Raw genomic sequence first — 288,358 nt, forward strand, 5'->3', positions numbered from 1 at the left:
CCCCCGGTAAGTATTTACTGTTGGAGTTGATCTATTCAAGCGTTGACAGTAAGGAGTTGGAGACAAGTTTATCTCAATATTTTCGCTAGTCCACTCGTCGTAGCGTCTCAATAGTTTTTTTTATTCATTTAGACATGTACTAAGTGGGATGAAGAGACTAAAGGTATAACTTTGCCTAACTATAGTCCCTCCACCCATACGTTGCTCAGTAGCAGTGAGAAAGCAAAGGATATTTAAATTATGTTTAAAGCAATAGCAACGACCATACAAATGTAACGAAAGAAGGATCAGCGCCGCGTTAGACAGTGAAATAGCAAGGAATAGAAAAGAGAAAAAGAAAGCTACACCTCACACAGTGCACGGTGGTGCACTGTGTGATGCTTCGGAATTCTGGAAATCACGATGCTTTCTTTAAAAATTATACCTTCTTTTATAGCTCGGAGTACGTGGCCCAGGCCCCATGGATGGAAGAGAGCTTAGTCCAGTGCCACAATTAAGTTGATGTAAACACAGTAATGTCGGAGGATTTCAATCCCTGGTTAGGCGGCAGGAACGACTGCTACCATCGGTTTTTGACGCACGCGCTGTTTCCGTGTCTTTTGTATAGACAGAATACAAACGTGAACACTGACATATGATTTTTCTACTTATGCTAACAGCATTCATACAGAATTAGATTGTGCATTTATCATTTCAAAAGCGGTCATCAAATTCTAGACTATATCCTGCAGCGGCATGACAACGTGCACTTCGATTCCGTGTCTTTGCCTACACAGCCACAGAAAGCCTTCCGCGAGTGTAGCGGACACACGCTTCCGTCCACCTCCATCTTTAGAGGGGCCAGCTGATGAGGAGTCAGAAGCCTGCAGGCAAAATAAAAAGCAAAGGTGTTTATTTTACATATTTGAATGAGTTTACGAGCACAGAAAGAGCACACTCAAAAAGGTCTTCGATTAAAGGAGTACTTGAACATTTTCCAAGTTGTAAAAACTATACTACAAGCTTCCTGCTCGCACTTACAAAGTGTTAGGATTGAGAGCTATAGGCGCCTAAATATTAATTTCATACCAAAGTTGTCTCCAAACTCCAGGCCTGGTGTAATCGACATTGTCGTAACGTCATGACACAGATCAAAATTTGCTGACGCCGTGCAGCATGAGGCTTTAGAATAAAAACATGAACAGCGCAACATAGGACAAGCGAGTAAAGAGCACAGGTCGGAGGGCCCTGTTTGCGTTGTTCCTGTTTTTATTCTAAAAATGAACCAACCAGCCACACTGTACACACTGCTAGCATAAGGCTACAAGTGCGATAGCTTTGTAAATAAAACAAAAGAAGTAAAGAGTTCTGCACAAGTTCTTTCTAGTTGCGTTCCCGTTCTTAACAACGGTGCATTAGCCGGAGCGTCAATACCGATGCCATTGTAAACTATTGACGAGAACAGCACTCTACCGAAGTTCCTAAACAGCGTGAACATTAAAATGCTGACAAGCAGGGCATTCCAGCATAAGGATGCGTCCTCACAGAGAAATTGTCATTACTCAGTCTCGTCAAGCAAATAGCCGCAGCGCCAGCATTGCAGTAATCCTCTTCTGGGACCACTGCAAAGAGATCGTGTTTATCAGGCACTGGCCGGGTTATCGGCGCGGTTTGTCCTGAGATCCTGACGTCTATGTTGTCTCCAGGACTCTTACGAGAAAGTCATTTAAAAAGCTCTTTACAATGGATTGTTCAAGATCTGCACGTAGGCAAAGCCGGACACAGCGGCGAGCCATCTAATTGCCGGAAAGATCGGTGCTTCGTGCCGACACATTCAGGAAATCAATATATGCTTACCATGAGAAGTGCATCTCCCTTATATGGTGCTGTTGACCTGTTCACTGGTATCCCATAGCCGGCAACTCCAGACTGACCCACCTGGAGGAAATCGGCAGTCGCCTTTTCCAGTCCTCCTCTCCAATCTGCGTCTTTCTCTCCCGCTTTCCCATATTTCCGTTTTTCTATTCACTTAATTTAACTTCCTATTTTATGGCCTACAAGGGTTAACCTTGTGTAATATATATATATATATATATATATATATATATATATATATATATATATATATATATATATATATATATATATATATATATATATATATATATATATATATATATATATATATATATATATATATATATATATATATATATATGGGTATAGTGGGAACGTGCCGCTGGCGTACGCAGAAAAGAATATTTCTAATCCTGTGACGTCCCGAGGTTGGGCTCCGGGGTGGGCGGCGGCCATTCCTATCGAATACAGTAATGCTATATATATATGGCTTCTAGTTTATCCCCACTACCTGATCGTTCTCTGAGAGGGAGCGCACCGATGAAACCTTCACCTTTCTCATGAAACCAACCGAAATATTTCCAAAGTACTATGTAATACATAGTCAACATGAAACCAAGACAGACAGTTCAATATCCCCACTTGTCGCAATATGTCTGGCAGAAGCAATCGGTTCTGGCTACAAAGTAACTAAGATGGGAAGTGGCGACCTTCTCGAAATGTGTGACAAGCTTCAATACAGCAAACTGGCAAGAATTCTTGTGTTTGGTAACATTCCTGTCTCTGTGGGCCCCCACCGATCAATGAACACTGTGAGTGGTGTCATTTCTGATGACGACCTCCTTGAACTCGGTGAAAGCGAGCTGTTGGATGGATTACAAGACCAAAACGTAGTAAAAGTGCAACGAATTAAGTTAAGGCGCGACAAAGACATTCCAACAAAGCATGTAATAATTACGTTTGGAACACGTGAACCGCCTGATTCAACAGAGACCGGATATTGTAAACTTCGCGTACGGCCGTGCATTCCCAATCCGCGCCGATTCTTCAAGCGTCAGCGTTTTGGGTCTGGGTCTCGAAGCTGCCGAGGGCATGCTACTTGTGCAAAATGTGCATCTGAAGACCACACCTCGGACAGCTGTACGTCTGCAATCCACTGCGCTGACTGTGATGGAGACGACCCCGCCTATTCGCGATCGTGCCACTCATGGAAAAAAGACAAATAAATAATCCAATTCATGGTCTAAACTAAACATTTCTTTCCCAGAATCCCACAAGCGTTTTTTTTTCTGTTCACAATCAATCGAATCTGTCCTACAGTGATGCGACGCTCCGGGGGGCAGTGCCGCATCCGCCGGCGGCCGCCCGAGTCACACGGAGTTTGACGGCCGTTACCCCATTAGCCACCCTGGCGGGAGCAGCCACTGCTGCTCCGCCCCCTGCGACGAAGGGCCAGCAGACCTCTGGGCCTGCAGGTCCCAGGGCCACTGCTCTTGTAGACAGGTCCAAAAAAACGCCAAGCGTGCCCGCCGAGCGGGCGTCACCCAGCGGTTCTGCAGAGGCGATGGATGTAACAAACACTACTCCGGTGTCTCAGATGTGGAAGGAACGGCGTAGCTCCGTCGAGCGCGACAGGGAAGAGGAAAAATCTTGTATCGTGGTGCCTGGAAATGTCTCGTGAGCTAACCTATTTCATTTCCCTTGACACACACCACAAAACACTTCAAATATGGCCCTACAGATAATGCACTAAATTTGACAGGCCTAATACACAACCTCGATGACATTAAGGAACTCCTACACAAGTTCAATCCAAGGGTGCTGTGCGTGCAAGAGACACACCTAAATCATTCACGAACTTTCTCTGACAATATGCCATTTACCGCAAAATCCGCAACGATGCTTTCCCTTCGTCAGGTGGTGTTGCCATTCTAGTTGATAAGGGTGTCACCTGCCATAATTTGCAGCTGCAAACGCCTTTTGATGCAGTTGCAGTCAGAGTAGAGCTTTTTGGTACGCTTTTGACCATTACTTCTTTACACATCCCGCCCAGCTGTCAACTATCCAAAACAGAATTTGAAAGCTTTATTGCACAACTTCTGGAGCTCTACATTGTCGTTGGAGACCTAATGCACACACCTTGTGGAGCGACTCTCAATGTGATGCCAGAGGGCGCCTGATGGAAAATTTCTTGTTATGTACAGGCGCGTGTTTGTTAAATAAGAGAACTGACTTCTTACAGCGTCGCAAACAAGACATTTTCATACATAGGCTTAAGCATCGTATCAAGTACAGTCGTGCCGTACATGGAATGGAAGGTGGTTAACAATCTATACGGGAGTGACTGTTTTCCGATTATTTTAACATTACCAAAATGGCATGAATGCTCCTCGCCAGTGGCGTAGCCAGAAATTTCGTTCAGGAGGGGGAGGAGGCCCACGTTGCAGCTCAGCCTGCTCCTTACATAATTTGTTGAGGGATCAAATACACGAATAATAACTGTATTGTCATTGCCAAAGATGCTGTAAACCAATTTTTGGACGCTGCGCACTGACAACTAAAATATGTATTTTTCATTAAAGAATATATTGCTATGTTCCAAAAATTACGCCATTAACTGATATGAATGCTTCCACGATTTTTATCTATCTAATAAGTAAAGAAAAGATCACACGAACTTTAGAACTATATCAGTTAGAAATCAGCAAAGCAGTGCATGCCGCTGATATGATAAATGTAAACGCCGTGAAATCAACGAGATGAGGACAAGTATTTTAAGGAAACTTTGTCACCGAAGAACCTTTCATACATTTTTGTACATATGCAACGGCCAGGAAAAAATCTCAATGACGCTGTCTTTCGTTGCAATGTATTGCGCAGGAGCAGCTGTCACCAGTCGTGTATTGTCATTGCACCGAAATTATAGTCGCAACAGGGATCAAATATAAAAAGCAGTTCTGCAAAATATACATTAGAAATGCGAAGATATGATGGAATTCACAAATGCGAAGATAAAGCTTGAAAAGGGGCAAAAATTGTCAATGAAAATAAAATTCACTGCGTGTATCCACAAAACCCCGCAACCAAATATTTAAATTGTACTGGAGAAGAACGAGCAGCAGGCACTGTTTCGAGAAAGACGACGACAACGTGTGATTGGAAGCCTTGTGCCTGTGTTACCGTAGCTCTGTGTCCTCTCGCTACGTGCTCTGCTATCCGACCGTTTAATCAATTGAACTATAAGACCTCTTGACATTTGGTGGAGGTGCTGGGCTCTTGCCAAACCTGGAACTCCGCAGCCGGACGCTCCCTACCGTTTCTGCCATGCCTCAGGACGCCGCGCAGCCCGATCCTCCCCTGGCATCGTCTGTCGTCTGCTCCGGTACTCTACACCAACGGGATCCTCCGGTCTTCAGCGACAACGACGACCATGACGTGGAGTGTTGGCTCTCGTCATACGATTGCGTGAGTGCGCATAACAAGTGGTATGACAAAGCTAAACTGACTAACATCATCTTCTATCTTTCTGGAGTCGCTAATGTCTGGTTCCGGAATCACTAATCCAACCTTTCCCCCTGGACAGCATTTACCCATTGCTTCAAAGAAGTCTTCGGTCGCCCTGCTGTGCACAAGCTTCGCGCAGAACGACGCTTGCAGGGTCGCGCTCAGTAAAAGGGTGAAAACTTCCTCAGCTACATTGAAGACGCAGTTGACCTTTGCCGGCGCATTAATCCCGCCATGCCCGACTCTGAAAAGATCAAGAATGTCATGAAGGGCATAGAGGATGACGCCTTCCAAATACTCTTGGCGAAAACTCCTCAAACGATTGACGAGGTCATTACACTGTGCCAGAGCTACGATGAGCTCCGCAAACAGCGCCTTACCACGCGCCGAGCTGCCGCGCAGGATGACATTGTTGCGGCTTTAACTGACAGTGCCAGTGATGCTCCCGCCCACTCTTAGTTCCTCGACCAAATCAAGCAATTCGTTCGCGAAGAAGTGGCACGCCAACTGTCACTACTGCCTGCTACCCAGTCGTCTGAGTCCTCTTTGTCCCCGAAACTGCGACGCGTCATCCATGAACAAGTCAGCGACGCGCTACCTCTCGCTAATCAGCCACCTTCAGCGACGGTTCCGCTCACGTATGCTGCCGTCGTCGCCAGGCCAAGACCACCGCCTGAAGTTGCGCACTACACCCCCACAAGCAGCTTCTACGCCTCGCCTTCTGCAGCTGTGAACTACTTGCCAAGAAGCGGCTTCTGCGCGCCTCCGCAGCCCCTACACCCTGACCAGAGCTGTGCACCACTACCTAGGCCCCCTGTTCATAATCCGTGGCGTACCCAAGACAACCGGCCGATCTGCTTCGCGTGGGGCTTTGCTGGCCACGTAACACGGTTCTGCCACCGCCGAGGTTGGTATCCTCCCTTTACTGGCCGTGATACTCCCGATACTCCGAGACTTCGAGGGGATGCTCCTGACTCCCAGTCCCGCTATTCACCACAAGTTCCGCACTTCGCTCTTTCATCTCGTGCTACCCAAAGCTTCAACGCTCGTCGGTCTCCATCTCCCCGTCGGCGTTCCCCGTCCCTCATTGTCCGCCGCCCTCCAGCAGTGGAGGAAAACTAAAAGGCGCAGTTCCGGAGGCAAGAACTGCGATCTCTTCGTTTATTCCCTACGAACGCCATTAAAGTTGTTGCCGAAGGTATCGCCGTTCACGTGCTTGTTGACACGGGTGCCGCAGTGTCCGTGATTGCCGACCAGCTTCGCCGTACGCTCCGAAATGTCGCGACGCCGTTTTCTGCCATTTCGCTACGCACAGCAAGCGCTGAGCCAATTGAGCCCTTAAGAACATGTACCATCCGTGTCGCCATACAAGACAGTTTATACCAAATTGAATTTGTTGTTCTTCCTCGCTGCTCTCATGCCATCATTCTAGGATGGAATTTCCTCTCATCTTATCACGCTATTATTGATTGTGCCCGTGCAGAACTTGCGCTGACTCCATTTTGCGGCAGTCTTTTTGAAGATTTGCCTCCACCTTCTGCTGGAGTGTTCATCGCCACCGCCACTCATATCCCTCCTTTCTCTTCCGCCCTTGTACTCGTTTCCTGTGCTGCTTTCTACGATTCCACAGTTCTTTTCACGCCATCTCAACTTGCTGCACGCCGTCATCCCTTCTTGCTTCCCTTTCGCCAGGGCTCCAGCGCACTTTACGTTTCGAATCCGTTTTCGTGTCCATCAAGCTTACATCATGGCGAGTGCCTCGATTTTGCAGATGAATTGGACACGAGCTCTGTCTACGATGTGCCTCATGACTCGACTTCTCTTCACGTTGACTCCATGGCTCTCCCTGTCTCTGCGCCTCCGCCTGCGTGTGACCGAGCGTTTGCTCCGTCTATCGATCCGAACCTCACTCCGAGTCAGCGCACGCAGATCGTCGACGTCCTTAACCGATTTCGAACTTCTTTCGAGCTCCAGAAACAATGTTTAGGCCATACCTCTACAGTCGTTCCTCATATCGACACCGGCAGCCACGCGCCGCTGCGCCAACGCCCATACCGTGTGTCCGCGACGGAGCGCCGTGTCATCGATGAGCCCGTAGGAGACATGCTCCGACGCGGCGCGATAGAGCCATCACACAGTCCTTGGGCTTCTCCAGTAGTGCTGGTCAAAAAGAAAGATGGGACAATTCGTTTTTGTGTGGACTATCGACGACTCAACAAGATAACCCGGAAAGATGTCTGCCCTCTTCCCCGTATCGGCGACGCAGTGGACTGCCTCCAAGGCGCTGAAGTTTTTTCGTCCTTAGGCTTACGATTCGATTATTTGCAGGTCGCGGTGGCTGATGCAGACCGTCCGAGAACGGCATTTGTTACGCCTGACGGCTTATATGAATTCACCATGATACCCTTTGGCCCCTGTAATGCGCCTGCAACTTTTGAAAGAATTATGGATAACATCCTCCGGGGTCTCAAATGGCAGACATCCCTTTGTTATCTCGATGACATTGTCATCTTTTCCCCGGACTTTTCTTCTCACCTGTTCCGACTCAAACACGCACTCACTGTCCTTGCCGATGCTGGACTCCAGCTCAACTTGAAGAAGTGTCGCTTCGCCGCCCGACAGCTAGTCATCCTTAGCCACGTTGTTTCGAAAGATGGTGTGCTACCAGATCCAACCAAACTCCAAGCCGTTGCCGAATTTTCACGACCTAAGGCCACAAAAGAACTCCGCAGCTTCATCGGATTATGCTCCTATTTTCGTCGTTTAATCCGCAACTTCGCCACTATAACAGCGCCTTTGACACAGCTTCTCGCGGGTAACCACGACCTCTTGGCTTGGCCACCAGTTTGCGATGCCGCATTCACGACGCTGCGCCGTCTCCTAACCTCAACCCCCATACTTCGACATTTTGATCCCAGCGCACCGAAGAAATACACACGGATGCCAGTGGTATCGGCATTGGCGCTGGTTCTTGCACAACGAAAGACTGACTTCGATGAATACGATGTTGCCTTCGCTAGCAGCGCACTCACGAAAGCAGAAGCTAACTATTCCGTTACAGAAAAAGAATGCCTGGCTATCATGTGGGCCGTAACTAAGTTTTGTCCTTAACTCTACGGCCGCCCGTTCGACGTCATCACGGACCACCATGCACTCTGCTGGCTGTCGTCCTTCAAAGATCCTTCAGGTCGCCTCGCTCGATGGGCGCTTCGCCTCCAAGAGTATGATATTCGAGTGCTGTACCGTTCAGGCCGTAAACATTCGGACGCTGATGCCTTGTCTCGCTCCCCAGTGTCAGGCCAGCCAGCCCCATTATCAGAAAGTACGAATATGCGAGTCCTCCCTCAGCGCCACGGATATGCTTTCGGGGCAGCAGAAGGATCCATGGATTGTTGCTATGCTGGCTTTTCTGTCAGACCCATCAGCGCCTTCTACTGGTCGTGCATTGCGTCGCCAAGCACACCACTTCGCTGTTCGTGACGGGCTCCTGTACCGCCATAACTACCTCTCGGACGGGCGCAAATGGTTACTCGTGGTTCCTCGGCATCTACGTTCGGACGTATGTGCAGCGTTTCAGGATGACCCGCAATGCGCACATGCAGGAGTACTGCAAACATACGCGCGCCTGCGAATTCGTTATTACTGGCGCGGGATGTACCGATTCGTCCACCAATATGTCCGCTCCTGCCTCGCCTGCCAACGCCGCAAGAATACCCCTCATGCCTTAGATGCTCCACTGCAACCATTGCCTTGTCCAGGACGGTCCTTTGACCGGGTCGGAGTTGATCTTTATGGGCCCCTTCCGAGTACTTCAGATGGCAACCGCTGGGTGATAGCGGCGATAGACCATCTCACACGCTACGCCGAAACTTCGCCTCTGTCCATCGCATCTGCGCAGGATGTTGCGGGTTCCTTCTGCGTAATATCATACTTCGCCATGGAGCCCCAAGAGAGTTGCTGAGCGACAGAGGCCGCGTCTTTCTGTCTGATGTTATAGAAGCCCTGCTCAAGAAATGCAGCGTAATTCACCGTACCACTACTGCATACCACCCGCAAACTAATGGCATGACTGAGCGCTTTAACTGCACTCTTGGCGATATGTTAGCCATGTACGTCCCATCTGACCAAAGCAATTGGGACCGAAATCTACCCTTCGTGACGTACGCTTATAATACCGCCACGCAGACCACTACAGCATTTTCCCCGTTCTTTTTTCTTTACGGACGCGAGCCTTCCTGCACAATGGACACCATCCTTCCGTATCGCCTTGACACAACGGGGGTTACTACCCTGTCCGAAGCTGCTGCACACGCGGAAGAGTGCCGAAAGCTCACCTGCACATTTACTTCGGAAGATCAGCAGTGACTGAAGCACCTTCGGGATATTCCCTCCTCTCCGGCACCCTATGGCCCTGACTCACTAGTCTGGCTTTGGGTTCCCGCTACCAGCCCTAGACTTTCACCCAAGCTTGTTTCCAAGTACCAGGGTCCCTACCGTATGATCAGTCAAACATCCCCTGTGAACTATTTGGTAGAACGCCTTGAGCCGCCTTCCGATAAGCGCCACGGAAGGCGCGAAATGGTGCACGTTCAGCGGCTCGAGCCGTACTTTGATCCACCTGTGCTATCTTGCCCGTAGGTCGCCGAGACGGCTCCTCTTCTCCGGGGAGGTAATTGTACTGAAGAAGAACGAGCAGCAGGCACTGCTTCGAGAAAGACGACGACGTGTGATTGGAAGCCTTGTGCCTGTGTTACCGAAGCTCCGTGTCCTCTCGCTACGTGCTCTACTATCCGACCGTTTAATCAATTGAACTATAACACCTCTTAACAAAATATACGTATAACTCTCCAATAAATCTACGTATCTAAGCAAAAGTCACTGTATACAAGGTGTCTCAGCTAACTTTAGCCCGAGTTTAAAAAATATGCCGATGCACTCTAAACGACGCAACCAAATGCATGTTGCTTGCTTTTCTATGTAGTGTGTCACGCTATTTTCTTGTATTTTTTTGCTTAATTAGATTTTTTCCTCAAGATTAATTAACCAACTTCTGAAGTAACGAAGCTAGCTAAAAAAATTCCAATTACAAAGTTGCAGAGTGATTTGCAAAACGTCCGAATAAACAGTTTCTGTCTATCCATTTAGTATTATGCTATGTTCAGACTACGTTCGTAAGGCGCCGATTTTTCGTAACATACGTAAGCGGAAGCGCAACAAGCGTATGCGTCTAGTTCAGACTGCGAACGTAAAGGTACCAACGTGCGCAATTCTCGCAAAAATCGTGGGTGAGAGTGTTAAAGGGTCGGCAACATTTACGACTGTTATGTTACGACCGTTGCGACACAGCCAATGATCGATAAGCTTTCGTCTTTCAACAACCGGTGACGACACTTCCGTCCTTCCGTCTGCAGACAGCTCCGGGCGCGGGAAGTGCCATTCCGCCATTCCGTGCGCACGATTGGCTGTGTTCGTGAAAATTTTTGCAGTGCGCCTTGCGAGACTGTTTTCAGTTCATCTGGTTTATCCGCCGAGGAAATCGATGGCCGCAGATGCGTGCTCCGAACTTCGATGAGTGGTCTCACTAGGTTTTCAAGGAAGCGGAGCTGCTGGGGCGACATGCGCATGATGTTATAAAACATCGCAGCGTCAGCAACTCGGAGCTTGGCGATAAGGTTGTGAAAATCGCCGTCCACGGCCCTGTCGAGAAATACTTGCCGCACCCAAACCCTTCTGCGTCGCCTTCGTCGTCTTTGGGCGATTGAATACATGACTATAAGTTTGTTTTGAGCGTGAATTTCTTCGATCTCGGCCAGCGCTCGCATGTTGGCAGGAGCCATATTGGACCGCTGGTGACGTCGATTCTGCAGCTCCAAATTTGATTGGCCTGTTGTAAAAGCCGTAATTTAAGCAGCAGTAAATGTGAACAAAGGTGCCGGCTTAACTGCCGTAACGTTTTTTACAGCCGTTACGTTCGATACGCCCAAAGAGCTGTTACGCGCGTTACGACCGTAGTGTGAACATAGCATTAGTGTATTTTAGCTTACTGATGATGCCCGCAAAATACAAAGCACCACGTGACATGCCCGCTTGCACGACGTGATTGCACTGCTCCCAAACGTTCCGCGCACAAACAGTCACAGTCGCGCTGCCGCTTAAAAGGCGACAGGACAGCGACGTAGGACGTAGGCGTTGGCTGAGCCATTTATGCCAGCGACGTGCTCCCCTCGCGACAGTTCGTTATAGCGATAGGCAAACGAAGTGGTTATCACTTGTGCTTCTGGAAGCGACAAGTCTGTCAATTCGCATAGCTGTAAAAAAAATTGAACATCCCCAAATAAAAAAAAACACCCAGTTTTCAGAAGGCTGAAAATGGGAGAATAAGAGTATCTTAAATGACCAGACGCCGTCTTTCACTGAATATAAATTTATTTTTTCATGCGCTTTCCCAGCAAGTGCTTGAAGAGGTCACCTTCTGCAGCGATACAACGCTGGGATCTTCTGAGAAGGCTTGCTGTCGCTGCCTTGAGCACCGTCGGTGAAATGTTGTGGCAGACTTCAATTATCTTCTCCTGTAAGGCTTCTGGAGTCGTCATTGCCGTCGTGTATACGTGATCCTCAATATAGCCCCACAAGAAAAAGTTAAGAGGGTAGAGGTCGGGTGACCTTGCAGGCCACAGGATAGGCCCATTTATCCCTATCCATTGCCCTGGGAAGGTAACGTCAAGCCATGCTCGTGCTTGACTGCAGCTGTGGGCTGGGTCCCCGCCATGCCGATACCCCATTGCGTCAAGCCGGTCTAATGACATGCTGCAGGAGAATTCTTCAACCGGCCTTTTGAGGAACACACTTACATACCTATTGCCAGTCAAAGTGTTGTTAAAAAACACTGGGCCAATGTCTGTGCGGTCATATATTCCGCACCAAACGTTAAAAGACCACTGATAATGGTGGCGGGATATTCCTAGCCAGTGGAGATTTAGCTCACTCCAATAGTGTGCGTTGTGGATATTTATTTGGCGATTTCGGGAAACGTTCGGCTCGTCAGTCCAGAGTACCTTGGTGAGAAAGTCAGATTCCTGCTCCTCCTCAATCAAAATTCAATTCGCCAAGTCGAGTCTCTTTTGCAGATCCCTTGACTCCAGGCATTGAAGCAAATGCAGATGATTAGGGTGCAGTCGAGCTGTTTTAAAATCCTCAGGACACCCCGAGCTGTGCGCCACGCTGCGCGTGCTGGCGTGTGGATTAGCTGCCATGAAAGACAAAGCGTTGGAACGAACCTCATTATTTATGACTGAAGCTCTCTGCCTCTTTCTTGTGAAGCGTCTGGTTTGCTTCAGGGACTCGTAGGTACTTAATATTGTCGTCCGGCTCGGTCGCGTACCCCGGTGCCAGCTTTCAAACATTCTTGCAGCCTGCCGTCTCTGTCCGCTTGCAGCTCCTAGGACAAGGATCATGTCTGCTTTTTTGTCGTTGGAAAAAGGCATCACGAAATTGCACGTGCTCTAACAGCCGATGCACGATAGTTTGTTTATCGCTGTCTGGAACTACCACCTACCCCCACCACCCCGTCCGTCCATCGCTTTACGCAGCGCAAGCGATAATGGTTGATAGCTTAAATAGAACAGCCAACGCTTGCGTCGCTGCCCTGTCGCTTCTTAAGCGGCAGTGTACGTATGGCTGTTTGCGCGCAGAATGCTTGGGAGCAGTCAAATCACGACGCACAAGTGAGCATGTCACGCTGTGTGTTTTTTTTATTATTATTTCGCGGGCATCCGCAGCAAGCTGAAAAACACTAATACCTAAGTAAAAACAGAAACCGTTTATTCTAAACTATTTATTATATGGAATGATCAAACACTCCCACCCTGAAACCCACAGAACGCTACTGTGACTCGTTAACTCCACGTTCTCTGCCGGCTACATTCCGGCCGCCTGGAAAGAAGCAATTGTAATTCTTATTTCAAGGAAGGCAAGGACCCTTCCTCCACCAGTAGCTATAGGCCTTTAGCTCTGAGAAAATGATTAAACAGCGCCTCATCCATTTTCTTGAAAGCAACAAAATACTCGATTCCTTACAGTGCGGTTTTAGGGAAGGTAGATCCACAACAGATATCACCTTGTCCACATCGAGACAAATATCCGTGATGCCATTGTGCGCAAACAGTTTTCAGGTTAGTATTTTTAGACATGGAGAAGGCATACGACACAACATGGCGTTTTGGAATTCTCCGTGACCTGGCTGGAATGAGAGTTGGAGGCAACTTGCGGAATGTGATTCAGAGTTACCTCTCCTATCACGCGTTCCGTGTTACAGTTATTAACGCTTCTGTCTCGTCCTTTTACACAGGAGGATGGTGTTCTACAAAATGGTGTCCAGAGCTGCGCTCTTTTTATTGTCAAAGTGAACTCTCTCCACACTGTCCTACCACGTACTTCGTCTTATTCCGTATATGTGGATGACATCCAGATAGGTTACAAATCATGTAATTTAAGTGTCTCTGAGTGACAAGTGCAGCTTGGTTTACGTATGTTGTCTAGGCGAGCGGAGGAGAATGGTTTCAAACTAAACCCCCCAAAAAAGTACGTGCGTGCTTTTCTCCAACGAGATAGGTGTGCCACCAGACCCTGTTATAGACCTTCATGGAGAACGACTATCTGTGAGCTCCGAACGTAAATTCCTAGGTATTATCTGAGACAATAAACTAACCTTTATCTCCCATCTGTAGTACCTTAAAATTAAGTGCCTCAAAACTATTAACCTGTTGAAGAGTGACAGCTAGGAGATGCATCATTGGCTTGTATAAAAGTATGATATGGTCACGCCTTGACTACGGCGCCATAGTGTATAATTCTGCTGCGTCTAGTGCTTTGAAAATGTTAGAGTCTATCCACCACATAGGTATGCGCCTTGCTACGAGCGCCTTCAGGACAAGTCCTGTACAAAGCCTGTACGTTGAATGTTACGAATGGACCTTACACTTCTAAAGGACCTATTTTAGCTACCCTAGTCCTTGAACGTACAATCAGATGTAGATCATCAGTGCCATTCAATTATGCACGAATTGTCTACGGCCAGGCTGTTGGCCGTAACCGCCAAGCCACTAGGCCTCCTCTGTCCTTCCGGTTGGAAGCACTATCAGAAGAAAGAGGCGTCCCTGTTTTAGAGAATGTCCTAATGGCTCCTACTCGGCTTTCACCGCCCTGGGAGTGACAGACTGTCCATTGTAACATCTTTCTTAGAAATTGAGCTCACGGAGAAGTATTCCTTTGCTAAATTTTACACACATGCTTCAAAGTCTTCTGCTTTTGTTGCTTACGCAGCTCTCGGACCCTTATTTTCAACATCTGGGGCACTAAATCCAGTGACCAGTATCTTCACGGTGGAAGCATACGCTATACTCTCGGCTATTCAACACATGAGGCTCACAAATGTCGCTAAGGCTATTTTTTTCACATACTCGTAATGTAGTACCAGCCCTAATTAGTCTACGAAAACACAAAAATTCCGTTTTGAATGAATCGTACAGCTCCGCATATATGTGCAACCAAGTGATTTTCTTATGCTGGGTACCTGGCCACAAAGGTATGAAAGGCAACGTAGCTGCAGATGAAAACGCTACGTTAGTTACTTTTAGCGACACAAATTGAAATATCCCCATCCCTGCCACAGACCTAAAGCCTTTTCTACGCCGTAACCTGAGGAATCACTGACAAGGAGAGTGGGATACCGAAGTATTGAATAAACTTCACATGATAAAACCAAAACTAGGGAACTGGATAGCTGGAAAAAAGCACTGTACAAGGAAGTACTTCTTTGCCGACTAAGAATAGGACGCACTTACGGTACTCACTCTTACCTCTTGACGGGGGTGGGGGGGGGGGTTGGGGGGGGGTGCTCGGACTTGTATGAAGCGCGGCAATAATCTCGCAGTTCACCATGTTCTTATTCCGGGCCCTGCATAGAAGCAGAGAGAAAAAAGCATTTCCTTTCTGCATATCGCGAAAATATAGCTCTTCACCCGGCATTTTTTCTTAGTAATGAACAACTTTTTAATCTGTAAATAATCTTACATTTCCTAGCGAAATACCGACACCCAGAAAATATTTTTGCCAGGCAACATTAACACGTGATTAACAGCCCTTGTATTCGAGGGCCCTCTTGAAGCTGTAGTGTTACTGTTGTTTCGTTGTCATATGTTTTTAACGAAACACAATTACCATAGCCCACGTCCCTAACTAATCAGTGTCATTATTTTAATACCTCTATATTTTACGCCATTTACAGCGACAGTATTTAGGCTATTTTAGAGCCATGCCACATCTACCATGAGGACTTCGTTGTCCTCGCCATTCACAATACATCGTTACCATTAGCATTTGCCACGGCGCTCTTTAACCATACCTGGCACTTGCTCCATAAAACACCACACATCATCATCATATTCTCGCGTATCATTGCCATAATGAACATTTTATTCGCGCTGTGTACCTTTCAGCTTTGTGATTGAGAATTGAGGACCGCGTGCTGTTGCACTATCATCACCAAGGCGGTTTCAACGATGGCTTTGGGTAGCCTGATTGGACGCGCCTGACAGGCATCGTCGGTTTTCTTGGTGTATGGATCTAGGGAAGACCAACCGTTTACATGCAGACATCTTGTGTCTAAAGTGGGTACTCTGATAATCTTGTGGATGTGTGCTCCGATATAACAATTAAATATAAGAGCGCTATATTCCCGCAATTATGAATGCCTCTAATCTGTTAGGTATGCAGTTTCCTTAACCTAAGGGAAGTATTTCTTTGCATTTTTGAGATTGTGTTTTCTGCTCTCCGGCTTCTCTGATATTGAATGTGTCCGTGCTTGGTCTACCTTTCTTTGTTGCCGAATACATTGTTAAACAGTCCGGCACGTTAATGAGCGCATCGTCCCCTTCCGGTTTGCCATCTCCATCCCGTGCGAACTTTTGCATGTTTTTTTTATCATTGTTTGCAGTATTTTCATATGGTTTGAGAATTATTTCAATGCGACATCTCTCTTGCAAATTTGATTGCAACGCTGGCCTGTACATCTAACTGTGTGCTGTGAAAGTTTACTCCGGTTAGCTTTTTTTTTGCTTTTGCTGTTGTTGCTGTTCTTGTTCCTACTGGTAATCAGTTCCTGAGCAGCACTTTTCATTTTATTGCACTGCCTTCGAAGTAATGAACGCTGCTGCTCCAGGACCGCGTATAATGTCTGCTATCACGACCCCGTTCTTTCGCAAGCTGCTCGCGTTCACGACGCAGTGCTGATTTAAAAGTGATGAGCACCGATCCGACGGAGTTTGTGCCAGAGGCAACAAGGAAGTGGCACGATGTAAGACGGACAGAGAAATATTGCTCCGAGTAACGCGGTAAAGACGTTTCTTGGTGCCGAAAAATGCACGAGGCAAAACGTTTTCAAACTAAAAGTATACAAAGTTGTCAAAAGAAGCGAGGTCTAACAACCGAAGCTACGTTTATTTTGAAATACCCGTTGTAACTGAAACTTTTTAGCTGAAGACTGCGAATTAGGTCCACCTTCAATTCAATTAGGCTGCACCCCTAACTTGACGCATGGGGTGCGATTACAAAATTCTTTTGGCCTGAGATCTCCTGATGATATATCATGGAGCGCGGCACACATCGTTGTCGACTATGTGACAATACGAGGTTTCAATATCGACGGAGACCTCGTGGCATTTACGGGAGGCCAAAGGGAAGGCTCGTATATATAAGTTCCGACATATGTTCCACAACGCTCGTATTTCCGGAGGGCGTGTCAACAAGCCGTACTGCCCCAAGTATATGCCCACTAATAGAATATAATTGGTAAGCAAACGCATAACTTACTGAACAAATGGGGACAGGGACAAAAAGACCAGGAGCCGAACACCTCCAAGGGCTTTTTCGCGGCTGATGATTTATTGCTATAAAGATCCGCGTACGCGCTTTGGAGGCCGCGGTAACCTATAGGGGAGTAATATGAATATTACAATACATGAAAGCAGAAGTAAATCTCCGCGATAGAGCAACTAAAAATACGAAAGTGCAAGGTAAGCTGCAGAAAATACCACACTCCAAAGAACCAACGTGATTTCTCGCGAAATGCAGCTAACGGAAACCTGACACTCGACTCTTTGAAAACGTGTCGGCTTTATTTCACTTGCATTCACCGAAAACGCACACAGGTCTATTGTGCTACGATGGTTTTAGCAGTCAACCTAGAGCTCTCCGTTTGTTGACGCTACGGGTTGCGTCGCCGTTGGTTTGCATCTGATTTTTCTTCCTTGCAACACAATAGGTACGACATAAAAGCTCAGGAATGTCATCGAAGCACTCACTGCTGGTACTGAGGGTATAGAGCAGAATTTCTCCTGGCCTAATGACAGCGAAAGAGTCTATCCCTTCATACGGCGGTCGACTGAAGTGAGGCAAGACAAACTGAGGCCGATACGTGCGAGGTCTTCAGGGAAGTGACGATAGCCATGTCCGCATATTTCATTCAGTTCAGTAGAATGTTGTCATATATAAAGATATGCAGACACCAAATATAAGAAAAAGTGCGTGACAAAGCAGGGAACAAGAAAAATCGCTTTCAACCACCGATATGCGTGTGACGGACACTCGCAGCGGCACTGCTGTGCAATTTCGCACGCATTTTTGCTCACGTAAATAATTTCTTAATAAGTTTTACTTCTTTTTCATTCCAATTGTGCAATGGCGCACTAATCATGTAATCGCTCTGCATATTCTCCACCACCCCCCGTCTTATCCCGCTCCCCCCAGCCGCCTACACCCCGTGCAAGTATACATACGACGCGGCGCAGTTTGTGTTGTCTTTCTTAATTGTTTTTAAATATCTCAGGTATAAATTACTGAGATATTCCAACTGCTCGGATTCAAAGCTCTATGACTTTCCCAGGCCTTTGGCCAGATCTTGTTGAGACGTGACCCTGTGATGGCTGTCGTCAAATCCCTACACAAGAGTGATCTGAATGTGAGAGTGAAGATTTTTCGCTGTCAATGTCAATTCAACATAGCATTTTCGTCCTCACCTTTAACTCTTTTCTCTGTTTCCCTTTTTACTCCCATTTCCTTCCTACAATGCTGAGTAGCGAGGTTAGGGCCGCATTCGCAATAATATCTTACGCCAGAACGCTTCTTAAAAACAAATTCTACGCAATCCTGATGCTGGACAAATTATTTGCGAAGACGGCCAGCCAACGGACAAGAGCACTTACGAAAGGTTTGTGAATACGGTCCCCGAACTTTCATTCATGCCGACCTCTCAGTTTTTACATCATAATGAATACATGTCTCTGTTCTTCTCGGGTTCTGAAATTGAATGGATGATTGCACTTTTAGTTTTCTTTTATACGCACCAGTTACAGCTTACGTAGACGGTAGCGAAGCCATACCACTTTCCAATGATTTGTTTGTGCCGCATGGGAACTGCGCGCTTATCCGGTGTTTGCAATAGTCGTCGTAGATGGATACTTAGGCAGGAAAGGGGGCTGCAGTCATCTTAAGTCTCGATACAATTCTGACAAAGCCGCCAAAGAAGAGAGCTTCGCGAAAGCAGCAACAAAATCAAGAAGGATGCAGGCTACCTTGCTGTTCATGGGAAATTCACGAAACTTTTCTTTTGCTGGCACCTTCGCTAAAAATGTGTCCGGCATCGGTATTGGCTGGAATTTGCTCTTACGAATATTTCTAGCGCAGGAGTTTTTTCTTTTTTTCTGCGAATGCGGGTGCAGTTCAATGTCGGCTGAGCAGGTTGCTTGGGAGCTCGGCGGAATATTCGCCTCCAGACGAGAAATCATCGTCATGCTTTCTTCTGCACTTCAAATAAGTCACGTACTTTCTTTTTGTGAATACGCAAGTATTCATATATCGTGATAATAGTTATTTGCTTTTGTAGATATTTTTATCAACGTGAGGTGTCATCAAAACATAAAAACCCGTTCCAGGACCTGGGGTGCTATGCAGGATGCGCCGAGTTTGGCGAAACTCGGGATCTTCACGAGCTCTGGCGACACCCCAAGATGAAAGCACGAATGGTACCGAGACACAGTTTATCTTTCGACAAGCCTCCAGTTTCATTGGTTTATCTAGATTCACTCTGGCTGGCTGTCATTCCTTGGGCGTTGCCTTCTGGGCGGTCGACAAACTGGGGCTCACGTGATCATACCGTCGGTGCATGGTCGTGCCTTCTTTCACTTGTTTGTCGTTCCACCGAGTGCATTACATGCAGAAGCAAGTTGTAAAACAAATGCATTTAGTACAATATTGTTAGTTACTTTAACGTGGTTTAGAAGCATTTTGAAGCTTACGAGATGTGCACTGAATGCGCCTTAGACTAATTTGTACTTTAGTACGCTTCGCATTATACCACGAGGGAGCGCTGTAGTGGCGTCATCACATCCATTCACCGGGCAAGCATGGCGGCTAAGCATCAGAGAGGCCCAGTGTAAACAAACCCGTACAACGAGCTTGCAGTGCGCGACGTAGTGATCAGGCTCGACGAAGGCCACTATTTCTTGGATAGTTCTGTTCCTTCGTGGGCAATCTTCCCGTGCACACGGTAAGACTGCCAATAGCTTCGGCGATTTTACAGATCGCAACGCGCACCTACTGTTCACGACGAAGTGCTGAAGAAACAACTTGTCCGGTGCTGCTTCTGCGAGTGCGCCGAGTTCCTCCACTCTGCGTGACTGCAAGCGTCACGAACATTACATAGTGTGGGCAAAAGGCAGGCATCCTATATAGCTACGATGCGACAAGAAGGTGGTACCGACGATGGATCTCGCTACCAACACAGTGAAGGAGACATCGACAAACTGCAGATAAGTATATTTCTACTGTTTCATATTTAGCATAATAAGAGTGCACGGATTAAGTCACTTTCGTAGTAACGAACTGAATGTCCAGCAGTTTAAAGAAGGCAGTGAGAACCAATGAGTGTTCGTGCTTTTACGTGCAAGTGGGCCCGCGAAAATATGGTATAGATGAAGGTAACCTTCACTAACTTGGCGAGGCAACAGAAATTCATGAGTGACATTAAGCTAGCAAAATTTATGGAAGAGTATCTTTATCCAAGTGAAATATCAATAGCAAGTACTGATATAAAGCAGGAAACTTATACAAAAATTTCATGGGTTGAACAGCACATGGAAGGCATTACCGCATCGTGATCGCCACGTTACCGATATCCTTGAAAAAAGTCTAGAATCATTGCATTCCACCGGTTATGCAATGTGGGACATAAACCTGGAGGTTAACAAAGAAACTTGAGATGTCAAGGACTGTGTAGAAAGCGAAGTAACAAAAATTGTTGCAGATAGCATTAAGGCAGGAAGACAGTGGCGTAGTAAACCGTGGCAACTGATATGCTAGTTGAGATTAAAAAAGAAAGGAATCGGCAGGCAGGCCATGCACGTATTTGATCACTTGTTGCCAATTCATATCAGGTGATTACATAAGCACTACAGAATGAATGTCAAGGAGAGAGAACTACAGCCAAGGATGGTAGAAAATTGCGAAATGGGACAAGAATATGATGTTTGTAGGCATAGGATGCAATTAGCTCGTATAAGACGGGATTGTAGGGTGAGGCATTTGTTTTGCAGCGAACAAAAATAGGTTTGTGTTGCTGACAGTAGAGACTCGTGAAGGTGCGGGGCCACCTCAGCTGCTGGCACACTAATCAACATGACAATTGGCTCTGGAAAAGAAAACCCCAGTTTTGAAAAATAAAGCAACGTTGTCCCAACGCATTGTTTTACTATGCATACTACACTAGAGGCTTCCACATTTAAGGGCACTTAGTACTAATAGTGCAACGAGCATTTTTCTTTGTAAATAATGGTTTGTACGTGGCTGATTCATTCCAATACACTTTTTTGCAGCAAAACATTCTGCTGCCGGAGGCACTCAACCGCCTGGTGGCAGTAGGCGAGCACCAGGCACGTGCTCTTGAGAGAGTGGCAAAGGTCCAGAGGGCTGCTCCGCAACAGTAGTATCGGTGCCCTCACTGCTCTCCTGTCGAGCCCACAGAAGGCACCTTATAAAGGAGCTTTCAGTTTAATATTTTGTTTATTATTCAAGAACATGAATAAAATTATTGCAGTAAACATTGTGCTGTGCATATTAGGAGACTTGTAACATGCACTTGGTGTCCCTTCAAAATAGGCAAAAACGTAAGACAACCTGTGCCACTCTTGGACCATGTAAATAAAAAATACACTAATGCAGCATACACGTCATCATGCTGTTTGTTCTTTCTATGTGCAAGAATACAGCGCGTGTTCATTAGCCACAAGATGAACGGTGTGTGTAATTCACAATGAAGAAAGGAAACAGCAGGAGCTTAATAATGCTGTCACCTATAGACTGTGCATAAGACTGCAACACTCCCCGATTCAAATGTGCCATTACATGCATGTTCGATACCACATATTCTTTAACATTGTCTTATAATTGCATGTACCATATTTCACACATCTTAAGCCTTTGCATAGCACACTTCTGATGTATCCATTTCATAGGCCAAATAATTGTACACTTTGATCTTTTGTGTTGTATGAAAAGCAGCATCCTTTACAGTCGGATAAAACTTCAGAAGACAGGAGAGGCCCCACCCAGATGACCAAAGCGCAGCAGCCGATTGCCTACACGTCTAAAGAAATAGTCCCTCTCCAACAAGCAATCTTAGTCTGTCTGGCAGCACGATATCAGTCTCGAGTGCGTGCCCATTGGTGCAGGCTTGTGTTCACCTGCCCCAAAGTGCAGATTCCGCAGCCTCCTAAAGTTGTATCCGACTATAGAAACACGTAATGCCTTGCACCAGTTGCATAGACTTCTGCAATTTGATAGCACACAATGATCAGGAGCAGAAATCTATAAAGGCATCCAAGCAAAGCTGGCTGGCCACACTTCCATTATGAGGGGCTGAAAAAGGTCTCGCCAAATATTCCCATGACGTCCTTGAAAAAGAGGTGGTGTTTGGCACTTCTTTAGAATCAAAAACAGATTACACTGAATGTTGTGTAGCACGTCAAAACAAACTGAGCTTGGTTATTTGCACAGCATGTAATGGGAGGTTGAGCTTCACATAGGAAACAAACTGCTCTGTCCAGTACAATTTTGAGGCCGGTATGGCACCTATTATGGCACCGGTATGGCACCTATTATGTCAACAGTGTCTATATACAAATTACACTTTTCACAGGCCATTGATTTCACCATTATTTTTGTGTGATGGTTCTTTCAATCAGCGCTTGTATTACATGAGCAGGTGGATTTGAAAGCAAAGCTTTGTTTGCAAACCTTCCGACTTCCATAAGTGTGTGGCAAGGCACTGGCATGTTGTCGAATAGCTCACACTTCCTCGGTCCTGCACCAAAGAAGCCCAATGCTCTATTTTAAGTTGGATCGCACAACAGTTCAACGGCACACAAAGAAGTGTAACACACACAGCAAAGCATTCTGCTGTGTGTATTTCTCTTTGTGTCCCGTCGAATTGTTGTGCAATTAAACTTCAAGCTTCTATACCAATACACTCTCTTCAACCTCACCAATGCTCTAGTTATTAGGCCACAATGGTGCACATCTTTGAAATTTCCCAACACAAATTAGCTCTCCGAAAAATCACAAATGTTAAATTTTGCAGCACAGCTGTATGTATGAACGTGCCATATTCTTCACCATTAAACTCACAGGAATCAAAGAGGCAAGCATTAACCAGCCTTGCTGCTGCCGTTACCATTATCATCATGACACCAATGGAAAGACAGTGCCACGTTTCAGTAAAGGGAGTGCTGGAGGGAAAGGTGTGACAGCGAGGGCTTACAATAAAAATAACAGTTACGAGACATGTTCAATGCCATTATATGCTGCATGTCGCTCAGCCTACTTTGGCAATGCGGCAAGTGTTTACTCGTTTGGGCATATCACGTTTTGTGTAATCATTGCTCTAAAGCTGTACAAATGGTCTATTTGCTCTGCAAGTTTTATTTTTATCATGGTAGGTTAAAGACCCACTTGTCATTGGCATCTGCACCACATTTCTCCCGATATGTAATAATGCCTTGGTGGTTCATGACATCTTCACAAACAGAGAGTTCTGCAGAGTATCGGATGTGCATTGTTCTAATGCTTAAGAATTAGAGCCCCATTATGAGACGAAAATATACAATTTATCCATCCAGAATAACGCCGCCCCCCACCCCCAAAAGAAAGAAGATGCACTGAACCTCTGGCACATGCATCGACAGTGAACAGAGCAAACAATCTGAAGTATTTTCTTCATGCAAGCCAACACACTAAGATTCTCAATGCATTTTCATTTCGCCACAAATGCATAGGCACAACCGGCTTGGCGCAACATCCACATCTCGCGCTGCAACAAATTGTGCAATGCCTCGCTGTTTCATAGTGCGGCCGATAGATTACGCATGACCAAATTCAGCATTGTGCATACTTAGTAACTTCACCAATGAAGAACCCCAAGTTCTTTACGAGATTAGGATTCATAGGTTACTTCACACAATTAGTGATATCCATTTATCTATTTACACTTAACCCCTTTCCCAAGAAAGAGCCATTTGGAAGGCACCCTGACAGATAAGTAGAACAATCGCAAAAGTCTGTTAATCACAGTAACGCTGACATTGAAGGCGCCTTAATTCCTACGTACGTTCCGTCGACACACCCGACTACATCGTAATGTTCCCACGAAGTGGGAAGCATTCTTTTATATATGCCCGCTCCGCCGCAGTATTCTGGAATGCTAGCCACCGCTTACGCACTGCCGCATCGATAAGCGCGTCAGACACATCTCTAACACAGTTGCTAACAGTAGTTTGATGGCGTCCGATGTAACGCTCGGCGCCGACACTTCCCTGAAAACTCCCAGTCCCGTAGAAACGGAGGGCACAGATGACTTGCTCTACGACGGTGAGCGAATGAAGCCCGCCACGCTGTCTCCGCAGACGAGAGTCTTCGCCTAGCTCGTCACACAGCCAGCACACTGATGTCTTCGACAGGCGAAAATGACGCTGAAACTCCCCGTCGGTCATGCAGGTGAACGGGTCCGGACGGTCATACTGACGCTTGCTGCCGCTGGATGCAATGAAACAGGCTGCTGCTGCCGCCGCCATGTTCCCGAGTTGAACTCGGACGCGGTTTCGCGATGTACGAGTTTAGCACGAGTTCGCCTGTCAATCAAAACCAGAGGTCACGCCCCGCGCGAGGCATGTAATTATTGCGCGCGCACCCACTACAGTTGGGCAACGCCCAACTTATCTTCCGGCAACAGCGACGCGGTGTCGAGCTGAGAGGCATCAACAATCTTGACCGCCGACATAAAACACGCACAACGCACTGTCATCGGTGATGTACTGAGCACCACTATCAAAAACAAAGCGTTGACTGTCGCTGGCATACATCTTCTCGGGCTGAGATGGCCGCACAACACGGTTTCATTGCCCGCATTGCGGCGCGTAGCGCACAGTAAATAATTATCGGCACGTCACTGTAGGTGGTTGCAAGGCGTCGAGGCGTCGAGGGGGACGACGATGCTGAGGAGTGCTTATTGCAGCAGTCGTTTCAGATGGCTGCTCTGTCATCGGTGATGAAACGGAGCCACAACTTCGTAAACACGATCAGCATCCGAGAATCGCTCGCTCTTCTAGGCCCAGTGCAATGGCATTTCTTCATCACAAGCACTGCGCACTCAACAGTTCCAACACCTCTCTCCGTTCGAAATCTGATTTCATAACTGCACACAAGAGCCCTCACCCGCCAAAATGCGAGTGCTGCGGTGTCGTTACGATATCCATCTGCGATCGCTGCTGGCTCCAGCAGAGGTAATCCGCTAGCACCTTCGACTGCACCACACACTCATATACTGCGTACATGCGCTCAGAGGCGCCTTCACTGGGCAAGCGATGACAAGCGATGAATTCTGTCGCAGGGGAAGCACGCACGTTTCGCAATGTATCGCAGAGGCTTCGCGCACAAAGATAAACTGGTACATTTTCACTGAACTGCGTCACTACGCACTCTAAAATAACATACCGCCATTTTACAGCGACAGCTGTTGTGTCGTTTTTAGTTGGTGAAGCGGGGGCCTTAATAGCCTAGTGAAGCGCCTGCGATGAACAGCCGTACCGCGGCGCTGCGTTTCTATTCCCCTAATAGAGAAAGAGTGGCCATGACCCTCCATGGATCATGACCGACTTTATTGAGAATAGCACTGCAGCGCCCCTAGGCGACTTATCACCGTATGAACGTCCTCGTGCGTGCGACCCGCTTCAATGTACCGCTTCTAAGCTTTCGCCTCCCTGTCGCCACTCACGGCAAGAAGTGCAAAATTTAATAATTTGCTTGATCTCCGTTTGTCATCACAAATTTCTAGCATTGAAAACGAAATACAGATACCTAAAGAAATAAAAATGTGCGTTATTTTATTTGTCGTATTTTAACGTATTCGTTTGAGTGAAAGTGTAGGTGCAAGAATGCGCCGCATGTACCCCGTTCGCATTCGATGGAGGATAGATAGATAGCGCCCGAAAGATGAGGCACGCCCTGGACGCGCCTGGGAAAGGCGTGGCAAACAGCTCACGGCAAGTGTGCTGACAGACAGCGGGGCAGTCACGGTATCGCTAAGTTGCGATAATCCGTTGATAACAATACGCGGCGCTGGCGCGTTTCGTTTTGCAGCCTTCTGCGCTTGAAACGTGGAAGCAGCGTGCCGCGCAGGGTGCGCTCATGTTGTCATACGCGGCTTTTTGTCTACATAATTTTTTGCCTGCACCTTCGGCGCGTTCCGCGCTATCTCCGTTCACTGACTGCCGTCGAGCAAACTCGGGCAAAACTCGGGTGAACGAGAAACTCGGCGCATCTTGCATAGCACCCCAGTATTCGAAAAAACGTCTTACGCTAGAATTGTTCGTAAGAGCGAATTCTAACCAATTCTGATGCCGGAAATGTTATTAGTAGATGTGGGCGGCTAATGGCAAAGAGCACTTACGAACAAATATCTCTGTGAATTCAGCCCCAGACACGCCCCATTCCTTGGGTTCGAAGGTATTTTCTTTAGCTATCACAGCATACTGCATTCAAACATGGCCAGAATGGGAAGAACCCTTTTAAGGTGAAGAAGCAGGGTGCAGAATGCTGCGTTTAAAATGTTTTAATTCTGCAACAACTGATGATGATGATGATGATGATGATGATGATGATGGTGGTGGTGGTGGTGGTGGGGATGATGATGATGATGATTGAACTTTACATAAAGCAGACGAAGTTATTTTGTTGCTTCATTGTCCGGTATCCCAACGTGGCTTAGGACCCAGCAGAAACGGATTGATATCCCATATTTGCTACCGCTACCATGTCGAAGGGGCTCACGCTCAGATTTTTGAGATTTCATATATAGAACAGCCTTTAGTGTACTTAATGAATCAGTGAATATGACTGTAATTTTGTGTTTGTCGGTGATAATCATTTTAACAACAGCTCATGTAGCATAAACTTCTGCAGTGACATAAACACAGGCATGTCTTAATTAATGGAATATTCGTTTCCCAATTTTCCTTTACGGCCCCCACACCCACTTGTTCTCTTGTATAAGAGCAATCAGTGTAAAATTCCATGTAATTTTGATATTTGTCCTGTAGAGCGGGGAAGTCTTGTATGATGTGTTCGTGTGGGGTGTCTTTTTTCTTTAGATGCGCTATTGTCCAGTCACATAACTGTTTGAAATCGTACCACGCGGGGAATCGTTTTGGTTTTTGGCAACCTGGAGGACTTCATCAGGAATGTCATAATCGCGACAACGTTCTTCATATTGCAAGATAAGTGACCTAATCACGTTCGGTTTATTTGTATAGTGTAAGCGTGAGTTGCATTGTGTGATGACGTTGTAGCATATGTGTTGCGTTGATGACTCAATTCTGAGTACGTAGGAGAAAGTAACCCACTGCGCTGCTCCAAGGAAGGTTCCTTACACTCAACGTATAAACTTGGGACACGTGATGTTCTGTAAGCACCACTTGCAAGTCGCAGTCTAAGGCTATGTACTGGATCTAGTCGTCGAATGTAAGAGTGTCTGGCAGAGCCATAGATAACGCAACCCTAGTCTAGAAGGCCACGCACAAGAGACCGGTAAATACGTAAGAGGCATGTTCGGCCAGAACCGCAGCGTTTATGGGATAATACTTTCGTATAAAGATAGTATCTGCGCAATTAAGAGGGCCCTAACGTCAAAATGGCAACACGAATCATTCTGCAGACAAGCTACATCTTACTAAACCCATATTTGGTGGGAGGAAGTCATGTAACCACCAGAAGAGGTTCTTCGTAGTTTTATGCCGACTACGCATTGGGCACACACCTCACACACAATTATTTACTTACGAAAGAAGACGCACCTACATGCGAGAAATTGCAAGATCCACTAACAGTTATGCATATGTTATGGACATGCTCTCGTATCAAAGTACACAGACGAAACTTCCTGGAAGGATAAAAGAAGAGAAAGGAAGAAAAAGATCGCGAGAGGCTGGCTTCTGCGTGTGTTGGTTGTATATATATATATATATATATATATATATATATATATATATATATATATATATATATATATATATATATATATATAATGTATGTACAACCAACACACGCAGAAGCCAGCCTCTCACGAACTTTCTGCGGGCCGACGGAGAAGACGTTGAAGACTGGGTGGTATGTACGAACGCGTGAGTGGAGTCAACAGATGGGACCCTCGATTATGCTAGCTAGCCTGTTGCTCTACCAAAAAGGCACGGCCTAGGTGTGGTACGAAAATCACGAGGAGGAGCTAACCAGCTGGTACCAATGCAAAGAGAAGTTGACAGAGTTGTTTGGCAAACCAGCCAGTCGTAAAAGCCGGGGGGCACTGGCCTCCCGTGCCCAATCTCCCATGGAGTCCTATGTCTCGCACATCCAGGACGTGCTGGCGCTTTGTCGTAAAGCCGATCCCGACATGACAGAAGCAGAGAAGGTGGGGCACGTCCTGAAGGGAATGGCTGGCGACGCCTTTAATCTGCTCATGTGCAAAAGCTGCACTACAGTTGATGCCATCATCAAAGAGTGCCGACAATACGAGCAAACCAAAAGCTGACGCGTCCTGCAACCATTCACCAGATTTCCCAATACTGCCGCAACTTCGACGTGTGAAGATCAACCCACAGGGCAGAATGCATCGCCATCAGAGGGCGTGGGGCGGATCGTTTAACGTGAACTGGATGCGATGGTGTCCGCAGCTTTTTGTTCGCGTAGCCCTGATGCTATACCCCCTTTTCAGTTCCTCTCGCACAAGCCACCATTCGCCAGGAACTTCAAAATATTGGTCTACAGTTTGTCTGTGCTGTTGCCAATCCCAGAGCCAACGAACGCCCTTTTACTATTTTCGCTCCATTCCGACGGTTCGCCGCGTTATCGCAACCCGAGTGAGTGGAGAACTGTGGACGACCAGTCAATGTGTTTCACCTGTCGTCGAATTCGTCATGTCGCCCGATACTGTCGCAACTCGTGGCCCTCAACACCTCGCACGCCGACCAACCTGAGCCGTTTCAATGGAAATACCCACAATGTTTCGCCCACCATCGAGTCGAACAGCACCGACAACTCTGCTAGGAACGCGTAGTACAGTCGCTCCCCATCGCCGCGCGGACATCAGTCTCGTTCACCGCAAACACATCGCCCATCTTCTCGTTCGCCGCAGCCATGTCGCCTTTCGTCCCCTGTGGCTTTTGGTCGCACCCTTTAGGATAACTAAGAAACGCAGCCCTCGGAGGTGGTGCTGCATTGTCTACTACTACAGCAAATCCTCTGTCTGTGCCCACAAAGAGAAGTGTAATTTACGTTAAAATAGACATGGTACCTGTCCATGCACTCGTCGACATTGGGGCCCACGTATCTGTGATGCGTGCTAGCCTACGTAGATGTTTAAAGAAGGTCCTCACACCAGCAGCTGCTCGAGCTCGAGTGCATCGTGTAGCCGACGGTGGCACGCTGGTAGTTCTTGGAATGTGTACTGCACGTTTAAGTATAGCCGGCTGCCCTACTTCAGTTCTGTTTGGTGTGATCGACAACTGTCCTCACGACAGTAGCTTTGGACTAGACTTTTTATCCAAACATTCCTGTCTGATGGATTGCGCAACCGGCGTTCTTCAATTGGAACTGCCTCAACTCGCCGATGCTCTGAGCACCGCCCCACCACCCTTAAGCACGCTTCACGATGTGTGTGTGCCGCCCGAAGCAGTCACTTACGTCACTTTGACCGCACAGCCACAGCTTCCTGACGGTGAATATGTGCTCCGCCGCATCGTCGACGTGCTTTTGAACCGGAACGTTGCTGTTTCGCATACGCTGGTGATTGTTACCAATAATTACGTCGATCCACTGCTTCTGAACTTCAGCGTGTGCGCTCAAGTGCTTCTGGCCGTCATGTTCTTGGCTAGCTTTTCCAGTATTTCAGAATTTGACATTGAGAGTCTGAATGCCGAGAGTGGTTTATTAACGCCAATAACAACTTATAGCTCTGGTTCCTTAACGGGCCCCTCACCAGGCCCCCTAGTAAATTTTGGTCATACGCTGCAAGTTGTTACATGTTCTCTACACTGTAAACAGGTTTGACCCTTTTAGGGAGTTTTGGCCTCGTTGCATAACTCAAGCCCTTAAGGGAGGACAAGATCCTCCCTTCGAACGGAGTTTTTTTTCACCTCCTTGTGTTTGGTGGTTTTATGGGGAATTATGGGAGTTTTTGAATTCTCCTTTAAACACCAACCCCTGAGCGGTTGCAGGAGTCTTTATGGGGAACGTTGGGAGTTTTTCATTCCTCTTTTGGACACCAGCACTATGGAACTTTTTATGAGGAGCTTTGGGAGCTTTTACAAGTTGACATGGGTATTTTATTTTGCTGCTTATGGGAATTTATAGGAGAAACGATGGGAGTCCTTACGTACATTTTCGGAAACGTTTGGCTTCTTAAGGGAGTGTTGAAGGAGACCTTTGGGAAATTATTTTGCCTCCTTGTAGGAGTGCTTAGGTGTAAACATGGGAGCAACTGTTCCCATATTTTGGGAGCTTTGCTTAAGGGAGCAATTATGGTTAATTTTGAGAGTTGAATTTTTGCTTTTTATGGGAATATATAAGAGAATGTTTGGGAGTTAATTTTTACAGCTTTAGGGAGCTGTTTTATTAAGGGAGTTTTAAACAGATGTTTTGGGAGTGCATTTTAGCTCTTTATTAGAGCTTTTACAGGTAGGTCGGGAGTTTATTATGCACCTTTTGGGAATTTTACGAGGTTGAAGGGAGTTTTTTGTGTGTTTAGTAGATTGTGTCTAACGAGGTGCAAAAATTATGACAAAGCAATAAAATGTCTGGAAATTTATTACAGTTCCAGAATCAAATGTGCCAGCATGATATTACAATCAATGACTATTAGCATAATGCACAATCAATCATGCATGCCCTCCAACAAAGAGTGCATTTTCTGGATGGAAACTGAGTGAATCAAGTGACATGTGGCTCATATGTAATTGCACGTAAACTTGATGGCTGATAGCACTAAGGGCAAATAGTAGTAGTATAAACTTTATTTCTTTTAGTCGTTTGGGCGGTCGGTGCGTCCCTCAGTCCAGGGCTCCACTGGTCTCTGTGGTTTGCTGGGCTTGATCAAGAAGAGCTCTCTGGCTCTCTGCATCTTCACTAGCAAGCCAAACATTCCATTGTCTGTTACTTGGCACTTGCGTCGTAAGGGGCGAATTGGAATTTGGAGACTGTAGTTTATACATTCATGTTACGTGGGCAAGAGTTGGCAGCTCCCCGCACCAAGAACACATACTTTCATAGAATGCAGAGTGTATCTTACTGAGTATTTGTAGGCGTAGATATGTGTTAGTCTGTACACAGCACTAATCCCTGGCCTGTTCTCCCATAAGGTTGGGGTGCGGACGCCTGTATTTTTGTCTCTCTTTTGCCTGGTTTTCGAAGGTGTCACGTGGGTCAATGGGGGGTTCCTTGAAAGCACCGACTAGTGCTTGGATGCTTATTGCCCGAGCAGTCGGTCTGCCCTCTCATTTCCCTCGAGTCCAGAATGCGCCGGGCACCAAATTACCACCTGGTGCAATTCTGTGAGTTTTGCGTGGGACGGTACCCGTCATTAACGAACAGCATGCTGCCTTAGAGGTACACCATAGCCAATGCAGATGGTTTCTTTTGGGAGCTCTGCCATCCAGAGCTCAGAATATGCACATCAAACTTAGGCTACCCACTACATGGCCTGCCCAGCTCCACTTATTTTACTTAATGACAATTAGAATATCGGCTGTCCTCGTTTTCTCTCTAATCCATACCGCTATCTTCCCGTCTCTTAACGTTCAGAATATGCACGTCAAACTTAGGCTGTCCAGAGAGCCCACGATGCGGCCGTTAGGCTCGGCCTAACAGTCCCCACGTGAGAGCAGCCCGCAGCTCTGCCCTAGGGCAAAGCTTCTCAGGACCTTGTCATTAAAGTTCTTTGTCTGTCTGTCTGTCTGCACCTCGAAAGGCCAGTGCTATGGCTGCTGCATCCATGGTACAGGCTGAAGGGTTACGAATGGAGGTTGTTATCACTGTGAACCGATTGAAGGCCACTATTGTGAATTTGTCTGCTGCCACTTTACACGCATTTGTGTAGTATATGTCTGGATTTCTTTCATACTTCTTTAGTAAAGCCTTTGATTGCGCTTTCCTGCTTTGGTGGTGTTCCGTGCTCATATTCTTTGGGATTGGTGAAACTAGAATTTTCTCTCTTGTTTGTCTGGGTAGCGAAACTGTTTTTTCCCAGCCATACTGCGCTCTCAGGGCCACCTTTTGCAATAGGGCCTTTCCTTGTTTTGTCGAATTCAGACGTTCTGTCTGAGGCGTGACCACTGCTGTGGCATGTTCTTCATATGTGTTGTGAATACCAAGAGCCTCCAGATTTTTGGCACTTGTGTTTTTGGGAGCCCTAGCTGCCCTGATGATGGAGCTCACTTTAGACATGTTCTGCAGACTTTAGTTCTGCTGAACTACTACGTCAAACACTTGTCTTTGCTTCGTGTGTTGTCGACAAATTCGACTTCGCCCTGCCATCTGCTAGCCGCCTGGTTAGCTCAGATGGTAGAGCGGCTGCCCCGGAAAGGCGGTGGTCCCGGGTTCGAGTCCCGGACCAGGACGATTTTCTTCAACTCTGAGGCTTTTCAGGAACCCGTATGGGCTTCCTTTGTAGCAATTGCTATGAACGGGTGGATGTCTAATTTTCCCTTTATTAATTAAGAAAAAGAAATTGTATGCTGTAACTGCCTGAAATTTATTTCTAATGCACAAACTTCTGTGCATAGACAATTTGGTACAAGAAAGTGCTGGTACAGATTTCCCAGTGAAAATGCATGCATGCAGTTTTAAGCTTATTTCACAAAACTGATAAAATGAACATAATTGTGTGCACACACTGCATGCCTCCATTTAACACAGAAACAGGCTGGCTGTTTGCATTGTTCATGCTGCATAACAGTAATTTGCCGCCTTAGAAATAATGTTGCTGTGGCACAAATCGCTGTCACAACCTATATCGACACTTAGGGAATGGTTATCAAACACACCTCATGACGAAAATACAACACTCTTTGACCCGCCGTGGTTGCTATGTGTCCTTGGCGTTGTGCTTAGTATTAAGCACGAGGTCGCAGGATCAAATCCTGGCCACGGCGGCCGCATTTCGATGCCGTGGCGTGCAAGAACGCCCGCGTGCCGTGGCTGTGCACGGTAAAGAACCCCAGGAGATCAATATTAATCCGAAGTCGATCCCAACTGCATGCGGCGTGCCTCGTAATCAGATCGTGGTTCCGGCACGTAAAACGGGAGAAATTGAAAGAAACAAAACAATGTCTCTTTTTCGTGCGGCACTAGCTCCTTGAGTTTTCTTCAGCGGACCGACGGGTCTCAACACCGCAACATAAAAGGTGTGAGCATTATGTGCATTACGCAATGGGTCCGCGCCGTACTCACCACCGCAGCTGAATATATAAGGCCGCGTGAAACATGAGGCAACTGGGCAAGCGGTAATCCGAAACGCGCCGTTTCCAAAGCAGTCCACACCGTACGCGCTCCGATTTTGTGAGGACTGTGGGCGAAGTTTCACTAGCCGCTTTCATATCGTGGCGCAGTAGGGAATGCCCGAGCACGGCCGCGCGAACCACAAAAGTGTATTGTAGTACACAGATCACAAGGCGATGGCTACGCGGTGGCCGATCACCGCCGTGCTGCGCAGGGGGCAGGTATTCTTGTGAGGTTCCACATATTACACGCAACACTCTCCGACGGCCGCCGTAATTCTCTCGTAAGAACGCATATAGACACACGCGCAGAACTACGAAGCTAGAGCAAAACAGGTGCCGTCACCGGCGCCGACGACAGTGGCGCTTCGAGGGCTTTGCCTTCAGTATCACTTTTAGTTGATGGGAAAACAAACAGAAGCGACGACATTCTACGGCCGAAGCCGTCGAAGTCTTGCATGGTCGCGCTTCCGAAGTCAGGTCGTAAGGTCGACCGGTGGTTCTGGCAGCGCGACAGGACATTGTGATCAACGAGACGAACAAATCGTCTTTTATATCGCCCTAAATAAGCTGGCTTGCACTCTGGAAATGTATAAATTTGCAGAATTAAGAGAAAGAAAAGCAACCACTTGGACAATATATCTCTCCTTTCTCGTCTCCTTCTCACACATGTGTATACTAAAATAAAATAACGCATAAAATAAGAAACAGAGAACTCCGTTTACGCTAAAGGGAGGTCTCTATCTTCGAAACTCCCTCTTAATAAGGATGTAGAATTGAGGTTCTTTCTCCTTCTTTCACCCCCATTTTGCGAGGGAGCGAAATGGAGGACGCTGAACATTTCTGCACCACTGTAAGGGAGCACGGTTTTCAGGCACGTTGTCTCAAGGGAGGTGACATCCCTTAATATGCCCTTTTCGGCTCATTTGCGTTTACAGTGTAGTGAGCATTCTGCCGCAAAAAATTTTCTGATCGGCTCTTCAATAGCTAAGATAGAAATATTTCAGTGCCGCGAACCCATGATTTCAGCAGGCGGGCTCCAATGCCAAGCAGGATGCTCTCTTCACTCGCCCCTTCTAGCCTCCGCAAGCGAAATTTCTTCCCTGCGTTCTCCCTTACCCGACCTCGAGGATCGCGTGACTCATGCGTCACAGGTCCCGCCTTCATTTTTTTTCTCCTCGCTTTTTTTCTCGACGCTACGCACTTCCGCCAATGGAATCACGCGCGAGCTGTTGTCTCATCGGCGCAGCGCACTATTTTGCGCGCTGCGCACAAGGGCACATGACCAGTGGCATAATTAAGTGCTACACGAATACTGCGGAAGAACAAGCGGATCGCAGACCTTGATCACGCGCTGCAACACGGTAGAAAATGGTATATTTTCAGTGCCTGCGCACGTGACTGTACGACGGTGGTAAGAAGCAGACGGAGGGGAAATACATCTCTCTTATTTGGTGCGAAGTAAAACAAAAAAAACACGGAGACATTCCGTTAATGTTTTTTATTATTTCTCTAAACTTCAATTCTTCCATTCAAGCAACAGATCCCGCAAATAACAGATGGTTCCTAGAATAATTCTGGAAGTCACTTGTCACCACGAGCGACGTCACACTGCGGACCCAAGTACGTAGGCGCGGGGATGCGAGTACGTCACCATCCGGCTTGAAGCGCAGAGGCCGCGAAGAGACGGGAAAACGACCTTTGTATTGAAATTTCAGACATTTACACGGCGCCTAGCGATGTAATACTTTGCAAACCCGATCGTTAGCGCGCATTGTATGCTCTGCGCTTGTCAGCTCAAAATGGCCGGACCTGGTGAGGAGCCCTTTAACGCACGACTTCGCGAAAATGATTGCACCTTACCTCACCTCTGCACAGACCACAGACATACGTCTCCTGCTCGATTCGTACAGTGACATCTTTGATTTTGGCGACAGTTCTTTAGGCCAAACATTTGTGGTTCACCACCGTATGAACACCGGAGACATGAATCCTATTCGTCGGCGTCCCTATCATGTAACGCATGCTGAACGTCGAGTCATCCAATCAGAAGTGGAGAAAATGCTCCGCAAAGGGGTCATCGAACCACCAGCCAGCCCTTTGGCTTCGCCTGTCATCCTTGTGCAGAAAAAAAAAATGGTACCTTGCGCTCTTGCGTCGATTATCGCCACTTAAACAAGATCACGCGAAAAGACATCTACCCAGTACCACGCATTGATGAGGCCATGTACTGCTTGCACGCAGCTAAGTACTTCTCGTCCATTTATCTTCGATCCGGCTACTGGCATATTTTAGTTGATGAACTGGACCGCGAGAATACGGCCTTCATCCCGCCTGATGATTTATATCAGTTCAAAGTCATGCCTTTTTACCTATGCAATGCTCCTGCGACATTTGAACCTATGGTGGACTTTTCTGCGAAGCTACAAATAGTCACCTGTCTTTGCTAGTTTGACGACGTTATTGTTGTTTCTCCCACGTTCAGCAGCCACCTTACTCGACTCGCTGCAATACTTGCGGTCTACCGGAAAGCCGGCCTCCAACTGAACTCCACGAAATGTCCATTCAGGCACCGTCAGATTACCGCGTTGGAACACCTCGTTGACGCATCCGGTATACAACCAGATCCAGAAAAAGTTCGCATGGTTCGCGTTCTGCTTCTGACGGGCGGTATTTCACCTGCCTGTGTTTTTACTTTCGCCGTTTCCTCAAAAATTTTGGCGACGTTGCTCGGGCTTAGACAGATATTCTAAAGAAGAACACGCCATTCTCATGGCGCCCCGAGCAGGCGCACGCGTTCACCGCTCTCATCGGGTTTCTGACCACCCCTCCCGTACTTGCCCACATTGATTCATCTGCACCGACCGAAGTCCACACTGACGCAAGTGGCCACGGCATCGGCGCTGTTCCCGCCCAACAGCAGAATGGTAGCGAGTGCGTGATAGCGTAAGCCAGCCGCCTGCTGTCACCTGCCGAGAGAAATTACTACATCACCGAGCGGGAGTGCTTGGGTTTAGTTTGGACCGTCGCCAAGTTCCGGCCATATTTGTACGGCCGCACGTTTTCGGTCGTTACTGGCCACCACGCCTTCTGCTGGCTGTCTTCCGTCCGGGACCCCACAGGACGGCTTGGTCGCTAGGGTTTGCGGCTCTAGAAATTTTCATTTATTGTCAACTACAAATCTGTACATTTGTACAAGGACGATGACTGCCTCTCTCGTCACCCTGCGCATCCGCCGACTCTGCTGCCCATGATCCTGTGACCTGCCTGATGGCTTTTACTGACATGACCGACATGTGCGCTGAACAAGACGACGAATCCTTACAGCCCATCATCGCCTGAGTGCAATCCGGCAGCACAGACAGCACGTGCCGCATGTTCGTGCTACAAGATGGCATCCTCTACTGCTGCAATATCAACCTTGATGACCCCGAGTTACTCCTTGTCCTTCCTCGTCATCTGCGATCCGTCGTTCTCGAAAAACTTCACGATGCACCGACGGCGAGACACCTTGGAGTTTTGCGTACATACGACCGCATACGACGCCGGTTCTTCTGGCCGGTTCTCTACCGCTCTGTGCGTCGTTATGTCCAAACTTGCGAATTGTGTCAGCGCAGGAAGAAAGCTCCCCTGCCACATGTCGGGCGACTCCATCCAATTCAAGTTCTCTCTGAAAAGTTCTTTCGCGTAGGCCTTGACCTGCTTGGCCCTTTTCCGACAATGACTAGAGGAAATAAGTGGATCGCCGTCGCTACTGATTACGCGACATGCTACGCAATAACAATGGCGTTGCCGACTAGTTGCACAGCTGACGTCACCGATTTTGTCCTCCACGACGTCATTCTCCTCCGCGGTGCCCCTCGACAGTTACTTACAGACCGTTCGTGTCTCGAGCTGTCGACGACCTCCTCCGTCCTTGTGCCACTGAGCACAACCTGTCCACCGCCTACCACCCAGAAACAAACGGTCTTACGGATCGTCTCAACCGAACACTCACAGCGATGCTGTCGATGTACGTCTCCAACGATCACCGCGACTGAAACGCCACTCTGGCCTTTGTGACATTCGCGTATTGCTGTGTGGGCAAAGTACTGGAAAGGATGGTCCTAGGACGCCTGGAGTGGTACTTGGAGTACCACAACACCTACCCGGATGCCATGGCGGGCTTTCGACGTGATCGATCATCAATCGATAACGTCGTCAACCTGGTCACCTACATTTAGCATGAGAAATGCAGTAAGTATCTCTGCGCTTCTTTGTTCCTCGGTGTCAAAGGGGCGTATGACAACGTTACGGATGAAGCCATCCTCTCTGCTCTCGCAGACGTAGGAGTGGGCGATCGGATGTTTCAATGGATACGGAGCTATCTCTCCATGCGATCCTTTTTTGTAGGCACCGAGGAAGGCCATACTTCTCCACATTATAGCTGCCACGGCGTCCCCCAGGGTGGTGCACTTAACCCTGTGTTATTCATTCTAACTCTAATTGCTCTCCTTGAGCAAGTACCAAGCACAGTCAGATTATCAACGTACGCGGATATCTGCATATAGAGGTCTGCAGTAACACGCCTAGTTGCGGGCGAGAATTCCGGGAGCCGCCACCCAAACTGCTATCTACCTCCGTAATCGAGGCCTGGAAATTTCTTCCGAGAAATGCGCACTAGTGCCATTTACGCGCAAACCCATGACAAACTACAGCGTAATGATAAATGGCCAAATAATACCACGTATTCAATCGCACAAGTTCCTAGGCGTCATAATCGACAGGGACTTGTCATGGAGCCCTCACGTATCATACGTGAATAAGCGGTTGATAGGCATCTGCCACCTGTTCAAGCTTTTCGCTGGCAAGACCTGGGGAATGTCGACAAGTGCCATGTTACAACTGTACAGGGTGCTTTTTCTAGGTTTTCTGCGATACAGCTTGCCAGCAATAACCAACACAGATAAAACGAATCTACGCACAATACAAAGGGTTCAGGCTCAAGCGCTCAGGATGTGTCTAGGCCTGCCTCAGAGTGCATCAACAGTGGCTACGATAGCAATCGACGGAGACCACCTTGTCAAGAGTCACATTGACATTGAAGTGCCCAGGACGCATATAAGGCATCTAACCAGGACTCCACGTTACCACTTAGCCTCCCTACCAGCGAACAGACGTCGCACATCTTTCAGCCAAACGATTACCGCACAAGATGAATCACAGCCATCTTGTTTCACTCCGTCTGCGAGACCTCCGATTCCTCTATGGTTCCTCACTCAGCCAAAAATAAACCTCAAAATACCTGGCATCACGAAAAAAGCCGATCTATCATCACCAATCCTTAAACTGCTGACACTACTATTTTTGTATGAGACCTACCGTGACTCTGCACACATCTACACTTATGGATCTGTCTTGCCAAACAGCTCCGCGGTGGCAATCGTGATACCAGCGACAGCCACAACAATCAAATTTAAGACGACTCACGCGACCACGTCGATGGCAGCAGAGCTCGCAGCACTCTTTACTGCCCGTCATTACATTGGTAATGAACAACCGCACAAGTGGATGGTATTCTGCGATTCGAAGGTGGCACTGCAGTCTCTACTGCCACCTTTACGACGCGGATCGCACGAGCAGCTAATATTTCACATTGCAGAGACGTTACGCCGTAAAAGTGATGCAGGCCATGAAATAACCTTCCAATAGCTTCCAAGTCACTGCGGGATTATCGGCAATGAACGGGCCGATTAAGCCACCCGCTCAGCCCATATTGAAAAGCACCACATACCAATTCCACTTGCTAGAACTGACGCAGCACGGAAGCTCCGCCTGCTTGCTCGGCAGTGCACCACATCGCAATGGAATGAGCCACATTTAAGAAATACCCGATTGTACTCTCTTGATACGACATTAAGTCTCCGAGCGCCGTCACACCTTCGCCATGGAGACACCACGCCCTCGTATCGACTATGGTTGGGCGTTGCCTTTACCAAAGCCTATGCATTCCGCACAGGGATGACCGATACCGCAACCTGTGACAACTGCGGCCGTGAAGAATCAATGGAACATATTTTGTGCGCATGCCCGCAGTACAGTCCGCAGAGGGAATGCCTTCACCACGAACTTAACCAACTGGACGACCAACCGCTATCGGAAAAAAGAATTCTACACCACCAAAGAGACCTAGCGTCACAGAAGAAGGCCGTGCAACCGCTATTGCGCGCTTTCTGCGATCTACCGGCCTTCGCGAACGTCTTTAACTGGAACACCTTATGTGTGTGTGTGTGTGTGTGTCTCCATTTGTGCGCGTTTTTTGCGTTTTCCTCTCTTTCATGTTTCTAACCCCTATCTCCCATCCCCAGTGTAGGGTAGAAAACCGGAGACTGATATCTGGTTAACCTCCCTGCCTTTCCTCTTCATCATCTCTCTTTCTCTCTCACCCCGAAATGACATCGCAGGACATTCACCCGTCTATCTTTTGTATGGTCGCGACCCCACATTGCCCTTGGACACCATCCTCCCTTCTAGGCCACGTGTTGCAACTGAGTACGCTCATGAAGTCATTGACTGCGCTCTCATGACGCGCGAAGTCGCCCGATCTCGTTTATTAGCCTCGAAGCATATTCAAAAAGAGCGTTACGATCGGTGTCATCATGATGCTAAGTTCGCTCCAGGTGCTTGGGTATTACGAGATCCCGCCGTTACAGTTTGATCCATCCTCAAGTCCGACGCATGTTGACATCGTCCACGTTTCGCGGCTTAAGCCATATTTCGTTCGCAATTCTTCGCCTAACATGCGCCGAGACGACGCTTCAGCGCCCGGGGTCCCTGTTACGCAAGGATAAAAGAAAAGAAACGAAGAAGATCGCGAGACGCTGGCTGCTTCATGTTTTTGCTGGTCAACCATCTTAACTTCATCGACTCTGCTTGTATATATATTCTAAATAGTTTGTCTATACTCCCAACATCCCCGTAACCTATAAACTACACATACCTTTACACCCTGCTTTAATTTTAGGAGATGATCTGATAGTCCCATTACCTCACGTACGCAAATTTCTAGAAGTAACCGGCTTTTTACATAAAATATAGCTCAACACCATCTTTTTTCATATTAAATTGGATTTTAAAGCACTGTGCGTTTGGTGCAGCCTAGCTTAAGCCACGTTAGCGCCACTAAGCCACATTTAACTAACTCATTTTGTCGCCTCCCTTGCGGGTGGCCTCTTCATTCTAGGAATTCATGTGACTTGGCCGCCTGACTTGCCCTGTTCACTAGCTGACGCTGGTCATCAGGGTTGAGGCTGGTGAGCTGGGCCTGCCACTGCCAGTTGTGGGGTGGGGGATAGAGGGATGTCGGTGCTTCAGTTGAATTCTCATACCATGTGGTGAGGGGTGTTTGACATGTGCCAGAATTTGGAGTCGTATTGGTAAAGTATGATGTCAATGAGATGGTACGTCGGGCGGTGTGGGAAAGTGTTAGTTGGAAGTGGTAGGTTATGGAGTCCTATTTTGACAGCTTCGGGTCTGGCAGGATATAGCTTTTTTTTTTCTCTACAAGTTCTTCAGATACCTCGGAACATGCATCCAGAACACCATCGAGGCAGACGGCTCGCCAGGGTAAACGCCATCAGACACAAGCACCGTAACGACCCGGAGGCGCGCTACGTGGACGCAGCCAAGTATCCGGGCCGAAATGCCTTTCTCCATCAGCGTCACAGACTACAGGGCTACGACACTGGCGTTGGCGACAATTCTCGCCAAACGCACCAACACAGCTGACGAGGCCGCTATAGCACTTGCGACCCATACAAGCGAGGATGCCATAGTGGTCTTCACCGACTCTCAAACAGCGGCATGTAACTACATGAAGGGCAGGATCTACATCAACGCGATAGACATACTGAAACGTGGCGACATTCCTTCCCCTTACACCTGCATCATGTGAGTTCCGGGACACGAGGGACTCGAGGGGATAAAGCGGCACACACCGCGGCCCGCGCAAGCGTCAACCAGGCCTCCCCGCACGAGATTCTAGGGATGTCCCACCCACCCAAATCAGCGGAGGAAACGGAAGCAATACCGCTAACTAATCAAGCACCACTGCAGCACTATCGGCTTGGACGCAGGGTATACCCTCCTCCACATCCAAAACTAACGAGAAACGAAGGCACCGACCACAGGCGACTCTATAGCAATAGCTTTACCCATGGAAGCTTACTGCATCATTTCCACCCGATGCTATACAGCTACACCTGTCCACACTGAAACGTGCCAGACACCCTGCGCACCTTCTACTTCAATGCAAGAAACCCCGAGCAAGCATCACAACGGCGCAACTAGTAGCAGCAGACGCAGTCCCTAACCTCCTCGCTGAAACGTGGGAGGCTGCGAACTCCAAGCCGGACCTGGTCGACCAGCGCGAACTGGGCGCCCCGGCCCAGAGGGCGATCCAAGCCAGACGGTTCCTGGAATAAGGGACCCTCCTAACTCGACTGACAAGTCACTGCTTCAAATAAATGTTTTTTTTTCTATCTATCCCCAGCTTGTGTTGTGCGCGTATGTCCGTGTATCTTCAAGCACGCAAAGAGGCAAAGTAACGGTCCCTCCAGATGAACCCACACAATAGCTGAAGGCCGAAAATTGACCTGGATACCAAAAAATTTAAATGACAGTATCGACACAAGAGTCGAATATGTCGGAAAAAATTCCGCAATACATGGTTGGCTTGGGCAGTGTCTCATGTTCAAAACCCAGAAGCATTATTCCTGTGTTTTGAAAGGCCCAATATAACTCGCGCCGTCTTGTAATCCGCACAGGCTAAAAATCATATGATGTTTCAGGTGTGTGAGTGCCGTGATCGGAGTGGGTCGCCATGTTAAGATTACGAGACGCTGCAGTGGTTGTACTAGCACACCGAAGAAATAATTCGAAGATGGCGACAATAAAGGTGGCACGCGGCGTGAATTCAAAACATGAAGCGTTTAGCCAATGTGTGGCTTACAAAAAGTGCCTAACAAGAAAAGAAAAAAAAGACTTCGACACTAGGGAGAAGAACAAGCAAGCATGGAAGAAGCAGTTCGCCAGTGCTCCAGGTGCAGGAGTGAAGTCGTCGGGTGTCAGGCCCGTGCTTCGTGCCTCCTACTGGACCAGGGTGACATTCCAGAGGCGTGATCACCGTATTTTCCAGATCGCACGCAAGAAGGTGCCGATGGGGGTCGAAGAAATGAAGCCCGTGCACCGGGAGCCATTGGACTTGGTGTCCGGCGTGAAGACCTCTATCGTGCCAAGGCCACCTGCCCATGTTCCCAACGTCACAACCGAAGTTCCTCGTGCATCATTCAATCCTTGGTGTTCGCCTCGGAGCGACCACGATTTTTCGTGGACGGTTTCTAACTTCGCCACCGCTACTCCTCTCCGACCACCATCTCCATCGCCACCTGTAGTTCATCTCGCAGCTCCAGTGCCGACCATGAAACTGTAGGCCCCTTCTAACTTTGATCCTTTCTTTGCAGATTTAATTATATTTTGTTTGTTTGATTGTTTTGTAGAGTTTCATTGTCTCTTTGCGCTGTATTTTCTTTAATGAAAGGCACGTTGTGTGGTAACGAATGACTTCGTCAATTCATCAGCTTCAGCAGTGATTAATTCGTTGGGAGAACTTCATCACAGACCGACAGTCATTATACACATCTTTTTGTCACCTTTGACATCTACCGCCCCTTCCATTTTTTTTTTTAGGAATCTTCAAGGTCATACGATAATCGTGTTATCCAATAGAGACAAACGAAAGAAGGAGCCATGATTATTTTGTCTTTCCGCTGTTTCTTTATTTTTTTCCTTTAACACGTCTGAGCCTTACTGTCTTCGTGCTCTTATGTCCTTTTTGTTTTATTTATTTATTTACTTATAAGTTCCTATCATTCACAACAGACAACATCTTTCAAAATTTTCGCTTCGCGCCCACAAGATATGCTGCGGGGACACAGGCCACATGCGGACTTACGAAGGCCCTCAGCACACTGCCTCTTTATCTGCGAGTTTGCGCGTTAGTATTATGGCAAGGTTCAAAAGCTCGCGAAGAGGACATACGGACATAGCGCAAAGTGCCTCTTCCACAGTAACTTTGGACACATTGCTCAATGCGATCGAAGAATCGCAGAGCCTTGCAGCTCCACAACTTCTTTCTCTCTCTCTCTTTCGACAAAATAAATGGCTTGTACTTTTTCAGGCGTTTTCTTTTTATGTTCTTCTTCCCAGCAGCTTGCTCCTCATCGACGCATGGTATTTGGAATAACCGTCACAAGTCACTTGTTCATAAATACTCAGACTTGCGTGCAATGGGCCACGTTGCTGGCGCGGCACATCAGCGAGGGCATTTTGACGGAAATTCCCAAAAAAACCTAAAGCCATCGTTTTGTGTGCCGGTGAGTGTGACAAAGATGTATGTATAAACAGCAACGCGTAGTGCATATACACATGAGCTTTGCCACTCGCCGATGGCGTAAAGTTAATCGTGCGCAGAGTTTATGGACGTATGTACGGTGAATCTGAAGGTCCTTTCGGCGTGTACGCGGTTGAACTGAACAGACGAGCACGCTGACAGAAAGGACGCGCGTGCGCAGTACGCAGCTGTCGAATTCTAGCACACCACCTTTAGAAATGTAGTTCGGCCAGTGTTCCCGTGGTCTTTGGCTTTCTACGAGATGGTAGCGCGGATCTGAACCGGTCAGCTCTGCTTCCCACTGGTCAGGGGTGGGGCTGAGAATGGATGGAAGGTTGGGTGAATGTGTGCATGCCCACACTTGTGATATAAGCAGGTGTATTAAACACAGTGAGGAGATCTGTATGAGTATACAGAGTGATGGATGAGAAGGTATAGGTTAAGATGGAGATAAATATTAGTCTGAAGTCTTCGCCAGGCCACATTGTCTTCGCGAGTAAGGTTTTGCGTGTAGTTTGTAGGGTACAGCGGGTTAAGAGATACAGCTGCAGGAGATGAGTGTAGGTAAGTGGTAAGGCTCCAGGTAAGTCTCAACCGGGCTCTCTTTCTGCGGTGCCCGCTTGGCATGCGCTCGGGCGCAGGCATGTGCCTGCTAGTCGCCACGTAGGGACACGTCACGCGGAGTCCACAGCAGAATGATAGAGGGGGTTGGTTTTTGTAGTGTGTGGATTATGGGATGTGCTTTGTTAGAAATCCTGCCGCTGGCACAGTTGCAGCATGCTGCTTGTGGTTCTGAAAAAGGGATAACGCAGTCACATTGCGGCCGAGCCACTAAACTTAGTGCAATGGCTACCTCCTCCGCTCATGTGATGGTTGCATGTCGTCCCACTCGTTACACAATGGCAAAGGGAGTAGCACTGCTTCCTGGCATGCTAAGTTTCTCACACGTTATTTACACACATCCACCCCAACTAACACGCAAACTTACGCCCACTCTATCGCCACCGCATTAAGAATAAGCCAATGGGCGCACACTCGAATCAATGTGCCGAAATATGGGCGACGACGGCTACACCAACCGCAAACGAATATTCAACGCTGAACGTATCGCGACGGTTCGCAGGGTAAGCAAGTGGCTAGCGATAATACGTCTTTGCTGCAAGCTATTACAAAGCACACAACATCTAGGTTCCAAGTATTTATTGTGCGCGGCAAGAGCTAATCTATCGCGACTGAGCACACCCGCGAGTGATTAGGTAGAAAATAACAGTGAGATACCGTGGAACGTTACTGATTCAGAAACCTGACAAGCTGCTGCTTCGAACTGATTGGCAATAAAACATGAAGAGCAAAAGACACTGTAAGTGTGATTTAATTCAGCAGTACAGTGTTTGGGCAGTATGGAATACATTTCCAACCCCACTTATACGTTGTTCACAATGTGTCGACAAAGCGTAATGAGCTCGGAAAGCGCTTTACATGGCCTCTAACGCTGCGCCCAGATCTTCGTGTCGTCCACCCAGCCGCCGTCTGTGATATCCGCCAAAACAGAGGTTTGCTGATCCGCACCGAGGCGTCATGCACAACCATTGTAAACACGGAGGCAACGGAGGCAAGCAATAGATGCGTCACACGTCATCAAACATGGCGGTGCCCACGGTATCGCCGTCAAAGGGGTCTGTAGTGATGAACGTGAAGGGGCGCGTTTTGTTGGGCCGTAGCCATGCGGTTTCGATGACGTGAGTTCAATGTTTCAGCGCGCTGCTGTTTTTTTTTTTTTTGTGGTGATTTAGCTTATTTAAGTGATTGGCCGCACATGGTGTTGTACGCCAGTTCCCGCGTTACCGCGGGAATTTTCAGCAGTATAGCTCACGGCGGAGTTAACCGCATGATTGGAACGACTTAGCTCTACTTCTATGTCCCTAATTCCTCGGTGTGCGGTACATTGCTTAATTCTTTCCTTCTGAGATCCGTGAGTTGCTGTGATAGACATGTGTTCTTCCTACATATAGGTTAAAATTAAATTCTGGGGGTTAACGTGCAAAAACCACTTTCTGATTATGAAGCACGCCGTAGTGGAGGACTCCGGTAATTTCGACCACCTGGGGTTCTTTAACGTGCACATAATTCTAAGTACACGGGTGTTTTCGCATTTCGCCCCCATCTAAATGCGGCCGCTGCGGCCGGGATTCGATCCCGCGACATCGTGCTCAGCCGCCCAACACTGAGCAACCACGGTGGATCTGCATATAGATAGCTACAACAAGATAAATAGGGGACTGGTAGCAGCTGTTTCTCGATTCTGTGCATTGGCCCCGTATGCAGCATTATTTTGTAGATTGTTTTATGAAGCGAGAATGGAAATGATGGATGTACTATAAAGTCTGTTCCATTTAAATACGGATCGAAATTCTACGCAACATGGGAATTACTCTTATAGGATGTACCATCCAGGTGGCATTAGTTTACGATTTTTCCGTTCTGGAGGCGGTTTAACATACTGCACTACATGCAGTGGTTTCCCTAGAATACCCGAAAAACAGCTGTGCACGTTGTCGCGTCATCAGATACACGTGGCAGATGCAAGAATGCCTTGATCATTCACGTTGGTTTAACTGGGCCACATCACTAAACAAGAAACCACGAACGAAAAGTACATTCAACGACTGCTACAAAGTTTTTACGAACTGTACTTGTACTTTGATAGCGCAAGAGCTGGGTGGTTGCCCTGCGTTTCGCAAAAAAAAAATGTAGGCGACCACGTAGTTTCACAATTTAGGTTTTTCGTAGAGCTTTCGGGGGATTAAGCCCTACAAGGGTGATTTGAAAAGCTTTATGAACGTGTAGTGTGAAATCCCAGACGAATAATGCGCAGCCGACCTACAGCACCTAAAGCACGTCCAATGATACAAAAAATGCATAAACCACTGCAGCATGTGTCTCACTGAACTCCCACTCTTGTGGATAATTAAATGTTTGTTGCCAACAACGCTGAAATGCTACTACTTGTACCGATTTATGAAGTATGTGCAGAACGTCGCAGTTGACAGAGCGAGTACATACGTAACTGCTCCTTTTGTAAACCACTGTCCTTGACAAGACTGATTTCCGCAGAAGTGAAACTGACCGCAGATGTGCAAGCAATGACTGAAGCACCCACAGTGAAGAAAACGAGAGAAATTCATTTGAGGAAACGATGGTGCTTCACCCAAAGCGCAGCTTTGTTTTAAGCATGAAATGCTAGCCAGGCATTGCAAGACTCAAGTCAGCCGCCAGACAGCAATACACGCCAGTACAACGCCAGCTTATTCAAGGTATAGCTCTGTCTCGCCCACAAGCGCAATGCGCTTTCCGCACATAAATGACACGTATGACACGTATTGGCCAGCCTGTCTGAGGCACTTCAACCCTGTTTTAAAAAAGTTTATACCACGTATAGAACTGAAGCATAACTGCGAGTCGGCCTAGTTGGAACAGATTCATTTTTTTTTTACTTTTTGTGCGCAAACAAACAGGGACGAAGAAAAGGAACAACACAAGTCCAAGGTTAGAAAGCGCTCGTCCTTGTGATGCTCCTCTTCTTCGTCCCTGTTTGTTTCACGAAAAGTTTTTAGAAAACGTGTAGAGCGACAGAAAGTTGAGCGTGTAAGCGAGGACTCATGGTTTGAAAAGTTAACGCCAAGATAAACAAAAATGACAACATAAAAGCCGAATAAAGACAAGATTGTTTCACCGTGGGGCGAAAAAGAATGAAGACGCAATCATATTTGCGCATCTTCTGAGGAAGGTAGCGCCAGCCTGTCAATCATGGACAAGGCGCGTGAACTGTCGACAAATATCGGTTCTGGCATGGCAATTTATATTTAAGAAGGATAAAGGAGAATCAGACGCTGGCTTACGTGCAGGATACCACAAACACTCACATGGCACATCTGGACCATAGAGTGCACTTTGACTTCATCTGCCTCAATAGTCAAAATATAGAGTACTGCAGTCACGAAACTTAGACGGTGTTCTACCGGTGTACAACACTTTCGCTCATTTAACCTCTGAATGACAGAACGACCTGTTTGTCCTACGTAAAAGCGACCTCAGCCAGAGGAAATACTATAATCTACTCTGACACACCATTTATATATATATTTATTTATTTATTTATTCATTTATTTATTATTTATTTATCTTGCTTCCAAGGCCAGAGAGCATTACAGGAAGGAGTGGTAAATAAATCTTTGCACAGTAAAATAGAAAAAAATACAGGTATAACAACTAACGAAAAACACGTTAGCAAAAGGCTTCATGAATGGCAGTGCTGAAGCTGTCGATGTCGGTGATGGCGGCGATGGGAGCGAGAAGGTGGTTCCATTCTTTGCTAGTCTTCAGAATGAAAGATTCGCTGTAGGTATCAGTACGACAAGATGGCACACCAACTTTGTAGTTATGGTTTGAGCGCGATGACATGTAGAAGGGGAGCGGAAAAAAGAACGTCTTTTCGAATCAAATTATAATGATAGATATTGTGAAAAAATGAAATGCGAAACCATTTACGGCACAATGATAGTTCAGGTAAGACAAGTGTTGCTTTCATTAATTGAATAGGCTCTGCCGCAGAGCTTCGCGAACGATGATTCAAAACATGTTATGCGCCTCGGTGCAGATTCTTGCTGTCCTAGTCCCAGTGTGGTCACCGCGCTGCACTTATGGATCTGACGGATTTCATGACCACAATCTTGGTGACAGCGTCACCGGGGTATCAGTGGATGGCGGCATGTGCGAGAACATAGCGCATTTCATCCTGGAATCTGCGCTTCCGCCTTTTCCTGTGACGTCTCATTACGTAGGGCTTCCAGCGGCTTTAAAACTAGTCGCATTGCAAGTTTCCTCCTGTGGGCTTGGCAGAAGGGCTTCGGGAATGATGCTTAAAAACCCGTTATGCTTCTCCGTGCAGGTTAGTCCTTACTTACCTCCGAAGTGATATTGTAGTGACAACCATTTCCTGATGCGGCTGCCATGCCCACTTGTGTTGTCTGATATGCTTCCTTTTGTGTTGCACCTTTCATCATGTGGCGATATATCGCCACATGATATTGAGGTAAACCCAGGTTCAACTGAGAGGGATCCTTTGATGACGCTGCTTGATGGGCAGATTAACATGATGATCACCATGAATATCCTATTATCGAATCAAAAAGAATGAAATTAGATATAACAGATATGAAAGAAAGACTAGGCGGTTTGGAGGCTAACTCGTCTCTTCTGCAATCTTTAGAACAAGAACTTATAAATACGAAGTCAATTGTCGCTGCTTTGCAAACACAGGTGTCATATTTACTGCATATATTAGATGACCAAGAAAATAGAGGTAGAGGGAATAACCTGATTGTATACGCTATACAAGAACATGACACTGAAACATCGGATAGCTTCACGAAAATACTACAAAAGGATTTGTTCAAGGATAAGCTGGGACTCACTCTTAGTGGCATGCAGATGTGCCACAGACTAGGCAAAAACAAAGGAAAAAGCCGCCCAGTGATAATGAAATTCTTAGATTCCCGAGCGAATTAAACTAACCATTCTCAGAGCTTGTTCAACGTTAAAAGGAACAAACCTTTTCCTAACAGAAGCTTTCTCATTCAGAGTGCGTCAAATCAGAAAAAAATTATGGATAAGAGCTAAACAGGAAAAAGAAAATATTGCTAAGGTGACGTTGATGCTAAGCGTGGATGGCGTAATGTTTGTATGGGACGAAGCTAAAGATAAGCGCTTTAAGCTGACTACAAAAAAATGAATTCACAAGGTAAGCAGTAGGCTGTTCCAAATTCTTAGCATGAGGGGTCGCAGTGTCGTGATTAAGACTACCCAGTTTGAGGGCATGCTTTTTTCACAAGAGTCCGACGTTGCCGTGTTAGTCAAAACCTGGTTAAGCGATGATATATTTGACAGTGAATTCGTGCCAAAGCATTATAAAGTGTTACGTAGGGACCGAAACAGGAGAGGGGGCGAGGGGGGGGGGGATATTGCTGTACTGAACAAATCTTCTATTATGTTGCAGACAATGTGTGATGTTCCGGATCTAGAAAGCATATTTTATGAATTCTACGTGAATAATATCAGGTATATCCTTGGGACTGTGGACAGACCTTCTAACTCATCTGTTGACAACTTGGAGCGCTTATCAACTTATGTGCATTCATATGTAACACGAGATGATAAATTAATACTAACCGGAGATTTCAACCTGGCAAATATCAACTGGGGCGCTTTTTCTTTGTATTAAGTTGAGAGCACGGAAAGTGTTATGAGTGATCTAGCTTTTAACTCTGATCTACTACAAATTGTTAAGAAATTCACACGAATTCAAAATGATTCAGCATCCATTTTAGATTTTCTTTTTGTAAGTGGCGCCATAAAAGGCATCATTTCATGTACAGTAACATCAGGTATATCTGACCATGAGGCAGTTGTTCTGACGCTAAAAAAGACTTTAATCAATCGAAGCAATAAGGTTCAATCATTTTATAATTTTTAAAGAGTTCACGATGACTGTAGAATGGATGTGCTAGCTTTTAATTTCGATCGCTTTGCAGGCTTTGATTGTAGCGTAAACGACGCCTGGCTTTTTTTTTAATGCCTCGTTTTTGATTCTGTGGAACGTGTTGCTCCTAAAATAGGTAAGAAGTCCGAGTGCCGCAATCCATGGAATGCGCGGGACACGTTCCAAATGAGTAGGAAACTTAAGCTATTAAAAAGGAAACGCGCCGAAATGAAGGACGGCAAAGAACTGAAAACCGCTATTGATAACTTGACTGAACCACTTAAAGAAAAAATTGTCGCAGCTAATGAGTACTGTCACAGCACATTACTACCCAACTTTATCAGATCATCTCCGGAGAAATTCTGAAGGGTTGTGACGCCACCCTCTTCGTCTTCCGACACGTTTCTTCTAAATGGTGAAAGTGTGCGGAAAATAGTGCGCTCTGCTTTTAATAACCACTTTAGGAGTGTATTCACAAGTGATAACGGCTGTTTACCGTGATTATCTGCTCAACTGCCTTACCTTGCTGCCATCGTTACTGCGGAACATGGCAATCTAAATTTATTGTTAAGTCTTGACACTAAGAAATCTCCAGGGCCAGATAAGATTCCAAACTGTTTTCTAAGGTGCTATTATGAATGGTCTGCAAGATACCGGCGCATTCTATTTGGGAGGTCAATCCGCGAAGCATCATTGCCGGAAGACTGCAAAATTGCTAGACCAAGCCTTTAGATAAATCTGGGGATAAATCTACCATCAAAAATTACAGACCGATTTCATTAACATCAAGATCTGGTAATCTCTTAGAGCATATAATTCTTAAACATATAACTGGTTTTCTAGATGAACATGACGTTTTAACAAACATGCAGCACGGTTTTAGAAGTGGCCTTTCAATGACCACTCAATTATAGTTGAAATCGTACATGACATTGCTAACAGTGTAAACAAAGGGAAACAACCACGCGATATTCGTGGATTTCAGCAAGGCGTTTGATAAGGTGTCTCATGCTAAATTGCTTCATAAGCTAGCTGTGTCAAAAAATGAAAAAAAAAATATTAGCATGGATTCAAGCCTACCTTACAAACCGTCATCAGTTTGTTACTGTAAATAAAACAACCTCTGATATAGTTGCCGTCAATCCTGGCATCCCACAGGGATCCGTTCTTGGCCCCTTTTCTTTTTGTTATATGTAAATGATATCGTCACCAACCTCTCCGTTAAAATCAGGCTTTACGTTGACGACTGCGTGCTGTACGATGAAATAACTGCTGAAGAAGACCAACTCAGGTAAAACAGGAACATTAATAAGGTAGTTGAATTATGCAAATGTGAGTTTATTTTGAAGAGACAGCATATACAGATAAGTGGATAACATTAAAGAATAACCCACGACTGTATCGCTATGGCGCAGAAAATGCTTTTTTTTTGTCAAGGGTAACGCAGTACAAACGCATTGGTTTGTACATAACAAATGATCTTTCCTGGTCAAAGCACCTTGACACAATAATAGCAAACTGTCGCCGCAAGTTGTTTTTTTCTAAGACGCGTATTAAAATCCTCGACACCAACAGTACATCTATTGGCTTACAAAACACTCGTCCACCCCGTTTTATACATGCAGTAATCATATGGGACCCGTTCATTTAAAGCGATATTGGAAAGCTGCAAAGTTTACAAAGAAAGCAGGTCGATTCATTTACAATACATATGGGCGTACTTCAATTACTAACATTTCGGAGGGGCTTGCCTTCTAGCTGGCTTGTAATGCTATTATTTTTGCCATTACCACTGACAGAAAACTGGTCTTGCAAGCAGACCGAACGCATGAACTGTTTTGTGAATGGCTGTCCCGCATTCACGAAAGGTTTCGCTAGCAAGAATTGTTTTCCATTTGTCGGCACTCATCGCTAACAATATGTTCGCTGTTGTACTATGGGCCGGAGCATGTTCGTGCGTACTATTATAGATGGGTCTAGAGTACAAACAGCTTCTTAAATACGCATATCTCACGAAGGCACTGTTCAGCGAATGGTGAAATCGAACGGTTTGATATATCTAGAGCGACGGCTAATGTGACAACAATGCTCCCGAATGATATGACCTATTCAAGCAGCCTCTAGTGCCTGAGATTCATTCGCCGTGCCGTATAAGTGACGCGTTCTCGCTCCGATATTGTTGTTGCCATCACTTACGTAACAACCGAGTTCATCGATGGCCTCAGTGAATGGGAGAAGGGCGTGACAAGACCTTTCAACGTGTTCGTTCGTTTGCTTGCGCTTCAGTTACTACTGCAATAAGGGTAATCTGGAACGCAGTCCGAAGGTAATTGCACCCCGCGGTGCGTCGTCTACCGCAACAAAAACGTGCGCGCATGCCGTCTCCGATATCGCGGGGCCTTGCCGCGGGCCTCTCGCTCCCCTATCTCTCGCGTTAATACGATTGACGTGACGTCAAGTGGTCGTGCAGATTCCTGACGCGAAGCGACGCTACCGGCCTCTTCTCGATTGGAGCTGACAGCCGGCGGCTGCGCTGGACCATTGTCCTTCCGATCGGCGTGCTCAGCTGTACTCGCACCGATGGCCGCTCTCACGTCGCACGTTCTCCGGTGCGCCGCGGTGCTGCTGCTGCTGGTGTGCGTCGCCTCTGCGCGGCCCGTGCGCACCACGCCATCGTTCTTCGTCTACAACCCCAACAACACAGGTGGGGGCGCCACTCCTGTCCTTTTCTTCTGCCGGCCGTCTCGCACTCACTGCACGCACTGCAGCGCGTGGAAGACAGCGGTGTGAAGTTCGTCTGTCTTTCACGCTCGCTTTCACTCGCTCAGTGAGCTGGCAGCCATGAGCTGCACTGGCTGACAGCTCACCGGTTGGTAGATGCATGTTTGAGCCATCGGCTTTGCAGGAGTCAATCGATTTCAGTTTTGCTGGAAAGATACCGACACTTCAAAATGATGCAGGCTGGTACCAGTGAAAAGCGCTCTGAACCGGCACGCGCAGTTTATGTTGAGTTTATCTGCCACGGTGTATCAAATACTACGGCGTTCTGGTGCTGACAACGGCGTCACGAGTTTGATTCCAGGCATTCAGCGGCCGCATTCAATGGGAGCGGGATGCGAAAAGACACTCGTGTACAGAGTTTCTCGTACAAAATTAACTCTTTGAGGTGATGCAAATTATACCTTTGGCTCAGGTGCTCTCATTTGGCTCTCATTGCCCAGGTGCTAGGCTTCCATGTTGAGCTCAATGAATCAATTAAACAGGCAACCAATCAATCAAGAAATCAATGGGCTGAATTTACAGACACCTAAAACTAAAGTAAGAAACACTACTGAAACTTAGAAAATTTATTCTCTTAGACATATCGGTGTCGATGAACTTTTCCATGACTTTTCCATGGTTGCTAAAATTGCGCTGTATACCGCTGCGATCGCGCTACGCATAGAGCAACGTATAAAAACTTACCTTCAGAATATATCTCCGAGCACTATCTAAATACTTACCTTTTCGTCTACGATCGGTGTTGTTGGTGACCTTGAAACAGTCTGGGTTCCCATTACCCTTGCTTATAAAAAGAGTACTATAGGTAAGTCCTACCGCCTTCTCTCTACGCCATGTTCCTTTGCTAATGAATACCATGACGCTATTTGCCATGTTCGCAACCGCTTTCGTTCATCTTCCACAGTGTTCCTAGGCAACTCCAACTTTCCAAACATTGCGTGGAACACTGACCCAGACTCGTTATCAGCCTTTTCGCAAGAAACTAAGGAATTTTCATATACGTGCTCTTCCTTTTCTCTTCCACAACTAGTAACTGGTGCTACGCAATCCTGTGGTAATATAGCGAATACGCTCGACCGAATTTTAACATCGAATTCTCACCTAGAAACTGCAATCACGCATTCACCTGGCGTTGCCGCCTTCACTAACTTTTAATACGCTTAGTCCTAAACTCATTAACTAGAAAGAATTTACGCGACTATAAAAGGGCTCATTTTGATGTGATTAACGGAGAACTAACCTTATTTCTAGATGTATTCTTACGATATTTCGACAATCATTCTGTTCAATGTAACTGGGATTTGTTTTTAACTAAAGCAATCGGGGCACGGAAATAAACCAAGTTGTATAATTACTTTTAACTCTCAAGCACCCTGGCATGGTCCTGAGATCAGGCACCTTGCTAACCGAAAGAAACGTGTTTTTCTTTTCGTTTGGCTATGAATTCACCTGCTGAATCAACATGGGCTACTCACAAAACAACATTTGATGCTTATGTCTCTACACTCAAGCTTCCTAAGAACCATTTTCTAGCTAGGACTCTTCCATCGCTACTAACAAGTAATGTTAAAATAATTTGGAGAACCATCAACCATAATCTACAATCAGAATATATTGGATAACTCCTCGCGATTAGTGTGCTACTGTTATACACCAGCCATTAGCGAAAAACTTTTCTAACACGTGTATAAGTGTTTTGCCGGCCAAAAGTAAATATCATTATGTACAAATGCCTCCCATTACTGTTGAAATGGCTGCTGTTCTAAAATTAGTTAATTCCATGAATAATAATTATTCTGCCGAGAATGACACAGCTGTTAACACCAAGTTTTTATAAAGTGATAGTGTAGTTACTTCAAACATATGTTCAAAGCTTTTTCAACAATCACAACATACATCCACACTGTCTAACGAAGGACGCTCGAGAAGCTGTGTCCTCTACATGAGTCAGGTAATAAAACTCGCACATGAAGTGCCTTGCCACTTCCATGACTAGTACCTGTTGTAAACTATTGTATCATATAAGTTTTTCTAGCATTGACACTTTCCTTGAGTCTAATTCATTCTTCACTCCAACACAGCATGGCCTTCTTTTTTTTTCTGTGAAATGCCACATGATAAGTTATATTGAATCTTAGACCAGTCTGCTTGTGCCGACTGTACGTTCTTCAATTTCTGTAAGGTATTTCACAAGGTATGTCAGATTATTCTATTCAAAGTAATCCAAATCTGGATCCTAACCTCCTCACCTGGGTTGAGTGTTTCTCAACAAATTTTCACTCATTTTGTTGTAGCTAATAGACACACTTCTTCTTTCAGTGACGTTCATTCTGGCGTGCCCCAAGGTTAGGTTCTGGGCCCTCTCCTATTTCTCACTTATCTTTACGGCCTTCTGGCTACAGTATCCTCTAACATACATTTGTTTGCTGATGATTGTGTTATATTTCGCGAAATAACCGATGAATCCGACGTTTACCAACTACAACTTGATCTTAACTCAATAGTTAAATGGCGTAACTGTTTATAAATGGCCCTGAATATTAACAAGTGTAAAGCACTACATGCCTCGCGGGTGGATCGCCACCAAGACGTTTCCTGCCTAAACAGCGTTACTCTAGGAACAGGCAACTCAAAAATATTTCTGTGTCCATATAACCATGAACCCCTCATATTCAATTCACACCGAATGTATTATTAACAACGCTAACCGCATGTTAGGGCATCAGCATCATAAGTCATCTACAGATCCATCTCATCTAAAATACCTAATGCATAAAACTTTGATACGGCCTAAATTAGCGCATGCCACATCCGTCTCGGACCCAGGACATGATAACCTAATTACTTCCTTAGGTCATGTCGAAAATAACACTGTTTGTTCTAATTGTAGCATAACCGCGAGCATTACATCAATAAAGTCTAATCTTGGCCTTCCTTTGCTGTCTTTTCGCGGTAAGATTGCAAGTTTAGCACTTTTTCACAGGCTTTCTCATTTTTTTATATGCCATGTACAGCTCTTTACAAGAGCAAATCATGTATGTATGCCCTTGTACTGATCACTGTCATAAACTTAGCACTGATATGTCACACAAAGCATTTTTCTCAGCCTAATTTGTTTCGCACGTCTGCAGATTAGAACCAACTCCATGCTGATAAGGTAGCTATTACTGATAACCCTCCCTTTTGTGAAACTTTAGCCAACATTGTATAACTATTAGGAACTTCGGAATTTTTGCTGTGTGCTATTTTATTACACACATAACTTCATATTGCAAGAGACCTTTGAATTTCACATTGTTTCTTTCTTTTCCTCGTGTTTTGTCACTGCATTCGTTGTTTATGATGTACCATATCTTGTACCCTATGTTGTACCACTCCCTCCTATAATGTCTGTGGCTTTGAGTGTGTGAAAAATATATAAATAAAAATTTTTAAAATGTCGCCTCATTTATTAAATCTGCAATGCAGTGTTCTTTTTGCCTTCATTCCGAATGTCGACAATGAGCGTTTTATTTTTTTATTTTTTTATTTTTGCTTTTTATCTACAGTTCAAGGCCTACCGTTATTGGGCCGGTAAAGCAGCTGTGCCGGCATTTTCTTTGAAAGTACTTACGCGTACGTGACATTAGCTTTGTCTTATTTTGAGTGCCCCTGCTTATCGTCGCTCGCGAACAATTAATTTGACAAGTACAGCTTTGCCTAACATTTCAGACGTGAGACAATGGTCCATGCAGAGCACCGCTGAACCGCAGGTGGTCTTGTGGAAGACTCAGCTATCGTTGTTTCCTGCGCAGCTTCTGGGGTTGTTAGCTTCTGGGTTTAACCTCTCTAGTGGAGAAAATCATCTTATTCACTCACTTTCGATTCCTTTTTTTTCTTTTTTAGGAACATGAAGCGTATTGAAAAATTAAATAGGCTTCTACAGTTATTTGATCGGGGATCTTTGATGGTGAAATTAAGTATAATCAGTTCATGCAGATAACAGCTGTGGTAGAGCTGCGGAGAGTGAACTTGCATTCTTGTGCTCGAAGTTACCATAGAAGGATGCAAAATGTGAATCTGCACAAACTGAAACCAAGGAGAGTATATAGAAAATTGGCAGCATTTTAAACGAAACATGAACAAATACGTATGAATGAGCGTAAAATTAGTGATAAGCTTTATTGCCATAACAAAGGCAAAGGGAAAACAAAGTAGAAGAAATGGCAACTTGCTGTCGGGGTAGCCGAACTGACAAGATTTTAATGACGCACGCAATGACCTAACAAATGAGCCGCTTAGAATTTTGGGTGTCAGTGTACATGTGGCAAACCCAGCCTTGAGAGTGTTAGCCAACGTAACTGACGATCATAGCAGCGGAAGAGCACCGTCATTTTATTTTTGGTAGCACTACGCTCCAGGTTCAAATTTACACTAACTATTCGCACTCACTCAAAGTCCCAGTGCGCCATCTTTCGTCTTTTTCTGTCTTTATACCCGCCGTGTTGTGATGGCAGCTATGGAGCTTCGCTGCTAAGGCCGAAGCCGCGGGATCGAATCCCGGTCGCAGGCGTCAGATTTCGTTGGGCGTTAAATGCGAAAACGCCCGTGTATCGTGCATTTGGTGCACGTTAGGGAACTCCAGGTGGCAAAAATCAATCGGAAGTACCTAACTATGGCGTGCCTCTTTACCAACTCGGGGTATTGACTTGTAAAATACCCCAAATTTAATTTTCATTTTCTGTAATTTTCTCTTTTTTGGTCTTTCAGCGCTTTGGCCCCATATTGTATGTGCTTCAATCTTACAAATTCCTTCACAAAACAGTATCACAGTGCTCTGGTGGCGCCATCATTAAAGGTTTCTATACTGCGAGAAGACCTGCAAGCTTAAGTAGCAAAAAAACTCGAAGAGTTTCATCTGCGCGGCATGTTGCAGCATGTGCGACGTCTCTAAGTGGCAAATTTTGTGCGTGACGTGTCAATAAGGCTTTTTACAAAACTGTGACTGCTTCACTGACGGTGAGGGTTTTCACTCAGCAGCAATCACACCGTGCACTACGCTGTCCATCAGCAGAACCCAGTCGATGAATGTCCTCGACGTCATTATACCGTGGTGGCCTGAGGAGCACTAGTGCTATACTAGGTCCTATCAGCCCTCGTTTCATCTTTTTCTCTCTCTCGTTTACAAGCACGTTAGCAAACCAAATAACTAATAATCAATCAAAGGTGTTTGTTAAAGCGCCCAGGAACAACCTCGAGGGTATTTGCAAAACAATGCAGGGGAAAAATAGTGCCAGACGCGTACACACATAAAGATAATGTGAGCATTATATTACCCCTTCATCTTTTTCATCTGTATATATTCATCATCATGGCCAGCGTCATCTTCTTCAGCGCGCGACCTGTGAAATAAACCGTTGAGGCTTAACAGCTGTCTCGCAAATGGTGGAGGCTGCTTTCGATCCCTTGGTCCTCTATACACCTTCGAGTTTCCCTGGAGCTTCGTTCAGGCCACCGCTTGCTCTGCCTTTCCGCCAGGATATCCCAAGAAGATCCTCCAAGAAGATCCTCGAACATATGGCGTTTTTGCGGAAGACGACAACAGGACGAACGCCGTGGCTACGATATTTATGAGAGAGACCCGTTGCTTTCCCTAAGTCCTTACCAGCGCCGGCTCTCCCCACGCTCACTTTCTCCACCTTCCGAGGCGCCTCGCAACTACCGTTCGGAAAACTAGATGGTGCAGTTTTTGGAGGGAAAGCTGCATGGCTCGCACAGACTACAATTCCTCCCGCGTGCCCGGCCAATACCTTATTCGTGTTTGTAGAAGGTGTACCAGTCCTAGCCTTGCTTGATACGGGAGCAGCTATTTCTATTATTCACGCTGGCTCGTGCGCTCGTCTCCGCAAAGTTAATGCAGCTTACAGTGTAGCTCTTCTTCGTGGTGCAAATAATGTTGTGATCCGGCCATCGGCGCAATGCACTGTTAGAGTTTCGATCGATGGGAAACGCCACCATATCCAGTTCGCAGTGTTGACTTCCTGTGCTCACATGCTTATACAAGGTTGGGACTTTCTCTCTTCGGCGTCTGCTTTCATCTCGTGCCATCAACGCCTCGTTAACTTGACAGAGACCGACAATTCCGACGACGTGCACGAACCACGCCTTCGCTTACGAACTGCTGACGATTGTATGGTGTCCCCTGGTCGCGAACAACTCCTTGTAGTTAACTGTGACATCACCGATGGCGACGCTTTAGTTCGACCGTCAGCCCATTGTTTATCCAAAGGGATTGCTCTGGCACCCAGCCTTGTTCGCTTTACCGACGGCACGGCCACTTTGGCTGTACTCAACACAACCAAGGAGCCAGTTCTGTTTTCTAAAGGCGCCGCTCTCATGTGCGTCTTGGACACTCAGCCTCTCTCTGTGCTTACCACGGCTACTGCTGTTTCACAACCACCCACAGCTATGGATCCAGTCCCTGCTTCTGTTCTCAATAGAACAACAGAAAGCTGAGCTAGTTGGTAAGGATTCATTATGCAAAAAAGAAGTGAGGTGTGCACCAGAGAAGAGAAGTGGACAACACGAACGCCGGCGTTCGTGTTGTCCACTTCTCTACTCTCGTGTCCTGTCTGCACGCCTGACTTCTTTTTTGCATAATGTTCTCGCTGGTACCATCAGCTCCGATCTAACGCCACAGCAGGCGGTGGAGTTACGGGCGTTGTTATCCAAGCATAAAGACTCATTCGACGCCCACTCTCCTATTCTGGGACAGACTTCTGCGACGGTTCGTCGCATACACACAGATGGAACTTCCATCATGCGCCGGCGGCCATATCGCGTTTCTTCCGCCGAACGCCAGATCATCGATACCCACGTTGCCCACATGCTGAAACGTAGCATAATCCGCATATCCTCAAGCCCTTGGTCGTGACCTGCCGTTTTGGTGTGTAAGAAAGACGGCTCAGTGCAATTTTGCGTAGACTACCGTGCCTTGAACAAAATAACCCGCAAAGATATATATCCACTGCCCTGAATCGATGATACGTCAGATTCATTACAAGGCGCGGAGTACTTCTCCAGCCTTCATTTACACTCCGGATACTGGCAGATACCCATGCACGAAGCAGACAAGGAGAAAACCGCCTTTGCCACACCCGATGGACTTTACGAATTTAACGTAATGCCGTTCGGCATGTGCAATGCTCCCGCCAAATTTGAGCGGATGATTGACACCGTACTACAGAGCCTAAAGTGGAAGACTTGCTTATGCTACTTCGACGACATCATCATACTTTCGTCGACCTTCCATCAGCACTTGCAGCGCCTCGACGAAGTCCTGACATGCCTCTCAGCTGCTGGCCTTCAGATGAATACAAAGAAGTGCCACTTCACCAGCAAAATCATTAAAGTGTTCGGACACTTTGTCAGCAAGGAGGGCCTTCGACCCGACCCCGGCAATATTACCGCTGTCCTCCGCTTCCACAGGCCTCAACGCACCAAAGACTTACGTAGCTTCCTTGGCCTAGCTTTGTATTTTCGGCGCTTCATACGTAACTTTGCCACCATTGCTTCGCCGCTCCATCAACTCCTTCCTTCTGAAGCTCCCTACGTATGGTCGGACGAATGCCAAACTGCTTTTGACGCCCTCAAGTGTGCCCTCACATCCGAACCTGTGCTTTGTCATTTCGACAACACCGCACACACTCTTCTACATACTGACGCCAGCGGACACGGTATCGGCGCTGTTCTTTTTCAACGCCAGCAACATTCTTAAGAACGTGTGGTTGCATACGCAAGTCGCGCTCTAACACCTGCAGAGAAAAATTATACTATTACCGAGCAAGAGTGTCTCGCCGTTCTTTGGTCCGTCCAAAAATGTTGACCTTATCTGCACGGCGACCACATTACGGTCGTTACTGACCACCACGCCTTGTGCTGGTTGGCGACGCTAAAGAATTTAACGGGACGTCTCGGGCGTTGGATAATTCGTTTACAAGAATACGACTTCGACCTCACCTACAAGTCTGGAAAGAAACATCTGGATGCCGATGCTCTCTCTCGTTGTCCCCTACCACCGTCTTCAAACGCTGCTTGCTTACCACCTTCCGTGAGCAAACCGCAGGGCGCGTTGTCTGCATTCCATTCACTCGCAGCTCTCGACCGGCTCCCATCCAGCCATTCTCACATGTTTGCCTCTAGCCAACGTAATGACTCCTACTGCCACTCCGTTATGGAACGTATTCGCAGATCATCTCGCACACCTTACGCTCGGCCCTGTCGGCAGTTGAAGAACTTCAAGATCGAAATTTCGTTATAATACCGGTACGTGTTTCATCCCGAAGGACACCGTTGAGTTCCTGTCGTTCCCCGATCACTTCGGGCTCAGATATTGGAGACCTTTCACGATGATCCCACTGCAGGTCACTTTGGTTTCCATAAAACCTATGAGCGCATTTGCAGCCGCTTCTCTTGGCATGGACTTGCAACCAGCGTAGCGAAATACATGGCTTCCTGTTCGCTCTGCCAACACCGCAAACGAGTGACCTCACCTCCGGCTGTACTGCTCCAACCTGTCCCGTGTCCTGAATCTCCTTTCGCAGTCGTTGGTATCGACCTCTATGGACCTCTACCCTTAACCGCTGGCGGTAAACGATATATCATCACAGCTGTAGACCACTTCACTCGGCACGCTGAAACAGCCGCACTATCTACGGGATCTGCATAGGAGGTTGCAGCTTTTTTTTTTGGAAGCCATCTTTTAACGGCACGGAGCTCCACGTGTCCTTTTGAGTGACCGCGACGGACCTTTCTCTCTAAACTTCTCGACGATGTTCTCTGTGCGTCCAATACCATCGATAAAATGACTTCCTGCCAGCACCCTCAAACTAATGGTCTCACAGAGCGCTTTCATCGCAGGCTGTGCGACATGATATCTGTGTACATCAATCCTGACCACGCCAATTGGGATGTCATTTTACCATTCGTCACTTTCGCATACAACACGGCCGTCCAACGCACTACGGGATACTCGCCTTTTTCCTTGTGTATGGTCGCCAACCACTCACTATCCTCGACGTTTCTTTCTTCGGTGTCCCCGTGCCTTCGTCTACATCAGTGTGTGAGCAGTTCGTTTCGCGCATTGCCCAGTGCCGGCAACATGCCCGCCTCAACACCGACGCCAGTCAACAAGACCGCAAAATTTGCTGTGATGTATCTCGCCGTGTCGTTTCCTTCCACCCTGGAGACGAAGTGCTACTGTGGACTCCAGTTCGCGCTCCTGGATTGTGCGAGAAATTTCAGTCCCGTTTTATCGGGCCCTACAATGTTCGGGAGCAGACTTCGCCAGTTGACTATCGTATCACTCCAGTTGTTCCACCTTTGAACGGCCGCTGCCATGCCACAGAGAGTGTGCATGTTTCGCGTTTAAAGCCTTTCATGCGGCGTTTTCCGCCATAACTAGCGGCGAGGTTGGCCGCTTCCACGCGCGGGGGAAATTGTGTGAGCATTATATTACCCCTTCATCTTCTTCATCTGTATATATTCATCATCATGGCCAGCGTCATCTTCTTCAGCGCGCGATTTGCGAAATAAACCGGTGAGGCTTAACAGCTGTCTCGCAATAATAATAATTTGGCGAATACAGATTTTAACAAAGCACAAAATGTGTACACGAAGACAATACAAAGTTAAAATGGAGAAACAGAAAAAGGATTACCTAATGACGGAACACACAACAGATATAAGAGTTCTCGTTCAGTTATTGAATCTGCTCTGCCGCTCTTTCAGGAAAATATTAAAATTGGGCATAATGACATCCATGGCATTCTGAATGGGCATTATATGTCTGCTGCAGAAGAATGTTCAGGCTGAAAGGCACACTGCTTCCTTCTGCCTTTCTGCGGAATGTAACAGCACACGTTAGAAAGCAAATGGGAGCAGCATGTTTCTCCATGTATTAATGTGTGGGGAAAAATAACATCCCCTTTGTGTCGTCTACAGGAGAGGGTAGGTAACGCGAGTGTGTGTTAGCGCTATGGAGTTGGAAGGCTTTTGACAGAATCAAAGTTTAAATATACATGTGATTTTTTTTGCACATTCTCGAGAAGTACACAATTCGACCTACAAGTTCCGCTCCAAACAATGGAGGCGCACTCAAGAACTGGAAGGCATACTCTTATATAAAGTTGCAAGTAGCCCAGGTTATTTGAAGTCTCTCGTCAACCGACATATTGTACCGAGCATTTGAAGTGCACGCTGTCTCGCCTGTTGAGCGTGGGCCGAGAAACTCAGAGAGCTATCGAAGTACACAACAACTCCTTCGTTCCATGAGCTCTTGGCAGGAGCACGCCTTTAACGCTGTAGGAAAATAAAGTCCTGTTAATCTTCCGAGTGAAGCTTACAGCTTTCGTTTTTGATGCATTTATGACCAGCTTGTTTTCAGCGCACCATGAAGCAATATTTACAATGTCCTTCTGAAGAACGGCATAATCATTAACATTTTCTTAACGCTTTGAAATATTTCTCGTAAAAGTAATGGTCAAAGCAGATCAATTCAGGTTGCTACTTGCAAACAAATATGCAGCCTTAGAACAGAGAGATGAAGATGACATAGAGGCAATGAATGAAACCGTAACTGGGCTGGCTTCACAGGCAGCAATTCAAGTGGGAGGTAAGACACCAAGACAATTAGTAGGCAAAGTCTCCCAAGTAGCAAGGGGCCTAATAAAGAGACGACAAAGAAAGAAAGTGTCCAACTCAAGAGATAAGATAGAATTCCCGGAACTCTCAGAACTAATCAACAAGGAGAACATAAAGGATATTCGAAATTATAACGTGAGAGAGACTGAGGAAGACGTAAAAAATGGTCGCAGCATGAAATCAGTGAGAAGGAAACATCACATAGGACGAACCAAGACGTATGCACTGAAAGATATGCAGCGTAATATCATCAGCAGTCTCGAAGATATATTAAAAGCAGTGGAAGAATTCTATACTTACCACTACAGTACCCAAAGGAGCCACAATAGCTCAATTTCAAGCAGTAATGAACAGGTTTCAGAGACATTTCCTATAACTAGCGATGTAGATAGAGGGGCCTTGAAAGACAAGAAACGTGGAAAACTGGCAGGCGATGCAGCAACAGTCGAATTAATCAAAGATGAAGGAGACATAGGCCCGAAAATGAAACGTTCCTTTCCTTCGAGCGCTTCCTAACCTTACGTGAGGCCTCCTTACAGCGAAGTTCCGATGGAGGAAGCAAGCGTACTCTGAAAGCTCCCTTCTTCCGTCCTCACGTAAGGAGCACTTGCCGCATGCCTGGGTTCGAGATTATCTCTTAAAAGCTTTACGCGAACACCATTATTCAATTTAAAAAATGTTGTAGCATCGCACAATCTTTAAATTGAACAGCTAATATAGAGAAGCATGGACGCTTTCTTCTGGTTTTGTTTAATAAACTTATAAAATGCAGCGCATTACAGTGCAAAACTTGATGTGCTCCAGCAACGCTGGCACGCCGGCGTCGTGCAACGCCTAGCAACGCTTCCATGCCGCACGCGTGACTGAAATGAACACCTGGCAAGACGCACCGTGCTCGCGCTTCTCCGCAGGTGGGCGACAGCGCGCATGCGCAAGCAAACGTCCCATGGTTAAGCAGTCAGGTGAAGCGCTGGTTCAGGGCCAGGAGCGGCGTAAGGACGCATGAAGGTAGCTTTGGAGCTACCTTATGCTGAGGAAGCACCAAGGAAGCCTACACCGAGGGCCCCTCAGTAACAAAGCTTTGAGAGTGACATAAGGTGGCCTCACCGCAATGAAGGCTTCCTTACTGAGGTAAGGAAGTTTCATTGTTTGGCCCATAATGCTTGAAAAAGTGAGGATTCTTTATACGCAGTGTCTATCGACTTCAAGGGTCCCACAAAACTGGAAGAATGCAAACATTATAGTAACCTACAATAAGGGAGGTATACAATAAAGGTAGTACACGATCTCTCCATTGTTATTCGTGGCGTGCTTGGAAGGAGTGTTCAAACTATTAAACTTAGAAGGCTTAGGAGTAAGGACCAGCAGTGAATATCTCAGCAACCTTCGGTTTGCAGATGACATTGTCATGTTCAGCAACACTAGATACAACTTAGAACAAATGACTGAGGACCTTAACAAACAGAGTATAAGAGTGGGGCTGAAGATTAATATGCAGAAGACAAACATAATCATAAATATCAGGACAAGGGAATAAGAGTTCAGGATCGCCAGTCAGCCTCTAGAGTCTGCGAAGGAGTACGTTTACCTAGGTGAATTACTCACAGAGAACCTTGATCATATGAAAAAAATTCACAGAAGAATGAAATGGGTTGGAGGGCATACGGCAGACATTATCAGCTCCTGACTGGAAGCTTACCATTGTCATTGAAAGTGAAGGTGTACAATCAGTGCATTTTACCGCTGCTGACATATGGGGCAGAAACTTGGGAACTGGCGAAGAAGGTTGAGAAGAAGTTAATGACCGTGAGCGATGGAACGAAGAATGCTAGCCATAACGTTAAGATACAGAAAGAGAAGGGTTTGAATTAGAGAGCAAACGGGTATAGCCGATGTTCTAATTGGCATTAAGAGAAAAAAAATGCAGCTGGGCAGCTCGTGTAATGTGCAGCTAAGGTAACCAGTGGATCATTAGGGTTACAGAATGGGTGCCAAGAGAAGAGAAGTGCAGTTGAGGATGGTAGAAGTCTAGGCGTGGCAATGCAATTGGGAAATTAGCGGGCACTAGTTGGAATCGGTTGACGCAAGACAGGGGTAATTGGCGATCGCAGGGAGCGGCATTCGTCCTGCAGTGTACATGAAATAGGCGGATGATGAAGAAGGTGATTATAATCATGATGATGATGCGTCATCAGCATGTAACAAAATTGAAGTGTTGTGAATGATTGCCGAATCATCGTTATAAACAGCGAGAAAAGAAGAGGACCCAGGTCAGATCCTTGAGGAAATGCACTTGTAACCGCATAATGTTCTGACGACTGACCATTTACGCTAACGTAGCAGTAGCGGTCGCCTAGCTAGCTCCTTGTCATCGCTGTGACAGCGTGGTGCAGATCAAGTTGTGTCAGCTTTTGAAGGAGTATTTTGCAGCATGCAAAATCAAACGCCTTACTGAGGTAAAAATAAACAACATCCAGCAGTCCTTTCTTATACAGTGCTTCAGAGACATGCATCATGAAGCTAACGAGGTTGGTATTTGTGGAGCGCCCCGATATGAATCCATGCTGAGGAATGATAGTGTTTTCAATAGGGGATGAAACTATTGAGTGCAGAGGTGACTCGAATAATCTAGACGCTGCGCATAGGAGAGAAATAGGGCTGTAATTACTCGCAAAAGCGTTACCCCTGACTTAAAAACCGGAACGGCCTGCGCTGTTTTCCAAGCCTTTATGAATGTGTTTGTCTTTTAAGCAGAATTAAAAATAGAAGTAAGCACTGGAACGGGCAAGGACCCGTACGTCTTAATCAAAGCAGGTGGAATGTCACAAGAACCACGCGAAAAAGACGGTTTTAAGCGTTTGATGCTCTTAAAGTCAAGTTTCTTTAAACCGATAGACTTGAGTCCAGGGAATGGTGATTGGAAAAAGCGAATTCCATCACTGTACCCTTTATCGTACACAGACCCGAAGTGTAGGGCGAAGGAGCCCGCGACATCTGGAACAAATTGGCTGTCGCCGCTAAGTAGAGAGATATTTTGTTTCGTATTGTCGGACGACTGTTCATGAACGTGTCTCCGGGAATACTTCGAATTTTTGGGAGTATTAGCTTGCACATGTGGTAGATAGATGGAGTGATGACGCTTGTAAAGAATTTTAGAGTGCCCTCTTCATATTAAAACCTATATGCTAGTGTTCTCGATTTGTACGCTGTGCCTTCCTGTGAGCATGGCCTTTAAGCTTCAAAGTTGCTTTCAGTTCAACACAAAATCAGTGGGGAAATTTGTAGCGTTGAGAACCTTTTAGTGGTATAAAGTTCTTCATTCCATCGTGAATAATATTCGTCAATGCCGTGAACTGGACATTAATATCTGTTAGTTCTACTGAAGACCAGCCCACATTATTAAAATAGTGGTAAACACCCACGTATTCCCCGCTTCAGAAATTAAAAGAGCGAGGTGTTGCTGTATCCTTTAATCTCCTGCTACTAGGTATCGCGAATTGTAATGAAATATCAAGCGGGGGATGTCATTTATCTGGCTTAAGGAGGGGAAAATCGCCACAGGACACATTCACAGCTTCTGTGTTACTAAGGCACAGGTCTCGTACATTGCCACAAGTGTTCAGGAGATTGTTAGATTGGCACAGAGATGTATAATAATAATAATAATAATAATAATAATAATAATAATAATAATAATAATAATAATAATAATAATAATAATAATAATAATAATAATATTAATAATGATGATGATGATGATGATGATGATGATGATGATGATGATGATGATGATGATGATGATGATGATGGTTATTATTATTATTATTATGCACGTCTATAGGTTAAGTTTCAGACCCTTATCATGCAAGAGAAAGAGAGCTGATAAAAAAATTTGAGCAAAGGAATTATGCTAATGATGGAGCGTGATATACGCGGTAATCATTTTTAAATTTAAGAGTAGTGGGCATGATTGGTTGCACACGGCACATTTTTCCGACGTCACTAAAACTAATTCTTTATAACGCACTTTTTTATTCTCACGTAAATTATTGTCATCTTGTATGGGGAACTGCAACACATTCTTGTCTTCGCAAAATACACATGCTGCAGAAAAGGGTCCTTCGCTACGCCTTCAATGTTAGCTATGGGTCACCCAGCAAAGGTCTCTTTCTTGCAGCCGGTGTGGTCCAAATCTATGAATTATATCGATACCGGTTGAGTATTTCTTACAAAACAGAAATAAAAATGGTACAAACCATATTCGACGATTGGCAAACTTGCAAGAGAAAACCACAAATTACCCTTTCAGACAACCCGAACAATGGATGGTGCCAACAGCCCGCCTAAACTCCGGGCAAGAACGTTTGCAATTCACACTCCCTTCCCTTCTGAACGCTTATACATTTGCACATTTTGACTTATTCACCTGTACTCATAAGGTATTGCGTAGGATGTATATACAAGGTAGCTCCGAACAATTTTCATCCTCAGTTGTGCCAAAATAAGTCTTTGCTTCTGTATCTCATATTTCATGTATGAGAGTGTGATATGTAATAACAATCTTTTTATCCCTGTGTTTACTCAGTACGCTTGAAGTGCTCTTGAGATGTATAGCATTGCATTTTTGTTCTTTTGTTTCGTTTATACGACACCTGAAGTTGAGTCGTTGTTTGTCTTCTGCTGTTGCCTGTAAAATGGGGGCTGCGGCTTTGTCAAGCTGTATTTTTACAGCTTTTTCTGCAGCTCCTCTGTCCATGTATCTTTGAGGCAGAAATAAAATTTATTATTATTTATTATTATTTATAATTTAAATTGCCCCTATTTTTAAAGTCGCCTGTTGCAGACAAAGAAGTGCTAATTCTTGGGCTCCATTATTCAGTGAGGCATCCGTTACTACCGCCAGAAACCGAAAGAGATATTTAACGAGTTAGTGAAGTTCGCTAATAACTTTTAATTCATTACTTTACGGCACATATTGCAATTTACGAATTGTAGCCGGTGCGTTTCCAAGGTGCACCCATTTGGAATTATTTTCAGAATGAAACCAGTTTGGAGATATGTCCTGCCAAACTAGCAGTAAAAATGCAGTGTTTTTTTTTTCACTTACTTACTTTAACAAAACGCTCTTTCGTGCATTCAAGCTCAAAACTAACTGGAATACCCATGTATTTCGTCCCACACGTTGGGAAATAATATCTAGAAACAGGTGTCATTCTGGAGATTCAAGTAGATGCGTATTGCAAAACACACCGGCTACAATTAATAAATTGCAATATGTGCCACAATGTAATTAGCAAGGGAGTTAATTAGCATTTTCTTAATTCGTTGAATATGTGTTTAGATTCCTCATGACAGAAATGTCGGCCTCTTCGAATTATCCAGCTCAAGGACAAGAATTGTGCCATCTGCCACGGGCTAACTTTAAAAATTGTGGAAAAGATATTATCATCCCATACCATCAAAAAAGATGGCGTAATTCAACTGCGCATGCTGTCTTTAACACTTTCTCTTTATTAGACGCTCTTAAAGAAATGTATGACCTCGTAGTTAGCATAACTCGTCACATAAGACCGTTGGTATGGAGGGATGGATGGATGCTATAAGGGTCCCCTTTGGAACAGGGTGGTGGGTCGCGCCACCAAGCTCTTGTTATTATATTGCCTAATGTCATACCTACACTCTAAAAAAGTTTACACATTTGGGATGTATATCTGCCACACAATGATAATCGTCATCTGCTTTGCTGGCGTTTCCTTTTTTGAAAACGCCACGCCCGCTACTTTTCTGTCAACAATGCTATGTCATGCTCATAACGCACATGCCGTTCGTTACTAGTACCGGGCTCGCAGCGTTAAAGAAAAGAAATGCGCACAAGACAGATGGCGTTTACTGTTGTGTGGCAAGATACGACTCAAAGAGTGTAAGCTTTTCTTAGAGTGTATGTTTAAAAGAAAAAAAAACTCACGATAAATACCCATAACCAAACTTTCTAAAACGCTGTTGCGAACTTTGTTTTTGTACACCTCCGTTGTTTGTCGTTTCCCTACTTTTCTTCCGCCAGTATTCCAATCGCCTCTTATCTCTTCTGCGGCCATGTTTACTTTTCCACTGCTCTCGCTGAACCCAAAGGCTTCAAGGAGGCCAGTTGAGCCTAAATCGAACGCTGGGCAGACATCGCAGTCTAATAAAACAGGCTCCATCGTTTCCCTAGCTTTACCGCAGCGAGCACGTGCTTCTTCTTCCTTCTTATATCTCGCTTTATAGGTGCGTGTTCTAAGGCATCCCGATCTCGCTTCGAAAAGTAATGAGCTTTCCTTTGAGTTATCATGAATTGTTTCTTTCCTGATGTCGTTTTTTCCTCTTAAGTAGTTACTCATGGCAGGTTTCTTTTCCATTGCCACCAGCCATGAGATTATTTCAGCCTCTCTGGCTTTCCGCTTGACGTCCTTTGTTGCTTTGTTGCCCAACCTACAGACCGCATACTTGCTGGTAAGCTTCCTAGTTATTTTTCTCCACTGTGAATCAGTGTTATTCCTGTACAAAATACCTGAACACTCTCCCAGCCCATTTGCTTTCTTCCATATGCCAAAGCCTTTCTTCATTATCGATTTTACTGCGAGCTTCCCTCACCTCAAAACTTGTCCAGCCCATATCACCCTGCACAGCTTCATTTGCAGTCTTCCCGTGAGCGCCCAATGCGAGGTGACCCACTGACCTTTGGTTCCCGTCGAGTCCTGATTGTACCACTGATTTAAAGCAAACAACCGTATTTCCAGAAGAAAGTCCTGGAACCATCCACGTATACCTCGGAGTACCTCCTGCCTATTGTATCTGTGCTTCATTATGGCTGCATTTCTCTTCCCCTTCACTATTATTGCTTTTTCTTGTGTTTCCATATATCTACTCTCTTCGTTTATCCATATACCAAGGCATTTATGTTCTGTTACCCGAGGTATTTCCTGGCCCTGTATCTCCACTGTCTGTTCACTGTATTCGTTGACTACCATAACACCTGATTTTCTAACACTAAATTTCAAACCTAAATTGTTGCCTTCCTGTCCACAGATTTAACCAGGCGTTGCAAATCACTCTGCTTGTTAGCTAGCAACACAATGTCGTCCGCATGAAATAAACCTGGAAGCTGCTGCTCTATTACTGTACCCGCCTGTTTGTATGAGAGATTAAACCCGATATTACTTCCTTCTAGCGCCCTCTCCATCCTCACCATGTACATCATAAACAGCAGTGGGGATAAAGGGCACCCCTGCCTCAGTTAATTGTTGATATCAACTTTCTCCTCGCGCCTCATCCCTTCCCATTCAACGCCAACGGTATTTTCTAGGTAAATCTCTCCCAAAAGCTGTAGAGAATCGTAACATAAGCCTTCTCCTTCAAGAATATCCCACAAAATGCTGCGGTCTACGTTGTCATACGCTTCTGTAATGTCTAAAAAGGCCGCATATAACGGTGCAGATGTGATATAGCGGCGCCACGCCTAAGCGAAGAATGCCGAACAGGCGCTTGTTTCTTGGAGAATTCCTTGGTTCTACTTTTGCCAGCGGGAGCTTTTCGAATCACTGCCGTCGGAGTAGAGCGCCGCTTCGGCAAAATTTCCCTGGAAAGCGAACGCATGCGAACGCGCCTTGCGAGATACCTCACACGGGAAAGTGCCAATATGCGAGCGCATCCTGCCTTGACCGTATGGCCGGCCGCGGCGTGAACACGTACACATGAGGCCTGCGATATTGCGCGGCGGGTGCGGAACTTTACACGGGTCAGAGATTAGGGACAATTCTTCGCAGAAGCTGATAAGGGAGAAAACAAAGTGCACTTTGGTTCCTACGCAGGGCAGGCGATCGCGTCAAACATGAATTACTCTTGCAGCCAGCGGGGTTTAACAGGAAGCTTTAGCGCGGGTGCTCCTATCTAAATACACGTAAAAAATTCTTTTTTTCTCGGCAACCACTGCACCACATTCGACGATGTTTGTTGCATTAAAAACATGTCTTAATATCTAGTGACTGTTGGTTTCGGATATTGTATTTAGGTTCATCAATTTTTTATTAAAAATTGGCAAAAATCGAAAATTCTCAGAAATCGAAACTATCAAGTTTACAACTCTAACTCAGCAATAAGAAATAATCTCACAATTTTGTTAATTGCATCTCACAGTACATCTAAAGTGGACAAAATTGATATCTTGCATATGAATCTCAAGATGTAATAATATGGAAATACGGCTTTTGCCAAACCCTTGTACACAACGTAACAAATTCGCGTAAGATTTAAAATGACGTATCAAATTTATTCGCTTTCAATCATCTAATGGATGCCGTTTACACAACCGCGATATCTGTTCTTGATGCAGAGCTATGAATTTGTAAGCTTCCGGCTTAAATTGTTTTTTCGAACTTTCGGATTTTTTGAAAATTCTTTCAACAAAGTTCAGGCCCTAAGTCAAAATTCCACGTGCAACAGTCACTAGGATTTACGTTTCTCTTTCAAATGCAACAAATTTCACTGAAATAGGTCCAGGGGTTATCTCAGAAAAGCGTTTTTGCGTTTTACATGTACTTTAATAGGCCGCGTCGGAGTTGCGCCCGAGCTAAAGCTTCCTTTTAAGAATAGAATTCTGGGCTCTTACCTGCCGAAACCGCAACTTTGACACGTAGTAGTAGCGGACACCGGATTACTTTTGACCACTAGTGGATCCTTTAACGTAATCACCAATGCATGAGGCACGGGCGTTTCTGCATTTTGCACCCATCTACGCAGCAGGGACTTGATGCGGCAACCTCGTGCTTTCCAGCGCAACACAAATAGCCGCTAAGCCAGCGCGACAGCTCCAGGGCTTAACCATCCGCACGATATGAACAGCGCGTATACCAGCGCACGTTTTATCACCAAATATAAAGGCAATGGGACGGATTTCATGACGCCACCAGGGCTCAAGCTTCACGTTCCACGAGCAGTGCCGTAGCGCGCAGCCGTACGGAGCAAACCGTTTTCTGTAGAGCGGCTGTCGGTTTCCAGTCCCCTAATTCACCGCTCGCGTGGCAGCACATGTGTCATCAAGCATCCGACTTGACTAATAACTGTGCACCGGCGTGCTATTGGGGGCGAGGTCCACCACTGGAATATCTGGCTCCACATTCGGCGTGACGCGTCTTGAGGGATCACGTGGACACAGCAACCGCGTCGGCTGCTTCGGAAGTGCCGAAGCGAGCTGAAAACGAAAGTTTAAAATCCCACCTGCGCTGCCGTTCTGATTAAGTAGTAAAGTTTTTCCCGCCTTGGATATCTGTTTGACAGCATTTAGAAGCCCTATAATAGGTTGTGCCCAGTGGCGTAGCCAGAAATTTCGTTCAGGGGTGGGGGGCACTCACGTTGCAGCTCTGCCTCCTCCTTGTCGAATTTGTCGAGGGATCAAATACATTAATAACTACATTGCCGCTGTCAAAGATGCTGAAAACAAACTCTTGAACGCTACACACTGTCAAGGCAAGTAAAATATGTATTTCTTCATAAAAGAATATACTAGTATGTCTCAAAAATTGTGCCCGAAATAACTGATATCAACGCTCCTGCGAACTTTAGCACAATATCACTTCGAAACCAGCAAATCGGTGCATGCCGCTGGTATAAAAATGCAGAGGCCATGAAATGAACAAGTTGAGGACAAATATAATAATGAAACATTGTCTTTCAATAACCTTGTTTACATTTTCGTACATATGCAACCGTCAGGGAAAAATCTCAATGACGCTGTCCTTTGTTCCAATTTAATGCGCAGGAGCAGCTGTCACCGGTCGTGTATTGTGAGTAATTGCACCGAAATTATAGTCGCAACATAGAACACATAAAGAAAGCAGGAGTTCTGTAAGATGTACGAGGGCAAATCAATATATGTCAAACGAGGTACTTTAATTAAATATAGTCTCCATGAGCATTTAGACATTTGTCGCACTGACTAACGAGCCGCTTGTTTCGCGTCACATAAAACTCCTTGTGTTGCTGCTTCGAAAAGTCTGTAACTGACTCTTTCACGCCATCGTTCGACACGAATCTGGTTCCCTTGAGCTGTTTTTTCGCATGCTCTAAATTGTGTAAGTCGCAAGGCGACAGGTCTGGGCTGTACAGCGGATGTTGCAGCGTTTCCCACTGGAACTTTGCGAGTTTTGTGTTAACCATATCAACGACGTGGGGATGGGCATTGTCGTGGAGTGTGATGACCCCATCCCTCAATTTTCAACGTCGTTCTTTCTTGATTGCGATACGCAGTCGCTCTGACCTTTCACAATATCGGAAACGATTGATAGTTTCTACAGGTTTAGCAAATTCGATCAGTAATGGCCACTGTGGATCGAAAGAAGAGTAAACAATTCATTTCCGGTAGAAATGACGGCCTTTGCTTTCCTTGGGGGTGGTGAATTCAGATTTTTCTACTCTAATCTTTGTTGTCGTGTTTCAGGCTCGTAGTAGAGGCACAGTGATTCGTCCCCGGTCCCAATTACACACAAAAAGTCGTCACCGTCATTGCGATACCGGATTAGATGAGTCAAGGAAGCGCCGAACCTCTCTGTCTTCTGGCGGTGGTTCAACATCTTGAGCATCCATGGCGCACACAAGATCTGAGAACCGAGGTGTTAATAAATTATGGTATAACCCGAACCGTCACTGATGTTCACACGCCCTGCTAATTCATCAATACTTATCCTCCGTTCTTGTCTAATCAACCTTTGCAATTGTGTTGGTGTGATTGCACCGTGGCTTTCACACGGTCAACTTCTCCAACGCTTCACAGTGGCCAATGAAATGCAATCCTCAACGTACACGGCAGCCATACGGCGACAAATTTTTTTAACATCTTCAGCTGCCAAAAACCTCACGACACCGCGCTTTTCAACTTTTGAAGTGTCCATTATGCTACGAAACCAAGTTCAACCCGGTGTACGAGAGCATTAAAGGGCCCCTCACCAGGCCACACAGCAAATTTTGCATATACGCAGAAAGTTGTTACGTGTCCTCCAGGAAGTGTACTGCCGCAAAAAATTTCCAAATTGGCGCATTAATAGCCGAGATAGGAATATTTCAATGCCGCGAACCCACAATTTCATGAGGCGAGCTCCACTGCATAGTGAGACTCTCTCCACTCGCCCCATCTAGCCTCCGCAAACGAAATTTCTTCCCTGCGTTCTCCCTTACCCGACCTCGAAGACCGCGTGACACATACGTCATGAGCTCCGCCTTCACTTTTTTTCTCCTCGCTTTTTTTTTCGGCGCTACACACTTCCGCCGACGGCGTCGCGCGGGAGCTGTTGTTTCGTTCGCGCAGCGCATCATTTTGCGCGCTGTGCACAAGGACACATGACTAGCGGCATAATTCAGTGCTACACGAATACTGAGGCAGAACAAGGGGATCGCAGAACATGATCAAGCGCTGGAACACGGCAGAAAATAGCATAGTTTCACTACCTGCGCAAGTAACCGCACAACCGTGGAAAAAGCTGACCAAGCGGAAGTACATCTCTCTTGCTTCGGTGCGAAGTAAAAAGAAGAACGCGCAGACATTCCGTTTCTGTGTTTTATTATTTCTCTAAACTTCAATTTGTCAATTCAAGCAACAGATCACACAGATAACAGATGTTCTCTTGAATAATTCTCAAAGTCACGTGTCACCACGAGCGACGTCACACTGCGGACATCAGTTGCGTAGGTACAGGTACCCGAGCACGTCATCCACCGGCTTAGAGCGTGGCGGCTGCGAGGAGAAGGAAAAACGGCGTTCGGTTTCAAATTTCACTTCTTTCCGCAGCGCGCAGCGATGTAATACTTTGCAGACACGATCGTTATCGAGCAATGTGTACTCTGCGCTTGTCAGCTCAAAATGGCCACAACTGGTGAAGGGCCCTTTAAAGAACCTGTGTGTCACTTTTGTAAATAAGAGATGACTCTGTGCCACGCGCATGCCTCACATATCATGAACTGAACCATTATTGCGCGTAGCGGGGGGGGGGGGGGGGGGGGTTGGCTTACTTTCATTTGACTCGCCGTCGTGCATTAAAATGCGAATATACAATGGAATGTACAAATGCGAAGATACGGCTTGATAAAGGGCAATAAGTGTCACTGGAACCAAAGTTCACTGCACGTATACACAAAATCTCGCAATAAGATATGTAAATATACGTATAAGGCTCGAATAAATTTACATTTCTAAGAAAAAGTCACTGTATATAATGCATCAAACAAGGCAAATAAACATCTTGCGCAACAACATATTCACAGATCACAGCCCCCCTCGCTACACTCCCCCTGATGTATCGCGCGCGACAGGGGGCGGCGAACTTCCTGCTCGCTTTTCTCCCTTGCGCACACAAGACTGAGACACCATCTTTGGCTCATCTATGCCCCGCCCCTTCCCTCCGCCCCCACTACGCTTTCCCTCGCACATACAGCATGCGGCGCGTGGTCACGATGTTATCGCCCTTGGACTTTATACGGGACATGACGGTGACGGCGACGACAGGAACGCGCTTAGAGTGTCCACATAATTGCTATCGCAATAACATGATAAGATTATCCGGCAAGTGAAGCATCCCGTGGCCCCATTAATTTCCGCAAAAGAAGTAATAAAATTGAACTTTCACCATGCGACAATTTACTGCGCCGCAACAATCTCTTCTCTTTTTTCTTTTGTGGTGCGGGAGCGCGGAAATGAAGAAAACGCAAGGAAATCATGTTGGCCATGATCGTATGCCTAGTTTGGGTACCTAATGTGGCTACCGCAGGAATATCGAAAAAAACTTGAGATGCTTGGTCCACAGAGAACCATAGGCATATACTGCTCGGTATTCTACACTGGGGACAGACAGAAAGACAGACAACGAACTTTATTTAATCCTAAGGAGCTACTGTCAGGACCTCCGGGGGGATAAAATTTTTCTGAGGGGTTGCGCTGAAGCGAACACGTTGCAATCCGTCGAGTCCCCGCAGTGATGGCGGCGAGCGACCATTCTTTCTTTTTCTCGTCTGCTAGCCAGAAAGCGTCCAAAACTATGCCAGGCGAAAATTCACTCGGCCAGACAAAAACGAACGCGCATCGAAGTGCGCCGCGCGGTGGTCGGGGCAACATAGAAAGACGCATGCGCTCTCGCTGGTTCCGGCAGCCAGAGGGTAGCGCGAACAAAACAAAGCAAAAAACAAAAAAATGAAAAGGCTCAATGTGTCCTCGCGAATAAAAGTCAAAGAAGAAAAATAAATAAGACCACAGTTACCTTCGCTGGCTTTAGTGTCTTGACATGGATGCTTTGGTGTAGATGAAAGAAATGTTGATATTCTTTTCTGTGACATAACGGCACAAATGAAACACCACAACGCTTCGTCTCATCGTACCTAGCTGCGTGCTTTTTCAGCTTGTCTTATAGTGTGTTCATTTGGCTTGTCTCGTTGCATGATCCTATGTACGAATTTAGGAAAGTCAATGCACCTTTGGCGTCAGAGGTTTATACCAACATTAAAGCCACAAAGTTCCGGAGTTGAAAATAGAAAGCCCGGCTTTAAAAATGTCAATGCACCTTTCGCATTAAAAGTTTATGAGAACTTTATACCCATAACGTTTCAAAATTGAAATCCATGCGCCCCGTAGATTCCGCGTCCTCCGGGAAATGCCGCGACGAGCCCGCTCGCCATGAAAACGCCCTTGAAACTTCGTGCTCGGATGGGTCTCTTTGCGTTATGTGATTCCCTATGCATGGGCGTTGCCGCGAAATCCAGCCCGATTTTGCGATGTTCGCGCTGAAATGTCTTTTCGAGCGTGAAAAGGACATTATAGGCAAAATACAGCATGATTTCCGGCGCCAGGGGTTGTTTTGGTCGGCGGCGCACGACAGCACGAAAAAATTTCGGGGGGGGGGGGGGGAGGAGGCTGAAACCCCACAAGCCCCCCCCCCCCCTTCTCCCCACTGGCTACGCCCCTGGTGGCTCCTGCATTTCTCGTACAACAGGGGTAAGCTCAATTGTTTTAGTCCAAGTGGTGGTAGATCTGCCTTTTTGTGAAGTCCTGGAATTCTCAGGTGTACTTCAACACGGCACAAACACCATGGAGGTGACACCGACCTGGCCACATTTGTGTACCCCGATGTAACCGAGGCACGATATGCACTGACAGTTATGCTGAATGACGGGCGGGGTCTTTCCCCGGTGAGCGCGGCGAGGTGGTGGCAAGGGGTGCGGGCAATGTGCCTGACATGCGCACGCTTTGTCTCGACGGCAATGTGCGTCGTGATTCAACAGTCTTGGGCTATGAGAATAGCTTCAGCCGTTGACGCACTGCGTGGCAATCCAAGGCATATCCTGAGAGCTTGGGCTTGAATGCTCTGAACTGTACGCAAATTGGTTTTGCAGCTGTTGGATAAAACAGGTAAGCTGTACTGGAGGAACCCAGTCAACAACACCCTGTACAGCTGTAACATGGATTGTGTGGGCACCCCCTAGTTTCCAGCAAGGAAGCTGAACAGATGACATATAGCAATCAGTTCCTTTTTCACGTGGTTCACGTGATGAGTCCAGGGCAAGTCTCTGTCAATCACAACACTTAAGAGCCTGTGACTTCTCCTGGACGATATCACTTGTCCGTTAATTGATATGGCACATGCAGACATTGGCATCCGGGTAAACGCCACCACTGCGCTCTTTTCCCGCGTCACTTCCAGACCTTGTTTACGAAGGTAGCGTGATGTCAATGAGTCCGTCTTCTGAAGCTGAGCGCGAAGCTGAGGCCGTGTCACACCCTGCGTCCAGACACAGATGTCGTCGGCGTTGATAGAAACTTCAACGGTGCTTCACAGTTGCTCGAGTAGTTCAATAAGGGCTAGAATAAAAAGCGTTGGTCTTAGTATTCCTCCCGGAGGGACTCCACGGCTACTGTATTACCGGAGTGTCGGGCCATCCTTGGTCAGCACAAAGAATGATCGCATCTGTAGGTAGCTACGAACCCAGAAATATATCTTGCCACCAAGTCCTATAGGTTCTAACGCTTTAAGGATGGCTTCATGGGTAACGTTATCATAAGCCCCTTTAACGTCTAGAACCAAGGCAGCAGAAAAGCGTTTACAGGCCTTCTAGAATTAGACGTGCGTTCTAGGTACCACTTCAGACGCGTTAGAACCATCCGCTCCATTACGTTTCGTGCACAAATAGCAAGCGCGATCGGACGGTATGCCACAGTGTCCAAAGGCGACTTGCCATCTTTGAGAAGCGGAATCAGGTGACGTCTTCGCGTAGATTGCCGCGGCTGCCGGTTGTCGCCGCACAAGCCCTCTTGTGGCTTCGGCGCTTCCGTTTTTTGTATACTGTTTTAACTATGCTGAATAAAGATTATTATTATTATTATTATTATTATTCCTGGGGAACCGTGCCAGTCTGCCACGAGTCGTAGTACAGGAGCAGGAATGCCTCTCGAGCCCGTTTACTAAGGTTACACACAGCGCGGTATGTACTGCCATTTGGCCCTGGCGCCGAGAAACACCTACACAAAGCAAGCGCTGCCTCTATTTTGTCCAGAGAAAAAGGGCACTACATACGGGGATCACATGAGGATGGTGAGTGGTCGGGAGCTTGCGTTCCAGCGGAACTTTCTTTACCAGCTATCCTCCTACAGATGAATTCAGCGATTTTAATCTCTCTGCATTGTACGGAAAGAGCCGGAGAATTAAATGGGTGGCGCTGTCCAGGGGTTGCACGGAGGCCACGAACAGTTCTCCTTAAGAGAGACAAAGGCTTTCGTGGATCCAGAGACTCGCAGAAAGACATACATCGTTGTGAAGCCAGCTTGTTCATACGACGCTGCATTTTGTGAGTGCGTCTGGCCAATCCAAAATCATCAATTGACTTAGTGCGCCTATATCTTCGTTCCACAGAGCGGCGAAGTGCTCGAAGTTTCTCTAACTCGATGTCCAATTCAGTGCGTGCGGAGCTTTTCAAAATTTAATGTGTGGCAACCTGTAAGGCACCTTTTATTGCATCCCCTAGGCTGGATTGTATGTCGTTTCTGCAGCAGCCTTCCATGATTTATTTAAATTTCGGCCAGTCGACGCATCAGACAGGTCCAGAGAATTTGGAGCTAGTCAGGCCCTCAATCATGAGATACGGGGGATGTGATCACTTTGCCGCGCCTGAGAACCAGTCAGGGGAGCATTGAACCCTTCTTTTAAAGGAGCGCGAAACAAAGCAAAGGTCGAGGCAGCTGCTATACGCTGTTCCTCGCAGATAGGTTGGGCTTCCGTCATTTATCTACGTTCTCGTTCTGAAGCAATGGACACCAATCTTCTGCCCCTCGAGTTAATCTTGGAGCTTCCCCAGAGATAGTGATAGGCATTCATTTCTGCAGTGGTCAACCACGGTAGTGGAGTCGTCAAAATGTTCTTATAAACATTTGACACGAAATGTGCATTGACTTTTCCAAAGTCGTACATCGGACCATGCAACAGGACAAGTCAAATCAACACACTATCAGACAAGTTGACAAAGCACGCAGTGAGGCCCAATGAGAGGACGCGTTGTGGTGGTCCATTTGTGCCGTCAAGTCACAGAAAAGAATAACAAAATTATTTTTACCGGCGCCAATGCATCCATATCAAGACACGTAAGCCGCCAAAGGTAACTTATCATTTATTTTTTCTACTTTAACTTTTATTCGCGAGGGCACATTGAGGCTCTTCAATTTTCTTCTCGCTACCCACGTGCTGCCAGAGCCAGCCAGAGCGCATGCGTTTTTCTCGTGTTGCCCCGACCAACGCACGGGGCACTTCAGTGCGTGTTCGTTTTTCACTGGCCGAGTGGATGTTGGCCTAGAAGAGTCTCGAACGCTTTCTGGGTAGCACACTAGAAAAATAAACAATTGTCGCTCACCGCCATCACTGTTGGGACTCCACACGTTGCAGCGCGTTCGATTGAAGGTATCTTCACGTCTATGTGATCGCAACCTCTCCGGAAAGTCTTTTGTATCACCGGTGTAGGATACCAAGCAGTATGTATACATTTCTCTGTGGGCCAAGCGTCTCAAGTTTTCTTCGATATTCCTTAGGTAGCCAGATTAGGTGCCCAAAGCAAGAATTTGGTTGTGGCCAATATCCTTTCCTTCCGTTTTTATCATTTCGATGGTCCCGCCCCACGAAAGAAAAGAAATAGACATTGTTGCGGCGCAGCGAATTGTCGCATGGTGAAAGTTCGATTTTGTTACTTCTTCCTTTGTGATCTGTCATTCCGCAACATGTTTATTAGCCTTGTTTGACACATTATACACACTAAGGGTTACTTAGATACGTAGATTTATTGGAGACTTACACATATATTTAAACACCTTGTTGCGATGTTTCGTTTATACATGCAGTGAACTTTGTTTCTAGTGGCAATTTTTCCCTTTTATCAAGCTGTATCTTCGTATTTGTATATTCCATTGTATCTTCCTATTTCTAATGTATATTTAGCAGAACTCCTGCTTTTTATATGTGCTCTCTGTTGCGACTGTAATTTCGGTACAATTACTCACAATACACGACCGGTGACAGCTTCTCCTGCGCAATACATTGGAACGAAGGACAGCGTTATTGATATTTTGCCCTGGCTGTTGCATATGTACAAAAATCTAAACAACATTCTTGAATGACCAAGTTTCATTGAAATATTTGTCCTCCACTTGTTCATTTCATGGCCTTTACGTTTTTTTATATCAGCGGCGTGCACTGCTTTGCTGGTTTTGTACTGATATAGTTCTAAAGTTTGTGTGATATTCTATTTACTTATTAAATGGGCAAGAAACGTGGAAGCATGGATGTCAGGTATTTCTGGCACAAGTTTTGGGACATACGAATACATACTTTTATGAAATAAATACATTTTACTTATCTTGTTTAAGTGCACAGCGTTCAAGAATTCGTGTGCAGCATCTTTGGCAATGCCAATGCAGTTATTATTCATGTATTTGATCCCTCGACAAATTCTATAAGGAGGAGGCCAAGCTGCAACGTGAGGCTCCCCCCCCCCCCCTCCGAACGAAATTTCTGGCTACGCCACTGCCTGGAACCGCTGGTACCGCGGCGCGAAGACGTCTTATTATTCGGCTGCGTAATATTTCGCGCGTTGTGCTTATAACGCGGCAACAATAATCTACCGAGACAAAGCACACTGAAAAGAATTCAATAGGATGTTTTAAAGCACAATTATAACTCTTCTATCCAAATTCGTGCTGTCAGTTCAGTCATTAAAACGTTCGGTAATTAATATAATATAATTATCGGTAGTTCAGTTACCAAAAAAATAAGCCTGGTGCGATTCGTTCCTACTGACAAAATACCATTGGTGTCGCCCTCGTATATTCTACATATTATTTTCAAGAGCTTGGCTAACGTTAGCTGGGACGTCCTGTATATGCCACTCTGAACGTAAGACGATGATGTACTACTTCATGCACGAAGGGGAGAGCAGCTAGGCTTCTGCGTCAACGCAGAATAAGGGACGTACAGCCAGCGGCGGAATACAAAAACGATTAGGCGGGAGAGCTTAGAGAATCGCTGTGTTCCGAGTGTCGCAGGCTGTGTTGCTGACCTTGTCTAGCACATTGCTCGCATTCACGAGTTTTTGTATTCGGGAATCTATAGACCATTTTTTTAATGGGCGCCACCATATTGCTACGCAGTGGCGCGATCTATGGGCAGTCAGCATGCTGACTTGGGTGAGCGCTCCGTTTTGCATGGTAGATATACGCTCGGCGGTAGTTTCTGGGGTTTGCTTTCGCGCTCGTGTGGTCTATTTAGTACGACGTGGCGTCTTCTAGGTGGAAAACGGTTCTGTGAGACGTACTGAAGTGGTTTAAGTCGATATGGCCTGACTTTCTGCTGTCGTTGAGACGGACGGAGCACGCAGCGGGATGTGTGCGCGCATGTTTGAGCGTACAGTCAGCCTCAAAGATCAATTGTGCATTTCTGAGAGTTCCACTCACTAATGTGACCTCATTGCGGTATTATCCTCTAGCTCTGAGCTGTGGTTTAGGAGCGATGAAACATACGCGACGATCGTAGCTGCCACCGTTCTGCTACGATAGTAATGAGCTGTGCTGTTATACTTTGACAAGCGTTCAAACTGTTACCAGCAAATTACATTGCGTGATACTTGGTTCTGTGGGTGAGCTTCCCACCCATGAATAAAATAGTTTTGGTTCGTAATAACAGTATACCTTACAGTGTGAACTATACTTGTCCCGCAAAGCAACCGTTTACGAACTGTGCAAGTATCCTAAGCAGTGGTAGGTGCCGGATTACAGATGTCATTGTTCTATATATCGCATGGTCCAAGCATACGGCATCACCATTTATATAACTATATACGTTGTACAGCATGACTATGCGAGGTCGCACTGTGGTGTTAGACTGTTTTTCTTTCCTTTTCGAGAAATAGGATGATAACCAAATTTTTTTCTTCGGTTGTGTTCGTTCCGTTCTTACTACGACGCACTTACACGTATTGCGGAAATCTTGTCCTCAAAAGCAGCCATCACATTTTTTAATGCGATCCATCTCGGTTATTATGGCTTTACATCATGGCAAGAAGGCAATGCTGAAGCACATAGCTTATATATGTATCATGCTGGTTCACCAACCTCAGCGATCGCTGTGTTCAGCAGCGCCATAGGACTCATGCAAGAGGCTAGCGCTGAAATATAGTGATTTCAAGCCTACTAGACTCTAAATTCGTCAGAACGATGCCAGTGTATCCCAAATATTTGATAGCACCTGCCACTTAGATGTTTCGTGGCTGCCTTAGGTTGACGGTACACGAGCATTCGCTATTATGGTTAATGTTTTAGTCCATACGCCAAGCGATCAGATAGAGAGCAGATTTACCATTTCATGCTGGTAATACAGATTTGCCAGTTCTCTTCGTTGAATTAAAACCGATATACGCAAAATAGTTCACAACACATAGACACACCGCTGCACATAATGCGCGTCGCATGTTTGCGCGCCCAAGAGATATTTCCGCGTACTGTAGTTACCGATGCACCGAAAGGCTTCCCTGACGACCTTATATGAATGTACATTGCGTAAATTTCAAAAAGTACGCTCTAAAACATCTTGAAATCGTTCCGCAGCACGCGACAGCAATGCTTTCAAGCAGCCGATGAGGATAGCAATAGGGGCTTGTTGGTACGGCATATCTTATTTTGTTATAGCGCAAGCTTGAAAAGGACAAAAGAAGGCACATCAGACACACACAGCGCTGACGATGAGGGTGACTATACCGCAAGGATCCCGGAGCACGTGAACAAAAGAGCCCGTTGAACGAGAAATGAAGTCGATGAGGATAGCAATAGGGGCTTGTTGGTACGGCATATCTTATTTTGTTATAGCGCAAGCATGACAAGGACAAAAGAAGGCACATCAGACACACACAGCGCTACGATCCGGCGCGGCGCTGCTCTTTCAAGCAGCGCCGCGCCGGATCGCACAAGCCAGAGAGGAGGAAAGCGCCGCTGCGCGCCGGTTCCTCCTCGCCCGATGAAAAGGTCTACACGAGACTGTCGCTCGTGTTCCGATATTTCACTCGCTTCGGCCATCCGCAAAGAAATCAGCTGTCGCGGTGTCCGAGTCGTGCTCAGAGATGCATTGTGATACCATGTATTGCGCGAAGTCATACCAGATGCGCTTCCCATGTTCCAACACTGCAGTGGTTCGAGGAAGTGGACATGTCGTGCCAGGCGCTTATTTCGCATAGAGTATGAACACCTGTTAGTATGTGCAAAATGGGACCTACCACGGTAACTCTGTAGCTACTGCATTCTGCAGCACGCTAAGCTAGTGGGTTTGCTCGCTGCCTGGCATTGAGGCGAAATGGAAAATACTTGTGTGCATTGATTTAGATGCACGTCTAAAGAAACCAAGGGGGGCCAAAATGAATCCGGTGCCCTCCACTACGACGTCTCTCGTAGTGCCACATTGGGCCATTAAACCTCGTCGATTGATATTTTACGACAAGGTATGCTCATTGGTTAAAGAAACGCTCGCGCTTATTTAAGGCAAGCCGGTGGTTTTCAAGCACGTGACACGCGTCACGGTTTGTAAATTAGTGCCCCTTGGCATTGCGATGCTGAGCTCGAAGTCGCCTGTTCGATTCCCTCCTGCGGCGGCCGTAATTCGATGGAAGCGAAATAGGAAAACGCCCGTCCATTTTGGTGTAGGTCTCCATGAAAGAAGTGGTCGAAATTAATTCGGAGCCCTCCACTGCGGCCTGCTTCGAAATCAAATCGCGGTGTTTTAAGTTAATTTCTCAAGCAGGTGGTGGTGAAACCCTGCGGCACGAGAATGCACCTTTTAATTTAGGTAGCGACGCACTCGCCGCAAGGAGCCGCCTGTCTGTAAGACCCAGCCGACCTGGCAGCATCCGCGTGTGTACGGCCTTGCGCAAGGTTCCCAGCTTTTTCTCTTTTTTTTTCCTTTTCATTTTTTTTTCTAGTGTGATGCCAAAGAGCGCAGGAGGCACTTTCTGCTGCTGCGAAAGGCTCCTCCCCAGACACACCGCCTTGTTATGATTACGGCAATTACGGCGCGTCGTTCTACTTCCATCGCCGTGCAAGAGCAACCTTGTCGGTACTTCTGCTGCCTCGTGCCAAAGCAACAGTAGAACGAGACGTTCCTCTATCCCGGACGTGTCGGCGTACATGTCGAAGTCCGCTCACGCCACCCAGTATATTTAGTAAGTGTGCTTTTTATGTCGCCGCGCCAAATCGGCTTTCGTGGCGACACGTGATTCGACATAGGACGGTAGCGCATGTAGCGTTGGCTTCCTTCCATTCAGCCTCATCAATGGCGCCACTCAGTAAACGTCCACGATCGCTTACGAGAACGGTAGTCATCGCGTCGTGAGGGCTGTCAAGTGCATAAAAAAGGAAGAAAATGAAATGCAGTGTGCCTGCATCCGCGCTGAACAGTAAAAAAACAAAGCGAAACAACAAGTCTGTCACTCTGCCGCGTCATCGTCACATAGCGTTCCATACAATTATGCTTATGGAAGAAAAAATGGCGCGGGGATGCTGTTTCTGGTGAGGGAATTCCCGTAAGAAGCGGCTTCAGATTTACTTCTCCCTCGGAGAGCTACCAAACCTTCCAGGCACGTCCGGCAGATGGCCTTTCATCTGTCACAATGACTGAGTTTACTAACACAGCATGTGAAATGCCGTTTCCGTCTGATGATTATTACGTGGGAACGCATTTTTATTTAAAACGTAGGCACTTGTGCTGTGTTGTGTTGTGTCGTGTTGTGCACTTTGTAAACTTAAGCAGTAGCTGCCGAGCCAGACGGTCAGCTGAGGCTCCAAGAGATGGACACTAGGCAGGCAAGCTGAAAGCGTCACTGTCAGGGCGCGTTCACACCGGCGATTGTCAGAGATCGCGCGACCGATCGCGAGTGGCGACCAAGGAGCGGCTCACAGCAGCCCACGTCACACCGGCAAGCGTGACGCGCCCGTCGCCACACCATAATGTCTCGCAATTGCTGTCGTTCACATCTGCTCGCGTCGCCATCACCACGTAAAATAAGCGTAGGCGTATACAGACGCCCTCCTCCTGCGCCGCTGATCTGGGTGCAGCATGTTACAGTCGCGCCACTGAGAAGTCGACATGCGAGCGACTGACCTAATTACACAGTCGCTTTTCGACCAAAGCGCCCATTTGCAACCAACTTGGCCGTGCGACCACTGTGAGTCGTCAGTGTGAATGAGCCCTTAATATGTCGTGACCGATAGTCCAATTGCTACGACCGGACCACGCAGCATCTCGGGCAAGCCAGGCCTTACGCCATGGGTATGTGCCATGAGCACCATGATAATAATGCACACCCTCACGAGTTATATACCAAGCATGAACAATGCGGGCGGGTCGCTAAAGTTCGACGAAAGATGACAGAGTCCACACTAACCGAGTGTCGGTTTCAAACGAATGTTTTCGTTTCCTTCTCTCGCTTGTGTTTGCGAGTGACCATTATCGAAAGATCTATTACGAATTACCTAAGACGTTTGTAAATATTTCCATTCGAGGAAAGCTTTATTTGGGCAACAATGACTGTATTTCGGGGCAGGCAACATTCAAGACAAGCGAAACCATTATCGAATCATCCATACGACGGAAATGGCATTGTGGCACCTGAGCATCCGTTCGGGAACTCGTGATTACCAACAATGTGGCCGTAATAAGCATGTACATTTGTTATATGCGCCAACTCCCTTTCCACCACGTCCTCGCAATGTGATAACGGGATGATAATGGACGCGCATATTTATCCGCTCTTTGGTAAAGATCCCCTGCGAATCGCCCGGTAGGCTGCGGCGCTGAATTTCTCGCGTACCACGAGAGTTCCCGCCCCCAGCTACCTTCACCGATACCACTGTTACAATTGGCTCTGTTCACATCGGCTCACATGCCGTACCCGCTATACCTGTAGAGTCAAGCTTCATTTCGGAGAGCACAAATAATTCCGGCTCATCTTTCTTCCACGTGGGCCAGACGATCTCATTAAGGTTGCTGAGCTCGACCGACGCACAACAAACACGCGTGCTCATCTGCACCGCGAATTGCAGTTGTGCTCCGACAGAATGCGATAAAGCAGAGAGCCACTTTTTATGGGAATGCTATCTATCCCGTCGTAGATGTGTGCACTGGGATGGCGAGATGTAGTGTCGGCTCACCCTATTATGTTCGAAAGACAACGCCGTTCAATCGCAGTCGAGCTCACCCGTTCTGCTTAAGTCGGGGCAACAAATCAGCCCAGAAGGGCTGTGTCAGTGAATCTCCGTGCGCGAGGGCAGCGTGGCTCGTGAGGGCCACTCGGTGAGCGCGAGAAGGTTTGCTGCAGCTTGAGGTTGTGTGCAGCACATGGTTTCCTTGCGTGCAACGGTGCATGCGTGCGTGCATGCGTGGGCCTTGTGATGCTATGGCGCCACTGCGCGCAATTTGTAGGTTGGATTGCGATCAAGGAAGCACCTCCACGCATTTGCCTTGCTGTTTGAGCGCAAGAGCTTTGTTCACGAGCGGCTCGTTCCAGGCACGCGTCTCAGAGTTGGGCGGTTTTTCCTTTTCCTTCCTGAGGGAACATGTATACTGGAGCTAAAAGCGGCAGCTGAGGCAACGTTGAAAATCACATTGATGAGATGGCTTAATGAATGCACGAATTTTCTGAGCATGACATTTTGTTCCTAACGTGGGGTAAAAGTGGAGAGAAAGAGGTAGAAAGAGATGAACTTTATTGTTGGAATGACTTTTCGTGCAGGCCGTCACCGCGGCCAACACACCGCGTGTTGCTTTATGGTTGGACCCCGAATGTGGCGGCAAAGAAGTCACTGCAACGATTATCTATTTAAAATTTGTCGGGCCATAATTTTATGTCATTTTATCGTTACATCTGTCCCCGCCAAAAGTCTGAGCTTTTGTTTCTACTTGAAGCAGCCAGTAAATTTTATTATACACTGATCTGCGGAAGTGCTCGGAAATGCTTCGTGAACAGTATAGGGGCCGAGTAACTCGGGAAGTGTTTCGCTAATAAATAATTTCAAAAGTTTTGGGCGCAATGTGTTTAATTAAGATGCCTCTAATATGCTTTTCAGTCGCCAGCGACCTTTCCTAACTGCATCGACTACACGCTAAACACTAAACACGCTGCTAAGTTGGCGTAGACATCGACATTATTCATAATGATATCCTGCCGTCACTACTTCCGTATTCATGATCGATAAATCCAGGCGTCATGTAACGCTCCGCCCCGACTGGTACCGCCACGATATCTTCAGGCACCTCTAAATATGCATAACTCAGGCTATAGGTACAGGAAGGATCTCCGCTTCTTCCCACATTTTACACAAGGAAATCCCCGGACAGCACCTAATGTGTTGAAATGAACAACAATGAACAATTTTAATTGCAGGAGTTTTACGCCTCAAAGTTGTGAACTGGATATGATTATAACGCTGCAGTGAGGAGCTAATCGAACGCGCGACCCCGTGCTCAGCAGCAGAACGGCACAGCCGTCGTATACCGTTGACACGAGGAACATGCAAAAGGATTATGTGCCTTCCGTCTCATTGTGGCTACAAAGCATAGCTACATGGCTGATTGGCTTCGAGGCTATGCTATGCGCAGTTATAAAGCTACAGCGATTGGCTTTCGACAAAGTGGCTTGGCTCTACTTTCACCTCTGCAATTATGCCAGCGGAAGGAAACCTTCTATTTAAGCACCTGCCTTAACAGAGCAGTTTCCTGGGCAATTTATTTCGGCATATGCTTGGAGATGTGCCCTTGCTTACCCTCAAGAGACCCAACGTCTTTCATTGGGCACATCGCGTACCACACTACGTGTTTGAAGACAGTGCAGCGATGGCTCAATGTTTAGTGCGCGCGGCCATATCCTTGATCTGGTCGCTGTGCCGTGACACAGCAGGTAACGTGGTAGGCGGTCAAATTTTACCTCCTCCACCTTTTCCACCACGAGTGGAAGAGCGAACGTACAAAAATAATTCGCCCATGTTTTCCTCCGTATTTCGTTCCCTCCGTGTCAGCCGCATGGCGAGGAGGGCGGGATGCAAAAGTGCTCGTGCATCGAACTTATGGTTTAGGTTAAAGAACCTCCGGTTGTCAAAATTCGTCAGGAGCCTTCAACTATAGTTGGTCTCTCGCTGCCCTTGCGTTGCTTTAGAACATTCTGTCGAAGCACTCAATTAGTAAGTCAGTCAACCAATCAGTCATCATTCATTCAATTAGCCATATCCTCTGCATTCGTTTTGAATTGAGTCTGAGAAAAACTTCCCGTAAGTAACAGGAAGCATTTATCGGTAATATGTGAGAACTTGCACACTACCGGGTTCGAAAGACAAATGGCGCATGAAACATAACCGGCACAATCGCGTTAAACGTCATGAATATTTCATAGTTTTATCTCAGGGGCAGTGGCTGTACCTATGCCAATTCTTCCCCGTCGCTGCGCGTTAGGCGTGTCATGTGAAGACATTGATAGATAGCGTGATCTCCGTGGAGTGCTTGTTTGATAAATGGGACATATTGACCTTTTGCACTCTATAGGTCGATACCTGCTATCTTAAAGGCGCACCTGTGGTACACTTGAAACGCGTAAAGTAAAAACATACGTTAAACGTCTCTTTCCAGCACCTACGGAAAGAATTCAGTGGCTGACCTCGTCATACCCCGTTTCCGCCCTCGTTGGCGTCCGCTCCTGTCTATTTGAAATTATAATCAGAAGCGACAACCGCGGAACATGTCCCTTCGGGTTGATCCTATAGAAGAATGTGGCGCCGCCTGTCGAATTCTCAGTGGCATTGTTGTAACCGGTTTCGTGCAAATGCAGCAGTAGTACGTGCGAAAGGGCGTTAGCGTAGAGGACGAGGTTAGAGACATCAGTGAAGGACATTTCTAAAGCTTTCAGGTTCCGTAATTCATGGAGCACCGAGAAAGTGAGGAAGTGCCACTGAAACGACGTACCTCTCCTAGCTATGCGTCTGTTTCAAAAAACAAGCAGCTCTTGCGTCTAATAACTGAGGGGGAGACGAGGGCCGGAGGGGGGAGGGGCAGAATTATTCTGATAAGCTATACGTTAGTTAGAATAGCCATATGCGCATTTACTCCCGTAATTTAGAAATATGTAAAATAAGCCCATGGTAACACGAATACTTACGTATCTTTCAATGAATATATCTTTATTTCCAACAGATTTGGGGGGGTGGGGGGCAGGGAACAAAAGCTGCAAGTGCAGCTTGAAAAAACGCCCTGCCCCTTATGGTCACAAGACATGGGCAGATACATGAAATCAAGATTTTAAAAAATGCGGTTATTCGCTGTCATTTTTATTTATTTCTTTTTTACGTTCAATGTTAATCGTTCATGGCGAAAAATGTTATTTTGATTTGGCAACGCTGACACGCTACACTAGAGTAGCGGTACATTGTCTAAACAGATGACATACCTCTCGGGGACTGTACTGCCTGTCATTGCTGTACTTTGGCTCTACGTAATAAAATTTTCAGCCAATGTGTCCTAAGCTCCAGATATCTACCAGATATCCAGATATCTAAGGGGATTGGAAAGAATGGGAAGGGGTCTTCGTAGCTGTCCCTTCACTCCGTTGGCTGTAGCTTCTCAACCCGTGTGTTTCTCGAATAAAACGCACTAACAGTAAATTTTCCATGTAATAACAGCGAGATAATGATGTGTTAGTACCTCAGTGTATCATAAGCTTTTGCTGCCATTTGTAACAAGTTTCACATAACGTTTTCATAGCTTCCGTAGAGCTAATTCCTGAAGCTATACCAGACATCAGTCATCTGCAGCGTTACATTATTTTATTTATTTTTTTTTCGTAGTAACCTACGCAAGTGCACGGTCGTCATCATCATCATCAGCCTGGTTACGCCCACTGCAGGGCAAAGGCCTCTCCCATACTTCTCAAACTACCCCGGTCATGTACTAATTGTGACCATGTTGTCCCTGCAAACGTATTAATGTCATCCGCCCACCTAACTTTCTGCCGCCCCTGCTACGCTTCCCTTCCCTTAGAATCCAGTCCGTAACCCTTAATGACCATCGGTTATCTTCCATCCTCATTACATGTTCGGCCCATTCCCATTTCTTTTTCTTGATTTTAACTAAGATGCCATTTACCCGCGTTTGTTCCCTCACCCAATCTGTTCTTTTCTTATCCCTTAACGTTACACCCATCATTCTTCTTTCCATAGCTCCTTGCATCGTCCTCAATTTCAGCAGAACCCTTTTCGTAAGCCTCCAGGTTTCTGCCCCATACGTGAGCACTGGTAAGACACAGCTGTTATACACTTTTCTCTTGAGGGATAGCGGCAACCTGCTGTTCATGATTTGAGAATGCCTGGCAAACGCACCGCAGCCCATTCTTATTCTTCTGGTTATTTCAGTCTCATGATCCAGATCCGTGGTCACTACCTGTCCTAAGTAGATGTATTCCCTTACCACTTCCAGTGCCTCGCTGCCTATCGTAAATTGCTGTTCTCTTCCGACACTGTTAAATGTTGAATTGCAGTTCTCTTAAGCGTATTACTAAGAGTGCGAATTCTTTTATATGTAAAGCGTTGGCACGGTAAGCAGCATTTGCAGATTTTCTGTTCAATTTATTTGGAAGCAGCTGTTTAAGTCTGCGGCTCATTAATGACCATACTTGGGGCAAGCAAGACTATACGAATAATGCCCTGCAACCTCCCAGCTTGGTATTGGTCTCATCGTATTTGTCGCATTGCAGAATACTGCCACTTACCTCGGGAAGGTGACGCTCATGTCCCAGTTGGACCACAAGGCTGGGAATGCGTCATGGACACAATTTACGCTGCGTACATCTTCTATACGCCTGATGATGAAAACGTGGGTAAATTTGAAGCATCACCGCAACTCTGCCTAACGGGGCGACATAATTTCATGCACAAAAAAAAACGAAGTAATGGAAAAGTGAGAGGATACAGGACAGAGCGCTAGGGCTTCAACTAAAAAAACATTAATGAATCAAGGACATACAAGGGTCCCAGGGCATGTGCGAACAAATACGCAGGCAAATGCACAAACAAGCCAGCAAAGCGCCAGCTAGTCCAAGTCTATATTAGTTAACTCTGCCCAGTTACAGCTGCAACTATCGTGACCTGCCACTCCGAGCTATAGGGCAAGCGCTACCTTAATGCATTATAATGTAGACATACGTTTATTCACATTCCCATCTTTGTTTCAAGGAACCGTTTCTTCTTCAACACAGACCTTTCCAGTAAATCAGTCAACGAACTATGTTTTCGCGTCTGCCCGCTTTGCTGCTGCCGATACCTGAATGAAAAAGAATTCCGATCATCGAGTAAAATACCTGCACCAGAAGCAGCATTCGCTGTTGGGGCATCTCTAGACAATTAACGTTAATCGCGAGCAAGGTCACTCGCTTCCATTGTTCTTTCACAACAGTACTCGCACGCTGTTCCGCCGAGAGGGAACAGTACGAGCAACCTTGTCTAGGACTCTCGCAATTCCAAAACATTTCTTTTTCACACCTGGTTCATGGAGAATCTGAGAACCACAAACATGATTGATGTCACAAGCACTCTGATAAAAACGAGGCAGACGCTTCCTAGGAGAACCTGCAGCTGCCCGCTTTGTCTAGTGAAACGGATCGTTTCAGCCATATATTTTCCCCATCGAAATCTGTCGTGTTATGTCACCCCAACGAATCGAGACGTCGGAGCTGGTAAACCAAGCAAGTGAGACACTGCTGGTGTCTTAGCACATCTGTAGCCTGCCGCTTGACATTTCATTGTCAATCCTATTATGCGTATGTGAGCAATCATGCATGTGAACAATCCCTCAGCTTGCGTCATCTGAATTTTCAAGCACCCCCTTATGTAGCTAATTTTAAACTTCTGGTCTGGTGGAGAGGACGAACAAAGTGCAGTTTCCGCGCAGTGAGCAGCTGAGTGCCACTTAATCGCATCGCACTGCCAATCAGGCCGCAGATATAACAAAGCCCATTAAAAGCTGACACTGATTCGGGAAGCTTAAGGTCATTGTTCCGATAAAGTATTATAATCAGCCGAGCCCAACGACTTGTGTACCTTTTGGCATAAAATTGTTAAGTTATAAAATGCTGGATCTATTTAATTTCTGTGCAGAGATAGCGTACATAGCGTTAGGGTGTGAGTATCCTATCACCATCAAAATATAATCACACTTCTTACACGTATAACTGTTGAATTTCATTGTATAATCATGTCATATCGTAGGTATGCTCGTGAAAATGACCTTGGCAGAACGTGCCGAGGCATTTAAATGCCAATAGAAGACTGAATGGAATTTTTCTAAAAGCATGTGTCACTTCATACTGACGATTTCATTTTCGGGCTGTTTATAAATAAGCGCTGCACTATTACGTTTTTGCCGAAAGGAGAAGAATAGTAGCTATTTCGTATATTGAAAAAATGGGGACCACTTTTTGGCGACATGTTCCGGAAATTTGCACTGTGTAGGTTGCTTATATGCTCTGATAACAGCTACTAAATGGTCGCTTTCTCTAGATATTTATGCGTTATGCACGGTATTTAGTTGCTTTCCCCCTGTGTCCTCGGTAAAATATGCGGGGCACGGTGTTTCTATTTATTCGAAGTACGATAAGCAACGTTCTGAGTGACGAGCGATATATGTTTATTCTGTGTAGGTTCATTACAGCCGTTGTAGAAAGTTACTCATTGAAGCTCTTCAGGGTTTTACACTGCCGGTAATCGAAATGTTTCCCAGACTACTAAAACAACAGCACGAGAGATCGATGGTTGAAATTTTGTTAAAAGTACAGAGAATCTTAAATGCAATGCGCTGTGAAACTGTCACTTGCCTGCTTTAAATGCAAGTGTTGCAGATAACTACACAGGCACTTTGCAAGTGTTGTGAGCTACACAAGGCACCTTGTTTATATCAGGGGAAAATTAGGAGCATAGTATGGTCAAGGTGTAGGCATTGTTCCCCAAATGGGAGGGTTAAATGCGTATTTTCCAGAAGATTATGTGTGCAAGTGGTCCATAGCGTTATTAGTATGTTTTACGAGTGGTGTAAAACTTATACGGCTGCGCTGACATTATTATAACTCAAGTCAAATTTTGAGGACATAAGGGGAACAATACACCATGTTTATGTGTGATGGTAAATGCGTCTTGATCAAATACAGCCTTAAAAGATTGTAAGCAAATGTTCGAAAGTATCACGCTGCTGCTATTAGCTAGGTTTCCCAATTTCACCAAGAGAACTATGCATTTCAGTTATTTTATACTTTGAAGGAATAGTCAGCATTTTAAGTGCAATGAGTCGCGTAGCTTAAATGTTCCTAGGTTATTTAAAACTGTTACGAATAATTATTGAACCCTCATCCTTTTCTCTTTTTTTTACTTTTTCATGCCTGATATATTAGTTTCGCCTGCTGTCCTCACTGAACTAAAGGAGGTAGCTTCTTTATGTTTGGTGACTGTAAAAGCACGTTAATAGGTGATGCGTAGAGGAAGTTCAAAACAGATAGGTAATTGGGGCTTTCACCATAAATTACGTATACAAGCATTCTATTGTTACGAGCGTGTCTAACGGGCGGGGAAGAAATAAGCCCGCTGCCCTGGTAGAACTATAAAATCGACCAGGACTAAATTTTGCGAAAATTGGCGGTGCACTATGAAAACTCTCTGTGCGAAGTTAAATGCGGTAGAATGAAACACAGCTTCTGCAAAAAATTTCTTATTAAGTGTTAGAGCGTGTGATATATGGCCACTATCAGCTATGCTTTCCAGTGTCTCGACATGGCTGTAGGGTACAACAGGCTTATAATTTTGTAAATGGGAGGAGGGACATGGTAACAGCATTGTGCGGCATTTTTACGTTCGACGTCCAGTTAGAAGCGTTGCAAATTATTACTGAGCCGTCCTCTTTCTCTCCCTATTTTCAAGTGCCATAACACCTTCCCACTTGGTTTCAGCGATGTCCTCGGTGAACCTCGATGTCCTCGAGAACAAAGCTGATCAAGGAGAGCCAAAAATGCTGCAGCTCGTTGATTGCTTTCGTGCTTTTTTTGTGTGAGCTTTTGATTGTGTGATAATAGGCTGCTGTAAAACGCCAATGTTTTTTTTTCTAGAATAATCTAGTTAGTAGCGTTGGCGCAAGTCCCTGTCACTCAGTGTTAACGTCCTTGTCGTTTGGCAACGCTCGGTACCCTTCGACATGAGAAGTTGCTCACAGCAGCCGTCATTGAGAATATCGTGTCTAACGCCTTTAACACATCTTGAGACCATTCGTCTATAACAGTCACTGTCGCGGCATTGTCACGGCAAAGTTCAAATTGTACTTCCTGTTGCTGTATCTTACGAGTGAAGTAGTTCGGGTGCAGAGTGGAACACTTATTTCTTGTGGTATTTCTTGGTGATAGAAGTTGCACCCAGCCTGCTCTTTCTGCAGTTCTCTTCCGTCAATGTTTCGGGGCTGATCATTGATTTTCGCGGAAATGCGACCCTGTCCTTGGGCGATAAGCGACGTCATTCACCGATTCATTTCGTATCAGCCTCACGGAGCCATTTTTTTTTACTCACAAATGGACAAGGAGAAATAACCAGGTTGTAGTGAATGGAGGTCGGGCTGCCCCCGTTTATCAAAGGGGCCCTGAGCGCGTGCCTACGATATACGCTGTCGGCGGCTGCCGGGGGCGCATAAACATGCGGAGCTGAGTTTTTCACCTGCGAGCGCGATGTTGATATCGCGGCGACCTCCGCTCCTCCTACCGCTGTTGGTTGCATCCTGATTTGGGATCCAAGGGCGGCCAGCACACGCCCTTGGAGTATACAAATAAATTACTGTCTTAAGCGGAGCTGTCACACAAAAAAGTGCTGTTAAAACAGATTCGAGGCAGTGCTGAATGTATCTTCAACCGGTTATAAGTCGTGTGCTTCAAAATAAGTTGTGCTAATCTCTTTTTTTTCCTAATCGCCTGCAGCTGATAGCACCATTCCAGTACAGTCGACTACCGTTATTTCGACCCTTGCGAGACTGCGAAATTCTGTCAGCTGCCCGAGAACGGCGGCAAAATGAACGAATCAAAGTTTTGTTTTTGTAGCTAGAAATTGTCTGTAACGTCTTTTTACTTGCTCTTCTTGAAGCACGACTCAACCAGCATGCTGTATAGAGCGCCGACATGTTTACACGCTGCCCCAGCGTTGACGGTCGCACTGCTGACAGTATCGTCATCGGTGAGTGGCCCACAAACCTCAACACTGTCTTCGGCGCTGACAAAATCCTCAAAAGAGACAAAATCAATAGCGCCGTCTGCTGAATTCATTGTCTTCTCAGGGCTTTTGCACCCGCTACGGGCATTAAGGGGTTCTGGTGGGAGTCGAAATAGCCAAGCAGCATGCTTTTGCATATGAAATAAATGAGTTTTCCTTCAAAAGCAATGTTTAATTTCGCAAAGGGATATTGTAGGGTGTTCAAATTAAGCGAGAAGTCGAGTTATCCGAGGTCGAATTAACGACAGTCGACTTACTTGTGTACTGGATTGCTCGGAACGGCGGACAATAGGCTTGCGCAATAAAGGGAACTGCATTATTTCAACTTGAAAATTTTCAATAATTATCATTTATCTAGTTTAGCGTACTTATAGCAGTTTATGGTTTGAGGACTTGTCAAGGCACATCGACTTGAAACAAACTTTATAATTTGCACTAGTTTCGAGGCAAACTTCGTCACACTAACCGTAAAATGCACGGTTAATTCTTGCACTTACATTCTTAACAAAACGCATGGTCAAATAACTATAATGTCAATGCCAGTGCATTTTACAGCACGCCCTTGGAACGCATACCTCTAAATTGGTGTCTTGTTCAGAATTCATTCCAACGTAGCTCCCGGACTCGCCGACTACAATTTCTAATTTGAAATGTCAGCCCTAATTTATTTAGTTGAAAATTGATTAGTAAGATTAGTAGTGTTTTCATACGTGTTTAGTGTTATTGGGACGTTGTATTCCAAAGTTTGATATTTATAAGTTGCACGAAATCGCGGTATAGACCATATGTGGGTGTTTCTTGTAGGTACTGCAATAACACGACGCTCTAGACATGATGAGGCTGTAATAAAGTCGGAGAGTTCTCTGTTTGAAAAGTAGAGTGTGTTCAACAAGCGGTATGAGTAAATGTTGTCAACCCGAACTATACTGAACTTTTCAAATGATTTGCATGTGGTTCCCAGATGTTGAATGTTTCCAACATAGCGAATTATCCTTTTTTGTAGAACAAGTATTTTATTTATGTTTCTTTTTGTTGTTGTGCCTCAAATCAACGTACAATAATTTAAATGTGAGTTAAATAATGCGTGATATATTTGAAGTTTGGCCTTGAGTGGCAGCAGACTACGGCAGCGAGACACGACTCCTGTTACAGATGAGATTTTCCTACATAAGTAATTAACGTGAGCATCCCAAGTTAAGTTCGATGAAAAGTAAACCCCAAGTATTTTATGCGTATCAACAATATCTATTTGCTGTGAATCAAGAATTAATGGCCTGTCAAGAAGGGGAGACCTAAACAAATCGTACGCAACGTATACAGTCCCCCCGGCGACAGGAAGGCTGACTTCGCGTCGTTGTTCCAGCACCTACAGGGAATGCTGGAACACCGCGATCGCCTAATTATAACCGGAGATTTCAATTGAAAGCACAACACGTGGGGCTACACGAAGGCAGACATCAAGGGCACCAAGCTCCTAGAAGCCATAGAGCGCCACGAATACACACTAATTACTGTACCAGGTACGCCTACTCGAATAGAAAACAGCGCCAGCAGGGACACGACCCCTCATCTCACCATCACCAACGATACCGTGGGAACAAGCTGGAGTGTCCTAGGCGACTCGCTGGGTAGTGATCACTACATTATCGAAATCACCAGCGCCTCGGCCAAACTACGCCGACCCCTAGGGAAGGCCAAAATTACAAATAGGCCTAATTTTAGGAACAGGCAACAGCTCGATTTTCATACAAGTCCGCCCTTCCCGGAACATCAAGGTCGCTTAACCACGATCAAGGATTGGGCCCAACGCATCAAAGAACTATATGACGCCAACACTAAAGTGTACCAAACCGATACCGACACGCCGGCAATCGACAACCATCTAATACACTTATGGGAAGCATGCAGAGGCCTCACAAAAAGATGGCGCAAACAGAAGCGAAATCGCAAACTGAGACTTAGGATATCAAACGTTACTAAACAGGCCAGCAATTATGCCCGGAAGGTTCACAGGGACAATTGGCGCACGTTCTGCGATTCGCTTAAAGGCACTCTAAGCACCACAAAGACGTGGAATATACTCCGCAGCATCATCGATCCTTCAAATACGAGAACAGAAACAAACACAACCCTACAAAAACTCGTTGGCGAATATCCAGGAACCCAGGATGAACTCTTACAGGAACTACAGCAAACATACACGGGAATCCGGACCGGGCAGCGTATTTCCATCTGCTCGTAGGTACAGCGGGGCGTGGAACTTGCGGAGACGACGGACGTTCGCGCGCATGCGCGAGTGAGAGCGGGTGCGAGAGAGGAAATGTGGGGAGTTTTGCTCCTTGAAAATACGACTCTGCCTAGGTACTACGGAGGAGTTTCTTGGCGCGCGGTGTATGCGCTTGTCCCTAGGCGTGCCGGCAGAAGTCGCGGGGCGCGGTTGTGCTGAACTTAGCATCGTAAGTTGGCAGCTCGACGCAAAGGCGCACGTTTCGTTGCCGCGCCGAACGCTGCGTTGCTCGACGCTCACCGCGTGATAGGTGGGCGCTAAGTCCGATGCGGGGCGCATCGTGAGTGATCGCTGTGCCGTAGCGCATTGTCTTATACCCCTTGGCGGGTCGACGGGAACGCTGTCGCGTCCCACTCTTGAAGGCGAAGCTTAAGCGTCCTCCAAATTTTTTATTCGATCATGTTTTTACTAATGAAAACAGCGTGTCATTATTTCGCATTATTGGCGGCGCCTCCAGGACACCAAAGCGGCAACGGGGACATCAAAGCTAGAAGCCGGACTGGTCCCTGGGTCGGGGCTCTTAGAGGCCTGCGCGTGCCAGGGAAGTATAAGATCGGCTGTCCGCTATCGCAGACAGCCAATGTTTTATGCGAACACCCCCAGGCACGCTTCGGCCTCTGTATCCCCGCTACCGCTTGGGTGCCCCGGAGATCCTGCGCCGCCTGCTTTAATATAACCTCAGGTGCTCTCCTGAGGCCACCGTTTGCCGGTTACATGTGTCCTACTGGAGCAGTGCTTGTAAAAAATCCGATATATCGTCGCGACGAAAAAAGCGACCCGCGACTTATAAAACACCAGTCAGAACATTGTCCCTTCAGACACAGCGATCACCAAGCGGCGTCCGCGCCCACTGCCTCACCGCGCGGGCAGCCGGCGGCGGAGCGTATAAACCAACTCGACCGAACTCCGCAATGACGGCATGTCTAGGGGACAAACGAATACAACGCGCTTTAAGAAGCCTCCTCCGTAGTGCCTAGGCTAAGTCATATATTCAAGGAGCAAACGCCCCCAGATTTTCTCTCTCGCGCCCGCTCTTACTCGCGCCTGCGCAGAAACGTCGAGCTCCGTCAAAAGTGGCACGCCCCGCTGTATCTACGAGCTATTCTAAATACGCGACCGGGCATCCGAAACCATACCCTCAATATCCGAGACCTCCAAACGAGATACTTGATGCACCCATCACGTATGCGGAGGTATACGCGGCAGCACAGAGCTTCAAGAAAAACATGGCACCGGGTCCCGACGGGATCTCCAACGCCATCTTGAGAAACCTAAGTGATGAAACCGTGCGAGCCTTTACAAAGCAGCTGAACGAAGAAATATGGACACCGGGCGGAACATTACCCGAGGAATGGACTACAGCTCACATAGTCCTTATACCCAAACCGGGAGAACCAAGCAGGCTCTATCAATTACGACCGATCTCGCTCACGTCTTGCCTGGGCAAGCTTCTTGAACGAATTGTACTCACACGAATAGAACAACACATGGAAGAACATGGACTACACCCCAATTGCATGTACGGATTTCGGAAAGGCATGTCAGCACAGAATGTCTTCCTCCTGCTCAAGGAAGAGGTCCTCAACCCACAATCGGGCAGCCACAACGACATACTCCTATCCATCGACGTGAGAAAAGCATTTGATAATATAGCACATGAAACCATCCTAGATGGCCTCGCCGCCATAGGATGCGGAGAGCGAGTATACCATTATACCATGGCTTTTCTCAGCCACCGCAAAGCCCGCATCGGCATAACAGGCCTACAATCAGACATATATGATCTACCGCAGAAGAGCACTCCGCAAGGATCAATAATATCTCCTTTCCTCTTCAACATCGGACTTGGAAAACTTGCTTTACAACTGGAAAACATCCCAAAACTCGGATGTGCGTTCTATGCCGACGATATCACCCTATGGGCAACCAAGGGTTCATACGGCGACAGAGAAAACACATTACTTACAGCTATCGGACACATCGAGACATACCTAATTACAGCAGAAATGAGGTGTGCCCCGCACAAGTCGGAGTACCTTCAAGCCCGGCCCAAGAAAACTAAGGAACATCGAGCCCCGCCAATACATCTCGAGATTGCCGGGCAACCTATAAAGCGCGTCCCGACCGCACGCTTACTAGGTATGCCCGTCCAGGAGAACAACGGCATAAAGGTAGCCTATAGAGAAATCAAATCACATAATAAGAAGCACCGCATCACTCATCACCAGAGTAGCGCGCCGCAAAGATGGTTTCACAGAGGACGATATCTTAAGACTTGTACAAGCCCTCGTGATCAGCCGTGTCACGTACGCAATCCCATATCAAGTCAAGCGCAAAAGTGAGACAGAGCGCATGGACACTCTCATAAGAATGGCGTAGAAAACGGCTTTACAGCTAACGTCCAGCACAAGCACAAAGAAATTACAAGCGCTAGGCGTATACAACACCTTTGAGGAGCTAGCAAGTGCCACGCTCATAGCGCAGAGGGAGCGCCTCAACAAGGCTCAACAGGGAAGACACCTCCTTCAACGGCTAGGGTACCCGCTGACACCTCAGTACTGCAAAGAAGAAACACAACTCTTGCCTAACCACATTATAGAGAACATTGTATATAGTAGACCCTATCCCCAAGAACATGCACCCCACCCACAATCAAGAGAGAAGAGCAGTGCGTGCCCGCATGTTGCACAAACGCTGTTTCAGAGACCCAGATACGTACTACACGGATGCTAGCCCGTATCCCTCGTCGCCACGTTGCGGGCCCAAATACACACTCGCCGTCGTCAATCAGGGGAACCTGGTAGCCTCTGCCTCCATCCGCGCCACATGCAGCGCAGCAGCAGAAGCAGCTGCGATCGCTCTCGCACTTTGCGACGCCGAGAGCAAGGGAAGGTATGCCCGCTTCCTTACGGACTCACAAGCGGCGTGTCATTTATACATGAATGGAACACTCCCTATACAAGCCATTCGAATCCTGGGTCGCTCACTGGAATGGACCCACGGTATCGTCTCGTGCCCCGGGCACGAAGGCCTGCGGAGCAACGAAGAGGCGGACTGCGCAGCTCGAGGTCTCACTAGCCGAGCGGCAGACCACACCGTTCTTCAGCCCCCGACAGACCGACGAGCGACCCACGAGTTATTAACGACAGGTCAACAAATACTGCAGGACCAACGGCTCGGAAGAACGCAATGCGCTCCCCCACACAAAGCTCTCAATAAACTCCAGGCAAGGGACTGGCGCCGCCTGCAAACTAACACATACCCACACTTGTCTCGTCTACACGCAATCTACCCAGACAGTTATACGTCCCGGACATGTCCCTGGTGTAGCAACCCCACAGCGACACTCGCGCACATAACACACGAATGTACCGACCGTCCGGGCGACGCAATTTCGCCACGAGTCACAGCACACACACTCACTACGTGGTCATGGGAGGTGAGACTCTCCGAACTGGACCTGGGAAGCCAACTGGCTACCCTCGACCAGGCCCGGCGAGCCGCGATCGCCAGTGAAGCCCTGTCAGAGGAAACCACCCAGTAGTAAATCGCGCAACGGTTTCTGCAATAATAAAGTTCCTCCTCCGCGACATGGAGCTCTTCACGCTATTGGGCTAAAATTCTACATAACTCGTTTTGGATTGAGGTCACCTACTCGTTGCTGCGCTGGCATTGGATTCAATGTGTCATTGGTGGCGCTTTTTGTTACACCAATAGAACGACCACCTCCCGAACTTCTCTTCTTTCACAAACACTTTTCGCACGACTTCTGTAGATGATGGGTGCACTTGGGCATCGTAGCAATATTTGTTCCGCTCACAGCCTATTTGAGACAGTGCACTGCTAAACCGAGTTTTTCGCCAATTTGTTGCAGATCTTATCGAGGGAGACATCATACCTCCAAAGCAAAAGGTAAGTACAATGACAACTTAATTTCTTCAGTTCTGGGCGCCAAATCTGGACGTGTATGTATGTTTTTCTTGATTTTAATTAACGATTTGAATTGCTGCCGAAATCCTGAGTGTGAAGGTAAAGTCATGAAAGCGAGAGCCGGCCACATTTCAATGCAACGTGAATGTACCAAGAAGCAATGGAAGGAAAACTTGCCCATGTCCGAGAATAGCGCCTGATAAAGCACCTGGGAAGGGGCACTTCACCCCGTGATGACTATGCAGAGTGTTTTTATTGGGTAGTAATTATATGGACATCCCAGGCGCGTTTATGCCGTTGCCGTCATGTTCCGTATAAAGTCCAAGGGTGATAACATCATAGACGCGCACCGTATGCGATATATGGCGTGGCCACGCGCGGCGGCGCGGGTCCTATCTTGTGAGAGGTATGCCATGAGGACATAGTGCGCTGAGTGCTGATGGCTTCGTGTACGCTGTGCTTTCACCGCTTAATTCGCGTTCAAGCGAGAGGCCGCACGAAGCTCAATTCTCACTCCAGCATTTCGGCAACGAGTTTCCGGGTTCATCGAGTGACGTGGGTTCACGTTTGCTTGGGCGCGAGTGACGCCATGCTTGTTGATTTAGTTAGTAAGGGATTGTTTGCAAGTTTATACGGCCGATAAATTTACTATCCTTATTTCGTGTAGCTGTCTACTAAATTACTATCGCAATCAATACTACGCTTCCAGGCGAAACTGTGACTTTTTTTTCAGACGATACATATTTCCTCATAGACGCGCACCGTATGCGATATATGGCGTGGCCACGCGCGGCGGCGCGGGTCCTATCTTGTGAGAGGTATGCCATGAGGACATAGTGCGCTGAGTGCTGATGGCTTCGTGTACGCTGTGCTTTCACCGCTTAATTCGCGTTCAAGCGAGAGGCCGCACGAAGCTCAATTCTCACTCCAGCATTTCGGCAACGAGTTTCCGGGTTCATCGAGTGACGTGGGTTCACGTTTGCTTGGGCGCGAGTGACGCCATGCTTGTTGATTTAGTTAGTAAGGGATTGTTTGCAAGTTTATACGGCCGATAAATTTACTATCCTTATTTCGTGTAGCTGTCTACTAAATTACTATCGCAATCAATACTACGCTTCCAGGCGAAACTGTGACTTTTTTTTCAGACGATACATATTTCCTCATAGACGCGCACCGTATGCGATATATGGCGTGGCCACGCGCGGCGGCGCGGGTCCTATCTTGTGAGAGGTATGCCATGAGGACATAGTGCGCTGAGTGCTGATGGCTTCGTGTACGCTGTGCTTTCACCGCTTAATTCGCGTTCAAGCGAGAGGCCACACGAAGCTCAATTCTCACTCCAGCATTTCGGCAACGAGTTTCCGGGTTCATCGAGTGACATGGGTTCACGTTTGCTTGGGCGCGCGTGACTGTAGGCGCAGAAAACCTGGCGTTCTTGCAAGGAACCCCACAAGGTGCTGTTCTATCTCCCACCCTTTTCAATATTGCTATGATGAAATTACCTGACAAACTCAACGCAATACCAGGAATCAGGCATGCAATATACGCCGATGACATCACTATCTGGACCACCACTGGTTCCGAAGGAGAGAAACAAGACGCCCTTCAACAAGCGACCGACGTCGTCCAGCAATATGCAAAAAAAAGTGGTCTCCGGTGCTCCCCCGAGAAGTCAGAACTGTTAGTCGTTCGACAGAAATCACGAAGAAAACTCAATGAACTACCGCACATCACACTCACCCTCGACGACAAAGAAATACCCACAGTAAACCGCATCCGCATTCTCGGACTCCACATACAACAGGACGGCGGAGGCGCATACACCATCCAACGTCTCAAGCAGACCACCTTCCAAATCATGCGAATGGTCAGCCGTATCACAACCAAACAATACGGACTGAAAGAAGACGACATTATACAGCTCGTCCAGGCCCTGATAATTAGCCGCATCGCCTACGCTGCCCCGTACTTGCCCCTCACTCCCACGGAACTAGATCAATTAGACGTACTTCTTCGGAAAGCCTACAAGCAAGCGCTCGGCCTACCACCGGGAACAGCGACACTCAAGCTTGAAGCCCTAGGAGTCCATATTAGTATACGAGAAATTATAGACGCCCACCTCACAAGCCAACGAGAACGACTAGCCCTTACACCAACAGGAAGAACAGTCCTAGCGCGCCTAGGCTACCCCGCACGCGGCAAAGGCCACGAACAAGCAATTCATCTGGCCCCCAACTTCCGGGAACACATCGAGGTAGCCCCTATCCCCAGAAGCATGCACCCGGAACATCATGCTGATCGTCGCCAAGCTCGCGCAAAAACTCTACAGACAAAATATGGCAGTCTCCCCACCACACTATACACAGATGCCGCGCAGTACCCCCAAAAAACAGCCATGACGCCCAGCGTTGTCGACTATAACCTACAAGAGGTGGTCTAGATAACGGTCCGCACTGCCAGCGCCCTCGTAGCGGAGGAGACAGCCATCGCCTTGGCCATCACCTCTAGTCCAACCAACGAGTACGTCACAATTATTACTGACTCCCAGGCAGCTTGCCGTAGCTACGCGAGAGGCAGAATATCTTCAATCACCCACCGACTCCTCAAACAAGCCTCCCAATTCCCGGACGTTGAAATAGCGTGGACTCCAGGACACGAGTCCCTCCGTGGAAATCAGCGTGCGCACGCTGTAGCCCGAGCTTATGCCTCCCGGGCGCCACAAGAGAAGGATACGGTCGCATCCATGGAGCCCGTACCTTTACAATACAACACCATACTACAACACCACAGATTGAACAGACGACAATACCCGCCTCCACACAAGACCCTCTCACGTGAAGATGCCGTAACATGGCGACAACTACAAACCAACACATACCCCCATTTAAGCAGACTACAGGCAATACACCCTACACTATATTCATACAAATGTCCCCTTTGTAATGATTACGCCTCCCTATATCACACCACATGGGCGTGCCCCAACGTGAAGGCTGCCCCGCAAGTACCCAACCCCACAACCGAGCAGTGGGAGGCCGTGCTGACTAGTTCGGACCCTCGTAACCAGCAGCAACTGGTGCGGCGGGCCCGGGAGACAGCAAGAGCCGCAGGAGCCCTGGACTAAGGGCGCCTCCCGCACAAGCAGAAAAACACCTGCTTGTCCTTTCTTTTTAATAAATGTTGCTCCTCCTCCTCCTCCTCTTAAGCGAGGCGGACATAATATGCCGCTGATAACGTGAGTTGCAGCAGAACAATTAACAAATATTTAAAATTAACCTTTTATTAGTGCCTTAGAGGCAGTTGCTTAGGTGGCGAACTTGAAGGCAGTCGCATTTTAATGCGTTTACATTTTTTATTTAACCTTGAAATTCTCACTTATTTTATCCGCCGCGGTGGCTTAGCAGATTTGGTTTTGTGCTGCTGAGTAGGTCTCGAGAATTTAATCCCTGCCGTCGTGACCGAATTTCGATGAAGGCGAGATGCAAAAACGTCCGTGGGTCTCGTACATCGGGGGCACGTTAAAGACCCCCTGATGGTCAAAATGAATCTGGCGGCTCCCACTACGGCGTGCCTCGTAATCAAATCGTGGTTTTCATCCGTAAAACTCGATAATTCAATTCGCACCAAATTAGAGGTATTCATCATCGAATTTCAATGGTAAATGCGGGCAATATGATATCGAAACCGAGCACCGCTGCTGCGCAAAAAAGGCGGCCCCGCTGTCATGTCAGACCGAAACGCCGCGTGACGACAAGCGTCAGGAAGTTGGAAACCGAACGCCTGGGCCAGTCGCGGCAGGTACTGTTACACGGTACGCTGTGCCTGGCAAGCACGTGCAGCGATGTGTTGCGTCAGGATTTGTCACGCCATGTTATCTTTCAAATTTCGCCCGCAATTCTTTACTGGGCGTTGCCGTCTGATGCGCAGCGGGACGCGCTGTCTCGATACTGGTTCGATTGGGTTTTGGATTTGCCGATAAATATGTAGAATTAGGTGCAATTTTGAAGATTTCAAAAATCGTTGGGCGTTAAAACTTCCCTGCCCCCAAATTTGCCATTTAGACAACTGCCCCCAAAGCATTATTATTTACATAATACTGCAGACGTCATGTGGTCCAAGCAAGAAAAGTAAATAATTAATATTTGATAATTACTCTTCTAAGGTTCCCGGTTCTAGCGGCAAGGTATGTCCACCTCGTCTCAAGAACGTCACGTTCTCTGCACTCTTTACGTTTTATAAATAATCTGTTTTGTCTCAAATAAACGCCCTGTATACTGTATAACCGCTTTATTTATAGTCAAAGCCTGTGCTGCCTCCCTACAATACATCACGAAGCGTTAAAACGACGCATATGAATGAACCGCTGCTGTCCCTAGGAGCCTGTAAGGTTTATTTAAAAAAATAAACCTTACAGAATCGGTGATTGTGATCCTTTGCTGGTGACCTGGTTCATTGGCGTGCCTGCGTGCCTGCGTGCGTGCGTGCGTGTGTGTGTGTGTGTGCGTGTGTGCGCGTATGTGTGTGTGTGTGCGCGTGTATGTGTATGTGCGTGCGTGTGTGTGCGTGCGTGTGTGTGTGTGTGTGTGTGTGTGTGTGTGGGTGTGGGTGTGTGTGTGTGTGCGCGTGTGTGCGCGTGTGTGCGCGCGCGCGTGCTCACGCGCTTGTATATGTTTGCATGCATTTCAAGCACTGTAAATAGGCATCGAGTGAACGTGTTAATTTTCCTGAAAAGGCGTCGATCAAGAATACGGCAACACTTCCACACACTTATTCCTGTTGCGCCAAAGCTACAGGCGCAACAGGACTCAGTTCCGTTCAGAAGCGAATTCAGTTCAAGCCTCGGCCCACCTGAGTTCTACAGCAATGCTGAAAGAAAACCGCGCCTGTAATACGCGCGCATACAAAAGAAGACCATGGCCATTGTTTCTTGGGTGCGCGTTTCATGGCCATTATGATGGACGTCTTTGCAGTGAGGTTTTCCAACGAATTCCGACAAGTGACAAAAACATCTATCGCGGCGAGAGACTGGGCATCCGCCACAACACACGATCAGCATGTTGTATCACTGCTTCCCCAATCTCTGAAGCGGTCGAACAAAACAGTACTACGGCACTTCAGTTCAGTTTATCTTTCATTTAAGTTTCAGAGAAGAAATTAAGTGATAGTGGCCAGAAAAAGAAATATGTGTTAGCCACCGCTTGACTATCCTCGTCTCCCCGTACTGTCGAACAGTGCCAGTGCATGGTACAGATAAATGTATAGCAGTCTAGAATTAGAACGGGACTGCGCAAGATGCAAAAGAAAAAAAATAAAGAAAAAGAGAACAAGACAGAGCACGGATGTATTACGTAGCATTGTCGCATTATGTCCACAAGAAAGTGTTATTATAACAGTCGCTGCTCATCATATACAACAAAACCCGAAAGGAAATTCACTGTTCTAAAGAAAACCTTTTTTTTTTGACAATGAATCACATTTATCTAATAAAGCCAACCGGTTTACACAACCAAAAAAGTCAAAAACTAAGAAACAAATTAAGACAATATGCACTATATGAACAGCATTAGCCGTGTTATTCACGTACAAGATGCATTAGTAAGGAAATTACTAAACTATAGAAGAGACCATTTACAGTAGTAATCACGAATGGCACCATATGACAGAGTTCTCCATGCTCATACCAGGTGTCCCAGTTAACTTGAACCAAGTTTTTTTTTTAAACTAGAGAGCTCTCGAGAAAGCGTTCCGACTGCATAGTAGCCGTAGTTCTGTGCTTACTGCCAGTATTTTTTCATCACGAAGTATTAATTAATTATTTGCTTTTATTTAGTGAAATTTTTAATTAGTGAACTTTTTAATTATTGCTACAATTGCAAACATATGAATTACAACGTTATAGGGCACCTCGAATAATCTCCGAATCAAGCATTTGTTTCGTGCTCAGCTTTTTCTCGTTGTTTTTTTCCGAGAAAGAAAAAGTTCGGGAAACATCCAAAATGCGGAATAGATACGCGCTCGAGCGCCATTACTCAGGCGCTCCCAAGCGAATAGCCACAGATGGATACACGGCTCTACTATCGCGGCGGCAGCTTGATACAGGCCTTAACGCTATGTGATGGTCGCGACATCATGAGAGCACGCCGCTGACGCATTGATAAGCGTAGCGGAGCCGTAGGGGAGAGGGGGGATCTCGATGCCGGGAAACCGTGCCGGCACCCTTGGGACTGTAATTTTGGGCAGTCATCTTGTTCTGTAGACAGGCGTGCCCGGAACGTGTGTTGCCTTTGTTCCCTTTAAGGCCGATGCACATGACGGACCAAGTTCGCGGGCCGCTCGGTCACGTGATGTGACGTCAGGGCCCGCCGCGGTCCGGTCCGGCGCAGAGCACATCCACACGGCGGACCGCCATAGCAGACGGCAGAGCAGACCAACCAGCTACACTCTCGGCCACAGTGTTATCATGGTTATCATTCCGGCTCGAGTCCCGCAAAGCCGGGAACTGCTCAACGAGGCATACAAAATGAAAAAAACCTCCTCGTCACTCCAAGAGGACACGGTGTTTAAAAAATATATCTGCTGCACGCACGTGTAGGCGGAACGGCGGACATGAAACGACTGGCTTGACTGGCTTTTGCTGAGCCGAAAACTAGATTGGATTGGGCTGAAGACATCCAGTTGTTGCTCTGAGTGATATAGACCCTTCAAAGCACAATGAGGCAATGGGGAACCAGCGCTGGCCAGGAGGCGCTACGACATTTTTCATGCGTTACTAAAATATGCTGAAACCGTCCGATAGGGAGGCTACGAAGATGGTACGACATATTTAGCGATAAGAAACGTGCGCCTGTATCAATGTTTGTCTAGCCCGATGCGGCCAGCCAAGTTCTGTCCATGGCCATGCGCGCTGCGTAGAGCGCATGCGCTGCTACGTCCTAGCACGTCGGTTCCCTGCCGTTTGAGGAGCCGTGAAAAGTGTGACTCAAGACAATCGGTGAATTTGCTGACACGAAATCACTGCGTGTGCTACTGGAAACTGTGTCTACCGCTCGCTAGGCTGTGTGTTACGGCGCTGCTGTCGGCACGCGAAGCTTCAGCGCTGGTTGCCCATTGCGCTTTTGGAAATGGCGTGGAGCACTTTCCGTCGAATGAATATGGGAGCAACGGCACATTGGAAGCCTTCACAAGCTGGTCTTTTGGCATCTACCACTGTTGCTCTTAATCTGTCACAAGACCTCTTGGACAACCAAGGATACAAGTATGTGCTCCTTGGCCGGCTCAAACAGGATTGTCTCGAAAACATATTCTCTGTGCTGAGACTTAAGAAGCCGGTTCCTAGTGCATATGACATTAAGTGTGAACTGAAGCTTCTTTGTGTAGGCCAGTTCATGCACTCACCTACAAATTCTAGCTACGATATTGATGACAGCTTGCACCTAGCTGACCTCCTTGACCCGACTATCCAGAAGCATGAAGAACAAAACCAAGAGCCTGAAGAGCTGGAAACCTGTTTGCGTGTGCCCTCACAGCAGCAGAATGCGACATTCTTGCCTACCTAGGAGGATTCCTGGTCAAGTCTGTCATGAAGTCTATTGGCAACTGTAGGGATTGCAGAAACGCCCTTGTTGGAGATGCTACAAATCAGTATACCAGTCTTATTCAGCTCAAAGAGTACGTGAAAATTCTGAAAACCTCATTCATCTAACTCAAGCAGTGATTAGTGTGCTTATATAATGTGAGGAGCACTTTAAGACTTTTGCAAATATGAAGGAAATCACGGTACTCAAAACTCCATTTGCCAGCATTCTGAATGCCTTGCGCAAGGCTGTAAAAATTATTTTGGTTGCTGTGAAACACACCATGCTCAGGCAGGGAAGATCCTCCTGGCAAAGTATGTAAGGACAAGATTGAGGATCCATCTTCGACAGCAGCACGCACAGACGGTGAACATGCGCCGCAACAAACCTGGTCTGAATGTAGCAACACCACATGTTTACATGCGTCCAGTGAGCTCATTAATCATATGGCCTTGCATTCGTTCTGTGTTTCTCTGTAGTCTGATACAGCGCTACAGATAGTGGTAGGTGTCCCTCAAAGAAGGCCTCAAGCCAATGGTCGCGGACAGATTTTCATGACACCACAGTTAATCTCATTAAGTCATGGTCAACTGCCTTTCATTTTCCACTCCCAACGATGCCACTCCTTGGTATTATCCGCAGTGTAATGAAAATCGGTCGAGCTAATTGGATGAAGGGCCTTCTTTGGGGGGCACCTGCCACTTTTTTCTTGATTTGTATCTGACTGTAGCAATCTGCCACTTCAGCGGTGTGTGTCATGCGTATTTTACTCGCCTGTAAATTGTTCCTGTATTTCAATGTACTTCCTTTTACGCCACCTCTGTGTAGCATGCTGTTGCTTGCAAAGTGTGTGCACTGAGCAATGAAGCTGCTTTGCTTGCGTCAGCGTTTAAAAATAGCAAACTGGTTTGCAGTGTATACCGCTAGTGTGTTCATCACAGGTGATGCTTTACAAGAGCAAGTTTTGGGGTGGGATGCAACTGTGTAAACCACTGGTTCCTGTCGCAAGAATGCATTTGGAGATGAGCATTGAATTACAAGTCTGATGTAACAGTAGTTATTTTCTTTGTCTGGCTAAAGCTGTAAGCCATCATTACTTGCACTACTTTGAAGCTGTAAAGTATACGCTCCCACAGAGAGTTGCTGTGACGTTTCTTATTGTCATTAAGGTTGTTTGCATTACCAGACCTCCTAATTTAGCTCATTTATTGTGTCCTTTGTAGTGCACTCAAGTGCAATTTGTTTACGGCTATCAGAATGTTTTATGCAGGAGTGTGCATTGAGAAATGAAGCTGCTTTACTTCACTCGGCGTTTAACATAGAAAACTGGTTTGCAGTGCCCCTAGTGTGTTCACCAGATGTAAACTTTTGTAGGAGTGTGTGTTGGATATGGATGCAAATGTGTAAACCACTGGTTCAAGTCTTTTGACGAGGCAAGAGTGTGTTGGAAAGTGAGCGTTGTATTGCGTCAGATGTAACCACAGTTGTCTTTGTATGGCTAGAGCCGCAAGCCATCATCACCATTCCTTGCATTGCTTAAGAGCTGTAAAGCATGCGCTCCCACGAAGAGTTGCTGTGATGTTGCTTGTTGTCATTTAGGTCGTTGGTGTAAATAGTACTCCTAATTTATTCCATTTATTTTCCTTCATAGTGCATTCATGAGCAATTTTTTCACAGCAGTCATTATCTTTTGTTTAATGCAGAAGTGAGCATTAAGCGATGAAACTGCTTTAATTCAGTGTTTAAAAATAGTAAACTTGTTCGCAGTTACATCACTAGTGTGTGCACCAGCTATGGTTTACAGGAGTGACTCTGAGCCCTGTACAAATGTTTCTCTGGTTTCACAAATGTTGATGATGGAAATATGTATATTCGGATCCACTTGAGCTAGCTGCTGGATGCTTCCATATTGTATCAGTCAGCTTGCTTGATAAAAGAAATGAGCGCCTCCCCATTGATTGAGATTTACCATTGATTGACAGTAGGAAGTGGAAACGAATAAATGAAGCTTCTTGTGTTTTCACACGAAGGAGCCTGAAAATCTCATTTGATTTCTTGATTTTAGGTCTTCTCGCTTACTGGGTGCCCTTGATTGCATTGCTCCTTTTACTTCACTTTCATTCCAGCAAACCTTATGCAACATTTGAGCATACTATGGAAGACCCTATGCAAGTTATTTTCTTAGCACACGTGTGAGAAGTATTAATATGAAATGAAACACTGCTTTAGTTGTTTAACTCAGTGGCAATCTGTACAAAACTAGGATTCTTACAACACTTGATCTTAACAGGTTAATTGCAGCCTCCAGATTTCCTAAAGTTTTCAAGTGCGTTTAGACCTTTTGCTCGAGTTAGGCGCGCTCGTAGACCACTGCGTAGCTCATCGCATCGCGCGCGCTTAATCGCTCACGGAAAAGCAAAATGCAGGAACTAACGAAACGTAATGAAATGCCACTGTGGTGTCGGTAAAAAGTTGGTTTTGTAAAAACTCGATTACCGTTAAAACACTAAATTCTGGACGCACTACGTCAAAGCTTGGGCGGTGCTTATCGTGGCGAGGAACCATTTTGCGGTTTCTTGAGCATTTAATAGACGCGGCCTCTTGGCGTCAAGACGCGCGCAGGCATGGCATGCGTGCCGAAACGATGTATTCAATGTAGCGATATATCGCTGACAAACTGCTCTATAGCGTCGGAACAGCGTTTTCGGGTGGTACTCACTTCGACAGAAGCGTCGAAAACCTAAACAGAAACTAATGTTGCAGCGCAGCCCTGCGACCCGGGATATGGTACCTAGAAGGCGGGGTGCTTCCCATATGGAGAACAAGATGGCTGCCGGACAAGTTTAGCGGCCGTTTTAGGCAACATTCGGAGAGAAGTGACCACCCTAAGCCGGGCGAAATGCAGGCTCCCTAGACGGATAGATGGATGAATGGATGCTATGAGCGTGCCCTTTGGAACGGGGCCGTGGGTTGCGCCACCAAGCTCTTGCTATTATACTGCATAATGTCCTATCTAGGTTAAATAATGAAAAAAGAAAAAATACACTATGAACAACCACGCCCGAATTTTCTGATCCCCTATTGCAAACTGTGCCTTTGTACGTCTCCGTCTTTTGTCGTTTCGCTACTTCTCTTCCACCAATCCTCCAATCCCCTCTTACTAATGCCTATTGCAGACATGTTTGCTTTACCACTGCTCCCGCTGAACCCAAGGGCTTCAAGGAAGCCAGTGGTGCCTGAATCGACTGCTGGGTAGACGTCCTCACATTCTAATAAAACATGCTCCACAGTTTCCCTGGCTTTACCGCAGCAAGCACATGCTTCTTCTTTCTTCTTATACCTCGCTTTATAAGTGCGTGTTCTAAGACATCCCGATCTCGCTTCGAAAAGTAACGAGCTTACCTTTGAGTTATCATAAATGGTTTCTTTCCTGATTTCGTTTTTTCCTCGTAAGTAGATTCTCATGGCAGGTTTCTTTTCGATTGCCGCCACCCTTGAGATCATTTCAGCCTCTCTGACTTCCCGCTTGACGTTCTTAGTTGCTGTGTTGCCCACCCTACAGGCCGCATACTTGCTGGTAAGCTTCCTAGTTCTTTTCCTCCACTATGAATCAATGTCTTTCCTGTACAGATACCTGAGAACTCTCCCAACCCATTTACTTTCTTCCATATTCCTCAGCCGTTCTTCATACTCAATTTTACTGCGAGCTTCCCTCAATTCAAATCAAGTCCAGGCCATATCACCCTGCACAGCTTCATTTGTAGTCTTCCCGTGAGCGCCCTATGCGAGGCGACCCACTGACCTTTGGTTCCCGTCGAGTCCTGATTGTACCCCTGATTTAAAGCAAACAACCACATTTCCAAAAGTAAGTCCTGGAACCATTACACCTTTCCACATACCTCGGAGGACCTCGTACCTATTGTATCCCCATAGCGCTCTGTGCTTCATGCTGGCTGCATTTCTCTTCCCCTTTACTGTTATGTTTTTTCCCTGTGTTTCCATATATATATTGCCTTCGTTTATCCATATACCAAGGTATTTATGTTCTGTTACCCGAGGTATTTCCTGGCCCTGTATCTCCACCGTCTGTTCGCTGTTTTTATTGAATAGCATAACGCCTGATTTCTAACACTAAATTTCAAACCTAAATTGTTGCCTTCCTGCCAACAGATATTAGGCACAAGTTGCAAATCACTTCGCTTCTTAACTAGCAACACAATGTCGTCCGCATAAAATAAGCCTGGGAGTTGCTGCTCTACTACTGTACCCGCCTGTTTGTATGAGAGATTAAACCCGATATTACTTCCTTCTAGCGCCCTCTCCATCCTCAGCATCTACATCATAAACAGCAGCGGGGATAAAGAGCAACCCTGCCTCAGTCCCTTGTTGATCTGAACCTTCTCCTCTCTCCTCATCCCTTCCCATTCAACGCAAACGGTATTTTCTAGGTAAATCTCTCCCAAAAGCTGTAGAGAATCGTAACATAAGCCTTCTCCTTCAAGAATATCCCACAAAATGTTGCAGTCTACGTTGTCATAGGCTCCTGTATAATGTCTAAAAAGGCCACATATAACGGTTTGCTTTTTACTTTTGATATTTCAATCACTGAGTAAGAACAAATAAGTTATCATCTAAACGCCTGCCTATTCTGAAGCCATTCCGAAGCTCTCCCAAAATGCCATTATTCTCTGCCCGTGCTTGAAGCATTAATTTGATTGCCTGCATTGCTACCCTGTATATTACCGATGTAATGGTCAACGGTCTATACGAGTGAATTCTGTCTTTCTCCCCCTTACCTTTAAATATGAAATTCATTGTATACTTTGCCGCCAACTATGTGGTATTCGTCTATCTTTTAAAGTTTTTTCCACTGCTTTCACCAGAGCTTCCTTACTTTTTTGTCCTAGTTCATTTACCAGACTAACGGGAACCTCGTCTAGCCCTATGGCTGAGCGCTTAGGAATCTTATCTTCCGCTTTCTTCCAGTTTAAATTTGTCAGCACGAGCTCCTTTTTCCACTTGGTTTTTTTTTCATACTCTTTTTTTCTTCAAATACAACCTCGTCATTGCCTTGGAAAGATTCGGCTGTTACTTTCCGGATGTAATTTATAGCCGCTTCTCCTTCCAGTCTGTTTTCATCTTCGTCTAGGATATGTTGTTGTGTTGTGGTTGACTTCCTGCCTAATTATTTTATGTGGCTCCAAAGTATTCTAGGTGCGGCCTTCTCTTTATCACGTATTCCTGACAAGCAACGTTCACTTTCACCTTTTAATTTTGCTTGCACCAGTATTTGAACCATATACTTTTTCTCCCGGTATATTTCCCATTTACTGGTTACTTCATCCTGCGGCAAATGCGCCTTTTTTGCATGCCTGTGCTCTCGAGATGCTTTCTGTCGTTCGGCGATCGCTTCTCGTATCTCCTTGTTCCACCAGCTTTTCGGTTTCTTTTTTTTCTTTCCAACGAACATGTTGTTTCTTTTTCCGTATTTCTGTCGTTGTTACACTTAGAAGCTCACCATATTCCCACTGTTTAATAGACCATTTGCCAAGTTGTTCCTCTACTCTAGTGACTATATTTTCTATTTGTTCAGCGTTCAAATTTGGACTGGCCATTTTGCGCTCCTTGCTCTCTTTACCAACTACATATCCCACTTTCCATATGATGCGTTCATGGTCACTCCCTATGCTGCTAAACCCTTCCTCATCGATGACCATTTCTCTCAACATATCATGAATTCCTTCTGTCATCAGACAGTAATCAATCGTCGGCTGCCGGTTTCCCACTTCCCACGTGATCTGCCCTTCACACTTAGGCCCTGTATTCACGACAACGAGGTTATGTTGCTCACAAAGCTCTAGCATTGACTTCCCGTTATTGTCGGAATAGCCATCTAAATCCTGTATGTGGGCATTCATGTCACCTAATAGGACAATTTCAGCACCATTCCCGAAACCCTTATTATCAGCGCTTATGCATTCCACTAACTATTTATTCTTCTCTGTGCAATTATTTCCGGTCCACAAATACGTAACGCCCAGCCAAGTATTTTTCCCACTCATTGTACCTGATAACCAAAGATGCTCTTCACATTTTGAATTTACTCTTTTCCATTTGGCTCCCTGATGGATAAGCATTCCTACTCCCCCTCCCTTTCTTTCCCGACTTGGTTCTGCTGCATGCACCCTTCTCAAACATAATTATCAATAACTGGCGGCTCTTCTGAGTCTCTAAGGTGCGTTTCTGTAACCGCATACACCCCTATTTGTTCTCTATGTAACTGCTCCTCAATCTCTGCCCACCTTTCCTTTCTTCTGCCGCCCTGCATGTTTATGTAGCCTATTGCATGGCGAGCTGTTTTTCTTGCTTTCCTCCTATTTCTGTTATCGACGGCGATGCTCTTCTGATGTTCCCCCAGGGGACCTTCTTCATTACTACCTACTCTGGCCTCCTGAGCGCCCGCGGGCCTCCTAAAGAAGCAACAGCACGACCACCAAGCCGCCAGCCCACTTCTCGTGCTAGCCTGTAATTTAAGTGGGCGCCGTCTCGCTTAAAACCACCACAACTTCTCACTTCCCTGTTTACTTCGACAACCTCGAAGCCTTTCTCTCGGCTAATTTTCCATATTGCCTCATTAGCAGCCACTACGGCTCTTTGTACGTGACTGTCACGTACAGGCCCCTCCGGCACCGTGCACACCAAGATCTGCACCTGAGGGGATAGCTCGCGCAAGTCGTCCACCCCCTTCGCCAAGCGCTGGGCTAGTACAGTCCCTTTCCTGTTTAGGACGTCATCTTGCCCTCCTGTTACTATGACAAGGTTGCGCACTTGGGCATTTTCTGCGAGCTTTTCTTTTGTTCACTCCACGACAGAACTCAGTGTCTGCTCTGGAAACGTCCCTACCGCCACTCTTTTGTCGCCTTTCACCCTCTCCACAATTGCTTTTGAGCACCCAGCCAGGTTTGAGTAACCGGCGATAATCACCCTTTCACTCTCTCCTACCACGCCCTGCTTCCCTTTGTTCTTTTCCGCGTGATTCGGACTCCCCAAGGGGCATTGTCTCCTGGGCTCCTGCTTTTTTCGCGTGGCGGCCTCAAGGTAGGTGCCGCTCTTTCCAGCTAACCCTTCATCACACTGCATGCGTTCTATTGTCACGCACATTTTCGTTCACAATGGCGTCCCTGTTCAGCTTTTCCTCGGCTGCTTCAAGGCTCTTTTCAACTACCTTCCGTGCGTCACGCTCCCTGTGTCGCTCATTTTTGAGCTCTTGCACCTGTTTGAGAAGCACTTCCTGGAAAGCCGCCCATTTCTGCAGCCGAGTATCGACATCACATTGTCTGCAAATCATATTGACCGCAAAAAAGACGGGCACATAGGAAGAAAACACATAAACAGCACAGGCGGTGCTGTTTATGTGTTTTCTTCCTATGTCCCCGTCTTTTTTGCGGTCAATACGATTTGCAGTAAATACCAACTAGGCCAAACTGAAGTTCTTCTGAATCACATTGTCTGCCGGTTGATTCGATGCCCTCTCCATTCTCATCCGTCTCCTCCTCTGCCTTGAGGGACCCCCCGCGCTTTGCTTGCTTTCCCGTCTTTCTCGCCATGTATTGTATGGCTTTTTGCAAATACTACAATACTATAATATTGCTACTACTGATGCAAATACTATTATACTATATCAATGCAGAGCGCATGCCTTTTAGCAAAGACCGATACACACAGGATCCAAATCCTCAAAATGTCGCAAGGCGACTTTCACCACTGTTTCCAAAACAATCAATGCCGCGGAGACCGACGGTATGACACGCGCTCAACAACGCGGCCATGCTCTCAGTTTCCTACCAAAACACGCACAGTAAAACCACTAATACCTATTTTTCTTGCCACTTCCAAGCTACCATTTAAAGACTACAAACACTCAACGTCCCACCCGGCTACAAGTGTTGGAGCACGTCGCATGAAAGGACGCTCTAACCATCCTGCAAACCCAAATGTTCAAGAAGTACACCCGCGCAACCGAAATACGAGAGACAAAAAAGGAAAGAAAAAGAAAACCACCCAATCACTATTTAAAGACAAAAATCAGCAAATAAAAAAAACAGAAGCAAGCTCAAAGTATGCACAAAAACTTATGATTTCGTCACCGCCACGGAGCCCCGAAAAGCACGTCCATTCGTCACAAAATCCAAACAAACCAAAAGACCTTTCGTAGTTGCAGCGCCCTCTGGCCAAATTGAGGGCAATGAAAGAAAATAAAAACACCCATTGATCACTTTTGGTAATGAAACGTGTGTGTGTGTGTGTGTGTGTGTGTGTGTGTGTGTGTGTGTGTGTGTGTGTGTGTGTGTGTGTGTGTGTGTGTGTGTGTGTGTGTGTGTGTGTGTGTGTGTGTGTGTGTGTGTGTGTGTGTGTGTGTGTGTGTGTGTGTGTGTGTGTGTGTGTGTGTGTGTGTGTGTGTGTGTGTGTGTGTGTGTGTGTGTGTGTGTGTGTGTGTGTGTGTGTGTGTGTGTGTGTGTGTGTGTGTGTGTGTGTGTGTGTGTGTGTGTGTGTGTGTGTGTGTGTGTGTGTGTGTGTGTGTGTGTGTGTGTGTGTGTGTGTGTGTGTGTGTGTGTGTGTGTGTGTGTGAGGCTTATTTCTCCATGAAGTACGTAGACGTGCGCTTGTAATGCGTTACCGGTCCATTTTGTCCAGTGGAAAATAAAGCCTACTAATAAGAGTAAATGGGGAATGCCACGGGATAGCCAGCGAATTGCTTTTGCATCCAATCCACTCGTTTCAGACGCCAACGCTAGTTAATGCGCTGCACAATACTAGAGTGTACTAGATTGGGAGAGTGGGTCCCACGAGGGCTCCGCGCTGAGACATATTTTATTGAAAATCCAGATGGCGCCACCATCGCCTTCGGAACGCCACGCCCCGCACGCGGCGGAATCGCCGGCCGACAGCGTCGGAGCGTGCCGAACAGAAGCACGGCCGCGCTCGAATGCAGCGTTGCAGTTGCGTTCGCCTGAGACGTAGTTGGTTGTCCAGGACCCCTGGATGAATAAAGCAAAACACCTTGCTTATATTTGCTTGAATTAGGAAGCATGTTGTCGGTTGTCTATGTCTTCGAGCTCTCGCAGGTTTCCGTTGTCACGCGCCTCCAATGTCAATGACGGTTCAACTGAGAGCGCGGCATTCGCTTTGATTACCGGCCTTCACCTGTTGCATCTGAGGCCGTTATCTTTCGAGTGGGCTTCTCGCGTGTGGGCTTCTCGTAGAGATACTCCGGAAATACGGCAAACGATTCTGCGTACCGCATCACACCGAAGCGCAGGCTTTCCACGCTGTGTAGATATTTCCTGGCCTTCAATGATATGCACATAGATGAACTGTCTATCGACTGCAAGGATCTCAGAAAACTGCAAGAATGCAAATATTATACTAATCCACAAAAAGGGAGACGTTAAAGAATTGAAAAATTATAGGCCAATTAGCTTACTACCACTATTATATAAAATATTTACCAATTTAATCTCCAATGGAATAAGGGCAACACTGCACTTTAGTCAACCAAGGGAACAGGCTTGCTTCAGAAACGAAAACACCCGCACACGGAAACACCCGTGTACTTAGATTTCAGTGCACGCTAGAGAACCCCAGGCTGTCCAGAGCCCCCCACTACGGCCTGCCTCATAATCGGAAAGTGGTTTTGACACGTAAAGCCCCATAATTTATTTTTTATTTTTTGTATTCTAATTCGCATCAAAAGAAAAGAAATGGAGTTGGGCAGCTCATGTAATGCGCCGGTTAGATAACCGTCGGACCATTAGGGTTACAGATGTATACCAAGAGAAGGGAAGTGCAGTCGAGGACGGTAGAAGACTAGTTGGACTGATGAAATTAGGAAATTCGCGGGCGCTACAGTTGGAATCGGTTGGCGCAGTACCGGGGTAATGGAAATCGCAGGGGGAGGCCTTCGTCCTGCAGTGGACCTAAAACAGGCTGATGATGATGATTATGATGATGTTCTACTTTGAATCAAAGTGCAGCTCCCAAATAGAGTCGGTGGCTTCCAGAGGGCCGATCGGTGCGGTGAAGATTGAGCTCCCGCACCCGGCGCGTTTCTTCATATTTATGCACTCCGAAGAGTGAAAGCTTGGCCTGACATTTCAATCTACTGTATACGGTTTTGCAACCCACTAAACAACAGTAGTTCTTTCACTGAGGTGTGCTCATCCTCTCATTTTTCGAACCCTCTTACAAGTCACCGAGTTACCAGAGACTATACACATATGCGAGGGCCGTTTCCGCGCGTACACATCGGGCAGACGGCGTCGTTTGATGGAAGCGAGGAACCTCAATTCGTGGCCAAGCATCATTTTTATTGTATTCTTTTTTTCTTTTCTCACATATTAGATACAAAAAATGACGAAAAAAACACAAGCGCGACGGTGTGTCGAGCAGACAACAGCTTGGCGCCGCCTAATATGGTGTGCTGGAATAGGGTAGTGTGTCGTCCGGCGGCGAAAACGTGCCTCTTTTTGCGATGACGGCGGGGGTGCTGGAGCGCGCCAGTCTACTGCAGCGCCACATGTCGCTGCAGCTTTGAGTCATTGATAGCTAGAGGGAAAATAATGGTGCAACACAGGGCCTCCGGGATTGGCAGGTATGATTCTCGCGGCTGTCATGCTGTACGTACGGAGCTCGCTGATTGCTTGTTGTGGTTTTTCCTGCCGTGTTTGCAGATTCTTTATTTGCACGGGAAGCGCTGCATTTCTAAATATCTGTCTGTGCATGTGCGCGCGCATTTGTTTGTTTGTTTGTTTGTTTGTTTGTTTGTTTGTTTGTTTGTTTGTTTGTTTGTTTGTTTGTTTGTTTGTTTGTTTTCTTCAGTGAAACCTGGCAACTGCCTTTCTGGCTGATGCAACATGAAAGGAATCCTATGCAGTCCACCACGCACAGTGCAGGTGCTCCTTCCGGGCTTCTTATCGTGGTGTGTTTTTAAATACTAAAAACATATGCGTGTTTACCGAACGGAACAAGTAGACGAGTGTTTGTTTGTCTTCTGCAACCGAAACGCTGAGCAGACGATCAGGAACACCGTATTATCTGTGGTTGGAAACGTGCAAGCTTAGACGTTCCTTTGACAGATCCTAACAATTTGTCATGTTTATCTTTTGTGAATTACGTTAATTTTAATTGTTTTCATAGTGTTTTAATTCATAAATGCTGAAAGTTTTGCACAACATGTTTAAATTTCGCGCGCTAGGAAGGCCGCTCGATTGCAGCACCCCCTGGTGGCGTCATCACGTGCGGTGCTGCCGGGCCGCCGAGGCACCGGAGTGGCCGAAACTTTAGAAGGCGATGACCGCACCACCGTAAATTTCAACGTTTTTGGCTTCACTCTCGCTGCTTGCCATGACCTCCGTTGGACCCACCATACAGTTACTATACCGACTAGACGACAAGCTACTCATAGGGCCACGGAGGAAGGAAACTCAGAAGAGGCCCTGACGTCAGTCTTTGTGAAGCTAAATGGTATCTTCGACTGGTCGCCTGTATGCCCCGTAGCAGAGTCGGGTAGATCGGTCGTTTCCCGAGCTCAAAGGTAGAGGACAAGCGCGCAAGCCGAACGTGTGACTCGCTCTCGGAGGAGGAAATTGCTGATGCGAAACCACGTGACTACTGCCACCGTCCGATGTTTCGCCTATCCAAAGCTCCCGGCGCTGCCGGAAAAACCGGCGGACGTGCCGGCGGGACGAACGTACGTCGAAACGCCAGCATGCAGTGGCCTAGATTGCCAAGGTTACGGTGGGCCGTCGCCAACAGCACCGACGCGGCGCTGCGATGACGTTTCAATCTCGACGACTGCTCCGACGACAGGGCTTGGAGCGCCTCAGAGCGCTCCAAGACAGAGGAGAGCCATCGAGAAGAACCAGCCGAACGCAGGGCGCGCACCCTCTTTCAACCAGCCGAAGACAACGCCGCTCGCCAGAGCGCTCCAGAGTGCTCAGAAACGACCAGCCGAAGATAGCAAAAGTGAAGCCGGAAGTTGGCGTTGCTCATGGCGACGCTCCGCCTATCGGGCCAGCTCTCCTCTCTTGTTGACATTTCTCGCGAAACCATGCCGCGTTGCACGCAACCGGGCTGCTCGGACGCGCGCGCTCCGCAGCAATATTAAGCAATCGCGATGTCTCAATGCAGTACCGTTGCCGAAGTCATGTTAAAAGAAGTTCATAATGAACTCCGCATATTGGGCCGTGAGGTCAAATCGGCTGCTTTTCCCGGCTTTTTATGAAAATAACCATGCCTTATAAGGCCAGCCAACTGAACTGTTCTCATCAACTGCAGGTACCGGCCGCTGCCAAGTTCTTGCGTGTTTTTTTTTTTCTAAAAAGGTCACCTATCGCTGCCTTCTACTTGCTTTTCTCTGCTTGGGCTTCCTGAGGTTCTGAGACGGACTTGCGAGCTAGACGTCTGGCGATATGAAAAAAAAATGTACGTATTTTCACGGCACTGCAAGAACGCACTGGAGTACGACACACCGACCCATTTGCGATCCACTTGGAGTTTATAAGGACAAACGCATTCTCGCTTGAGGAATCGTCGTGCTTTATCGAACGAAATTCGGGTCGCCGCGCATCTCTACGACAGCGCGCCGGAGGGTAGGCAGAATGTCATTTCTGACTCCGCGTTTAGATTCATTGACTGCGGCCTGAGGCGCCTTCTTACCACGGTAAGTGAAGCATCACAGAACCAAAGTTCTGCGATAGCCGTCGCACAGTGCCGTACAGTACACACATAGAACCGGCCTACGTGCGACCATGAACCGCCGTTTGATGTGTTCGCAAGCGTAGTACGTTCTGTGGAGCCTTGCCGACTCTTGCAGCGCATCCGCTAACCTTCACTTCCCTGCGCTTCTCGCACGCACAGATAAGATACGCCTGCGGTAGGGAGGATTCGTTCCTTTAGTCAAAGCAGCCGTTTCTTTCCCATCTTCCAGGATGAAGCGTCGGCTGGCGCGCAAAGTGCCGAGGGCAGCAAAATGCATGCATATTCTGCCTAACTCTCTATCAGTACGTGTATTGAGGTATACCTGTGCAGGTGTGCATGAACCACGAACGCGCTCTGCTTAAACGACTTCGTGTTGTCGCGAGTATTACAAGGACCAAGCAACAGTTAAGCAACATGTGTTTTAATCTACACAAGAGCGAGTTGTTACTGAACACGAAAAAAAAATTGGAGGACGCTTAAGCTTCGCCTTCAAGAGTGGAACGCGATAGCGTTCCCGTCGACCCGCCAATGGGTGTAAGACAATGGGCTACAGGGCAGCCATCACTTACGAGGCGCCCCGCATCGGACGCGGTGAGCGTCGAGCCATATGGTCGAGCAACGCGGCGTTCGGCGCAGCAACGAAACGTGCGCCTGAGCAAGCGGAGCGAACCAAAGAACTCGGTATCCCGGAGGGGGAAATGATGAACGCCAGCCAAACGTCGTGATCGGCACGGGCAGAGAGATAGACAGATAGTGATCTAAAGAATGGAAGGACGCTTGATTCTGCAGAAGGAGCAAGGCGAAGCGTTGTCAGGGGAGAGAGTCCGACCCGCGACAGCTCCAATGCGCGCGTGGCGCTATCTGTCGGGGCAGCGCCGTACATGGAGAGGAGAGGGTCTTCTGTGTTTGCCGCAAGATGGCTCTGCGTGTGCGGAAAGCGCAGAAGAAATGCAGCGAAACGCACTTCGCTACTCGTGTAATTGCGACTTCTGTAAGTTACATGTTCATAATTACCGATATACACCGCAGTATAACATTCCACGGCTCGTTTCGAAGGCAACACCGCATTCACTAGAGGCGCGTTTGTACCTCATGGAAGCATCGAACTCGTGGCTGAGTGGTAGCGTCTCCGTCTCACACTCCGGAGACCCTCGTTCGATTCCCACCCAGCCCATCTTGGAAGTTGCTTTTTATTTATGGAGTGCCCGCCGTGATTTATCGCTCATTGTCAACGCCGCAAACGCCGACAACGACGCCGACGACACCGGCTTTTCTGCGACACGAGCTCCTTAACGCTATCGCGTTAAAAGGAGGACCTACTACGTCATTTCCTCCACACTTTTCTCCTAGCGCGCGGAGGGGGTAAGGCGTCTCCTAAGTTTCATTTCATGCATTGAAATCGGGAACTGCAAGAGCGCCGCGATGTTGCTACGTGCTGAGATTGCCAGCTCCTGAGACGCTTGCTAGACTTGGCGACAGTAGTCAATTTTTATCTGGCATCTGGCAACTGTTAGCTTCTAACATCGTAGCACACGTAGCAGCGTCTTGCTTGTACTGTGTTGATGTGGTGTGCCTGCAGCCGTGTGTTTGGGCTTTATAAGTTGGTTCTTTATTCTATGTTGTGCGAGGATGTGGGTGTGATCGATGTTGGCCGTGCAGGTGGCAGTTATGCAACCGAAGGATGATCCTGTCGAAGTTTCCGGCGGTATGCGGTTTTCAGCGGTCATTCTTGTTGCATGAGTGTCACTCGACGACGTTACGAGTTAGGAGCTCGAAGCTGTGGTCAGATTCTTCGTTGGCGTTGCGTAATATTTTCGCACGGGCGCGGTATGTTGCACAAGCCGCTTAGTGCTTTTTTCGTTGTGGGGTGCTTTTCTCGTCGCGACGATAGATCGTGGTATTCTTCCTTTTTTTTTACAAGTACTGGTCCCGCTGTAGGGCTCATGTAAGCGACAAATGGAAGTCTCAGGAGAGGACCTGAGATTATAATAAAGCAGGCGGCGCAGGACCTCCAGGCATAGAGTTAGTAGAACAACTCTAGAGGAAAAGCTGGGCCGGAAAAGTGGGAACCTCTAGGGCGCCGCCCTGTTGCTACTGGTGAATGTGGCCAGCGCAATTACCATTGAAAGAGCTGAAAACAAGTAAAGGTCACCTTATGCTTTGTCGTCTAAAAACGCATAACCGATAGCTTTGTGAAAGTGGTACGTTAATATTAAGTTTACAGAAAGCGATCGCTAAGTCCGTGACTTATGTAAATCACGATGTACGCATTCATGCAATAAAAGAAGACGCGAATTTCGGTTTCGAATATGCTTTTTAGATGCGTAGTAGTTTCGTACAGTTTAGGTTTGACATGTGATCACGCGTCGACATCGGACGCTATGGCACACTCGTGCCTTATGTGCCACCGAAGCCCCGAAGTGCTCTGGCATATACCTTCACATGTAAGTAAACGAATGTATCTCCTTGTTGAGAATATCACGGGAGTAGGCAGCTCTTGTGGTGCATCACAATCGTTTGAGAAGCGTCACAGTAGAGCATTTTTCTACATGCGGAGCGGTGTTTTTATTTGCAGGTTTCCCTTCAGTAGGAAATTGCTGGACAGGCGGACCAGCGCACCGGAATTGTACTGGCGAAACCACAAGCAACTCATAGAATCTGTTTAATTGTTGCACTTTGAACAATCATGCTTCCGCAAAGGCCACAACAGAAAAACAGTCTGATACCGAGTATTTCTGTGCCACGAAGTAATCAAGAGGCGAGTGCCTAACGCGGAAGAAATCAAGTGCATCGAGACTTGAAACGACAGAAAGCTGAGCTAGTTCGTAAGGATTCATTATGCAAAACAGAGGTGAGGCGTGCAGACAGGACACAAGAGTAGAGAAGTGGACGGCGCTCGTGTTGTCCACTTCTCTACCCTTGTGTCCTGTCTGCACGCCTCACCCCCGTTTTGCATAACGAGTGCAGCAACCCACATATTAATAGCGTAGGCGTTTTTATTAACTGTGCAATATTTTTCAACACTTTCTTGCATGCCATTTCATGTGGCATATCTTTTCTGGTCACAAACTTGTGCAGCGAATCTATTTGCATGATCGACTCCGGGCCAGTGGGACCGTTCACTTGCACTTGATGCTGAGTCTTTTACATGTATCCATAAACTGCGCACATCAGATCCCTGCGAGCATTTTCAAAATTCAATTATTTTCGACAACAGGCACAAATGCAATACTGACATAATCTCAAATACCACTAAGCAGCTGGGACACATTTTTGTTGACCATACTCGTAGGTAAAATAAGTATATCATGTGGACAGCTCCAGCTCATTTTCCTTAAGTCAGTGTGTACAAGGGTTATGCAAAAATAATTTTTTTCTCGCGCACCGATTATTTTGCTGTATAAGCAAGAGAACCCACCACGTTAGTGTAACGTATCTTGTACATCACACTAATATGTGCTTTAATTTACCAAGTGGGATGAGTTACTTTTATGGCTCATTCAGTCAAATCACGCTGCAAGCTGCATTCATCAATCTTCAACTGGATTTTGCAAATGTTTAAAGAAACATGTTTCCCTTTTACGCAGATATGCAATGGCAAGCCCTTCCGTGTGTTCCAAAGGTAAAATTTAAGCTGTAAATTAAAGAAGACATTTCTAGTCAGAAACAAGCAAAAAGGTGAATGCAGAGTATCAGAAGCCCAAGGTACAGAAATTATGAGAAGTGTTGAATGATTTTAAGGAAAGAATGCTATTTCAAAATGCAAGAATTTTTAGTGGAGGTCAAGCAAGTCACTATAGGTAGAATACTCTGCAAAATTATGCGAGTGAGGGGATGTCAAACAATGGGTCAGGAAAGGCATTGTTTTACTGCAAAACAAAAGCTTATTGCCATTACGTGTCACTTTCGCATCATGACACTGCTGCTTGATAAATTCAGAAATACACCAAAAAACAAGACTTGCAAAAATAAAAAAAAACAATTTTATGATGCTCTCTCCACACTGGGATAAATAAAAAACACATCACATTTCATGTGGACATATTATACGCTTGTGAAACAGTAAAAGAAAAATTCAGTTTCAAGCTATGGCACTTGGCGCATAGATGTGGGGGGCCTTGCGCTAATAGTGATAGTTACCACTGCATTTAGAAATTGAAAGCATTCATGCGGACAAGGATGATTATTTATATTTCTGGCTACCACTTCAAATGAGTCCACCAAGTGTACGCAGCCATACTGAGGATCTCACAGCAACACCTGCAGGTAAAAAGCAGAAGCAGTCAAAGTGCTGGTGTGTTCTGGACACTATGTTTGAAAACATTTAGGCAAGAAGAGTGCAAGAAGCAAACATAACGACTGCATTTATTTCCATAATTCCCCATTTGAATGGCCTTTTCGTTTTGCTTAGACATTGCCTACGCCTAGCCACAACAGCTCCCTCATACAGACTCTTAAGCCAAGAGGCCGTGGAGGCAAATGCAGGTAAGAGGCAAGAAGCAATAGCACTGGTATCGACATTCATCTAATTTCTTTCTTTTTCTTACATTTAGGCAGCCAGCACACCTCGAACAGCCACCTTGACTGCGGATGTGTCACCCTAGTCTCCAAGGAAACATTTGAGGGAAAGCGACAGGCAATGTGAACAGCCACTTCTCCATGTAAACGATATACTTTTTCTCGGATGACTCCTACGACTCGCCACACCAGCACATTTGTGCACAAAGATGCCGCGGAGGCACATGCAGGTCAGAGGCAAGAAGCAGTGGTACTGGTGTCAACATTCACCCAATTTCTTTTTCTTACACTGAGGCAGCCAGCACACCTCGAACAGCCACCTTGACTGCGGGTGTGTCAGTAGATTCCTGTTGTACATATGCTCATAATAAACTTCAGTAAACTTGAACTTGATAATAAACTTGAAGGCAAATGGGACATTCATGCATTGTTTTTTTGAACATTTATTGTACACATACAATATATGTTATACTTTGCAGTGCTACAGAGCGTATTTTGAAGCTTCCTGCTATATTTTGCACCTTTAATTACGTGTATGTTGTGTGGCCCTCAATGCAGTTCATGTTGTAGCAGCTGCTTTGTCTGTGTATCGCACATTGGCTTAGATCGTGATATCCACATACTTCTCTCACATATACAAAATAGAGTTCTACATAGTCCTCAGTGTTACAATAAAAAATGAAAGTAAACTATCCGATCGTGGAATTGTGTTTATTACAGTGATTCCTATGACAGTTACTGACAAGTTGACAAGTTAAACTGGTCAATCCGTCTACAGCCTCCTATATTTTCCAAAAATAAAGGAGGCTGTGATCCGTCATGGCAAGGAATTGTATGTATACATTAAAAAAGGGGGTATGTGCGTGTGTTTGTAGGGGGGGGGGGGGTATAGGATAAGCGCGGTACGAAAAAATGTACGAACACCCTCCTCTAGTCCCATTCCGTTAAGGTACCGTAACAAAGCGTATTATGCATAAAGTTCATACAACCAACTCTGATATTACTACACACGCCAGGCGACGCGAGCTACATTTGCCATGACGCATTCGCGACTGCACCGGATGCCCTCCATATTATTCTCGTTAATCGTGATCACTGCACCGAGGCAAAAGAAAGATCATGGGCGCAGGTGCCTTTGAAGTATCTCGACCTTGCGAGGCACTGCTGCGCGTGCCAGGGCAGCTGTGGAGGCACATCGATAGATCGTCGCGATCTATCGTCGCGACGATAGATCGCGAAAGCGGCTTTTGCAACATACCGCGCCCGTGCGAAGAGAATTACGGAACGCCAACGAGGAATCTGACCACAGCTTCGAGCTCGCAACTTCGTCGAGTGACACTCCTGCAACAGGCGTGACTGCTGAAAACCGCATACCGCCGGAAACTTGAAACCGAGGATCATCCCTCGGTTGTATAACTGCCACCTGTACGGCCAACATGGACCACACCCACACCGTCCCGTAACATAGAATAGAGAACCAACTTATAAAGCCCAAACACACGGCTGCACGCACACATCACGACACTACAAGCGAGACGCCATGCTGCTATGCTGCTATGGTTGCCGGATTAAAACTGACTACTGCCACCAAGTCTAGCAAGCGTCTCAGGAGCTGGCAACCTCGGCGCGTAGCAACATGGCGGCGCTCTTGCGGTTCCCGATTTCAATGCATGGGCCCTATCGGTAGCTTGTCCTCTAGAGTCAGTATAGTAACTCTATGCCTCCAGGGCACGCAAGGGGCAGTAGAGGGTGGGGGGTCAAAGCTCGAAGCAGAATGGTACGTAGGTTGGGGCACGGCCGGTCTCGAGGAGTGCGTGCGCTTCTCTTCTTACGGCCTTCGCAATGGGATCTGTTTCCGCCTCCCACCGCACCGCGGTGGGGTCGCCACTGCCCCACTGCTCCGCCGCTGCGACCGCCGTTCACGCGGAAGGAGAACGTGCGCCCGCTCCAAGTCCGTCCCGCGTGAGTGGTAACCGTCAGGTCCTGATATTTCACCCCTATGCATTATGCAAAGACCGCGCAATCAGCCTCTTCGATTTGACAGCTAAGAGTTATAAACAACAGTGTAACTACCGCGCGCCATCGCGTGCTCTTCAGTATGACTGCATGGTCGCATGAGGCTTTGGTACACTCACGTCAACACTTTCTACCCGTTAAATTTGGAGAGAAAAAACTCTATCAGCCTCTTCAGTTTGCCTACTGACGGGTTTTAGCCAGTGTGTAGAATTATAAGCGACCTGAAGCGTTTATATGACAGATTCCTAAGAATTCCAAAGCGTATAAAATATAGCTCCTGAAATCTCAAGCGCTGCCGTTATTGTTTTGCACGAAAGCGGATTTAGCATGAATTCATGACGCTGGACGGATTCAGAGAAACAAAAACAAATTTATTCACAGCTAAATTCAAGGTGTCAAATGCGGTGCGCTCAGATCCTCAACTTCAATATGTTTTACGTTCAGAACATATCAGTTGGCTGAAACACTCTACATATCTATAGCATCGCGACTGACGCACACCTATTGCAGATTCAGTCGGTTTAGTACATGAGTGATCAACAACTTCCCATCAAGGAAAATGGCATGAACAACGCTGTGGAAGTGAGAAGAGCGCCAAACAAAAAGAAGAAAAGTTCAGTCTGAAAAGCTTCCTGGAGGGTTTATGCACATAATTCGCTGGCTTCTCGTTCCTGTCGGTGACTTTCTTGGTGTAGTTAACAAGAAGTATTCTGAGAAATTTTGCAGATATCAGAGAAGCAGACCTCATCGCATGGCTGTTGTCGGTTCTTTCTGAACAACTGAGCAAAGGCGAGCTTTCAAGCTGTGGCTGAATGAGGATTTGATGTATTTACAGAACATTTGTGTGTGGCAGGTGCAAGACAACTTTTTCAAAGAAATATACGACCTTGTCCAAGAGGGCAACAAACTCTGGTTTTTGGGTAGTGCAGTCCACTGGAATCTTGGCCTTGCAGAAGAGTGTAGAGAGAACCAGTCCTCTCGCTAGTTTGAAGAAGGATATTGCAAGCGTCACATCCGAAGTCACTGATCAACTTGAGAATGTATCCAGCGAGGCTTTTTCACACTGGGCACCAGGTAGCACGGGTAGTCATCGAACACAGTTGGCACAGCACCAGGCAAACGTTTTCTGATGCGGCACCCTCAAACGTAGTCACTCGCGAGGAAATCCCGACTGCAAACCACACCCGATGCCGACTTGTCGTTGAAGACGAAATTTTCGCTGGAGATGTTTTTAAGCCACTTTGCAAACAGTTCTGAATCACTCGGGAATTGATGAAAAGAAACGCCCTGAGTCTTACCCAACTGCGACTTGCAAAGCGGTACTCAGCAGTACACCATCGCCGCGTTGGATGATCAACGGCGGGCAATAAACACCGTCGCACAGCAAATAACTTAATCCGTGGAAGGAACGGGTAGAAACATGCACCAGCGCTCACAACACTAAAGGCCGCGCTGCCTGCAGGCACACAGTGCGATGAGAGCACTCCCCGTCCAAGAGAGAAATATGCGAGGCTCGGAAAAAAAAAAGCCAGCGCAGCCCAACAGTGACGTTTGCGCTTCGCACATAAGAGGGAAGTCAAGCTGGCAGGCTTTTCTGCACATCGTTAAGATCGGCGAGTTCAGACCTTGGGAGGATTCTTAGAAAACCAACGTAAAGGCGGATGAGTCAGAATTCGAGACATAATTCGACACGCAGCTGCGAGGAATGCCGTTCGCGGAAGCAGCGGCGACAATGGCGTCGTCAGGTAGCCGAGTCAGGAGACGATACCCCCTATTCCCGACAATGTCGCGAGAATAAGAAAGCAATGAATATGGCGGCATTGAAACTTATATGAATCTGCCGCAATAGCTCAGTGGTTGGAGTGCTAAGCTACTAAGCCATTTCTATGAAGACGAAATTCTAGAGGCCCGTGTACTGCGCAGTGTCTGTGCACGTTGATGAACGCCAGGTGGTCGAAATTTCCAGAGCCCTTCACATTGGCGTCCCTCATAGCCAGAGTCGCTTTGGGACGTTAAACGCCCATAAACCATAAACCATTCCGTTAACCTTCGCATTAACTAAATTCTCTACCAGCACTTAACTTCGGCATGGACTATGAGACATGCAAGAAATTGACCGAAATACGATCTTCGGCAATTTAGACCACAACATCTTGTCATTTCCCTGTCATACCTTTAAGGAACGACAGTGATTGGACCTTTGATGTTTCTATGGTTCGAATTTTTCTATGAAAACTCCTTTCACGTGTGAACTTATTGGCTGACATGTAGATAAATCAATTTGCTTTTTGTTTGCTTTCGTTTCGGTGAATCGTTGAACAAGAAGCAGCGGAAAAAAATTGGAGGACGCTTAAGCTTCGCCTTCAAGAGTGGGACGCGACAGCGTTCCCGTCGACCCGCCAAGGGGTATAAGACAATGCGCTACGGCACAGCGATCACTTACGATGCGCCCCGCATCGGACTTTGCGCCCACCTATCACGCGGTGAGCGTCGAGCAACGCAGCGTTCGGCGCGGCAACGAAACGTGCGCCTGAGCGAACGGAACGAACCAAAGAACTCGGTGTCTCGGAGGGGAAACGATCTACGCCAGCCAAACGTCGCGATCGGCAAGGGCAGAGAGATAGATAGTAATCTAAAGAAAGGACCGGGAGCACGGCGAAGCGTCGTCAGGGGAGAGGGAGTCCCGCGACGCGCCTGGCAGCGGTCCCAATGCGCGCGCGGCGCGCCTCCTGTCGGGGCAGCGCCGTACATTGAGAGGAGGGGGTCTTCTGTGTTTGCCGCAAGATGGCTCTGCGTGTGCGGAAAGCGCAGAAGAAATGCAGCGGAAACGCACTTCGCAACTCGTGTAATTGTGACTTCTGTACGTTACATGTTCATAATTACCGATATACACCGCAGTATAACTTTCCACGGCTCGTTTCGAAGGCAACACCGCATTCACTAGAGGCGCGTTTGCACCGCTTGGAAGCATCGAACTCGTGGCTGAGTGGTAGCGTCTCCGTCTCACACTCCGGAGACCCTGGTTCGATTCCCACCGGGCCAATCTTGGAAGTTGCTTTTTATTTATGAAGCGCCTGCCGTGATTTATCGCTCACGGTCAACGCCGCAAACGCCGACTACGACACCGACGCCGACACCGACGCCGACGACACCGGCTTTGCTGCGTCACGAGCTCCTTAACGCTATCGCCTTAAAACAGCACGAAACCAGGCGATCACCGCCCGCCGCCGCAGAAGCAGGCGGGCAGAGAGCGGTAGGGTCGTCGCGCCCCTGGCGGCGGCGAAAGGCGTAACTCTTGGAGAAAAACTCCCATTGCTTCCGCGGCGAATGCGAAGGCCGTAAGAAGGAAAGCGCGCGCTCCCCTAGAGACCGGCCGTGGTTGGGGCCGCCGAGCCAGGTATGTGCCAGGGAGTGTTCGCACGGACAGCTCCCCTGGGCGGTGCCTCGCAAGGTCGAGATACCTTAAAGGCACCTGCGCCTATGATCTTTCTTTTGCCTCGGTGCAGTGAACACGATTAACCAGAACAATATAGAGGGCATCCGGTGCAGTCGCGAATGCGAGTCATGGCATATGTAGCTCGCGTCGCCGGGCGTATGTAGTAATATAAGAGTTAGTTGTATGGACTTCATCCATAACATCCTTCGTTACGGTACCTTAATGGAATGGGTCTAGAGGACGGTGTTGGTACTTTTTTTCGTACCGCCCTAACCTTGTAGCCCCCCTCCCCCATATACACACACACATATCCCTTTTTTTTCTATATGTATACATACATTTCGTTCCCATGACGGATCAACCAGTTCAAGTTGTCAACTTATCAATAACTGTCATAAGAATTACTGTAATAAACACAACTGCACGATGGGATTGCTTGCTTTAATTTTTATTGTAACACTTAGAACTACATAGAACCTTATTTTGTATATGTGAGAGAAGTGAAAGCCTTTTGCGCATATGGATATCACAAGCTTAATCCAGTGTGCAATACAGACAAAGTAACTGCTACAACAATGCTACATGAACTGCTGCATTGAGGGCCACACAACACATACGTAATAAAGGTAAAAAATATAGATGGAAGCTTCAAAATTTGCTCTGTAGTGCTTCAAAGTATAACATATATTGCATGTGTTCACTAAATGTTCAAAAAAGCAATGCATCAAAGTCCGATTTGCCTTCAAGTTTATTATCAAGTTCAAATTTACTGACGTTTATTATGAGCATAAGTATAATAATAATTTGCGGACACACCCGTAGTCAACGTGGCTGTTCGAGGTGTGCTGGCTGCCTCAGCGTGAGAAAAATAAATAAATTGTGTGAATGTCAACGCCAGTGCCACTGCTTGTTGCCTCTGACCTGCATGTGCCTCCGCGGCATCATTGTTGGTGGAGTCTGCACAGGTGAGCAGGCGTGGCGAGGCGTAGGAGTCATCCGAGAGAAAGAGCATCATTTACATGGAGAAGGGGCTGTTTTCATTGCCTCTGGCTTTCCCTCAAATGCTTCCTTGGCTACTAGGTTGACACGCCCGCAGTCAAGATGGCTATTCGAGGCGTGCTGGCTGCCTAAACGTAAGAAAAATAAAGAAATTGGATGACTATCAATACCAGTGCTATTGTTTCTTGCCTCTTACTTGCATTTGCCTCCGCGGCCTCTTGGCTTGCGGAGTCTGCATGAGGGAGCTGCTGTGGCTAGGCGTAGGCATTGCCTAAGCAAAAAGAAAAGGCGACTCAAATGGAAAATTATGGAAATAAATGCAGTTCTTATGTCTTCTTTTTGCACTGTTCTTGCCTAAAAAATTTCAAAGATAGTGTCCAGAATACACCAGCACTTTGACTGCTCCTGCTTTTTACCTGCAGGTGTTGCTGTGAGATCCTCAGTATGGCTGCGTACACTTGGTGGACTCATTTGAAGTGGTAGCCAGAAATATAAATAATCATCCTTGTCTGCATGAATGCTTTCAATTTCTAAATACAGTGGTAACTATCACTATTGGTGAAAGGCCCCCACATCTATGCGGCAAGCGCCCTAGCTCGAAACTGACTTTTTTCTTTAGTCTTTCACATGGTGTCTGATATGTCCACATTAGATGCGATCCGTTTCTTGTTATTTATCCTAGTGTGGAGAGAGCATCATTAAATTGTTTTTCTTTATTTTTGCGTGGCTTGTGTTTTGGTTTGTTTCAGAATTTATCAAGCAGCAGCCTGATGATGCTAAAGTGACTCATGTAATGACAATCATCAGCTTTTGTTTTGCAGAAAAACAGTGCATTTCCTGACCAATTGTTTGCCATCCCATTACTCGAATAATTTTGGAGACTATTCTGCTGTATATTGTTGACATCCATTAAAGAGTCTTGCATTTTCAAAACCATTCTTTCTTTCAAAAAAATCATTCGACACTTCTCATAATTTCTGTACCTTGGGCTTCTGATACTAGGCATTCATCATTTTTGCTTGTTGTTTCTGACTAAGTAATTAATTAATTTATAGTTTAAATTTTACGTTTGGAACACAAAGAAAGGGCTTGAAATTCCATCTGCATAACAGGGAAACATGTTTCATTGAACATTTTCAAAATACATCAGATGATTGATGACTACAGCTTGCAGTGTGATTTGACTGAATGAGCCACAAAAATAATTTACCTCACTTGGTAAATTAAAGCACATATTAGTATGATGCACAACTTATGTTACACTAACGTGGTGGGTTCTCTTGCTTATACAGCAAGATAATTGGTGCACGAGAATTTTTGCATACACCTTGAATACCTGATTTAAGGAAAAGGAGCTGGAGCTTTTCACATGGGCTAGTTATTTTACTTGCGAGTATACTCAACAAACATTTGTGTCCCAGCTGCTTAGTCGTACATGTGACAATGTAAGTATTGCACATGTGCGTGTTTTCTAAAATAACTGAATTTTGAAAATGCTTGTGGGGCTCTGATGTGCATATCTGCACTTTAGGGATACATGTAAAGGAGTCAACATCAAGTGCAAGTGAACGGTCCCTCAGTCCCGAAGTTGATCATGCAAATAGGTTCGCCGCGTACATTTGCGACCAGGATAGATTTCTCACATAAAATGGCATGCAAGGAAGTGTTGAAAATATTGCACAGTTAACAAAATTCTTACGCATTAATATACAGGTTCATGCACTTGATTTCGTTCGTATTAGGCGCGCACCTGTTGATTGCTTCCTGGCACAGAAACACTTGGCACAACATCAGGTTTCAATGTCTTTCTGCTGTGGCCTTTGTAGAAGCATGATTGTTCAAAGTGAAATAATCAAACAGAATCTATGACTTGTACATCCGCCAGTACAATTCCGGTTGCGCTGATCCACCTGTCCAGCAATTCACTATTACTGAAGGGAAACATGCAAATAAAAACAGCACTCCGCTTGTTCACTGACTTCTTTCTTCATTGCTTTGCAGACAGAGCGATGGGTAAAAAATGCTCTAGTGTGACGCTTCTCAAACGATTGTAATACATCACGAGAGCTGTCTACTCGAGTGATGCTCTGAACAAGAAGATACATTCGTTTACTTACATGTGAAGGTAAATGCCAGAGCCCTTCGGGGGTTGGGTGCGGCACAAAAGGCACGAAGGGGCCATAGCGTTCGACGTTGTCACACGTTCATATGTCAAACGTAAACTGCACTAAAACTGACGTATAGTTTGACATACGATTGAATGTCAAATCTAAACTGTAATATACGAAACTACTACGCATAAACAAACAGAGATTCCAAACCGAAATTCGCGCCATGTTTTATTGCATGAATGCGTAAATCGCGACTTACATAAGTCCCGCACTTAGCAAGAGCTTTCTGTGAATTTAATATTAACGCATCACCTTCATAAAGTGATCAGGTATGCGTTTATAAATGACAAAGCATTAGATGACCTGTACTTGTTTTCAGCTCTTTCAATAGTAATTGTGCTGGCCACATTGACCAGTAGCAACAGGGCGGCGCCCTGGCAGTTCCCACTTTTCGGGCCAGCTTTTCCGCTAGAGTTGGTTATCGTAACTCTATGGGACCCACTCCCCCATTCTAGTACGCTCTAGCAGTACGCTGCGCACAGTCAGCTTGTAAGCGGACCATGTTTGTCGCTCCGCTAGCCCGCTTGCGGTGAAGCGGAGGGCGCATGCACATTCGCGCTTCCGTTCCGCTCAGCTGCTGAGATCAGCGTAAAAACGCCAAACTAACTCTAAATGAACGCTTTCCGTTCGCTTCGAAGTACGCTCGCCATCTTTATTCAGTATTTTTTTTTATTTTATTTTTTGCAAGACAGACATAGTGCCCCGGTACATCGGCGCATCTAACGGGCGAATGCGGTTGCCTCCCGCAGCAGCCCATATAGATCAAGATATTCAAGATGCGTTACCAACAAGCCCACATTGCAACCGTCGTATGCCTACATAACATAGGACAGCGACCAGGCAGCACAACCGCGTCATTTCATACGCGAAAGAAAAACTAAATTAGCAGAAGCAACACCGGCGTCGCGTAAGGAGGAAATATAATGTCCCTGTATCGCTACGTCACGAATGCAGCGTAGGGACTCGCCGTCTTCACTGTTGACTCAGATCGCTGCCTGGTGAATGAAAATTGAACTGGGCACGCTGTCGTAACCTCTCAGACTTCTGTCGCGCCGCCCCTGACTCGCATCATGGGAGCTGTGTTCCGTTTTCGGAACACTTCGATATGAGACGGCTGCGGAGTCGCTCTATTTCGCGGCGTCCGGGACGCGCGTTTCTATTTACGCTAGAGTGCACTAATTTACGCCCAAGCCCAGTGCTCGATCGCTGCGCCATCATGCACCGCCCGCACGTACCACATTTCTCGGTACTTTTTTGCCGAAGCGCCACGGCACGCTCCCTAGAACCTTCCAATTATTTTGTTTTGCGTCCCTGGTTGTGCCTGGGCGCGCAGTCTGCTCGGGCCAGCCCGCATTCGCATAGTTTAGGCGGCGTATATAGGCTTTAATTTTAAATGCTTTGTATGCTTATCCAACGGGAAAACCGTCCCTTCGTCCGTCCCGTAATAAGACGACCGCTTTCGAGATAGTGACCGCAGCAGCGAGCGAATTCGCCTTAGCGCTGCCTCTCGCTTCAACGCCAACGAAGTGGCGAAAACAGTGCTGACGGTGCTCTCAGCAAACGCCTCACTCTGGCACTTTCACAGATCGCTTTCTAGTTACGGGCGCGCGCGTCTCTTCAAGACATAAGCGGCGAGAACACCGCGCGCGAAGCTATGAGCAGTCGGCTCTCTTTGTGGGCATCGCTGTTCACTTTCAAGCTGCGGCCCGCATGGCAGTGCCATAAGAAGCCGTCACCTGAGTACGTTCACGGTTCAAAAAATGGTTCGACGCGGATGGATAAGGCGCTGAAGAGCAATAACGGCTTATAATGATCGGAACATCATCAGCGCACCTGGCGCGTCTTCCTGCAGTACTTTGTTTGCGTCATCAATGCTCCTTGCACCGCCGTCCGCACCAGTTCGTGACGCCACTCAGCTGTCATTAGTATTGGCCTAATCAAGTTTCATAACATTGCTAATGACACCGGGCTGCGTGGAGATGAGCAAGTGGCACATTGCTCACGCATACTTAGTCTAACTCCCAGAGGAGTTTCTACGCGATTTTTTTTGTTCGTGGACGTCGCGCTATAGTTTGTTTGATATGCGTAGTGTGTGGCGGCAGCGCCTTGCTATTTCGGCTGGAAGAAAGACAGTGATGTCAAGAAGGAAAGGACGCATGAGCGCAGCGATGATGTGCCTCGTGAAGCGAGAAACCCTCCATGCTCCACGAATATCCCAGCTTTTGTTGATCGAAGCGCCTCGCACACCACGACCGACTTCTTATGACAACCCTTTATGCTCTTATCCAATCTGAAGAATTTTGTCCAGTGTTATTTCAGCCTCCGCACGCAACTCTTATTTCGAAATAGCCTTGGCAGAGTGTTTTGAAAAACCCATTTTCTCTTAGCGACAGCTGGGCGAGCAGATTGTACTATAATGTACACTACATCTAGTAAACTATAATCTAGTACAATATAATTGTACGCTCAGCCATAACATCTCCCTAGTCCCACCAAGTAACTAGGCGCGCGCCGTGGCGCATCGGGGAAAAAGTACCTAGAAACCCGGTACACGCGAGTGGCGCAGCGGTCCAGCACTGGGCTTCGGCGCAAATAGAAACACGCGTCGGGAGGCGTATTTACAATTGCTAGTAGTTACAGCGGCAAGTGGCGTTTTTCGCGGCGCTCGACGTTTCTGTGTAGACGCGCGTAAGAGCGGGAACAAGAGAGAAAATCTGGGGGCCTTTGCTCCTTGAATATGTGACTGCTTAGGCACTATGGCACAGGTTTCTTAGCGCGCGTTGTATGCGTTTGTCCCCTAGACATGCCGGCATTGCGGAGTGCGGTCGACTTTGTTTACGCTCCGCCACTGGCTGCCCGCGCGGTGAGGTAGTGGGCACGGACACCCCATTTGGTGATCGTTGTACCTGAAGGGGCAGAATTCTGACTGGCGTTGTATAAGTCGCGGATCACTTTTTTCGTCGCAACGATAGATTGCGATCTTTAAAATCGCTGCTGCAGGAGGGCACATATAACCGCCAAACAGAGGCCTCAGGAGAGCACCTGAGGTTATAATAAAGCAGGCGGCGCAGGATCTCCAGAGCACCCCAAGGGCTAGCGGGGGGATCAAAGCTGGAAGCAGGGTGGCCCGTGGGTTGGGGCCACGGAGGCCGAAGCGTGTCAGGGGCTGTTCGATTAAAGAATTGGCTTTCCGCTATCGCGGACAGCCGATCTTATACACCCCTGGCACGCGCAGGCATCGGCGAGCCCCAACCCACGGACCAGTCCGGGTTCGTTCTAGCTTTGGTGTCCCCGATGCCATTTTGGTGTCCTGGAGGCACCGCCAATAATTCGAAATAATGACACCATGTTTCAATTAGAAAAACATGTTTGAATAAATATACTTAGGTCAAGCCGCCTACTTGTGACGCTAAGTTCACACTGCCGAGCACCGCGACTTCTGCAACACCAGCCAGAACTTTGCCTCTGAAGGTACGTCGGACAGACTTTCTAGCGCAGGCGGCGCTGGTGGTGAGTCAGTCATCGTCACCGGCGGCCTTTCAGCAAAGTTCGAACGTAAACAAACTCGACACCACTCCGCAATGCCGGCACGCCTAGGGACAAGCACCTACAACGCGCTAAGAAACCTCCTCCGTAGTGCCTAAACAGTCATATACTCAAAGAGCAAAAGCCCCCAGATTTTCTCTCTCGCGCCGGTTCCAATCAGTCGGCCAAAGTAAACGGACTTGTCGTTGGCGCGCTCCGCAACCACCGAGACTACGCGACCGTCACCGACCGTCCTTGACCGCCCTTGCCCGGGCCGCCTTCGCCGGGAGTCATATGGGAAGCGGCTTTCTCGCCGTTTCCCACCGACCGCCTTTTCTTCCCGGGATTTTTCGCCACTCCCCGCGCCCATACAGCTCTGAAGCAGTTCCAACGCGGCTGCACCTGCCGGGGCCATAGTTGCCTTGGCGTGTTTTCTACACCATGGGCCAAGAGCGCGAAGCGACCAGCTCTTCCGAGGCCCATGTTCTAAATGGGCGTGCAAAGTGCCTTCGGCCAATTCACCGCTCTGTTTCGATGGAGCATTTATCTACCGCAACGTCATTTCCCAACGAGCAGAAGACGCAATTGGCGACGGATAATGCCGTCGCGTGTCCCTCGACAACAACGAAGACGCCCGAGGTGGATACCACGGGAATGGCTGCCGATCCCATCATCGCCAATTTTCCCTCCCAACAACGAGCGGTAGACACTCCGACCGGGGAAAGGATGGAGGAAGATGCTACCCCGAACATTTACGACGACAAAACTGACGACGACACAGCTGGCTGTTGGAAGACAGTCATACATAAGCGACGCATCCATCAAACGCACGCTAAGACGCAACACTCTGAGAACATCTTGGGCATTCCGGACGCCTCCCAGCCGACTGTATGCAAGCGTAGTCGGAATCAGGACCTGCCTCAACTTCCTTTGCATGATGAAAAGATAATTCTGCGGCCTCACGGAGGACTTTGCCTCGATAAGTGGACGCACCCAGAACTCGCCAGTGCTCTATGGAGTGCAGCCGGCTTGACCACCGACGATCGTCAGGACATCATATTCCGACTGCGACCTCAGCAGAACTTGGCAATCAACAGCACACCCCGGTCACATGTAGCCGACGCATTGTACAAGGTGAGGGAGCTGAACCTTGGTCAGCGGGTCTATCCCATCACAACATATTTTGCGGCCCCAGACAACTCATGCAAGGGAATTGTTCCTGGTCTTTTGCCCGGTACACCGTCTTCCAAGCTAGTGGATGAACTTCTGGCTCCTGGAACTCAAATACTTCAAGCACGAATGATGGGTCAAACCAATGTTGCGTTGGTAACATTTGAAGGACTTAAAGTGCCTCGCTACGCGCGTTTCTATGGTGCAGAACTCCGCTGCTACCCCCATCGACCCCGCCAACTGGTCGGCAAGATATGTCACAAGCTCGGCCATCGGGCTGATTACTGTCCTACGCTGCACGTGGTCATTTGCGCGACGTGCGGGACTGACAACCCCACCCCATCACATCCGTGCGCCCCACACAGCAGATCCTGTGACGGGACCCGCCCTACAGCGGATCCAAACAGCCCGCGGCGCGCTAGGCAGATACTGAACAAAGCGTAGGTGCGGAAAGCTCTAGCGAAAGAGCAGCGTGAACTCCAACCCTCCAGCGACCCGACCACTACCACAGATACGGTGGAGACACGAACGTCGCGCGCCCCAACGAAGGAGACTAGACAAGACCGGTCGGAGACCCGTTCGAGATGCCGTCGCAAGTTGCGGACCCGCTCCAAGTCTCGGTCCCGATCCCGCGAGGCATCGGTGTGCCTCCCAGAGAGGCGCCCTCCTTCCCCATCTTCCCAACAAGCCTACAAGAAGGCCCTGCAGACCAACGCTCCAGCCAAGGTGACCCTGGTCCCGTCAGGGGTGCAGCGGACCCCGGAGAAAGAAACAGCAATGGAGGCGCCTCGGGAGGTAGGTCGGGTGGAGGGTCCCCCGCAGCTCGCTCCGCCCCGTAAATCTCTCCCTAACCCTTCCTATATTACCAATTCATTATCAAATTCCGATCCTCTAATAGAAATAGCCCGCCTACGTCGTGACATGGAGGCGCGCTGTGAGCGCTTGCAAAAGCAAATGGACGCGCTGGTGGCAGACATGAGCACTAGTATGCAGGCGGCTCTGGACAGGATAGGACGCCAAATGGAGGACCTTCGAATAGGGATTACGGAGCAAGTGAAATCATGTATAGAGTGCACTTTCGCACGCATGCAAGTTCCTGAGCTTAGCGGTAACAACGAAAGCGTGCTTTCCGACCAAGGCTCTCGGCCGCAACCTTCAAATGTGGGCCCCCGGCGCCCGCATCCCTATGCACGACCGCCTGCTTCCTCTCGCGATGATGATGGTGCCGCGTAACGCGGAGCAACTAGTGGTGTGGCAGTGGAATTGTAGGGGATTCCGCCGAAAACGAGGTTCCCTACAGCAGTATATCGCCACATCCACGAACCCTCCCGATGTCATCCTCTTACAGGAAGTCAATTGCACCCCTTCTTTAACCGGCTACAGCACGCTCTCGGGTGTCTCTCCTCTTGTGGGAGCCTTAGTTTCGAAACATGTTACATGTCGCATGCATACCACTAACATTGACATTCCTCACCAAATATTGGAAGTAATTACGCAAGGTAAACGCAGCGAGAGTCTGTTTGTACTCAATGCATACAGTTCCCCCCTGTTCGCGAACGCACTGTTTTCAGCACCTACTAACAGAATTTGGTAGGTTTGGACGGGTTGGAGTGGTGGCCGGCGACTTTAACGCTCCGCATACTGCATCTGGTTACGTTAAATCGCAGGCTAAAGAGACCCGCTTATGGAATGTCATCTGTAACATGAGATACACACTGCTTACCGACCCAGAGCACCCCTCTCGGATGGGGCACAGCGTATCTCGTGACACCTGCCCTGACCTTACCTTCGTGCGCAATACTGGCCCAGTCGTTGCGCACGGGCTTTTAGAGAAGCACCTTGGTAGTGACCACTACATTGTGGCGACCATTTTGTCATTACGGGGTGCGCGCAGGCCCGAGCGAAATGTTTGTATAACGGACTGGGCGAAATTCAGGGAACCTCGCCAGGACCCACCTGAGCGCCAAGGGTACGAATGCTGGCTTGACTCTCTCGCACAAGATCTAGAGGCCACAACGAGCACACTGCGCACCACAACCGAGACACCAGACATAGACCCGCATTTGCTTCATCTTTGGAACGCCCGCAGAGGGTTGACACGACGATGGAAACGACAACGCCTCAACCGCAAACTTAGGAAACATATAGATCAAATTACACAGGAATCTCAGGAGTATGCAGAGATCCTTACGAGGAATAACTGGCGAGGATTTTGCGATCGCCTCTCAGGAACATTGAGCACAGCAAAAACGTGGTCGATTCTTCGCTGACTCGCAGATCCCACCACAACAAAGGGAAAAACATTTCAACAGCTGCACATCCTAATGCACGAGTACAGGGACGATGTTTCGACACGCCTCGGAGAGCTAGAGAAGCATTTCATACCCACAGGCCCGCCGCCGCAGTACCCTGGCTTGTATTTGTGCATGCAAACCGCCATTCCTCGCGAGGCGCGGCAGGCGCTGTGCGCGCGGACGCGAGCTTGCGCGCGTCCGCAAACGTACGTGTGGTCTCGGCTTGAGACGTAGAGAAACACATTGTTATTCTTCACTACTCGGTTGGCCAGATTCAGTCTCATCTTGCACTTTGTTGCATTAACGACCATAGGAATTTGTTAATTGAGTTAGCTTGGTGATTTACTTATCTCAAGAGATGCTGACCTTGTATTAATGCAGCTTAAAATAAAGCACGTTAACAAAAATATACAATGACATTTTAAGATGGCAGGCTTGCGGTTGACTAGCGGACCACTTGATGGCATGAGCTCAGGTTTCAACCGAGCTTCCATGCACAGATCGGTTGCCCATTCTTTTGTTGCGATAGCAATTATGTGGACACTCTAGGCGCATTTCTGCCGTTGCCGTCACCGTGAGGTTCTCTATAAAGTCCAAGGCCGATAAAAGCGTCGCCGCACGCCTTACGCTGTATGGGCAAGTGAAAGCGCGCGAGAGTGAGCCGACGAACGCGGCTCGGTCACCAGTACGCGAGCAAGGAAGGGCAGCCGGTAGCGTACCTCCTAGAGGGGGGGGGGGGGGGGGGGAGGTCTTCACCGGCGGCTGCTGCTTAGGCACGGCCGTGCGATCTGCGAAGTGATCTGTGATCTGCGAAGTGGCCAACTTGCGCGCTCACGCCATCCTCATCTTCAAATCGAGCTGCGATGTCTGTGCGACGTACCTTTAGACCCAGTGATCCCCAAATGGGGCGTCAATGCGCGCTGCTTCACCGGTTTCACCATGCCGGCCGCCAGCGTCGGAGCGTACACAAACTCGACCCCACTCCGCGATTCCGGCACCATAGCCGGCACGCCTAGGCACAAAAGCATGCAACACGTGCAAAGAAACTTCTCCATCGTGGTTCCTAGGCAGATTCAAATATTCAAGAAGCAAAGGCCGCCAGATTATCTCTCTCGCACCCGCTCTTGCTCGCGCCTGTGCAGAAACGTCGAGCGCCTCGAGAAACGACCCGCCCCGCGGTGCCTACTAGCAGTTGTAAAAATGCGGCCCGGATACGTGCCCTCTCCTGTTGCGCGCGAGGCAGGGTGGTAAGGCGAGTGATTAAAGGCGTTCTGCGGCGACCGCTAGGGTGCCTCGATGTCCTCTTCGACCGCCGCTCCGTACAGAGTGGAGACAACCGCGGCGTCTGCTACAGCATTGGCCACGCGAATCGTGGACGCCATAGTAGACCCCTTTGGCGGACGCCGTAGGGACGCGTTGCCGACGCTCGTGTGTCTTGAAAGCGATCTGCGACATGGTCAAAGTGCGCGCACGCATGGGCCTCATCTTCAAAGCGATCGGCGATATTTGCAGAATGCGCGTAAGACTGATAGCTTCGTATGGGCTGTGCTTGCGACGTTTCGTTAACGATGAAACGAGAGATGCATGAAGGTCAATTTGCTTGCTGCTGCCGCGATTCCTCAATCCAGAATTTTCACCGCGAGCTTCCGCGCTCATCGAGCAAGATGTGCTCATGTTTACCTGTGGCGCGTGACACTGTGCTTGTTAATTTAGTTAAAAGACGTTGGTGGCCTACTTGGTTTGAATCAGTGATAGAATGTGTAAGCGCGACTGAACAAGGGCGTAGAAGAAAGCAGACGCACAAAGACAACGCTGTCTGTGTGTGTGTTTCTTTCTACGTCCTCTTTGTGTCATGCTTACACATTGTATCAGTTTAGTTAGTAAGTGAATGTTTACAAGTTTATACGGCTGATCAAACTAATACCCTTACTTCGTACACCTATCAACTAATTTGCTATTGCAACCGACTCTTCGCGTTTTAGGCGGAACTGGAAATTCTTTTTTTTTTTCATTCCTTAAATTTTCATAAATGTAGGTGCCGTTTCGTATTTGTCGGGATTCTAGTTGTGTTGCAACATCTAATTCTCTACCTTTATCTTGATTGGTAGACATGTTATGCAGACAACTGCTGCATTATTCTTGTAAATTGCGACATGTAGGACTAAGAACATTTGTGCACATTTGTTGGAAATACAACCTGCCGGCTCCTGCCCCTGCTTCCTGCCACCCCTTTGTCCCGACTATGTCCACTAGAGAGTTGGCAGCCTTAGTCATGATGCCAAGCAGGCCGACAGCACTCAGCAAGGTGCAGGTAAATATATGTAATTCAGCGGCTTGTAGCCACTCAGCATTGAAAAAATTAAGTTGGAAACAGTGCTATCGGCGCAGGAATAGCCAAATCCACGCATTTTGTCTTAGCCACTAAGAAGCTGTGTGGATTAGACTAACCACGATGCAAATTTTTAAATTAGTGGGAGACCACTTGTATAAGTTTTTTCTTGCTTAACACAAAAACTACTTTGATAAAGCTCTACCAGTTTAAAAACAATACAATGTGCTCTGAGACGTGGTATTTGGCGTATTTTTACTAGGACCGCTTCAATGGTGGATATGCAGATAAACATTGCCAAAACTGACTTCTTTGCAAGTTCATCCTCATCTCTATGCACTGCTGCCTAATGTATCTTACCGAGACCATTTTTTGCACCCAGTACAAGTCCTGAGCACTTGGATTACATAAATTTACAGCTTTTGCTGAAAGCCAGTTCTCTGAAAATAAAATTAATTGCCCATTTTGTTCATTTTTAGTTATCGATAATAAATTTAACAATGAATATTAAGCAGTCCATATTATAGAATAGGGCCTGTCTTTATTCCCCTGAAATATCTTTTTATGTTCTCCTAATGAAACAACCGGATTTTTGGCTATGCCTTTTATGAAGCATAATTTGGTGTCTTAGGCAAAGCTCACATTGTGCTTATGCCAGTAAAAAAATTTTTGCCAGAAGTATTTCATGAAATTAAAATTTGTCCTATATTGAAGGGCCTCCAGTTTTTCAAAAAGAAATCTTAAGTGGTCACGTGCTAGCATGGGACAGTTAGCATGGAATAGCCTACTTATACAAACGAGGTGCATGGAGGGCCAAGTAATCTACGCTTAACATTATGTTAAGATGCAATGATTAATCCTAAAAAAACAAAATGTCAAGCATTCCATCCTATAAGCAGTTCGTCACATTTATTTGCACTTTTTGCACACTTATTTACCGCGAGTCTGGTGACTTGTGTCTGCTTTCATTATCTGCTGTGTAGATTGTAAGCTTCAGATTTGTCCTATGATGTAGAATGTTCTGGTGCTTATAGACTAGAATTTGTGTTTTTCGGGTTGCTTTGAAATTTTACCTAAACTGTGCCCCACTCACGGGTCAGGCCTCATAGAAACGACGCATAACCAGGCTCAACGCATCAATGCCAAATGTGTCCGGAGGTCAAGGCAACCTGCTGTGCAACCTTTTGTGACCCCTCTACATGTTTCACCTATTTCGCAGTTGTACCTCAGCTTCCATCTATCTAAACAGCATCACCATCTGTGACTATTTATCGAACCATGAACGAATATTGGGGTGCAGTGTTCCCTGGGCATGGCATTCCATTTATCTGTTAAGATTCTTAGAAAATACTCCTGTTATTATAATTCATATGTGTCTTTAGTAAATAGTTTCTCATGATTCCTTTGTCTTTCTTTTTTTTAAAGCTTGGGCGAGTTGGTACTTTAATATCGACATGTTTGAGCAGCGCAAAGCTGAGGGTTGAAGGAAGAACCACCAACCACAGATCCCACAAGATCCCACAAGCTTCGCATTTCGCACGCGAAATGCGAAGCTTGTGGGATCGTTCCCCACCTGCGGCAAGTTGTTTTTTCATCCACTTTCATTTCCATTTATTTATCGTTTTTTTTTTTTATTTCATTTATTAAGCACAAGTAATTTCCGCTATGCTGTCCTTGGTGCCAGTGTTTGTTGGCTTCTTATGATATGGCTAATAAAAATCGGGCCCCTCGGTTAACCCCTTTCTTCTTATATATGATACCTTTGGCATTCGTTCGTCAGTATGGCAAATAGGTTTGCGACACTGACGAATGTCATACGCATCGTAGGCTTCATGCAAACATTGGTTATGTAACACCTTGTGAGTACTGCATTTCTCAAACACAAAGGCCTCAAGCAGTGCTTTGAATGGCAAATGTGTTTCCACATTTTCAGAATTTATTAGCTCAAGAGTAACAGCACAGATCATGTAAAAATAATTTTACATTTTTTACAGACAACTGCTGCATTATTCTTGTAAATTGTGACATGTAAGACTAAGAACATTTGTGCAAATTTGTTGGAAATACAACTTGGCGGCTCCTGCCCTGCTTCCTGCCGCCCCTTTGTCCCGACTATGTCCACTAGAGAGTAGGCAGCCTTAGTGATGATGCCGAGCAGGCCGCGGCAGACAGCAACGTGCAGGTAAATACATGTAATTCAGCGGCTTCAACGTCATCACAAGAAGACATGCTTCTTCTGATGGCGTAGCACCTACATGTGGCGGTGGAATGAACGTCTTTATTTCAGATTTAAATATTGGTTCCTAGGCTTGGGATAGTCTCCTACATTGAGTATTTTATGTCAGAGTCCATTTACTACAGGGAAGTGAATTAAACTAGGAATTATAAACATCAAAATATCCTGTTCGTGACACTAATGTGACAATCGCCAAGGCTCTTTGTGCGTTGATTTCCAAATTTGTGATGTGTTTTATATGATTGGTTTCAGTGATGTGAGAACAAATATTTGTTTATTGTCACACCAGACTTCACAGCACCCATTTCCATGCAACCCCTCTACAGGCAAAAATTTCAGTGTATTATTACGGGGTTTCAGGTTTTGCGCACTCAAAGAGATGCAAATGGTGGCATATATCATAATGCAACAATTATAACGAAATGCAAGCAGCGCGTGGGAATGTTTAGACAGATGCGTGGGTGTGGCATTTATACAACTCCAAATATATATACATCCCCAAAAGCAATGATGGAATAGATTGATCTTCCACACAGAATTGTCCCACTTGGCTTGCAAAACGCTTTGTTGGAAAGTAATATCTGAAATAACAAAGCATACTTCATCAAGTATGGAGACAAATATGTCAGGGCTAGCTATTTCAGGGCCAGCTTAGCAGGACTCTTTGTGGAAATATCAGACTTTGTTTGCGATATCATTGGCCTTAGTGAGATTAGAAGAAATGGTGAAGCTTATACAGTGCTGACTAACGGCCATGTCCTCTGCCATAGAGGTCTCCCAGATAAGAAGCAATACGGGGTAGGATTCGTAATCTATGAGGACATAGCGGGCAACATTGACGAATTCTACACCGTTAATGAAAGGGTAGCAGTAGTCGTAATCAAACTTAAGAGGTATAGATTCAAGGTGGTACATGCCTGCGCTCCCCAATCCAGTCGCGATGATGATGAAGTAGATCAATTTTATGAAGATGTTGAATTAGCGATGAGAAAAGTGCAAACGCAGTATTTTATTAGATCTTGCCGTTGAGTGAGGGTTTGGCCGACGTTGAGGAGGATTTTGAGAACTGAAGGTTTATTTACATTATTTACAGTATTAACACAAAGTAATGAACAGTCATAAGGTCCTCGACGGCCGGCAGCAAATCAGATGCTGCAGCCCGTGGCAAGAAGAACAAAAAAAAACTCCTCCCTGTCTTTAGCTTTTAACCCCTTCGGTCCCTCGGGGCACGTCATTTTCGGCCACTCGTCAAGCCAGCTCAGGTTTCATCATTTTCCTCCAATGGTAGGCACCCGTGCAAGTGTCGTCACATTCAGCCCAAGGGCTCCATTGTCCGAGAATTTATTTGCCTCCGGCGTCGCCTCCTCGCCTGGAAGCGCTCATCTAGAACAGACGGGTAGTTCTCGAACGACCTTCCAAAGCCGCAAAACAGCTTTGCTCGGGACCAAGATGAGCTACCTGGAACCGTGCCAGCCTCCCAAGCGGGGGGGGGGGGGGGGGGGGGTCAATAGCTTGACGTGCGGCGCATGAGGTGGGGGACGCTATCCTGTCTGGCGGGTCCGGAAACATGGTAGACGCGCCCCGGCGCACCATAATTGGAATGCGATGGCGATTGGATGTAGTCGGGGAACTTGAGTGCTGCCGGGAAAAGCGTCCGTATCTAACAGCTCCTCCTCACCCCGGAAGTTCGGAATGGCCGGTGAACTCAATTCACTGGCTATGAGGAACGCTGATGGAACATGTAGTGTAATGGTGGCGAGCCTCGTGTGACGAATTTCTGGATCTCGGGCCCTGGAGAACATACGTAAAACAAACGAAACAACATAGCGCTGCATCACGTGCAAGCGCAGACTCTTAACCCATGACTCGGCAGGCTATTACTATGTCAAAATCGACCCTGGGTTTTATTTTTCCTTTTCCCGCTTTTGATAAAGCAGTTCCAACCACCTTTCTAAACAGCTTTCCGTATCTCCCCGAATGCCGACAAAGCCAGAGTGACATTGTCGTTGCAAAAGAAACGGGAGAAAGTTAAACAATTAATGAAAACAACCATTACAACTATACACACGCAAAGTTTTGAAACTACAAGTATGACTTCCAGCCCATAATAACCCTTCCTACCTCGTTAGTCAAAGGAAGGAAGGTAATACGTCGGTTTACCAAAACAACCGTCTCAAGCCATCCGCGTTCCCATTTAACTTGCACCTTTTCTAACGGACGGTGAAGTTATATTCCTGGAAAATTAGCCTCCATCTGAGCAAGCGTCCGTTCTTAGGGGACATGTGTCTGAGCCAGGTTAGAGGACAGTGGTTGGTCTGAAAAGTGAATTTCGCTCTGTACAGATAATTCCTGGACCGCCCAAACTAAGCAGGCGCATTCTTTTTCGGAAGCGCTGTACGCCTCCTCTCTGCACGTTAATGTTTGGCTAGCATACAGTACCGAATGCTCCTCCGCGTCTTCGCCCACCTGGCTGAGGATGAATCCCAACGCTCTGTCACTATAGACGCACTGCACGATAAATTCCTTTGAATAATCGGAGGTCCGAAGCAGTGGTCCGGAGTTCAAAACCTCTTTCAGGTGCTAAAATGCTGTTTCTTTGGCCGCATTCCATCGAACTTTTTCGGGCTCTCTCTTTCGGAGGGTGTCTGTCAAGGGGCTTGCTACCTGTGAGAAATTTGGAATGTACCGCTGGTAATATCCCACGAGCCACGGAAAGCCTCTGACATCCGTCTTAGTTCGCGGTTCAGGAAAGTTATTGATATGTCCTGTTTTTAGTTTGGAGGGCTGCCGCGTTCCTTGTCATACGACATGCCCTAGGTAGGTAACTCGTGAACACCCGAAGTTGCACTTTTCGGTCTTTACCGTGAGACCCGTGTCTCGTAGACGTGCCAGCACCTTCCTATAAGAGCTCCAGGTGATCGTTCCAGCTGTTACAAAAGGTGGCCACATCACCTAAATAGGGGATCGCGTAATCTTGTAGGTCTTTCAAAACAATCTCCATCAGCTTGGGAAAGCTAAATGGTGCGTTCTTAAGCCCGAAACTTAACAGTAGTGCTCGAAATGTGCCTAGCGGGCAAGTGAATGCTGCGTAGCAACTTCAACTTTCTGACATGGGGCCCTGCCAGTACCCCCTAACTAAGTCGATTGTTAAAATATAATGGGCTCCGCCCACCCATTCAACTCATTCTTCTATGTTAGGTATGGGGTATTGTTGGTCCCTTGTATTCGCATTCAATTTCTTATAGTCCGCACATGGCCGCGGCTCTCTTCCGCTCGCCTCTATGAGAATCATCGGTGAAGTGTAATCACTGTCTGCTGGCTCAGTGATTGCCAACTCAAGCATTCGTTTGATCTCCACTTCCATTATTTCTCGCTGACGAGGTGAGACCCGGTACGGTTTGGATTGGACGGGCTCGTCTGATGTCAACTCAATCTGACCAGTAATGAGCGTCGTTCTCCGCGGCCGGCTACTCAAGCATTGGTGAAATTCCTCAAACAATTTTTGGAGGTCGCTTACTTGATCGGCCTCGAGAGCCAGTCGGTTTACAGATTGAGGTTGTGCTCTATGGAGCGTGCATCTGTCGCTGTCACTAAATGTGGAAGTTCAACCGCTACTTCTTCAGACGCGTTTACCACCATGTTCGCAACTTCTTCCCTTCCACAATAAGGTTTCATTAAATTCTAGTAATAAATGTTTCCTTTATTCCTTTTCCCGGGAACCTCTATGGTGTAATTAGTCTCCAATATCTTCTGGGTAACCTTACGGGTCCGTCTCACTGTATCTCAAGTTTTTTTTTTTTTCGTGAAGGCCTTAGGATCATGATCCTGTCGCCTACCTTAAAAGTTGGCCTACACGCATTTCTGTCATAGTACGCCTTCGTAGTTTCCTCGGTCTCTTTTAGTTTTTTTTTTTTTGTCAACCAGTTCTCGCGAGACACTTAAGCGATCCAGCAAGTTTAAAACGTAACTCACAACCATCTGGTTTTCACCTGTTTCTTCCCACATTTCTCTTGACCCCGACCGTACACCAGCTCGGAAGGAGTGAACCCCGTTGCCTTATGTCAGACCGTTCTCAACGCGAGCAGGGTTGCGGGTAAACAGTCCTCCCAGTCTGCTTTGTGTTCATGGCACAATACACGTAACACTCTCTTAAGCACCGAGTGCATCTTCTCAACGCTGTTTGATTGTGGATGGTACACGGAGCTGTGTATCAGCCGCACACCACACCTTTCTAGGAACGTCGTGGTTAAAGCACATGTAAATACCTTTCTCAGGTCAGCCTGAATCTTTGCAGGAAAACCGATTCATGCAAACGCGGACAACAGAGCGTCGGCTATCTTGGTGGAGCTCAGTTCCTGCAAATGAATCGCTTCAGGAAACTGTCGCGGAACAGAGCATCGTCAAAAGGTACTTGCACTTTGATCGGCTCGGCGGCAAAGACCCGACTATGTCAATCACCAGCTGACGGAATGGCTCCCTGATTAAGAGATCCAATTTTAAATATGCCTTGCGTTCATCTTCCAGCTTCCCAACGCGCTGACACGCGTCACAGGACCTTACATAATTTTCCAAATCCTTAAAACATCTTGGCCACTAATATTCTTAAAAGAGTTTCTCCTTCGTTTTGTTGATTTCTGGATGGCCCGATTAGCCATTTCCGTGGCACAAAGTCAGGATATCCGCCCGATACCTCTCCGGAACGATTAACAGATCGAGGATACGACCCCTACGGTCTCGGTAGTGCCTATAACGCAGTCCTGCCTTTTCGTGAATGGTAACGTTGCGCCTCGCTATGCCCTCTTTCGCGTTGTAGTGTAAACGTGTCAGAGTCTGGTGCCCCTGTTGCTCCGCGCTGAGCGGCTCCTTGTCAACCTGGAGAAGCCTGTCAAAGCCCCCAGAGGCAGGCGAAAATACAAAGCTGCTCTCCCTATTTGGTACTTTCACTGGCGATCTTTCTTCGCTACGCAAGTTTTCTACGGGGATCATTTTAGCTGGCACCTCTGCTGTCACACTGTTTTCTTTTTCCTCCGTTGTCCGAGGTTCTATTAGGGAATGCGCTTCCACGCGTTCCGCCACCGCTGCGATGGGGTCCTCGGTCAGCTGAGCGGCGATTTGGCGTGCTCGCGAGCGGGATAATGCTTCCACCCTTCGTTCTCCGAACTCCTGACCGCGCTCCCGTAACAAAGGCTCCGAATGTTTTGAAAAGAGATACGGGTAGTCCATTGGTAGCACCTTCGAAGCGCCTGCCTCTGTCTCTAGTTCTCCGAAAGGACAGGAAATTGTCACTCGCGCTATTGGCACACACACGCTGTGTTCCTCTAGCACTGATTTGATCCAAGTTGCCATCCCTGTATAGTCCTCGGGCGTTTACGAAAGGGTGAACTAGGTCCATCGGTCCGCTGTTCGAGGCTCCACTGTCCCTTAATACCTTACAGGTATTTCCGCTAATCCGTAGCTCCTGGAGGTTTGGACGGAGAAGCTCCAAGCTTTCGTCGCTTCCGCCCACATAGGAAAGCACTACCGGCTTTTTTTGCAATCCGAGGCATAGCGACCTAGGCCCTGGCACTAATAACATCGGACCGGTCGCCTCTTCTCGAACTCTCGCGTATCAACCTCCTTTGTTCCCTCTTCTGGAGGGCAGCTAGCCGCTTTATCGTTGTTGCCTTCGTGAGTTGTTTTTTCACCGACTCGGCCCTCTTGGTAGCTTTCTGTGTCTGTTTTTTGTGGTGGATATACCTTCTCGGATTACCCTTCCATTTGAACGCTCGTCGTCGGTAGTGAGTTTTCATCGCAAAACGTACTCATCAGCTAGCCGAGCCGCCTTACCTACCGTGTCTACAGCATCTCTACCCGGCACCCAAAACCCCGCTGACTGTGGAATGCTGTGGTAGGATTTTTCGAGGCAAATAGACTCTATAATTTTGTCTGTACTTTCGTAGACTTCGGCACCCTTAAGCCACTCAACAAGGTTTGTTTTCAAACCGTATGCAAACTCTGACTAGCCCTCGTCACTCTTTTTGTTCGCTTCTCTGAATCGCTGCCTAAATGCTTCCGGGGAAATTCGGTACCTTCTCAACAGTGCTACCTTTACTTTCGCGTAGTCTTCCGCGTCATTCGCCGTTAATCTTGCGACTACGTTCGCTGCCTCACAAGGCAATATAGTCACCAACCGCTGTGAACAGGTGCCCTGAGCGAAATTACACCTTTCACAAGTTCTCTCGAAAGGAACCAAAAATAAGGCAATGTCCTCTCCAACCTTCCACGGTTTCATCAACTGGTCCATCCGACATGGCTCGACCTGACCTGATCTGTTACGGTTGTCCCCTTCACTGCCCGCCGCTGGACGCAATTTGTGAAGTTCAACGTGTAGCTCTGCCATCTCTTTCTCGTGCTTTTCCCCTTCTCGCTTACGCTCATGCTCACGTTCTTGACGCTCACGCTCCCGTGTTTCTTGTATCACCTCCCAAGCAATGCTAATGCTTTCATCATCACTGCCGCTGTCTTAGGTTGCCTTTTGGATAGCGGACTTCTTCCTCTTTTCGTCCGCCTCAACTCCCAACTCGTTGCACAATAACAACAAATCTGACCTCGTCAACCTTCTAAGACCCATGGCAGCTGCCCCGACTGGTGGTTAGAACTGCTTTCCTTAAAATATTTGTGCAAACACACAATATGCAACCAATTACCGATTCCTAGAACCTTCAAAATAAACACGCAAAATTCAAAGTCTGGCGAATAAAAAGGAAAAAACCCGCGCTCACTCCCCGATGCAGCACCACACCATCCGGTTCATCGGTCCGCTGTTCCCGGTTCCTCAGGTTTCCTTGGGTCAAAGGCACTTTCTTCTTCGCTGTTCCCAGTTCCTCAGGACTTCTTTACATCTTGGCGTTGAGTGCGGGAGTTGCCGACGTTGAGGGCGATTTTGAGAACCGAAGGTTTATTTACATTCTTTACATTAATAACACAAAGTAATGAACACTCATAAAGTCCTCGACGGCCCGCAGCAAATCGGACACTGCAGTCTGTGGCAAGAAGAACGAAAAAAAACTCTGCCCCCTGTCTCTCGCTTTTAACCCCTTCGGTCTCTCGGGGTGACGTCATTTTCGGCCAATCGTCGAGCCAACTCAGCTGTCAACATTTTCCTCCAATGGTAGGCACACGTTCAAGTGTCGTCACATCCGGCCAATGCGGACGCTCGAAGGGCTCCATTGTTCGAGGGTTTACTTGCCTACGGCGTCGCCTCCTCGCCTTTACATGACGAAGTCGCATTTACATGAGTAGCGCAGTACGTTTCCGCAACATTTCTTCTGTGCTTACCGCACACGCAGAGCCATCTTGCGGCAAACACAGAAGACCCCCTCCTCTCAATGTGCGGCGCTGCCCCGACAGGTGGCGCGCCACGGCTGTGCGCGGACCGGTGCCAGGCGCGTCGCATGCCCCGACTCCCTCTCCCCTGACGACGCTTCGCCGTTCTCCCACACGGGTTGCAGACTCAAGCGCCGTTCCTTTCTTTAGATTACTATCTATCTATCTCTCTGCCTGTGCCGATCACGACGTTCGGCTGGCGTAGATCGTTTCCTCCTCCGAGACACCGAGTTCTTTGGTTCGTTCCGTTTGCTCAGGCGCACATTTCGTTGCCGCGCCGAACACTGCGTTGCTCGACGCTCACCGTGTCCGATGCGGGGCGCCTCGTAAGTAATCGCTGCGCCGTAGCGCGTCTTACACCCCTTGGCGGGTCAACGGGAACGCTGTCGCGTTCCACTCTTGAAGGCGAAGCTTAAGCGTCCTCCAATTTTTTGCAATACGACGGCGATTGGATGTGGACGGGGAACTTGAGTGATGCCATGAAATGGGTCCGTAACAGTATACTGTACTAATGGGTGACTTCAATGCAAAAGCGGGGGGAACGAAAGCTCGTGAACAAGCAATTCACAACTACGGTGTGGATTCTAGGAACGCTAGAAGAGAGATGCCGGTAGGATTCGTAGAAAGGAATGAGCTGCGAATAATGAACACCTTTTTCAGGAAGCGTAGCAACAGAAGTGGACCAGAAAAGCCTAATGGTGAAACAAGAAATTAAATTGATTTCATACTTTCTACGGATCCCAGCATAGAACAGGATGTTGAAGTGATAGGTAGCTTAAAGTGCAGTGATCACAGGTTAGTGAGTGCTAGGATTCACCTCAATTTGAAGAGAGAAAGATTAAAATTGGTCAAGAAGTAGCATGTCAACCCAGACGCAGTAAGGGTAAGAACAGACAAATTCACGCTGGTATTTGCAAACAAATAGGCAGCTTTAGAACAGAGAGATGAAGATGACATAAAGGTAATGGTTGAGACCGCAACTAGGCTGGCTTCAGAGGCAGCAATTGTAGTGGGAGACAACGCACCAAGGCAGCCAGTAGGCAACCTCTCCCAAGTAACAAAGCACCTAATAAAGAAACGACAATGAAGGGAAGTATCCAACTCCACGGATAAGATAGAATTCGCGGAACTATCAAGACTGATGAACAAGGCGAAAATAAGGAATATTCCAAAATATAACGTGCGAAAGACTGAAGAAGCCGTAAAAAATGGACGCAGCCTGAAATCAGTGAAAAGGAAACTTGGCAAAGACAGACCAAGATGTATGCACTGAAAAATAAGCAGGGTAATATCATCAGCAATCTTGAAGGTATAGTAACGACAGCTGAAGAATTATATACTGACCTTTACAGTACCGAAAGCAATCAGAATGCCTCCATTCGAAGCAGTAATGAACAGGATACAGAAACTCCTACTATAACTAGCGATGAGATCACAAGGTACTAGCAAGACATGAAACGGGAAAGAGTAGCAGGAGAGGATGGAATAATAGTCCATTTACTCAAAGATGGAGGAGACATAATGCTTGGAAAACTGGCGGCTCTCCATGCTAAGTGTCTATTGACTCCAAAAGGCCCAGAAAAATTGAACAATGAAAATATTAGGCTAATCCACAAAAAGGGAGATGTTAAAGAATTGAAAAATTATGGGCCCATTAGCTTACTCCCAGTGTTGTATGAAATATTCACCAAGATAATTTGCAATAGAATAAGAGCAACATTAGACTTCAGCCTCTCTGTATCGCTTTCATAGATAACGAAAAGGTATTTGATTCTATAGAGGTACCAGCAGTCATAGAGGCATTACGTAATCAAAAAGTACCGACCGCCTAGGTAAATTTCTTGGAAAATATCTACAAAAATTCCACAGCTACCCTTATACTGCACATGTAGGAAGATACCCAAAAAGAAAGGGGTCAGACAAGGAGACACAATCTCTCCAATGCTATTCATTGCTTGCTTGGAAGAAATATTGAAGCTATTAAACTGGGAACGCTTAGTAGTATGTATCGACGGCGAATATATCAGCAACCTTTGGTTTACCGCTGACGTTGTTCTATTCAGCAACACTGTAGACGTGTTACAACAAATGACTGAGGACCTTAACAGAGAAAGTGTAAGAGTGGGGTTGAAGATTAATATGCAGAAGACAAAAATAATGATGAACAACCGGGCAAGGGAACAAGAGTTCAGGATCACCAGTCTGCCTCTAGAGTCTGAAGGAGTACGTTTACCTAGGTCTCTTAATCACAGGGAACCTTGATCATGAGAAGTAAAACATAGAAGAATAAAAATGGGTTGGACGGCATACAGCAGACATTTGTTAGCTCCTGACTGGAAGCTTACCGTTATCATTGAAAAGGAAAGTTTACAATCAGTGCATTTTACCGGTGCTGACATATGGGGCAGAGACTTGGAGACTGGCAAAGAATCTTGAGAACAAGTTAAGGACCACGCAAAGAGCGATGGAACGAAGATTGCTAGGCATAACGTTAAGAGACAAAAAGACAACGGTTCGGATCAGGGAGTACACGAGTATAGACAATATTCTAATTATCAAGAGAAAGAAATGGAGCTGCGCAGGTTAGATAACCGTTGGACCATTAGGGTTACAGAATGGGTACCAAGAGAAGGGAAGCGCAGTCGAGGACGGCAGAAGACTAGGTGGGGTGATGGCTGGATGGATGAATAACTCTGTTGGGGCCCGTCGGTGCGCGCGATTAGCGCGCAGCGAACCGCTCCCACGTCGCGACAGAGAGGCCATGCCCCTCCGTCACGTCGCGAGCCCGATGGACAGCCCAGAGCTGTGCTTCAAAGTCCAAGCTACGTAGAGCTCGGTCCCACTCTTCCTTGGTGGTCCTGGCCCTCAGCGCTACGGGGCAATTCCATTGCATGTGAGCAAGGCTAGCTATGTTTTTACAAAAGCGACACGCATTGTGAGGGTGCGCGTCCGGAAAGATTTTCTGAAAGAAAGCCGGGCATGGGTAGATGCCCGTCTGAGGCTGCCTGTACGTGACTTCCTGTGCTTTAGTGAGTGCTTTGTGCGGTAGCGGCATGGTTCTCTTAACTCATGGTGTTGGGTGAGATCGTTGTAAATGACGAGGGGGTCGCGCTCGCTCACCCATCCTGCCGAGAGGGAGTCCGGGCTCGCACAGTGAATTAGGTCTCGTGCGGCCTCGTGTGTCGTCTCGTTGAGGTTAGGGAGTGGCCCCTCTATTGGTTCCATGTGTGCCGGTAACCAATTCATGTAGTGTGGGGTGATGTGTTGAGTACCAAGTATTCTGCCGACGGTCGGGGATATGCTCCCTGTTCCGAAGGACAGCATTGCCCTGTTGGAGTCGCAGTATACCAAGCTTTTATCGTCTTCTAGGAGTGCAAGGCTGATGGCCGCCTGCTCGGCCACCTCAGGACTATTAGTGCGGACCGTGCACGCGTTGATGACCGTGCCATCTTTGTTGACCACCGCTGCTACGTAGGCTCGTCTGTCAGGATATTTGGCTGTGTCAGTAAAGCAGCATACTTTTCCGGAGGCGGCTGCCTGTCGGAGGACTGCTTTGGCTCGAGCAAGTCTTCTGTCGATGTCGTGCTATGGGTTCATGTTCCTGGGCAGAGGGGCTGCCCTGATGTTTTTCCACTGTTCGGGTGTTAGCCTGTGGCTGTTACACTCGATCTCCCGAGGCGCGACGCCAATTTCTCGTAGGATCCATCTGCCCGCAGGTGTGCCGGACAGCGTGGTGATCTGTTCCCATTCCTGTGCCTCCGTAATCTCGCTCAGCGTGTTGTACATGCTTAATGCGTCCAGTGCCGCTCGTGTGCATGGCTAGACCCGTGGCTCTCTTGACGACCTTAAGCAGGAGCGTTTCAAGCTTGTCTCTCACCACTTTGGACCAATTGTGCATGGCCCTTATACACACGAAGTCACTGATTACGAAGGTCTGTGCCAGTCTAAGCAGGTTGTCCTCTTTGACCCCGTGATGCCTGTTGGCCACTCGTCTCAGTAGGCATGTGGCGCTCTCGGCCTTTGTGGTGAGCTTAGCGACTGGTATGGTGTTCGAGCCGTTCGCCTTTATTGTCATGCCCAACATCTTGATGTGACCGACCACCGCAATCGTGTGGCCTTCAGCGGTGTACAGGCGGACGCATAGGTCGGCGCCTGTGTCCCATGTCTTCGGTTTGGGCCCTCGTCTCTTGGGTCTATACAGCAGCAGCTCAGACTTGCTCGGTGAGCACCGCAGGCCTGTTGGTTTGAGGTGCTCCTCAGTGGTTCGGATCGCATTTTGTAAAGTGTGCTCGATTTGTCCTGCACCACGCACTAAGGGTAACTTAACACACTGATGGAGTCATCTGACTCGTCAAGAATAGTTACCCGAATCCACCAGCAGTGGTCACGTGACCCTGTATCTTGACTTGTCTGACTCATCTAAAATAGTTAACGGACTCCCTCAGCAGTAGTCTTGCAAGCCTCTTGAGAGATTCCAGGTGACTACTAGAACAGGGTGTACATGACTATTGTTTGAGGAGTAAAGTAACCACCTTGCATACAGCACAGATAGTCTCGGGACTCTCTGCCAAAAGAGAGCTTGGGTGTCTCCCCCAAAGTGTGTTATATACATGGCAAGTCCAGACTTCGAAAAGAGTAAGGGATGCTCTTTTATTGCTAAGTGTGCATGGTGTCTATAGACAAGTCCGCATACGTGCTGGCCTAAACTTCAAGAAAGCTACATGATCATCATAAAGGTCTAGTTTTGAATTTGACGTTTTCCGAACGGAACAGCATTTAATAAAAAAACAGAATACTCATGCAAAAAAAAATCATGTCTAATGTATTACATGTCGCCGATTACAGTGCCGCAAGACGGTGCCACCTGCGCTGCTCTTAGCGCCTACGTCAGAACTAGTTTACGCCTGCGTAATGCCTAATTTTGTCTCGGTGTCTGGTGCACTTTTTTAGCTGGATCACATATGCAGGTACTTCTTACTAACGATGAATATGACGAGGCAGTCGCGGGGAGTGCCGCACGGTGAGCGACGGGTCAGAAGCGTAACTTAAGAGCGAGTAGCCGGATATAACCTATGCAGTTTGACAAGCACCAGCTCAAGCTTGGTGATCAGTGACTCCTGACTGATGCCATGGAGGCTTGTTCTGCCTCAAGAGAAGTCACCGTCATGTCTGCATCGCTACGCCCTGTAGTTCGAAGTAAGCCGCCTGTGTGGTCTTTAAAATCGAATTAATGTACTGTCTAGCAACGTTTGTCATTTATACTTTTTCGCAAGTGTCCATTCATGCCGGTGAATCGAACGATGCGATAATTTCAAGTTAGAACATTTGTGTCAGTTCTCGTTCAAGAATCTTAACATCTGCGGATCTGAACACTGTTGCTGTGCTTGCTTTTTCGTTTATTTGTCCGCTTGTTTGTTTTTTCTTTCATCTTTGCTATGTTTGTTTTAAAAATGAGAAAACAGAACCAATGCTGTACTGCTCAACATTGGTGGGTGCTAATTCTGTGAATGCTACTTTATGATAATCGACGACATATGTTTGAACATCCGCTAGGGACCAGTGCGTTATAGAGGTGTGATTGTGGTAATTTTTCAAACACGGTCAAAAGGAATGGAATAACGATTGCACTGAATTAAATACGCATCAGAGTTACAATGGCATGCAATAATACGAATAAAAAGTGTTTGAATAATTTCTTTCAAAATTCCCGATTGTGAGACAAATCCCAAGGGTTTGTATACTATATATATCATCATCGTCATCATAATCAGCCTATTTTATGTCCACAGCAGGACGAAAGCCTTTCCCTGCAATATCCAATCACCCTTCTCCTGCGCCAACCGATTCCAACTAGCAGCTGCGAATTTTTTATTTCTTCACCCAACCTAGTCTTCTGCCGTCCTATACTGTGCTTCCCTTCTCTTGGCACGCATTCTGTAATCCTAATGGTCCACCGGTTATCTAACCTACGCATTACATGACCTGCCCAGCTCCATCTCTTCCTCTTAACGACAATTACAATATCGGCTATCACCGTTTGCTCTCTGATCCACACCGCTCTCCTCCTGTCTTAATGTTACGCCTAACATTCTTCGTTCCTGTTGTGTACAAGCGACGCAACACCACTCCTCGGCTGGAAAACACCAGCGCGGAAGAAACAGAAAGGAACGCCACCCCGAGTCTAGTTCCGAGAATCCTCCGCCGCCCCCAGCGCACCCGGTCACTGGACAAGGATCGAGAGTTTGCCCCCACGAACACATGCGGCTATCACCAGCGCCTTTTGTAGAAAATAAACTCAGTCTGTTTACTGACACAAACCGATGCGCATTCCTTTCACGGACGGGGCCAAACCCCGCACGTAAGGCGGGCGATGAGGCAGAAGTTGTGTAGTGGATAAGTTTTCGAATTCAAGGCCATGTCTACAGGAGGAATGCATGCTGCTGTCATGCCTTTCTCGGGCTAATCGTGGGAAACGAGGTCAGCGAAGCAGCGAGCACTTCGTCTCACGCTTTGTGGTGCTGACACTTTCAACACTGTGTGGGCGCTGGTAGCACCAAAGACCCCGGGAGAAGCCAGTTTCAATGATTTAGTTACATTTCTCTGGCAGCACTTCGACCCTAAGCCATCTGACCTTTAGAGCAAGTACTTGTTTCAAAGAATTGCCCAGCGGCCGGATGAGTCGATCAGCAGCTACGTTGCGGCCTTCAGAACCTTGGCAGCCGGCTGCAATATCAAGGATGTCACTTGACAGCCAAACGACCGCTTCAGCAGCGAAACAAACTACGCTGCCCCAAGATGTGATGCTCCGGGACAGCTGCGGCGTCCGGGACGAACATCTTCAGCAGACTGTTCGCAGAAAAAGACCTGACATTTCAATGCTCTCGGGACTTTGCCCTGTCAGCGGAAATTACGTCAAGGCATCAGTGAGGAATCAAGTGAGTGGGAAACTAAGGGGAAAATAACAGGACGCCGCAAATAAAGCCAGGAAGCAAACATACATTAGTACGACATTGCTATCAACACGACGGCTTGTACGACCCTGAAACATGCAAATTCAAGACAGCCCAATGCCGTTTCTGCTTCAAGAAAGGTCACATCGAGCGTGCCTGCATCTCGAAGGAAAAGAAAAACATGGAACCACGCTCCGACAATGAGCAGCAATGGGAGCACAGTGTCAATCTACTACCTGTCAGTCCTGCTATGAGCTGCACACAGTGAGTGTACACGTACATACTGCCCCAACTTCCTTCTGCACTTGAGAGTGCAGGGGAAGCCGTTCCAGTTTGAGGTGGACACAAGTTCAGCTTGCTCCCTGATTAATGAGGGGAAATTGCATTATGGGGTTTTACGTGCCAAAACCACTTTCTGATTATGAGGCACGCCGTAGTGGAGGACTCCAGAAATTTCGACCACCTGGGGTTCTTTAACGTGCACCTAAATCTAAGTACACGGGTGTTTGCGCATTTCGCCCCCATCCAAATGCGGTCGCCGTGGCCGGGATTCGATCCCGCGACCTCGTGCTCAGCAGCCTAACACCATAGCCACTGAGCAACCACGGCGGGTGATTAATGAGGACATGTACTACAGAACGTGAAGAAAAACACTCCCCAGCTTTCAAGTGAGCCGCTCGATTTGCGCACATGGTCAGGGGAAGAATTACGCGTCCTGGGCTCTGAACAAGTTCGTGTGAGGTTGAGATCAAAGTAATATCTATCTGCTGCCGTTGTCGGTTATGAAGGGCAACGGGTGCAACCTCCTAGGAAGACATTGTTTCTCAGCACTTCACATTCAGATGAAGGTGATCAACCATTTTGGAGAGCCATTGCCAGAAATCACAAGAGGTCCTCGGATAACACCGAGGTGTGTTGGCAGCTACATTTTCATTTCATTTATTTTTCCCTTAAAGGCCCGAAGGCATTACATAAGGGGGGAGCAAAATCAGGGTCAAAGAGAAAGAATAAATTGCCAAAAGAGAACAATAACAAAAAAAGAGTATGTAACAGTAAAATGTTCTTGTCACGCGTATACAATGCAAAGTAAAATTCACGGGATTGAAACACAAGAAAAAAAAGAAAAAATATAGATATATATATGAAACACTGAATTAATACACGAGAAAAATACAGTGAAAAGGGTATCACAAGGGAAACAAGTAAAAATAAAACATAATAAATAATCAGCTGTTCAGAGTGCCGAATTGAATATGACAGGAACCTTTTGCCCTCATGAAAAATGGTCATTTAGTTTATCCCGGAATGATTTGCTGTTAGTGCATGATGCGATGGTATTTGGCAGGCCATTCCATAGTGCTATCGCGTCCGGAAAAAATGATGACTTTAAAGCTAAGGCGCGACAGTTGATGCGTGCGATGCTATGGTCATGGCTTAGGCGGCTAGACGTCCTGTGCGGGGGTTGCAGCTTTTCGTGTCTCGTGCGTGGGTGATAGTAGAAATGATGAAGAAGACAGAGGCGAGATATAATGCGGCGTGACTCGAGTGATGGGATGGCCAGGGAGTGTTTCAGCGCGGTAATACTGGTTTTTCTTGAATAGCATGATGATATAAATCGGACGGCGCGATTCTGCACGGCTTCAAGGTCAGCGGCGAGGTACACTTGTGATGGGTGCCAAATGGATGAGCCATATTCTAGTTTTGGGCGAATGAATGTTATATATGCTAGTTTTTTTATGTCGGGGGATGCGGCCTTCAAGTTACGGCGCAGGTATCCAAGTGTGCGAGAGGCTGTAGCGCAGATGTTTTGAACGTGAGTTACCCATGAAAGCGATGGTGGTAGATGGAGGCCAAGATATCTGCAGGATAATGCGGAATCAATGGAAAATGAGCCAATAATGTATTGGTGCAGATTCACGGTGTGTTTTCTGGTGAAAGACATGGATTTACATTTGTTAATGTTTAAGGAGAGGAGGGATTTATCGCACCAAGAGGAGACAGTGTCAAGATCGGACTGAAGAAAAGGTGAATCGCTGGTTGCCCTAATCACTCTGTATATGACGCAATCATCGGCAAAAAGCTGTAATTCCGATTTTATATTGCAAGGGAGGTCATTAATGTAAATTAGGAATAGTAGTGGCGACAGGCCGGCGCCCTGAAGGACTCCCGATGTTACATTGGAAAGAGGAGAGTGGCTATCATTTGTAGAAGTGAACTGCTTGCGCCCTGAAAGAAAATTTTCGATCCAACGGATTAGGTTGACGGGTATTCCTAGTGATGAAAGTTTTTGTAGTAAATGATTGTGTGGAACCCGATCAAATGCTTTGGAGTAATCGAGGAATATGGCATCTATTTGGAGGTTGGCATCCATGGATTCGAGCAAATCGTGTATGAACTCTGCAAGCTGGGTTTCACATGAAAGGTGTTTCCTAAAACCATGCTGGTGCGAATAAAAAAAGTTGTTAGATTCAAGATGTGTCATTAGGTTTGAGGATATAATGTGTTCGAGTAATTTTGATGGCACACTGGTTAGCGAAATAGGACGGTAATTAGAGGCTAATTTGCGGTCACCGGATTTGAAAACTTGGATGATTTGGGCAATTTTCCAATCATCCGGAACTTCCTCGGATTGTAAAGAATGGGTAAAGATCAATTGTAGTATCTGAGCCGAAGTCGTTGATGTGTTTTTTAGTAGTTTGCTATTGATATGATCACAGCCTGCTGACGACGACAGTTTTAGAGAAGCAATAAGGTTGCTGATACCGTTAGTATCAACCTGGATCATAGGCATCGCCACTGATGAGGATTCTGGTGAAGTTATGGCTGTAGAGTTGCTTACAGGAGAGAACACCGAGACGAAATAGCGGTTCAAAACGCTGGTACACTGATCTGGTTCGACTGGTTCTCCATTAGTTCCCATAAGCGCTATTTGGTTCGGGCGAGACCTAGGGGATAGAATGCGCCAGAATTTGTTGGGATTCGACTGTAGGATTCTGCGTAGATCGATGGAAAATAATTTATTTTTTGCAGCAGCTAAGTTTTCAATGTACGTTTTTGTACATTGATGATATCGGTCCCATGTAGTAGGGGAGTTATATTTCTTTGCTGATTGATAAAGGCGCTTTTTCTTGTTTAGGAGACGTTTCAGGCTTACCGTAAACCACTTATTGCTATGATCGGACCTAATATTTATTTTTGGAATGTATTTGTTTCTGAGGTTTATCATTGCTGTTTTGTATAATTCCCAGTTATGGTTAACTGTTCTGGATAGATAAGACTCGCAGAAATGCTCATAAAACCGTGTAAGTTCCGCGTTGATGGCATCGAAGTTCGCTTTATTGTAATTGAAGATTATCTTTTCGGCGGTTGATCTAACTTTCAGCAGTAATGATATGGAAATGTGTAGAAGTGCATGGTCACTTAGTCCAGGAAGAGCCGTTACACCCTTAATGTCTTCAGGACTGCACGTCAGCAAGAGATCAAGGGTGTTATTCCCTCTCGTCGGAAGTGTTACGGCTTGATGGCGACTGAAATCAAGGGTTAGATCGAGGAATTGCTTGGGCTCACTGGACTGCGATTTACCAGGTACGCTAAGTAGAGGCCAGTTAATCTGGGGGAAATTAAAATCGCCAAATAGAAAAACAGGTGATTTGGGGAAGTTATCCCTGATATACGCTAAACTACGGTAGAGTGAGTTGATGAAAAATGTCCCACAATCGGGTGGCCGGTAACAAATGCCAATTATAGCTTTCACAGATGAGGTATGAACACAAACGCATGATAATTCGAGTACGTCGTCGTGGTATACTAAGGATGATGACAATGTATTTTTTACAGCTATTAGAACACCGCCCCCTCTACGGTTGCTGAGATCGTGACCGTAGATGGTGAAGTTAAGATTAGCGGGAAGGACTTCGTTATCGAGGATATCTTCAGTTAGCCAGGTTTCAGTTAGAATGATAATGTGCGCGTCAATGTCGTCGATGAAGCTAAGAAGCTGGTCACGCTTTGGAATTACGCTCCTTATGTTGGTAAATGCGATATGGATGTCGAGGTAACATGGAGGACGTCTGTTGTGAACATGATTCGTTGCGCGTCATTCACTACTGTCAGCGTTGGGAACACGTGCCGCACATTCCGTCACCGTGTCAGTAGTGGGGTTGTACGTAAAGCACTGTTTTCCAACATGCAGCTTATCAAGTCGTAGTTTGAAGGCACATTTTTGGGGGCGGATGAACTGCAGAAGTTTGGAACGAGCAAGGCGAGTTTCAGGGGCAAAATCTTCTCTGATTGTGTAGACCGTGTTTTTAAGTTTGGGCCCACACGACAGAATGTTTTCTTTTGTTTTAAAATGAGCTAATTTAATAATGATTGGGCGCTGTTTGTCCGTACAGTATTTTCCGAGTCGATGTGCACGTTCTATACTACCAGTGTCTAGTTCCACACCGAGCTCAGTAGAGCAAAGGGCTCGTACCTGTTTTTCGGACTCTTCCCAACTTTCTTTTTCGCAGTCCTTAAGGCCAAAAAAAAGTAAATTGTTTCTTCGCATACGATTGTTTGCGTCAATATTGGCGGCCTGAAGGACTGCAAGCTCTCGTTCTATTTCGTTGGTTTCTTCTATTTTCGAATCTACTGATTCTTTCTTATGAGCAAATTCCAACAAAGAAATGCGGTTGTTCAGTTCGGATATAAGCTTTTCGTGGTTGCCTTGCGTAGCCTTAAGTTCTTTTAGCTCATTTGATAAGCTCACCTGTGTGGCCTCAAGGCATTTGAGGGCTTCTAGAAGGGATGAATTATCAAATAATGTCGGTGGACCTGGGTTGAGCTCTACGTCGCCTGATAGGTATAACATCAGTTGGGATAACAGTAGGGATAATATACAGTCACAACACATTTGCACAGCGCTACGCCACTTGATCACATGATCACATGATCACACGCCACTTGATCACATGGGTCCTCTAGTTCACCTGAGCTAAAATACACCGCGACGGCGAAGTTTTTCAAGGCTCGTCTGGTTCCAGTGGTGCTGCAAGGGTCAATGGAAGACGGGCTTGTTCGTCTACAGCTCCAATGCATCGTAAAACCAACGCAGCATACCAAATGAGCAACCCCAGTGGTTCTCGTTCGGAAGAACAACGGTACACTCCATCCCTGCAGTGAATACAGGTGCACTGTTAACGCAGCAGCGAAGAAGGCATCGTACCTGCTAATAACTACAGATGAAGTGTTCGCAAACCTACCTGGTGGAATCCTCTTCTGAAGATGGGATCTTTATCAAACGTATCAACAACTGAAAGTCTACGAAGAAACAGCACCACTGCTCAGAATGAACACCACAATAGGACTGTTCAAGGTGGAACGCCTCCCGTTCGTAATTTCCGCTTCACCAGCTATATTCCAGCGCATGATGGAGGCAACGTAGGCTGGACTTATAGGGGTGAACGTTTACCTTGACATCACTGTCAGCGGGAATGGTGCAAATGAGTACCCACAGCGCCTCAATCAGGTTCTGTCGAGACGAAGTGAAAAAGGCCTACGCCTCAAGAATGAAGTGCAGCTTCGGAATCACATCAGTTGAGTTTCTGGGACATCGAATTGACGCCAATAGTGTTCACACCACCAAGAAAATTGTTGAAGCTATACTTCAAGCGCCCAAACCATATGACAAGACATCCCTAAGGGCTTTTCTGGGCCTTATTCATTTGACGACCGCTTTCTAAAGAATAGAGCGATGGTCGGGGTGGAATTGTATACGCTCCTACTGAATAACACACCCTGGAAGTGGCATAGCAAGCATCAAGCCGCTTTCGAGGTGCTTAAAGAAATGTTGCACGCATCTACAGTGCTCGCTCACTACGAAGCCCCTTCTTTTGTCCGTGGACGCATCGCCATATGGTGTTGGTGCCGTCCTCGCTCAGGAAGATGCTCTTGTTGAGAAGTGCCCATTGCATTCGCCTCATGAACAGTGGGAAGCGCCGAAAAGAACTCCCAGCTCAATAAAAAGGTTTAGCAGTAATCTACGGCATCAGTCATTTTCATAAGTACATCGCTGGCAGGCACGTGACCATAATAACCGATCACCAGCCGTTGATTGGAATCATAGACGAAACAAAGAAAGTACTCCGGTCCCTTCACCAAGAATGACGCGATGGTGCCTTAAACTAGCAACGTGCGATTACAAGTTGGTGCACAGGCCTGGCCGACTGCATCAAAACGCGGGCGTTCTGAGCAGGCTTCCGCTATTTTCGCATGTTGATGAGCCTTATCCCCCGGGAGATGTGCTCATGATGGCTACCACGCCCAGCTTCGAGCTTTCACCGCGTCAACTCTTGCGAATGACCCAAGAGGATTCGGTTTTATACCGAGTGCTGGAGGTTGTTTCGAACGATCAAGTTCATAAACTGTCAAAGGAACATTTTTCATCTTACAGAAAACTGGAGACAGCTTTCAGAGCAGGAGGGGTGCCTTGTTAGAGGCTCCTGGGTAGTAATTCCAACAAAGGCAAGAAATGACCTTCTTGAACGCGCACATGCGAACCACCACAGAATTGTGGTCATTAAAGCATGTGCACGAAGTTACTTTTGGTGGCCAGGCGTTGACACAGGTATAGAAAGGCTCGCTAAAAGCTGTGCAACTTTGTCAACACCAAAGGGCACCAGTCAGGACAGCAGAGCCCAAATGTGAACGCACAAGAACGCCTTGGGACACAGTTCACGCAGACTTCGTTGATCCCGTAAAAGGCAGAATGCTGCTCATTGTTGTGGACGCATATAGCAAATGATTGGAAGTGTGCTCCATGCGCTATACACAGACTGCCACATTGATTGATGAACTCCAGAACCTTTTCGCAGCTTCTGGGCTCTCCAAAACGCTTGTGACTGATAATGTATGTTAGCAGTATGTTCAGAGGGGCTGGTTGGTTCACCATTGAAATAAAACAGAAACAACTCGACACAGGACGAGAGAGTAAAAAGCACGGGACAGCACTCTATCCTGTGCTCTTGCTCGTCTTTTGTCGCGCTGTTTCTGTTTTATTCTAATGATAATAGACCATCCTTCGTTTCAGCAGAAATTCAGAGCTTCCTAAAGGAGAATGGGGCGACCTACGTAACAAGCGCACCTTATCATCCTACAACGAATGACCAAGCAGAAAGGATGGTTATTGAAATGAAGCAAGCACAAGCCAAAAACAAAGACGGAGCTTTTGCATGAAGGTTGGCCATGTTCTTGCTAAAGTAACGCACCTCCATCTCCACATGAACGTGCAAAATGCCAGCTGCACTTATGTTCGGGTGTAAGCTAGATACAGCACTCACGCGCATTCAGCCGCAAGCAAAAGCGAACAAAGCCCATACCACCTGCAACAGGGACACAGTGTCGACAGCACTCGCTTTTGGACAAGCAGTTTTCTTTTGAAACTTCGGAATGAAATCGATCTCGACGGAGGGGACGGTGTTGGAAAAGCTAGGGCTCACATTACGGCTTATTGAAGGCGCTAACAGGTTATTACAACGACATTACGATCACATCAGGTGCGACGCTTTGAAAAACAACCTAGACTATTCGGCGACAAAGAATAACAGCTGTATGCTAACTGCGAGCAGCATCCTGCTCCCATTTATGCTTGGGATACAAACAAGTAACCCACATAGTCGAAGTCTACTCTGTCAGGAATACCGGAATATTCGCAGTCACCAGCGACCGTACTAGAGATCGGCAGTGCCCCTGATCCCATAATTGCGGAAAGAGCCGAACACAACTGCAGAGTCACGAATGAAGTGAGAACGATGCCCTCCGGATTGCCACGGCGATTCCATGTGAGAAGCGAGGAAAGTGTTGTGTAGAAGCGACGCACCACCGCTCCTTGGCTGGACGAAGCACCAGCGCGGAAGAAACGGAAAGCTACCCCATCCCGAGTCTAGTCCCGAGAAACCTCCGCCGCCCCCAGCATCCCGGACAAGGACCCTGAAATTGTGCCCTCGAACATATGCGGCTCTCACCTGCGTGTTTTGTGGAAAATAATATTGGTCTGTTTTCTGCCCCCAGAAGTTGCGCATTCCTTTCAAGGAGAGGGCCAGACCACATACGTAACAGTTCCATCGCTCATTGCGCGTTCCTTAACTTGTACTCAAGCTTCTTCGTCAATCTCCAAGTTTCTGCCCTATATGTTATTGCTGGTTGAATGCATTGATTATACACCTTTCGTTTCAATGATAGTGGTAAGCTTCTAGTAAGGATCTGGCAATGCCTGCCGTATGCGCTCCAGCCCATTTTTATTGTTCTGTAAGTTTCCATCTCATGATCAGGGTCTCCTGTGATTAATTGACCTTGTTAAACATATTCGTTAACCGACTCTAGAGGCTCATTTGTGATCCTGAACTCTTGTTCCCTTTCCAGGCTATTGAGCATTACCTTTGTCTTCTGCATATTGATCTCTAACCCCACTCTTACACTTTATGTGTTAAGGTCCTCGATCGTTTGTTGTATCTCGTCCCCAGTGTTGCTGAATATGACAGAACAGGACCCTTTCCTTATAGGTATCTTCCTACTTGTAGAGAATTAAGATAGCTGTGGAATCTCTGCAGACATTTTCTAAGATATTTACGTAAGCCGCCTGTACTTAACAATATATATATATATATATATATATATATATATATATATATATATATATATATATATATATATATATATATATATATATATATATATATATATTGTGAGCATTATTCATACGCTTCATATTCTCACCTGTACATACTCATCATCACCGTTTTGGGGCCTGGTGGTGGGGCTCTGTCTCGGGAGAATAAAGAGGAGACTGGCTGCCTAAACCTCGTCTCACAAGTGGTGGAGTGTGCTGTCCGGTCCCTTCGCCCTCTCGCTCCCGGTCTCTCTCCAGCTTCACCTACGCTACATCCCTGGAGCTCCGCTCGGGTCGCCGCCTCTACCAACTGCACTCGACCATGTCGCAAGACCAGCAGACCAGTACCACGACATCCACATTGCCGACTCCTGCGGGAACCCCTTCTTGGACAGTCACCACCCCTCAGAAGGATCCACCGGTATTTGCTGGGCTTCCAGGTGACGACGTTGAAGACTGGTTGGAGCTATACGAGCGCGTGAGTGACTTTAACCACTGGAACGAATCAGCAAAACTTGCTCACGTCGCTTTCTACCTAACCGGAGTTGCGAAAACATGGTTTTACAATCATGAGCTCGATTTGGTCAACTGGAGCATCTTTAAAAACCAGCTACGCCAGATTTTCGCAAACTCGTCTGTCCGCTCCGATATCGCTAAGAAGAAGCTTGCTGAGCGTGTACAGCACTCAGGCGAGTCCTACATTTCGTACATTGAGGACGTCCTCGCCCTCTGCCGCCGCGTGAACACCTCGATGGCAGAGAGTGACCGTGTACGCCACCTGCTCAAGGGTATTGGGACTGCGGCATTCAATGCTCTTGTAGTGCTGAATCCCACTACCGTCGCCGACATCATCAGTACGTGTCAGCGTCTCGATGACCTTCATATGCTCCGCTTACACCCTGACACATCTGATTTCAAGGCGTCCAACGACAGCGAGCTACGTGCTTTGATCCGCTCCATCATCCGTGAGGAACTGCACGCCCAAGCTTCGTCAAACCCTCCTGAGGTCCATCTGACGCCTCCTGGTGGCGGCCTACGCCATATCGTGAGGGAAGAGCTAGCTGCCGTGACCTGCCCGCAAATCACGAGCCCGCACCCTATCCATACGCCAACGTACGCTCAGGTTGCCTCTATAGCGCCACTCCCCCAGCAGCCACCACAACAGGCACCTGCACCGCACATGTCCCTGAATCCTATCACTGCAAGACCATCGCCTGTTCCGTCTTATAACGCATGGAGCCCACCTCGACCGGTTTGTTACTACTGCGGCATCCGTGGCCACATTTCCAGGTTTTGCCGACGCCGTCAGCAAGATGAAAGACGTGGCTATGACGGCTTTGAAAGGGATCAGTTTTCTGGCCCTGTACCACGACGTCGGCGTTCTGACTACGTTTATTATCCACCACGTTCCCCATCTCCACAGGACTTCAACACTGCCAGTTCATCGCGTTTCCCGCGTCGTCGCTCTCCATCACCGATGCGGCGCTCTTCTTCCCCTCTACGACCGGCTACTTCGTCCTCCGATCACCGCCCGGAAAACTAAATGGTGCAGCTTCAGGAGGGAAAGCTGCATCTTTTGGACAACGTGAAACGCCTCCGGAGCGCCCGTCAAATGTACTTTTGGTGTTTGTTGAAGGTGTCCGAATCGAAGCCTTGGTTGACACAGGTGCATCGCTTTCCGTTATTAGTGCTGACTTGTGTTCTCGATTGCGAAAAGTGAAGACACCGTATAATGGCCCTCCCCTTCGTTGTGCTAATGCAGTTCTTGTTCAGCCCTCCAGTGTTTGCACTGCGCGCGTTTTCATTGATGGCATCCTCCACCACATTCAGTTCGTCGTGCTGTCTTCGTGCACTTACGCGATGATTTTGGGATGGGACTTCCTGTCCTCCGCCTCAGCTTTAATCTCTTGCCGTCAGCGAACTATTCATATGACAGACACTGAATCTTCGTCCTCTGTCAATGATCACAGCATGCGTTTTGTCACGTCTACCGACTGTTTCATTCCCGCGGGCACTGAGCATATTCTGACGCTGACTTCCGACACTATTATTAATGGTGATGTGTTCCTTGCACCGAGTGGTTACTGCATTTCTGGTGGGCTTAGCCTTGCTCCTAGCCTAGTACGGTTTCAGGACGGTAGAGCCTCAGTCGCTGTTCATAACCCTACTTCTTCCCCAGTTGTGCTCTCCCAGGGCTCTACTGTGACATGCTTTACTGACACCGAACCTCTTTCGCTGGTACCGCTTCACACCGAATCACCACCTTTGTCTACCACAACTGATTATCACACTGCTGCCGCTGCTTTAACGGCCGCGATAAATCCCCATTTGACCACTGCGCAGAAAGAAGACCTTCTGGCACTACTGCACAAACACAGAGCCTTATTTGACGTCCACTCCAAGCTTCTGGGGCGCACTTCCGTCGCAGTACATCGCATCGAAACCGAAGGCAGTTCGGTTGTACGCCGCCGCCCGTATCGCGTGTCTTCCGCAGAACGGAAAATCATTGCGGATAACGTTGATGACATGCTCAAAAGAGACATCATTCGGCCATCCTCCAGTTCTTGGTCGTCTCCTGTCGTGCTGGTTCGCAAGAAAGACGGCTCCGTACGATTCTGCGTCGATTATCGAGCCCTTAATAAGATCACGCGCAAAGACGTATATCCGATGCCAAGAATTGACGATGCCATTGACTCCCTCCAGGGTGCGGAATATTTCTCTAGTCTAGACCTCCGATCCGGATACTGGCAAATCCCCATGCACGAAGCGGACAAGGACAAGACAGCCTTTGCAACGCCAGACGGACTTTACGAGTTCAACGTCATGCCGTTCGGTTTATGTAATGCCCCTGCAACATTTGAACGCATGATCGACACAGTTTTACGTGGCCTTAAGTGGAAGACCTGTCTGTGCTATTTAGATGACATCGTTATTTTTTCTACAACTTTTAGTCAGCACCTTGAGCGCTTGGACGAAGTTTTCACTTGCATTTCCAACGCTGGCCTCCAACTCAACACAAAGAAATGCCATTTTGCCAGAAAGAACATCAAAGTATTGGGCCATCTTATCAGCAAAGATGGCATTCGACCAGATCCCGAAAAGGTTGCTGCCGTGCATCACTTCCCTCGCCCTGAAAATCAAAAGCAATTAAGAAGTTTCTTAGGCCTGGCATCCTACTTCCGCCGCTTCATCAGTCATTTTGCAGCCATGGCGTCGCCGCTACACAAGTTGCTCACGTCGGGCACTGCTTTCTCTTGGACAGATGAATGCGAACTTTCTTTCCAAGCCCTCAAGCAGGCATTAACCAGCGACCCTGTCCTCTGTCACTTCGATGACAACGCACCAACTTGCTTGCACACCGACGCTAGTGGCCATGGGATCGGTGCTGTACTTTTACAGCGGGATACCACCTCACGAGAGAGAGTTGTTGCCTATGCCAGTCGCGCACTAACACCTGCCGAAATGAATTACTCGATCACAGAACAGGAATGTCTCGCAGTGGTTTGGGCGATCCAAAAATTTCGACCATATCTTTACGGACGCCATTTCACGGTCATAACCGACCACCACGCCTTATGCTGGTTGTCGTCAATCAAAAATTTGTCCGGACGACTTGGTCGCTGGGTGGTACGCTTACAAGAGTACGACTTTGACGTTGTGTACAAGTCTGGGAAAAAGCATCAAGATGCCGACGCTCTCTCTCGCTGCCCGCTGCCATTATTACCTTCGAGTACACCTCTCCATTGCTCGCCACTTGATGATGAGACTAAGTCGTCACTCCCGTTATCACCGTTACTACCTCTCACGGTTACTGACACGTTATCTTCCAATCGCCTCTCTCACCTCGCCTCGTGTCAACGTTCTGACCCCTACTGCGACAGCATCATCCAACGCCTGTGCGGAACTACATCTGCACCAAATGCCAGATTACGTCGACAACTGCGACTATTTAAGCTTGACAACGATGTGCTGTACCGCTACATATACAACTCCGACGGACACAGCTGGGTACCTATTCTTCCACGCTCGATGCGCACACAAGTCCTTGAAGCCTTGCACGACGACCCATCTGCTGGCCATTTGGGATTCCACAAAACATACCACCGCGTTAGGAGCCGTTTCTTTTGGCCAGGCATGTCTACCTTTGTGGCCAAGTACGTCGCTTCTTGCGTTCAGTGTCAACGGCGGAAACGACCGACTTCGCCTCCTGCTGGGCTTTTACAGCCCATCCCATGTCCCGAGACACCGTTTGCCATCGTTGGGATAGACCTAGTCGGCCCTTTGCCCATAACGCCAGCGGGTCATCGATGGGTCGTGACAGCTGTTGACCAGCTCACACGTTACGCAGAGACCGCTCCTCTACGCTCTAGTTCAGCCTCCGACGTCGCCACCTTCTTTCTAGATGCCATTGTGCTGCGCCATGGTGCCCCTCGTGTACTGTTAAGCGACCGCGGCAAGACTTTCATGTCAACCATGCTCGCAGAAGTACTCGGAGCTTGTGGCACAGTTCATAAGACGACATCCGCATATCACCCACAAACAAATGGCTTAACCGAGCGATTTCATCGCACACTAATAGATATGATATCGATGTATATCGGGCCAAACCACGACAATTGGGACAAACTTTTACCTTTCGTGACTTTTGCTCACAACACCGCTATCCAACGAACTACGGGATACTCACCTTTCTACCTAGTTTTCGGCCGTTCACCGACATTCACCATCGACGCCGCTTTCTTCAATGCTCCAACTAACACCTCAGACAGTACACCCGAACAGTTCGTCTCGAGACTTGAGGAATGCCGTCAACGTGCTCGTTTCAACACAGAAGTCAGTCAGCTAGATCGCAAGCAACGTTACGACATCTCTCGTCGCGACGTCTCCTTTCGTCCCGGAGAGGAAGTGATTCTTTGGACGCCTATTCGTGCACCCGGTTTGTGCGAGAAGTTTGAATCCCGCTTTCTTGGACCCTATATTATTAACGAACAAACATCCCCCGTGAACTATCGCGTTACTCCCGTAGACGTTTCTTCCGACCATCGTTGTCGTGGTTCGGAGATCGTTCACGTTTCGCGCCTAAAACGATTCCTTCGGCGTTCCCCTCCTGGCTAAGTCGCGGCCTGGCTGGCCGCTTGCGCGTGCGGGGAAATTAGTGTGAGCATTATTCATACGCTTCATATTCTCACCTGTACATACTCATCATCACCGTTTTGGGGCCTGGTGGTGGGGCTCTGTCTCGGGAGAATAAAGAGGAGACTGGCTGCCTAAACCTCGTCTCACAATATATATATAGTAACGACGTGGGATCGACGAGTATGCGTAGCAACACCGCCAAGAAACGCACTTTATCAGTCGTCCAAGAGAACAACAACAACGTCTTCTTCGTTTTCCCCGCTTCACCTAAAAACCCGCGCTACTTCAGCGTCGTCCCCACTGGCGCAAACCCGCTGAATTATGGTTCTGCCAAATATAGCTGTGTCATTTGCTCCACCTTTAGAAAAGATCATCGTCCCGATGATAGAGGCTTGGAAAGCAGCGGTAAAGAACTGCGCAGTCTTGGCAGTCCTCATAGTACGGCTTCGTACGCAGCACGTAACGACCTCGGGTAAATGCCGTCGGCGCTTTGAACAGTGCGAGCTGTCTGGAACGACTTCGTAGTTGACGTCACTGATGCGTCGGAGAACTATGTAGCGCCCGAAGTATTTGCGTAGAAGCTTTTCAGAGAGCTCGCGCTGTCGAATAGGTGTCCAGACGCACACTTTGTTGCCGAGGTTGAATGTTACGGCTTTGTGCCGAAGATTGTAGCGTCTGGCATCACAGTCCTGTTGTTCAAGGATTCGCAGGCACGCAAGCTGCCTAGCTGCCTCTGCTCGGTGTGTTATCTCTTCAGCACCCGTCTCGTTGTCGTCAGATTCATTAGAGAGCATTGCGTCTAATGTTGTTGTAACCTCACGGCCGTATACGAGACTGAAAGGCGTCTAGCGAGTGGTCTCTTGACGAGCCGTATTGTACGCGAAGGTGACATAAGGTAAAACCTCGTCCCAGTTCCTATGCTCTACATCTACGTACATGCTTATCACATCAGCCAATGTCCTATTGAGTCGTTCTGTCAGTCCGTTCGTTTGAGGGTGATACGCTGTTGTTTCCGGTGGGCGGTGCCACACTTTGACGTAGAATGATATCTAAAAACTGGGCCATGAACGCAGTACCTCTGTCCGTGACGACTACTGTGGGAGCGCCATGCCTTAAAACGATGGATTCCAGAAAAACTCGTGCCGCTTCATCTGCTGTTGCCCGTTGCAGGGCACTTGTCTCGGCATATCTAGTGAGATAATCCGTGGCAACGATTATCCACCTATTACCGGTAGTACACGTTGGGAAGGGGCCCAGAAAGTCCATGCCTACTTGTGCAAATGGTGTGACCGGTACGTCAACAGGGTGCAGTAAGCCGCTGGTTTGACGGATGGCGGTTTACGACGTTGGCAATCCAGACATGTCTGAACGTAACGTGTAACGACCGCAGGAAGTCTCGGCCAGGAGTAATTCTGCCGAATCCGTGCCAATGTGCGAGTGTAGCCCAAGTGCCCAGCAGTCGGCTCGTTGTGGCAGGCGTGTAAGATTTCACGTCAAAGCGGTGATGGGACAACAAGTAAGTAGTTGCTGCCGCTAGGCGAGAAGTTCTTCTTGTAGAGGACGTTGCAACGCAAGCAGTATGATGCCACCCCTCTTGCAAAGAGCCTCGGCACGCTGTTGGTTCGTCCTTCGAGGTAATCAATAAGCGGCAGCAATTCAATGTCATCCCGTTGCTGGCGTGAGAGATCGGCAGTATTCACGAGTCCCAGAAAAACCGTGTCGTCATCGTCTTGTGCTGCCGGCTCAACAGGAGACCGAGAAAGGCAGTCGGCGTCTGCGTGCCGTTTTCCCGACTTGTACGTAACGACAAAGTCGAACTCTTGGAGTCGAAGACTCCAGCGTGCGAGCCGGCCGGAAGGATCTTTCAAATTAATAGAGACTTTTAGCTTGTACGCTATTCCGGTAAACGGGAGCGGTTTGGGCGGATTACCGGATGGTCGGGGCGTAAACGTGAGCGGTGAAGCCGCCTGGTGTTGTAGAGCTCTACCAGACAAACGCATAGCTAAAACTGCAGTAACTCACCATATCCTGCTTCGCCACTCGTGCAAATTTTTGGCAGCGACGTAATTGTGAACACGATTACGCCACTGTCGAAAATTTACCCCAGCAGCTAAGCAGAATACAGTAATTAGCTCTGTGTTTGTGTGGTTGAGCTTTGCGCCACCAGCTGGCGCCACCGATTGGGCCGCTCACCTTGACGCCCCCGCTAAACCGGAAAACTGCCCGCGCTTGTCCGAATACCGGACACGCTAAACGTCTCTAATGAGCCAGCAGAGGGAATGGTGATCACTAACGCCGGTGAAAGACCGACCATACAAATACGGACGAAATTTCAGAACAGCCCATACCACTGCGAGGCATTCTTTTTCAGTGGTGGAATAGTTAGCTTCGGCTCGGGATAGTGTCCTACTGGCATAAGCAATCACTTTTTCGCTGTCGCCCTGCCATTGTACTAGCGCCGCCCCTAGACCGACATTACTAGCATCTGTATGCAATATCGTCGGGGCTTCCTCATCGAAGTGTGCTAATACGGGAGGTGATTGCATGCGTTGCCGGAGCTCATGGAATGCCCGCTGCTGGTCTTCGCCTCAAGTAAAAGGCACATCTTCTCGGGTGAGCTGTGTTAACGGCCATGCGATACGCGAGAAATTCGCAATAAATCGCCGGTAATATGCACAGAGTCCCAGAAAATGTCACACGGCTTTTTTGTCTGATGGAATCGGGAAATTAGCGACGGCGGCAATTTTATCCGGATCAGGTCGGACTCCTTGGCTACTGACGACGTGACCGAGGAACTGGAGCTCATCAAAACCAAAATGGCACTTCTCAGGCTTCAAAGTGGGACCGGCAGAGCGTATCGCTTCAAAAACAGTTTTCAGCCTTCGTAAGTGTTCGTCGAACGTTGCGGAAAAGACAATCACGTCATCCAAGTACACCAGGCATGTTTGCCATTTGAGTCCGGAGAGCACAGTGTCCATTAGACGCTGAAATGTTGCAGGCGCCGAACACAAACCGAAAGGAAGTACCTGAAATTCATAAAGTCCGTCAGGCGTCACAAAGGCTGTTTTCTCACGGTCTATCTCATCCACTTCGATGTGCCAATAACCGCTTTTCAAGTCCATTGAGGAAAAGTAGCACGAGTTTCGCAACCCATCCAAGGAATCATCAATACGTGGCAGTGGATAAACGTCCTTCTTTGTGACCTGATTGAGCTTCCGATAGACGACGCAGAAGCTCAGGCTACCGTCCTTCTTCTTCACTAAAACTACAGGTGATGCCCACGGACTATTAGATGGTCGAATAACGCCATCTTCCAGCATCGTCTTCACTTGTTTTTGTATTGCTTCGCGTTCCTTTGGGGCCACACGATAAGGGTTTAGTCGGATGGTTCTGGCGTCGACATCAGTAATGATGCGGTGTTTGGTAAGTGGCGTTTGACCAACTCTTGACGCAGAGGAGCAACAGCCCTGGTACTGATTGATGAGCTCAAGAAGACGGTTCCGCTCAACGGCCGTTAACGTCGGATTAACGTCTACAATAAGCGCAGCTGTGTGGATTGTAGAGGCCAACTCCTGCGCTAAGTGGCAGTCTTGTATTTGTCACTTCGTCGAAATAGGCGACAGCAGTGCCTCTAACGATGTGTCGGCGCTCCTTACTAAAATTCGGCAACAAGAGTTCGGCGCTTCCGTCGATTACATTGATAAGTGCTCTGGCAATGCAGACACCGCAATTCAGTGCTAGCGCACTGATGTGTTCAGTCCAGTCCCATTTTGCAGGCTGTCACAGCGCACCTGTACGAGAGAGCAACTCCGCGGCAAAAGTATGACGTCGTCCGCGGCAATACGTAAGCGAGGTTGTTGTAGCTTGTCATGGGTGACAATATCCGAACTCGTGGCAAATGTGACGCTTCTGTCACGGATGTTAATCGCGGCGCCGTACTCCCGTAGGAAATCCGTGCCCAATATAAGTTCTTTACAACACTCAGTAAGGATGACGAGGGTGACGACGAAGGTTGAACCGGCGATAAAGAGTCGGGCCGTGCATTTCCCGACAGGTGTCATCAACTGACCTCCGGCGGTTCTTATGTTGGGCCCGTGCCATGGTGTCTTCACCTTCCTCAGTTTGTCAGCGACCTGTAAGCTTAGGATTGAAAAATGGGAGCCAGTGTCAACCAGAGCGGCTATTTCATGGCCGTCAATGCAAACGATGAGCTCAGCGCTGACGATGTCAGTTACGTCTTTCGTACTTCTATGCGTCGTATTCGTCGTTGTGTTGGGCGTCTTTTTCGTCAATGTAGTCTTCACGTCGTCGTTCGTCGATAACGGGGGATGTGGAGCAGTTAGAGTATTGGCAACCTCCCCCCCAGAGGTCGCTGCGGCTAGTTTCCCCGTCGAGAGCTAGGCGATCTGCCCCTAGTGACGTCGGCAAAACTGCGACAAGTCGGCGAATTGTAGCGCGCCGTAGATGGCGAAGGAGAACATGGTCGGGGCGTCGTCGTATATTGTGGTTGACTGTTCACAGGAGCGTCGTTGTAAGCGCGTCGACCGTCGTACGGAGAATAAGCATAGTTGGCAGGAAAGCTTGAGTGTTGAGCGGCGCGATAGTTGTTCCATTTGTGGCGAACTCTACAGACGTGTCCAGCTTCGCCACAATGGTAGCACATTGGTCGACGGTCGACGGTGCGCCACAAATCGGTTTTCCGACGCTGATAGTTTGGCGGTAACTCTCCATGGAGCCAAGGAGTGGCGTGCGCATGTCGAAAATACGGCGTTGTTTGTGCTGGCATGATCGGCGGGGTTGGTAGAGTCGACGAGGGTGACGATGTCGGCTCTGTTTGTGGCGTAGGTGGTGTTGTAGTTATGGGTATCAACGGCGTGGAGGTTGCGTTGAGTAGACGGCAAACAGCCTCCGCATAAGTGAGGCGCCGCGGTACGTTCCCACAGTCTGGCGCTGAAAAACCTTGCCGGACTTCCTCCTGGACTGCATCAGCAACAAACGATAACGCTGGCGTCGGTTCCGTAGGCGCAACCACAAAGCCGAGCTGCCGAAGCTCTTCTCGCACCACTTCTCGGACAACTTCACGCAGAGACATGTCGTTACTCGCAGCCAGTACGGAAGTGTTCGCTGCCGAGTTGCTCATGTCATGCTGGCGATATCGTTGATGCAGGGCCCGTTCAATGGCTGTAGCCTCTTTTGTGAACTGTGCCACTGTTGTCGGTGGATTTCTCACAAGGCCGGCAAACAGTTGCTCCTTCACTCCTCGCAAGAGATATCGCAGCTTTCATTCCTCTGGCATGCCTGGGTCTGCCCTACGAAAAAGATGGGCCATGTCTTCTGAGAACATAGTAACACTCCCATTGGGCTTTTGAATGCGGATTTCAAGGTGACGCTGCGCGTTTTCCCTCCTGTCAATGCTTGAAAAGGTATCCAGCAGCTGTGCGCGGAAGTCGTCCCACGTGGCAAAGCTCCTCTCCCGGTTTACGTACCACGTACGAGCATTGTCCTTCAAATAGAAATAGACAATCGAGAGCTTGTCCACTGAGCTGGTCTTATGGTTATACTGGGCGACGCACTCGAACTGGTCTAGCCAATCTTGGACGTCTTCAAAGCCATCACCATGAAAGCTCTCCGGGACCATAGGATTCTGTAGTGTTACTTGCGATGGAGCTGCGGTGGCCATGTTATTTGTAGGAGGCAAACGATTTCTCGAAGTTTCTTGCAAGGGACTGGACTCGGGCGCTAAGCCTAGCCGGCGACGACTTAACCGGTGGACCAGTGTTTCGATGCGCAATGGTGATTCCGGGCTCGATCGTCGGCTCCGCGAAGGGGTGCCAAGCATGAAGAATACCCAGCACCTCCACCAGTGTAACGACGGGGGATGGACGAGTATGCGTAGCAACACCGCCAAGAAACGCACTTTATCAGTCGTCCAAGGGAACAACAACAACGTCTTCTTCGTTTTCCCCGCTTCACCTAAACACCCGCGCTACTTCAGCGTCGTCCTTACTGGCGCATACCCGCTGAATTATAGTTCTGCCAAATATAGTTGTGTCAATATATATATATTTGGTCACTGGCTTTATTTCTGCCTCCCACCGCTATACAAATGCCACAAGTGTGTTCATAATCCTGGTCCTACATAGCGGGAATGTCTTCTTCATTATTTTGCTGCATCTTTGCTCGATGACCTTTTGAGAAGACCACAGGACGCATTGTGACTGTCAGCATGCTTGAGGATTGGGTCGGTAGCGCTTCCACCCATTCGCCTTTAGGCAGGGATTAACGCCCTCTTTCAAATCCTCTCGTCACTCGTCCCTATCTCAGTGCAAATTACACAGCATCTACTGAAAAAATTATGAAAAATGTTGGGTTAGTTGATATCCGCGATACGCTGGAACACAGTTTTGTATAGCAGCTATTTGACTCGCACGCCAAATCGAGAACGATGCCGTTCAATCCGAAAGGTTCGAATAATTACGCACTCCTAGCTATGTGCTGTTTCTACAAATACCTCTGTCATATGCTTGCATTGGGCATGAGCGTGCCGGGCAGCTTAAAATAAAATGCTTCACCAGCGGCCTTCGTCCACCTTCGCCTAAATGTAGCCTGCAGTGACCTTTGATTTGAATGTTCGTTAGTGAACACGATTCCTTGTGGCGCACGCATAATGAGTTGGAGGAAAGCACCTGTAATGTAATGCCAGGCTGCCTACTTTATAACCCAGGAAGGATGGGAGCTCCGCGACAAAGTTGCAAGGCGGGACAGCCGATTGTTTCCCTTAAAGACTATCCTTTGGTCGTCACCTTCTCCAGGTCTTGAAAGGAGCTCGTTTCTTATAGTGAGGGTGTTTTTTATCCTTGTACGCTCGATTTACATGCATATTAAAGATAGCGTCTCCACGTCGACGTTTCCTAGAAATTATTAGTTTTTGTTATGTGTTGCATGGAGGAAGAAGAAGACGCCGAATAGTACGGTCGTGCCCACACCGGCTCCTGCTTTCTTCGATATTTTCGTTGAAAAATTCATCTCAATCTCTATGATTTTTGCACCAACGGATGCATAAGGAAAAGAGGGACCCACGGATACCAACTTTTCTACGGTGGGTGGCCTTTTCGTCGGTTTTTCGAGCTGCTTCTCTTCCGTGATGCCGCGCTCCCCTCAGTCTGACGGCAAGGCCTAACCAGCGCTCGCCGGGCAGGGTTAGTCCTGCCTCGTCATGGCAGAGGGAATGGTTGTTGTAATGGATGGAGACGATCTTCCGCCGGAAGAATTTGGTGCGGAGCACGGCTGGCGCTTCACCGCTGTCAAGAAAAACGCCCTGCGCGTCTCTCGTCGCGACAGCACCCGTGAAGCGGCAAGCAGCGAGGGGCACCGCGCGCGTCTCAATGGCAGCAGGAAGCCCATTAGCCTAAAGCACAAGATCATCAAGTCGTCGCGAATGCCTCAGCTCCCGAAGGAACACTGGAAGATTATCGCCCGCCCCAGGGGTGGTCTGGATGTTCAGAAAACGGGCTCCGCTCGGCTTGGTCCGGCCGTCGCCGCCGCGGCAGGACTCACGTCCGAGCAAGCTAGCCATGACATCGTCTTCCCCAACGCAACACAAAATATCATCGTCCTCAACACCGCATCTCGCGATAACGCAGATGCTTATGTAAAAATGAATTGCATCACCCTGGGAATGAAACAGTACGAACTCAGCACTTACGAAGCCGTTTGAGGTCCAGGAGCTGTTCCCGGTCCAGGCCCAGGAGCCGTTCCAGGTCCAGCTCCCGGGGCCGCTCAAGATCGGGAAGCCACTGCCGTGGCCCACAGAACAGGGTCCGGTTCGAGGAGCCAGCCGGTGCTGGGAAACAAGGCGCCACTTGGGCAGACAGGGTGCGGAGTGGAGGGATAACTGCCGTAAAGGTAACTGGGGGTGCGGCGCCAGAGCATGGTTCGTCTGAAATAGCCCAGCTTAGGAAAGAAAATGCCCAGATGCGCAGCATAATCTTGTTAATGCGAGCCGAAATAGCAGAGCTCAGAAAGGCTAATCAACCTCACCACATTCCAGTCCCTAATTAAACCCCCTCAGGAATCCCTCTCCCCAACCCCATCGGGGACCTCACGCCGTTCCAGTCCCTAGTTCATCCCCCTCAGGGATCCCCTCCCTATACCGCAGACGTTCCCATGGTCGTGGATGCGAGCCACTCGGGCAACCCAGCCAAAAGAAAGGCCGTTCCCAGCATGCCCAAAAATGTACCGGCTAAAGCCAAGTCCGAAGTCAGAGAAATGTTGAATTCAATCTGCTACGAGATCAAGATGATTACCGAACGACTATCTGCAGTGGATCAGCGACTCTTGGTCGTGGATCAGAAGTTAGATGCGCAAAATGTCAAAATTCAATGCTTAGAAAACAGATTGCCAGAGATAGAGTCCAAGGTGCAGGAAATGGACATCAGGACGTCGGCCTACGTACGTCCCGTTCACTTGGCGGATGCCACGTTGGTACCTACGCCCCCACCACTGCACATTCCCGGACCGATTAATAGAACCATCTCCCTCAAGACCCTGGTAGCAACGCCGGAAGGCGCTCTATACAGCAAGGATGGCGCCACACACCCAATTTAGGATTTGGCAGTGGAACCGCAGGGGACTCAGCCATAAAAGATGCACCCTGCAGCAGTTTGTTCGCACTCACAAAGAAAAGCCACATGTTATATTATTGCAAGAAACGATGACTGATCAGGTTTCACCCCAGGGATACAAAGCTCTTGCTCTCCGTGGGGACGGCAGAGGAATCTGCACATTAATCAGCAGCAAGTTCACTTTCGTCGCACGCGATCTAGGGGTCCAACCTAGCAAGACGGAGACCTCCCTAGTAGAAGTCATCCCAAGCCAATCCAACATCTCTAGCATTTTTATACTTAACGTATATAGCAGCCCGAGCGATCACAGACAACGTTTCAAAATCATCATCACTAGGGCAATGAAACTCGCCACAAACTCTCCACTGGTTGTGGCCGGCGATTTCAACGCCCCCTTTCACGTGTGGAACTACACGCACGACACGGTCAAGGGCAGAAGCCTGTGGTCAAGGGCAGAAGCCTCTCTTTATTGACGGACCCAGCCTTTCCCACCAGACGGGGCCCCTCCTCGACCAGGGACTCTGTCCCGGATCTCGCCTTTGTTAGAAACGCTGGCTCAGCCATGTGGTCGAATCTGCTCATAGACCTCGGTAGTTATCACTACATCACGATCACCAGCTTACAAGTGCAGCAGAAAAGAAAGAAGGCGTTCTCGGTGCCCGACTGGGACAAATTTCGTGAGATTCGCAAGGCCCGCGCCACCCGTGGACAAAGGCCGGAGGTCTCGTCCAGTGGTGCGCACTAATTCTGCAAGATGTCTGCTCCACCACCAAAACCATAGAGACGGATCTACAAATAGACAAAATGGATAGCAGGCTAGCGCACCTTCTCGAGGCTAAGCAATCACTTCTCGAGAGGTGGAAAAGCCAACGCTTGAATCGCAAGCTCAGAAAAAGGATAGCCGAGATCAACAAGCAGATCGACGAGCACTGCCAAGCCCTTTCTAGGCAGCAATGGGACGAAATTTGCAATTCAATCGACAGGCAGATGCGCACGGGAGGCAAGTGGAATCTTCTCAAACACTTGCTCGACGACTCCGGCACCAAGTCAAACCAGAGAAGTGTCCTCGCTAAAGCGCTCCACGAAGCCAAGAAGTCGTCTTCGGAAAAGGACATGCTGGAGATGTTGGCTAAGTACCTGCCGCTCAAAACTGGGGCCGATGAGGCGGCATACCCAGTATACAAAGGGAAGCCGAACTCCGCGCTGGACGAGCCTTTCAAGATCAGTGAAATCTGCCGCGCCCTACACAACCTCAATGGTAGGTCAGCACCCAGCCCGGATCACATTAACAACAAGGCTCTCAGAAACCTATAGGACGCGTCGATCGAGTTTCTCACAGATGAGATAAATCGGATTTGGGAGTAGGGAATTCTACCGGAAGAATGGAAGTTGGCGAAGGTCACACTAATCCCAAAGCCCGGTAAACCGCCGAGCTTGGACAACCTCCGCCCAATCTCACTGACGTCATGTGTAGGGAAGGTGGCCGAGCACGCCATTCATAACAGTATTGCTGAGTATATCAAGACCAACGACATTTTCCCTCACAACTTGATAGGTTTCAGGCCAGGCCTCTCCATCCAAGACGCCATGAAGCTTATCAAGATCCAAATCCTGGAACGCTGCACTCGGGACACTAGAGCCATCCTTGGTTTGGACCTGGAGAAGGCCTTTGATAACATCCGTCACGAGTTCGTTCTCGACGCCATCTCCAAGCTCGACCTGGGCTCGTCCTTCCATGCCTTCGTCAGGTCTTTCTTGAACAAACGATGCGCCATCCTCAAGGCTGGAGATTTGGAATCGGAGAAAATGGAGCTGAGCAGAAGAGGCACCCCCCAGGGGTCAGTCATCTCACCACTCCTCTTCAACATCGCAATGGTCGAACTCTCAAGGTATCAAGGCAAGGTCCAGGGCATCGGTCACACGATCTACGCGGACGACATCACTGTATAGTGCGCGGGTGGCAGTGACGGACAAGTCGAAGCCGCTTTCCAGGAAGCTGTCGACACTACAGAGCGCTTTCTAACCGACACGGGACTCCAGTGCTCCCCAAAGAAATCGGAGCTCCTTCTCTACAGCCCAAGTAGAAAGGGCCGCAAGCCACAGAACTGGAAACCCCCCTCTGAAATTGACATTAATCTCTATACCAATTGCGGAGATCACATTCCCAAAGTCGTGTCCGTTCGAATCTTGGGAATTACACTCGAAGGGGCGGGCTCGAACAACAACACCATTCAAAAACTAGCAAAAAAGACGGATAGCGTCATCGGTCTAATCAGGCGGGTAGCTAACAGAAGGAGAGGCCTGAGCGAAGAGAATCTGTTCAGGCTAGTCCACGCTTTCTTGTTGTGCCATTTTACGTACGTAGCGGCCATGCACGTCTGGAAGAGGGCCGAGCGAGACAAGCTAAATGCCATGATAAGGAGGGGGATCAAGAGCGCGCTCGGACTACCCAACTACACACGCACCGACCGACTCCTGCAGTTGGGTATTCATAATACCCTGGAAGAGATTACAGAAGCACAAGAAAGGGCACAGATTGTTAGGCTCTCGGGCACCAGGGCAGGCAGACGACTCCTAACTGAGATGGGCGTCCCCCCGGCCACTGTCGAAGATGCCTACCAGGGCCTTCCGAAATAGCAGAAAGATAACATCATAATATCGCCCGCCCCGCGCAATATGCATCCCCAGCGCAACGTAGAAAGAAGGAAGGCCAGAGTGGTAGCGCTCCTACGCCCCACAACAGAACTCCCAGGCGGCAGCTGCTTCGTTAACGCGGCCCAGTATGCAAACAGCAACAATTTCACGGTAGTTTCAATCAACCACAGAGGTTCGACCGTTAACGCCGCTTCGGTACGAAGCACGTCGTCGCATGCGGCCGAAGCAAGTGGCCATTGCCTTGGCCCTCCTGGACGACGGACATGCCAACATCTTTAGCGACTCCAGGGCAGCCATCCGCGCCTTCAGCGTTGGCGCTGTGTGTAAGGAAGCCTGTCGCATCCTCGAAAGCATCGCCACGCCACACTCTCACGTGGTTCCCCGCTCACATGGAATCTATCATGGGAGGCACCACAAACCTCAACGAGCTGGCCCACTCCAAGGCGCGAGGTTTCGCTTTCCGCGACCATGGAGAACTCCAACGCCGGCCCGCAGTGGTGGAGAACAGAGACCACCCGACCACATACAACGAAATTGCGCAGCACTTTTATCTCGGCAGGAGAGACTTTCCCCTTCCACACAAGAAGTTAAATAGAGCGCAGGCATTGACCCTCAGATTATTGCAAACAGGTTCATATCCCAACCCGGCTTTATTCCACAAAATTTATCCCGACGCCTATGCCACTAGTTCTTGCAGGCACTGCAATGACATCGTTAGCCTAGACCATATGCTCTGGCGTTGCCCTCGTTATGAGGCACGGAACAAATCAATGAGGACAAGTGGCTCTCCGCTATCAAGAGCCCCGATGCCGGGGCGCAACTATGGGCTGTCCAGAGGGCCCACGATGCGGCGGTCGGGCAAGGCCTGACTGTCCCAACGTGGGAGCGGCCCGCAGCGCACTGAGTCGCGTACCTCAGGACCTTATTAAAGTTTTGCATCCATCCATCCATGTCTTGCATGTTAGTTATTCGTATTGCGCTACAATGTTTATTTTGCTTTTTTTATTGCAATTTGTGCCTGTTTGTGACATTGCTCCAGTGTAGTGTACCTGTGCTGACCTGTGCGGAGCATAACTATATAAAGGATGGTCGTGCTACATGTCTTTTCTACTAATATGCGCGGTACAGCAGTAGTCTGCAAATGCAGCTCTTTTGACATCTGCACCCGCTCCTCCATACCTAGCTGCATATGAAATATCGAACTTAATAGAACTGTTGATATAATCCATATCCTTAACAATAATTAGCGTAATTGACAATGAGTGAAGAAACAAACGGAGACAAAGTTTACTTCTGTTTTTTTTTCGCCTTCAGATATTGCGAATTGCGCAAATGTTAAGGATATGCCATGGAATACCAACTTGCCCAAACTGCCACGCCAGTAATCTCGCGTGTCATTGTATATGTGTAAATATTGATGCAGAAAATAATGTCTCGTACTATCTTTTCAGAAGCAGCGATTCACCACCTATACCGTTGTACATGACAGGACACTTACGTGGCCTCGTGGAGTTGTGTCCTACAAATATGCGGCTGATATTGAGAATGAGAGTGAGATTGACTTCGGTAAGTGACAGCATCACACATGCCTTCCCGTATATGTAGCTGCTGGAAGGGAGGCGTGGTCTGATAGAAAGCCTTTGCTGCGATCTGCGAGACATTTCTATAAGTTCAGATGGGCTAGCTATACAGCGGGCGAAGCTGCTTAGTTCGTTTTCACTCGTTGGAAGGCCTGTACGACACAGCTAGGCAGTGCAAACTTCGCAGCTGTTTCACTGCAACACTAGCTTCTGCACCGGAGGACAGTCGGAGAAGTCAACCAGGATTGAACCTGGTTGACTACTTTGCACAGCGGTAAGGGAAAGAAAACAGGAAAAGAAGAAGGGAAAGTCAAGTGTTGATGTGCACTGGAGTCGGCGACGTAATAGAGAACACGAAACTATACTGTATGCTAGGGTGCAGGCCTGGTCGAGTTGATGATTCACGATTTTCTCCGTATAGCGCACACGAGGACGAGACAGAAAGAAACAATGGCAGTGCTTTGGTGCACGTGCCGTACTTTGTATTTCGTACTCACTGTATGGGCTGGTTACTCTCGCACGACCTTTTCTGGCGTTATTGTTGCATCAACGCTTCCGCCAAGTACGGCGGCCCAGCATGCGGCAAGTGATCACTGGCGCAGTGCGCTATAGCCACCAAAATATTGTCACGTAGGTGACGGTGAGCTGGCTGGCACGCCGGCAGACAGAGTGGAACACCACGTTGGCAACAAACTTAGAGAGTTTATTGGGAGAACGTGTGCCCAAAAGCAAGCGAACGAACAACTCGGTGATGGTTAAAACAGCAAGCACGCGTACGGCGTTTGTCGGACTCGGCCAGCGCCAGTGGTGGTCCCGTATTTATACCTTGCGTCACGGAATATGCGAGACGCGTCATCGACGCTGCGCGCATCACTGCGCATAGACAGAAAAGTGCTAACACGTGTGAACGGTGTAGCCGAAATAAACGCACGTGGCAATATGCAGATGCGCTAAACGGGCTCCTATATAGCATCTGTCAAAAATTAAATAAACTAAAAATAAGTGTATCAATACTCATACGCGAAAACAGTTATTTTTTGAAGTAATGCACTGTAGTTACGTTTCCTTATCCTCACGTTATAAAAGGAGATTTAAAGTACTAAATTATTTTGAGTAGTGCTTCTATGCGTGAAATTGTAGTTCGTAGATTTTACTTATAAAAAAGATTGCTCGAAAGGATAGTACCATAGATGAGTAGTTTGAGCCATCATTGTGAGTGGGTAAGCAGCTTGAGGTGTTTTCGCAAGTACGGCCGGCCACATTACGGGGTAAATATATCTCTCCTCTAAAATAAATGCTGTAATGGTGGTTCTGCTTTGTGGTGGATCGCTTGTTGTGAAGAAATAGAGGTTGAACGCACTTCAGCTACTCTATATCTGTTGTCCAAGAAAAATAAACAAATAAAATGTGCTTCAAATGAAAAGTGATAATAAAGACAATATTCAATATGAAAAAGATGGCACCAACGGAGAGCTTAATTGACATTTCACTTACATCCCTACCACCGCTGAAATGCGGAATGCACTTGGCAATCTTTAACCGTTGGTGCAGAAGTCTTCCGTGTACTAACATGGATGGCAGTTCCAAATTCAGTAGTCTCTTCAAGAATACAGTGTATTCATAGTAGCAAGCATAACTTCATTTATCGCTCTACCTCCCTACTTATCGGAAACCATGGCCAAACCCTGTGTTGTTAAATTAAATTATTCAGTTATGGGGTTTTACGTGCCAAAACCAAGATACGATCATGAGGCACGCCATAGTGGGGGCCTCCGGCTTAATTATGACCACCTGGGGTTCATTAATGTGCGACCAATACACGGTACACGGGCGTTATTGCATTTCGCCCCCATTGAACTGCGACTGCCGCGGCTGGGATTAGATTTCGCACCTTCAACCTTATCAGCGCAACGCCAAAGCCACTACACCACCACGGCGAGCAAATTAAATCATGCGGTTTTACGTGCCAGAACCACGATTTCACTTAGAGGAGCGCCGTAGTAGGCGACTCCAGAATAATTTGGACCACCTGGTGTTCTTTAACGTGCACCTAAATCTAAGTACACGGGTGTTTTCGCATTTCGCCCCCATCGAAATGCCGTCACCATGGCCGGCGTTCAACTCCTGGATTCAGTCTCACGACCTTGTGCTTAGCAGCCCAACGCCATAGACCTCAGACTCTGCCCAGGCGGCGTTGCGAAAAAACCCGTCACCAGCGCCCCCATCGGAGCCTTGGCGCGAACTGAGTAGTGCAAGGGGAGCTGGTCCGCAAGCGAAGGTGCATAGGCCACAATGGACCCTTCTCTTTCGTTTGTTTTGGGGCACGGTTTCCTAAAAATCAAGAACCTGGCAAGCTTCTTCCGCCCATCCACGCTTCGGAAAGGAAGTTCAGCAGGGCGAAGTACGTATACAATATAAAATAAAGTCTGTTATTTCGGCGTGCTGCAACTTGCAGGTACAGGTAGCGTCAGGTTTGTCTATAGGCATATCAGCATAAAAATCTAAGCATTTCAAATTGATTCATATTGAATATGTCCATATTTATACTTTTTGTGCGCAAACAAACAGGGCCGAAGAATAGGGGCAACACAAGGACAAGCGCTTGTGTTGCCCCTATTCGACGACGCCCCTATTCTTCGTGCCTGTTTGTTTGCGCACAAAAAGTATAAATATGAATATGTTCCAACTAGGCCGACTCGCAGTTATGAATATGTCCTGAATACAAGACTTATTAAGTATCTCCTATATTTTTAGGTACTTTATCGTAATGTTTTGTCTCGCAATTATTTACCGAGAGTAAATCCTTTCATAGCCTTTTCCAGGGCAGCAAATAGAAAACGTTTTCCAAGGCAGCAAATAGCATGCGATCATAACGAAAGTAAGCTTCCTACAGTGCCTACGCGCTGCATCTTTCTTTCTCGCAGGAGCTACAGCATCGCTCAGTACCCTAATTTGAACTTTTTGCAGACGCTTCAAGCAGCAAGCGCGCACACATAAATGTAAATAAACGCTAAATTTTTTTCTCTACACAAGTGCGTTATTACGCAATTACTCATCCAGTGCTCCTACAGCAACTTTATTGCTCACATTTGAAAAACGCAGTCGAGCAGGCTGAGCACATTGCGAAGCGTGCTTGTTGTATCGGCGCAGGACATACGAAATATCGAAAGTAGAAATGAGCTCGCGATACAACGATGCTCCAGAACAGGATTTTGAATTCATAAACGAACCAAAATGTTTGGTTAAGCTGACCTGCCAAATCTCGCCGTTCCATTTGTTGAGTCAAGCGGAGACGGACGTCTGTTAAAAGGCGGAGATATCGATGGCACATAAGAAGGATGGTTCGCAACGTTGTTTTTTCTGTTACCAACGAAGTGGCGGCTGCAGATTCTTCAGTTTTCGCTTGGTTACCACGGTCCTCCGTCAGGGCTACGCAACACAATTACAGAAGAACAAAATTGTCGCACTTTCTCATGCGAGCCGCTGTGTTGTGGGGAATGCAAGTAATCCGATTGCCCAACAGGTTGAGCGGCCCGTATCCAGCGCTATCGCCTTTCCCCTTCATACGATCGCGATGAAAATCGGTAAAGCTGAACGTTGTTATTCCGTCCTTCACGTTCATGGCAATTTACAACACAACAGTAGCGTCGATTGCGGAGTTTCTTCGTAGCGCGCGGAGCTATTGCGGTTGCCGTTGTTCCCGTCTTCAGTCTGATGAGTGAGCCAGCAAGCGTTTTCTGGCAGTTCAGCGGCGCGTCCGACTAGAGTAGAAATTCATAGCTCTCTGTCTGGGTGTTAAATGCGCAAAACACTCGCCTTATGGACCAAAATCTAGTTAAATCGTTGTTTCGCAGTCGCTAGCTGCATAGGCAACATAACAAGGGAGTCGGGCTTCGCACTACTGAATTACTCTCTTTTCGCACCGGCAGGTGGCGCTACGTGTCTTGCAAAACTCCAGGGTCTGACGTCCATAGCCACTGAGCAACCGCGGCGGGTGCCATGGCAGGTCCCAACCCTGCATCTGCTAAAAAGTATTTTAAGAAGGTGTTCACATTTTGCTTCGAACTACTAGCTTATCGTGGTACAAGTATTTTGTGCGTAGTAAAGGAACGCTCGTACAGTTTTCTTGGCTTTTCCGTAAACTCGAGAACAGTGTGGTAAACGTTTTCAAGTACATGGCCACAGCACCACTCAGAAGCAGAGTGACGTATCCGGTAGAGAAAGCCATTGTTATAAGCAAGTTCCAGTTAAAGCCAATGGATCAATAATTATTGTATCTGTGTCACGCGAGATCTGCTGCTCTGTTGAATTTTGCATGTGGGTGAATTTCATGCAAGAATGAATCGCATCGCCATATCGCCATCAAACCTCTGTTCCACAGATTAACGGTGAGACACTTGCCATAACAGTGCCGAAATACAGGTGCTTCTTTTTTGTGTTTTTTTTCTTAGTATTGACAGAAAGTTTAAAGATAGTGTGTGGCATATAGTGCAAATCTACTCCTCGAGCTAAATTACATGAAAACTCGAACTTATGTTGCATATGTCCAGCAAGGCCGACCACGCTTTCTCAAACTGGCGGTTGAAGTGCACATCACTTCATCTGGACCTAGTGCAAGGTTTTTCTCCACTACTGTGAATTCTAGGACTCTTGGCTGAAGTTTCAGGTCGGGTGAGCTCGCAGGTAACCGCGGTTGGTCCTGCTAATGGGCTCTGTCTAAGGGAGAAGATAAGGAGAGTCTTTTTGCAGTTCTTCTGACATCAAGATTGAAGTGTCATAAGGAGACAATAGCCTCTTTCAAAAGGTTGCGGAAGCATGATGAGCCTTCGGGGAGTAACGTAGTAACTGGAAGCGGGTGGCTTCTGTCCTGCTCGGTCTTCTAGTGCACACCATCCTTCTTTTATCGAGATACTACCCATCTACTTTGCTTCTCTTCATTTGTTATGTTGTTCCCTCTGTGTGGCTCCTTTTACATTAGTTCCAGTTTCCTTATTTTTATGTCCGAATATCTATGCTATGCTTCCTTAATGTCACCTCATAACGCTGTCTGCAGGAAACTTTCCATTTTTATGCATCTGTAGTTTAATTTCTCAGCCATTGCCGTCGTCGCAGTCGTCGATAGCACAGTATCCCACATTAATATTGGCACATACGTGTACTTGTTTATCTTTCTTCAGTGATCGCTTTTTGTCGGCTAACAAATGTTAAACCTAATTGCTCGGTGCAGGACACGTCTGCATGTATCCTAAGTTTCTCGAATGTTGTCGGTAGTTATATCCATTGTCTATTGGCACCGAAGCTTCTGTAATCTGATTGCATGCGTGGTACGAATCGTGTATTACTTTCTACAAGTCCCTCGTGCACCAGCACCAGCGATTACGCTGGAACCTTCGACGAGACATGTATAAGTGCTAGATTAGACCCGTAGATCAGATTTTCGACGTTGGGCGACTTTTTTCGTTGCTGTCGTTGTGCTTGAGTGTTACTTGTTTTGCTGGGCACAAGTTTGTCAAATAAAGAGTTAACTTTGTAACTCATAGTTTTGACACTGCGTCGTTCTTCACAGTCAATATAACCTGAAAATACCGCTGATATGTGACTACAATAACAAAATTATATGCTAGGTTGTGTCCCCTGAACTTGTCTTATAGGGGTACACCTTCTAGAAATCATGAAATGAAAAGAGGGAGAGAAAGGCCTGTGCATGAAAAATTCAGCGGCTGATAATTTGCATGTCGGAAGAAACGCCCCGTCATCATCGCGTACCCCAGACTTCTCCTAACAAAGGGCACCAACAATGAGCAATCTTTCATTATTTTTCAATGTTCCTTCTTTTTTCAGATGATGCGGCCAAGGCGGTTGTTGAGGACGCCATGCAGCTCATCCAAAAAACAACGTGCATCAGGTTCAAGAGCCACAGCGACGAGGAGAACTTCATCTCTATAGCATACAGGAGGTGCGTGTAGGGTGTTATACTCTTGGGCCCTGGCCTATAAGCGAACGCGCTCATTGTCATATAGCTGAAATCATGATGTACTACATGTCTAGTATAGAAATAGCGCAACAATTCCGACACGCGCCGCGGTAGCTCATCATGTTTCCGCGACCTTTTGACGGAGTCTCTTGTTTCCTTATGACATTTCAATCTTGATGTCAAAAGAACTGCAAGAAGAACCTTCTTATCTATTTCCTAAGACAGCGCACATTACCAGCATCAATCGCGGTTACCTGCCAGCTAATCAGGCTTGAAACTTCAGACAAGAAGAATCCTAAAATTCACAGTAGTGGATAAAAACCTTGCACTAGGTCAAGATGAAGTGATTTGCACCTCAACCGCCAGTTTGAGAAAGCGTGGTCGGCCTTGCTGGACATATGCAACATAAGTTCGAGTAATCAAGTAATTTAGCTCGGTGAGTACATTGGCACTATATGCCACAGATCATCTTTAAACTTCCTGTCAATATTATGAAACAAAACACAAAGAAGAAGCACCTGTATATCTGCACTGTTATGACAAGTGTCTCACCGTTATTCTGTGGAACAGAGGTTTGATGGCTATACGGCGATGCGATTCATTCCTGCATAAAATTCACCCACATGCGAAATTCCACAGAGCAGTAGCTCTCGCGTGACATAGATACATTAATGATTCAGCCATCGGCTTCAACTGGAACTCGCATATAAACATTGCTTTCTCTACAGGATACGTCACTCTACTGCTGAGTGGTGCTGTGGCCATGAACCCATGAACTTAAGAACGTTTACCACATTCTCGAGTTTGTGGAAAAACCAGGAAAACTGTACGAGCGTGTCTTTACTACTATGTACATAATACTTCTACTACGGTAAGCTAGCAGCCTGAATCAAAATTTGAACACCTTCTTAAAATACTTTTTAGCAGATACAGAGTTGGAACTCGCCGTGGCACCCGCCGCGGTTGCCTAGTGTCTATGATGTTGGGCTGCTAAGCACGAGGTCGTGGCATCAAATCCCGGCCACGGCAGTCGCATTTCGACGGGGGGCGAAATGCGAAAACACCCGTGTACTTAGGTTTAGGTGCACGTTAAAGAACACCAGGTGGTCCAAATTTCCGGAATCACCCACAATGACGTGCCTCATTATCAGATCGTGGTTTTGGCGCGTAAACCCCATTGAATAGTTCAACTTAACAATGCCAATGCAGTGACATTTGTTTTTTTTTTATTTACTCACTATATCGGCGCCATGGGCAAGGTGGCGTCTAATACAACAGAAGCTTTTCTATAGAGACGGAACCATCTGTGGAAACAATCTAGCAATGTATCTTTTTTTATAACTACGACGGGTTTTGTTCACGTTACATGAAACACAGATTTCACGGATGACCAAGCACTACGCACACCATTGTATACATTTTGACCCCACGTGCCACACAAGCAGCTGTAATGAGACACTTCCACATATTATCTGTGTCTGCCCACGCTATAATACTGCCGAGAGGCAAGTGATGTGCACAGTGCTGGACCAATAGTCCACTATCAGAACTGAAAGCTCTAGGACAGTGCTGCCAAAGAAACTCTGTATAGAAGGCCTTATTCGCGCTACTAAGATTCTTGCAGTCTACGGGCCTTCACAATAGACTTTAAGAACGCCGCCCACCGCTCTATAGTATGCATGATTTGTTTGTGCTCGTGTCTTTTTCTCTATCTCTCCCCTTCCGCTATCTTTCTCTTTTTATCCCCATACCCTGTGGTGCCTTGCAGGGTAGCCAGCCGGAACTACTTGTGGTAGTTCCGGCTGGCTGTGGTAGATCCTTCCTCTCCCTCTCTCTTGACGACATTCTGTCCTTAGCAGTGTGAATAGACGAAAGAGAGCATGTATACTGATAACCCTGTCAGAACAAGCCCGCATAAACGGCACACTGACAAATGGAATGGTTCACCTGAAGAAATGTTTGGACGCAGTACTGTCCTGCTTTGCTTTGAATTATATGCGTTGTCTTCGGTCCTGTGGGGAATAAAAACTAGTTGTATCTATGGTGGTGCCGTCTGACACTGTTATGGTGAAACGACGCATATTTTCTTATGCAAGAACAAGCCGGGAATTATTGCGGCCAAACGTGATACCAAGCCGGCAGATCACCTCTGTCAGAAAGTTGAGCACGAGCGAGCGAGTGGCTTAGTGGGAAGAACTATCCATGCGTAGCTCACTTACCTTGCTTACGTATACCGTTCCATTGCCGTGCGTAAGTAAATAATTTGGTGCGAGTCTGTCAAAAGTGGCCCATAGAATATTTACTACGGGAATACTTGGCATCTCAGCTGATGTTCCCGGATAGTTCCAAGAGTCAAAACAGGGAAGTGCTGTCATCACTTTTAACCGTAACATGCGGACGTTGCAAAGAAAATAATAATGCAGTAATTATAACCTAGTAACCTAGTAATAACCTTGTAATTAAAGTTCTCTGTCTGTCTGTCTGTCTGTCTGTCTGTCTGTCTGTCTGTCTGTCTGTCTGTCTGTCTGTCTGTCTGTCTGTCTGTCTGTCTGTCTGTGTCTGTCTGTCTGTCTGTCTGTCTGTCTGTCTGTCTGTCTGTCTGTCTGTCTGTCTGTCTGTCTGTCTGTCTGTCTGTCTGTTCAACAGAAACACCGATGCAACACGAAATCATCTCTAACGCATCGCGGTTGGACAAAATTTCAGGCGATGTCGCTACCAGCGTTGATGATGCAGTTGATATCTCCAGTGATCCAGTATTCTATGGGGCTTAATACGTTTACGGATAAGCTGAAAGACTTCTAACGGGATAGCGTTAAGGGCCTCGTGTTGCATAAAATCCGGGAGCAGCATCTTGCTTCGGGCGTCGTTTAGTGAAAAAGTATTGTGAACCACAACCACGCAGGGCCTTCGCGTGGCCCAGAGGCGTTACTGAACTAATTGAACTCCTCAAAGTAAGATTGTCAGAAAAATCGTAAAGTACATCCTAAACAACCTACAGGCATGTTAGCGTCGGAATGCAATTTGAATATATCGTAAAGCATAATTCTGTTATGCGAAAACTCAAGCATAAACCCCTTTTCAAGCATTTCTACCATTTGCTGCGCTCGGTTTCTTGCAACAACACCATACAGAGGGCGCTCGCCTCCGTGCGATCCCCGCCCACGCAAGAGGCCGCATTTCTACCAGAAAGCTCACCCACTCGCCTTCGTGCATAGCATTGGCCGCCAGCGTTTCCTGGTAAACATTACACTTACATAAGCAGCAGTTGCCGGGAAGCATGAGGATCCGTCAGGGATCTTTGAATGCTATCGCGTTCCACTGTTAGAGGCAAAGCTTAAGCGTCCTCCAAATTTTTATAATTGCTCTTACATTAACAGCAAACTTAGTTTGCCAGTCAATATTCAGTCCACAATTATTAAACTCTAACGCATACTTATCACTAAATTTAAAAAAAAAGTGCATGGTAACAATCGCTATGTATTATCTGCGGTAGTTTAAGGAATTTATTCTGCATCTAATGTTGCGTTTCTTCCTGCAGTACATCACGACTGAAAGTGGCTAGGCCTTCTGCTACCAACCGTAACTGTGGATAAGCAGCAGTGGCGTTGTGCTGCTGAGCACAAGGGCGTGGCTGCAATGCCCCCCGCGACGGCCGCATTCTGATGGGGCCGAAATGCAAAGACACTCGTATGCCGACACATGCTTTGGATGCTCAAGTTCAAGAACCTCAGGTCGTCGAGTTATTCAAAGGACCTGCGCTGCAGAGTTCCTCATAGCCAACTGTACAGCCTCTGGATGTCAAACCGCAAAATTTAATTTTCTGCTATCGAGAAGGCGCCCTTTGGGGCCCCTTATCTGCCTGCATGAAACGCGAAGGTAGTCTGCAAGGCGCTGCTTCTGAGCCGTGAAATAACGTTCTCGTGGTCTGTCCATGACGCTTTGCTCCGATGCAGGGGACGCTGCGCTTCGTTCGTGGGCATGCAGGGTGGCGAACAGATGGTGGCGCTAGACCCGAGCCTATGCATGGAATCGGGTCAGGTGGCGCACGAGTTCTTGCACGCGCTCGGCTTCTTCCACGAGCACAGCCGGCCCGACAGGGACGAGTACGTCAGCATAGTGTGGGACAACATCATTAAGAGTGAGTTGGCTGAGTTCTCTCATTGATATCTTAGCATAAACCGTTGCGGCTCCACTCTGCTCCAGGCCATGACCTAACTTCCGTGAAATTTTTGCACAGCAATGTTGTTTACTCATCTATTTTTCTAGCAAAACTTTTTCAACAATCGCTTGACACAGGGCACCTGCCCCTTGATTGGAAAGTCGGTAAGGTGATTCCACTTTATAAATCAGGTGACAAGCATTCTCCTCTCAATTATCGGCCTATTTCACTAACCAGTATCCCATTCAAAATATTACAACATATCATATATTCATAGCTTGCTAACTTTCTTGAGTCAAACTCATTTTTTTTTCATGTTCACAGCATGGCTTTCGAAAGACATTATTTTGAAACGCAGCTGGCTTCTTTCATACATAAGCTAAACCTAATTCTTGATACTCGTTCAATGGCAGATTGCATTTTCCTTGACTATTCCAAAGCCTTCGATAAAATGTGTCACAAACTGCTACTTCACAAACTATTAAACATAGACCCCGAACTTCTCGCTTGGATTGAGTGTTTTCTTAATAACCGTTCGCAATACCTGTCAGCTAATAATCTTAACTCTCACTCAAACCCTGTCCATTCCGGCGTCCCACAAGGCTCCGTCCTCGGGCCTCTTTTTCTAATTTACATGAACGATTTGCCTTCTCCCCTTTCCTCTCATATTCATTTATTTGCGGATGATTGTGTTTTTCCGAGAAATAACAAGCAATGACGATGTAACCGCTCTTCAGTCTGACCTGAACGCTATTTCATTGTAGTGGAAAGCATGGCTAATGGAACTTAACATCACAAAATGTAAATCTCTTCGCGTATCCAGAACTAGCAACAGTATCCCCACCTATTTCTTAGATCATGTCCTCTTAGAATCGGTAGGCTCGTACAAGAACCTTGGTGTACATATCACTTACACTCTCACTTGGTCTCTACATATCACATACATAATTAACAATGCTAATAATAATAATATAATATTTGGGGTTTTACGTGCCAAAACCACTTTCTGATTATGAGGCACGCCGTAGTGGAGGACTCCGGAAATTTCGACCACCTGGGGTTCTTTAACGTGCACCTAAATCTAAGCACACGGGTGTTTTCGCATTTCGCCCCCATCGAAATGCGGCCGCCGTGGCCGGGATTCGATCCCGCGACCTCGTGCTCAGCAGCCCAACACCATAGCCACTGAGCAACCACGGCGGATGACAATGCTAATCGTATGCTAGGTTACATCCGCCGCAACTTTTCTAAAGCGCCCTCACCCCTCAAACAGCTGTTGTACAACACGTTAATACGTCCGAAACTAGAATACGCCGCATGCATCTGGGACCATCATCATGAAAACCTAATACATTCACTAGAAATGCTCCCAAATAACTCAGTTCGCTTCATTTTTTCCAACTATAACAGGACTGCTAGCATACCTTCAATGAAATCAAGCCTTAATCTACCATCCCTAGCCTCACGTCGCAAAGCGTTTCGTATCTGTCTGTTCCATGAGATTTTTCATCATCCACATTTGCGTAGCGAATTATTCCCTCCCCCACATCAGTTATCATCGCGATTAGATCATGCCTACAAGGTCGGTGTCCCATTTTGCAGAATTAACACTTTCTTTCAGTCATTTATACCTCGTACAGCAGCAGAGTGGAATCACCTTCCTGCACTGACAGCAACCATCAAAGATTACAAGCTTTAAGAGAACGCCTTAGCTAATATTGTATGAATAGACACACCTGCTAACTTTTTTTTTTTGCAATACTCCTATTCCTTGTATAACATTTCCTATTTTTTCTTGTTTTGAATGCCTGTAACCACTCCCCTCTCCAATGCCAATGACCCTGAGGGTACATGAAATAAATAAATAAATATGTCAACGTGGTTGCTACAAATGCCGTGAAAGAAAGTTGAACAGCTTGTAGAATTGGAAACTTGGACAACGATCGCCGCTAAAGACCACGAGCTTAAAAATTATGGGGTTTTACGTGCCAAAACCACTTTCTGATTATGAGGCACGCCGTATTGGAGGACTCCGGAAATTTAGACCACCTGGGGTTCGTTAACGTGCACCTAAATCTAAGTACACAGGTGGTTTCGCATTTCGCCTCCATCGAAATGCGGCCGCCGTGGCCGGGATTCGATCCCGCGACCTCATGCTCAGCAGCCCGACACTATAGCCACTGAGCAACCACGGCGGGTGCCACGAGCTTAGATGGCACCGTCGTTGCACATTTTAATTAGCTGCTCGTTTACGGAGCGCTCCGTTCAAGCGGTGTGTCCTAACAAATTTGCACGGAGCCGCTCGGCAGGAGCGCTAGTACACGAGCGCACAGCGCTCATATACCAGCAGCGGAACGTAGAGTGCAGTCCAGCCTGTGCTACGAAGCGGATTACATGGAGCGTGACAGTGCTCCTACTTGGTTCTTTGTCGTTGTGTGAAAGTGGAGGCTCCCTTCCCTCCCCTGACCGTAGCGAAAAAAAAAAAGACGAATAGTCTCCAAAAATAAATGACCATTTTTATTTAAGAACAGAGCACCTAGTTCCTTTAAAAAAAGATTCATCGAAGTCAGTACAATTGTCCAACATCTTTTTCCAACTAATCAAAACAACACTTAACTCCTCAAGCTTTAATGCTGTTGAGTGGCCCCTGCGAAGTTTATTTATTTATTTTATTTTATTTTCGAATACTGTCAATCCCATCAACGGGATTATTGCACGAATGCGTGTTTAGTAGAGGTAATACACAGGCACAAGCATTGTATTCGCTATATAAAAGAACTTAAAACAAAAGCAAAAAACGCTGTAAAATTAACGGCACACAAAAAGTTCGTTACTTTGGCGGGAGCACAGACAGTGTACATTTCCCAGTTCCCTGTACAAACTTTTGTAGTACTGGCTGCTCTACGTGAAATTGGTCAAGTGCGTTCCATTCTCTGATTACTTGAGGGAAAAAAGAAAAACGAAAAGTATTGTTAATCCAGAAATATTCTTTGTACATTGAGTCGTGCTTTTGGTGCACTTTCCCATGTTCCTTTATGTTAATGAAATCTATGGCGTTTTCTTATTTTTTGAAGTGACCATTCAGCAAATAATTAAAAAAAAGTTGTCTTCACTTCGTGCACAGTGGCAAATCTCCTTCCTTTACGTTTGCGCAAACCTAAACAGGTGGTCGATGAAGTACCGCTTGAAGATGACCGTCGCAGCCAATCCCAAAAAGAGACGTTCCTCTATCTTGCGTTGGTGGTATGCAACGTCCGCAGCTAGACGGGCTTGTCACTGTTCATCCGTTTCGGCAGCATGCTTGGCACGCTTGTGCAATCTGTCGCTCTCCACTCGCTTCAGTCATTCTTCGGCAGTTTCGCCATGAATTGTCTTCTTAATTTTGCCGCTGGTGTTGCAATCGCTTGGCCACGTCTTCATCGGTAGACTCCCGCTGCCTCTGTTACCGAGCTCGTTATTGTTCGCTGCGCTTGGCGCGACGAATCTCTTCTTTGGACATTTCCGACGATGATCCCGGTTCACTTTCAATATTCATTTCACACATGCGCACGCAGCCGTATGTGTGAAAAGAAGGCGAAGAATAGGCTGTGCATGGCGAAGCATGCGTGAAGAAACGCGCATATGAAGAGACTTCACGCAGACAGAGGCAAAGTCCAGGTTAGTAGGCTAGCAGTGCTTTCACACAAAAATTGAAAGGATTCGCAGTGGTGGAAAAGAAGTAAGACGCGAAACTTATCTGTGCATGCTCAAGAACAGGCAGCTCCAACCCATCAATCTTGCACATCTGCCGGGATTCGCAAAAGATAACTATTTAGGCATGACAATTCCTTATCGTGGTGAGCAAAACGAGAACAAGGTAAAAGCAGGAGCCAACGTTTCGACAAGTGGACTTGTCGAAAGATAATGCAGGGCTGAGTTACGTACGTGATACCGCTATTAGCCAGTTTTAGAACAGCGTTTGTCGCCTTACAGACATTAAATGTAAGCACCTTTGCAGGACGTTACGGTGCACGTCCTTTCAGGACATTTAGTCTACCGTGCGGGTATGCAAACCTAAGGAAGACGTTATAAAACAGGGCGCCGTCTGTTGCCTCGTGCCAAACATACCGAAACGAAGACAATCCATTAGCAACGATCCTGTTGTTGCTATACGGACGCGTCTCATTAAGCCCACGGGCGCCGGAATCGCCGAATGATCTCAAAAATGGGACGCGCTATGCGCTCATTATTAACGTTTCAGGGGAGTTTAGAGAAAGCGAAAGCTTCTTTCAATAGTTACTGGCGGTCAACGCGAGTGAGAGCGTAGCCATCCCGGGAATTCACGCTGAAGCGGGAGCCATGCCTGAGGCCCATGTTTGACAGCGCTATTTCTTAGTGTCCGTAAAGATTACGAACGCTAAATTTGGAAAGATTGGTTGCGCTTTGTAGACGATCACAAGGACGAAGACAGGACAGGCGCAAACTGAAGGAAGAGCCCGATGTAGAAGACATGTAGTTTAGCAGAATGCGTTGTTAGGCAAGTTGGTTCATTGTATTAGGAAAGATTGGTTGCTCTTTGTAGACGATCACAAGGAATCACAAGGCGATCGCAAGGCGCCTGTCCTGTCTTCTTCCTTGTGATCGTCTACAAAGCGCAAACAATCTTTCCAAATACAATGAACCAACTTGCCCAACAACGCATTCTGCTAAATTACGAACGTTAAGGTCGTCAAATAACGTATGTTATCACATTGCTCGTAAACCACAGAAATCTGGTAACGTTCGGAGCATGCGCAGTGATTGCAATGCTATTTCTTTACATATGTAATGCGCTTACGTTTGGTCGCAAACGCTAATCTAAAACTCTCTAGTAATAGACAGTTTTAGTTGGGCATCCGCAACCACCCACGCAGTGCTCGATGTCATGCGTACGTGGCGAAGCGCTTGCACAACACGGCAATAGTGTTCCGGACGCAGGCATTGAAAAGGGGATTGCTGACTTGCACGCAGGAGCCGGTAGTCTGCTGCTCAACACCTTCATATGCCACCTTCTGATACTGTGTAGCCAATATTAGCTGCCACGAAGTCAAACCACAAGCTAGAGTCATATCATCGGCCGGAGAAATATCGAAAAAGGCGCTCTCATGGACACGTGAGCACATCCCGCAAAGGCCACAATGCCCAGAGCGGATGCTACGCAGCTTTTGAAAAGCAGCAGGCGCATGCAAGCGACCGTGCATGCTCCTGCGTACTGCGCATGCGCACTGTCGCCTCTGCGGTTTTCCTCTGTAAGTACGTATACCCGCCGTGGTTGCTCAGTGGCTATGGTGTTAGGCTGCTGAGCACGTGGTCGCGGGATCGAATCCCGGCCACGGCGGCCGCATTTCGATGGGGGCGAAATGCGAAAACACCCGTGTGCTTATATTTAGGTGCACGTTAAAGAACCCCAGGTGGTCGAAATTTCCGGAGTCCTCCACTACGGCGTGCCTCATAATCAGAAAGTGGTTTTGGCACGTAAAACCCCATAATGAAAAAAAAGTACGTAGAGCTGTTCTGAACGCCCAACTAAAATTGACTAATGATATGCCATGTCTAAACCATTAGGTGCTATTTTTGCTTGTCTCTGAACAGAACTGTATACTGTCTGCAAATTTAAAAGCACAGTTGGGATCGCGACAGTGTAACGAAAGATAAGGCGGTGTTCTCGCGATGAATCAATGTATGCTCAGTTACTCTCTGAGCTGTCATGATTGCGTATAGGCTTTGTCGTTATGCTGCTGAATCCGAGGTCGTGGAGCAAATCCCGGTCGCAGCGGCCGCATTTCGATGGAGGCGAAATGCAAAAAGTCCCGTGTACCCTGCATAGGATGCACGTTAAAGAAACTCAGATGGTCGAAAATGGCGTGCCTCATAATCAGATCATGGTTTTGATTCATAAAAACCCAAGGTTTAATTTTAACTAATATATCATTGATACTGTCTGCCACACATAGACGCGACCGCTGCTATATGGAACATTATAGATTACAGCCATACGGGCTTTCTGAGAACACCTGCCAGGTGTTTTCTTGTAATTTAACTGTTTTTTTATGCATGGTGCTACATATTTGCCCGAGCTTATAGCCAGCTATAAGCACTACTTTGGCCTCGTATTGCCTCCCTACTTTCTTTAGTCCATGTGACAAAGAGTGAATGTATAAAGTATACCCACAACTCCCTTTTTTACGCTCAGCGATTTGTTTATGCCGTCCATATCATTCCTTCACTCATGTCCATCTTTGCACACCTACTTTCAGTAGCGTTAATTCCCACCAACTTGCCCAGCTTCAAGGCGTGACATATTATGTGGCTTTGCTGCCGTTCTAAATGCTTTCCGTGTTTTCAAATTCCTGCAGCTTCCAACGAGAGCTTTTGGCGGAAAAACGAGACGGAGGCAGACACGCTCGGTGAACCGTACGACTACCAGTCCGTCATGCACTATCCGCATGACGCGTTTAGAAAACCTGCTGTGTCAGGGTCAACGCTGCTGCCCAAGGCGCCGGAAGTCCAACCGGAGACCCTGGGCAAAGCCTACCAAGAAAACTTTCTCACAGACACGGACATTAGGAAACTCAACATTCTCTACCCCTGTGGCAAGGAGCTCTCCGAGCCTTAGACGAGATTAATTATTATTATTATTGTTTAATCGCGCAGAGGAAGCTCATCCTTTCTTTGCCAAGTCCTAGCTATAACAAACTGCAGTGGCGTCACAAGTTTCGGGTGAATGAGTGTGCTCACGTACCCTACCAGCAGCTGGTCTGCGGAATGACTGTGTTTTCATGAACACTAAACAGACCTGCAGAAGGGGTATAACAAACGATACTTCCCAAGCACCACGTTTTTAGTAACTCCAGCGATCCTAGCAAGATGCGCAAGTCTCCAGCACTTTCAACGACATGGACAGTGGACACGCTCTGCATCTTTTCATATCAATCATCGCTGTGACAGCTTTGAGCTTTGCCACGTCAACCTATAATGTGGGGAACAAAAGAGAGAAATACGAAGCTCATCATTGTATTGCTGAGCTCTTCGTACTTGGAGCTGCGCAGGGATGTCCTTGTGAACACTGCATTGACAGTTTTTGGTGAAGTTCTTCAGAGATCTTGCACAAGCTGTAACCACTAAGTATTTGCGATGTTTTCTTTTTAAATAAGGAGAGCCTAGCGTTCTGCGGCAAGCTATCCATGTCATCACTTCATCATTCTACAGTGCTCTGGTGCACAGGAACTTGATCGGTCTTTGTCAGGTGCAGGGCTGGAAATATCCTCTGGTGGTCATTTCAGAGCGCTTCAAGAACACCATATGTGCATAATCAGGGCTCCAACGGTGTGAGCTGTAGCTTAAGTGGAGACATTATGTCTTATGCGCACAATAGAAGGCGTAATCCGCTTTATAAAGCCGTAGTAGGGAGCGTCATCTTCTGTAACAATGTTTAACCAAGGCTCGCATAGCTGCATTCCGCTCATCTGTCCACGTAAACGCATCCGCAGCGACATCATCATTACAAAGGCAGCTCTTATTTGTAGACGGGTCAGGTAGCGCAAAAAAGGTTCTAGAGCGTTACTGTTCAATTACAGCGCCACAAGGTGTCAACAGAGCTGCTATACGTAGTATACGTGTCCTTCAGGGCAGGGTTATTGAAGTGATTCTATTTCAGTGCTGTACGGTTTCCTCATTCGTCAGTGGTCTGAGCGGGCAAGCTGTTATCGTCCGGATCGATAGGCCGCGTGCGGTCGATGATAAGAAAGTAATATAATTATGCGAGTGGAAAGCTTTACATTATAACGGGCAAGTTTTCTTTTGCGTGCGCCTTTGTTAGCACGTCTGCGCTATGCTACAGAAGTCTCATCCCAATTAGAGCTCACTTGCTGTCGCAGTGCAGCTTTCATGCTGTCTTTCACAACTGATGTAGCCCCTACTAGACAACTCTGTACTCTGTAATTGCGTTTGCAGTATGAATACAATCATGAGCCTTGCCATTACACGGAGGAAATGTGTGATAACTTAATGCTCAGAAATGGTTGAACACTAGCTCATCATATCTCACGTCTGGCTGTACAGCTCCGTCAGCTGCTGACGTCATGCCTCGACGAAACACCTGATTTCGAACATTCCAGAGAATATTCCGATTTTACATAATTGGAAAAGAACAGAGAAATAATAATTCATCATTCATTCATTCCTGTTTGTCTTTATATCTACATTAAAGTCCCCCACTACTAACATTGGTGTGGATCGATGGGCGGTTAATGCAAGTCGCAGGAGGTGCACGACATCCTTGGTGAGCGCGGTAGAGATGATGCCGAGCCGGCGCTTCGGCAACCGCGCGGTCGCCGCCACGGAAGACCGGGGGGGGGGGGGGGACACGCAGTGGTGAATGGCGGCGGCTATGTGTTTCGGCTTGGGCAGCAGCACATCATCGAGATCAGCCGCCACCGAGCCGGTGGTCCGATTGCCGCTGACAGGGGTGGCATTGGAGGAGGAGCGAAAAAAGCAGGCTTGTGCCGTGCGCGAAAGATGGCGCCAGGAGTGCGCGCCGCTAAGCTAAAGCAGTGCACTGGCACCGGCTACGGAGCTGGTTACGTCGTGGGACGACGGCGACGCGAAACGCAGGAACGGACGCCAAAAAGCTGCGCTCTAAAAACTTATTGACGTTGTCTGCTGACGCCACCTAGGCGACTATCAAATAAATCCGGAAATTTATTTTGTCTTTGATTCATTCATTCATCCATTTCATTTATTCACTTTTTATTCATTGAGAAGTGCTAGAAACTTTATCACGCCGCTTTATTTGTGCAAAACCGAACATTTGTAATTGCTGAACTATGTCAGGAAGGAAACAGCGATAGGCAGTCTGTAGCTCTGGCCCGCAGGACCATACCAAAGCTCACATCCATGACGTTAGTAATCTTAACCTTCCAGGACCTAGGTCTACGACAAAAAACAGTGATAATTGAGAGGAAGCCGAATAATTCTGATTGCCTAATTTCCCAGCCTCTTGCAACGCTCGTTTTTCCATGTATCATGTGCTTATTTGGTACTTAAAGCCAAACAATTCGAAATAATTTACACAGCGTGAGTATGGAGGAGACAAAGTAAATTGTGAAATGCTCCCAGTTTCATGCATATTTTCCCTTCCGAAAGAAGATGGATCAATAGTCAGAAGAAAGATCATTATAGTCCTTTCTTCCGAAAGGACTATAATGCTCTTTTTCATTCTCCATCCGTCTTCGTGAATAAGTGGCTGTGCCGTTTTTCTCTGAGTGCATGGTTGGCGGTTTCCATTCCCGGCAGCAGTGGCCGCATGCGAAATGCAAAAGTACTTTGCAGCTTTGGTTGCACTAGCAGGGAAACCTGGGCGAGTTACACATTGCAGAACGAGATCTGGTCAGAATGAATCCAGAGTCCTCTTCTACGGCTTCTGTCGTAACCTCCGTATCAGTTTGGGCCGTTGAAACCCATCGATCAACTAAAGCAAAGCACATCAGCCGTGCTTCGAAGATGGCATAAACCACAGAAAGTATAAAAATGTCTTCTGCAGCTTACTTTACTCCATGAATTTATAAGTCTGTGTGATTTAGCGAATTTCTCATTGAGGCGGTTTGGAAGCTTATCCCAAGTGTGTCCACTGCGCTGTCCGCTTTCTCACTACATTCATTATACATAGAGCTGACTGCCCAATGAACACTTGTCACCTTTGTGCACAACAAGAACGTCGCACGAGCTGCGTTTTTCCATTTTCTGTTTGACATTGCTGCGTAGGACAGCTGCCTAGATTAGTTTCAGCTTCACAGATGTAGCTGGCGCCACAAGTATCAATCGTGATCGCAGGTGGTTGGGGGCGAGGGCACAGTGAACAGGCAAAGAGAGAGAGAGAGAGCGCCGGTGGCAGGTGTGCCAGGGTCGGGGCAGGCAGGCAAGCCTGGTTTTTGTGCCTGGCGTTAAAAGCACAAAACGTAGACGAGGGCACGAGACGAGAAGACAACACCGCATTCATGGTTTCTGATGACGGGGGGTAGAGCGTACTAGAATATGGCATTGGGTCTAGTACACTATAATCATCATCATCTTCATCATCAGCCTGGTTACGCCCACTGCAGGGCAAAGGCCTCTCCCATACTTCTCCAACTACCCCGGTCATGTACTAATTGTGGCCATGTTGTCCGTACAAACGTCTTAATGTCATCCGCCAACCTAACTTTCTGCCGCCCCCTGCTACGCATCCCTTCCCTTGGAATCCAGTCTGCAACCCTCAATGACCATCGGTTATCTTCCCTCCTCATTAAATGTCCGGCCCATGCCCATTTCGTTTCCTTGATTTCAACTAAGATGTCATTTACCTGCGTTTGTTCCCTCACCTAATCTGCTCTTTTCTTATCCCTTAAAGTTACACCCATCATTCTTCTTTCCATAGCTCGTTGCGTCGTCCTCAATTTCAGCAGAACCCTTTTGTAAGCCTCCAGGTTTCTGCCCCATACGTGACTACTGGTAAGACACAGCTGTTTTACACTTTTCTTTTGAGGGATAGTGTTCATGGTTTGAGAATGCCTGCCAAACGCCCCCGAGCCCATTCTTATTCTTCTGGTTATTTCAGTCTCATGATCCGGATCTGTGGTCACTACCTGCCCTAAGTAGATGTATTCCCTTACCACTTCCAGTGCCTCGCTACCTATCGTAAACTGCTGTTCTCTTCCGAGACTGTTAAACATTACTTTAGTTTTCTGCAGATTCATTTTCAGACCCACCTTTCTGCTTTGCCTCTCCAGGCCAGTGAGCATGCATTGCAATTGGTCTCCTGAGTTACTAAGCAAGGCAATATCATCAGCGAATCGCAAGTTGCTAAGGTATTCTCCATCAACTTTTATCCCCAATTCTTCCCACTCCAGGTCTCTGAATACCTCCTGTAAACATGCTGTGAATAGCACTGGAGAGATCGTATCAGCCTGTCTGACCCCTTTCTTTATTGGGATTTTGTTGCTTTCTTTGTGGAGGACTACGGTGGCTGTGGAGCCGCTATAGATATCTTCCAGTATTTTTACATATGGCTCATCTACACCCTGATTCCGTAATGCCTCCATGACTGCTGAGGTTCCGACTAAATCAAAAGCTTTTTAGTAATCAATGAAGGCTATATATAAGGGTTGGTTATATTCCGCACATTTCTCTATCATCTAATTGATAGCGTGACTATGGTCTATTGTTGAGTAGCCTTTACGGAATCCTGCCTGGTCCTTTGGTTGACAGGAGTCTATGCTGTTCCTGATTCTGTTTGCGATTACCTTAATAAATACTTTGTAGGCAACGGACAGTAAGCTGATCGGTCTATAATTTTTCAAGTCATTGGCGTCCCCTTTCTTATGGATTAGGATTATGTTAGCGTTCTTCCAAGATTCCGGTACGTTCGAGGTCATGAGGCATTGTGTATATAGGGTGGCCAGTCTTTCTAGGACAATGTTCCCACCATCCTTCAACAAATCTGCTGTTACCTGATCCTCCCCAGCTGCCTTACCCCTTTGCATAGCTCCCAAGGCGTTCTTTACTTCTTCCGGCGTTACTTGAGGGATTTCAAGTTCCTCTAGACTATTCTTTCTCACAGTATCGTCGTGGGTGTTGCTGGTACTGTATAAATCTCTATAGAACTCCTCAGCCACTTGAACTATCTCATCCGTATTAATTATGATATTTCCAGCTTTGTCTCTTAACGCATACATGATTCTTGCCTATTCCTAGTTTCTTCTTCACTGCTTTTAGGCTTCCTTCGTTCCTGACAGCATGTTCAATTCTATCCATATTATCGTTCCTTATGCCAGCTTTCTTACGCTTGTTGATTAACTTCGAAAGTTCTGCCAGTTATATTCTAGCTGTAGGGTTCGAGGCTTTCATAAATGGCGTTTCTTGATCAGATTTTTCGTCTCCTGCGATAGCTTACTGGTCTCCTGTCTAACGGAGTTACCACCGACTTCTATTGCGCACTCCTTAATGATGCCCATCAGATTGTCGTTCATTGCTTCAACACTAAGGTCCTCTTCCTGAGTTAAAGCCGAATACCTGTTCTGTAGCTTGATCCGGAATTCCTCTAGTTTCCCTCTTACCGCTAACTTATTGATTGGCTTCTTACGTACCAGTTTCTTCCGTTCCCTCCTCAAGTCTAGTCTAATTCGAGTTCTTACCATCCTATGGTCACTGCAGCGCACCTTCCGAGCACGTCTACATCTTGTATGATGCCAGGGTTCGCGCAGAAAGTCGATTTCATTTCTAGTTTCACCATTTGGGCTCCTCCACGTCCACTTTCGGCTAACCCGCTTGCAGAAGAAGGTATTCATTATGCGCGTATTATTCTGTTCTGCAAAGTCTACTAATAACTCTCCCCTGCTATTCCTAGTGCCTATACCATATTCCCCCACTGCCTTGTCCCCAGCCTGCCTCTTGCCTACCCTGGCATTGAAGTCGCCCATCAATATAGTGTATTTTGTTTAGACTTTACCCATCGCCGATTCGACGTCTTCATAGATGCGTTCGACTCCTGGTCATCATGGCTGGATGTAGGGGCGTACGCCTGTACTACCTTCAATTTGTGCCTCTTATTAAGTTTCACAACAAGACCTGCCACCCTCTCGTTACAGCTATAGAATTCCTGTATGTTACCAGCTATATCCTTATTAATCAGGAATCCGACTCCTAGTTCTCGTCTCTCTGCTAAGCCCCAGTAGCACAGTACGTGCCCGCTTTTTAGCACTGTATATGCTTCTTTTGTCCTCCTAACCTCACTGAGCCCTATTATATCCCATTTACTACCCTCTAATTCCTCCAATAACACTGCTAGACTCGCCTCACTAGATAACGTTCTAACGTTAAACGTTGCCAGGTTCAGATTCCAATGGGGGCCTGTCCGGAGCCAGGGATTCTTAGCACCCTCTGCTGCGTCACAGATCTGACCGCCGCCGTGGTCAGTTGCTTCGCGGCTGCTGGGGACTGAGGGCCGGGGTTTGATTGTTGTATTCATATAGGAGGTTGTGGCCAAGTGCTGCACCAAGGTGGCCAATCCTGCTTTGGTGAGAGAGTGCGTTACCGGTTCTCGTCACCGGGATCAGGCCGCACTCCACGCCTGTTTGTGCAATTTTCTCAACACACAGTTTTTTTTTTCCGGTGGAGAATCGCGCGGCACCGGGATTCGAACGACGGTCCTCTTGCACGCGAGGCGGATACTCTACCGCCCCCGCAGGAGTTGTACGCCTCATTTAACCTACAGTGGGGCCTTATTTGATCAGTCAAGGTGGACCAATCTGAGCTCGGTTATATCATACGGGTGGCACTCAACTAGAGAACCTGGTATTTATGACCTGCACATGTGTGGCCATACATAATAGAGAAGATTTTTTCTAGGAGGGTCTCTGTACAGTGATAAACTAAAGGAAAAGACATTAAAAAGGGGGGAAGAAAAGAACAGGTGATTTAAACTCGTGACCCTTGGATGTTGCCCGGAAAGATAGCTCAGTCGGTTAGTCCGTCCGGCTACAGGTTACTTTCAAACGCCATAGCTCCTGTCCAGAGCCTCATACGTGGAAAGGGACTGATGTCCGCGATGGCCGAATGGTTGGAAGGCATACTTTCTTGGAAAAATGGCCGCCCGTGGATAAGAGCGAACTCGAGCGGCTTTAGAGACTAGAAAAAGCTTCATCACGTGCTAGGCGAGCGCGGAACTCTTAGCGTGGGAAGCTAGCCCGAGTAACTATCTCAAGGCCTGCTGCTCACGAGGGCGAAATACCTTCGTGTAATTATAATAACCCCAATAAGACTACTTTCAAAAAAGAGAACGGCCCAGAGGGCTGTACTACGAGTGTTATGACAGATACTTTATATATATATATATATATATATATATATATATATATATATATATATATATATATATATATATATATATATATATATTATAATACCGAGACCGATCATGTTGTCCAGCGCTGTTTATTCCAAAAAAAGGCAACGCCCCCAGCTCAAGCGCGCAGATTAGAGATTATCTAAACGGGGAGTGAAGGGCTTCATCCGCGACACGTGAACAATTTCGGCATTCCGGCGGCGCCGGTCAGTGACGGAGTGTACTGGGCGAACGTGGTAGTTCACTGCAGATGCCTGCTGCCCAACGGTGTATCGGCCAATGTAGCGTGGAAGGAACTTCTCACAGAGGCCTGGGGTGCGGACTGGAGTCCAAAGCAAGACTTGGCCTCCAGGGTGAAAACGTAGGTCACGGCGTTTGTTGTCCCAGTAATGCTTGCGCTCAGCTTGGGTAGCTTCTGTGCTTTGCCGGGCGATTTGACGGCAATGTGCAACTCGGGCAGCAAAATCTTCTGGAAGCGACGCGTTAGGCGAGGAAGGTGCGAAAAAGAGTTCTATGTCGAATATGGTGGAAGGAGATCGTCCATACACAAGGAAGAAAAGACTGTAGCGGGTAGTCCGTTGAATAGCAGCATTATATGCGAATGTCACAAAGGGAAGAATTTTATCCCAGTCAGTGTGGTCAAGATGGATGTACATGGAAATCATGTCAGACAGCGTACGGTGGAAGCGCTTAGTAAGGCCATTGGTTTGCGGATGATAAGTAGAAGTAGATTTGTGGACGGCATTAGTGGCCCGAAGAACTTCCTCGAGAACTTGTGAAATGAACGCCTTGCCACGATCACTGAGAAGAACGCGAGGAGCCCCGTGGCGCAAGACGATGGCGCGCAAGAAAAAGTCGGCGACCTCAGAAGCGGTGCCGGATCGCAGAGGGGCAGTCTCGGCATATCTTGTTAAATGGTCGACCGAAGTGACAATCCAACGATGACTGGAGGTTGTCAACGGCAAGGGACCATATAAATCAATGCCAACAAATTCAAAAGGTGCGTCCGGGCAAGGGAGAGGTTGTAGTAAACCGGCAGGAGGGGATGCCGAGCGTTTGCGGTACTGACATGACGCACAAGAGGCAATATATTTGGCCACCGTTGTGAATAGGCCAGGCCAGAAGAAGCGGGTCTTTATGCGGTCGTAAGTCTTGTGGAATCCTAAGTGGCCAGCCGATACGTCGTCGTGAAGTGCCTCTAATACCCGCAAACGAAGGCAGCGAGGTAGAACTGGGACCCACCGGTGACCTGTTGGGTGGTAAACGTAGTGGTGTAGCACGCCACCTTGAAGGCGGAATTGTCGAAGTTGGCGTCGCAAGCAGCTGTTGGTTGGTTCGGCGAACCCACTAAGGCGATCCATGAGAGCTCGACAGTAGGAGTCGGCCCGCTGAAGCGAGACGAAATCAGAGCGTGATGAAAGCGTTACTTGGTCCAGGGGCGTTATCGAGAGTTAGTGTGAGGCAGGCGTAGCATCGGAACGACGTGGTGGGGAAGACGACGGCGCGTTACCGGGAGAGAGTGAGAGTGGGCAGCGAGACAATGCGTCTGCATCATGATGGCGTTTTCCAGACTTGTACGTTATAGTAAAGTCATATTCCTGCAAGCGGAGTATCCGGCGTCCTAAGCGTCCTCGCATGTTCTTCATTGATGACAGCCAACACAGAGCATGATGGTCGGTGACGATGGTGAAGTGGCGGCTGTAAAGGTATGGGCGAAATTTCTGAATCGACCAAACGATAGCCAGGTACTCTCGCTCTGTAATGGTGTAATTCCGCTCAGCTGTAAAAAGTGTTCGGCTGGCATATGCTATGACTTGCTCTTTAGATGCTGTATTACGTTGCAGAAGTACTGCTCCAATACCTTGTGCGCTTACGTCAGTATGGAGTATGGCGGGGCTCGATTATCGAAGTGGCGAAGCACTGGTCCGGAAGTAAGATGCCGCTTAAGAGCTTGAAAAGCCGACTCGCAGTCGCTAGTCCACGTCAAAGAGGCACCGGTAACCAGTGGCTTGTGTAGAGGAGCTGCTATTGCTGCGAAGTTGCGTATAAATTTACGAAAATGTGACGCCAAGCCGAGGAAACTACGCAGATCTTTCTGTTGCTGGGGGCGAGGAAACTGGAGAACGGCACTAATCTTTTCGGGGTCAGGCTGGATGCCATCTTTTGAGACGACGTGACCCAATACTTTTATTGTTTTGCTTGCAAATCTGCATTTTTTTTGTATTGATCTCGAGACCAGCATTCGCAAGGCACTTGAGAACTTCGTCTAATCGATCAAGATGTTGGCTGAAGTCAGAAGAAAAGATGACAATATCGTCCAGATAACAGAGGCGTGTTTTCCATTTTAGACCACCAAGTACGTTGTCTATCATGCGCTCAAATGTGGCCGGAGCATTACAAAGGCCAAAAGGCATCACGTTAAATTCATAAAGGCCATCCGGTGTAGCGAATGCGGTCTTTTGTTTGTCAGTCTCGTTCATCGGAATTTGCCGATATCCTGATCGAAGATCAAGGGTGGAGAAATACTCCGCCCCTTGTACTGTGTCCAAAGCGTCGTCAATTCGAGGTATTGGATATACGTCCTTGAGTGTGATCTTATTGAGCGCTCGATAATCCACGCAAAAGCGAACGGAGCCATCTTTCTTATTTACCAGGACCACGGGAGACGCCCATGGGCTAGATGAAGGTCGTATTATCTTCCGCGCAAGCATGTCAGCAACCTGTTGTTCAATGACCTTTCGTTCGGACGGCGATACACGATAGGGGCATCGTCGTATTATAGCGGAACCATCGGTTTCGATGCGGTGTGTAGCCGCAGGAGTTTGGCTCAGCACAGGGGAACAGCTATCGAAACAGGCTTTGTGTTTTGCCAAGACCACCATTAAGGCTTCGGACTGCGCGGCTGTTAGGTCAGAGCCAAGAACGGCTGGAGGAGGGAAAGAATCATCCAAACCTGAGGTTGGTGCTGGCGATGAAGAAGGGCAAAGCGTGACTACAGAGATAGGTTGAGTGTCGGCTAAGGTTGCCACAGTCATCCCTTTGGGCAGCATCACAGGATCTGGGGTCGTGTTGCAAGCAGACAGAAGGGTGCGGCCGCGTGAAAACCGGACGAGACAGGTGGCAATTAGAATTCCGCGAGAAATACAGCGGGAAGAAGGGGCGACTAGGGCGCCTCCGTCGGCGATCTGACTGGATGTTACGGCTACAACGTCTTCGTGACCAGGACGCAGGACGCAGTCTGCAGCGATGGCCAAGTTCAAACATGAAAGTGAAAAGTCCGCAACAGGTTCAAGCTCTGTATCCCTGATGTGGACAACTTGCTCTCTACATGAAATGACGGCTGAAGCAGAATGTAGGAGGTCCCAACCCAGTATAAGTTCATGCATACACGTTGGAAGGATGATAAACTCGATGTGGTGTCGTATGCCGTCGATGAGAACACGAGCAGTACACTGTCCATCGGAGTGAATGAATGCATTATTAGCACCACGCAAAATAGGTCCAAGATAAGGCGTTTTTACTTTCCGGAGACGGGAACACAGATCACTACGAAGAACAGAAACAGCGGCACCGGTATCGATGAGAGCTGACGCGGGAACACCTTCGACAGTTACAGAAAGCATGTTGGCCGGCAGAACAGGAGGAATTTTTGAAGACCGATAAGAAGCAGTTTCCCCTCCAAAAACTGCAACAGTTAGTTTTCCGAGTGCTGGTCGACAAAATGGGAAGTGGAATGTAGAGCGCCGGTAAGGCGATAGAGAACGACGTCTGGCCGAACGGGAACTATGAGGCAGATTGGGAGCAGCTGGAGGAGACGGAGAACGCTGTTGAGGGAACGAGTACGATCCGGGATAGTAGTCGTCTGATCGACGAGTGCGGTCTCTTTCGTGCTCAGCATAGCCTCGTCTTTCATCCTGTTGGCGACGGCGGCAGAAGCGAGATATATGGCCACGTATACCACAGTAAAAACAAACCGGACGAGGTGGACGCCACGGAGGGTACGATGGCGCAGCAAGTGCTCTGGTTCCCATCGAAGCCAAATGGTCATAGGAAAGGCCAGTAGGCACGGAAGTCACGGTAGTGGTGGGTAGCGAAACAACATCCGCGTAGGTAGGTGTGGGGCGCGCTACCGCAGCAAGATGCGTCGTGGGTGTAGTCATCGCTGTCAACTGCTGCTTTACGACCTCGCGCAAGTCGAAGGTGGGGGTTGGGGCGCAGGCAGCAGGTGGACGCTTTAGGTCTTGTAGTTGAAGCTCTTCGCGGGTGATGGTGCGGATAAGAGCACGTAGGTCTGGAGAATGGGGAACCTGAGGATCGCTGCTGTCATGTGGAAGTCGAATAGACTGCAGCTCGTCGAGGCGTTGACACGTTGAAGTGATGTCTTGGACAGAAGCCGGATTTTGCACGATTAAGGCGTTGAATGCGACAGGCCCAATGCCTTTTAAGATGTGGCGAACGCGTTCGGCTTCCGTCATGCTAGGATTCGCACGGCGGCAGAGAGCCAAGACATCCTCTATGTATGAGGTGTAATGGTACGTTCACACTGAGGAATCCGGCGTCTACAGCGAATGAAATTCCCCTGCCGCCGAAAATCGCGTAGTTCACACTGCTTGCGGACCGCGCCGCCGGAAAGACATACAGCGCCATCTGCCCCATAAAATGCTAACCTCCAATCAAGCGCGGGATATCCCGGATGTTCGCGCTGCTCGAAATTGCGCAGCAGTTGTCTCCGCTCGCGTCGAGTTCGTGTTTATGTTGCGCGTCTCCACCATTGCTTGGAAAGACAATGATGAAGCCCGAGCAAGAAGAGGCAGTACTGCTCGGCCTGTTGGCAAGCACCTTTCTGGCGATGCATGACGCGCAGAAGCATTCGCCGAAGAGACGGCGGCAGCGGCGTTGGTGGGTTCGCCCACCAATCTCGCGACCGATGTTGTGCCACAAGTCGTCCTTCTGCACGTTGTCTTTGTGCTTCAAGTGGCGCTTATCGTAGAGGACTGAGTGGTTGCGCACCAGTTCGATCAGCATTTCGGATGTGGATGTCGCGGCGGACTTTGATGACTGCGACGATTGCGACATGACGTGAGACTCAGCCGCCATCTTTGGAAGTTCTGTTTCGCGCTCCCCGATTGGTCAGCGCCGCGCGGCGGCGAGGCAATCCGGCGGCAGCTGCCGCAAAAATCGGTCCGGGAGCGATCGGCGCGGAAGGGGCTATTCCGGCGGATCTCGCCGCCGCCGAACTGGTTTCCGCCGAACTGGGCGCCGCTCCAGACGCCGAATGTCTCAGTGTGAACGGGGCATAAGACTCTTGGGGAAGTTGGCGGCGCGTTCCCAGCTTCTGTTTGGCGACTTTTGCACGGCCAGACGAGGAAGCGAAGATTTGCCGCAGCTTGGAGGTAAACGTGGACCAATCCGCGATGTCTGATTCGTGTTTGAAATACCACGTCATTGCAACACCGGTCAAGAAGAAGGCGACGTGCCTCAATTTCTGGGTTTCGTTCCACTTGTTGCAAGAACTCACGCGGTCGTAGTGGTCAATCCAATCGTCGATGTCATCACCGCGGAGTCCCGCAAAAACCGATCGCGCTGAGGGCTCGTCACAGTCCAAGACGGCGCCGCAGGCGGTGTCGTCGGTGTGGTAGGATTAGAGGCGCCGCAAGGGCCAAGTTGGAAGTGTCCATTGTTGTAGGGGTAGCCGGAAGGCTACCCCTACAACAATTTACAACAATACTCTTTTGTCACCAGTATACCCTTTTCGGCGCCTCAGCCACACAGAGTATCGCCATTTCTATATACCGCCGTAACGACACCTACTCTTTTGTCACTAGTATACCCTTTTCGGCGCCTCAGCCACACAGAGTATCGCCATTTCTATATACCACCGTAACGACACCTACATAGAGCTACTGTGGCTAACATCCCTGTTACCAGTTACCCCATGCATTGCACCGCAGACTCCTCGTCACCATCTTAATTCCTTCAACATTACTTGACGCATTGCTGCTATGCTACAAAAGTCACTTTTTCGACTGATCTCTTTTTGGGCCTTTTTTTGTTACTCGCGCACTGACCGCCTGACCGGCTCTTCTAAAGCCACAAGAACATGCCGCCAACGACACCCCTGAATGATCCCTAATCTCTCGCTTCCCCAATACCTTCCTATGCCCCTCTTTTTCCTTTCTTGTTCTTTCTTCCTCCCCCCCCCCTTGGTGTCCCCCTATTCCTCTTCTCTCCTTTTCTTTCTTTTCTGTCCAGAAAAGAAAGAAAAGTGTCCGAAAAATGTCCAGAAAAATGTCCAGAAAAAATACATTTAAAAAGTACCCGTGTATAAACCGCACTCTTGATTTTATAGGGAAAAAAACGCCGGGGTGCGCCGAGTGGTGAAACGCGCAAACATCGGCTCCTGCTTCTTCAAATGATTTCGGTGAATTTTTTTTTCCAAATCCTAGAAAGTTGTGCATCATTCGACGCAGTATGTAGCAAGAAACCAGCCTATACCGGACTCTTGTCGACAGGTGAGCTTTTCGACAATTTGTGAAAGTGAACTACCGACCACGGTGTTCGTCGGCTCACCCTACCGGACGCAGCCTAGCGTCGGAGCGGCGTTCGTGGTAAGCCACGGCCTACTCGGTGTTGTGCGGCGAGATGCCTGAAGTTGAGATGGTGGAAGGGTCGAGATCGACCCCGACGAAGCGAATTGCCCGGACTTGACTGCGGCAGTGGGCAGAAACAGGATGGCTCGACTGAAGACTCGAAAGTCGACGGCCAGCACGGAGACGAAAAGTGGCGGAAAAGGTGGCCGCCGCACGGCCACTCGACAGAGCGCGATGCAGCAGCTAGTGAACGCCTCAGGACTCCCGAAACTGCTTCTGGACCATATACGCATGATCGCCAGACCAAGAGGAGGCCTCGACGTTAAGAAAGACAGTACGATTCGACTAGCCCAAGCTTTGACCATGGCGGCGGCCTTAGCTCCAGACGAAGTGGCTGAAGACATCATCTGCCCCAACGCTACTCAAAACATTCTCGTCGTTTCTACAACGGCGAGAAAGAACGCATGTGTCTACGCCTCCGTTCAGCAGATACACCTCAAGGAAGGCAAGTACGACATGGCAGCTTATTTAGCCGCCTCGGACAACACATGCAAGGGAGTCGCTCGCGGGGTCGACTTCAGCGATGCTCAGCTGCGGACAATGATTGTCAGCCAACGGAACCCGAAAGCGCTCGAGGTGAGACGCATCAAGACTACTACGACGGTGGTAGTGCTCTTCGAAGGTATGAGAGTGCCAAACTACGTCATGTGCGGCGTGGGCATGCTGCCCTGCACGCTATACAGAAGACAAGTGGAAGTGTGTTACAACTGTGGCGATTTGAGACATCGAGCTGATGTGTGCCCTAACCCAAGCAGCAAGAAATGCAGGGGATGCGGTGTAGCCTCCCCAGCCGAAGATCATCAGTACACGCCAGAGTGTTCGATCTGTCTATCATCTGTCTATCATCTGTCTACCTCGTCTATCAACGCGAGCAGAAATTCACATCCAAGAAAGTGGTCGAAGACTAGCATACAAATTCTTCTCAAGCAGACGCTCTCCCCGAGCGCGCCCCGGGCCCCCGGCCTTGAAGTCGTCACATCCGCCGCCACCGGAAGTGGATGGATGTTATCAGCGTCCCCTTTGGAATGGGGCGTTGGGTTGCGCCACCAAGCTCTTGCTATTATACTGTCTATTGTCCTACGTAGGTTAAACAATAAAAAAGAGAAAAAAAAAACACTGAACTACCCCACCCAAATTTTGTGATCCCCTATTTCAAACTCTGCTTTTGTACGTCTCCGTTTCTTGTCGTTTCCCTACTTTTCTTCCACCAATCCTCTAACTGCCTCCTACTAATGCCTATTGCGGACACGCTTACTTTTCCAATGCTCTCGCTGAACCCAAATGCTTCACGGAGGCCAGTGGCACCTAAATCGACCGCTGTGTAGACGTCTTCACATTCTAATAAAACATGCTCCATAGTCTCCCTCGCTTTACCGCAGCAAGCATCTTCTGCCGTCTTATATCTCGCTTAATAGGTGCGTGTTCTAAGGCATCCCGATCTCGCTTCGAAAAGTAATCAGCTTCCCTTTGAGTTATCATAAATTGTTTCTTTCCTTATTTTGTTTTTTCCTCTTAAGTAGCTACTCATGGCAGGTTTCTTTTCCATTGCCGCCACCCATGGGATTATTTCAGCCTCTCTGACTTTCCTCTTGACCTTATTTGTTGCTGTATTGCCCACCCTACAGGCCGCATACTTGCTGGTAAGCTTCCTAGTACTTTTCCTCCACTGTGAATTAATTTTTTACCCTCTACAGATACCTGTAAACTCTCCCAGCCCCTTTACTTCTTCCTATAACTACATTGCACTCCCACAGCATGGTGTTTGAGTGTCCCTGGTCCTTCCTGGCACAATTTGCACGTGTCGCCATGATGCTTATCTGGGAAGATACGTTTCAGACGGAATGGATAGTACGCTTAATTCTGCAGCCCATATAGGAGCACGGCGCAGGTCTCGATGCTCGCGTCAACCACGGTGAGGACACCACCGCTTTCCGCTTCGCGGCAAAGCTCTGCTTCTCAAATGCCCCAGCAGATGGCGCTACCAACATGGGCCCGGTAAAGCCCCTCAATTTTTCAAAAGTAGCGTCATTCTTAGATCTTTCCGACACCCCGCTCACCCTGGCGCGTCCTCCTCCACGCCTCCTGTCGTCCCAGCCTCCTCCGCTCCCCCATTGGCCAATCTGTGTCACGTGGAAGCAGGCGACGCGCTTTTGTATATTTTTTTCTTTCCAGCGCTCGCCGACCTCCATTATTGGGCCTGCGCGACGAACGTACGGCAGGCGGATTGACGGAGTGCGTTAGCGTATTAGAATGTGTAGAGCCGAGAAATTAATTGCGATGCGATGCTGCTGCGCCTTCGGTTGCCGCAACAGACACAGCGAGGGCAAAAAGCTTTTTGCTTTGCCGTCCGGCGGGCGCAATGCAAAAAGAAGTGTGGATTCGCAGGATCGGATGGGCTGACTTCGAGGAAGTGGCAAAGAACGCACGGCTTAGTGAAGGGCCACGGCTACTCACAACCTTTTATTTTGAGCCTAGTTCACGCCTTCCGCTTCGAAAAAGTGTGAGTTCATGCTCTGCGTAGTTTTTAGCGCGTTGTTTGACTTTTTTTTACTGTGCTCTCTTTGTTTCATGTAGTTTCGTCGTGCGGTGAAATGCACGCATATGCAACTGGCCTGTGACATTAAAGCGACTTTATTCAGGGTGTGTTTTGAGCTCCCCCAGAAGTTAGCACATTCTCGACGCTTTTGCAAGGCTCAATGTGACTTACGATGCAGTCTTTTAGCTTCGAATGTACGCCCGCATGTATTGATTTGGTTTGTGGTGATTAACATTTTGAACGTTCCGAAGCGACTAAAGCTAGGATACAGGTCGTAGTGGATGGCTCCGGATAAATTTATCTAGCTCGCCTAGGGATGTTTAACGTTGTGGGGTCTGATGTGCGATTCTCACACCGTGCTCTTGGGACAAAGGAACGACAACACAGTAGTGCTAACAATCACAAGGGCATTTATTGCACCTTTCATAGATCAATGCCTGCTAGCCGAGTTGCTATCCACACAACATGCCGATGGGCGCGCGACAAATCTAGAAGTTCGACTCACCGCTACCGGAAGCGAGCGAATATGTTCGCCCCATGCTGGATCCCAACGCCTGGTCGTTCGCGTGTATGGTCACGCGAATCGTGGCGCGTTCGAAGGCGGCCACGCGAGGCGGTCTCGCAGAAGCATGGGTCGCCGCGCGCTCGCGCGGGACGTCCACGCCGCGCGCCGACCCGCCGGGAAAGAGGGTCGCTGCACGCGCGGCACGTCCATGCTGCTTGCTGTCTCGAACCCAAGAGCCGAGTTCCCGCTAGTGTTGGCGCTAGCCTTGTCTCTCCCGCACCCAAGTAACCCCGCAGCAGCGCAACACTAGCGCCATCTCTCGGACTGCGCTTCAACCACATCGACCGCGCGGACGTCACGCAGGCCACACGGCGAAGCGGAATTACAGGAGACGCGCTATGCGGGAAAAACATCAGGGGAGGCGCGAGGGTCGCGCATCCCCACAACGTGCACTTTGATCGTAGAGTCGTACGTGGGTCGGTAAATTCCTCGTTGGCGTTTCATAATACTCGCGCGGTCGCGCTAGCGCTGCTTTAGAAGTTGGCGCGTCGGCGCGATTGTATTTCTTCAATAAATCTTATTTACTAATTGTAACACCTTGTCATTATTTCGTATTATTGACGGCGCCTCCAGGGCACCAAAGCGGCAACGGGAACACCAAAGCTAGAACCAGGGCTGGATGGGGCTCGCCGAAGCCTGTGCATGCCAAGGAGGTATAAGATCGCGGACAGCCAATTTTGTATGCGAACACTCCCTGCGACGCCTGCATTATTGCAATGTCACGTGCTTTTCAGAGGCCTCCGTTAGCCATTACATGTGCCCTCCTGGAGCCGTGCTTGTAAAAAAAATAATATATCGTCACGATTACCAAGCGCCCCACAATGAGAAAAACGGCCCTGTTGACAGGCATTGCTGACCGCACACAGCCGGAATGGCTGTGTGCGGTAAACAATCTCTCACGCGCCAGCCGAACAAAAGTATCCTGCAGGTACGTAAATGAACCTACGAAACAACGTACAGATACCCTAACGCTGTCAACACCTGAAACATTGGTAATTACGGGCGCGTTTGAGTACACCGCGTGCTTGCGTCTTGTTTCAGCAACACGAACCCTCAACGTCGCGCGCTTTACGCCTTAGTACGCCTTGAATAATGATCTTTTTCTCTATATCTTCCGCAATTCCAACACGAAATTCTCAAGGCCAGTTACCGACTGACGAAGAAAGATCTCGATTGAAAAAACTGCTCCGCAGGGCTCGAACGAACTTTTCTGCGGATTTCCTCCCGTAGCGTGTTAGCCGTCGTCTGCTACAGCAGGCCCACCACCGGCGGCGCCACCATCGAGGCCGCGCCGAGCGGAGGAGGAGGGAAGTGAATGGCGCTATGGTGGCTAGAGCATAATGGCGCTACTTTGGGAGATTGAGGGCCCGGCTGCGCATTTACATTCGCTCTCCTGTGCAGCCGGTCGACTGCAGCGCCGCCCCCGCGGCGCCAACGAGCAACGAGCGCTCCCGTCGCTCCGTGGAGGCTGCAAAAGCTGGGGAGGCGGCGGCGCTAGGCGAAGGATGGCGCTAGGCGCTTTGGATGGCGCAGGGACTAGACTCCTCTAGGGCGAAAAGTTACCTAGATATATAGTTCCCGTTGGCGCCAACGGGGCGGCGCTGCAGTCGACCGGCTGCACAGGAGAGCGAATGTAAATGCGCAGCCCGGTCCTTCCCAGCAACGAACGGCACGAGCACATGACAATTGAATTTCTGTTTCTCAGTTTTTTTTCTGCGCATGCGCGAAGACCAGTGGTCGCGACAGAGAAATGTGGGGACTTTCGGTTCTTGAGATTTGTCTTCGCCTAGGTACTACCATAGTCCTTCCATTTTTTTTCTGGTCACGAAACTGCCGCCTCAGTTTCATATAGAGCCAGCGCCCGCCACTAGAGGCGCAACCGTGCATGAGAGGGCATGCGAACGCCGCTACCGCTATGGTTGTGTGTGGGGCAACCTCAGTAATCTAGCTTTCTCAACTTCCTCAACCATCGCTTCAGTTTCACGTAACTATTTTTAACATTGACTGTGCTTAAATTGCTGCCTGAGCGCGTCTTCTGCCTTGATATAAGCGACCGGGACGAAAAAAAAGCCGCTCATAACATGGAGCTTGCGGCGGTCTCAGACCAAAAAAAGAAAAAAATCTGGGATTTTAAGAGCCAGAACCATGAAACGATTATGAGGCACGCCGTTGTGGGGGACTCAGGATTAATTTCGACCACCTGGGATCCTTTAAAATGCATCTAAATTTAAATAAACGGGTGTTTTGCACTTCGCCCCCGACGAAATGCGTCCGCTGTACACTCTAAGAACAGTTTACACCCTTTGGCTTGCCCCTTCAGCCACACAAAAATAATCGTCATCTGCCTTGATGCGTTTCCTTTCTTTATCGCTGCAAGCCCGGAACTTTCCAGTGACGAACGGCACGCGCGTTATCAGAAGGGGCACTCCAAAGGGTGTAAACTGTTCTATGCTGATAATGCGCATGCCATTCGTTACTGGAAAGTTCAGGGCTCGCAGCGCGATAAAGAAAGGAAACGCATCAAGGCAGATGACGATTATTTTTGTGTGGCAGAAGGGGCAAGCCAAAGGGTGTAAACTGTTCTTAGAGTGTACACGGCCGGGTGGTCTCGGTCCAGATTTCTTCATCATCGCCGTTCGCCTCAGCACTTCGGTGGGCTTCGCTTTTTTTAATATTTGCCTGAAATTAAACACTGCGCATTCGCAACAAAGCGCCAATGGTCCCACTTATCACCAGATGAAAACATATGGGCTGTTGCACCCCCGCTTATCCGTAAGTGCCAACTCTACGTTGTGCATAGCGCCAGATTGTTCGCCGAGCACACCTGTTCACTTTCTGTTAAACTGTGGCAGAGAAGGACTCTGACTGTGGGCAGTATCTTATAAGATCAAAAGAATGAAATTGTTATTGCAAAGGGCTGCTACCGTAGAATACTTAATGACAAAGAAAAGAAAATCGAGCTGCTCCGTGCGCTTACGATTTCTCTGCAAAGCGATGCCATTTCTGAATGAGATTTACGTAGGATTAATGCAAGACAAACTTCGCTACTAAATGTCTTCGGTGCGGCTTTTAGCAACGGATTAAAGCGAATGTGAAGTGTTAGGACTTGCACAGTTGGAACTAGCTGTATTGTAATTAGGCAATTGCCTTAGCAAGCAGTCGTTTAGAAGCGTCAGTAAGCCCAGCACTTATTCACGCTGCTCGTTGTTTTGACGAAGAAACGACGAGACTAGGTATTTTGGTTCTTAATGTGCAACTATTTACAATATGTTAAAATGCTGCAATAACCGGTCCTGATATTCTTATCATGATTGAAAAATAAAAAATAAAACTTTATAATTAAATTAAGAATTAAGAAAAGAAATAAAACGTGTTGATCGTACAAGCACGATCATTTATTTCTCATGTAAAATAAGCGGAGCGAGATACAGACAGCACAGAGGCGTCCGGTCACGAATGGTCCACCATTCACAAAGCAAGAAGTTTGTTAAAAGCATGACACTGATATAATAAGCGTAAAGGAATGACATCAAACGTGAGAGATATGCATTGGGGTGCAGGAAACAAACACCAGCAAATGAATGGCAATAAATACAGAATGCACAACCGATTGTTTCTATAAACAAGGAAGTGTAAAGCATAAGCATTTCACAACACATGGCAAAACAACTCTCAAACGAACACAAGCATCACAAATACAGCATTTTTTTTTAATGGCTTGTTAGAGATACCACCATTATACTTCTTCAGCTGTTACTTGACACGTGTTCGGCATCGTTGTCCCACCCAACCACTTCAACTAAACAGCCCAGCACCCGATCACTCAGCTCGCGTCGCACTGCGCACGCGTTTTGGTACGCGAATGATGCCCGGATGGATGGATGGATGGATGGATGGATGGATGGATGGATGGATGGATGGATGGATGTTATGAGCGTCCCCTTTGGAACGGGGCGGTGGCTTGCGCCACCAAGCTCTTGCTACTATGCTGCCTAATATCCTACCTAGGTTAACCAATAAAAAAAAAACACTATTAACTACCACGTCCAAATTTTCTGATACCCTATTGCGAACTGTGCTTTTGTACGTCTCTGTCCTTTGTCGTTTCCCTACTTTTCTTCCACCAATCCTCCAATCGCCTCTTACTGATGTCTATTGCGGACCTGTTTGCTTTACCACTGCTCCCGCTGAACCCAAGGTAGGGTGGCTAGAATGGGGAGGTGTGGAGACCGGCCTCCGGAAGCTGGCCCCAAAACGCGTTCCTGCCACGTGACGGCGCAGCCGGCCGGGGCGCCATTTAGGGCGCCGTAGTTTCTCGCGTCGTCTGCATACCTCCGAGTGGGAAAATGATTTGGTAGCGCTTAGTTTTTGCGTTTGAATGCGTTAAATCAGACCAGACTTTTTTCTCTACATTGTAGATGCTGAGAGAATTTATTGATGTTTCGCTGCTCTCATTCCACGTGGAAACAGCGAGCATCGACTACGCTGCGGACACAGCAACGGTTTTTGCGACCACCTCTTGCCGAGATTAGCGCGCTTATGCCTTACCGAAAATATAGTTCATAGGAATTGCCGCGCAAGGCCGGCGCATTGGAATAACCTTGAATGTGTCGCCCGCACATAAGTCACATATTTGGGATTGTAACATTACTTTAAATGGAGGAAGTTCACGCAATATATCAGCATTGTGGTGAAGGAATTCTACAAAGTATAAAGCGCTTGCGACTTAATACATGTTTATTGGAAATAACAGTTATTGCATAACACCACATTTTTGCAAAACGCAGGGCTTAACCTTCTTGGCTTTGTTGTGGATGACACACTGATTTAAGCTTTTGAGGAAAAAGTGAATACGTGTTATACAATAAAACCTAGACACCGATCCTGTTAGATCAGCGGAATGCCTCCTGCAGCCAATTTGTGGCACATTGGCTGCTAGAAACAAGAAATTCTTGACAACTTTTGCGTGCAGTCCCGTAGTGTTAAATGCACGAGTGAACCTGTCTTCGAGAGGCTGAATGAGGTTGTATAGACATGCTGAGGGATACAGAAGCCCTCCTCCCCCCCCCCTTCCTGAGACGCGGTCCCGTATGACAACAGCAGAAGTCGGTCGAGAATACAAAGCTTGGACCATCTGCCGAAAACCCACACTAAAACCAGCCTCTTCCAGAACACGGAAAAGGTACCTATGGCTAATGATGTCGAAAGCCTTCTCCTGAACGAAGGAGCAAAGAATACCGAGAAGTTTCCTGGTATTTCCCTCCAGGAGAAGGTCCCTCACTGCTAAACCATGACGCTCAGTAGAGCGCCCCTGGACACTACCTGCCTGGTATGGACCCAAAAAAGTGCTGAGCACTGGTGTGAGTCGTGTACACAGGCACTTTGCTATGAGCTTATAATTGCAGCTCAGAAGCGTGATTGGACGCCATGCTCTCAGATCGGAGCTCCTCGACTCGTCCTTACAAAGGAGAGTGATTAGCCCCTCTGATTGAGACGCTGAGTCCCTTCACTGAGTAGCCTGTTCACTAGCGTTATGAACGGCTTCACTAACAGTGTCCAAAATTTAACATAAAATTCGACTGTCATACCATCGGATCCTGGACTGCGATTACGCTTCATAGACTTCAAGGCCGAAAATAGCTCGTCCTCATCTATGGCTGAGTCGCACGCTTGTGGCGGCTCAGCTGGTGAAGCAAACGGAAAGACAGCTGGAAAGGCACACAAGGTCATGTAAAACTGCCTCGCCATTGCAAGAACTCCATCTGGTGAGTCGACTATGCTACCATCACTTGGATCTATCAGGGAAAACAGAGTTGTGTTCTTCCTTGAAAGATGCTTACGTAGGACGTTTCTGCTGCACCACGCTTCCATTTCCCACAGCTCTGCTCAGGCTGTGGCCCTCAAGCCGTCCCAGCGTCGCTGCAGGAGAATCCGAAATTCCTTTCGGAGTGAGGCCAGAGCCGAAGCAACACCAGACCCGCTGGACAGTGGCCTCGAGAGCAGGAGGATCGCGTCGGAGACGATTTTAATCTCCCCACACTCCCCGTGCGCTCGAAGCTTGCCCCAAGACCTGAAGCACTCACGCACTCTGCCCTTCACGTCATCCCATTCTGTGCCACTTGGATTCGCTGTGTTGTGGAGCGATCGAAAATTAGGAAACGCGAGAAAAATACAGCTGCACTATACCGACCACGAGAGTTACTTTGCACTGCACTGTGGCCTACGAGACTGACAAGCTCACGGCCACGGTGGAAGAATAAATTTATTCTTCCACCGTGCTCACGGTGCCCCCGCGCTAGCCACCCTACCCGCGCCACCGACGGAAGCGCCAAATTTGACCCCAGTGGGAGGAACGCGTAGCGGGGCCTCCCTAGGCCAACGTTTAAAAATACTTTTTTAGTTCCGTATCTCTCCGCCTCGCCCATAGAGAAAAAGCGGCCTGTCGCGATTCTCGCCATCGTGGCGCTGCGGTTACGGGTTGCGCTAGGAGAGTGAGCGTCGTCTGCTAGCAGGCAGCGTTCCGCTGCGGCATCTCAGGTTCTCACCAATTCTGGCCGTCTACTGCAGAAGAAATAACTGTTCTCGGGAAGTTGCTCGGCATTTTTTTGCGACTATTCCAGTTCGCGATTTATTTGAAACGGGCCGTATTGTGCAAGGAGTAATGTGTGCGCCCAGGTATTTTGAGCGGTGGCGGAAATATCAAGAATAACAGCGTTTTAAATGAACGTTCGCGCATCAGTGGCTGTCAAGCGTGCACACGAATTCGCTACCCATGCCAATCGCGCGAATCTATTGCAGCACGTATGATATTTCCTCACAGCCGTGCGGAACAACTCTTTTCTTTATGATGCGCGCAGAGATCCACGTAGCTGAATTTATGCGCCTCATGAGCTGGCTGCCCGTTTCAGCGACTGCGCAACTCGCAGCCATCGAGTGCTAACTTGTATTCTTCCATCCGAAATTCTCCACGCTCATTCTACTTTAAAGAAATATTCGACATTGGCTTACTCAATACATGTGTATCGCGATGCACACGCAGTACACAGCGATTGTATGAGCATGATCCATGCAGTTACTGTTTTCAAAATGGGAAAAAGAGGAACTTTATTAACAATGGTTTTGCTGCCTGCTGCATGACTGCTGTGCGAATGGCGACCTTCTGTGCTTCAGGTAGGTCTTGCACAAGCTCGTCAAGGGATGTTGTGAACGTGTCCTTCAGCTTCTCGCTGAGCCGCTTCACTTCCCACTTTTTGCGCTCACGTGCTACAGTGGCGCGAATCAATCGCTTCCTCAGCACACAAGCTGCGACAGGGACCTTCCTCCTTGCTGGCGTAGATATCTTCTTCATCAGGCTCTTAATCAAAGTGACGCATATATTGCAGACACCTTTGTCTGCGTCCGTCAAAACTGAGCAGTCCTTGTGGAACAATGTGCTTCCAACTTTCACCCCTGCTCTGCTGGTGGCAACATCACTGCAAGAGCAGCCTAGGCAAAATTGTTTGTTGTGTACAATCTGCAGCAGGGCTTCTAGATCTTGCTGAGAACGAATCTCTACATCAAAAGATGACTGTCGGAGCAGCCTCCCGTTTGCGTGGACAACATAGGTGATATCGTCCCGTACAACGACGCTCTTCAGGATTGTGTACGACCCCGCTTTCATTCCGGCCACGTAAAAAACAATCTGCCGACGCTGCCCTGGTTCTTCGAGTACTGCTGTTGTCCAGTTGGCTGGGAGCCGAACTGTCGCACTATTCTCGACAATCTGAGCAAAATCGGTGCACTGCAGGGGAACAGGCGCCTTTTGGTTAGTCAGCTGCTCTCGTCGCTCCGTGGGCAAGTGTGCTTTGTTTGTGGTCACATCGTGCGTAGATGCTGCAGCTCTCTTTTTCGGAGACCGCCGCCGAGTCTGCTTTCTCGACAAGTAACTGGGAAGGTTGGGAAAGTTAACGGGGACTGCACCTTCCTTCAATGCCCAGTACGCCCGGTCGATCTCGACGACTTCACCGTTGATAATATGCTTAAACGTCTTCGAAATGTCCGCTTCGTCAAAATGAAGGTCACAAACCTTGCACGTTTTGCTCAGCTCTTTGTCCGCGCGGGGAATAGCTCTTTTCCATTTGCTGAGAAGTTCCGGATCCGATGGCGGTGCAAAAAAGTGACGCTTCTGAGTGTTGCTTTTGTACCGGCTCGTACAGCCAGGTGCGTAGCAGGTCGGCATTGCGCTGAGCCCAGCACATCAGAGAAAACACAGCGTATCGACAGAGTTACGAAATGCTTCCGTCCGCGGCCGCACTGTTCGATAGCCCCACAAACCGAGCGCACTGCAAGGTCAAGGTTCTCGCACAGGGGTGAAGACAAACGCAGGCTAAAAGAATCGTGCACAGAAAACACGCAACTGTGCCGCAACTTTTAGTTCAGCCGACCGGCACACGCCGTCAATGCTGCCGCCGGCACCGCGCAACCCGCGACCGCAGCGCCCTCTCAGCGCCTAGGAAGAAATCACGCCCCCCTGGGAAAGCGCAGTTCCGGAACTAAAAAAGTATCTATAAACGTTGCCCTAGGCAATAGCGGCGGCGCCGCGGTCTTCACACCTCCCAATTCTAGCCACCCTACCAAGGGCTTCAAGGAGGCCAGTGGTGCCTAAATCGACCGCTGGATAGACGTCTTCACATTCTAATAAAATATGCTCCGTCGTTTCCCTAGCTTTACCGCAGCAAGCACATGCTTCTTCTTCCTTCTTATATCTCGCTTTATAGGTGCGTGTTCTAAGGCATCCCGATCTCGCTTCGAAAAGTAATGAGCTTCCCTTTGAGTTATCATAAATGGTTTCTTTCCTAATTTCGTTTTTTCCCCTTAAGTAGTTACTCATGGCAGGTTTCTTTTCCATTGCCGCCACCCATGAGATTAATTCAGCCTCTCTGACTTTCCGCTTGACCTTCTTTGTTGCTGTGTTGCCCACCCCACAGGCCGCATACTTGCTGGTAAGCTTCCTAGTTCTTTTCCTCCACTGTGAATCAATGTTTTGCCTGTACAGATACCTGAACACTCTCCCAGCCCATTTACTTTCCTCCATATTCCTCAGCCGTTCTTCATACTCAATTTTACTGCGAGCTTCCCTCACTTCAAAACTAGTCCAGCCCATATCCCCTTGCACAGCTTCATTTGTAGTCTTCCCGTGAGCGCCCAATGCGAGGCGACCCACTGACCTTTGGTTCCCGTCGAGTCCTGATTGTACCCCTGATTTAAAGCAAACAACCGCATTTCCAAAAGTAAGTCCTGGAACCATTACCCCTTTCCACATACCTCGGAGGACCTCGTACCTATTGTATCCCCATAGCGCTCTGTGCTTCATTATGGCTGCATTTCTCTTCCCCTTGACTGTTATGGTTTTTTCCTGTGTTTCCATATATCCGTTGCCTTCGTTTATCCATATACCAAGTTATTTATATTCTGTTACCCGAGGTATTTCTTGGCCCTGTATCTCCACTGTCTGTTCACTGTTTTTATTGAATACAATAACACCTGATTTTCTAACACGAAATTTCAAACCTAAATTGTTGCCTTCCTGTCCACAGATATTAGCCAGACGTTGCAAATCACTTTGCTTGTTTGCGAGCAACGCAATGTCGTCCGCATAAAATAAACCTGGGAGTTGCTGCTCTATTACTGTACCTGCCTGTTTGTATGAGAGATTAAACCCGATATTACTTCCTTCTAGCGCCCTCTCCATCCTCACCATGTACATCATAAACAGCAGCGGGGATAAAGGGCACCCCTGCCTCAGTCCCTTGTTGATATGAACTTTCTCCGCGCTCCTCATCCCTTCCCATTCAACGCAAACAGTATTTTCTAGGTAAATCTCTCTCAAAAGCTGTATACAATCGTTACCTAAGCCTTCCCCTTCCAGAATATCCCACAAAATGCTGCGGTCTACGTTGTCGTATGCTCATGTAATATCTAAAAAGGCCACATACAACGGTCTGCTTTCTGCTTTTGATATTTCAATACACTGAGTAAGAACAAACAAGTTATCATCCAAACGCCTACCTATTCTAAAGCCATTCTGAAGCTCTCCCAAGATGCCATTATTTTCTGCCCATGCTTGAAGCTTTAATTTGATTGCCTGCATTGCTAGCCTGTATATTACCGATGTAACGGTCAACGGTCAATACGAGTGAATTCTGTCTTTCTCCCCCTTACCTTTATAAATTAAATTCATTCTACTTTGTCGCCAACTGTCTGGTATTCGTCTATCTTTTAAAGTTTTTTCAACTGCTTTCACGAGAGCTTCCTTACTTTTTGGTCCCAGTTCATTTATCAGCCTAACGGGAACCTCGTCTAGCCCTGTGGCTGTGCGCTTAGGAATTTTCTCTTCCGCTTTCTTCCAGTTTAAATTTGTAAGCACTAGCTCCTTTCCCCCTTGGGTCTCTTTCATGCTCTTTTTTTCTTCAAATACAACCTCGTCCTTGCCTTGGAAAGATTCGGCTGTTACTTTTTGGATGTAATTTATTGCTGCTTCTCCTTCCAGTCTGTTTTCATCTTCGTCTAGGATATGTTGTTGTATTGTTGTTGACTTCCTGCCTAATAATTTTATGTGGTTCCAAAATATTCTAGGTGCGGCCTTCGGTTTCTATTTCTGACAACCAACGTTCACTTTCACCTTTTAATTTTGCTTGCACCAGTATTTGAACCATAGACTTTTTCTCCCGGTATATTTCCCATTTACTGGTTACTTCATCCTGTGGCAACTGCGCCTTCTTTGCCTGCCTGTGCTCTCGAGATGCTTTCTGTCGTTCGGCGATCGCTTCTCGTATCTCCTTGTTCCACCAGCTTTTCGGTTTCTTTTTTCCTTTCCAATGAACATGTTGTTTCTCTTTCCGTATTTCTGTCGTTACTACACTTAGAAGCCTCACCATATTCCCACCCCTTACTTGGCGACTTGCCAATTTCTTCCTCCACTCTAGTGACTATATTTGCTATTTGTTCAGCGTTCAAATTTGGACTGGCCATTTTGCTTTCGTTGCTCTCTTTCCCAACTACATATCCCATTTTCAAAATGATGCGTTTATGGTCACTCTCTATGCTGCTAAACCCTTCCTCATCGATGACCATTTCTCTCAACTTATCATGAATTCCTTCTGTCATCAGACAGTAATCAATGGTCGATTGCCGGTTTCCCACTTCCCACGTGATCTGTCCTTCACACTTAGGCCCTGTATTCACGATCACGAGGTTATGTTGCTCGCAAAGGTCTAGCATTGACTTCCCGTTATTGTCGGTATAGCCATCTAAATCCTGTATGTGGGCATTCATGTCACCTAATAGGACTATCTCAGCACCATTCCCGAAACCCCTAATATCAGCGCTTATGCATTCCACTAACTCTTTATTCTTCTCTGTGCAATTTATTCCGGTCCACAAATACGTAACTCCAAGCCAAGTTTATTTCCCACTCATTGTACCTGATAACCAAAGATGCTCTTGACATTGTGAATTTACTCTTTTCCATTTGGCTCCCTGATGGATGAGCATTCCGACTCCCCCTCCCTTTCTTTCCGACTTAGTTCTGTTGCACCCTTCCCATACATAATTCTCAATAACTGGCGGCTCTTCTGAGTCTCTAAGGTGCGTTTCTGTAACCGCATACACCCCTATTTGTTCTCTATGTAACTGCTCCTCAATCTCTGCCCACTTTTCCTTTCTTCTGCCGCCCTGCATGTTTATGTAGCCTATTGCATGGCGAGCTCTTGTTCTTGCTTTCCTCCTTTTTCTCTTATCGACGGCGATGCTCTTCTGATGTTCCCCTAGGGGACCTTCTTTATTACTACCTACTCTGACCTCCTGAGCGCCCGCGGGCCCCCTAAAAAAGCAACAGCGCCACCCCCAAGTCGCCAGCCCACTTCTCGTGCTAGCCTGTAATTGAAGTGGATCCCATCTCGTTTAAAACCACCACAACTTCTCACTTCCCTGTTTACTTCGACAGCCTCGAAGCCTTTCTCTCGGCTCATTTTCCATATTGCCTCATTGGCAGCCATTACGGCTCTTTGTACGTGACTGTCACGCACAGGCACCTCCGGCACCGTGCACCCCACGATCTGCACCTGAGGGGATAGCTCGCGCAAGTCGTCCACCCCCTTCGCCAAGCGCTGGGCTAGTCCTGGCCCTTTCCTGTTCAGGACGTCATTTAGCCCACCTGCTACTACGACAAGGTTGCGCACGTGGGCATTTTCCGTGAGCTTTCCTTTTGCTCGCTCCATGACAGAACCCAGTGTCTGCCCTGCAAATGTCCCTACCGCCACTCTTTTGTCGCCTTTCACCCTCTCCACAATTGCTTTTCAGCACCCAGCCATGTTTGAGTCACCAGCGATAATCACCCTTTCACTCTCTCCTACCTCTCCCTGCTTCCCGGCTTCCTGTGGCTGCAGCGTCGCCTCACTCGGGGCGTGTTGCTCTGCTTCGCTATAGCTACGCCGATTCACCGGCGGCGAGCTGGCGACCGCTTGCTTTGGCTCCCTGCCTCCCACTTCGCCCTCGCTTTGCTGTCCTGACCCGACATTATCCGCTGCCCGAGTCTCAAGAGCGTCGAGCCGCCTTTGCATTTCGGCGCTCCTTTCTTTCGCCTCCCCAAGCTCGGCCACAGTCCTCACCAACTGTGCGGCCTGGGCCGCCTCCACCTTGACGAAATTTTCAACCTTCGCCTGCAGTGCTACTCGCTTCTCCTGCTCCTCCCTCAGGTTTGCCTTAAGCTCTTAGACTTAGCCGCCCAATTCCCTTCCAGTTTTTGGACGGCTTCCTTGACGCCCTCGCACGACCTGCACGTGAAGCTAGACCCCACCGCTTCTGCTAAATTCTGGAATTCAGTCTCGTCGAGGAAGCACCAGCGCAGGCACTCGTCGCACTGCACTTGCTCCCCGTCCCCCGCGGCCTTCACGTTTTTCGATTTCATCGCTAGGCCTACGTCCCTAGGCCCAACGAGCAAGTTCGCCAAATCACTCACGCAAACCCGACCTCGACCGCTATCCCAAACAAAAACAAAGAATTATCACTCCCTACTCCATGTAAGAATCCGAAGAGCTAGCTGAAAGAACTACCCCCTAGGCCTAACGGGGGAGCCGCCAGACCTAGACAAAGCCGGTACGTTTCCTACTCCTACAAAAAATTCAAAATTTGCGCTCCTACTCCATGCAAAAGAAAACACTTCAAAACACTAGCTAATAAAGATAAAAGAGTACTTAGCTACGAGCGAAGTCGCTGAAGCCTCGTCTACAGGAGCGTCCGCGAGCCACGACCAATCACCACGGCAGACAGCCTCAGACTCTCTGCGGCCCTCTGCGGCACAGTGGCGCCGCGTCGCGGCATCTTTGGGCAGCATATCAACCTCTCCCATAGTACAGAGGCTAGAAGGTTTTCCTAGTGTCGTGAACGGCCGCCATTTCAAGGGGCCCCTGTGAAACCAGTTTGGATGCACTGCGTAGGTGGCGCTGCAGCTACCAGGCGAGTTTTGGCCGCGCTGTTCTAGGCGCGCCGTTCGCCCAGCCAGTTGGCAAGGGCGCGCGGGCTGGGATTTGTGCGTGATTTGTTTGTGCCTCTAGATGCACGTGTAATAATGCCGACAAAAAAGGTCACACGAGTTTCGTGCCGCTCTGCAAAGGTGGCTACAAGTCATCGAAAGAAAAAGTGTCGTTCCGCGCCCCGTCCGACTCTCATCGGTTGCAAGAATGGGCTCGAAACATAACGCGAGATGACAAGGCTCTCGACGAAACCTGTGTCGTGTGCTCAAGGCATTTCAACGAACGCTACGTTCAAAGCACGAGATAAATTGCTACTTTGTCCCGGTTGTTAGATTGAGCCTCTCTCACCTGGCCAACATACACAGTATGGAAAAGCGTACTTCTCGAAACCCTGCACTGTGACGACGTCCGATACGCAATACTTGCCTACGATGCAAATACTCAAGAAAGCTTATCTTGAACCAGTTCAGCTGGCAGCATGAGAAACGACTAACGACTTTGAAACAAATAAATGCTAGGAAGCGAAAATCCCTTGACTTATCCCCCCCCCCCCAAAAAAAAAACTTTCAGCAAGACCGTCAAAGACCTCCGGGCACTCACGAAGTCCATCCCAACTATAGTGCTGGAGGAGAAAATCGGAGGCCTTCCTCCAAAGCAGCGCCTTGGTGTGAAGGCATGTTTCGAGGCAGCTTCCAGAAAGTCAACCCGGGGCATGCGGTTCAATCAGCTGTGGGTGTTGGAATGTATTCTCATGCGGATGAGGAGCCCACAGCTCCTGATCCGCATTTGCAAAGGGACAACGTCTGAAACGACAGAACGGTTTGTAAAACTAATGGAAAGACTAATTTTTATAATGTCGTCTAGAATACCATCAAAAGGCCTTCGTGCTGATTCAAGAAGTGCACAGTTTTTGAATGATTTTATTGTTTTTCTCAATAATTGGGAAGAATATGCTGCACAGCATGCTGGCGGCTTTTTAAGTGCAGGAACTGCCCTTGGGCTGCGTGTAACGCTGCAAAGCACTGCCGCTTGTAAAATACCTAACCACGTCCCTGCAATACAAGTACTTGTTGACCGCAAACCTAAGCCAAGACAGGATGGAGAATGTATTTGGTATTGCGTGCCAGTGCTTCGGTTGCAATGATCATCCAATAGTGGGGCAGTTTTTGATAATTATCAACAACCTGGCTTTCTACAGCCTCGCAAAGCCTCCAAAAGGAGCAAAAGTACCTGCAGAAGTAGTGACTGCCCTCTTGCAACCATCTCATGTCCCCAAAGAAAAAAATGCGCGAATAACTGAACTTGTCGATAATTTACTGGATGGCGGAAACTTGGCTTCTGCTGCATGCAGAGCTGCTCGAGGAGCACAGCAGCCTGAGCGATCCTCAGGGCTGTGTAGACAAAAAGAAAAAAAAAGTGACAGCAGACTAATTTTTTTATGTAGCTGGGTATGTTGTAAGAAAAATCCTTAAAAGATTTCCTTGCCCTCAATGTGCAACTTGTTTCAGCACTTTGCCTTTGCAAGCCGAGTCAAACAACAATGCCTCGCTTACTCGAAATTTTGACCATGGAGGCTTAGTTTATCCATCAAGGCCAATTGAACAGCTCATAGCAAAGCTTGAGGACGCATTTACGGTGTTTTTCAGTCGCAATAAGCTACACACAGATAGCATGGTCAGCTTTCTGCATTTTCTTCAGGGACGTGAGCTTCAAGGTGTGAGCTGCGAGGAGCATGGACGTCGAATTACGACAGAAGTGATGAAGTTTTACGCCTTGACTAGGATGCATTTTCTTGTAAAGTCAGTAAACAAAGAGCGCAGCGATAAAAGAAAAAGCAGCTGAAAATGAGGCGCTGTCGGTAGCCTCGCACCGGGCACTTCGCACAAGGAAAGGCATTAGTATATTGTTGCCATGGAACCTTGTGTAATAAAGACATCCCGCCCTGCAATTTGTCCCGCTTCATTTTCTCGTTTCGGTATCATGTACAAGATGTGTTCCTACGCTTCTTTACGGCGCAGTAGGTCGGGCCCGATGTGACGCTTGCATTTGCTCCTGCCGCGGCCCGCTCTCGGCGTTACAGCTAGTCCGTGTCGAATCTAAATGACAAGAGAACCTATGCCAGAGTTTGCACTGTCTTTAGCACTTTAACGCCTTGTCAAAGCAGTGACAGCAGCACACACACGATCAACCGACTGAACCAGAGAGCACTACCACGGCCGCTGCTCCATTGAGCGGCCGTGGCACTACACCCATGAGGGCTTCTTGCGCCTGCCCGCGCGCCAGCGGGCGGTAGCGCCATCTGCCTTGCGCATAGCAAGTTATTTCAGCTGCGCCGGCTCGGTCGTGACACCAGGAAAACCTTCTAGCCTCTATACCCATGGGCGTCTTGCGCTGGAGTTTGAGGTATAGTAGCGGCGCCTGGTGGCGGCGCTACTGGGTCGTACCAGCTTGGGTTGTATTGAGCCCTGGCTGTGGCGAAGGACGTTTCTAGGCCGAGTTTTGCGTCGATTCGCACTTATTTCTGCCCTGTTGCGAGTGCGAAAAGGCTCGTCACTTCTCGCAGACCATGTCAACCACGCTGCGAGCTCGCCGCAGCCTATAGTTTAACGAAAACGGGCTCTCTGTGTGCCGTGGGACGCAATGCTGGGAGCAGACGGAATCGGTAGCGCCGATCCGGAGACCTAGCCCAGCCTCGAGAAGGCGTCACCGTCATTACTTCTGCGTCGTGGGATGCCATGAACAAGAAGGCCTGAATCCCAACATCATATTCTGCCGTTTTCCTTCAAGGCCTCACGAAGTGGAGCGTCGGGCGCGCTGCATAGCTGCAGTTCGTCGCGCTGAGTAAGCGAAACTTCGCGCCATGCTGACTGCTTCGCCTGTCTTGAAGCTTGCTTGATTATCTGCGTTCTAATGTTCGGTATTTTGCACCTACAGTCCCGACAGCAGACCGACATAGCAGCAGGCATGGCTGGTAATTCACGATTCGAGACCCGGCCACAGCGACAATTAACAATTCGACCGATGCGAAGTGGTGAAGTGACCAGGTGTGTGCAAATGAGCACAAATGGTCGGGCTCATTCGATGACAATTCACTACTCCACTACGAGCAGCACAGGTAAAGAGAGTTAAATGCGCTCATCCTTGATCTCAAGCCAGCACGTTGAGGCAACGCAGCAAGGCAGTATTGATTGCAGCACATCGATGTTCGAGCGCTGTCATTAAAACCTACATCAAGCGAGCGGCGTACGAGCTCGCGCTGCAGCGCGATTCGCACGTACGTACTACGTGCGAGCTCATATGCATTGCATCAGTTATTACCAGTTACTAAAAAGAACAGATGGCCGCTACTACAACGCAGGCATAACTACTTCTTTAGCGGCATGCAGTCAACAAAGAATGCAGGAGGCCCACCGTTTCGCGGCATGTCGAAAGACCACTGCCGTCGCGGCGCGTACGATCGTGCGCTCGAGCAGTTCGTACATCGCGGCACGTACCGTCGTGTGCTCGAGCAGTTCTGTACACATGATGCCTGCTTATCGCTGCTGTGGATTCATTTATAACAAGCATTTCCTCGCGTTTGAGCGCCTGAATCTAGCAGCTGGCGTGCAAACCTTACCTGAAGTTCCACTTCGTACGCGACTCGCTTCACTTGCGATTGACACGGTGCTAAAACTTCGCCGCCTAATTCTTGAACGGCGTACACGTATTCGGCACTGCATAATTTCTTGCCTTTACGCAGCGTGCCACCCCTGAAAAAATCTTCGGCGCCCGATATTCGCTGCAGGCCGTGAAACAACACAACCGAAAGCGGCGGGTCCATATTGTAAACGTGCTTTCCGAAGCAGACGACCGAGCTTGGTACGACCCATTTTTGCACAGAGGGCGCTTTTTAGCACCTTTTTCGCAGCGCCCCCTGGGCAATGCAAGAGCCCCATAGCGTGACGGCGGAGTTTCGTGACCAGAAAAACATGGAAGGACGCTACTACTGAGAAGAAAACTCCGTTCGTCTTTAGCCGAGCTGGCAACACAATCGACAAACTGCGTGGCCGGCAAGGCGAAGAAGCCGTGTCCAAAGTGAGTTTGTTGCTATTTTGTTGCGACGGTAGCATATTAAATTTTTATAGTCGCAGGGGGATACGTTTCGAAGTGAGGTGTCTTCTCGGATGACTTTACTAGCAAAGCATTACATCGTGCCGATGCGACATTGTTCATTAGTGTCGTTGAGCAAGGTCAGCTAGCATACCGCGCACTCACAGGAGATTCGCGGGAACGGAAACAGTTTATGAGTTTAACTGCCGCGCCGATGCATTAGTTCTTAATGTAACTGAGCATACAACACACTTGAGAGAGAGCGTAAACTTTTATTTCAAATCAACAAGATTTGAGTCCGGCGTCTTTTTAGTGGGTCTGGGCACCCGCCGCGGACGCGGTTCCGAGACCTTGTCTCGAAGCGGCTTCCTCGGCTGGCTGGACGGCCCAGAGTTGTGCTGTCAGGTCAAAGCTGAGCAGTGCGGTCATCCAGCGTGACTGGAGGCTGGTGGTGGAAGAGACGGAGGGGTCGGCACTGCCCGACTTGTTTGTTAGGTCCCGACACTCCCATAACATGTGATTTAGTGTGGCAACCTCGCCACACGATGTGCATCTGTTTGTAGTGTACTGTACATGTCTGGATACATGGCGTGCATGAGTCTGGGGTTTCTGTAAGAGTCTGTTTGTAATTGTCTGAAGTGTACTGCTTGCGTCCTGTCTAACCTAGCGTGAGGGAATGGTTATATGCGTCTTTGTAATTCGTAGTGTGCCGTGATGTCGTGAAAACTGGTCATACGGTCTTCCCATGCCCAGACGTTTGCAGTACCCCGCGGGGGCTCTTCCTCCGATGCTGCTCGGTGAGTCGGGCCTCGAGCAACGCCGTGAGCCGCTTCGTTGGGGGTGCTCATTTCAGTGTGTGCCGGGATCCATAGCAAATGCCTTCGGTTATCAACGTCGGCCTCTCCCTGGTGTATGGGATGTCGCTGGAGTATCTGATACGCCTCTTGCGAGATGCGCCCATTTGCAAAATTGCGAATTGCCGTTTGCGAGTCGCAGATCACGTATGTAGCTTTGGTTTGTGTGAGGGCCAGTGCTATGGCCGCTTCCTCTGCCGCTTCGGCATGTGCCGGGTTCACGGTGACGCTCGTGAGGTGGTTGCCTCGGTGGCTAGTAACTGCTGCCACGAAACTCTTCCTGTCTCGATAGCGGGCTGCGTCGGTGAAGACGGCCTCCACTCCACGAACACACTTGAAGATTCGTGGGAATGGAACAATTTGTACTTTGTATGTGAAAGTACTAAAGCTTGCGTCGCCATGCAACCTGAGCCGTAGATCGTTGTTAGAGCTCTACAGTCTGGCAAAGCATTACGTCGTGCTGATCATTGTTCATTAGTATCGTTGAGCATACCACACACTTCAGGGGAATCGCGGGAACCGTGTTTGTCTTTCTGGTCCTGTCGTCTAGCGCTGTCTGAATTTTATTGTTCTCCGTAGTACCTAGGCGAAGAGAAAGGACCGAAAGTTCCCACAATTCTCTGTCGCTACCACTGCTCCTCGTGTATGCGCAGAAAGAACGGAGAAATCCAATTATGGTGTGCTCGTACGGCACCCGCGTTATCAGCATGACAGAGCATTGCCAGCAGCTCCGTGGCCAGCAGGTAAGTAGCGGGCGCGACGTTTTCAAGAAAGGAAACACAAGGCAGATGACGATTATCGTTGTGTGGCATATATACACCCCAAAGGGTGCAAACTTTCTTTAGATTGATTATACTTCGCTTCATAGGCCGAAGATGACACGGCAGTCAGTGGATTCTATGGAGGAAGGAAAAGTGAGAGGCCCCACCCCGTCCGCGTGCTTGGAGAAAAGTGGAGAAAACGACGTGATTCAGGTTCTCCTCTTTTTTTTTCTTTTGCTCTTTCTTTATTTTTTATTTTTCCTGTAGCGGCCACGCTTTTCGGGCCACAATGGCTGCTTTGTTATGGTTCTGTGCGATCACATGCGTTGCCCCGTAGGTTTCGTGCCGTAGCAAAGGCGCCGTGTGGGCAGGTTTCCGTCAGTCTCCGTGTTTTGTTGCGCTGTGTTATCTGGACCGTGCTCTCCCGGATGTTGCTGTTGCCAGGTGGACGAGACGTTCATTTGAGGGATTGCCAGCCGTTTGTGTGCAGGCGCGAGTTAGAGCGGATACGAGAGGGAAAATCTGGGGGCTTTTGCTTCTTGAATACATGACTCTGCCAAGGCACTACGGAACATCTTTATTAGCGCGCGTTGCATTCGTTTGTTCCCAGGCATGACGGTGTTGTGGAGTGGGATCGAGTTGGCTGCCCGCGCGGTGGGGCAGCGGGCACGGACGCCCCATTTTGTTATCGCTGTGTCTGAACGGAGAGGTTAATTTTAACTGGTGTTGTGTAAGTCGCGGGTCGCTTTTTTTCATCGCAACGATAGATTGGTTTTTTTACAAGCACAGCTCCAGGAGCTAGGGCACCTGTAGCCGGCAGACGGAGGATTCAGGAGAGCAAGGCGGCACAAGATCTCCAGGGCACCCAAGGGATGGCGGGGGGGATCAAAGCAGGAAGCAGGGCGGCCCGTAGGTAGTGGCCGCGGAGGCCGAAGCGTGCCAGGCGGTGTTCGCATAAAAAATTGGCTGTCCGTGACAGCGGACAGCCAATCTTATACACCCCTGGCACGCGTGGTTCTAGCTTTGGTGTCCCCGCTGCCGCTTTGGCGTCCAGGAAGCGCCACCAATAATGTGAAATAATGACACGTTGTTGCAATTAGTAAAAAAAAACACGGTTGAATAAATATCGTTACATCCAGCCACCAACTTGTCACGCTAAGTTCACCACTACCGCGACCCGCGACTTCTGCAATACGAGGGGTGTGATCGGAGATGGTTGTTCGGCGTGTTCGTTCGGTTACCGGCGCGCGCGATTGGCCTACTCCGCGCCGACGTCGCCAGCCGCGGGGCGCCGCCCCGTTTTTGGTGACGTCAAAATGACGACACGCTCCTGTCAATCATCCGCCCACCGAGCATTTCGTCCGAACGCGACGGGAGTTGAGAAGTTTGGAGCGATCATACGGCTTCGCATGGCGCGTCTGGTGGATTGGATTGGATCCAACAGGCGGCCTTTTCGGCTGCGGAATGGCACGTTTGAATCCTATCCATAGTTTATTTCTAGAAAATGGCGCTTCCGTTGGAAACTGAGGTTGTTGCGCTGGCGTTTCTAGAGGAAGGAGGAGAGCGGATGGCGGTGCGAAACGCGTTTGAAGAAATGGCAGAAAGTGAATTCCGGCGTCGTTTTTGTTTCTCGAAACAAATAATTCGTTAGTTGTACAGAGAAATCCACAACATCATCGGTGCCAGCTAGCCAGTGGGATGTTGTCGCTGCCTCTTGAAAAGTGCGCCACTCTTCCCGTCGTTTTTTTTTTTTTCTTTTTCCTTCTCGCTGTGCGCGACACCACCTAGGGACGACGCAAAGAACCTAATAGTTATAAATTGCAGTAGTCACACGTACTACTATTTGAAAACGTGTTTGGGCTTGAGAAGAAAAAATACATTGTTTTAAATAAAGATTTCATTCAATTGACGACTTGCGGGAAACCTGCTGCGCATGCGCGAAAGAAGCCGGACAGCAGCGCCCTCAGTTTGGTTGGAAAGCAAACAGACGACTTTCCGCCGGACCACGTTGATCCGGCAGACTCGGGGGTTTCCGGGCTGCACGTTTCGGCACAATGCCAGCGCACTGCGTCGCGTATGGCTGTACTAATTACTTTTACGGCAAAGAGGCGGTGAAGTTTTTTAGATTTCCGTCAGCAAAACTGTATCCCGAGAAGCGAGATGCTTGGATTGCTGCGGTAAAAAGGAAGAATGAAGACGGTTCGTTGTGGCAACCGAACGAACATTCACGCATTTGCAGCGCGCATTTTATTGCAGGTAAGTGCTAAAACAAACTTGATAGACATGCGAAGAGTTTTGAGCAATGCATGCTGTTGAGCTAGGTAGTTTACTATGCTTCTAGCCAGCGTAAACAGAATCGATAAGGTGAAAAGCGATCTGGCATGACCACCCGTACGGATGCTCCGCGTATCCGGGTCGTCCGTCCATGTCGCATTTCTCAGCCGTGTCCTTTTGCACTGGTTTCTGCAGTTATGACAGCTTTGGTGGTTTTGCTAATATTTTGAAAAATTCCAGGGCGGCCGTCAACTTTTAAGAATCATCCCGACTACGTGCCAGATATGTTCTGCTACAAGAGAACTCCGGGCCAGGCTGGTGCGGATCGGCACAGCCGTTGGCTGAAAAACCAAGGTGAATGCAAGGTTTCAGTTCGTATGTACTTGTTCCGTTTTTATAGGTTGAAATAGGGATTGATGTGAGCTAGCAACCGCATACGCGCGACTGAGCGCGGCGAGTTTCAGAAGCCGCGCGGAACGCTGCAACAATACGTTTAAATGGAGAAGTAACGAAATTAGCGAAATTAAAGAACTGCAGACCTGTTAAAAATGAAAACGTACAGCTCGAAATTATTGTTTTGCTATGCGCTTCGCGGACATTTTACGCTAATCGAGTGAGCGTGAAGTGCTGCGTTGGACTTCAGAAGCGACCTTGCAAGTTACCACTTTTTCGTTTTCGCGCTCAACGTCCTGGAGCAACCTATCGAGTATGAGAAATACTGTAGTGAGGAGTGCTGGTTTAAAGCGTTTTTGACGTGTCCTCTTTTCGAACACTTGGACGCGCGTTGTTTCATCTTCATGGCAACGCGCCCGTTCATGTCGTGATTGAGCGCTTGTCTTTCGGACTACGGCAGACTTACCTTAACCATTGAGCTACCGGGGCGGATTAGTAGCCCTTATCCCACTAACAAGTGTTAGAGCTTTTCGACGGGAGCATGTAAGTACCATGTAGCTTGTGATAGGGATGTGCATGCTGTATTTGGTCTGAACCGCTGCAAGGCGGTGAGCACTGAGTGTGTACTTTTAACACAGCTTTCTGTTTGTTCACAACGGTGATGACAATGTGGATCATGGTCTTTGAATTTTTAGAGGCACCTGGCATTGTGGTTTCTCGTTTGTTTGTCTGTGCATGCTTAACCTGCTTTTTTGTACACTTTTTCTAAAGGCTTAGCTGATTTTCTCTAACCATCATGAAACTTCATTACAGGCGCTGTTTCTACAAAGCAGCAAGCTAGCAAGAACACAGCAAGTCAGCTCCTTGCCACACAGCAACCTACAGCCCCTTCGTTGAACCAAGGGAAGGCCAGTACAGGTATATATACATTAGACCGAAACAGCAAAAGACTGTCATGGTATGCCCAGCGTTAGCAATACAGTTACTAAGAGCACATAGCAAAAAAGCCTATAAGGTTGTAAAGGTTCTTCCTGTAGTGACTTCGACAAGTTATGGAAATGTTTTGGTATTCTTTCACTTCATCCTGCAGGTGCTGGCATGAATGAAAATACATCTGCAGCCCAGCCGGAGCTACTAACCACCACGCAACAGCCTGCATCCCCATCACCGGCTCAAGGGGAAACCACTAAAGGTATTCGCTCACTATACCACGTCAGTATAAAGACATTTAGGTATATGTAGCATAGGTATTATGACTCGTAACCTGACATTAATGTTTCCTGTGCTGAGTTTACTTTAATCCTCCCTGGAATTTGTCTCAGCATTATATAACACTGCACTTTATTTTCGACATCAACAAGAGTTTTCTGCGAATAATACAGAAATACGCCATCAAAGATCATCATCAGCCTAACTGCGCCGACTGCTGGGCAAAGGGCCTCTCCCATATTTCCCAACAACCTGATCGTGTGCTAGCTGCAGCCTTATCCCGGCAACCTTCTTAATCTCATCCACCCACCTAACATTCAACGTCCCCTGTTATGCTTGCCATGCCTTGGAATGAGTCCGTTACTCTTAATGCCCGTCGGTTATATTGCCTTCTTGGTTTCAACCAAGCCGTCATCAACACGGATTTGTTCCCCGACCCTTCCTGTTCTTTTCTTGTCTCTTAACATTACACCTATAATTCCTTTCCATAACTCACTGCAAAAATCACTGGCATGAAACTGCACTTTCAGCACTTTAGTCCCGTTTCTTTTTCTTTAGTGGACCTTGGCAAGCGTTATGCTTGGCTTTGAAACAAAGCTGGGTCCGTGATTATTTTCTAACCAGAGCGGAGTGAGCATGGGTTATTATAGGTCAACATTAGATTGGTTTCGTGCGGTTTAACGTCCCAAATCGACTTAGTCCATGAAGGACACCGTAGTGGAGCGCTCTGGAAATTTTGACCACCTGGGGTTCTTTAACGTGCACCGACAAAGCACAATACACGGGCCCCTTGCATTTTGCCTCCATCGAAATGTGACCACCGCGGTATGACACTCTTAAGATTCCTGTGCCGTATGCAGTACAGCTATGGAAACAGTGGTTGCCAGCAGGCAACCAATATGTTCTATCACAGCACCTCTGCTACCCGAGTGAAAGTGACAGTTTGTTTCCTTTTGCCATCATTTGCAGATACCAAGCCATTGCAGGCACCGCTGCCAGAATGCAGTTGTCAACAGTGCAGTTGTGGCAACGTGAGACGCATGGAGCGCACTCTCGGTGAACTGCAGAAACTTGCTATCCAGCTTCAGAGCAGAAACCTAAGGCTTGAAAACAAGCTTGAAAGGGTAGAGTCAGGACTTCTCACAGTAAAAATACTGCGTGATCCAAGCAAATGCATGTATTACGTTGGACTTCCACACATTGGAGTTTTCCAAAGCTTACTGGAGTACCTAAACCCCCTTGCTAGTGAAATGGCATACTGGGGTTCGAACCAGAAAGGCGGAAAGAACCTCCGTGGCCATCGAAAAGATAGTGAATTGGAAAATGAGTTCTTTATGACATTGCTTAGGCTGAGAAGAGGAATAGGTGGTGTAGAGCTAGCACGCAACTTCCTAATATGTGAAAGCCAGGTTAGCCGCATTTTCACCACATGGGTGAATCTGCTGCAACGAGAGCTAAAAAAACTTACTACGCTACCTTCTCGGGAAGCCTTGCAACCATACCTGCCGAAGTCATTTCGTGACTTTGCGGATACAAGATTGGTTCTTGATGCAACTGAAGTGAGAATTCAGCGACCATCGTCGCTAAGTGCCCAAAGGCAAACATTTTCAGCATACAAACATTTCAACACATACAAGGCGCTTGTGGGGTGCACTCCTGATGGATACATAGCGTTTGTTTCCCGCCTTTGGGGTGGGTCAGTGTCAGACACGACGATCCTGGAAAGCAGTGGATTGCTCGACGAGTTAGTAGAAGGAGATGCAGTCATGGTGGACAAAGGTTTCACCTTCCCCTACATACCACCTGGAGTGACTGTGTACCGACCACCATTCCGTCAGCGTCATCAAAAACAGATGCCACCAGCTGCAGTCCATGAAACGCGGTGCATTGCCCGTGCAAGAGTCCATGTCGAACGGGCTATTGCACGCGTGAAAAGTTTTCGTCTACTTGACCGGCCATTCCCAATTTCCATGATTGATATTGCTGACCACGTGTTTCAAGTGTGCTGCTTCCTCAGCAATTTTAGGAATCCACTCATAAAAGATGAAGTGGCTGTGTAAGCACATCTTATTTTGTTATAGCGCAAGCTTGACAAGGACAAAAGGCACATCTGACACACACAGCGCTGTGTGTGTCAGATGTGCCTTCTTTTGTCCTTGTCAAGCTTGCGCTTTAACAAAATAAGGTATGCCATACCAACAAGCCCCTATTGCTATCCTCATTGCATAAGCACAGAAAACAGTTTCAGTGCACAAACTGCTGTTTTTCTTTCTTTGCTGCTACTACTGTGTTGCGATTTTACTGTTTTATGAGGAAATAAATTGATGAAAACAGTGTAAAATTCAAGTTGTTTTATTTTCAGTCTCTTCAGAGAAGGCACACATATGGCACCAAGGAATATTGCCATTGTGCTGCCCTAAGACATGCACATAAAACATCCTGTGACATATACAGAGCACACATCAGCTGACACATTCAAATGGCTTGTGAAATCCTAGATTTTTTAATCAGCGTGTCATCACGGTGCACAAGCAACAGTAATACAGCATCACAAAAACACATCATTTTGCTGTTTCCTTCGCAGTATGTGCACTCTTTCATTTTAGCTAGGATACTATAAACCTCAAATTGTTTTCTGAGCTACTCTGCTCTATTAATTCGTAGCATTGCATTTATCATTGTGTGTGTACAGCTGCTGCATTTTCTTAAAATTAAGCTCGTCCACCTTGCTACCTCCAGTCTCCCTATCTTACAGTGTGCACGTGCAACCCTGTGTTTTTCACTTCAACAGTGTAGACTCTGGCTTTCATCAGCAGCACATAAGACTGCACTGCACAGTCTTCATGCGTCCGCCCATATGCCATTGCTTCTGACATTGCTTTGTCATTTGGGTAATTTGGGTCCCCAGCAAACCCTCTGGTTTCGCGACGTGACATATTCTCTTAAATAATGATGATGTCAAGCGGCCCGTTCTTTCAGCAAACCAATTCTTGTTGTTGGCTTGTCCAAGTGTGCGGGTGCATATGCGCTGTCTTTCCTCACTTGATGTCGCCTTCAAAGACTCGTAGTGAAGAGCCACAACTTCTGTGGCGTGACTTCCCCACAGATGTTCCTTGTCACCAATTTCCAAACGTACATTTGCGGCTGCTTTCGTGACCAGCTGAGTTTCGCGGGGGCACATGTATCGCACTGCATGCAGTGTTGGGCACGCAGTCACAAGGCTTGCCTTCAGCTTGGAAATATCAGCATCAGAAGTCACCTTCTGGTCGGGTTGTAATCGCGTAGCCGTTTTGGACATGGTGGCTTGTTGATAACGTTCCTATGGAAAGGAATTTCCTGCATTGGACGTTTTGCTGCTGGTTTCCTTGCTGAAATTAAAAATTGAGCATTTCAGAGTTTTTTTGACGCACTTTTTGGGTATAAATAGAGACAACAAGCAGGCCCCATAATCATGCACTGCTTTTCGCCAAAGGGTTTTATCGTTATACATGCACCAGTAGCAAGTTGAGCATGCAAGTGTGCAGTGATTTTCACACTTTCAAGAACCATGACTTAGAAGCTTAACTAAAGGAAGTATTTAGCAAATAAATTTGCAGAGTAATACATGCATAGCAAAATTACTTCAAAGAAGTAATTAAAGTACATTACTAATTACTATCCTGAATGTTGTGACAATGTAATTAAATTACATTACCAATTATTGATCGCAAAGAGCAATGACATATTACAATTACCTTCAGAAGGTAATTGCAATTACTTTTTAATTACTTATTGCTCTTCATATTCAGAAAAAACTAAGCAGCTCCTACAGCCATCTCGTATTTCTCAATTTACTTCATCACAGGGGTAGCTGAGTTCCAGATTCAGCGCCTAAATATTTGCCTTGCTTTGAAGACAGGGTGCCCTTTGCACGGCCAAATAGCCGTTCTACTGATATTTTTTTAGGAGCAACCCTGTATTGTGTATGGTGCAAAACTTTTTTAGTTTTGGGTACAGCTAAAAAGTTGTTAAATCGCTTGTCGGTACGTCTGGGTCCTCATCAAGCGCCAGAAGCTATCTATATTTGCCTTTTCTCAAATCCAGCTTAGCAGTTGAACACACCCCTGTTGAAAGCAGTTGGACACGCCCCTACGTTTTCAACTTCATTGCCTTACTGGCCCAGGCTTTTCACGTTGCTCGATCCTGTTTTCAATATGCCCAACCCGGCAAACAAGAGATCAAATCTTTGCCAACAACACAAAGAGCTGGAGTGCACCCTCGATATAGAAGCAATTTAGGCAGCAATTAAATATTTTCGCTCCCAAATTACTCACAAAAAGTTAATTAGGTTAATAAATTACTAGACCAGAAATGTAATGAATTACATTACAAATAACCAAGAGAAGTAATTAAATTGGTGTAATTGGATTACAGTAAGTTAATTACTGCCACGTATGGAATGATACAAACCTTCTGAAGGAACAATCCACTTGCATGGCAAGTCCGTGCATGACGGCTTGTTTTCCCACGCACAGCCCCCTTGTCGGCAACGGTAAGAGGCCGGCAACGTGCTGGCACGTCTCACTCAACCTGAAAAGTAACAAGTATTTATAGTACCTAAAAATATTGTTGAGTGCGATCTACCATCGCATCGTATCGTTTTCTTCCGGTGCACTTTAACATACTCAAGCATAGTGCACAATCCGTACGAAGTCGGGGCTCCCGAGAATCATATGGTCCTCCCGTTTTTTTTTTATTTATTTAATCACATTGCGCGACCGTCGACCGCGCACCATATAACGGCTGTTTAACCACGGAAGAGCCAAGTGCTTTGACAACCGAGCAGCCTTCTGGACTTTTATTACATATCGCACGACCATCGATCATGTCATGTAAGCGGCTTAGAACCCCGGAAATAACCGATGTTAGTGCAAGCGTGAGCCTCCCACGCTACTGCCGCGCTGTGCAATAGTATAGAGAATCAGAGAGAGAGAAGCCGCATTAACATGCATGTATGTGCCAAAAACAGGATACTCTCCTGCGCGCAAAGCATTTCAGAGTCATTGTAACTGTCCCTGAGTCATCGAAAAAGGTCAACGCCTCCCCGAAACCGTACTTAGTTTCCTGCATGGCGATAACCGCTTCAGCAGTGGCGACGGAGGAATGAAGTGTAGCTGGGGCAAGCTGATGCCCAGAAAGTTTGAAAAGTAACAAATATTGCGACAGGGAAGGTTGTGCTTTGCATCAGAGTTAGCTGATTTTCGGAGCTTTGCAAATGATAGCTATTCGGCAAGTCCCAAGGGTTCAGTTCGGCTATATTGCATTTTAAATAAACAGCTGAGCAAAAAGTTTCTTACCTTGCAACACATTCACAATGTGCTCCAGCGATGTTGCCCGAGGCTCGACGGTACCATGCAGACACGGTGTACGCACCTGGTCGCATAGATGGTTTGCACGCCGCCCGCACTACCCTTCTTCTTTGAGGGCACATCCACGATGAGCTTGACGCACAGAGTGCGTAACTGAGTTTAAGTAACACCAAACACTCGCTACTTATTGTACACTACGACAGGTCTGTGGTCCATCCGTTCACCGAAAATGCAAACGATACTGGGTCTTCTTCAATCATTTTGCAAGCCTACACGAGGAAAGCGCGTCCATAAAGCAAATGGCACTGCTCGCTGAACAGTTCGAGTTTTCCACACAGATAGCCTCGCACCCAAAGCGCTGCAGCTTCTGGTGATGTACTATAGACGGCGCTCGTTTTCCCGCAAGTCGTCCATTGGAAGACGAGAAACATTTGGATTTGTAGTATACTCTTTGCAAGCAGACGACAAACGACGGAGGCATACTTCCGGGGAGGTCACCGCTTCCTGATTGGCTGCTCTCTCCGCCCCGCTGCCACAAATTTTGCATACTGCAACTTTGTGACGATGCAGCAACTGAACAGAACGCGCATCGAACAAAATATCTCCGATCGCGCCCCAGTCAGAACTTTGCCTCTGAAGGTACGTCGGACAGACTTCCTCGAGCCTGCGGCGCTGGTGCTGAGTTAGTCATGCCGGATTAAACTTTTCTTGCTTCTTATGGCACTCTACCTTCAAAAAAAAAAGAACTCACTGATTTTTTCCGGGGGAGCAGTAGGGGCCGTAGCAGAGGCCCAGCGGTCGCCAAATCGGGCGACAGTGCCCACTGCTTCACCAACAAGAAACCGCCACCGTAGTGCACAGGCAGAGTCATCTATTCAAGGAGCAAAAGCCTCGAAATTTTTTCTCGCGCACCCGCTCTTACTCGCGCCTGCGCACAAACGGCTGGCGATCCGGTGATTCCTCAAATGAACGTCTCCTGCCAGGTGGGACATGAGGTGCAAACCGCGATGCATTTCAGAATCTGTACAATGAACGCCTTGCAGATTAGTGATTACCGCTTTTGACAGCGCATGGTGCATTTGCAGCAGGTATACTAAAAACGTGCGTTATGCAAGAATGCATAGTCCTGGTTTTAGAACAATCCGGGCTCACATACAAAGAAGCAACTTGCTAATGTGCACATTAAAACACATGTTGCTCAACTGTTGCTTGTTTCTCGCAGTACTCGCGACAGCCCGAAGTCTTTTAAGCAGAACACGTTCGAGGTTCATGCAGACCTGCACAGGTGTACCTCAATACACGTGCTTATAGAGCGTTACGCAGAATACGTGCATTTTGCTGCCCTCGGCACCGTGCACCGGCCAGCCGACGCTTCATCCGGGAAGATGGGAAAGAAGCGGCTGCTTTGACTTAAGGAACGAATCCTACCTACCGCAGGCGTATCTTATGTGTGCGCGCGACAAACGCATGGAAGTGAAGGCTAGCGGATGCGCTGGGACAGTGAACAAAGCTCCACGGAACGTACTCCTGCGAACACATCAAACGGCTGTTCCATGGTCGCACGTAGGCCGGTTCTACGCGCGCACTGTTTGCACCGTGCGGCGGCGATCGCAAAACTTTGGTTCCCTGAAGCTTCACTTACCGTGGGAAGAAGGCACCTCAGGCCGCTGTCAATAAATCTAAACGCGGAGTCAGAAATGACCTTCTGCCTCCTCGCCGGCGCGCTGTCGTAGTTATGCGCGGCCACCTGAAGTTTCTTCAATAGACCTCAGACTGTGCCCAGGCGGCGCTGCGGAAAAACCCGTCACCAGCGCCCTCATCGCAGCTTTGTTGCTAACTGAGTAGTGCAAGGTGAGCTGTCCGCAAGCGAAGGTGCATAGGCCACAATGGACCCCTCTCTTTCGTTTGTGTTGAGGCACGGTTTCCTAAAAATCGAGGACCTGGAAAGCTTCTTCCGCCCATCCACGCTTCGGAAAGGAAGCTCAGCAGGCCGAAGTACGTGCACAATATAAAATAAAGTCTCAAGTGTCATTTCGGCGTGCTGCCACTCGCAAGCACGGAGAGCATCAGGTTTGTCTATTGGCATCATCATCATCATCAGCCTGGTTACGCCCACTGCAGGGCAAAGGCCTCTCCCATATTTCTCCAACAACCCCGGCCATGTACTAATTGTGGCCATGTTGTCCGTACAAACGTCTTAATGTCATCCGCCCACCTAACTTTCTGCCGCCCCCTGCTACGCTTCCCTTCCTTTGGAATCCAGTCCGTAATCCTTAATGACCATCGGTTATCTTCCCTCCTCATTACATGTCTCGCCCATGTCCATTTCTTTTTCTTTATTTCAACTAAGATGTCATTTACCCGCGTTTGTTCCCTCACCCAATCTGCTCTTTTCTTATCCCTTAACGTTACACCCATCATTCTTCTTTCCATAGCTCGTTGCGTCGTCCTAAATTTGAGTAGAACCCTTTTCGTAAGCCTCCAGGTTTCTGCCCCGTAGGTGAGTACTGGTAAGACACAGCTATTATAGACTTTTCTCTTGAGGGATAATGGTAACCTGCTGTTCATGATCTGAGAATGCCTGCCAAAGTCACCCCAGCCCATTCTTATTCTTCTGATTATTTCCGTCTCATGATCCGGATCCGCCGTCACTACCTGCCCTAAGTAGATGTATTCCCTTACCACTTCCAGTGCCTCGATACCTATTGTAAATTGCTGTTCTCTTCCGAGGCTGTCAAACATTACTTTAGTTTTCTGCAGATTAATTTTTAGACCCACTCTTCTGCTTTGCCTTTCCAGGTCATTGAGCATGCATTGCAATTGGTCCCCTGAGTTACTAAGCAAGGCAATATCATCAGCGAATCGCAAGTTACTAAGGTATTCTCCATTAACTTTTATCCCCAATTCTTCCCAATCCAGGTCTCTGAATACCTCCTGTAAACATGCTGTGAATAGCATTGGAGAGATCGTATCTCCCTGTCTGACGCCTTTCTTTATTGGGATTTTGTTGCTTTCTTTGTGGAGCCGCTATAGATATCTTCCAGTATTTTTACATACGGCTCATCTACACCCTGGTTCCGTAATGCCTCCATGACTGCTGAGGTTTCGACAGAATCAAACGCTTTCTCGTAATCAATGAAAGCTATATATAAGGGTTGGTTATATTCTGCACATTTCTCTATCACCTGATTGATAGTGTGAATATGATCTATTGTTGAGTAGCCTTTACGGAATCCTGCCTGGTCCTTTGCTTGACAGAAGTCTAAGTGGTTCCTGATTCTATTTGCGATTACCTTAGTAAATAGTTTGTAGGCAACGGACAGTAAGCTGATCGGTCTATAATTTTGCAAGTCTTTGGTGTCCCCTTTCTTATGGATTAGGATTATGTTAGCGTTTTTCCAAGATTCCGGTACGCTCGACGTCATGATCGAGGCATTGCGTATACAGGGTGGCCAGTTTCTCTAGAACAATCTGCCCACCATCCTTCAACAAATCTGCTGTTACCTGATCCTCCCCAGCTGCCTTCCCCCTTTGCATATCTCCCAAGGCTTTCTTTACTTCTTCCGGCGTTACCTGTGGCATTTCGAATTCCTCTAGAATATTTTCTCTTCCATTATCGTCGTGGGTGCCACTGGTACTGTATAAATCTCTATAGAACTCCTCAGCCACTTGAACTATCTCATCCATGTTAGTAATGATATTCCCGGCTTTGTCTCTTAACGCATACGTCTGATTCTTGCAGATTCCTAGTTTCTTCTTCACTGTTTTTAGGCTTCCTCCGTTCCTGAGAGCATGTTCAATTCTATCCATATTATACTTCCTTATGTCAGCTGTCTTACGCTTGTTGATTAACTTCGAAAGTTCTGCGACTTCTATTCTAGCTGTAGGGTTAGAGGCTTTCATACATTGGCGTTTCTTGATCAGATCTTTCGTCTCCTGCGATAGTTTACTGGTATCCTGCCTAACGGAGTTACCACCGACTTCCATTGCAGACTCCTTAATGATGCCCACAAGATTGTCGTTCATTGCTTGAACACTAAGGTCCTCTTCCTGAGTTAAAGCCGAATACCTGTTCTGTAGCTTGATCTGGAATTCCTCTATTTTCCCTCTTACCGCTAACTCATTGATCGGCTTCTTATGCACCAGTTTCTTCCGTTCCCTTCTTAGGTCTAGGCTAATTCGAGTTCTTACCATCCTGTGGTCACTGCAGCGCACCTTGCCGAGCACGTCCACATCTTGTATGATGCCAGGGTTAGCGCAGAGTATGAAGTCTATTTCATTTCTAGTCTCCCCGTTCGGGCTCCTCCACGTCCACTTTCGGCTATCCCGCTTGCGGAAGAAGGTATTCATTATCCTCATATTATTCTGTTCCGCAAACTCTACTAATAACTCTCCCCTGCTATTCCTAGTGTCTATGCCATATTCCCGTACTGCCTTGTCTCCAGCCTGCTTCTTGCCTACCTTGGCATTAAAGTCGCCCATTAGTATAGTGTATTTAGTTTTCACTCTACCCATCGCCCATTCCACGTCTTCATAGAAGCTTTTGACTTCCTGGTCATCATGACTGGATGTAGGGGCGTAGACCTGTACAATCTTCATTTTGTACCTCTTATTAAGTTTCGCAACAAGACCTGCCACCCTCTCGCTAATGCTATAGAATTCCTGTATGTTACCAGCTATATTCTTATTAATCAGGAATCCGACGCCCAGTTCTCTTTTCTCCGCTAAGCCCCGGTAGCACAGGACGTGCCCGCTTTTCAGTACTGTATATGCTTCTTTTGGCCTCCTAACTTCACTGAGCCCTATTATATCCCATTTACTGCCCTCTAATTCCTCCAATAGCACTGCTAGACTCGCCTCACTAGATAACGTTCTAGCGTTAAACGTTGCCAGGTTCATATTCCAATGGCGGCCTGTCCGGAGCCAGTGATTCTAAGCACCGGACAGGCCGCCATTGGAATAGTCGAGCAGGCTCAGCACATTGCGAAGCGTGCTTGTCGTATCGGCGCAGGACATACAAAATATCGAAAGTAGAAATGAGCTCGCGATACAGCGATGCTCTAGAACAGAATTTTGAATTCATAAACGAACCAAAAGTGTTTGGTTAAGCTGACCTGCCAAATCTCTCCATTCCACTAGTTGAGTCAAGCGGATCCGAGGCGGACGTCTGTTAAGAGGTGGAGATATCGCACATCATAATTGGATTTCTCCGCTCTTTCTGCGCATGCGCGAGGAGCAGTGGTCGCGAGAGAGAAATGTCGGGACTTTCGGTCCTTGAGATTTCTCTTCGCCTAAGTACTACGGAGAAGAAAGTTGTTAGCTGCGTTCGTCCCTAGCCGAGCTGGCAACGCAATCGACAGAATGCGTGGCGTGTCCAAGGTGAGTTTGTTGCTATTTCGTTGGGACGGTAGCATACTAAATTTTTATAGTCGCAGGGGGATACATCTGGAAGTGAGGCGTCTTCTCGGATGACTTTAGTGGCAAAGCATTACATCGTGCCCACGCATTGTTCATTAGCGTCGTTGAGCAAGGTCAGCATAACGCACACTTGAGGAGATTCGCGGGAACAGAAACGGTTTATGAATTCGACTGCCGTGCCGATGCGATTTTGTTGCTTTTTTGTTTGTTTTCTTGCGGCGGTTTCATATTAAATTCTGATAGTCGCAACGGGATACGTTTGGACGTGGGGCGTTTTATCGGATGACTTTAATGGCAAAGCATTACGTCGCGACAATACATTGCTCATTAGTGTCGTTGAACATATACCACACACTTCAGGGGAATCGCGGGAACGGAAACACTGCCATGCCGATGCATTAATTCTTAATGTAACTGAGCATACAACACACTGGGAGATTCGTGGCAATGGAACATTTTGTACTCTGTATGTGAAATTGCTAAAACTTGCGTCGCCATGCAATCTGAGCAGTAGATCGTTGTGGGAGCTGTACAGCCACACTGGCAATTAAAACACTGTGCCCCGCGTATGAATACGGAACAAATGTATGCTAAAGAAAAATGGTCGTCATGCAATTTCATAGCAGTAGATCCTTGTGAAAGCTGTACATGTAGTAACACTGATATTGGCTACGTGGTACGTTTGTGCAATCAGCCAGCTCTTCCAGATTCAGAAAAGACTTAAGAGTGGAGGAAAATTTCTAAAACTATAAGACGGCAACCTGATTTGATAAATCATAGTTTGGATGTTTCCAGTAGAAGCATCTGAACCAACGGAAACTAAGTTGCAGTAAAAGTTGGACATCAGAAAGTAAGTGCGTCAACATTACACCAACGATAAACGCAATTCCACTGCATGGATGACTTGCCTTGTATGAAAACATTGTTTTCACCTTTTGCTCTCCTGTTCGCCACATAAGCATTGCGGATTAAGGCGAAACCTCACTGTTTCGTGCAATGCGTTTGTCACTGGCTGACCACAAATGAATCGCTATCAGTGTCGTATAATGAGCATTAAAAAGTTCTCTTCAGCTCCTACTTTGCGACTGATGAGCCGGCTGTGCTTACATAGGTGCGGATCCACCTCCAGAGGGTCATCACTGAATTATTATTTATTTTTTTACAGGAGCGTGGACACCTGCATAAATAGTGTTTTTTGACTGACTGCACATAGGTTACCAGGCTTTTTATCAATCCTTTAAATCACCCACACAAGCGTACGTTATCCTCTTCATTTAGTAAAGAGGGGTAAACATCGACAAAATGATGCAGCTCAAATAGCTTGAACGTGTATGCGTTTTCTATTCGCAGTGACGGACAAGATGGCTCGAGCGTTGCACAATGCCGTTTGCCTAAAGTCAGCTTCGCCGTAGAATACCAGTGTGGCGCAATCAAGCATGCACAGTGTATTGCGGCGAAGTATACCAAGAGTGGAAAGCGGCCACTGTCAGAGGATATAGTGTGATATACGTGCGCACCTGCCGGTACGTCTCCTGTCGCAGTACAAGCACGGAGACGCCGACCAAGTGTGGCAGGCCTTCAGAGCTATTTCGCACGCGATTGTGGCGATCTGAGCCCTTCTTTCGGCCACATAGAGCTCCCCGCATGTGAGCTAGACATCGTAACAGCCGGGATTTGTAATACGCGCTCCTTCATTATTTACCCTTGCGCACAAGCACCTCAGAATCGCTACGAATCTGCACCACGTAGCCAATATCACTGTTACTGTACAGCTTTCACAAGGGTCTACTGCTGTGAAATTGCATGACGACCATTTTTCTTTAGCATACATTTGCTCCATATTCATCCGCAGGACGTCGTGTTTTGCTAGTGTGGCTGTACAGCTTTCACAACGATTTACGGCTCACATTGCATGGCGACGCAAGTTTTAGTACTTTCACATACAGAGTACAAAATGTTCCATTCCCACGAATCTCCAAGTGTGTTGTATGCTCAGTTACATTAAGAACTAATTCATCGGCACGGCAGTTGAATGCACAAACTGTTTCCGTTACCGTGATTCCCCTGAAGTGTGTGGTATGTTCAACGACACAAATGAACAATGCATCGGCACGACGTAATGTTTTGCCATTAAAGTCATCCGAGAAAACGCCTCACGTCCAAACGTATGCCCCTGCGACAATCAGAATTTAATATGAAACCGCCGCCAAAAAACAAAAATGGCAACCAATTCGCATCAGCACGGCAGTCGAATTCACAAACTGTTTCCGTTCCCGCGAATCTCCTGAAGTGTGCGGTATGCCGACCTTGCTAAACGACACCAGTCAACAATGCATCGGCACGATGTAATGCTTTGCCACTAAAGTCATCCGAGAAGACACCTCACTTCAGACGTACCCCCCTGCGACTATAAAAATTTAATATGCTACCGTCGCAACAAAATAGCAACAAACTCACCTTGGACACGGCTTCTTCGCCTTGATGGCCACGCATTCTGTCGATTGTGTTGCCAGCTCGGCTAGGGACGAACAGAGCTAACAACTTTCTTCCCCGTAGTACCGAAGAGAAATGTTAAGGACCAAAAGTCGCCACATTTCTCTCTCGCAACCACTGCTCCTCGCGCATGCGCAGAAAGAGCGGAGAAATCTATTTATGATGTGCTCGTGGAGAGGCATGCCATCCGCTAGTTGAATTTTGCCCCGCATGCGGCGCTCTCAACGCCGGCGCAGCAGCGCCGCTCGCGGTGCCGTTCTTTTCTATGGCGCGATTTTTGCAGCGGGAAGCACTGAAGTGCGTAATGAAAAGGAAGAACGAAAGGTAATGGAAAGAAGGACAATCACACCGCTCGATGTCACCCGTCTTTCGCTACCCCTTCGTTCTTTTTGCAGCGAAGCTGTATACCTCTACCGTCCAAGGAAATTTTCATGTCGTTGTAAGCGAAAATTCCCCATACATGGGCCATCGCGAAGATTCCGTAATACCGCCCGACCCGCGGTGAAGGTGAAGCAGGCGTTAAGAACTCTCCCTACGTGGGCCAATCCCGAAGATAGTGCAATGCCGGGCCGACCCGCGGTGGAGGTGCAGTTCGCCATTAAGGGGCCCACATTCACAGCTTCGCTGGTCATCCTTTTTCACAGAGTGGAAGGACACTGATATTTTTTTTTTATCCGCACTTCTCTGCTTCGCGTTGTAAAAGTCACGCCATCAACTTGCACCATCTCGCGCACGTTGCCATTCTTATCCAAGGGCTGCTTCCAGCAGACGATCGATACTGTGGAAGATGCCGGTTCACTTTTGTTTCGCTCAAACTACATCTCTCTACAGGAGGCATTGGGCGAGGAGCCCCGCTAAGGAGCGGGACGAAAGCTAGGCTGTCATTATCTCGAAGCGGCTGGTCAGGACAAAGTTCGCGAAAGCAGTGTGTTCACGTAGGCCACAATGTGCTACCAGATTAGGCGCTCCGTTTGGATCGGCGGTACGGGTCAGTGTAGTTAATGCCCGCCAACTGCGTTGGTGACGCGTCCGCACATTGCTGCGTTATAAGTTATGTCAGGTGCGAATGTATGGAGCTCGACTTGCAGGCAGTCCTTCATACACAATTCGTATTATGAGAAAGCCTCGCTAGAGTAGTAAATACACTCTAAGGAAAATCCCGGGGAAAACGGGAGTAACTGCGCCGTTAGTCCTAAAAAGGGCGCTTTCGTCCCTCAAAGGACTAACTGCATGAATGTACGTGCCGTGTGCAAATTTCGGAGAGTAAGTGTTTAGTCCCTGGTAGGAAAGAGAGCAATGGGAGGACGAACGGCAACAGTTACTCCCCGGGCACTTCGCTGTTTTCGTCCGTGTCATGGAGCGATGCGGCGAAAACCGTATTGTCTATAAATCGTGAATGGTTCGAAGTTCGTGCATTGTCTCATGAACTGCATGCAAAGCAGTGCCTTGTCTCTTCGTGAGAAAATTACGTGAAACTTAAAACTGGAATGTGAAGAGGCATGCCCTTCGTGCGCACCCCATAAGTGAGCGATACACATTAAACGCGCGCAAGTCATTGATAGACGGCTAGATTTTCTTGGTCAATAGTACCTAAGTTCCTTCCGTTCCAAGGAGGTTGGGAACTGAAGCGATGTGTACCTCGAACGGCACACGCTAAGCAACAGAGAAATTGGCCTTCTCTGTTGTCTTCGGTGCGCCGCCTGAGCTCGCTACACGTATACATCGCATAATGCCTCAGTTTAAATCACCCTAAGAATACTCGGGCTGATTTCTTTTCGCAGTCGTTTATGGTTGCAAGTACACTCAACGTTAGACTCTCACTGCAAGCTTGCACAAAATACGGAGTCACTTTTATATTCCTGCACTTGCGTTCCCATCTTTAACCTTCCCTAAATATCCAGCTTTGTCAACCAAGCGAAGGAATTTTTAGTGCAGTCCTACAAAAACAACCGAATACCCGCGTCATTCCGAACAGCTCAGATGGTCCTGATACCAAAATCTGACGATCCTGTAAAGCGCTTGTCTGTTGCATCGTACCGCCCCATTAGCCTTGCGAACACTGACTATAAAATTTTTATGAAAATACTGGCGAAAAGGTTACAGAGCGTAATAAAAATTTTAGTTGGAACCCACCAAACGTGTGGGATTAAAGGGCGCACAATAACTACCAATGTACACGTCGCCAGGAGCATTCTAGAATGCGTCGATGCTTTCGAGGGTAAAGTTGCAATGTTGCAGCTAGACCTGGAGAAGGCATTTGACCGTGTGGCTCATGATATTCTCTTCGAGATTTTAGAATACACGAACATAGGATCAGTGATTATTGATGGCTTAAAAATGGTGTACACAGATTGCAGCACACGGCTAATTATTAACAAGAGTCTCACGAGAAGCGTCAATGTCTGCTCATCTCTGAAACAGGGGTGCCCAATTTCGTCATTGCTTTACGCAATATACCTGGAGCCTTTTTGCTTAGCCATTAAAGAGAACGATAAAATAAGAGGTTTCAAATTACAGCAAAGTGAAGTGAAAGTGCTTTCCTATGCAGACGATCTAGCAGTATTTTGCGATGACTATGACAGTGTCAGCGAAGTGGTAACTCTGGCGAAAACTTATTGTGAAAAAACAGGTAGTGCCATAAACTGGGATAAGTGCATCGGGTTTTGGCATGGCGCGTGGCAAAGCAAACCACGCAGTTTCGCAAAGATACAGTGGGTGACCACGCCTGTGAGATATCTTGGCGTGCCGCTTGAGCATTACAAAGACAGTAAGCAGTTCTGGGAACAGGAAACACAGACGGCGAAGGAACAAGCGCTGGCATGGCAAGGGCGCAATCTCTCAATGTTCGCGCGCTCCACTGTGTGCAACATTTTTCTGGTTGCAAAAATATGGTACATACTACAAGTGCTATTCATGTCGCGAGTGAATGTACAAAAACTGCATCGAGTGTTTGCTGTGTTCATTTGGAACTCAACCTGGGAACGCTGCAGCCGCTCTAATCTGTTCAGATCAGTTCGCAGCGGTGGTCTTGGACTATCACACCTATTTGTACGCCAGATTGTATCGCGGTTTATGTTCTTGCGGAACCACAGTGATCCATTTTTGCGCACCATGACACAAGTGCGATTAGGTAATCTGTTACCTGACTTCCTTGTTTCGTGTTCGACTGTTCACTCCCCTCCAGTGAAAGGTTTCCTTCAGGAAGTAGTGCTATCTTTCCGTATGCTTAGTGTTCGATTCTCGCTAGAATATTTAAGTTCCGTCAAAAGAAAGAAATTGTACCATGATATGATAGACTCATTAATGCCAGTTCCAATGTATAGGCTAGCATACTATGGAGGTTCAGGCGATGATGTCCTCAAAAGGGTCAAAAGAATGCCTGTGAAACCATCGGTAAAATCATTCTTCTTCAAACTCCACACAAATACCTTGCCTGTAAAGACTTGGCTGGCCGACAAGGGAATATATGTGCCGTGGACCACCGATTGTATAAAGTGTAAAAAACCAGAGACTGTCGATCACGTCTTCATTGATTGTTGGGATCCCTTTTTTCATTGGGACATCTTACAACGAACATTAAAGAAAGCATTACCAATAACCCCACGTGGTATCAGATACTTAGACACAGGCAATAACGATATTCCATATGACCTTATTATGCTGCTGAGCCTCCATAGTATATGGTCCACAAGAATGTCGGTATGTCATGCTGATGTGAATGCCCATTCTGTACGAGAAAACTTTATTGAAAGTGTCGTCTACATGCGTGAAGTGTACAAAGCCCAGAAAGAACCGCCCGATTGGTTGCCGCTGTTCGATGAGTTGGCGAAATTCAAGCGATATTAATTTCAGAGAGTCAGCATAAGCTAAGCTGATTCTCTTTTAACAATGTATTCGCATGGCATTTCTGTGACAAGGAAATAAAGAAAAAAAAAAAAAGCGGCGTGGTAGAGTGGTTAGAGTACCTGACTTGCGAGCGAGAGTGCGTGAGTTCGAATCCTACTGTCGAGCATGGTTTTTTTTTTTCAGCTCCATTAATTTTTTTATTACGGTATAATTGCCTAATTTCATTAATTCCACATTTGCTGAGCATCGGAACGAATTACCGTTACTCCCTTGGGGAGCATTGGGCAAGGGCAACTGTTAGTCCCTGAAGGAGTAAGTGCATGGGGAGTAACAGTTCATCCCATGTCAGTTCGTCCCCAAAAGGACTAATGGTTGTGGCAAATCAGTTAGTCCCCAAAAGGACTAACCTCCCTACCCCTTTTAGTCCTTTTTTTCTTAGAGTGTACACGAGCCTCGTGTATGCGGCTGTCTACATACTTGAATCTACGCACGAGTGGGATTCTTTGCGTTTCTGATTTAGGCTCAACCAGCCGTCACGACTGGAAGATTGCAGAACGTGTATTTTGTAAGAGCTTTCTTCTTTGACTGGAGCTCGAGCGCTGTCCACTCGTGATGGCAGTCCAGCCTAATGGCTAAATCTCTGCAGCGATGGCCAGCGGCAGACGCCAGTGAAACAAGAGAACTGCTTTGAAATGGGTCCCTCCATGGTATCCGCTTGGGTGAAAGCCTTGTTTGCGATTCGAGACAATATCGAAGTCGACGCCCATCAGTGAGGGACATGAGGCGCGCGAAACGCCTAGCACACTCGCTCGGTGGACGTGCGCTCGGCGGTAACTGCGAGAAAACGCAATTATCGATTTGATTCATATTTCAAAATATCTGCTTGAAAACATTTTCGAAAAGTTTGAACGTTGTGATTTAACGCTCGAGGTTCCTGGGCAATTTGATTATTTCGACGGTGTCCCACTGAAACTCTATAGGATGCCTTGGACGATGGGTTTTGTGCTTGCATGAATGCTCATTTTTCTATTACGCACAAATGTGAAAAATTTATTCATTTATTTATTAAGGCGGAAGCCTTAAGTGGCTGATGGCTCGAAAAATCCCATGACCGGCGCTATCGAAAAATTGACCGTCCCGCGTTATGGCACCAAAATTGACGGCAGTCGAACCCACGACCTTCGGTGTTAGCTAGGGCGACCGCCGTGGTAGTTGAGCGGCTATGGGGTTCCGCTGCTACGCACGAGGCCGGGGAATCGCATCCAGGCCGCGGCGGCCGCATGTGGATTGGGTGGGATCGCGAAAGCGGCCACGCCCCGAGCATTGGGGACGCCTTAAAGATCCGCTGGTGGTCAAAATTAATCCGGGGACCCTTGCTACGGCGTGCCTCATAACTAAAGGATGGTTTCGGCGTGTAGAACCCCAGCATTTATTAATTAGCGCGAACCTATTTAGGGCGCCGTTAATTAAGATAGGGTTAATTACGACACTCGAACCCACGACCTTTGGTGTTAGTCGAACCCTCTACATTAGGTTGGGCCGAAATTCGATGGCGCCGAAACTGACGGTGCCACCATTCATAGTCAAACTCACGACCTTTGTGGTTAATTAAGGCGAAGTTAATTAAGACTTAGTTAATTAGGACATGGTTGATTAATGCGCTCCCTACACGGCCACCCACCACCTTTGGGGGAAGAAAACAACAGGCAGTAACAACGCATTCGAATGAGAATGTCAAGTAATATAATGAATGTCTCTTGAGCCCGCAGGCTTTCGTCTTCGTCCTCTTTTGCGTATGTTAAACTGAGTGTTAATTTTTTTTTGGCATACACTCCAGCACCGAGGCATTGTAGAGGGGAGCGGGTTACATAATTTAAAGAGGAACAATAACAGAACGAAGCATGGTATGTTCTACAATATTATAGCGGCAAATCATAGCTGCGAAAGAAACATCGAACAACCTGCAGACGTCGCCACACGTATTAAAGATACGAGAAAAAGAAAGAAAAGAGGCTCGGGGAGGGGGGTTGAGTGGGGACACATAAAATGATCAGGCGGGATTATCACACTGAAGGTACGTAGATAAAGAAGTACAAAAAGAAGGGAGTGATCGGAAACAGATAAAATGTCGACGGGAAGGTGGTTCCAATCGTTAGATCTGTGTAGAATGAAGGCACCAGAAAAAGTGTGTGTGTCGCAGAAGGCGCACCACACTTTGTGTTGATTATGTGTCCAAGATGAGCGATGAGTCGGAGGCATCCCGAGTTTGATACGCAATGATGAATGGCGGTAGATTCTGTCGAAAAAGGCAAACACGGTATAGCTGACGGCGCACGGTTAGATTCGGTAATGACAGTCTACGTTTCATTGCTGTCATACTTGGTGCGCGTTGGTAAATAAATGGAATGAAATGAGTGGCGGTATTTTCAATTATTCAAGAGCCTTCATTATAGTTGCGTGATCAGCATCCCAGATTGCGGCGGCGTATTCTAATTCTGAGCTCGCAAGAGTTTTATAGAGAAGCAGCTTGAGTAAAGGTAGTGCTTTATTGAAATTACGTCGCAGGTATCCTAACGTACGGTTAGCACTGTTGCTGATCGCGTCAACATGACTTTTTCATGTTATACTGAAGCTAACAGCTACAGCCAAGTATCGGTATAGATGAAACACGCTCAAGTTCAGTGTCACCTAGTTTATACGTTGAAAAGCTTTCGCGTTGCCGGGCATTTGATAGGATTTAAATCTGTGAGCCGTTTATCGCAGCAAGTTCTCATGTTCTTACAGCCCGACTGCAAAATAGCTTTACCCGTTTCGTATTTCCCTGTAAAGCAGACTATTTCATTGCCAATTGCTTCAGTATCAGGACTCTCTGTCTACATATAGAATCGGCATACCCGACTTGAGCGACCCCTACACCGATGGATGAAAGTTCTATCTACGACTTTCTTAATTTCAGTGACGAAGAGCGGCATAATCATGGCTTACCTCCCATAATAGACCGTTTCAGCTTCGGGGCCTCTGACGTATTCCTCCGGGCATTCACGGTGCACAGGGGAACTTGATGACGCCACAGCGTATTCCCCCGCGTACCTAAGCACTCGCTCGTTTTACCTGCCTAGCAACGCTCCACGGTCCTCAAACGACTTCACGCTGAACACGCAGCAGAAACTTCTAGTGTGACGCGCACTTATAAGTACAGCGAGGGGCGTCGTTTCTACTGTCCTGGGCTTTTTTTTTCTCTCTTCAAGAAGTGTGCTGGCAGCTGCGAACTGTTCCAACTCAAAAGGTGACCGTTATTGCTTACTTCCCTCTCCACGATTAATTTATGCATCACGGTCCCCTTTGTCAGCTGCTCTCCGACATGCTCGGTTCAAGCTTTCTACTAGACACAAGCTCACTGTTATCTCAAACTGGCTCACTCAAGTGCGCTACAACGAACATGCCCTATGTCAACATTCTTTATACTAACTTGAGAAGAAAATGTTGTGCTTGTTGGTACACAATAAGGAAAGAGCAATAGTGCAAAAAAAAGAGAAACAAACAAGGACAGAGCAGAGGAGACAAACAAGCGCTAACTTTCAACAAATCCTTATTGGAAGGTGGACAGTAAATATACGTGCATGATTTCACGGGAAATGCGCGTTCCAGGGACACACGACATTAAAAACTATCTAAAGTTGGCCCGAAAGAGCGCAACTTCTTTTCACCATAACCGAACAGACGGCGAGCCAAGGGAGCTTGTGCAGAGCCTGTCAGTCATTTCGGCCTCAAATGATTTATATTGCTTGCTTGTCTTTACCTTTTAGAAATTACTTCAGCTTATTCTCTATGTGCTATCGCGCTCAGCATGAGCTGCAACGTGCGACCGCTTTGTCCCGCGCTTTCGAGCTGTGGCCCACAGTGAAAGCGATAGCACGTTTCCGCCGACCTACGCGACTAGGACGCTTCTGTGCCTTCTCGCATATTCATATTCCCATATAATTGATCACACCGTGACACTGCCGGCTGTCACCCTTTTATGTCTGTTGAGGCCTTCAACCTAAATCATCGGAGTAGGCGCAAGACGCACTCGCACGGGTAAGCGCTGCACGTTGTCAGGATTGGGGGCTCAATCCCATCGCTCGTGATCCTTTGTCAAGATTGGAGTCCGGCATGAATTCGAAGGTAGCTGGCCCATGCCGTCGTCCAACTTATCCACGCTGAGGACGTTGATGAAGGGAAGAACTGCTTCTCATCGAGAACGAGGAATATGGGTTTATTTACAGTATTTAAATCAGTCTAACGTGACTGCTTGAGAAGAGAGTGTCAGTCCAACCTGACTGCACGAGAGAAGTGTCAGTCCAACAAGACTGCTCAAGAGAAGTGTGTCCAGCATTCGCACCACAGCAGTTTTTAAACACTCGGTCCTCCCGCGATACAAGGTGACGCGAACGTTCGTTTACTCATTGTCAACTTGCCGCCGCCCCGCAGAACAGTTTACGCACACATAGGCACACACATTCCGATGTCCGGCGCCGACGTCAGAGGGGCGCCGTTCCGGGAAGCTCGGAGCCATGGTGGGTAGCTCGTTGTCCTGCGTCCCGGAAGGCGCGTGGGAAGCAACAAAAAACGGCTTTCCCGCGGCAGCTCGCTCACGTGTAGCAGATCAGGTCCGCGCTGGGGAGCTCGGGCACAATAGTTCGCCCGCCGAACTCGTTCCGTCACAACGGCGAAGGAGCTGGAGGGTGGCGTCGGTGTCAGCACAAAGCCCGCTTCATCGAACGCATCCTAGCTCAAGCGACGGAGAGTGGGGGATGCGTGTCTTGTTCCCCGGTCGTAACTGGGTGGCAATCTTGCATTGCAGCTCGCCATTCTTAACAACGTCATATTGCCCGTGGCCGGCTGACGATGTCGGATGCGTCACAGAAGTCCAGTTACCATCGACGTTACAAACATGCCTGCTACTCTATCTCCTGGTTCCCTAGTGCTCATTCGGTCCCCATTTTGAAGAGGCTCGCAACGAAGCTATACTAGCACGCTATAACGGTTCGTATAGCGCTTTGAATCAAGGCTCCAACGTAGCCTACGAGACTGCCCTGTTGAAACTTGTGGCGCCATCTGCGTGCTCCCAGACTGGTAACTTTCATGCTGTTTGGCCAGAGCCATTCAACTAGGCCTTTGATGCGCTGTCTTAGCTGCTGTCATGCGTTCGTTTCTTAGTTTGCCTTCTAAGTGATATGTGCTTATCTTACCATAATATCCTAAATATCTGTAATGTGCGTATTTGTGAAAGTGTCTCTCCACCGCGAAAAAAAGTTTTCCTTTTGCATTTATGTACTGGCCGTTGACCTGTGTAAGTGATGCGCATTTACAGCGCGTATGTATTTTGTCCAAACTGCTTCAGAGCTGCTTGCGCGGCTACACCGCTCAGTGCACCCCGTTCGCGGAGCTCAGCTGGCTGCAAGACTGCTTCGACCCTGAAGAGTGGGAATCTCTACGCAGCCTGTGGCCCACGCCCGCTAAGAAGCGCGGACGTCCGAGGTAAAGGACCGGACAATGCCTGGCACAATAGAAGCTGGAAGCTACTTAAAGGCACCCTAGGGCCAGACGAAAGGATTTGTAAAAATTACTTTCGCCCTTCCTCGTCAGTTGATACGAAGCAGCGTCCCGCCATCACCGGAAGCGGCCACACGTCGGGAACAGTAAAAAGAACAGAGTCGCAAAGAAAAGAATTGCTCCACAATACGGCCCTTGGACTGCACTGTGCGAGAAGGGTGTCTGATAGTAAAAGGCCACTCATCTATAGAGTTTCACACTCGCGGTATGAAGATCAGGCGCCGTGCGCATGCGCCGCCAGTTTTGCTGCTCAACTTGCATGACGAGCAATACGCTGATTCGCAATAACTTTGCGGCTTCAAACGACCTTGTAGGTTCTTAATCTACTTAGCTAACTTTTTGGTGCGAATTCGCTGTAAAGCAATAATTAGTCTGACTTTAGCCTCCAGTTTCTAGCATTTTTTTTTTCAAAATACTGCCAACCAATGTAATCATTAAGGAAATAAAAATGATTTCGCATAGCCAAATCTGGCAGTGTTAACCAGCGGCGCGGGCTAACACCGCAGGCTCATCTTGTATAGACATGCATGAGCAAAAAAAAAAAAAATCTAAGCAAGTGGGCAGGAGTATGGCCGCCGGGGTAGCTGAATTTGTAAGAGCCCCACATGGATAATGCGGAAGATGTGGATTATGCTTTCACCTGCGGCAAGTTAACTATTCGTCCACTTTCATTTGCCTTTAGCTAAGTATTTCTACATTTCAATTTAACGTAACAGTTCATCTGTACTTTTAGTGGCTTCATCGTTTGTCACTTCATGTGGTTGTGAATTACAAATAATCGAGCCCCTCCGGTCCCTTAATTATTATCGCTACGCATGCAACAAGCGCTATCTAGATTTAGTGGTATGCGCGTCGTGTGGCGTTTCATAAATTGTGGCACTCATGAATTGAAAATTTCGTAATGAAACTAATTGTAAACTCATAATTACTGAATTACTGTAAAAATAATTCTAGCTAGAATGCAACAGAACTGAGCCACAAAAAAGAACAATTTTCATTTATTTCTTCATTTTTTTGGACACGCTAAATGCCTGGAACGGCATTAGATAGAAGGGAGGGATTGAATATAGAGAGTAAAAAAATAGTCACAGTGCAGGCGAACACGACAATTCAGTAAACATGCAAATGCAACGGCAAGTATAGCATGGAGAAAAAAAACTAAAAGCAAAAAGTACAGTACTAACAGGGACAGTACAATATAATTTCTTTTTTCTAAGGACTCGCCAACCGAGCACCCGGACGGCTCACGCTAGGATCAGGGAGGGATCGCATGGTCAGTTACCAGGAAATAACTCAGCACTACAGGTTAGCCAGGGCAGTGTACCCGCCAGCACACAAATCGCTTAACAAGCGACAAGAAGTAGCTTGGAGACGACTTCAGACGAACACCTACCCCAACGCCGTAGCCTATCACTACTACTACCCGGACCAATACCCTAATACATGTAAGCATTGTAAGCAAAAAGCGGATCTATTCCATATTATGTGGTCGTGCCCAGCCTAAAATCACACAAATCACGAAGTGAGTAGTACTGAGCAGTGGGAGGCCGTGTTGCTCAGCTCCGACCCTGACCTGCAGACCAAGGTCATCGAGAGAGCTGAAGAAGCCGCCCGGGCCCAGCGCCTCGTGGCTGCCTAACAACAAGGTCATCCGTCAATACCTTGTTTCCAAATAAAGTCTTTACTCACTCACTCACTCTAAGTGCAATCTAGCAACACTTCATAAAACAATGAGAGCATCAGGTGGATAACTTTTGCACTTTGTTTCGTTTGTAATAAAAAACGACAACAGGCACCACACGCAGCAGCGCATGCAAAGAGGAAAACAATTGTGAAATGTCTTGCCTTTCGAAAAAGGAGTGAAGCCTGCATGACTGAAAAGATTGAGAATCGTTGTTAGTCGCAGTGCTAGATATCAAACAATTCCGTTGATCTATATTGCTAGTACGAGATGTGAATTCCGGTATTTTTCAGTGCGAGCAAAAAGTGGTTTGACTTTGCACACGTGATCCATTGAGTTTCCTACAATAATTACTAGAGTGAACTCTGGTGCTGCAGTCGTTGTACTGGTTGTACCACCATGGGAATGACGGGAAGTTCATGGGTTTGTCTGATCTTCGTGCTCGTGGATTGAGACGATGTTGTGGATTCGTTTATTACGGTCTGCATGCCTTAATTGTCGTAAATTTCTGAGAACTGTATACTCTTCGAAGTGCAGAAGACGCTGCGAACGCGCACAATCGCTACTAATTGCAACGATTGAGCTTGCCGATGTGGCCAAATCAAAACGCGCCAAGCGTCTCAAGGCACTGGCTTGCCCGCTATAAATTCGAAAGGGCGTTCCATATTGCTCGTCGGCGCATGCGTCCGTGGCGTAATGCTTTCAATATCGGCCGTCTGTGCCAGGGATCCTGTGTTCGAATCCTGCCGTCGGACACGATGTTCAATTAATTATTTATTACGCAGCACAATGTTGAGAGTTACGACCTTACAAAGCCGTTTGAAGCCAGAAGGACAAAGTTTCGGCAAATCTATGCACTTCCCACAATTCCCGTGCTGGCTCCGCCGCTACCATTGCAGCTACCGTAGACACTAGCGCCAGAGTTCGCTCTAGTAATTATTGTATGGAACTCTATGATCTAACCTGGTCGTGATGTGGTGGCCTCGATAACACGTGAGCTGGAAAATGACGTGTTACTATGGTGCAGGGTGTGACAAAAAGATAAGCGGACAAATGCAGTGCGCATGGTGAGTGATGTCATTGTGAAGGTGTCTCTTGAGTTTGGTGACGCCTTGAAATCGCGAATAAGACCGCCTCGAGGTGGTTAGTCTAGGTGATATGAAGGGATGCCAAATGATAGATGCGCATTCTAACGAAGGTCGAATGATCGAGTTATATGCTAATAGACAGGTGTCACGGTTGGCGAGGTGAGGGGGCCGCTTGAGGAGGCCGAGTCTCTTTAATGCTTTTGAAGTTGTGTTCTATATCATCGTTTCATGTTAAGTTAGAATTAGATTTTTTCCCTAGGTATTTAAATCTCGAGATTGTATCAACTGGTACATTGATAACTGCGTATGCATTGACCTGTGTTTTCGATGTCGGGATGTTTTGTTTTGTCTATTTTGATTTTCCCCTGCCATACTGAACACGATTCTGTTAGTTTAATGAGGGCAGACTGCAGATTGGTAATGTCGGTAGGGCTTGTCATATATTTATCTAATATGCAGTCATCTGCGAATAATCGAACTTTCGCGTTTAGGTTAGTTATCATATCATTATTATAAATAAATATAGATGTGGGCCCAACACGGACTCCTGTGGTACCCCTGATATGATGCGTGCACGGCTCGTGATATGGTTTTGTGGTTTGACGGACTGATGACAGTTTGTTAAAAACTGTTTGATCCATTGCTTGTTTTGTGATAAGATTACGGATTGTTATGATCAAACGGTTATGCGATGAAAGAACGCGATGAAATGCCTTTGAAAGATCGACAAAGGCTGCGTCGACGTACAGCGATGAGTGCAGCGAACGATGAAGACCAGTTATTTATTGAAAGGCTTGAGTATGGCAGGAAAGGTTTTTCCGAAAGCGGTGCTAGTTGACGAGGAGTAGGCCGTTTTCTTTTAGATGTGTTGTAATATGCTTGTGTAATATACGTTCTAGTAACTCACAGCTACCTGAGGTTAACGAGAAGGGCGTGTAGTTGCTTGGAAGGGCACTGTCACCAGGTTTAATACAGGTGTATAATCGCCGACTTCCAATCTTCTGATACGCATCCTGTGTCGATGGATCGGTGAAATAAAAATGAAAGTATGGGAACTGAATACTCACTATTTAGCTTTAGAAATTTAGCGCTTCACCATCGGGATCTGTACTTGATTTAAGCGGGAGGCATTCTATTGCACGTTGTACGTCGTGTGTTGTAACTGAGATGGGTGTAAAAGGAAACGCAATACGAGATTGTTAGAGATGAAGTGAACTATGAAGATGCAGTTCATCTGTAAAAACCGTGGCAAAATTATTGATGAATTCTTCGGCGTAGTCGCCTACTGGCAAAGCACAGTCGTCATACCAGGCACGTACCCAGGATTTTTTTTTTCGGGGGGGGGGGGGCACCACCTCCATCATCATCATCATCAGCCTGTTTTATGTCCACTGCAGGACGAAGGCCTCTCCCTGCAATACGATCTCTAATTACCCCTGTCCTGCGCCAACCGATTCCAACTAGCGCCCGCGAATTTCCTAATTTCATCGCTCCGTCTAGTCTTTTGTCGTCCTCGATTGCCTCGATTGCCTTTTCTAACCGGCGCATTACATGACCTGCCCAGCTACATTTTTTTCCTCTTGATGTCAATTAGAATATCGTCTATACCCGTCCGCTCTCTGATCCAAACCGCTCTTTCTCTCTCTTAACGTTATGCCTAGCAATCTTCGTTCGCTCGCTCTTTGCGCGGTCCTTAACTTGCTCTCAAGTCTCTGCCCCATATGTCAGCACTGGCAAAATGCACTGATTGCACACCTTACTTTTCAATAATAATGGTAAGCTTCCAGTCAGGAGCTGGCAATGTCTGCCGTATGCGATCCAATCTATTTTTATTCTTCTGTGAATTTCCTTCTCATTATCGGGTTGCCTGTGATTAATTGACCTAGGTAAACGTGCTCCTTCACAGTCTCTAGTGGCCGACTGGCGATCCTGATCTCTTGTTCCTTTGCTGTTGTTGTTGTAGCCTGTGGCACGTGTGGCTCCTATGCACGATAGGGGATTGGCCAAGAAATGGGTGGATTATTCCAAAATAATATAGAGCATAAATTTCCTAATATATATGCGAATAGCATTGAATAGGGTTGAATTACCGGCTAAAATAAAATCAGGAACGTGCTGTTGAATGAGGAATAATTAATTTAAAAGTAATAAAAAAATCGAATTTAGCATGGCATTCGTTTAGATTCTGTAAGGAATGTTTGGACAGCGAAGCATGCATCCCTGTGGCTGAATCCCAAAGTGGACGCCCCGAACGAAAGAATTGCAGGTTCTGTCAAGTCCAGGCCAATTCTTCGAAAAGGTATCTCCAACAATCTTTTTCTTAACGCAGCAAAGCGGCGGCAAGATAGAAGAAAGTGCTGTATCGTCTCCTCCTCCTCACAAAAAGAACAAAGAGGAGAGGGAACCAAACCCAACCTGTATAAATAGAAATTTAGGGAGGGAATGCGGCAGCGTAATTTGGTGAGGCAGACCTCAAGCATCTTTGTGTAACAAGATTCGCTATGCCAGGGAAATGCCAGGTGTTTATACTCTGGAGAAGCTGTGAAATGGGGGTTTCTGGGTCTCTGTGGGTTTCAAATGTGGTTTCTGTCAAATAGGAGTTTCTGTATCCTGTTCATTACTGTTTCTAAGTGAGGTATCGTGACTCCTCTTGGTACTGTATACAGGTCAGCTTAGAATTTTTCCGCTGCTTTTACTATATCTTCGAGATTGCTGGTGATATTCCCCTTTTTACCTTTTAGTGCATACATCATGGTTTGTCCTATGCCAGGTTTCTTTTTTACTGATTTCAGGCTGCGTTCATTTTTTACGGCTTCTTCAATGTTTCTCATGTTATAGTTTCGAATATCAGTTATTTTCGCCTTGTTGATCAGTTTTGACAGTTCCGCGAATGGCGTAACGCTGTGCGGCCGCCAGTCCCAGACAACCGCGTAGAGCGCAGGACTCTGCGATTCTAGGCGTACTGCGCTCACCGCGAAAGGTTAGAAAAACACCCACATAAGCACAGCAGAGAAGTGGCTACGTGAGGCGGTTCGACCGATAACTGTAGAAGCGTCATTCAAAACAAGTAATTGTTCTCCACTTCCGGCGGCGTTTTCTCTACTTCCTTTTTCAATAAAAAGATGTTGATCCATAAATAGTCTCATAAACAACGCTTAACTTTTTTTTTATTATTCGCTCTTGCTTGCAGTTTGTTTGTTGCCTTGCCTTTCTCCCTTAGTATATCGTTTATTTATCAACTCCTTGCGATTTTTGTTTCCAGTTGCCAATTTTGCACGAAAAGTGATATACAGTTAGGGAAAAACAGACGAGGTAACGGGCGACAGTCATCTTGCTTATGGGTTTAAGGGTTATTGCAGGGTTTCATGATGGACGCTCTTTCACATTATTTTATTTCCCACCTTATCTAACCCCTATCACGTGTATATGGTTCCGGGCATCTCCCAGCGTCGCGGCGAGCCGTAACTCAAGAAAATAATGAAGCAAAGGGAAAAGGTAAACGCAATTGGCGTTTTCTCCGGCCGCAACTCGTTCCATGAGAGTACAGACCAGCTGAGTAACAGCCGCATCCCTCTCCTGGTCCCAGGATCAGCCTAAACAAAGAAGGTTGAACTAACAAAAGCAACAGCTATGCGCGTGACGGTTGAATAGATGGTGACAACTGAGCGCATCTCGAGTTAATCGCGCGGGTGCGGAATCTATGAGAAACCTGTCCTTCACATTATTAGAGGTGCCGATAACTACCGCCGTCTAAAAGGAGTGAAAAAGGCAGCATAATGCTGACCGATGAACAGTTGTCAAGTCTCAACATTGATCTGGTGGCGCTTTAGGAATGTGTGAGGAGTGGTGGCGTGGGTGGGGAGGGGCGGGGGAGGTATGCCACTTGATTTCGGGGGAAGGGGGGGGGGGGCGGGCCCCCTCGGGCCCCCCCCCCTGGGTACGTGCCTGCGTCATACCCGTGCAGTGTTGATACGGAGAGCTTATCTTTTTCTTTTTTACTTTCCAGGATTTTTTGGGATCCGTTCTTACCATGTTCGGAAGTGTTAACTCAAAGTACTGATTTTTGGCTTCAAGAATATATATATTTTTTTCTGCCAATCCCGGCATGCTTATGTAGTTCTGCCAGTCAGAAGAGATGTAGGTTCGTGATGCCTTTTTGTACGATCCTATTAAAGCGCTTGTTCACTTCTCGTGTGGACCATAGAGAGTCAGCACGTGATATTATCGTAAATTTGGGCACGGAGGGAGCCTCTAGCTCCTTTAAATTATCGCGAAATATGCGCCAGTTGTGATTATTCCGTTTCAGCCCTCTTGAAATTCGCTTGAAAAGGTTTTCAGCATTCCGTTCATGTTTTTAGTGTCGGCTCGTGCATAGCTCAGAAATAATTCTTTAATTTTTGTTTCGTCAGCACATGGAAGCGAGGAGTGCTGCACTACCTTGTGGTCACTGATGGCTTCTAGAACCTGTGTTTCGGCAATATCAGGTGTTTGAGAATAAAAGATATAAAATGTGATTGCCGCGCTCGGCGTCGTGCACTAGTTAAGTGAGGTCATGATAATGTAGAGAATCCACAAACATAAAGGGTTTATGCCCGGTTAATCCGTGCATTAACGGATGGTAGGGTAGTTGAAATCACCGCCTATTATTTAGAAGCAATTAGGAAACCTGTCACTAATCAGCTCGACTGCTTCGGTAAATGAGTCAGTAAACTCGGAAGGGATGTATGCTGGCCGGTAGCAGACGCCTAAAACGCACCGTGAGTGGCCCAATTTGAGCAAACTCCAAAGTTATTCCTGGAGTGCGTGGGCAGCAATGATGAACTGTATCTACGCATATGTGTTATTACATATCCAAGTAAAATCCTAGAAAGACATCTGTTTACACTATACCCATGTTTCCCATGGAGGCTGGACGATTGTAGCGCAAGGTTTCGTATGCTCTGTGTTTGAACTTGGTTATCGGCAATCAGATACTGGCCCGTCCTCGCAGCATTCCGCACCTTTTAGTCGCACTTAACTGCGCTTAATGTGCCACTGTGCCCACGCGAACGATATCCGCCATGGTTCGCCCATTATCACGTCGACAAAAGGTCCCTGCGTTGAGCATGTGCTTGTGATGTCCCTGCACAATGAGTATAAACTTCGCTACGGTGAACTATATGGCTCTGTATAGTCATCGGTAGCTTTTCTTTGTAGCTTCCTCGCAGGAGAGCTTTACACGTTCCCCTACAGGGAACATAGAGAGAAACGTTACACAGAGCCTGGGTGCATGCCGCCATGACCTCGGTATTGTGCTGTGTTATCATCTGTCACGTATCCGGATCTTTGAGGCCATAGTGTCGGCCGGCCTAGTGGTATCGTTCTCTGTCTACAAAAGACGTAGCCGCCCTTCTGTCGGGCAAAAAAAGTCTGGAGACGACTGAGCACATTCTAATGAAATGCTAAGATAATCGGTGAGTTAGTACCGTGGGGAACGACCACCTTCCAGAAGCTCTGTGTTTCAAAGCTGATGAGAGTGTTAAGTGGTATGATAGAGTATTGCAAAAAAAAGGGGGGGGGGAACAGGGAAGAGAGAGAGAGAGTCTGGGTCGTTAAAGCCATTAAGAACTGTGCAATATACAGATAAAGGTTTGAATGAAGAGAGCGACCATGAAGTAGAGATGAGGCAAAATGCAGACTGCAGTAGATGTAGTAAAACCTGATTAGCTCCAAGGTAAAAGCAGCGCAGAAGTACCGGCAACACGAGCCAGAGAAATGCCCGGGGCGACAGGCGCTGAGCTACGAGTCTGAACTCAGTCGTTAGTTCAGCGCGTGTCCCGTGTATTTCTCGGTCTTGTGCTGCCGTTATTTTTGCGCTGCTTTTACCACGAAGATCAGCTAACTCGCCCAGTTTTACGCTCTATCGCTGATTAGCTCAAGCAGGTTAGGCGACTCAATGTCGCCATCCCGCTTCAAATGCGATGTCATTAAATATGATCATCATCATGCGATTTCTCTCTCTCTCTTTTATTTTTTGATTCCGCTAGAGGCATAGAGTTTCTCACTACATTACCTAGAGGGAAATCTGGCGCTGCTGCGCTGTGGTATGCATGGGAATGCCGGTGTATTGTGGATTCGGATTGGCATCGTTCTCGTAGACACGGGAGACCTTGAAGATGCGCTTGGCGAGTACCATTCTGTCTGTCACAATGATTGATTTTCTGCTAGAACAGCGCGTGAAAAGCTGTTTTAGCTTTATTATTAAGCGAAAACATGTTTTGTTTAACTATGAGAACTTGTTATTGGGTGTATGACTATATGTTACGTAAAAAGTACCAGCGGGCCGCTAAAGTTGGAGGACAGACAACAAGGTTCGCGCTCGCTTTGAAACAGTTGGTCGTCTGTTCTTGCTTTTCTTCGCTTGGTCATGCATCGTGGGTGAGTAAAGATGTAATATGCGTGAATGGAAACATTTTATGAAGATTTTACTTTGAGAACGCGTTATTTGCGTAGCCATATCCACGTTTTAGACGAAGCCTCTTACAACACCAGCCAACACGAGCCTCGCAAACACATATACCGTCATTCCCATGACGGCACGGTGCCCCCTTAAGAAACTCCCATAGTCGGTGGCGCCAGATTACCCTCTAGGTGTTATAGTGAGAAACTCTATGGCTAGAGGCACCAGTTCGTCGTGACGGCCAATGTCAATCGTATTAAGCAATGTGTAAGAAAAACAGCGGTAGGTATGAGGAACATTAAAGGAAGGGTAGGCGGTCTTTTGAACGGATCTGAACATTTCCTGTTTGAGCGCAGGAGTATTATTCTGTTCAGACATTCATGACTGAATTGTCTAACGTGTAAATATGCATACTCCGAATGGCCAAAAAAGTACACCACGGTCTGTTTAAGAAGAAAGCACATGACGCGATTCTCTCTGCGAGATTCGATGCACCAATTATTTGCGCTAACAGCTGGAACCAACGAGGTTAAAATAGGTTGCAACTTTCGGAACAGTCGCCTTCTGGACGCCTCGTATACGCTGTATAAGGCGCCGCATCCTTCCAAATGTGCCTCTTTCGGACAAATCTGCAAGTCGTCTTGAAACGTGGATTTCGGCTCGCTAAGATTTTAGTTCGTGAAAGATGTTTTCTTTTTTTAATTACCGGCCGCCTTCCCTAATATGCTCTAAACCTCGATAAGTTCACGCTATAGATGGCTCTTGCGAACCGCTGCAGCCCGCCAACGTGCTGAAAGAATACTGACCTCCCGTTTTCATGCTATATTAGCTCACCGGTCTTTTTTTTTTTTTACTTCGAAAGCATGCCCTTAGGCATAATACAAAAGATGTTAAAAATACACGAAGAGATTCGACTCGTGCAAAAAATGTAGGAGTGAACGATGATGTGGTCCATGAATCCAACGTTCCAGGTCGGGTGGGCGGCCAGGCCGAAGGCTTGTTGCCCGGAGGTGGCGGAGACGGCTTAGATGAAGTCCGGGGCACGTCCATAATAGGTGTGTCACTGTCACATTTTGGATTTCTGTGTTGCAAAATGGGCACGATGAGCCGTAAGGACCATGCACCCCTCACCGGTCTTGCAACTTTTACTCCTCGGCAAGCGTTTCCCGCGGGCATATACGTTATTCAGGTTAAACAACCGCTACGCCAAGCACAAATAAATGCGCTCCTCAAGAGATGTGAACGTCTCTTATTCACTCTTGTATGGAACTGCGGTGTCCCAGATTGCGTTGGGGACGCATTGCTACAACCCATGTTCCGGAACAGCTCGCCTCAACGCGAAGAGTCGCTTGTGTGTCCCTTTCCCATGCTTTATCGACAACGCATACTGCAGCAAGCGCGCGAAAGTGAGTGCACACGAGAAGAAAACGGAGATACAGCGCTTGATCCACAAGTAAAGGTTAGTTTGAAATGTGCCCACCAATAAACACTTTTAACGTATATATGTACGTTCTATAGAAACATGGGTATTTATGATTGTCTTTATTTGTTGGCGTATTCAGAAATGCTTCAACGACGGCTAGCTGGTACGGCACGACATAGTGGTGTCAGTTTCGTTGCTTAGGTGGCGCCAAGAGACGGTGCAACCAAGGAAACCAGAACGGTTTTTGCGCTTGGTCGGGCGATTTAGTATGACGCGGGGTATTCTAGGTGGCAAACGCTTCTGTGAAACGTACTGAAGCGATTTAAGTCGGCATGGGCGAGTTTTGCTGGCGTTTAGGCAGGCGGAGCCTATACATCAGCCTCGGAGATGAGTTTCGTATTTCTGAAAATTCGTTTCACGAATTTGACCTTGCTGCAGCATTCTCAGTGTATTTCTAAACTGTGGTTTAGCAGCAATGAGTAGTTTCAAAACGTATGACGATCCTACGGCGTGGGTACCGTTATGTTGCGCAATAATTTGTGCAGTTTACTTTGACGAGGGCTCAAACTGTTATCTGTATACACATTGCGCGACTGCCTCGTTTGTTGGACGATGTTCCCGCTCACGACTACAATAGTTTTCGCTAGTAATGGCAGCATACCGTACAATGCGAATAACACTTTTCCAGTGGTATAGTTCCCTTAGCAGTGGCATATGCTCGGTTATGGATCTGGTTGTTTTATAATATAGCATGTTCAAAACATTGGCAGCAGCGATTGCACCACCTCCATACTCTTCCAATAATACCTGGACCTGTACGATATATATATATATATATATATATATATATATATATATATATATATATATATATATATATATATATATATATATATATATATATGTGTGTGTGTGTGTGTGTGTGTGTGTGTGTGTGTGTGTGTGTTAATTGACCGAGGGGCCCGATTTTTCATAATCATAAGAGACCAACAAACAAAGACACCAAGGACAACATATGGGAAATTACTTGTACTTACTAAGTGACATAAACAAGAAAGGGGCTGACAGATGGAATAGCACACTGTTGCATAAAATTTTTTAAACAGGGACGAAGTGCCTCAGACAGGCTGGCCAACGTTTCGATAGGTGGACCTATCTTCGTCAAAGGCGGCTTCGTCATCCTTGGCGTGTTAGTTTTAAACGGTTAGTGCAGTGACGTCACGTGCGGGTGTTGTCGCTGGCGGCTGGTTTTAAAGAGAGAGATTACAAGAGGGAACAGGCGCTGTCGTCCGACGTCTGTGAGCCTCGTAATGATGGTAAAAGTTTTCAACACGAATAACATTGTGCAGTGGGGAGTCATTTCCTGTCTGACGCTTTCGTCGTTCCAAAGGCATCTTTCAGTGAATGGAGCCCAGCAAAGCAGTGCACTGAGAGCTTTTGCAACTTTCACCATTTATTACTTCACCAATGTCATTGTCTGAACCTGGCCGTCGACTGCTATGCCAATGGCTTGTGAATTAAATATATGCCTCAATAGAACACATTCAGCTTCACTCAGCATTTTTTAGTACAAACAATGCTAGCAGAGCTATTCAGTGTGAATAATTGTGCTTACATTGACGTTACTTGCCCGGCCAGATAAACAAATACAACAATGGCTGCGGCATGACTGTGATTTGATGTGCAGACTGCAAACGGTGCCTTTCAAGCGGGCCCTCAACTACTGCTATTAATAGTTACCCGAATGAGTATTTTGGTCCTAACTAAGCTAATGATGTTTGATAATTGTTCTCATATTTGCATTGCTTGCCTGGGCCAGGTAACCAAAATAAACAATGCCACCACATGAATGTCTGTTTGCATGCAAGCTGCCAACAGTGGCTGTCATTTTCGCGTTGATTGCTGCCATTTCACCAATAGTGGCAACGCTTTGACTGCGCTTTGATGTGCAGACTGCTAATGGTGCCTTTCAAGTGTGCCCTCAACTACTGCTATTAATAGTTACCCGAATTAGTATTTTGGTCCTCACTAAGCTAATGATGTTTGATAATTGTTCTCTTATTCGCATTACTTGCCTGGGCCAGGTAACCAAAATAAACAATGCCACCACATGAATGTGTGTTTGCATGCAAGCTGCCAACAGTGGCTGTCATGTTCGCATTGATTGCTGCCATTTCACCAATGGTGGCAACGTTTTCACTGCGCTTTGATGTGCAGACTGCTAATGGTACCTTTCAAGTGTGCCCTCAGCTACTGCTATTAATATTTACCCGAATGAGTATTTTGGGCCTCACTAAGCTAATGATGTTTGATAATTGTTCTCATACTTGCATTGCTTGCCTGGGCCAGGTAACCAAAATAAACAATGCCACCACATGAATGTGTGTTTGCATGCAAGCTGCCAACAGTGGCGGTCAATTTCGCATTCACTACTGCTATTTCACCAGCAATGGCTACGACATGGCTGCGCTTTGAAGTGGAGATGCTAAAGGTGCCTTTGAAGCGTGCCCGACGACTGTTATTTCATCACAGATCCCGTCATGCTCGTAGGTGGCTGCCCAATAGGGTATTTTGGGCCTTCTGAGATTGGCATTATTCATCTCAACGGGCTGGAAAAAACAATAGGGGCAGCACAACTACACGCAAAGCACAATGTGCTTTGGCGTGCAGGCTGCTAGGAGTTGCTGTCACTTTCACAGTGACTACTGCTTTTTCGGGTGAAGCTGGACAGTGGCTGCCCGAATGAGCATTTTGGGCCCCACATAGTTATTCAGGGTCAATAACTGTATTTGCATGCAGAATTGCCAGCATTTCAGCACGTTTCCATGCCAATTCTTATATTGAGCACGATCTGTGCAGGACGTTGCTTTTTCAGAATTGGGCTTCCTATAAATGAAATAAGTCACTACATGAACTGCTTATTTATTTGAGAGGTCACAGGAGAATACTTGGCTGCTGCGAACCCACCGGCAAAATTTTGGTAGCCCTAATAAGGGCTGTTCTTTTGTTAATAAGAAGCTATTATGCTTCATCGAGTGGCCCAATGCCGGGCAGCTCGCAGTCGCTTTCTTCACTGTCATCTTCACCCACTTGGATGATGATGGGTTGGATGCGGTCACTTCCAGACGTATCAAGCCTGAACTTTGCCTCCAGGTTCATCACGTGGCGAATGTTCTTCCTCCAGTCTTCTGCCGTTACGTGTTTGATTTTTTCTCTCAAGATGTCTTCGACTGTGGGCAGCTTGAAGTCTCTGTTGTCCGCAGCGATCCCATTTTTGACCTTTGCCCATACCAGCTCCATAGGATTAAATTCGCAGTGGTACGGTGGCAGCCTGAGTACAATGCAACCGGCCCGTTCAGCTGCATTGTATACGATGTAGCTCAGAAAGCGTGGCTTTACAGATGCTACCAGCTCAAGCAGCTGCTTTCTCACCATCCTTTCGCTGTAGGTGATGTTTTTGCTTTTGAACCACTCCTGTATTTTTTTCCTTCTTCCAAGCTGTCATTGGCAATTTCTCTTCTCTCTGGGAATGGTAAGGTGCATTGTTGAAAACAATGACGCTACCAGCGGGCAACTTCTGCAGAACGTCATTAAACCATCCCTCGAAGCGATTGCCGTCCATTTCTTCATGGTAGTTGCCTGTTTTTTGGCCACGGAATCTATCTAAGCAGCGGTCGACGAAGCCATCCTCGCTGCCGATGTGCGTCACAATCATGCGGTGGCCTTTTCCAGAAAGTTGTTTCAGACCCGTCGACAGGCCATTAGCTCGAGCGTATAGGCGTCCGCGCTTCTGCACCACAATGTCTGTCCACACGATCGACCCACTGTGTCCCACCATCACCCATGTCTCGTCCAGGAAAAAAATCTTTCGACCTTCTGCCTGTAGCGTTCCACGTCAAGAAGCTAGCGATTCCACCATTCAGCGATGTCATCCCGGTCGATCAGCAGCGAATTGCGGCTCCTCATCTCGTGTTTGAATCAGATCTCGACAAGCAGGGTACGCACAGTTCACCGCTTCGGTTATGGGAGATTCATAGTTGCGTGTGCCGAGGTATGCATGGCCGGCAGGAGGTCTGGACCCCAATTCACGCAGAGTCAGAGACGAGGAGAGCTTTCTCGGCGAACAATTCTTTATACAATGTTTACATGTTGTCGTCTTTATCAGGAGAGAGACCAACAGAGCAGCTGCAAGCTGCTTAAATAACACCCCTCAGTCCTTAGGTTCCCCAGACAGTCCCTAAGGACGAAACAAGGTCGACAGAGAGAGCGTCCGGGCAGCCTCCGTGGTCATATATATAACGCCGCTCTCGGTGGCCGGCGCTTTCTCGAACCGCGCTGCGGCGTCGGGCCGATCTGGCGGTCGGTCAGAATGGTGCGCCGGGAAAGATTTATGGTCGGCATAGGTCAAAGGGAACCAACTGCAAGGCACAGGGTCGAAACACAGCCCTCCTTTGGAAACCGTCCCAAACACAGCGGGAGTCGTTCGTGTTGCGAGCGCCGCCGGACAAAAGAGGGGGGGGGGGGGTTGCATTGCTGCCGGAGCGGGGAGGGGCCGAATAGCAGTCCGTGATCCGGTGGCCGCTCAGCCGCGCAGCACGTACGTTGCCACAAAGTAACGAAACGCGCTTGGCCCTGAAGTGACCATTAAACATTTCGAATAATTCAGCTTAGTTAATTAATTAATTCAGCGGAATATAAAAGATACTCTTGGGGACGCCTCATGACGACACGCTATATGTCGTTCGTTTCATTCAGCTGCGGCTAACCGACCTTTTTAAATCCTTGGCACAAGTTACGTGAAACACCCTGTATAACTAGGCGAGAATTTAGTACAAAAACAGAGCTAAGCAATAAAGGCACATTCTTAAATGGACAGTATAAAGAGAATGTTAAAAAGCATTAGTAAATTACCGTTCTACAATGCCACATTCCATTCTTACCGTGAGAGTAGACAGTGTGCCCAAAGACACGCGAGAACAAAAAACTGTTGACGACGCACGTTGTCATGTTGAGAGCAACAAGTTCCCGCATCAGCTCACTATGAAGTCATCGATTTGGATGACGTCGGCTCGAGCCTAGTCCATATTTTATCACTAAATATGTAGTGCATTGACTTCTACACATAGAGTTTCCTACCATATTTGCTAGAGGGAACTCTGGCGCTACAATCGTTCAGCCACCGTGGGAATGATGGTTAGTACGCGGATTTGTCTGACCTTCGTGCTTGTGGATTCAGACGTTCTTGCGGGTTTGCTTATCACGCTTTGTAGGCATTTATTCTCGTAAATTTCAGAGCAATCTATAGTCTTCGATGTGCAGAACACGCTGCGGACACGCAAAATCGCTTCTGATTGCAACGCTTGAGCTTGTCGAGGTGGCCAAATCGAAAAGCTCAAAGCATTTCAAGCATAGGTCGGCGCACTCACTCAGTAGTGCACTCACTCACACTCGCACGCACTCGTTTCAAAGGCGTGAGTGCGAGTGCGAGTGAGTGCCAGTGAGTGTTAATGGAGGTGAGTGCGAGTGTGAGTGAGTGTCATTGAGTGTGAGCGTAGGCGAGTGTGAGGGCGAGTGAGTGGAGGTGAGTGTGAGTGGAGGTGAGTGTTGTTAAGAATGTGGAGACGCTGTTGATAACGGCCCAGCTGAGGTGCAAGTTTTGCCAGCCAGTTGCGACAGCGGCGTCAACTTTCTTGGAACGCCAAAGTTACGCTCTAGCCTCGTCGCCGTGTTGACTGAATGCGATCAGCGGACCAACAATTGTTACGGAGCCCGCCACCGCCGCCCTGGTCTGCCGCGAGCGGGGCAGTGCTCGCGGGAACGTAGTTCCAGGCTCCTTCCCACGCGCCGTCCAGGACGCAAGACAATGGGCACCGGGCCGGGCTGCGGGGGTCAGCTCGGGGAAGAAAGGCACCTTTCCTGACACAAGCCCCGAGTTCTACGAAGTCCGTCTGACGTCGGCTCCGGACCGTGAACCTGTGCGGAAGTATGTGTGTGTAAGCCGTCCCGCAGAGAGGCGGCTTGTTTACGATGTCTGGACGAACGTTTCCGTCACCTTGGGATTGAGGTGGGGACGGAGTGTTTATAAACCGCTGCTGTGGGGCTGCTCAGTGCACTTTCTCAAGCAGTCATGCTAGACTGATGTAGATACTGTGAATAAAGCCATATTCCTCGTTCTCGATGAGAAGCAGTCCTTCCCTTCAACAACGTCCTCAGCGTGGATAAGTTGGTCGACGGTATGGGCCAGCTACCTTCTAATTCATGCCGGACTCCAATCTTGACAACGGGTTACGAGCGATGGGATTGAGCCCCCAATCCTAACAACTAGCTGACAGCGGTGAGATGGACTTTGCGACGGGGTGCTGTGTCTGCGGTGAGTGCTTGGTTCTTGCTTTGACTCTCTAGGCTTCATTTTGTGGTTGTTCTGTTTAGAACAGTAGGGAAGCTAGATTGTTGAGTATTAGCTAGGCTGCGTTTTCCTAGCTAGATTTATCGAGCAGGACCAAGGCAGTAAAGCAGCGATCATGGAGTTAAAGAGACTGCTGAGAGACGAATTGTTGATTGTTGGTGAGGAACTGGGCCTAGATGTACGCAAAGAAATGCAAAAAGCGGAATTATTGGAGATAATATCCGAACAGGGCAGTGAGGAAGAAATTGAAATGGGGTTGGAACTTCTGAAAAAAGAGAGAAACGGGAGAGAGAAAGAGAAGACCGGGACAGAGAGAGAGCGCGGAACGCGATAAAGATAGCGAGTTAAGAAAAATACAACTGTAACTAAAAAGCAAACGTTTGGAGTTGTCTCAAGGAAGTGAAGGGGCTCTGGGATGATCAAGTGAGGCAGAATCATACCGCATGGACAGGCTATTAAAGCCAGTTGAGGTCGGGACAGACATAGGCTTGTTCCTAAGAAATTTTGAAAGGACTTGCGAGAAGATGAACTTCAGTCCGAGTACATGGCCACAGCGGTTGCTGTCTATGTTGCCGTGTGAAGCTGCAGAGGTAATCGCCAGACTCAGTGCGGAAGATGCATATAATTATGCGAAGGTCAAGGCCAGTCTTCTGAAGAAATACCGCCTTTCAGCCGAAGCTTTTCGGCAAAGGTTCAGGAGCACAGGCAAGAAAGATAGCGAGGGGTATCCGGAGTTTGCCTACGGCTTAAAGGCCAACCTAGACGAGTGGCTGAAAAGCGCGGTAGCGTAGGACAGCAGAGACATGTTCATTGAATGCATGTGTCTAGAACAGTTTTACAAAAGCATCCCACCATCTGTGAAGCTGTGGGTGCAAGACAGAGGAAATGTAAGCACTGTGGAAAGGGCGGCTGAATTAGCCGAAGAGTACGCAACGCGTAGAAAGTTGAACGCCGAGGACGGTAATTGGGATGGTCGAAATGGACCGCGGAACCCATTTCCGTTCAAAAAGGGTTCCCAGACTAGACGATCGGAGCCTGGGGACGTGGAGGAAAAGCCCGCAGAAAAGAGCGAGGAGATAACTAAAGGGGAAACCGCACAAAAAGAACAGAAAAGAAAATTCGAATCTTTTAGACCAATTCGCTGTTACAAATGCCACAAACTGGGACATATAACTGTAAACTGCGGGAAGCCTAGCGTAGTTTCTTCCTACGTAGAGGAAAAAGACGAGAATATGGAACTTTTAAGCCCATATCTTCACGACCTGCAAGTTAATGGCAAACCATGCCGAGTGCTCAGAGGCAGTGTCGCCACGATGGACATTGTGCATCCGTCTTACGTTACGGTAGATGACTTCACCGGAGAAGTAGCATGCATCAAACAGGTTGAAGAAGAACACAGCGTGTGTCTGCCCATGGCCAAAGTCAAAATCAGTGGACCATTCGGGGAGCTAGTGACCGAAGCTGCAGTTTCCAAATTCTTGTCGCTACAGTACCCTTACATTTTTTCGAATCGTTCAAATCGGTTACTGCGTGAAAAGGGGGGCTTAAACTGGGAGAGAGCGCAGTACAGGCATTGACCCGAGGCCAAGCTCGTAAAATCGTGTCGCTTTCGGCTCAAAATGTACAAGCTGCTCCAGCTGAAGCAGAAAAAGGGATAACTTTAATACCCGAATCCGAGCTAGGCCCGAGGGACAAAAAAAACAGTTGAGGAGAGCCTGCCAGCTGACCAGCTCAATGATAGCGTATCACTAGAGTGTCAAAGGTCAAGCCTGCAGGGAGAGCAGGGTGACGCAATCGCAAGTGAGACAGGGTCGTTATTATCACCGGCCTCAAAGAACATTGATAAGTTCTTACGTGTGGACAGAGAGTCACTGGCAGCGGACCAAAAGAAGGATCAGAGCTTAGCTAAACTACATGACACAGCTAAAGAAGGCATTGCTAGGCGCAACGTGACGATACATGAGAGAGGAGGATTGTTGTATCAGCACTGCAGAGATCGATAGGGTAGGATTCTGAAAGAATTGGTCGTACCTACAAAGTACAGGGGTGAGCTTTTGAGTCTGTCATGGAAATGGGTGGTCCGGCCACCTGGGCATAAACAAATCAAAGGAACGATTGCTTATGGAACACTATTGGCCTGGCTGTTTCAAAGACGTAGAAAACTTTGTAAGATCATGCGACGCCTGCCAGCGCTCTCGTAAACCAAAAGAGACATGGAAAGCTCCATTAAAGGTAGTGCCCTTAATAACAGAACCTTTCAGACGACTTGTGATAGACAGGGTAGGGCCTCTACCAAAAACAAAATCGGGTTACAGGCACTTGTTTACCATGCTGTGTCCGGCTACAAAGTTTACAGAAGCAGTCCCTCTGAAAGAGCTCAGCTCCACCGAAGTAGTAGGCGCGCTCTTGAGAGTGTTTGCACGAGTTGGGTTTCCAGCCGAAATTCAGGCGAATCAAGGGTCTTCCACTTTCTTGCAAAAGTGCGGGGTAAAGTTAATACACAGTTCTGTCTATCACCCTCAGTCAAACAGTGTAGAGAGGTGGCATTCAGTGCTTAAGCGAGTTTTGCGTGCTCTCTGTTACGAGCGCAAGGAGGACTGGGAGAACTGTCTGCCGGCAACTTTGTTTGCTTTGCGAACGGTTCCACATGAAGCGACAGGGTTCTCGCCAGCAGAACTAGTGTTTGGGAGGACACTCCGTTCTCCACTAAAAATGTCAAGAGAGATGTGGGAGGAAAGAGGAGAGAGTCCTACAGTTGTTGAATACGTGCTAAATCTGCTG

The 288,358-nt window shown here is 47.5% G+C and overlaps 3 protein-coding genes, 1 long non-coding RNA gene and 1 other non-coding gene across 6 annotated transcripts; 3 read left to right on the forward strand and 2 right to left on the reverse strand.

Moving 5' to 3' along the window:
• Nucleotides 1-32,532: 32,532 nt before the first annotated feature.
• On the forward strand, nt 32,533-32,607 carry TRNAS-GGA (transfer RNA serine (anticodon GGA)). The gene has a single exon. It is a non-coding gene; the product is annotated as a tRNA-Ser (tRNA).
• Nucleotides 32,608-52,682: 20,075 nt separating this feature from the next.
• Nucleotides 52,683-207,464, forward strand: LOC139053104 (hatching enzyme 1.2-like). Its single transcript, XM_070530260.1, has 6 exons — nt 52,683-53,156; nt 102,929-102,966; nt 188,840-188,954; nt 194,810-194,924; nt 198,896-199,080; nt 205,476-207,464. The coding sequence occupies exons 1-6, from the start codon at nt 53,033-53,035 to the stop codon at nt 205,733-205,735; spliced, it is 837 nt and encodes a 278-aa protein (XP_070386361.1). The 5' UTR covers nt 52,683-53,032; the 3' UTR covers nt 205,736-207,464.
• Nucleotides 207,465-243,922: 36,458 nt separating this feature from the next.
• On the forward strand, nt 243,923-247,927 carry LOC135901508 (THAP domain-containing protein 3-like). 2 transcript variants are annotated; one of them, XM_070530261.1, is made up of 5 exons: nt 243,923-244,220; nt 244,479-244,592; nt 245,445-245,549; nt 245,722-245,823; nt 246,810-247,927. In XM_070530261.1, the coding sequence occupies exons 1-5, from the start codon at nt 244,019-244,021 to the stop codon at nt 247,898-247,900; spliced, it is 1,614 nt and encodes a 537-aa protein (XP_070386362.1). In that variant the 5' UTR covers nt 243,923-244,018; the 3' UTR covers nt 247,901-247,927. The 2 variants fall into 2 exon arrangements, with proteins under 2 accessions (XP_070386362.1, XP_070386363.1); XM_070530262.1 differs by having other exon boundaries at nt 243,924-244,220; nt 245,722-245,843; nt 246,810-246,999.
• Nucleotides 247,928-249,106: 1,179 nt separating this feature from the next.
• On the reverse strand, nt 249,107-251,500 carry LOC139053100 (uncharacterized). The gene is made up of 3 exons (XR_011510219.1): nt 251,177-251,500; nt 250,290-250,409; nt 249,107-249,208 (listed from the first exon to the last, which is right to left on the reverse strand). It is a non-coding gene; the product is annotated as an uncharacterized lncRNA (long non-coding RNA).
• A 30,692-nt stretch (nt 251,501-282,192) lies between these two features.
• Nucleotides 282,193-282,606, reverse strand: LOC139053102 (uncharacterized). Its single transcript, XM_070530259.1, has one exon. It carries the CDS (start codon nt 282,604-282,606, stop codon nt 282,193-282,195), a length of 414 nt encoding a protein of 137 aa, XP_070386360.1.
• Nucleotides 282,607-288,358: the final 5,752 nt, after the last annotated feature.

Source organism: Dermacentor albipictus, unplaced genomic scaffold, assembly GCF_038994185.2.
Source record: "Dermacentor albipictus isolate Rhodes 1998 colony unplaced genomic scaffold, USDA_Dalb.pri_finalv2 scaffold_70, whole genome shotgun sequence".
In the NCBI taxonomy this organism is placed as follows: Eukaryota; Metazoa; Arthropoda; class Arachnida; order Ixodida; family Ixodidae; genus Dermacentor; species Dermacentor albipictus.

Bases quoted from the DNA above. Each gene is read 5' to 3' on its own strand.
- LOC139053104 (XM_070530260.1), top strand. From the start codon at position 53,033: ATGGCCGCTCTCACGTCGCACGTTCTCCGGTGCGCCGCGGTGCTGCTG. The intron at 53,157-102,928 runs GTGGGGGCGCCA...AATTTGTTGCAG, and splicing joins CTACAACCCCAACAACACAG to ATCTTATCGAGGGAGACATC. The intron at 194,925-198,895 runs GTGCGTGTAGGG...GCTCCGATGCAG, and splicing joins ATCTCTATAGCATACAGGAG to GGGACGCTGCGCTTCGTTCG.
- LOC135901508 (XM_070530261.1), top strand. From the start codon at position 244,019: ATGCCAGCGCACTGCGTCGCGTATGGCTGTACTAATTACTTTTACGGC. The intron at 245,550-245,721 runs GTATATATACAT...TTCATCCTGCAG, and splicing joins CCAAGGGAAGGCCAGTACAG to GTGCTGGCATGAATGAAAAT. The intron at 245,824-246,809 runs GTATTCGCTCAC...CATCATTTGCAG, and splicing joins TCAAGGGGAAACCACTAAAG to ATACCAAGCCATTGCAGGCA.
- LOC139053102 (XM_070530259.1), bottom strand. From the start codon at position 282,606: ATGGTGAGAAAGCAGCTGCTTGAGCTGGTAGCATCTGTAAAGCCACGC.